The 288358-nt window shown below is 43.7% G+C and overlaps 1 protein-coding gene across 1 annotated transcript; it reads left to right on the top strand.

The window, feature by feature from the left end:
• The first annotated feature begins 155624 nt into the window (after nucleotides 1-155624).
• On the top strand, nucleotides 155625-265642 carry LOC124598367. The gene is made up of 9 exons (XM_047135999.1): nucleotides 155625-155702; nucleotides 162085-162215; nucleotides 187731-188142; nucleotides 210224-210475; nucleotides 220916-221113; nucleotides 232360-233034; nucleotides 238354-238566; nucleotides 245955-246444; nucleotides 265635-265642. Exons 1-9 carry the CDS (start codon nucleotides 155625-155627, stop codon nucleotides 265640-265642), a joined length of 2457 nt encoding a protein of 818 aa, XP_046991955.1.
• The last annotated feature ends 22716 nt before the right edge of the window (nucleotides 265643-288358 follow it).

Raw genomic sequence — 288358 nt, 5'->3', positions numbered from 1 at the left:
GTCTTTCTTCAGTATCGCAGAAGGGAATCCAGCTTCTCGTAGCCCTATTCAACGACATCATTCGAGGTCAGTGAGGTGCTGATAACAGAGTCTCTATCACCTTGAAAGCGTTCCTGACTAACATCAACTCATCACGTCCAATCTCAAAGGTAACTAACGCTTACGACCGTTACAGCGCGTACTTAAAGCAAACCTGATTTGCATCCTCATAAAGGCCCTTCTAGCGCCACTCTTATGCGACTGGCTGGAAACCTGAATTGACATCTGTTAAATCCTGCCTAGTCGATTATGGGGTGCCTAGGAAACCTGTTTTCTCGGATCACTAGACAATATTCAGACTATATTAACGAGTTTTATTACAAAATGTGCAAATACGAGTAAAATGCTTTGTGTTAAATAGATGGGTCGCAAGCAAAGGGCGACAGACAAAATAAACAAGCTTCTTCAGTATATACTATTCTCCTAAGTCGCTGCTATACACGTGAATCCTGAAGCTGCTCTTCGACAGGCCGCGACCAGTGGGGCGCGGCGCTTAAGTCCTCTTCACGTAGGGGCCGCTGCTGTCGCGTTGTCGTCCTGGAAAGGGTCGGTCAGTGTGCTATCGGCTGACATCTTCTCACAACCATCTCTTCTCTATCGTCCCCGACTGGAGTGCTGCCGCTTGACTTTACGCCGTATCAACATCATCTTTCAGATATAGACACAGGCCTACCAGCTTTCGTTTATGTTGCATAACTCCACTTTGTTTTTGCGATTTTTTTTTTCGTCAGTATATTTCTCGTGGCTTATTGGGGCCTGACTGTTTCCCGACCTCGAATTGTGTCCACGCATATTGACAAGTTTCTCCAAAATACCAGAATGAATCTACGGTATTTTGAATCGTCTTGATAGATTAAAACTATGTTCCTGACCGCGGATGGAACCCAGAACGTTTCGTTTCGCGGGCAACATTCTTACTTACTTTGTTATTGTGGTACGGCGTTTATTTTATTTTTTCATTTCACGTTTATTTCATAACGTGATGGCACTTACATTGTTGAAAGTTGAAATTTGCAATTTTTAAACCAAACTTAAGTTAATAAACGGAGTTCTCGTTGCCCCATTGAATTAAGTATGGGGTGCCTTCGTACAGCGCTAGATAATAATAAAAATGAAATAAAAATATGTGCTGGCGCGCAAAACTTAAGGAATAAAGTAACTTTTGCATAATGTATCACTGCCAAGTAACGTAACTCGACCATTCATAGAAGGAACTGCTACAGTATGATCCGGAAGAAAAGAGAGGACGAAAAGAAGAAATACTCAGTGAGACGAACAAAATAACACTTATATTCAAAGACAAGAAGTCACCGCGATAGATAATGTTCGACTGTGCGTTACAAAGGTGGGACGTGGTTGTTAATACGGTGTATTACCACCACAAATGGCAGTGCATGTTCTGCAACGGATTCCCATACTGGTCACAGTTTGGTAAGGAGTTCCAGTGATAGGGAGTTCCAATCCTCCAGTAGCGCGGTTGCCAACCACAGGATGGTCGTTGGTGCATGTGGACGTGCTGGAATACATCTCCCAAAGGCATCTCACTCGTGCTCGGTGGGATTTAAGTGGGGGAATGGACAGGCCAACCCATTCGCCGCATATCCTTCCGTTCCAAGAGCCCCTCCACCTTCGCAGTTCGATGCGGTCGCACATCGTCATGTATAAAAATGAAGTCAGGGCCGAATGCTCACTTGAAAAGATGCGCATGATGAAGAAGTACATTTTCACAATAACACTGACCGATGAATGTACCGTGTCCAAAGATTTTCAGGTCAGTACGCCCACGCTGCATTACGCTTTATTGCACCATAACCCCTGGACCACGAGAACGATCATGTTTGACTATGTTCCTGGTTGCATTACGTTTTCTCGCCGTATGACGGTAGGTAATGTAACCAAGACTGTTTATTCCGTGCCTTGTGCTTCAGTACTACCTAATGTATACAGAGGCACAGTTATACAGATAAATGACCTTGATGGGAGGTTGAACGAACGTGACTCCGTCTTTTCAAACCATTGTTAATCGGTTTAATTGTTCCAACTGGGCTCCTCCCTTTGCGGGGACCGAAATCGGGTGCTCTACGGTACAGCTATATGGGGAAGGGGTGCATAATCCAGCCATACATATAGTAAAATGGATATGTGTGTGTGTGTGTGTGTGTGTGTGTGTGTGTGTGTGTGTGTATCTTTCACATCTCCTCCTAAACCACTGGTTCGATTTCAACTAAACTTAGTGTACATACCCCTTACTGTCAGGCAACAATCGCTGTCGGAGTAAAAACCACCTATTAAGGAAATATAACGTCACAAACAATGAGATGCATGAAAAACTGCCCCATTCTGCGTAATGTTCAAATTTATTACTTCTGTGGTACTGACTCCATTCGCAATAAATTTCGCAGACAGTATCCAAATACTTACAGAATTATATCATGGTCTCACACATTTTTCAGGAGATAGGACGTCATAAACACTGAGGCGTGTGAAAAATTGCCGCATCATACAGGATGTTTCAGTTTATTACTTCTTTGCTGCTAAACGCAATCGCAACACATTTTTCAGACAATATCCACATATGCTGCTGAGTGTGCCTGCAAATTATATCATTGTATGGCACATAGATCAGGAGATGTGATGTCATAAACACTGAGATGCGTGAAAAATCGCCGCATCATACATGACATTCAAATTTATAACTTCTTTGGTAATAACTCTAATCGCAACATATTTCGCAGACACTATCCACATACGTTCCTGAATGTACCCACACATATATATCACTGCGGCACATAGTTCGAGGGATATGACGTCATAAGCACTGAGACACGCGGAAAAAATACCGTATCATGCATGAAGTTTTAATGCATTTTTTCTTTGCTATTAAGACGCTCCCACAGTCGAGTCAACTTAAGGAAATCCCTGACATCTGGCAGCGCTTTTCACAGCTTTCAACTGCGAAGCGCATACGACTGTAGGCGAAAAAATCGGTTGGCCGTTGTGGTTCAGCGGTTCTAGGCGCTTCAGTCTGGAACCGCGCGACCGCTACGGTCGCAGGTTCGAATCCTGCATCGGGCATGGATGTGTGTGATGTCCTTAGGTTAGTTAGGTTTAAGAGGTTCTACGCTCTAGGGGACTGATGACCTCAGAAGTTAAGTCCCATAGTGTTCAGAGCCATTTGAACCATTTGAAAAAAATCGCCGTCTGTAGAGATAAGAAGAGACGTCGCCAGAGACGTTTACAAAGACGTGTTGTACACACGCTAAGCAGCTGTGAACAGTGTACGGAAACCGTCCGCATATTACACGACAAACACAGTTAATTTTTTTCCGTGTCTAATGGAAAATTAGTAAAATGAATAACCGAGCAATGCCGCGTTCGTCAGCTTATAGAATTTATAAAAAGTATTTGTATATGCACACCTGTTTTAATAAGGAACAGCTATGACCTCATTAATAAACCCTCAATAAATAAAACCAGGTTGCTAGAGGAGGCCATAGAGTGTCACTCGCATTGTTCACCTTAAACAATGACGATATGATTTGGGCATGGAATGCAAGGTATCTGCTGTCATTCTGTTAAGTTAGCAGACGACATTCAATAAATTCTTATTTGCGGATGACGAAACTGTTTTAACGGCCTCAGAAGGTGACTTGCAGAAATCCATTCACGTGCTAAAACAAAATTTCTGCTAAGTATTGGTTTAAAATCTTGACCAGAGTTACTAAAATCACAGCATTTAGATGGAAAGACTTTATTCGATCAAAAACTCCTATCGGTAATGTGACATGAGAACAGGTACATTGAATGTAATGACAGGTATAAGCGTGTCCGACCACTGAACGTAACGTAGCAACGTATCTAACATGCGTGGCCGTTGAGAGGGCACTGCGGGGAGGGAATGCAAATGAAGTTCTATAAAACAATGGCTGCTCCATCTCTCTTGTATGGGAGTGATACAGTCACCAGGAGACTATTCGGATACAGGCAGAACCCTCGTTTACAACCCGCCAAGCATCAGCAGTTTTAGCGCAGTCGCAAATTCGTGTGATAAATGGTAGATATAAATTCCATAAATTCCACATCCAAGTAGCAGGGACCAGATAGTTACGTGCGGTTAACGGGTGACCCAAATGGACCCTATCACAAAAAACTAAACATCTATTACTAAGCAACAGCAAAGAATAAATATAGAAATAAATATGTTGGCAATATACGAACATTTCCAACCAAAATTAGTTCTTCTGTGTTATCCCCCATCAGGAAGGAGCATTGAAGGGTGTCTCAGAAAAAGGCAGGCTGTTAAAACCGAGCAGGCCAGATGGCCTAGATTGTGAAGAAAACGAAGAAGATTATGATAATAAAAATAAGAGAAAATTCAGCTCTTGTTTCTGTGCAAAACGGTCTCCGTTCTTTCCAGTCGGCGAAAACTAGTTTTTAAGTTCTAGGTGACTCGCAAAATGTGTTGGGTTCATCTATAATGAAATGCATACATAAAACTTCATGGGTTCCGCGTACATTTCCTGACTGGTATCGAGGAATGAAATGCTAAATTTAAGAGAAGCAACACGACACTAAAAGCCAATATACAAAAGGTAGGTAAACAGACTATTTCACTATTTCAGATCAATGCCTCTGTTTATTTGTACAACAACGTAACCGAATCTGGAAGTGCTAAATAGATCTGTTACCTTGATCGTAAGCAATTTTTTTTTTATAATTCCGCACTTTCACATGAAACTCTCTACTGATTTTAGTGGTACGTGAATAAATAGTTCTCTCTAGAGTTGCTGTTACTATCTCCATCGACTACGTGTAAATGTTTCACTTTGGCGCCATAGATATGATGAGATTTTTAGAAGCGAATTATAAAGTAGAAGCCTATAAAGTTTACTTTCTGTTGTGTCTAGACAAGACAGCCTAGACACAATGAGAGGAAGCCGAAAGGCACGCGCTAAGCTAAAGCAGGATGGCGTGAGGTCTGAAACAGGATACGTAATGAATGCTATAAAGAAAAGTACGTAGCTTCTGGAATACTTAACTTTAATCCATCCTTTTGGTACATCTGGAGATTGTGGCGATACAAGTGAGACTCTTCAGATACATGCAATGTTACTAATGGCGCCTTGCTAGGTCGTAGCCATTGACCTAGCTGAAGGCTATTCTAACTATCTGCTCGGCAAAGGAGCGAGGCTTCGTCAGTATAGTCGCTAGCTACGTCGTCCGTACAACTGGGGCGAGTGCTAGTCCGTATCTCGAGACCTGCCTTGTGGTGGCGCTCGGTCTGCGATCACACAGTGGCGACACGCGGGTCCGATATGTACTAATGGACCGCGGCCGATTTAAAACTACCACCTAGCAAGTGTGGTGTCTGGCGGTGACACCACATTCCTCCCCCGCAAATCGGCGAACGGTCGTGTTATAAGGCTTCCGCCCGCCGTGGGGAGGACCCCATGTTGACATATGCGATGAGGTGGGGAGCCTAACAACAGGCGAGGCTGTGCCATCCGCACCCGGCCATTCGGTCCGAGGGGAGCTAGGAAACGCCTGAAAACCTAGTCCAGGGTGCACGTCAACATGCGGTGTATGCGCCCGTAAAGAGACAGGAGGGGCCGAAGGGTCGACCTCCATTGCGTCGGGGTACCCGACGCGCGAAGACGCCATGTCGTCCGGAGCGGGCAAGAGTTCCATGGCGGAGGACGGCTGGTCACGGGAAGCGATCGGCGGCGCGTGACCCAGGGAGGCGCTTGGCGGCTGCAGCGAAGCGTCCACTGCGGGCGGCGCCGGCTGGAGGACAGGCGGCGGCGGCGGCGGCGGCAGCGGCGCGTCGCCATGGGGCAAAATGGAAGGCATCGTCGGTAACACCTGGGGATGAGGCGAGCCAGTAGATGGGTCCCCAGGGCGCTGACCGGACGGCACCGTCGCTGAGAGCAGACGGGGAGCGGCAGAACCCGTGCGACGACAGAGGCGCAGCTGATTGAGATGCCGACGCACCTCACCAGAGGCCCCCAAAACCAAATACATCGCGCGGCCGAGGCAGCGAAGAATGCGCCCTGCGAGCCAACGCCGTGAACCTCGATAGTTGCGATAGAATACAACGTCGCCTGGAGCAAAAGCAGAAGTCTGCCGCTGCACAGGAACCTGATGCGGCGGGTGCAGCAAAGACATCAAAGTTCGATGAGGACGACCGTGGAGCAACTCAGCCGGCGAGCGACCATCTCGGGGCTGAGAGCGATACGATGACAAAAAGAGCAACAACGCGTCCTCCCGAGAATGCGACTCTTTCAACTTCAACATCTGTGACTTGAAAGTCCGGACCAATCGTTCAGCGGCACCGTTTCACTGAGGCGAAAACGGCCCGGATGTCAGATGTTGAATACCATTGGCCTGGCAGAATGACAAATTCTGCGGACATGAATTGTGGGCCATTGTCGGAAACAATAGTCTGCGGAAGACCTGCAATGCAAAAGATAGCAGACAACGCTTGGATGGTGGCAGCTGACGTCGTGGAAGACATCCGGACAACAAAAGGAAAATTACTGAAGGCATCTACCAGAACCAACCATCGAGCATTCCAGAATGGACCAGCAAAATCGATGTGCAAGCGTTGCCAAGGGGAAGTGGCTTTCGGCCATGCAAAGAATTTCCGCGGCGGTGCGGATTGTTGTTCGGCACACGCCAGGCAAGAAGAGCACATATTCGTAATCGCAGCATCGATTCCGAACCAAGTACAGTGCTGACGAGCCAGTTGTTTCGTTCGCACGATACCCCAATGTCCTTGGTGAAAAAGCCGTAAAACAGAGGACTGTAACGAACGTGGGACCACGACTCTGGACTGATCATTATCAGAACGCAACAACAAAACACCACGTCGAACAAAAAGTCTCCTTGTGAGCAAAAAATCGGCGAACCAACGGATCCTCGATCCGAGACTGACAAAGGCCACTGCGTAGCAACAAAACGCAAAACGGTAGCAAGGACCGGGTCGGCAGCTGTGGCTGTAGCTACACGACGAAAATCAATCGGAAACGATTCGACCACTTCATCGGTTTCCGAATCGATGAACATGCAAGCAAGTTCGGAAGAATCGAATGCTCTATCCTCAGCAACAGGCAAACGGGACAACGCATCTGCGTTTCCGTGCTTAGCAGTGGACCGATACAAGATATCGTAGCGGTACTGCGAGAGGAAAATGGACCAGCGAATGAATTTCTGCGCTGTACGCGGAGGTACAGGCTTGTTCGGATGAAAGCGACGTCAAAGGTTTGTGGTCTGTGATGACGGTAAAGTGACGACCATACAAGAAATCATGGAACTTAGTAACACCAAATACGAGAGCCAAAGCTTCTTTCTCTATCTGTGAATAATTTCTTTGGACAGACGAGAGCAATTTGGACGCAAAGGCAATAGGGCGATCATGCGAGCCAACTTTGTGCGCAAGCACAGCACCGATCCCGAAATCCGATGCGTCTACCATCAACAAAAGGGGTTTCTGGGGATCGAATGGCGTAAGGCAAGTATTAGAAAGCAACGCCGATTTCAACTGGCGAAAGGCGCGTTCGCATTCCGTCGTCCAGACGAACGGAACACCTGTACGGCGTAAGCGATGAAGCGGAGCTGAAATGGAAGAGGCATTGCGCACATTCACTCACACCTTGTGATTCTAAATCGTGTAATGTTCTTGCGACCTCATCACGCAATGCGTGGGGAACATTGCGCGCTCTGAAAAATTTCGGTTGCGCGTTTACTTTCAGTTCCAAATGTGCTTCATAGTTCTTAGCGCAACCAAGGCCCGGTGCAAAAATGTCTGCAAATTCTTAACACAGACGAGAAACACTGTCTGAAGGCACAGTCTGATTCACTGATAGGACCTGATTTACTATAGACATGTTAAACAACTGAAATAAATCTAAACCAAACAAGTTCACTGCAGTAGGAGAACGAAGAACGTAAAATGACAAGTTTACCGGGCCGTGCAGCGCGCCCGGCGGGCCGGTTAATGTGACACACAGCTGGCGAAGTTGCAAATGATTCCTGAGCAAAGTCAAGTGTGTCTTGCCTATCCAATATGTCTATCACTTGTTGAAGGGAGGGATTGACTAGTTTCAAAATCTGTTCCCTTATACGAACATCAGAAACGTTCTGTGCAATTGCATCACGTACCATAGTATCTGAATAAGGGAGTCCACATTCACACTCAAAAGCACAATCCCTTGTAAGGCCTTGCAATGTTGCAACCCACTCCCTATTAGTTTGACCGGCCGTACGTTTGGTACGAAAGAATGTATACCTTTTTGCAACTACATTAACTGTTCCCTTGAAATAGGCATCTAAAGCAGACAAAATTTCTTCGTAGGACAGAGTTGCTACGTCGCGTCGGGGAAATAATTTCACTATCACACGGTACGTTTGCACCCCTACACACGACAATAAATGAGGCTGCCGCTCGTTACCTTGAATTCTGTAGGCGGCGAGATGAAATCCAAATTGGCGTGACCACTCCATCCATGTTTCCTTAGCTGGTTCGTAGGGACGAAATGGGGGTGCAACTGCATGTTGTGGCTGCGGTAGCGGTGAAGCGGCGGCGGCCGCATCGGTTTGCAGTGCACGTTGACCCTGGACGAGCTGTCCAAGGGCATCCAATAACGCCTGCGTCTGCTGATTCTGCAAGCGATAAAATTCGGACAGTACATCTGGCGAAGCCATGACACAAGTAAATTAGAGCAAAACGAACGCGAAATCCTCTTTTAAGCCTCGTCGCCAAAAAATGTTGTGTCTAGACAAGACAGCCTAGACACAATGAGAGGAAGCCGAAAGGCACGCGCTAAGCTAAAGCAGGATGGCGTGAGGTCTGAAACAGGATACGTAATGAATGCTATAAAGAAAAGTACGTAGCTTCTGGAATACTTAACTTTAATCCATCCTTTTGGTACATCTGGAGATTGTGGCGATACAAGTGAGACTCTTCAGATACATACAATGTTACTAACGGCGCCTTGCTAGGTCGTAGCCATTGACTTAGCTGAAGGCTATTCTAACTATCTGCTCGGCAAAGGAGCAAGGCTTCGTCAGTATAGTCGCTAGCTACGTCGTCCGTACAACTGGGGCGAGTGCTAGTCCGTATCTCGAGACCTGCCTTGTGGTGGCGCTCGGTCTGCGATCACACAGTGGCGACACGCGGGTCCGATATGTACTAATGGACCGCGGCCGATTTAAAACTACCACCTAGCAAGTGTGGTGTCTGGCGGTGACACCACACTTTCCTTGCAGTGTTTTCATTTTACGGTGTCTGAATAGTGCTATGCAGTGTCTTTCAGACATGCATGCCTATCTAAAGGAGCACACTGTGCTGACAATCTACGGCTATATGAAATAGAAGAGATACATTTGCGAACAGACATTAGACTTCAACTGTGCAGTTTGTTAGTGACACATGAAAATTTGTGCTTGACCGGGCCTTGAACCCTTACTTTCTGCTAATGCGAGTGGTTGCCTTCATCACGCACGCTTCCCGGTTTAATTCAAACTTCCATATGTCACCGTGTTCACGTCCCTTGGTGCTCGTTCACTGGCTTTGGTTACCGCACAGGGAGAGAAATTATTATTATGTTTGTTTTGGCCTTTCTTGGCATGTAACACAATTTTACAATGTCATCCTACAGTGTTGGTCAGCACTATGCTGTGGTAGACAGGGTGAAATATGGAAATTTGGAACTATCCGATAAGCGTATAGGGCTGGCCGAAGTGATTAAGGCGACCGCTTGCGTTAAGAGGAAAATAAAAGTTCGAGGCTTGGTTCAGCGAAAATTTTCATGTATCAGTAATAAATTGCACAGTTGATGTTTAATAGTATTCGTGGTTTGCAAATACATCTTTTTTGGAATTAAGTTTGTTGACAATCAAGGCAAGTAATCCACCTGGTGTTCCGCATAAACTTGTCACAGACCTATTAATTGAACATGGAACTGCTGAGTCCTTAAAATTTAAAAGCAAATATCTCGGTAAACGAAAGGCCACATAGTCTTTGAACTAATTCCTATGGAACAAAGTTACAGAAAATATAAAATTTTATAGCATCATCAATGTATTTTCTTATTATGATCTAAACTTCAGAACTTTGTTCACTTCGAGGGTGATTGGAAGATCAGCGGTCGAAGTATAATTGGAAGAGTTGTAATTCGCACGGCTGTATCACTGGAAAGAAACAAAATATTTGTTTTCGCTGCCACACTTTCTGCTACACTAGCCAGCCACAGTGGCCGAGCGGTTCTAGGCGCTTCAGTCCGGAACCGCGCTGCTGCTACGGTCGCAGGTTCGAATCCTGCCTCGGGTATGGATGTGTGTGATGCCCTTACGTTAGTTAGATTTAAGTAGTTCTAAGTTCTAGGGGACTGATGACCTCACATGTCCCATAGTGCTTAGATCCATTTGAACCATTTTGAACACTTTTCGTGAACAATCTCCTCCAACAATGACGTGTTTAGTTTTCTGTTCGCGATGCAGAAAAGCCCTGGAAGTTCAAAGAATATAATTATTCCTTTCTGAAGGAATGTTGTGCGTGCCAATTTTTTCCTCCTTATCGAGATAATGTCACCAGCGGTGAGAAATGCAGAACACAATGGAGAAACTTTAATGTGTTGCGGCAGGAGAAAGCATGGGAACTGCAACTTGGAAGCTGCGTGCCGACCTACAACTTTTCCTTCGGGTGCTCCAAAACCACACAGCGGTTGAAGCACGGTGCAGGATCATCTCGGGACACAGGCTAATTCTGCTGCGAGGACAGAAGAGGAAAGCCGGTAACGTTTTACTCCACTGTCTGTCTGCCAGGCTGCAGCGAAGAACAAATGCAGCATCTCTGATTTAGTAGCACGTATACAACGTGCACTGCCATACTCGCTTCCGCTCTACGCCTCACAGTCTGCGAGTACCAGTCAGAGTGCTCGCAAACTGCAGTGCTGATTGAACACTGTTAAATTTTTCACCTAGCTGACAAGCAGCAAAATATTATAGAAGATTAAGATGGCCGCCTTAGAGTGATGAGCCGAAATGTAATGACCACCTGCTTAACATTTTGTTTGTCTTTCCTTGGAACGAAATACATCACTGATTCTGCGAATCAGTTTGTTGGTACGTTTCTGGAGGTATGTGCCATTAGATGTCTACGCATAGCTCATGTACTTCCCGTGAATAGCGCGCCGCTGATCCGATAACGACCATGATGGGTTCCAGAGGATTTAGATCAGGCGAATGTGGTCGCCGAGACATCAACGTGAGTTCGCTGCAATGCTGGCCAAACCATTGTAGCACGACTCTGATCCCGAGACACGGACATTATACTGCTGAAAGATGAAACCGCCGTCGGGGAAGATATAAAGCATGAAGGGATGCAGGTGGTTCGCAGCTGTCAGCGGTCTTCGATTACTAACTACCTCACGTCCCATGCAAGCGCAGGAGAATGTCTCTCACAGCGTAATACTGCTAAGCGTCTGTGGCACGCGACACATTTCGAGCCGCCGTTCACCTCGATGACTGCGTTTGTGGAGACGACCAGCGACCTAGTGTAGCAAGAATGTGACTCAGTCGAAGAGCCGATACGTTTCCATTGATCGACGGTTGAATCCTTGTCGTAACTGATACCGTCGTTGCGTCAACATGTGAACACGTAGGGGTGGTCTGCTGCGGAGGTCCATGTTTAACGACGTACGCTTAACGGTGTGCTCCGAAACACTTGTGCATACACCAGCACTGTGCTCTTTCAGCAAAGATGACACAGATCACCATCTATCCTACTTTACAGAACAAACAAGCTTCCGAACTCCACGTTCTTTGGAGAGTGGTGGACGTCGAACCATTTAGTGCCTAGTGATGGTTTCACTGTGCTTCTGTTTCCTTCCGTAGACGCCTCTCGATAGTAGCGAGTGAGCATTCGACCAGCAACGGCGTTTTCGAGATACTAGTTCACAGGCTCTGCGTAATAATAATATGCCCTTTGTGAAAGTCGCTTATCTCAATGGATTTCACCTTTTGCAGCCTATATCTTCGCTAGGCTGATACCTGTCAACGTCTACTCCGCTTACATACTTTTATTACCGCGTCGCATACCCAAAGCGCTGCCAAACGGCATCCAATGTAGCGGTGGGCAGTGGCCATAACCATTTGGCTGATCAGTGTACATCGAGCGCCGTGCCAGGCTCAATAGAAAGAAAGTAAAATAATGCTAAGGGATATACCTCTTGTCCTTCACTTGATCGATACGTCATTATTTATGTGCCAATGTAACTAGACGTTTCTAACAATAACATCTGATAATACTGTGAGCCCAGTTTGTGTGCTTACACATTTTTTGGTTCGGCCTCAGGCCAAAGTGTCTGACAGTCGATTAGAAAAAACTGTCTTGATATTCGTCTTCGTTTTGGACCTGAAAAACGAAAAGAAAACTTTAAAAAATAGTGCGCCTTCGTTCTTTGTTAATGAAATGATTTGCTGCACTTAAATGAATCCTTTACCGCCAATCTGCAATGTGGAAAAGGCATTCATTCTTTTATTTGTTTGCTCATTTAGTTGAAAGAAGTCACTTCGTCAAGAAAAGAAAACTGTGCACTCTCGCGATTTAATGCTGTCTTTATTTGATCAGTTGTGTGTTTCTGACCAGTACCTACTGGGTGCTACTGTTCATTTTTTGAAATAATGACAAAAACTAGTTCCAGAAGCGGACTTCTACACAACTTCCGATACTGCACATTTCCGTAGCATGTTGTTGTTGTGGTCTTCAGTCCTGAGACTGGTTTGATGCAGCTCTCCATGCTAATCTATCCTGTGCAAGCTCCTTCATCTCCCAGTACCTACTGCAACCTACATCCTTCTGAATCTGCTTAGTGTATTCATCTCTTGGTCTCCCTCTACGATTTTTACCCTCCACGCTGCCCTCCAATGCTAAATTTGTGATCCCTTGATGCCTCAGGACATGTCCTACCAACCGATCCCTTCTTCTAGTCAAGTTGTGCCACAAACTTCTCTTCTCCCCAATCCTATTCAATACCTCCTCATTAGTTACGTGATCTACCCACCTAATCTTCAACATTCCTCTGTAGCACCACATTTCGAAAGCTGCTATTCTCTTCTTGTCCAAACTATTTATTGTCCATGTTTCACTTCCATTCATGGCTACACTCCGTACATAATTTCCATAGCATAAAAAGCATTATAAGGATGGAGTAAAACACCTCAATCGAATTCTTTATGTTATATTTTTCTTTGAAAGACAATTACTACAATAATTACGTACCTTCTCCGCAATATTACGCCACCGAGAGACAAATGTTTACGTTAACTGATTCTACATTAACTATCAACAATGATACTTTATTAAAATAGCTCATTTTTGTGGGCTATGCCTACTAAATACTTTATTCTCTGCATTTCAGCGTATTACTTTCAAGTTATACTATTTATTTCGCTGATTTACATTGATCAAATATGCTTCCATCTGTGGGCCGCTGATCATACTCTGTCCTCTAGAATTTATACTGTTGCCAACAAAGTTGCCACTAGAGTGTCGCTTTCTGTGTTGCTTGGCCGGCCCGAATCACGTAGTGTACAAACAAAAAATCCGCTCTTAAGAACTTAATCCTGTGTGGTGAACCATAGCTTGTTAACACCAGGAAATGTTAGTAAATATAAATGAATAGAAAGGCAGAAGCAGAGCTGGTCCCTTTCAAGCTTTTACAGACGTTTACTCATTGCCGGGATCGCGTGTTTGCGTCGGAATGCCCGCAAGCCAGCCGTTAGCGTCCTCGGGCGTAATATTTTTTAATCAGCAAATTGTTTGTCCAGGGGCCATTTTACAAGTACCCATCAGCTTAATACAAGGTTGAATGTTGTGATTAGTTGCTCTTGTAGAAAAAAAATGAAGTTCCTATAATTACTCACTATCAGATGACGAATGTTTAGTGCCACAACCGTTGCCTAACTGGCCGCTAAAATTTCTTAAAAGCTTGAAATGACACATCACTGAGCAGCAATTTTCTACGGCTATTTACCACGTAGTGGAAATGAGCACTGGAAAATCATGACATGTACCAAATATACGAAAATCTTTCGCAACATGCTAAATATTATGAACACGCCATAATCGCGAGAAGAAGAACAACTTCTGTTGGTGATGACGCTGTAAAAAAGAAAATGAAACTTTTTAATGTGCCGAATAACAAAGACTTTTTTATGTTCTACTTGATACGAATACATCTGTATTATGTTGACAATTTGTACATTTAGTATTAATAAATTAATTTTGCAAAAAGGTGAAGGTTAGGCACACTCCATATTAATGTCCACTAACATGTTCAGACACTTTTAATCAGATAGTTTATTAAAAGGCAACCAAATAATGAAGAAAAAAGGAAAAGGAAAGGAGAAGTAGCACACATGTCGGGCTTGTGGACGCAGGTCTTTGCTGTGACCCTGGAGCGTGGTCTTACATCTCGCTTGTGACTGGAAGTGCGAGAGCGCACTATGAACGTTTCGACCACGTCTCAAGGCCAGCGGCGGACGTCGGAAGGCGGCCACCAGCTCTGCTGTTGGGACACGCCGGCTGCTAAGACGACGTGTCAGGGTCGCCGAGGCGTGACACCACGGAAGGCTACCGCTGCACTAAACAGGTCACGTCACTAACGAGGAGCTACTGAATAGAGTCGGTGAGAAAAGTAATCTGTGACACAAGAAGGGATCGGCTGATAGGATGCGTTCTGATACATCAAGGGCATCATCGGTCTAGTATTGGAGGGAAGTAGGGCGGAGGGAAGATGTAAAAAAAATGTAGAGGGAGACCAACAGATGAATACGGTAAGCAGATTCAGAAGGAGGTAAGTTGCATTATTTATCTGGAGATGAAGACGCTTGCACAGGATAGAGCAGCACGCGGAGCTGCATAAAACCAGTCTTCGGACTGAAGACTAGAAGAACAACACACTATACCGAGCTAACGCCTGATGTCGCGTGGAGACTCGCGACTCATCCTTCCTTGCCGGAGGGTTTTCCCTGGGCCGCGGAGAAAGTAAGAGCGGACTCGGGAAGTTTTCCTCTGAAAGCGAGGGCCACGCTTCCCTGTATAACGGCAGCGTGCGGCAGTTTCTGGCGTGCATCCTGTAAGCTAGCCCAACCCGGGCAATATTAAGTCTCCCTCTTCCCCCCACCCACATTACACTTCGCCACTCGAACAAGTGATCATTCATTTAGCGCTTTCAAGAAAATTTGTAGGTTCAAAAAGACGTAATTTTCTTAAAGTCTATTCAGTTAGAACAAACCAGTAATATAACTTCACACTTTCGATTCTTTAGAGTCAAACTCACATGTATCAAACAGGTTAAGAGTCTGATTTCCTTACAAATGAATCACGTGTTACACATTGCTAACTGCTTTCTCCATTAATTACTGTGAGAGTATTGTAATTTACATTTTAGTTTAAGAAAAGTTCCTTTTTCGCGCATATCAGTGTTTATGACGTCATATCTCCTGAACTATGTGTATTGCAGTGATACAATTTTGCTCGTGCGTTCAGTGGTATTGCGAATACTGTACGTGAAATGTATAGCGAACAGAGTTAATAGTAAAGATCATCATCTTGAAGTTGAATCTTTACTGCTTGTTCAATGTACAGATTGAATAACATCGGGGATAGGTTACAACCCTGTCTCACTCCCTTCCAACCACTGCTTCCGTCTGATGCCACTCTACTCTTGTAGCTGCACTCTAGTCTCTGCTCAAGTAGTACATAGCCTTTCGCTCCTTGTATTTTACCCTTGCTACCTCGAGAATTTAAAAGATTTTATTCCAGTCAACATTTGAAACGCTTTCTCTAAGTCTACAAGTGATAGACACGTAGGTTTTTCCTTCCTTAGCCTATCTTCTAACAAGGGAACCTCCCCATCGCACCCCCCCTCAGATTTAGTTATAAGTTGGCACAGTGGATAGGCCTTGAAAAACTGAACACAGATCAATCGAGAAAACAGGAAGAAGTTGCGTGGAACTATGAAAAAAATAAACAAAATATACAAACTGAGTAGTCCATGCGCAAGATAGGCAACATCAAGGACAGTGTGAGCTGAGGAGCGCCGTGGTCCCGTGGTTAGGGTGAGCAGCTACCTTGCGATCAAATGTTTTCGGTTCCTATTGGAGAGGCACGTCCTTTCGTCTACAAACCGCACGGTTTTGCGGTGCGGTCGCAAAACACAGACACTAAACTTATTACAGTGAACAGAGACGTCAATGAACGAACGGACAGATCATAACTTTGCGAAAATAAAATTTTCACTCGAGGGAAGGCTTGAACCAAGGACCTCTCCTTCGGCAGCTGCACACGCTAACCACGAGACCACGGCGCTCCTCAGCTCACACTGTCCTTAATTTTGCCTATCTTGCACATGGACTACTCAGTTGGTATATTTTGCTTTTCATAGTTCCACACAGCTTCTTCCTGTTTTCTCGATTGATCTGCGTTCAGTTTTTCAACGCCTATCCACTGTGCCAACTTATAACTAAATCTGAGGGGGGTGCGATGGGAAGGTTCCCTTGTAAGGTAGGTCGTAGGGTCAGTACAGCCTCTCGTGTTCCTACATTACTCCGAAATCCAAACTTATATTCACCGATGTTGTCTTCTACCAGATTTTTCCATTCTTCTGTAAGGAATTCGTGTTAGTAGTTTTGCAACCATAGCTTATTAAATTTATAGTTCGGTACTTTTCACACATGCCAACGACGAGTGTATGCTTTAATAACACTCTTGCGTCCTACGTGAGGGAGTCCACATTACTGTCGGCCTTATACTGTTTATTAATAAAAATTAAACGAACTGACAGAGGTCACATTTCTCTTTTGTTTGGTTCTACCGTTGTACTGCAGCTAATAAAGAAAATGTAACGTAACGGAAGGAGCTGCAGAATATTTTTTATGATGCTGTTCCTTTTTGAGTTTATGGAGTAATTACTTAATGAGTAATAAATGAAAAGCACCAGTTTGCTTTTGTTCTACAATATTACTTTTATTGCTAGCCGGTTTTCGGCTTACAAGGCCATCTTCAGACATTTACTGAGTATTATCACCAAAGAAGTTAAATGTTAGCAGACAACATCTCTTCCAATGTTGTCTGCTAACATTTAACTTCTTTGGTGATAATACTCAGTAAATGTCTTAAGATGGCCTTGTAAGCCGAAAACCGGTTAGCAATAAAAGTAATATTGTAGAACAAAAGCAAACTGGTGCTTTTAATTTATTATAATGTTGTTCTACCAAGAACCGACGGAAGATCCTGTTAATACTTAATGAGTAGTTTCTAGTGGTGTCATGTTTCATTTATTCATATACTCGTTCTTTGTAAATAGCAGTTAGCAAAGTCTAACCATTAAGAATGATACTATCTAAATGTGATTGATGACGATGGCCAAAACGCAATAAATAAAAGAAAAGGAAAAAGAAAACAGAAAAAGAAGAAAAACTCAAAAAGGATAGATTTTAAAAATATAAAATCATGCAGTTACCCTGTATGTTGCATCATTGCATAAAACAGTGAAATACCTTTCGTTATAACAAAATACATATATATCCGACCAAGAAACGTTGGAATTAAATTTTATATTTTGCTGTAACTTTCTGTTTCGCTGGGATTAACTCAACACTTACGTCATCGTTCTCTGACAGAGGAAAGCAAGATGCGATCAGTTGCGACATGGAAAGCACTGTGAAAATCGAAAACGTTTTGAAACTTCCTGGCACATTAAAACTGTTTGCAGGACCGTGACTCGAACTCGGGACCTTTTCCTTTCGCAGACAAGTGTTTTACCAACATTTTTTTTTAAATCTCATTTTGTTCGCTTTTGTTCGTTGAATCTGCTCGGGGCGAACGTCGTAAGACATACGTTTAAGTTCGTTGTTGATCGATTAACTCAGTTTTTGTATTACAGAGGGCAGCTAACCCTCTGATCGAAAACGCTGAGCTACCGTGCTGGCGTCCAACTGAGCTACCCAAGCACGACTCACGACCCTTCCTCACAGCTGAACTTCCGCCAGTACCTCGTCTCCCACCTTCCAAACTTCATGGCTTTGCCACAGCGTGTGGGATGTTTCCATAATGAAATTTTCACTCTGCAGCGGAGTGGGCGCTGATATGAAACTTCCTGGCGGAAGAGCTCCACCGGCCGCTGTGGCCTAGCGGTTCTAGGCGCTTCAGTTTGGAACCGCGCTACCGCTACGATCCCAGGTTCGAATCCCCCCTCGGGCATGGATGTGTGTGCTGTTTAAGTAGGTTTAAGTAGTTCTAAGTTCTAGGGGATTGATGACATCAGATGTTAAGTCCCATAGTGCTCAGAGGCATTTGAAACCATTTGAGCCATATATATCATTGCGATCAGAAAAGAGTTATTAATGTACGTGTCTACGAACTTTTACGGTCTCACTTTATTGGACTGGTAAACTACATGTACACTTAACGGAGGACAGAATAGTTTGGAAGGTAGGAGACATGCTGTTGGCAGAAGTAAAGCTGTAGGGAAGAGGCGTAAGTTGTGCTTGGGTAGCTGAGATGGTAGAGCACACAGTTTTAATCTACCAGGAAGTTTCATATCAACGCACACTCCATTGCAGAGTGAAAATTTCAGTCCGAAAACGTTTTGTTTGTAAGAGTCAGCTACACCTTTATCGCATGGTTAAATGATGATGGCGTCCTCTTGGGTAAAATCTTCCGGAGGTAAAATAGTCCCCCATTCGGATCTCCGGGCGGGGACATGACATTGTAATTCTATCAGAGACAGCAAAGGACTTGGAAGAGCAGTTGAACGGAATGGACAGTGTCTTGAAAGCAGGATATAAAATGAACATCAACAAAAGCAAAACGAGCATAATGGAATGTAGTCGAATTAAGTCGGGTGATGTTGAGGGAATTAGATTAGGAAATGAGACACTTAAAGTAGTAAAGGTGTTTTGCTATTTGGGGAGCAAAATACACTGCTGGCCACCGTAAATGCAACACCCTGAAGGAAGCATCCGAATCAAGTGAAATTTACACCATGGGTTTGCAGCGATGAGATATGCAACTGATTAGTATTTCAGCGCAGACGCACATCACGCGCGCCTGTGGCGCCACCTCATAGCGCCATTTAAGGCTTGGCGATTTCGACGAGTGTACGTTCGGCACGTGTGTTTACCTTGTGGTTGTTTCACAAGACGATTAGTTATGCCTCGTAGACAACAGCGAACATCTTTTGATCAAGTATCCGAGTTCGACAGAGGAAGGATAGTGGCTTACCGAGATTGTGGATTATCATACAGAGAAATCGCTAGTCGTGTTGGACGACACCAAACAACTGTAATGCGGATATGTGACCGTTGGATGCAGGAGGGTACGACGGACCGACGTGGTCGATCGCATTCACCTCGGTGCACCACTGCACGTGCTGATAGGCAAATTGTGCGCATGGCAGTGACGGATCGCTCAGTGACATCCCGAACCATAGCACAGCACATTGCGTCTGTAACGCATCATCCAGTGTCTGCGCGTACCATTCGACGCCGTTTACAGCAGAGTGGTCTGTCCGCAAGACGTCCATTGCTTCGTCTACCATTGACGCAGAACCAAAGACGTCTCCGTCGCCAATGGTGTGATGACAGACGGATGTGGACGGCAGAATGGAATGACGTTGTCTTTACTGACGAGGCACGCTTCTGTCTGCAGCACCACGATGGTCGGATTCGAGTGTGGAGACACCGTGGAGAGAGGATGCTGGACCGCTGCATTATGCACCGCCACACTGGTCTTGCACCGGGTATTATGGTATGGGGCGGTATTGGATATTATTCTCGCACGCCTCTAGTACGCATTGCCGGTACTTTAAATGGCCGGCGCTACATATCCGAGGTGCTGGAGCCAGTTGTCCTTCCTTACTTTCAGGGCTCGGCCACAGCCGTATTTGAACAGGATAATGCGCGACCACACGTGGCACGCATTGTCCAAAGGTTCTTCGTCAATAACCAGATTGAATTGCTTCCCTGGCCGGCTCGCTCTCCGGATCTTTCGCCGATAGAACATGTGGTCCATGGTTGCTCAACGACTGACCCAGATTACATCCCAAGCTGCCACACCAGATGATCTTTGGCAACGTGTGGAAGCTGCTTGGGCTGCTGTACCCCAGGAACACATCCAACGTCACTTTGACTCAATGCCGAGACGTGTGGCAGCGGTGATCTCCAACAATGGCGGCTACTCTGGCTACTGATTCTAGCAGGAACCACATGTCACAGACGTCTGTAAACGTAATCATTTGATACTTGGTCAACATGTTATCTACAAAATAAATTTTGTTGTGCTACCTCTTGTCTTTCTTGGTGTTGCATTTACGGTGGCCAGCAGTGTAACTGATGATGGTCGAAGTAGAGAAGATATAAAATGTAGACTGGCAATGGCAAGGAAAGCGTTTTTGAAGAAGAGGAATTTGTTAACATCGAGTATAGATTTAAGTGTCAGGAAGTCGTTTCTGAAAGTATTTGTATGGAGTGTAGCCATGTATGGAAGTGAAATATGGACGATAAATAGTTTGGACAAGAAGAGAATAGCAGCTTTCGAAATGTGGTGCTACAGAAGAATGCTGAAGATTAGATAGGTAGATCACATAACTAATGATGAAGTATTGAATAGAATTGGGGAGAAGAGGAGTTTGTGGCACAACTTGACAAAAAGAAGGGACCGGTTAGTAGGACAAGTTCTGAGGCATCAAGGGATCACAAATTTAGCCTTGGAGGGCAGCGTGGAGGGTAAAAATCGTAGAGGGAGACCAAGAGATGAATACACTAAGCAGATTCAGAAGGATGTAGATTGTAGTAAGTACTGGGAGATGAAGAAGCTTGCACAGGATAGAGTAGCACGGAGAGCTGTATCAAACCAGTCTCAGGACTGAAGACCACAACAACAACAACAACACCTTCCAACTACTTCTCTACATAGTCACCGCTCCGACTAATACATTTGTCATAGCGTTGTCACAGAAGACAGTCGCCTGTGTTTTCCGCCAATACTCTACGCCAGTCTACATCTCGTTGTCTGTGTCAAAATGTTGTCGTCATAGCCAGTGATTCATGTGAGCAGGGATGAATCTCATGCGGAGCCAATTGTGGGTGATCAGACACTTCCCCTAGAAAACGCTGCAGGAACATTTCATTGGCCCTACGGTATGTTACCGAGAACTGGCATGAAGAAGGAGACACATGACGGTTATGTTATGCGGGCTGCATGAAATCAGGCGAAATCTCTCACGAGGCTCTCATACATGGCAGAACACGTCGTTTTCTAGGCGTCTTTACATGTTCACTAGGCGCTCAGAACTAGAAAGAGCGACGTGACGTGATCGGTAGGCATGGTAGAGAGACTGCGCGTCACATCTATACAAAGCTTCATTAGATTTTTGCTGTGATTTCCATTTCGCGACCGATCGGACCTTAGTTCCTGAATAGCCCTCGTACAAGTCGTCACCCTGTAAGACCATTGCTCAACAAGTGTGGCGCATTCTTAGAAGAGAGTTACACATTCCAAGGTTTACAGCAAACACCGTTCTGCTGTGTTACGGGCAACAGGTGCTTCACAGGGTGCAAGTTAAGTGGTGAGGCAACTGGAAATGTATTCCAGTATTGAATTACAAGGGACAGTAACGATTCTTGTGCCGAAAGCGTCTGAAATGTAAATAAATTCACCACGAAATTCTGTCATTTTATGGAACAAGCTCAGTGTCATATCCAACTATAGTGAAATGGTGCTAACAATTTGATCATAGCCCCACAGACGTGAATGATGGTGGACTGGAAGGAATGCCATCACCATCAATCACAGACGACAATGTCCAGGCAATCGTTTCGGCAAGATGAAAGAACATTTGTGTGTGTCGTGTGTCGGAGAGGGGGGCGGGGGGTGCGAGAGAGATTTTCCAATGACGAGGACGTTCACTCAGTGGTTATCGAATGGCTCCATGACCAATGAGTGGATTTATATCGTTAGTAATTCAACGATTATTAGAATGTTTCGAGCGTTCCGTTCAGAGACTTTGTTTAAAGTTGAAAAATAGTGTCACTTGTCTATGTCACTTTGAAGTGTAGTGCAGCATTCAATAGAAGTTATTTAGCTTGCCATAATAATGAGCAACTTTCTTTTGGAGCTCCCCTCGTATATATTAGCGTCGTTCAATATATAACTCCCATCCTTTCTTTATTTTTTTACGGCCTGTGATATACAGGGTGTCCCAGCTATCTTGTCCACCCAAAATATCTCTGGAACAATAACAGCTATTGGAAAACGACTTTCACCGGTATCAATGTAGGGCCAGGATATGTGTTTTTTAACACAAACTTATGTTTTTTTAAATGGACCTCCTATATTTGTTCCTCAGCAATCCATAGCATGACAAAGCACATACACAATGGCGTTGATTGCATCGCAGTATTCCCATTACATCCCGAGATATTAAGACGCGAAGTTGACGCTTGAAACACCCGACATGCGCTGCTAGCGCACGTCCTGAGGCTCAGGCGTGAACCCCATGCTGCCCGTAATCGCGATGTGATTGACATGCGTAATCACACTTCCATACTTATCAAGAGGTCCGAAACGAATAATACGGTCTGCTGCCATCCTGCATTAACGACGTACATTCCAGCAGGTATTTATCCCATAGGCTAGGGGTGATGCGGTTCTGTAACATATCTGTGTACCGCAACGTTAGTCACAAAGTTATCTTCGCTTATCGTTAATCCGTTACTAAAAAGGTAATGCCGTTCAACGTTAAAACTTTACTTTACTGTAGATCTAGCGCAAGTGACAGTTAATCATTCACTCGTAATAGTAAAATTCATGTTGATGGTTTTAGTGAAACGAGCAAACGGACTAAAAGTTTTACCGTTGTTTAGGTAAAAATGTTTTGATTTGGGAAGTTCAGATAGGACATAGAAGATGAATGTAAACATGTTTAACTAATTAGTTTTATTATCACATAATTATCAGTGTTATGTTTATCTAATGCGTTAAATGACAAATAGTTGCAAACAAATGTTTCTTAACATCACTGGGTAAAATGGCCCTTTGTAGAAACTTCCACTGTGATACCAGCACTACATACTAAATGTAGCGTTCACATCTCATGCTAAAAGTGATGCCCATTGGCTTACATACATAGGGTCACTGCGGATGAAGGATGCCCTACTTCGTGCTACTTTTTCCTCTTTGATGGCTGTACAAGCATCAATAATGCGTTGCTTCATGTCCTCTGGTGTTGTTGGTTCATGTTGGTAAACAGCAGCCTTCACTGCTCCCCAAAGAAAATAATTCAGCGGTGTAAGGTCCGGAGATCGGGCAGGCCACCTAACTGGGCCACCTCGTCCAATCCACCTACTAGGGAACTTACGGTTCAGAAGTCGTCGTGCTCGTAAGGCGTTATGTGCAGGGCATCCGTCATGCTGATACCACATGACCATTCCTCGGTTCAGAGGTACGGTGTCCAAGAGAACAGGAAGATTGTGTCGTATAAATCTGGAGTATTGTCTGCCATTTTGGATGCCATTTATAAAGAAAGGTCCGATAATGGTATCTCCAATAATCCCACACCAAACATTAACTTTCCACGGACGTTGATGCTCTACCTGACGGAGCCATTCTGGATTGTCTGCGGACCAATAATGCATATTCCTCATATTGACAATCCTTTTGTTGGAGAATGATGCCTCTTCGGTAAAGAGAACATCTGCAAAAAAATTTGGATTAGTCAGAAGTTTTTGCTGAGCCCACCGACAAAATGTTACCCTATTGCGGAAGTCATTTCCATGAAGATCCTGGTGTAAATGAACATGGTAAGGATGAAATTTATGACGTTTAAGAATACGCTGTGCACTTGACTTCGACACACCAACTTCACGTTCAATTTGACGTGTACTGATTTGAGGATTCACAGCTATGGTAGCGAGCACAGCAACTTCGGCACGTTCATCTGTGCATGTTCTAGGACGATGTCGAGGTCTTGGATTTTAGCTTCCCGTTTCACGTAGACGAGATGCGAGACGACCAAACATCCGGCGCGAAAGCGATGGCTTGTCAGGGAATCGTCTTCTGTACAGTCGTTCTGCCTGAACAGCATTTCGTCCACCTACAACAGGGTACAGTACAGGTATGTAGAGTAGGGTAGAAAACAGACATAATTTAATAATCATAATGTTCGCTAACAGTACTATCAACAAACAAGCGATCTCATAACGTATTGCCGGCCGGAGTGGCCGAGCGGTTAAAGGCTCTATAGTCTGGAACCGCACGACCGCTACGGTCGCAGGTTCGAATCCTGCCTCGGGCATGGATGTGTGGGATGTCCTTAGGTTAGTTAGGTTTAAGTAGTTCTAAGTTCTAGGGGACTGATGACCACAGCAGTTGAGTCCCATAGTGCTCAGAGCCATTTGAACCATTTGAACCATCTTAACGTATTTCTCGTCAACGTACATTCTCCATAGATCAGCAGCATTTCTACCATATCCTCATGTGTGTACATTATACTGTACAGTATAAGTTCCAAAACACAACGTTTATTCACAATGTGTACTACCTCCGTGCCGTCACTAGATTACTCTGATGCACGACTACACTGGCAAACGGTGTACTGCACGCCAAAGCAACAACAAATGGGATGCTCGGAGGGTGGTGGAGTACAGGAGTTTGCATGGGTCGCAAATCATAAACAAGGCGAAGTGGTAACTGTGGCAGTAGTGGGAACTACGTTGGACACTTGACTAGGTAGAGCCAGGCCCTGCGCGACAGGCACAATGGGTCATATAACGCATTAGATAAACCTTATTTTGGGTGTGCAGGATAAATAAGACAACCTGACGGGTGCACACCGATCGGTACTGGTTCATATTGTGTACGTAGATACGTAAAACGTGCAAGAGGGAAACCATTATGTGCTTATGAGAGTTGATGGCAGCAGACCGTATTATTCCTTTCGGACCTCTTGATAAGTATGGAGGTGTGATTACACATGTCAATCACATCGCGATTACGGGCAGCATGGGGTTCACGCCTGAGCCTCAGGACGTGCGCTAGCAGCGCATGTCGGGTGTTTCAAGCGTCCACTTTTCGTCTTAATATCTCGGGATGTAATGGGAAATTTGCGATGCAATCAACGCCATTGTGTATGTCCTTTGTCATGCTATGGATTGCTGAAGAAAACATATAGGAGCTCTATTTAAAAAAACATAAGTTTGTGTTAAAAAACACATATCCTTTCGTTTTAGAATGTTTCCAAATTTGTACATTCATGGGCCCCAGTCCTACATTGATACCGGTGAAAGTCGTTTTCCAATAGCTGTTATTGTTCCAGAGATATTTTGGGTGGACAAGATAGCTGGGACACCCTGTATATAGAAAAACTTCCCTTTAGGTGCTTCAGATTTACTGTTTCTTGTGCGTGTGTGAGAACTTTCGAACAATTCCGAGGGATGGCAGAGTCATAGTGAACCGTCAAAATGGAGCCTGCGCAAGTTACTCGTTACAAGCAATATGCTGTAACTGAATTTTTGGTTGCAGAGAGAGACCGTGGTGAACATCCACAGCGTCTGTTTGCAGTGTAAGGTAATGATGAAAGTGATAGGAGTATTGTTGGGCGATAGGTAAAGAGGATTAAAATGTCAGGAAGAGCGGAAACTGAGCTCCATGATAGGCCAAATTCGGGGCCACCGTTCACAGCCACTGTTCCCGACATGGTGAGTCGTGTGGATACCATTATTCGTGCAGACCATCACAACTCAACAAATGTCTGTACAGCTATAGGTGAGCATTGAAGTGCTTGTGTACTGTTTCAGACTCTTGGATATTCAAAGATGTGTTCAAGACGAGTGCCACGAATTCTCACAACATACCACAAGATTCGGAGAAAAGCCATTTCATTTAACATTGGAGTAGTTTCATGACAATGGCGTGTCTTTTTTGGCATATATCATTACAGTTGACGAAACCTATGTGCATCACATTCAACCGGAAGCAAAAAGGCAGTCACTGGAGTGCCACGACCCATCCGTTCGGGCCACTTAAGGACTGTGTAGCTCGACACACTTTGGCGATTATGAGAGAGTAATTCATGTAGTGATTGTGGCAATGAACACTGTACAGCGTAAGGCCATAGAAAGGGAAGGAGACTTTGTAGAAAACATGTAAAAGAAATTTTGATTGACCTTGTGATCGAAATATAACTCTTAAGAAGAGATATTTTCCTGAGAAAAAAAATGTGGTCCAATATTTATTGAACGACCGTCGTATTTTATGAATCAGAGTCCGTCGACTGTTTGTATTTCGATTTTTCAGGTTTTTATTTCTAATACGTACTTCAGAGCTAAATTTCTATCTTCGAGGTTTCCAAGATTCATTCGCGATTTTCGACATGACCTGGCTGAGCAGATGCACCTGTCAGAAATTATATTATTATGTAAACTGAAGAACATGTGAACATCATTAAAACTAGAGACCACGGCGCTACAAAATATCTGCATTTTCAGGTATTTTATAACGCTGTAGTTTGTTTTTTACTAGTACTCACGTGGTTTTCCATTTAAATGACACTATAACCTTCCTCACGTGCTTTGCCTTTGCCAAGTCCTGATGAAAATTTCGAGTGAATCGTAGAAGCCCTGAAAATGGACCTTTCGCTCTGAAATACGAACCGGAAATAAAGACCTGAAAAACCGAAATACAGAGAGTCGAAGGACTTTTATTCATAAAATACAAGTATGTATTGTTCACTGTCTCCGTGTACTACGTGATATCAGATTCGTTAAATAGGAACAGAGAGAGAGAGAGAGAGAGAGAGAGAGAGTCGGTCAGAAAGAGCGAATGGGACAGAGAGAGAGATTTGTGTTTAACTTTTAAACACGATGCTTTCTCAGTCGCATGAACTCCATTTTCGGTACTGCTGTTATATTTCTACACTCTGTTCCAACTTTTTAACGAAGAACACCCGCGCAAGCGTTATATATGTGTGTGTGTTAGTGCGCGCGCGCTTGTGTGTGTGTGTGTGTGTGTGTGTGTGTGTGTGTGTGTCTGTGTCTGTGTGTTCCGTTCTATAAAAAGTTGAAACAGAATATATAAGTATAAAAGTAGATAAAAGTAGTACCGAAAATGTAGTTGTAGGATCCGAGAAAGCATAATGTTTAAAATTTAAACATAAATCTCTTTCTTCCTCTTACAATATATATATATATATATATATATATATATATATATGTGAGTTACCGATACGACGATGTGGGGAAAGCCTTGCGGATAACATAGGATCAGGAACACTATATTTCAAATTTTTGTAGAACTACATGAACTGTCTCATTATGTGAAGACAGAGACGGAAGAAAAATTGGTAGACGTTAGGCATGAAAACAGAACCAGAACATGAGAAAGGGAAGAGAAAGAGAAGAGCAGCGATTAAGTCGTTAAATGTATGTTTCACGAAGCGCTAAGTAGCAAAATCCTGGGGAATGTGACGCAAGACTCACAGGACACAGTTGGAGCGGGCATGTGAGTATTGTGGTAGGGAAGGCAAATGTTCGACTTCGGTTTATTAGGAGAATTTTAGTAAATGGTCTTTCATCTGTAAAGGAGGCCGCATATAGGACGCTAGTGGGACTTGTTCTTGAGTACCGTTCGAGTGTTTGGGATCCGCACCAGGTCGGATTAAAGGACGCAATTCAGAGGCGGGCTGCTAGATTTGTTACCGTTAGGTTCTAACAACATGCAAGTATTACGGAGATGCTTCAGAAACTCAAATGGGAATCTATGGAGGGAAGACGAAGTTCTTCTGGAGGAACGCTCCTGAGAAAATTAGAGAACCAGCATTTGAATCTGGCTGCAGAACTACACTACTGCCGCCAACATACATTTCGCGTAAGGACCACGACTATAAGGTACGAGAAATAAGGGTTCATGCGGAGGTATATAGACAGTCGTTTTTTTCTCGCTTTGTTTGCGAGTGGGACAGGAAAGCAAATAAGTAGCACAGGGTACCCTCTGCCACGCACCGTACAGTGGATTGTGGAGTACGTATGTTTAGGTAGACGACAGGAACAAAGAAATTGCCTTCAGGCTAAAATTTATCATCAAGACACAACATTTTACAAAATCTGCCTACAAAAGCGGCGATAACTGAGCATGTGTATTTTGCCAGCATACATTCTTGCATTTCGTCAATAGCTAGTCCTAGGAACTTATATTGGCGTGTAATTCTCCTGATGTTATTTTATTACTTGTAAAATATAGTCTGTTCATCATCTACACATTTCAGTAAGTGGTAGCACTTCAGGAAGTTTTAAGCCGGAATCATGCGAGCTGTAATTTTCACATTTTATTGAAACCAATTAATTCCGTGAGACATGGACAAAAAGCAAGTCACTTATTTGTATTAACGGAAAATAGCTGCCTACGGTATCTCACTTAGCTGTTTTTATGTTATAATCCTGCAGCTAGTTTGTGTATAACTTATACAGGGTGTTACAAAAAGGTACGGCCAAACGTACAGGAAACATTCCTCACACACAAAGAAAGAAAATATGTTATGTGGACATGTGTCCGGAAACGCTTACTTTCGATATTAGAGCTCATTTTTTACTTCACTTCAAATCACATTAATCATGGAATGGAAACACACAGCAACAGAACGTACCAGCGTGACTTCAAACACTTTGTTACAGGAAATGTTCAAAATGTCCTCCGTTAGCGAGGATACATGCATCCACCCTCCGTCGTATGGAATCCCTGATGCGCTGATGCAGTCGTGGAGAATGGCTTATTGTATCACAGCCGTCCACAATACGAGCACGGAGAGTCTCTACATTTGGTACCGGGGTTGCGTAGACAAGAGCTTTCAAATGCCCCCACAAATGAACGTCAAGAGGGTTGAGGTCAGGAGAGCGTGCAGGCCATGGAATTGGTCCGCCCCTATTGCCTGACTGCAAAACCACGTTCGTGGTGAACACCAAACTGTTGATGCTACGTACTGATGTGCTTGATGCTAGTACCGTAGAGCAATGAGTCGCACGTCAACACAAGCACCGAAGTCAACATTACCTTCCTTCAATTGGGCCAACTGGCGGTGAATCGAGGAAGTATAGCACATACTGACGAAACTAATATGAGCTGTAACACGGAAATTAAGCGTTTCCGGACACATGCCCACATAACATCTTTTATTTATTTGTGTGTGAGGAATGTTTCCTGAAAGTTTGGCCGAACCTTTTTGTAACACCCTGTATGTTCCGGAACTGCGCTCTATTTGCGTTCATTGTTATGTTGTATGGGCTCCTGAAAATGGTGCAATTACAGAAGCCAGTCATTAGCGCAGAATGAAATAAAACGTATTCATTCTAATGAAAGTCCTTATGTTTTTCTTATAATTTACTGAGGATTTGGAGCTAACTGTAAGAAAAGACACTTTTAGCGATAAAGGTAAAGGGCTCTTTCCACCTCAGTCTGCACATAGAGGAAACTGTAAAAGCATCCCCGGGAGAAACTCGGAAAAGTGAGTAAAATTGAGGGCTGAGAAATGAAAACATCAAGGTTCGCCGATGACATTGTAATTCTTTCGAGGTGGCAAAGAACTTGGAGTTCAGTTGATCGAAATACAAAGTATCTTAAAAATGCTATATAAGATAATATAAATAAAGATGAAACGAGAGTAAAGGAGTCTGGAACCGCGTGGCCGCTACGGTCGCAGGCTCGAATCCTACCTCGGGCATAGATGTGTGTGATGTCCTTAGGTTAGTAAGGTTTAAGTAGTTCTAAGTTCTAGGGGACTGATGACTGCAGATGCTAAGTCCCATAGTGCTCAGAGCCATTTGAGAGTAAAGGGGTGCAATAAAATTAAGTCAAGTGATGCTGACCTTACGGCACAATTGACCGGAAGACTGCGCCTGGACTTGGTGGGCCGCTGGTGCAAGTCTTTCTATTTGACGCCACTTCGGTGACTTGTGCGTCGATGAAGATGAGCCGAATTGGATAGGACAGCATAAACGTGCACTCCCCTAGCGATCTAGTGGCAGCAACACTAACCGCCGGTTGCGGCCTGTTGGGTGATGCTGACGGCATTAGATCAGGAAACGAGACACCGAAGGCAGGAGACGAGTTTACCTGTTTGCGAGGCAAAATAGCCGACGACGCAAGACGAAATAAGGTGTACAGTGTACGTTGGCAATAAAAGGAAACGGTTTTTTCTGAAAATCTGATGTATGTTAACATAGAACTTCAATGTTAGAAACTCTGACACCCAAACCTTCAGATGGTAGACAATCAGATAGGTACAAAACGTTGTATATCGACAGAGTATCAACCAAAACTCCGATATAGTTTCTTCCGTGTGCTGTCGTCCAGGGACACGTGCGTCAACGGTAAGTAATAAGTAACACCTAACCTACGGAGCACAGGAAATGCATAACTGTGAAGTCCTGTCTCGTAGATCTTCCATGGGGAAGTCTGTAGAGTGTTATTTTGTCATACCAAGGGTCCTGGATTCGAGCCATACTCATGCCAGCTTTTGTACTTTCACTTCGTTTATTTGAAAGTAGCAAACGTATAGAGTACATCCGCAGTTTCACAGCATAAACATAAACAATCGCAACAGATGAGTAAAGAAATAATTACATGGCGCATGAGGAAGTATTACTTGTAATAACAACAACAATACCAATAATAATAAAAATAATAAGTGTAGCAATAATAATAATAAACAAAGTAATAATAATAAGTACATAACGTTTAGAAATCAATACAAACACCACCACACACGCACAGTGTCGTTCATTCAGGAAGAAAGGTTTTAGAATAGTAGCTGTGTACAAAGTAGTGTGTCAAGCAAATTACTTTCGCACACAAAGTAGATTTGATGAATCCCACATTTGCGAATCCACCCTGTAAATTGCAGAATGGAAGCTAGTGTCTGAAACAGTACTGTGTCGAAGTTTCAATGGGCCTGGGTTCATCTATGAGTTTAGCCACTATCGAGCCATGACGGTGAGAATTACAGAAACATGGGGAACACTATTGACTGCACTTGAGGGAGTGCAGATTAAGAACATTATTCCATTGCAGTATTCGATTGACTGTTCCCATCATTTATTTTTATTCTGTGAAAGTACAAATGTACACTATAGGTTTACTGCTTTTAGATGAACGAAACGAAAGCGGACTGCTAATAGAACATTGCCATAAACTCGGAACAGGCCTTTTACATGTCATAAACATGTCCCACACAACATCTCACGCGTACTGCAGTATAAAAACAGGCGTGACCAGGGCTCGATCCCAGGACGCTTCATACGACAAAATAACGCTCTTCCGATTACCCTATGAAAGCTTTACACGACAGAAGCTCACAGTAATGCTTTTCCTGTGCTCCGTTGGCCAGCTGTTACTTATTACTTTTCGTTCACGTGCATGTTTCTGGGCGACAGCATGTAGACCAAACTATATTGGAGCTTCGGTTTATACTCTGTCGATATACACCGTTTGGTACCGATGTGACTGTCTGATATCTGCAGGGTTGCCTGCGGGGCCCCCCCGGAAAGCCGGGACAGCTAGTTGCACCAGTCCCGGAACGAAAGCGCCTGGCGGACTAACGAGGATTGTCGGAGTGCCGGTCAGCCTGGATGTGTTTTTAGCCGGTTCCCACGTCGCACTAGGTGAATATCGGGCTGGTACTCGCGCCCCACTTCAGTTACATGGTTTGCAAACATTTAGAAAACTTTCGCACACTTTCACCTTACAAGCAGACATTTGCGGTACAGACGTTCCGTACCGGGAGGTAACGGGTTGGTGACAGGAAGGCAATTCGGCCACTCTTTAATAATGCCAAATTCGATGATAAGATGCGTGGATCCGGGAAAAAGGCACAAGCAAAAGAAGAAAAGCTGTCTTAGAAAGTCTGAAAGTTTTTCTCTGGAGCGTAACCTTATATAGAAGTGAAACTTTGGCGATAAGCGGTGCAGACAAGATGATAGTAGAAGTTCTTGACGTGTGGCGTTACAAAAGAATGCTGCAGATTGGATGGGCAGTTGGGGTACCTAATGAAGAGATAATGAACTGAATAAGAAAGAAAGGAGCTTCATGTTATAACTGTACAAAGAAGAGAGAGTGTCTTTAAAGGAAACATGTTGACTCGGTAAAGTATAGCTGCCCTGGCAATGGTGAAAGGTGGGGGAATCGTAACTGTAGATGACAACCAAGGCTTCAATAGAGTAAGTGCCTTCAGTTGGATACAGGGTGCAGTAGTTATGCAGGGATGAAGACGCTCCCGCAGGGTAGATTGCAAACCACAACAGCAGCAATAACAGAGTTTTAAAATAATGTGGCGTCACTGAGGTCTGACTTCACAGAAACAAAGTACGGTTCTCAGCTGCAGCTTTCGGTGACGAATCTGATGGACTTTCTCGACGCTGCTGTTGCGTATTCAGTTTGCAGCAGGCCAATACGCAAGTCACGCACGCGCAGAGTGGGTATCCTCGTGATGATAAATACTAGCATTCCATTGGTCAGACGGAGAACACTAACATTCCACTGGTTAGGCAGTAACGTGTACGCACTTCGGACACGCGTGTCAAAGAGAGAAACCTTGGCGGGAAATTACACCTCCTTACAGCTGCGACGCACGGAATTGCAGACTGACCCTGTACGTCACAGTGATAGCTCCTTTCAACTAATATTCTCGAATTGCGTCTCCACGTTTTCCTAGACACCATAACCGATTTCGAGACCGGAGAGCTTTCTATGAAGCAGATGGGTAGTAAATCTTCCGCGCAATATTTTATTAGGATCCGCAGAAAGCCGGTGCATCCGTGTCCAGGCAGAGAAAGCTGCATACCGGCCAATGTTTGTTTCTTACCGCCTGTAAGGCACAGCGGGAGAAAATCTCTCGTCCTCGTCAAACCACAGATTTTACTTCCCACAGTTTCTGTGCACCGTTGTCTTTGTTCGCTACAAACACTGACTTGTATTACCACGTACTGAAGACGTTATTTGATCCTGTGATAAAGAAAAAGGTGTAACACTACTTGGTGCATCTTGTTTAACAACATTTCATTTCCTCTGGACGACAGCCTACCGAATATGGCAGAGCGTGCTGTTATAGAATTCTCCTTTGTTTTCAGACAAATAATGGGTCAGAGGGCTTGGGAATATTTAGTTCAGGATTTCCGCTTGAGGTGCATCTCTAACGTCCCAGACAAACGTTAGAAGGAACTGGGAATTGGAGATACTTGTAATTTGTTCGATGAAGAAAAATAGCGAGGCTGTCTATGTGTTTACAGACTGCGAGTGTGCTATCGAAAACTCATGGCATTGCGAACTCCGGTACTCTCTCTCAGTCAAGAGAGACTCCTTGAGTCCGCCTGCTTAGCTGACAAGGGAACCTCCCCATCGCACCCCCCCTCAGATTTAGTTATAAGTTGGCACAGTGGATAGGCCTTGAAAAACTGAACACAGATCAATCGAGAAAACAGGAAGAAGTTCTGTGGAACCGTGAAAAAAATTAGTAAAATATACAAACTGCGTAGTCCATATGCAAGATAGGCAACATCAAGGAGAACGCGAACTCAGCACCGCCGTGGTCCCGTGGTTAGCGTGAGTAGCTGCAGAACGAGAGGTCCTTGGTTCAAGTCTTCCCTCGAGTGAAAATTTTACTTTCTTTATTTTCGCAAAGTTATGATCTGTCCGTTCGTTCATTGACGTTTCTGTTCACTGCAATAAGTTTATTGTCTGTGTTTTGCGACCGCACCGCAAAACCGTGCGATTGGTAGACGAAAGGACGTGCCTCTCCAATGGGAACCGAAAACATTTGATCGCAAGGTCATAGGTCAACCGATTCCTCCACGGGAAAACACGTCTGATATATTCTATACGACACTGGTGACGGCATGTGCGTCACATGACAGGAATATGTTGTCGACCCACCTAACTTGTACACTTAGCGAATGGGTAAAAAGATTCTTCTACCTTGCCCGATTTAGGTTTTCTTATAGATGTGATAATCACTCCCAAAATAGTGATGAAAACATAAGAGTTTGTCACATAAACTGAAAATAAAAAATTAAACTTTTCACTCGAAGGAAGACTTGAACCTAGGACCTCTCGTTCCGCAGCTGCTCTCGCTGACCGCGGGACCACGGCGCACCTTGGCTGCCAGTGTCCTTGATGTTGCCTATCTTCGCATGGACTACTAAGTTTGTATGTATATTTTACTAATTTTTTTCATAGTTCCACACAACTTCTTCATGTTTTGTCGATTGATCTGTGTTCAGTTTTTCAAGGTCTATCCACTGTGCCAACTTATAACTAAATCTGAGAGGGATGCGATGGGGAGGTTTCCTTGTGAGTGTTAACGTGTATACGTATTATGCAGCAGGCCCGGGTTAGACCCCCGGCAGTGTTGGAGATTTTTTCAGCTCGTGACATGGATGTTGTATTGTCCTTATATTCATCTCATCATCACCGACGCGCAGGTCGCCCAATGTGGTGTCACCTCAAATTAAACTTGCAACCCGGTGTCCGAACTTCCGCGGGTGGGGCCTCCCGGCCAACAATGTCACACGATTGTTTCATTTCATTTCAGAGACTCCGCACGTATCCTTCGAGAAGTCCACACTGACCTGCGCTGGACATGGTTGGTAACAATCTTCCTTACGTCATCCTATCATGGTGACCACCTCAATAGAAGGTGACACGCTAGGTGACAATTACTTACGACGTTCGCAACGGCTTAAATATTCCCATATTTCCTTCCTCGAATTGACATATTTCTTTTTCACATCATCGGGATTACACGAGGAAGCGGACGGACTCTAAAACGTTCAAACTTCAGAGTAATTGGACCACTGCTCAAAATATTTCATCTGGTGCCATGGCAACCTAAATTAAGAGTCAAGGCTTTGCGTCACACAATTACAATTCTTCTGGTTGGTATGTCGCGTCACACTGTAAAATGATATATGCAAGTTTCATTCACTACGGAAGTGGTCTTCATTTGTGTGTGAAATACTACTGGGGCAATGCAACTCGGATATGCTGTCATCACTCTTGCCGCTAACCGCTAAAGGACCTCGCCGAAGGAGCACTACGTCTGTGGTGTCACCGCCAGACACCACACTTGCTAGGTGGTAGCCTTTAAATCGGCCGCGGTCCGGTAGTATACGTCGGACCCGCGTGTCGCCACTATCATTGATTGCAGACCGAGCGCCGCCACACGGCAGGTCTAGAGAGACTTCCTAGCACTCGCACCAGTTGTACAGCCGACTTTGCTAGCGATGGTTCACTGACAAATTACGCTCTCATTTGCCGAGACGATAGTTAGCATAGCCTTCAGCTACGTCATTTGCTACGACCTAGCAAGGCGCCATTACCAGTTACTATTGATGCTGTAAAACATGTACCGTCAAGAGCGATGTTCACCATTTATGGATTAAAGTTAAGTATTCCACAGCTACGTCCTTTTTTGCTAGTCTCATTTCCTTGACCTGTTCCAGACCTCACGCCAGCCTGCGTGAGCTAAAACGCGTGCCTTTCGGCTTCCTCCTCCTAGTGGATTGGCTGTCTTGCCAGTCCACAACAACGTCACAGAAAAGTAGAACCACAAGAAATTGCGATAGCACCGTTATTGTTTACAATGTATATAAATGAACTAGTAGAAAGCGTCGGCTGCTTTTTGTTCGCAAGTGATACGATTGTCTGCAACAGAGTAGCACCGTCGGAAGACAGTATCGATTGACATAATGACGCTGCAGTGGATTGATGAATGTTGCAGGCTCTGTCAGTAGACTCTGAACGTAAATAAATGTAACTTAACGCAGCAAAGGAAAGCCACTACTTTACAACTACACTATTAATGGCAAACTGTTGGAAACAGTGTCAGCCGTAAAATATCTAGGACTAACTACACAGAGATACCTTAAGTGGAATGACCATATAAAAAAGTAGGAAACGCAGATATCACATTGAAACCCATAGGAAGAATCTTAAGGAAATGTAATTCATCTACGAAGGAAGTTGCTTGTTCGACAGATTTTTGAGTATTGTTCATCAATACGGGATTCGTGTCCTGTAGGACTGATAGAAGAGGTGGAGAAGATCCAACAGAGAGCGGTGCGATCCATCACGGGACCGTCCAGTCGGTGCGAGAGCGTTGTCGAGGTGCTCAACAAACTCCATTGGCATTCATTACAAGAGTGGCTTTGTGCGTCACGGAGAGGTTTAATATCGAAATTTCGAGAGTACACTTTCTGCCACATAAATCTCGCATAACGACCACAAATAAAAACATTCGAGAAGTTATAGCCATTCGTGAATCAGAGAGGGAGGATCAGTTAGTGGTACCAGACATACCCTGCGCCACACACCATTAGGTTTTTTACGGATTATGACGTATATAGATGAAATTTCAGAGTTACCACCATACCCAACATTCAGGGGGAAAAAATCGTCTTAAATAGGAATCAGTAAGTAATATCATCTCTCTCTTTCTCCGCTCCCGACAGCCAGCCATATGACAAATGTTATTTACGCTCCTTTTAAGGAATTAGTGAAGTATTAGTGACGAAAATATACAGGGTTATTCATAAGTACCTTCAGGATTTCAGAAAACGTCTGTGCGGAAACCGCAGTGTATATAAAGGGTGACAATTATTGAACTGTATGAAATAAAATCTTCATAACATCTGAACGGTTTGCGTTAGGACGTTCAAACTGCACGGGTGGCCACGGGGCATGATGGGAATTAGTATGCGAATGTATGGTTTGGTTTAGCGATGAATTGCACTTTCATTTGGATAGGTTCGTCAATAAGCAAGATTGACACATTTGGGGGACTGAGAATACGCGTTTCCTGGTCGAGAAATCTCTTTATCCTCAACGGGTGACTGAGTGGTCTGCAATGTCCAATCGCGGAATAATCGGTGCGATATTCGTTGATAGCACGTTGACAACCGAACGATACCTGAAGGTTTTGGAAGATGATTTTATCCCTGTTATTCAAACTGACCCTGATTTCGACAGCATGTGGTTCATGCAAGACGGTGCTCGACAAGTGTTTGATGTCCTGAAGGACCACTTTGGGGACCGCATTCTGGCTCTGGGATACCGAAAGGCCACTGGCATGGGCCTCGAGTGGCCACCATATTCTCTGGATCTCCTTTTTATAGAGCCGTGTTAAAAAAAAGGTGTACAGCAGTAAACCCAAAACCACTGCCGAGCTGAAAACGGCCATTCAGGGCATCATCGACGGCATCGATGTTTCGATAGTTCAGCGGGTCATGCAGAATTTCGCTATTCGTCTGCGTCACATGATGGCAGGCATATGGAACATGTCATAACCTAAGTCCGAATATCTTTAGTGTCGTTGACATGTTGGATAAAGTGTGTGCACGCCGTGGTATACAACTAATTTATGTTTTTATATATAGTTCAATAATTGTCACCCTGTATTTATATCAGACACATATCGATGGATAGGGCGTCTCTCCGTGCGTTAATTCACACTATAGGTACTCAGTATGAGCAACCTCTGCGACGGGACAGACGCCAATGTGCCTTTGAAGTCGCTGACACGAATGGCGCGGGAAGGCGTGAAGGCAACTCGCTTTGGACATATATTCGTTGTGCTGCACATCTGCGTGCGTGAACTGATACGATGCTACAATACTGAGGGTATCTTTTCTACATGTTCTGACACTCCTGCGTCCTAGTGCAGCTACGCCACGGTGCGTATTACACATCGAACCTTGGGGAGAGACTCTGTCCACTGATTCGTTTCTATTTTCTGCACGTCTTGTTTTGGCGCAGAACTCCAGAGATACCTGTGAGTAGTCCTATAATTCTTAAAGTTATATTGCTTCAGTACTATTACATACCCTGACACGCATGCAGTTGTGACCGAAATGTTGGTACATCATTTCACCATACAACGCCATCTACGTATGACAGCTGAGTTACACCCGCTAGCACAAGAACGATGTGCCAGGTTAGAGGGTGTCTTGACACCTAGACACCATCAAATAGAAGAACAATTTACGCAAACGCCCCAAATCCTTAATAACTGCAGCTGCGCTGAGTCTGTGTGTCCGTTGTGCAACTCTGTGTTGCACCATATTACGCCGTAACGCTGTTACATGTTAACGAGATGTTTAACAGGACCCTGCCTGGGAAAGAGCCTACAGACTGCGACCTGAAAGAACCGTCCCATTAACATCTTATACGTGGGTGAGGAAGGCGAGAAATGATACGGAAGCCACAAAGTGGCCGTCGTCGTCACTTCACGCAACCCAAGTGCAAGGATGCCAGTTGGGATCTCGCTTTGCAAGTAGACTGCACATTTTCCTGCCCGTGCAGGCGTACATTTTCCTTGCCTGTCCCGGAACTTTTAACTTGCATTATACATTACTCTCAGTGTTACACAACAGAGATTCTAGCAGAATGAACCGCTGTTTCCGCTACCAGGCCGACTTTCACGGGAGACTGGTCTGCGAAACGGTTGGTTGACGCACTGCTCTCGTGCGTCTGAAAGGATACACTTTCCACATGAGTGTTACTGAGCTTGCAGTCAGGTTCGACCAACCGTGATGAGCCGCCGGCTCTTCCTGAACTGTAAGTCTGTCACAGTCCACTTGGTAGCGAGATTAATCGTTTCAGGCCGTTTCCCACATGTCAGAGCGTTCATCATTCCATCCAGTTAATTCTCAAACGTACGTGGCCCGTTTAGTATTCAACTTTCCATGGACTTTTCAGCACTGTTGGCGTGAACTGCCTCCTCAGATGTGCCCTGTTGTAAATGATTCACTTACAGGATCTAGGAAGGAAGATTCGAGTTTAATGTCGCCTCGACGACATGATCATCTGAGACGGTTTTTCAAGAACAGAAACTGTGATCTGTCTCTTGCAAATGCGACAACTGTGTCGCCTAGACCTCGAACCATCGAAGTATTTGCCTACGTGTATAATCTGCAAGCTACTTTCCGGTACGTGGTGGAACATACTTCTCATACCACTGCGATTTACCCATTTGCCTGATGCAATCATCATTGGTGCCTCGGAAGAACGACTGTTGGTAAGTCTCCGTTAACTGGTTGTGGGCTCCAGTCCGAAGACTGATTTGATACCGCTCTCCATGCTACGGTGTACTGTGCGCTTCATCTCTGCGTGACTACTACAACCTATACCCAGTTGATCCTTCTTATTATATTCATTCCTTGGTCTCTTTCTTCAACTTTTTCTTTCCATAATCTCCTCCAGCACCAAAGTGACGACTCCTTGATGCCTCATGATCCATCCTATTAACCTATTCTTTCCTACAGTCGAGTAAAGCCATAAATTAGTTTTTCCTCCAATTCGATTCCGTACCTCTTCATTAATTATTCGATGTGCCCGCCTAACTTTCGGCATTCTTCTGTAACACAACATTTCAAAAGCTTCTATTCTATTACTGTCTGAACTTCTTTCTTCCACACTTTACTTCCGTAAAAGGCTACATTTGGCGCAGATTCCCTCTTTTATATTTGATAAGAATAAATTTCTCTTTTTCTGAAATGCATTTCTTGCTATTACCCGTCTTTGTTTGATGAACTCTAGTTATTTGGTTGCCTAAATAACGAAATTGATCTGGTAAATTCTTTGACTTTGGTCATTCCGCAATATTGATGTGGGAGGAAGTAAAACCTTTGCTTGAATCTTCTTTGAACGTACGCTCTTGTGCTTTCTTAACGACCCCGTGGCGAGACGTTTTACTCTTCTATGGATGTTTTCTATGTATTTTATTGATCCTAACTGGTAAGCATCCCAATCTGACAGAAAATATTTAACAATCGGTTGCACGATTGTTTTGTAAGTTACCTCTCTCGTGAATGACTTCCATGGAATTCTTCTGCTACGACTAATTCCATGCTATCGTTACTCTGTAGGTCGCTCCGGACGGTAACTCCTAGATATATCACAGCTATTACTGTTTTGAGTGACATGTTGCCAAATTTGCGATCGAACTGTAATCGACCTTAGGGCCTAATTTTATGGAGTACGTTGCATTTATTTACGTTGTGTCAACTGTCCTATTCCAATATTCGATATTCTCCAGATCTTCCTACATTTGGCTACAGTCATAATTATGGCGTTGCAGTCTTGCTATAGAAACGGTATCTGCAGAAAAATGCGTGCTTGAGCATAGCGTAAATGCAGATGGCAGCCAAGGTTAAACCACGAAAAGCATCTGTGCAATGTCATCAATACATTACATCAGTCTTGTTCAGAACAGTGTTCTGTACAGATGTGAGTACATAATGTCGGAGCTAAGTGAATCAGAAAGCGGGTACTCGTATAGTGAGTGCATCTGTAACTTAGGTAGGCGAAGTGCTTGGTGTTTCAAGAGGCTCCGCATCGAAGATTTATATCGCGTAGTGGCAAAGCGGAAAATATCATCCGCTAAGTCACAGCCGGGACGGAAGTATGTGTTGACTGTTCGTGACGGACAGTCATTGAAGTGGTTTGTGACGAAACGTAGGAGGACGACAGCTGCCCCTATCAGGCAAACGTGGTGCCGAAGCTTTAAAATCCAGACTATGCATCAGCGGTCGGATGAGTCTTGTTGCACACTGTTTCCATTTTCCGGCCGAGTTTACGAGAAAAGACTGAAACATGGCGGGGGTTCGGCTGTTTTCCATCAGATCCGTCGTTAGTCTGCAAGGCTGCATTGTTGCTAAGCATTATGTGACCATTTTGGTAATAAGATCCACACCATGGTCCAATGTCTGTTCTCCAATGGCGATGCTATATTCCTAGGTTCCTGTTTGCAGAGCTCGCATCCTTCAGGACTGGTTTTGTGAACACAAGAATGAATTTTCGCATCGTCACTGGCCACAACAGTCACCAGATATCAGTATTAATAAGCCTCTGTGGTCTGTTTTGGAGAGACGGTCGTGTGATCGCTATCCCCCCTCATCATCTTTACCCAAACTTGCCATTATTTTGCAGGAAGAATGGTATACGATTCCTTTGAAAACCATACAGAACCGGTATTTATCCATTCCGAGGCGACTAGAAGCTGTTTTGAATTTCGACAGCTTTCCTACACCCTATTAGAGATGGCTATGCGTTGTATTTTTGGTGTCACCATGTTTTTGTCCAACCTCTGTATATCACTAAACCGTTATCCATCGGCTCGTTCACCAGGTTTCAGTTTCTAGTTGGCGATCTAATGTCTTCCTGGGGCAACAAAATTTTGATTTTCCATATTTCATATAATTATAGTCCGCCTCCGTAGCCGAGTGATCAACGGGATAGACACTCGTGCCATGCGGGAAAGCTGGGTCTGTTCCCGGTACTGCCAGGGATTTTCTTTGCTGGGAGGACTGGCTCGTGAGGCCAAATGCGGAGCTACTTGATCGAAAAATAGCGGCTCCGAGGTCGGAACGTCGACAACGGCCCAGAGTGCGGTGTGCTGATCCCATGATCCTCCATACCACACCCGATGATGAATGACTGAGGATGACACGGCGGTGGGTCGACTATCGCAAGGTTTTCAGAGCCCGATCGCGGGATTTCGTTTCCTTTTCTCTCCATGTAATTATTGACCGTATTTAAAAATTTAAAATGGTATCATAATGTATGCATTAAGAGGTACAATCTTACGTAAAAAATTTAACAAAAAAATGTGTGCGAATTCCTACGGGACTAAACTGCTGAGGTCATCGGTCCCTAGATTCACACACTACTTAAACTAACTTATGCTAATTTTGAATCTTGTTTTCACAATGAATAAATTATACTCTCGTTGCTAGTCCCTTAATGCCGGTGCCAAACCCCTACGTTTTGTGGGCGGACAGTCCCTCATAATGTCCCTCTCACCGTTACGCACTCGGCAGAGCGACGGGACGTTGTGCGAACGGTCCATCTAGCGTGGAACAAACCGCCATTCTGACGGTGACGCAGGCTACTTTATTACACGTGGCCCGTATGTAGCAGGTTCGAATCTTGGTGCTGTAAAAAATTCCTCTCACCACTATTTGGCTAGTGAGGGAAGGAAAAGTTTACTTTGTGTGAGGCCCATCCCAATACTAATGTCTCCCATTTATTGTCATGAAAAGTAGCAACAGATACAGACAGCACACTAAAACAATGAAATAGAGCAGGATTTCTACATCTATATCTACATCATTGCTCCGCAGGCTGCATGACGGTGTGTGGAGGAGGTTGCTTTTGGTACCACTAACTGACTCTCCTTTACCTGTTCTGTTCGCGAATGACGGCGTGAAGGAATGATTATCGGTATTAGGTCTAATTTTCCGAATTTTGTCTTTTTGATCATCGGGAGACATATGTGGGAGAAAGCAATATGTTGTCAGACTCTTCCCGGAAAGTAGTCTCTCGAAACTGCAGTAGTAAACGTATCTTGTAGGTCTGCCACTAGACTTGGTTGAGCATCTCTGTGACGCTCTCGGCCTGGCTGGTCGATTCCGTGACGAAACACGCCGCTCTTTATTGGATATTCTCTCTCTCTCCTTTCTTCTATCAGTTTTACCTGCTATGGGTCCCAGACTGATGAACAGTACTCAAGAATCAGTCGAACAAGCGTCTTGTAAACCAGCTTCTGAGTGGATTATATTTCCTTAAGATTCTTCCCATGAGTCTCATCTAGCATCTGCTTTGCCTGCTATTTGTCTTACGTGGTCATTCTACTTAATATCGGTCCGGATAGCTATATACTGTTAGTTTTAAGTATTGTCACTATCATTCGTTGTACTTTCGCCAACGAAGAACTAGTGACTGCATGCCGCTTTTGTACGAATCCGGACCAGCTGAAGCTAGCCACTGTTTTATTGCTTTTACGACAGCGTCTGAGGCTTGAAGATTTTGGCTACGCAGTCCACCTTTACAGGCTCATAAAGGTGTAAGTGTGAAAGTACTGAAACAGGAATGCACGGTAATTGTTGTAGGACAGTCCAAAATTGGTAATGAGTTCTACGGTCGCAAAAGTGTTGTCGGCTGTGGCGTTATCGTTTTGCAAGCGGAAATTTGCCTTCTTAATCTTGACTCTGGAAATTAAGACATTCAGCTTCATTAGCATCTGCGTAGTGTTCTGGATTGGCAGTCGATGTAGGCTGCAAGGCATCCAAAAAAACCACATCAATCCTCTCACAGAAGATTGAGGACATCACTTTGTCTACAAACTGTTGCACCTTGCACTTCTTCTTTACTGGAGTCGCCACTCCATGGACTGTCCTCTGGAGCTCGGCTCGTAAAGGCGACATCTCGCCTCGTCTTCGGCAATGATGATATTCAGAAAATTGTCAATTTCAGCCTGGTATTGGTCCAGTAGGTACCGAAAAATTTCCAGTCAATTTTTTTTCCTGGTATAAGCATCCGGTGGACCCCTCTCGGATACAATTTGCGAAGACTCAGGTTGCGTAACATCATGTCGAAGGTATTAGAGCCCACATTCGCACAATTCCTGGGTCTTAATCCGCTAGTCATCACGGATGATTTAACCAAGGCACTGTTCACTAATGGATGGCAGCTGAACAGGGTGGAACAAATCGTGGCTTGTCTCTGACATGCTTTCCGCCACTACTGAATCAAAGTACCCGCCGCTTTGCGTTACTCACGTCTATTATGTCGTCCACATGTACCTTTAGCACGTGTCGCTGGACTGCAATTTGCACATCTTGTTCAGCAGCGAAGAACTAGGGGATACATAACTTGTTCAGCAGTGACGAATTCAATGATACATGTCGGTTTTATGTCAGTCGTCATTTGGAACGCTCCCCTTCTGCTAATATTTGTCCTAGGACAACAAGCGGGAAGATTCAGAACTTAATACGACACCCACATAATGTGACTGACGCTCATAGTCAAAAATAGAAGGTGTTAATTGCGGAATAATCATTGTACATACAAAGTACTACGTTTCTTACGATTGTCACGATAATTAACTTATCCTGTGATCAGAAGTTGTTTAAGGGCATCTTCTATTTTCTCTTTGTCATCCACTGAATAGGCCGTTTTAAGTGCATTTTCCCTGTAGGAGGTTTGCAATGATTTCGTCGCTGGGCTCCAAGGGGCGCGACCAGAAACTCTCGCATGAGTAGGGGCGACGTCACGGGGAGCCCATGACGCAACCTCCGGCCGGCGCCGCAGCAGACGACGCAACTTCCGGCCACAAAGCCTGCATCACAAAAACCCGCCTCCATCCCGTCCCTCCTCCTCATATCCCCCTGCTAATTATTGTGCCGCTGCCGCAGAGCTTGCGCTGTCGTTGCCTCGTCGCCGTTTTATTGCACAGACAACCGGATCGACATGTGATTATGTCAAGATAGTGGCAACCAGTAGTAGCATGACGACATTGTGACAACCGCTGCAAGCGCCAAGGGCGAGAACGAAATAAAAGCTTAAATAAAGTGACACTGTCTAGTCTCCCTGATCCAGTTTCGCCGTGGTCCCCATACGTCATACAAATCGACTGTCTCTACGCTCTGCTGAATACGGTGACCATCTCTTGCTCCTAGTCTTGCAAAAGGTCAGATATTGCTCCATCTTGAGCGATACATCTGAATAGAAGACCTGAAACCTTTACAAGGAATAAGGGAGGTGACAGAAACATCAAACTGATTGAATAGAAGCTGACCACTTTCCATGTAACTGCATTAATGTATGCTTCCACTACTGCTTGAGAGAACAGTTCCGTGGCTACCAAATGAAATACAAGATGTGGATCTTCTAAAGTACGTATTCATCGCAATAACCGGTTTTCGACTTGCAAGGACACCGATAGAGAATAACTGACTATAACCTTTCAAGCGGAGAACCTGTTACCACAATAAATCAATACTGTAGAACTTGTACACTTTATTTTTTCTTTTCTATTTATATACGCCTGTACTATGCGAATAACTGTCAGGTGGACGGTATCGAGTGTCTTTCGTCGTACTACATGTCAATGTCCTTCCATGTTCCATTAAGGTATAGAATGTGATAAGAATGACTGTTTTAAAGTCTGATCGAGCTCCATTTCTTGCCGTCACAGTTTCTGCAGGGCTGAAGAATATTCGCAGAATATTTCTAGAAGGCCTCTTTACGTGAAGAAATACAACAACCAGACACTTTTTTGTATAGCTTTATTTGTACCAAAATTTTTTTCGTGCTTTAATCCATTTTCGGTTGGCATAACACGCTATATCTTCGTCCTTATAACGCTTTTGTCGACTGCATTTTGAATGCTGCAGCTGCCTTTTGTTCTGGAATTTGTTGCTCTTCTTTCCAGATTTATATGCGTAGCACAAGTGCTTTTGACTTCACTGATGTAGCGCAGCATTCGATACGTGTTGGAAATGTTTTAAAATCCTTCCACTTCACACTCCCTCTCACTATTACTTCTACCACTACGGTGACTCATTAACGGTGTGTCCAAAGGTGTAACGATACAAGAAAGCTATAGAAAGAAATGGTATGTTAAGTGGAACTTAGCAATAATTCTACATGGGTATGGCTGAGTTTGTTAGTATAATAACTTTTTCTCCCGTCAGTCATGTTTTTTTTCATTAATTTTTGGCTCTGCACGTTTCAGAGCATGTGTGTGTATGTGTGTGTGTGTGTGTGTGTGTGTGTGTGTGTGTGTGTGTGTATGTGTGTGTTTCACCTTTACGGGCGCACAACGGCGAGGTTATCAGTGCCATGACACGTGCTAAAAAAAACGAATGTGCATAAAATCGCTAAAATTGTTGCACACAGTGAGAACGAATCTACAAAACAACACTCGTGCCCTTTAAGACGAACAAACACGTTTCAGGAAACGATTCCCATTTCCAAGTGTGTTTTCCGTGTGCCATGCAATTTATTCGTGATATTTTGGATGTGTGAGGTGATGCATTGGTCTGTTACCTTTACTGCGATATAAAAAACACCGAAATATGTAAATTAATTATAATAGAGCTTATGCTGACTGAAAAGATCTTCTACTTACGGCTTCCTTATGCGCGGAAACTCATACATATTATACATCGCACACAATTTTCTGTGCACAGTACACAATTAAAATAGCGAACGTACAAAAACAAAACAATTACAAAAATGTATTTATATATGTTATCAACAGAGATAACGCTATAGGTCATTCACAGACTACGATCTACTAGTTTTTCGTACAGATAGTATTTGTCTTAATAATATGGATCATTATTTGCTTATATGTATTTACAGAGCTACTTATTTCTGTGTACTCACTACACAGCAAACCCTTCCTATTACCATTTGTTTCGTTCGATGCAGCACGGTCTTTCTAAACTGTTGTGTCCTCGTTGCCGCTGTAGAGTCTTGTACCATAGGGATCAAGGGAGAGGGTGTTGTTTGGTGGTTGGTATCCTCTTGCTACAACATAGCTGCTCACATGTGTTAACAGGGTTCTTTATTTACGGGAACAGAAAGCTACTTAACTTTAAGAGTCCATGTGTGTGGTACAAGGTCTTCATTAATAGTGCACGTTAGCCTCATTGCTGATGAAGTACAAGTCCTACTACGCTATGAATTACAGATGGCAAACCAGGACGCGAGTCACTGCGCCGGTGGCTGAGATAGTGACTGAGCGACTGTGCCAATGACTGAGAATGAGACTGAGACCCTCCTGTCAGCGGCAGTAATCTAAATACTTGCGGTCGAGAGGTCGTTGGCGGCGTGATGCTTGCGAGTCTATCTTTGGCCTCTCTCGTGATTGGTGCGCTTGATCAGCGCCTGCTACTGATTTTGTTACATCTTTGCCAACCGGTAGGCTGGCGACAGCTTACACCAGCACACGAAAAACACTTCGCATCTTTTGTCGTGGAATCCATTTGGTCCGCAAAAAGTCTAAAAAGGTTGTAGTTGCCGAAGGGAACTACTTTTAGTAAAGTCTTATAACTTTCTGTCCACCAAACAGCGAGAATGAATTCAAGGAACCAATACTGTCGGACACTGACCATCGATCTTACGGAGGGTTTTTGTCAAAACTCGCATCAAATCAGCGGAAGGAATCACTTGTGAGTTCAAAAGTGCCGCCAAAATTTCAGCTAGACCAATGACTGAGCGCAGGGAGTTGATAAGAATTTGGTACAATGGCCAAGCAGTCCCTCATAAGCGACAAATTTCTGTAGTCATTGATAAGTGACGCTTGAGGTGGTGTAAAGGGCGACTCTATTGGACAGTGAATGACTGGCAACGAGTGGTTTTGAGCGATGAATCACGCTGTAGGTTGTGCCAATCCAATGGGAAGGTTTGGATGGCGGCGAATGCCTTGAGGGCGTTACCTGCCATAGGTATAGGATCAACAGTGAAGTACGGAGGAGGTGTTGTTACGGGAGAGTTTATCGTGGTTGGGGGTGTGGTGTCCTTATTGCGCTTAAGAAAACGCTAAAAGTGAAAGGGTGCTAACACACTTCATAGCATTGTGTAACTGCCCACAGCAGAGGACCAGTTTGGAGAAGATTGTTTGTATAATTATGGCAATGCATCCTCTGATAAAACTGCATCTGTGAGATAATAGTTCGCGGATAATAACATTTTTAACATGGACTAGCCTGCCAGGAGTTTCAGTGGTACATGTTTAGTATGACTTAGAACGTCGACTTCGCCCCAGACCATAATGTCCTACACCACTACCACCTCTGTTTTCGCTTCTTGAGCAAAATGTGCTGCTGTTTCTCTGCAAACGTGGACAGACCACACATTAATGTCGGGTAATAAGTCTCCGGACAATTTTGATCAGTATATGCGACGGACAGAGCCGGCCTATGAGACGGTCCCTGGTTCAGGCGCGTTCCTCGGTACAGCGCTTGCGTCGCACGTGAAGCTGTCTCTAGGACTGGGACACATGAGCAACCGAGCAACGGCGCTATTCTGTTAGTCTACATTATTTGCTAAGCTATGGCACTTGTTAATATGTACGCCAGATTTGGTGGATTTCATGCACCTAAATCCCTGTCAATGAGCGGCGATTACGTTACGCATCGATTACCTCGTTGCGACACGGAGAAAGCGGGAGTTATGCAAATGACGACCGTGCGCTGGGTCGTCGATGCCCCCGTGCTTTTGGGTTGTTAGAGACGCCAGAAAGCGTCACGCGGACTTGTGGTGCAGTGAAGAATAGCTGGCGCCGTGTCGCGGCACTCCTAATTACGTTTTGTAACCTGCTGCTGCCGCGGCGGTTTCGCATCGCACCGGTCTGTCTGAGTCACAAAACACACGGTGGGCGACCGTGGGCACAGGGAAATCCCGTTCCTTGCTATCTCTCCGCCCTGCTATCGCTCTGGTGACGCTAACGGAGAAGGTCTCAGACACGGCCAACCGAATCGGCTCACATTTGGCAGGTTGCTTGTGTGCAACCTAAAATGAAAGACTAAGATATTTTAGTCAACAGCCCCCGCCACCCCTATTTTTGAGAAAACACCCCTAAAGTTCATGACGCGCAGTCGACTCAGAATTAATGGTATCGGTATATAACTGAAAACTGAGTATTTTTGATCGTAGTACAGTACTGAAAAAATAATTAATGCACCTTTTTAGAGGTTTCCAGTTCATTTAAAATTTATTGTTGCAGCGGTGCATATGGAACACATGAAATGATTACATTTTAGGTCAGTACCACAAGCGCTTCTGAGCTGCTGGGTAGGCCTATAGATCCAAGTTGAAACGCCCATATTAGTACGTGCTGTAGCCTTCACGGGCGACAGTGCAGGCGCTGACTCTGTCATCCAGTCGATAGTACAGTTAGTGAGTACTGTCCTGGGATACTTTACGCCACACTTGCTGGACCTGTTCACGAACTTCTGTAAAGGTTGTTGGTTGACAAGTCTAACGAGTCACTTTTCGTCCCATCATATACCACATGTGATCGATTGGAGACAAGTCTGGAGGTCGCGCTGGCCAGGGAAGTTGCTGCACGTCTTGCAGAGCATGTTGGGTTTCACCCGCAGTGTGTGGGCGAGCGTTACCCTGCTGGAACAACACATCACCCTCTTGTTGCAAGAACGACAAACGAACGCGTCTAACAACATTCTGCACGTACCGAGCGCTGATTATCGTCCTCTCTAGAAACCCAAAGGTGAACGAGAATTGTAGCTTATCGCGATGAAGACCTTTCCATCTTCGAAGTGATCCTCCGACGGCACCAATCGAGCCGTGAATGTCGATGATGTTGCGTGAGTGGAAGACGGACGAGATCTGTGCGTGCCCTTAGTCCTACCGCTAATAATTAGTTCGCAATAGTTCTTGTTCACAAGTGTGAGCTCACAAGCCCTCTCTCCGTGGTGTGGTAGTTGTACAATGTGTTACTGCTGCCCTTACACCACGACGATCCTTGTGGACGTCTGTGCTGCCTGGACGTCGAGAACCTGGTCTACGGTTGTGAGAATGTTGACGTGACCGCTGATGCTGGCATCGTTGCACGACAGCCGCAGCACGTCTGACTTGGGTGGCACTTTCCCAAAAGCCCTCCATTGGGAAGGCCACAACTTCACCCCTTTCAAACACGCTCCGTTCGCTGTAGGAAGCACGAATGCGTCTTCATGGCACGGCTGCCTGCTTGCTTCATGCGTTTCCATCACACTGAGCCTTCTGGCTTTGAGTCCCCTTGTTGAAGAGTAGACACAAATGGCCCTCTGGTAGCTATGCCGCTACGCTATCTGTTGGGAACGACGTTGAAACAATTATGTCATTATGTCGTCATCGGATCAAAATCGACCTCGCCTTTTCAGCTGTGCTAATTTCTTTTTCGGCAATGTGTGAGGATCAGAAAAGGCATATTTTCCTAGAAATCGAAGAACGAAACTTTTTTGACTGTCCCTTATGTTCCCATAATGTAAACCGTGCGGACCGAAAATGCTGTGGGCGTTGCGACCAAAGCATTTGGCTGGGGAGCAGAGAACCTGTGTTCGATTCTTAAGTGCATTCATTTTTTCATTTCTATTTTTTACCATTTCGAAACTGTTATGAATTGAAGGTTTAACAAGGCAAGTAAATCAGTAAGAAAAATCAACAAAGTAGACAAATAAATTTTTCAAACGACTTGGATTTGTAAGGAATTAAAAATTTAATCCTTATTGCTTTAGAATGGCTCCTTCACTCACCCTCCTACATGTCCTGGATTTCTTTGGAACGACCAGATGGGTGGTACTTGTCATACCAACATCTGAAGCAAATACACCCGCGCCACCCAGAATATCCAATGAATGCAATCTTCGCGCTGTTAATCGTCCCTTACGAAGATTCGGCAGGAAACAGAGTTGGTTTTCATTTAAAAACATTTATTTTTCGGGACATAATTTTGATGCATGCCACACATAGGCCTACGATAACACTGCCTGAAAAATCGGTGCTGAAAGTTGATCAAGAATTATGCATCCGCGCCGTTGTACAATTCCCGCTGGGTTTCGAGAAGCAGATTGAAGCCTCGAGATAAAGTTTTTAACTTTACGATACAAATAAGAATCACATAACTGCCACACAGGTGTGTAGTTTGTCGGTATTACTTCTACCGTGCAAGTCGGTTGAACCTCGCCGTCTATAAACATGCTATGATACGCGACAGAATTTACCATCCCAGGAAACCAGCATTAGACAAAACTTGTCTCCAGCAACGTATGGATTAAGACGTCCTCAAAATTTGTTTTGTCAATTTACCGTATTTGGAGTAACTGACGTAAATATTTTTTAACTAGTCGGTTAAATGATTAGTCTCTTCCATATCCAGAGGACGAAATCAGTCATTTGACCCTTTTAAGCACAGCAGAACTTCAGGCAATATTTTTCCAGAAGCTGTGGTGGAATATTGCTCCATGTACGAATGTGTTATTTTAAAACTTTTTTCAAAGCTGGAGCAGCAACCATAGGATGAAATCTTCTTGTAGAAACAGTAAACAGCCAATCTGTTGCAAAATGGAGCGTGTATTAAAACCCATTTACCGTTGTATCAATATTTGTAGAAACATCTTCTTCAGAAGGGATTATTGACTACTGGATTACGTGTTATGATAGAAGCACGTCAAAATATAGCCGAAAGGCGTCAGTCAGATATAAAACTTCAACTCCACAATACTTAAAACATGCACCACATGGTTGTTGTCAATTGATAGTTTCTCACCAATGTACAGTTAGCGAACTAGCTGGACATCGGTGAGGAAACACCACACGACAACAGCTTTTCTTAAGTGATGTCTTCACTTTTCCTAAAGGCAAACGGAGAGTAATCTAACGGATCCTCAGTTTTATTTTCCGTTCTTCTGTTCATTTTTTGTCAGGAAATTCATTACGAACGGAGACGTCCATACGAATTATAGTCGCAGCCGCTGTCCTCCACAGCTGCAGAGGAAGCGGACGTATATTAGTGGCGTGTGCAACGCCGCTGACGCGGTGTGAGCGGAAGGGGCCTGCTCCGGTCTCGAACCCGTTTCCCTTGGACAACGGTGCCTGCTGGCTGGATGCCGCACCGCTCGCTGGCACTGCGTCGCCGCCTCCAGCGGTGGTGACGCAGCGGCGCCAATGCCAGCACGCACTTTTCTCGCCCGATCCGTGTCGACGGCAGACAGTGGATCAGTGCCTCGGCGAAAGATCGCCGATGCTTAGAGAATAACGTCACATCGCACTGCCGAACCGAGAGGTTCAGAGAGCTCGCTGCAGCCCTGAGGAAGCTGCCTCCCCTTGCTGCACATCTGTCAATTACTGAGAAGACTGTCTTTGCAGAACACAACCAAAGCACACGAAAAGTGGTGTGTTCCCTACCACCACACTTTTTTGGCACGCTCTGAATGCGAAAGAGACGCTCACTCCTCGAAAGCAGATAAAAATGAGAGAGTCGATTCTTGTACGAGACTGTGAACCAAAAAGTGAGACGAAACTCATCTACTAGTAAAGTAATAGTATGTAGTAATTGATGGAAAGTCTTTGGGTGAAACCATAGTTATATCTGGGATTCTCCAACGAAGTGTTATAGGTCCTGTTCTGTTCTTACTCTATAAAAAAAGGATTTTTGGAGGCGATCTGAGCATCCCACTTATGTTATTTGCAGATGATGATTTTTTTACCGTTATTAGAACATCAAAACGAATTACGAAATGATTTAGACTATATATGAATACTAAAAAAACTTCCGTCAAAATATCGGTTATATGAAATGTAACAAAAATTTAAAGATTGCAGATTCAGCTAAAAAGGATTACAACTACTACCAACTTAAACTGGAATCATCATCTAGAAAACGTTGTAGAGGAGGCGAAAGAAAGCGTTTTAGTTGCAAAACACTTAGAAGATGCAACAAATCTGCTAAAGAAACTGCCCACGCCACACTTATCTGCTACAGTATTGCTGTACGGTATGGGTTTCTTACCAATCAGGAATGACGGACGACACCGAGAAGGTTCGAAGAAGGGCAGCTCGTTCTGTACCATCGTCAATAACTGATGAGAATGTCACGGATATGGTAAGCGAATAGGGGTAACAGTTATTAAAACGAACATGGTTTTCACTGCAGCGAGATGTTTTCGCAAAATCACCAAGTTTCTTCACTGTATAGGAAGATATTTTGCTGGCAGTCACTCACACAGGGAGAAATGACAATCGTCCTAAAATAAGAGAAATCAGAGCTCGTACGGAAAGATTTAGGTGTTCATTTTTCGCACGTTCAATTCAAGACTGTAACAGTTGAAAATAGTCCAAAATTGGTTCTTTGAACAGCCTGAAAAACACGTAAGTGTGAACTGTTGAGTGGTCCTGCAGATCTAGATGTAGATAAAAACTGTGTCAGAAGCAAACATGGATACACAAGTTAACTAAGAACAAAATATAAATATTACAAAATGCAGTCAACTGTAGACAAGATCTTGGCAACGTCAATGGCCGTGATGGTAGCTTTGGTAAATCTTTCATGGTGTACGAGTCTGGACATATCCGATACTGTAGTGACTGAGTATCAGTGACAAAACACAGACTCCATAATGAGACTGCATCTCTGGAGATCAGTTTTGCTCCTTCTCACACCGGAACAGCGTATGTTGAGTTGTTTCCAGGTAGTTCACCGTTGTGTGCGGTCAAGGTGCAGTCGTCCGTCAGATATCGTCCATGTATCCAGATGTTGCGTTCCAGTGCACAACATTTGCAGTCGTGTTCGCTGCGAAGCCGCTATTGCTTATGTGATTGTCTTCAGAACACTCTTTCTCGACTTAAGTAGAAGACGTGCTTGCTGGAAACTATACGTAACATGAGCTTCTATTTTCTGGCCGCTACTTCTCGCCGAATGTCAGGAGGTGCGATTCCAGCGGGACAATACACCTTCTCCAGAGGAGTGGTCGATAAACAGCCTGTAATTATGGGACACGTCTCGGTGGTGGCCACATTCACAGCTTTGGCATTGTGGGATCTGTACTATCACGAAATGCGTGACTAAGTTGCGTAGGTTTTCGGTGTCCAAGTGAGTTACGTGAAAGTTTCCTTTACGTGTTGTAGTATAACTTGTCACTGAATAAACAAAACTGACGCTTCAGCCACGATTGGAGTGACTTTTGTTTAGGCCCTCCCAGACGTAAAGAAAGGTAGCCGCAATGTCAGTTTCATTCAGGACGTTCATCACGTTCTACAATTCTTCATTTTCTGGATTACTCTGCAATTTACGCTTCATTACCTGGCAAGGGGTTCATGGTACCACTTTCTGACTACTTCTCGGACGTTCCATTTCCGAATAGCTCATGGGAAAAGTGAACACATAAATTTTTTCGTGTGAGTTCTCTCTTAATTTATGACGATGGTCATTTTTCCTTATTTAGGTTGGAATCAAGAAAATATTTTCTTATTCATCGAAGAAAGTTGGTAATTGAGATTTCGTGAAAAGATCTCCCCACAACGAAAAACGTCTTTATTTTAATGATTGCCACTAGCAGTCTCTTATCACATCCTTGACACTCTCTCCATTGCTTCACGATACTACAAAACAAGCTGCCCTCCTTCGGATTGTTTGTCGGCCGGGGTGGCCGAGCGGTTCTAGGCGCTACAGTCGGGAACCACGCGACCACTACGCTCGCAGGTTCGAATCCTGCCTCGGGCATGGATGTGTGTGATGTCCTTAGGTTAGATAGTTTTATGTAGTTCTAAGTTATAGGGGACTGATGACCTCAGATGTTAAGTCCCATAGTGCTCAGAGCCATTCGAACCATTTTTTTCCAGAATTAATCTCTCGGTCTGCAGCGAAATTTTCGCTGTTCTGAAACTCCCAGTGTCAGATAGGAACAACAACAATGTTCTTACCGAATGAACTATTGAAGCAAAACTCGCGGTTGTGGTGAAACAGTATATTGCGTCCTCCAACATACATCTCGCGAAAAGATCGTAAACGTAAAATTAAGAGAGACTTGAATTAGCACGGAGGCTTACCAACGACCGTTATTCACATGGATCATTCACGAGTGGAATGGGAAAGGCGACAGTATCAAGTACCCTCCACCGCAGTGGTTTGCGGAGTACAGATGTAGTACGACCGGCACATCGTTTTAATGTGTCAGGTACTTTCGTATCAGCGTATTCTCTGCTGCACAGTGAAATATTCGTTCTAGAAATAATCGCCTAGGATGTGGCTAAGCCATTTCTCAAAAGTCATATCCACGCACGGTATCCGGAACAACTTCTGTGGAGTGTAGACCGTAGGGCACTGATAGGAGTGAAGCAATGAAGAGCAGTTAGTGCACCGTGCATGGATAGCTCAGTCAGTTAGAATACTGCAACCTAAAGGCAACGTTCCACTTCGGGTCCCGGTGTGGCACACTTTTAGTCAGTCAGGAAGTTTCATATGTAAATATCGCGTAGCCAGTGTTGTCAAGGCACCCAGCGGCGACTTCTCCGTCGTCGCACCTTCCGTTACATAGAACAGGTAACCTTATGCTGCGATGTACGTCTGGTGAGCCAGGCGGCGACTAGATCCCACAAAGGAACATGGTGAAACGTACCGCGTTATGCGGTAATTCCGCAATTTATGAAGCATTGTGACTGCGGTGGGCGTGTAAAGATGTTATCGCGAACCACTTTTCATTGTTTCCCAACGGAAACACTCTTTCGCGCTAACCTCGTCCTAAACGCGAATCGTTCACTGAGGCTGGACGATAAATTCATTATTTATAATCCTACGTTATTTTACGAGGTCGACGTTGGCTCTTCATGGCCTTTTCAATGACCCTTTTATAAACGCGACCCACCTGCTCTCGACTCTTGTTTTGTATCCGAAGTCTCCATAGGGAGGACCTAGCTGTATTCGCTGTTGCTGAAGTCAGTAGACGGAAAAATGATTCAAATAAGTCACGATAGTACCATACATACGCAGCAACTGGTAACGAAAAAACTATGTTACAGTTGTAAAGTACAGTTACTTTTCGGCAATTTTAATTTTTCCAGCGATAGTTTCTAGTTGCCTTGTAATTTCGGTAAAGGCGGCTTTGTGAAGATTGTACGATCAGAATCTGTTATTGAGTACCATTTTGACTTCCCTGTAGTTACCGTACTGTGAGGACATGGAGCACAGGTCGTCGCTTTGCCGATCACAATGATCTCGAGAAAAGCTCGATAGATGTTTTCCGCAATGAGATATTTTACGAGATGCGACATAGCCGCTGCATAGTTCCGCAATGATCCAGAAAGGTATTTATATATTTAGTTATGGACCTGTTGTGTACATAGTCCCGCGTAGTCAGCGCGTACACAACTTTCCCAATAGAGCGCGCCCGCAAAGCTCAACAGCGCAGGCGCAGCGCTCGTCCGTCTCCGTACTGCGAGAGGGCGCTGCCGAAGAGACGGACCAAATTCTGCTTCCGCCGATCCGCGTATTAATATGTAACGCAGCCAATGACATTGCTGCTAACGTAGAACCTTTTCTCCTCGCGGATCACACTCGCGCAGTGATACCTGAACGCTCGAGGTATTATAACGAGTGTACAGACCTCCGATTAGTCAGTCTGTATTTGTCTGCATTAGTCTGTAGTCAAGTTTCAGTCTGCACCTAATAAGATTATCATTTTCTTGTACATAGCCATAAGATTAACGTACCAAGACCAAAGGAACTTCAGATTGTCAATTGTAAATAGCATCCAGAACCAAGTTAAGTAAGGTTTATGATTGTTATTATTTTAATAAATGTGTGTGAAAATTAATAAAGTTCTGTTTAAAGTTGGTCACCGTCAATCTGCTACTCTAAGCTTGCAAGTGGCATTTCTATCGTCTGACCTAACGGCAGAAGATAAACACGCTACGGTAAGACCACGAGACATATTGCTGACACTCGCCTACTTCGTTAGAGCGACAAGTCAAATAATCTGATGGTGTGTGTACCGAAGGTCTTACAGTACGCACACCGCAGGACCACAACATGTAAATGTAATACCAGGTATTAAATATTGTGATCCGTAGCTTGAAGAAACATGTAAATGAGATACCTATTTGTAAGTAGGCTGGTGGCTATGTAAGTAGGCTGTTTAGGTTTTTTTATTGGTAACGCCACCTCTGTATGAAAATCACTGGCTGTGCTGTGGGCAGTCTGTGTCTGCTTTGCATTGTTGTAATACTCGCCATTGTAGTGTTAGGCAGCTGGCTGTGAACAGCGCGTAGCGTTGCGCAGTTGGAGGTGAGCCGCCAGCAGTGGTGGATGTGGGGAGAGAGATGGCGGAGTTTTGAAATTTGTCATGAACTGCTATATTTATATATGATGATATCAAGGTAAATACATTGTTTGTTCTTCATTAATATCTTTCATTTGCTAACTATCCCCATCAGTAGTTAGTGCCTTCAGTAGTTTGAATCTTTTATTTAGCTGGCAGTAGTGGCGCTCGCTGTATTGCAGTAGCTTGAGCAGCGAAGATTTTTGTGAGGTAAGTGATTTGTGAAACGTATAGGTTAATGTTAGTCAGGGCCATTCTTTCGTAGGGATTTTTTTGAAAGTCAGATTGCGTTGCGCTAAAAAATATTGTGTGTCAGGTAAAGGACAGTCTCTGTATAAATTGTTTAAAGGGGACGTTACATATTCTACTCAACCCTTTTTCTCCGTTGTTGTTTAGTCTAACCGGCATTAACAGTTTCAATAGACTTTGCAAATTAAATAATTGTGAAGTGAGAAAGTAAGGCAAGAAAATGTTATGCTAAAAGTAAAATAGACGTTTTGGTTTTTCATTAAGAATAGTAAGTCATTTAATAGAAATTAATTCCAGAAATACTAGTATATGTATGATACTGTTACGTAGATGGAAAAATTTTTAAAGCGACCCATTTTCGCAGTCCTTCTATTGTGAAACGCGAAGATTTCCAGACTCTATATGATGAAATTTAACATAAGGAAATTGAAATTGAGGAACACGTGAGCTCAGTGTAAAACTATTAATATGTCTGGATCCCTACAATTATTACAAAACAATGGGTTGCAGCGTCTGTGTATGATCGTTCTCAGCCCTATAAAACAGAGAAAACGAAAATTACCGGAAAAGTCATTGCAGTAAAACATTGCCCAGAAAGTGTAAACAACGGGCCACACAACAGTTACTGCATCATCTTGTCACAGATGTCTAATGACAACATGCCATACTCACCGTTGTACACAGCTATTGATAACTTTCCAAAATAACTTTCGTTTTGCTATTTTATCAGTAGAGTTGAAATGACCGATTATAGCGGGTGAACCCAGTCGCCTTGTGTTAACTGTAAGGACATAAATATATTAGAAAGTTTTACGCAAGGCCAGGAAACAAACGAATCTGAATTCGGCTGATAATTGGCCGACGACAGTTAATGCTGGACCCTGCAGTCGTTTGCAGTTACGAGGGAAGTACGCCAAGTCCAACTGCTACAGCCGTATAAGAATAATTTTAAAATGTTTGTAGGTTAACAAATCTAAGGAGTACGAAGGTAGACGTTCTGAGGGAACAATGGTGTGCAACAGATGATTATGAGCAACAGATTGACAAGAATTATAAACGAGACATTACGTGACAAGAAGTTTAACGTTTGCTTGAAACAGTATATCTCAACACACGCAGTACGTGCAGTGTCCTATTTCTCTAAACAGAATTTGCTTCGTAACGAAGTGCAAATGTGGAATTTCAATGACTTGATTAAAATACAGGATAGTTATAATTTACCTTTCGCTACTTGAGAGGGCCCCCATGAAAAAGGAGTGATCGTAGCACAATCAAACTTTTGTGGAAACGTTTGTAACCATATGCAGAAGAAAAATAATGAATGAACCGCTGAAAGAAACACAGTTTAATTTCCAAATGTGACAGTAACATTTGTTTACGTTCCAGGTTCCAAAAGTTGTTCAATGTAACGGCCTTCTGCAGCCACGAGAGCATGGAGTCGTTGTTTGCAGCACAGTTGTCTGCAGCACTTTTCGAACGGTGGAACATAGAAGGTTAAGCTCCTACATTGCTTGAAGATCGCACATTGCGTCAAGCATTCTCAGCCATGACAACAGTAACGGCCGGCTGCTGTGACCGAGCGGTTCTAGGCGCTTCAGTCCGGAACCGCGCTGCTGCTACGGTCGCAGGTTCGAATCCTGCCTTGGGCATGGATGTGTGTGATGCCCTGAGTTTAGTTAGGTTTAAGTACTTCTAAGTCTAGGGGGCTGATGACCTCAGATATTAAGTCCCATAGTGCTTACAGCCATTTGAACCATTTTGGCGCAACTGGTTGTCGGTCGCTTCCACGAACAATTCTCAATAGCTACTTAGTTCTAACTTGTGAATCATGTTCTTAAACCATGGTGCATAAGAGGACCTCTCCGTACTCCTTTAATGCGTCGATTCTCGCCAAGAGAAGCAGTATTATTACTGTTGTTTTGACAAAACAACTTTACGAGTAAAGCCCTCGTCACCTTCTCCAGACCCATGTTAACTGTCTGCAACTGTAATGCAGAGTGACGCCTGTGTTTTAGCCCTACGGCACTGTCCCTCTAAGGCAAGTCATGGCACTATTACTACCAACAACGCAGATTCTGCAGCGCTCAGGCTGAACATCATTCCTATAAAGCTGGGTACGCATACGGTAAGCAGTTTTCCATGTACACTGGCTCAAGTAGCAAAAGTTGACTTGCAACTACCCTCCAGAGTAGACTGGAAGAGTACGCACACTTGAAAAGGGCAACATGTGGAGATATTACATCACTTTCGGTGCATCCGATCTGAAGTAGTCCAGCATCAAGAATCACAACCGTCGCATTATCCAATCAGTTGTGCTCTAGTCATTCCACTGAAAGTCCACATTTGCACTTCGGTGGTGAATAACGGTGGAACGTAGGAGCAACTCAGAAACTTCTTTGCAATGGCTTAAGGTCTCCATCGAATGGAATTACACCTATTGAGTTCAGTGCATAAGAAAAAGCACACTCAAGCGCCTCTGTGGTTGACTGGACATATATGTGATGCACATACAGCTAATATTAGTAATCGAACAAAGTGCAACTTAGAACTGCTATTCGAGTTGTATAAATGCAAAAGTGAGATATTTTTATAAGCACTCTTTTATACTAACAAGTGATGTGATACATGTAATGTCTGTTCGAGTAATAGCTATGTATTGAAATGGTAGGCACTTCTTATTTTTGTTTTTTTCTTTGCTCCAGTGGACCCGATGTTGGTCTGATCCTAGACCGAAATCGATCGGCTTTTAAAAAATACTGATACAGCTGTTTATCTCATAATGCAGATTTTAACAGAAGCTACTATTTTGGAAAACACTAATTTGCAAGTAGTGTATGTATATATTGTATCTTCAGCAGTTTTCTTTCTTTTGTTTTCTCTCATCGCATAAGGACGGCGTTGGATTGTCAATGGAGTAATCATGCATCTCTTCAGCGAAAACATTCAAAATATACATAAAAACGAATAGTGTAATTAAGAGGTGTAGCGTTTACGTATGTTATTAAAATTAATGAAAAGATAAAATTCATTGGCGGTACTAATATAAAATCACATTTTTGAATTTCCTTGTTTTTCAGTAAAACTGGAAAAGTAACAGCGAAAATAAATATAAGTAAATATGAGCGTCTTGAAATGAAGCACAGAGTTTTCCCTATGCGAGGAAAAACGGTAGGCGTTATGTAGGGATGTAAAGCACATGTACAAGTACGAGAGTCAGTTGCGTTGTAACTGTCGAGATGAAGGTAGGTGTTGGAGTGGATGGCAGAATACGGAAAGAGAGTACGAAATTAGTGTGGGCAGGGCAGCAATGTGGAGAGGGGACAGGGAGGGTTGGAGGGGAAAGGAGGATTCTGATGAGGGGTGTGGAAGAAGAGGTGGGAATTTGATGAGATGATGAAGAATCGATGTGTGAGAACCTGGACGGATGCGTAAGGTAAGGCTGTGAGCGTGGCGTCCAAGGATCTGGAGGGAGCGCCAGAAATTTGCAGCAGACATCTAGGCAACACACCAGTATAAGAAAGGATATGCAGCAACTTGTGACTCTGTAGTCGTTAGATTCGTTGACCGCCGATTGCACAAAAAAGCAGTGATTTACAGAAAAACGAAGCCATCCGCATTCGATGCGGGTCTAGTTCACCTCCCTGTCTCGAAAGCGTGCGTTGCCCTTCACGCTACGCAAGCAGGCCGTAGAAAAAATGACGTTCTTACACTTTTTAAATCGATTTTTATCGGTTCGAGCTGGAATACTTCGCATGTCAGACCATATAAGTGTCACAATACTGGTTTGAAGAGGGTGGTCGCTTTTGACCAACTTCGGCCGTCGACGGAATGGTCCGACGTCGGAGCCATTTTGACGACACCCTCATTTTAGTGTTTCGCTTTCTGAGATTTGCAGACACATTACTCTGCGGGTAGGATCGGTGTCATTGCTCCTTGGCCTTTCTCCCCAGGCGCCAAGCGAGAAGAAGAAGACTTCTTGGACCGCATCTAGCGTGTCACACGCAATTACACGGCTGCGATGCGACGCCGACAGCCGGCGGAGATGAAAATAGCAGAGAAGCGGTGCGTAGCGGAGGACGACCCTACCCACTCGCCACGTAGATGGCGGGTGGGAGAAAGTCTCATTACTCTAGGCACGATCGCTCACCTGCCGCGAGAATTCGCTGTGCCCGCAACAACCTGTTGTAAAAGGCGACAGCCAGCCAGCGGACGAGCCGGGATATCGTAAATTGATGGCACACAGCTCGCCTAGCCGCACCACCGACAATAAAGATAATGGGGGGCTTACGATAAAACAGATACCGCGAATTGCACACAGTTCGCCAACTAGCCGCGGTTCACAAGGAGTGCACAACCCGACTCTTCCAGCGTCAGGGGACTGCGTGACTCATCAACGTGTTATAAATACATACGACCTACTGTGATTATCATCTGCGAGCGAAATAGCAAGAAAGAAGAGCTCGACATAGAAAGGTCGCAAAGCTGTCTTCATAAGAGGCGAGAGAGCGTTCGTGGACAAGGAGCTGTTCGAGAATTTCATATTCCACGGCATTCCCCAGCGTGAGCGGGCAAGGAACTGATCCAGAATTTCACGTTACAGGGCATTTTCGAGCATGAAAGATTGAATGAGTCGGATATTTGCTTCGTGGAAAGAAACGTGGTGAATGAGATGCATGATTGTGTTCTACGCCGAAGCAGAACTTGGGAGACGCCATATTGGATTTCGTCTTTGTCAGCTGGTTTTACATTGGCAGGTTCTATATTATGTTACGGCCTAATGTTAAGCGCCGGCACGCTAGTCGGGAACGATAGGGAAGAGATGGCTGTGAGAACACGTCAGCCAATCGCACACTGACCGACCCTTCTCCAGGGCGACAACGCGACCCCAATGAGAAGGGGACGACTGACGACCCCGCAGCTGCATAGCAGCTTCACGAATAGGGACTTGGATACAAGCGTCAATGCTCGCTACTTCGCTTGTACTGTCTTTGTAGCACAGGCTAGGAAATGTTTATACTGAAGAAGATAGCTTTTTTTAATGTCTCTCTTTGTCTGCGACACTTCTGTGTAACTGTCAAAGTTAAGCATTGTCGTTTACTTTTTGTAATAAAACTCATTAATACGATTTGTCTGAGTTGTTTGACTAGCGACCCGAGTAACCGAGATTCCTGGACAACCCATATTTGATGACGAGCATGGAGACATAATACTTGACGACGAGCTTGGAGACATAATGTTTAACGACGAGGCTGGACGTAATAATAACTTATATCCTATGAATATATATTGTTTCACAGCACCAACAAATTCAAGGTCTCTCGAGAATGCGTAGCTACTAGCGGGATTTGTTGTAATAAAATGAGGGTTAAACGTCATATTGGTGGACAAAGAATTTTCATGTTTACGTATTCTCCTATTATAACTTGTATGTTACGAAAGTATGCTGTTTCGAGTCAATAGCGCATTGGAGATTTATCAAAACGCGTCGTTCTCAGTAAAATATATTATTAATAAATGTCAGTTAATGACACATTGGCGGTTAAAGCCTTCACAATATCGCATTCATTAATTTAATGGAAATATGTTCCGTAATATTCGACGATATGTACATACAAGATTGCTCTCTTTCCTCTCTCTCTCTTTCTCTAAAGTGGCTCTGAGCACTATGGGACTTAACATCTATGGTCATCAGTCCCTTAGAACTTAGAACTACTTAAGGGGCTCCGGAACGCCCTATACTTGCAATGTTAAAATAACGCTTATAAATTACATCTTTCCTCACAAAGTATTTGAGGTAGGAAGTTGAACTTTTTACAGATTATTTATTGGAATATGGGCTACAACTTAACACAGGGATTTTACAAAATTTTAGTTCAGTTATTAAAGATGATTTTTTTTCAATTGTAATGAAAATTCACAACATTTTTTTGCAATTTTTTATTTATATATTCAAAAATATACAGTTTTTTGGAAAAAGGCTGTGTTAAATTATGCAGAAGGTACTGTGTAACATTTACTGAAAGTTTGAAACAAATATGTTTGGAAGATCCTTAGAAAACATGTAATTAGTATGAGAAAATAAAAGTTTTGGGAATCGAGCGACAAAGATTGGATTAACTTTTTAGTGCATTCCAGGTCCATAGGATGGATTATCTTCATCCTCTGCAAACTCCTCCTCCAGCTTCCTCTTGTTCCTCCTCCTGTTTACTCTTGCTTGTATTTCTAGACTCTTTACAGCCCTGTCTGCAGCCCGAAGGCGTTCCTTGTCTAAAGCAAGCATCGCTCGTTGTTGTGTTCGTAGATTTTGCTACCATTTTCTTCAGTTGCAGTTACTGCAACACTGTTCCAAAAGGTGGTCATGTATGAACACTTATCACATTTCAGTTGTATTTCACTAGCAAGTCCTACGTGCTTTATTATGGAGAGTTCCAGACCAACTTCACTACAATGAATACACCTTACACAGTTTGAAAAAATTCCTTTGAGAACCGACATATCAAATTATGAAACTTCCCCTTTGAACAATTATACATGACTGTGCTTAAACTGACACACAATATTTTGTTAGCGCAACGCAATCTGACTTTCAAAATTCCCTACAAAAGAATGGCCCTGACTAACATTAAACTATACCTTTCACAAATCACTTACCTCACAAAAATCTTCGCTGCTCAAGCTACTGCAATACAGCGAGCGCCACTACTGCCAGCTAAATAAAAGATTCAAACTATGGAAGGCACTAACTACTGATAGGGATAGTTAGCAAATGAAAGATATTAATAGAGAACAAACAATGTATTTACCTTGATATCATCATATATAAATATAGCAGTTCATGACAAATTACAAAACTCCGCCATCTCTCTCTCCACATCCACCACTGCTGGCGGCTCACCTCCAACTGCGCAACGCTACGCACTGTTCACATCCAGCTGCCGCTGCCCAACACTACAATGGCGAGTATTACAACAATGCAAAGCAGCCACAGACTGCCCACAGCACAGCCAGTGATTTTCATACAGAGGTGGCGTTACCAATAAAAAACCTAAACAACCTACTTACATAGAGAAAACATAAACAGCCTACTTACATAGCCCCCATGCTCCCCACAAAAAATTTTTACAAATGGTGTTGGGCACTGGCCAATACAGATTTGAAAATTTTTTTTCATAATTACAATAACAAAGAAATCAAATGCACACACTTATTGATACAATGTTGGTCAAAAGCTAAAATTTTCTCACAGTCCATAAAGATAGTCCTGATCATTCATCATAACAGTAATTACAGGTTTTTTTTCACAAAGTCTCATTAGTAAAATAAATTGCACACAGAAGTAGTGGATTTCCATGCAGTCTTGAAGAAGTAGTGTTGTCCTTCCAACGGAAAGACAGTGCTGACTCTTGACATGCTGACAGATAATGGGCCACAACAGAGCAAACCCACAGCAGAGTCAGTCGTAGTTTGGAAGAATATTGGTAGGTAGGTCATCACAGAGCAGACCCACTGTAGTCCTGGTAGAGAGTATGGTATTGGTGGGCCACCAGAGGTGCAGACCCACTGCAGACCTTGTAGAAATAATGGCGTTGGTGGGTCATCAAAGATGCAGACCCACTGTAGTCCTTGTAGAAATAATGGCGTTGGTGGGCCACCAAAGATGTAGACCCTCTGTAGTCCTTGTAGAGATGGCCAGCAGCCATCTGTTGTGACTGTGCAGGTGCACAATCACCATTGAAGAGTCTTGCGGACAATATAGCAAGTCCATAAACCACCACTTGTGCACTCACAAAGTTTCTGGAATTGTCCTTAGATCCAGCAATGCTGTTATCCAGTCCCTTGCTGAATCATTAACACACGTGCAAACACTATCAGTCCCTACTTCTCACATATTGTCCATATACTATGACCAACAGAAACGTGTGCAGTGAAATGTAACTAACAAGTTAATAATATCATGAACTGGTGACAATTACAATTTTATAACATAAGAGTACAATAACAAAGGTACAAAACACATCATTAAAAACATAATAATACAGATAACGTTTGTAGTAATAGGAGCTTTACAAAAGAATAGAAATAAACATATACATCAGTGTTACAGGAATTATGACATAAGTAAATACATAAAAGATCAGAATAACTTTTGAAACATCAACTTTACACATGAGCATTAAAACAAAACAGAATTAATAATGTCTAACATCTTTACAAAGTAAATAACATAGTATTAGAAAAATTCTGCAACATAGCTCTCATCAGCTAAACACATAAAGACAGGAAAAACACAAATATACAAGAGTACACAAACATATAGAGGGATGACACAAAAGGAGAGGACAGGGTTTGTTTTACTGCAGTCCAACCCAAAACTTCATATATCTTTCCTCTTATTTCATCCTTTGTTTCCACCAAAAAAATTCTATCTAAGCATGCTTTCTGTATTTATATGTTCACACATTTCTCACCTCATTTATTTCCAAGAAAATCCTACCTAAACCTGTTTTCTGTACTTTTTTTTGTATAACTCCTCAATGCATTTCTTCCAATTCATCGAAACTCATTCTCTTAGAGGCTACCTACTCTTAAGCTACCTTAAATCTACTGAGCTCAGATGCTAAACTAAGGGACGAGGCAATGCAGCAGCACATAATAAGTAACACAAACAGCAATGCAAAAAAAATGGAAAATTGCAAAGCAAGCTACAGTAAATATAAATTACCAAGCAATGCAACATTACAACTAATATGAGCCAATGTACAGTAGCAAGAAAAATAAGTCAGTAGTGGAGGAGGAGGAGGATATTAGTGTTTAACGTCCCGTCGACAATGAGGTCATTAGAGACGGAGCGCAAGCTCAGGTGAGGGAAGGATGGGGAAGGAAATCGGCCGTGCCCTTTCAAAGGAACCATCCCGGCATTTGCCTGAAGCGATTTAGGGAAATCACGGAAAACCTAAATCAGGATGGCCGGAGACGGGATTGAACCGTCGTCCTCCCGAATGCGAGTCCAGTGTGCTAACCACTGCGCCACCTCGCTCGGTAAGTCAGTAGTAAAATTAGCTTAACAGAGTAACACAATTTAAAATTCAGTAGCACTATGCCTGGCAAACAGCAGCAGCAAATATAAAAAATATAAAAAATATAAAACTTATATCTATACATGACAAAGCTCAAGCAGAAAAAATATTACAGTAAAAACAACAATGCAGATAAGGGAAATGTATATTCACATCTTAATATCTATGTAATTAAAGTGGTGCACCACAACAACTGATTGTAAAAAGAAATATTACCATGTACTTGAAAAGAAAATTATGTGTTACTGTTACTAGTTCCTTCTTATTGTTCTTTCCTTTCCAAGTGCTCCTTTTTTTAAAGAATGTGGATCATAAAATAATTATTTAATAGATCTGTTGACAGAAAGTGTTCACATTAGCAAATGCATTTTATTTTATAAAAGCAATGCTGCAACACAGCTGGAAACCAGATATCAAGTGAAATAAGCAACTACGAAAAGCAAAGCATAAAAATATCATTCAATAGTCATGTGGCATTTCGTAAGTCAGTAGCTCTCAACTCTCATAGAAAGACACTTGTCATAATCAGGTGTGCAGATGTACGAAAATTTCCCATCAATTCATAAGCATTGCAGTAATTAGCACAAAGTACGAGTAATCATATGTTTTCAGGTAATGAACGTGTAATATTTGCGATGCTTTCTACAAAGGAATGTCAATAGCAAGGTTAATGGAAGTAATGAGGGTGTCGCATTTGCAATATTTTCTCTAAAGGAATGCCAATGGCGAGGATAAAGGCCTGCCTTTTTTCTTTTTTTTTCTACCTGTGCTTCCGGAAAGGCACACCCTAATGGCTTGTTCTCCAGGTGTTTGACACAGCTGCGTGCCCACGACGCATTACGTGCAGGTGGTCACTTAACTTTCTTACGGAAATATTTACGACACCAGTTTCCGCTACAGTGACAGTCTCACATAAAAATATTTCACAGGTCAAGAATTAGCGTTGCAAATCTGTAGAAAGCAAATCCTATGAATATAACGTTGTCCAAAAAATTTTCGCCGGCATTGTGATACATTCACGCATTTACACACATTTCATAACTCTTAAAGTACGATTCTTGTTTTCCAACATCCTTTTTCACAAGTCAAGAGTCCCTACCCACTATTCATTACTCCTTACCTTATTACACATATACGTATCCATCGACACTCGTCAATATTTCTTCATTATAAATATGAAGCATAATCAAATAACTCATATAGCCTCAGCCTATTAATCATAAACATACCTCAGCAGCATAATACACATCGTCGTCGTAAAAATAACATCATAACACCTCAGGCAAATCTTAAAATCGTCGTAGCTTCCTCCAATAATTAAAAAAATTCTCTGCTCATGTCAAAAGTGTCATCTGCCTCAAACGTACTTTAAAAATCATGAATCCATACCAAATACATCATTCAAAGCTCTCATAGTATCACAATGGTTCCGAAAATATATGAACAGTTCACAAAGTACAAACAACATACAATTTTGTAAGTGTGAAGTTATCCAACGGTGTAATTACGTAAACGTCTGTCAGTGATGTAGTAAAATAAATGCTTATCTCTCTCAGGTAAATAATCAGACAGCTGTGTAATTTGTGTGTTAGAGAAATATGGTACCGATGTGTAAAGTTGTATAAGCAAATACCATATTAGCTAGGGTTCCTTGTGGTTGCCACACACATGGTACACAAAGTAAGCATGTACCCCCCTGAGGATTAATGTAATTATACCCTCAGGTGTTACAGATTACAGCAATGGAATGAAATGTATCACGGAAAACTTTCTTTGTAATTCAAAAATCTTTAAAAATAAATGTTTTAAGTACAACATTAATCACTGAAATGCGTGTCCTGCAGCGCTAAATGTGCATCTTGTTGTAAGATAATCTCTGTGGAAGTGTCGTAGTTATCGTCCTCCAAAAGCTAAGTTCTGCAGAAGCCAATGTACTTACCTCATGATAAACAAAAGTGAAATGCTTTGCGTATAGATATCTTAGTTATTACGCTTATTGTTGTGATGAAGAAATTACTGTGCTGTAACGTATTGTTGTGCTACGGAAAAGGCTGTCTCATTGTAGCTATATCACAAAAGTTACTATTAAAACATGTTTTACTTTCCAGAATAATACAGAAAAACTGTGCAGATATAAAACAGATACTCCGCAAAAGCAACAATGTAAATTGTCACACATTAGTAACGTCGTGATATAAATCGTGTAGCTGTCCCATAAACTAACCACTGTGTCATCTGGTATCTGACAGAAAGTACTTTAAATACAGAATGTATTTTCAGGTAACCAAAACGTTGCATTAAAATCTCATTAGCAGTACTGGTAAATGTTCTAAGTATGTAACCCTGATAGTCGTTACGTAATCGTGCAACTAACAAGCAAGAATGTACAAATACAACACTGTGTCGTCTGTTCACTATAACAATGCATTCGTAATTTCTGTTTAAAAATGTTCCCTAGGTTCTAGATTGGATATTTAACTTCAAACATTGTTGTATGTTAACAGATTATTAAGTCTAACACAGCATACTAGTAATGTAAAGTGAAAAGTTATATGGCAAAGACAAAGTTAAAAAGCAGATTATCTCTCAGTAAGCGGTTTTACATGTGAAGTGTGGTGCAATCCTTTACTCTTCCTAGTGCACAGAGTTTCAACTTCGAAGCAATTATCATGTTGTATACGTCGGTAAAGAATACTGGAATTTGTCTCAAGGTTAGCGTCTATGTTATTTTTCCCTGAGCCAGTGGGCGCACGCGGCTGCCTGCTGTGCGAGTTATTGTCTGTCTCTTTGTTGGCGCGCGCCGTTATTGGGATTTGGAGACCTAACTTCTACAAATTCACCGTGACGAGAGGGCCCTGCCCTGTTTAAGTCCCGCCAGTTCTGATGCAATTCAGGTCTGTCGTTACGATCACATCGTCTGTCGTCATGTCGGTAGTTCCTGTAGTTTCTTTCTTGTCGGTTAAGTGGTGGAGAATTTCTCCCTGAATCGTAACTGCGCGCTGGACCGTTGCGTCTAAAGTTATTCTGTCTCCCGTAATAATAATTATTTTGGTTCCCATATTGTCTGTTTCTCTGATTGTCTCTGTGATAGTCATTACCGCGGAGAGGTGATCTTTCCCTGTAATTATTACTACTCTGCCAACGGTTGTCGTACGGGCGGTGTCTGTTTTGGTCACGATTTGTGTTGTGAGAATAGCCTTGTCGCGTCCAGTTATTATCGAGGAATTGTGACGGATGTGACCTGTAATTGTTGTGTTCCTGTTTCCGCATTCCGCGATTGTCAGTGTCAATTTCCAATTCTTGTAACAGTCCCTGAAAAGCTTCAATGTCGTCTTTGCAACGTCCTGCCAAAATAATGTGTCGTAAATGTTCAGGCAATTTGATTAAGCAAATGCGGATATGTTCTGAGGGGCTGTATGGGTTTGACAGGTACTGATTCTTGTGCAACATGTCTTCAAAATATTTCATAAGACTGGAAAATTCAGATTGTTCGAAACGTTTCATCATTATGATGCTTTGTTTTACTCGGTCTTGTGTGGCCTGAGACCAATATGCTGAGAGGAAGGCATGGTAAAACTCTCCTTCACTGTGGCAATCGTGAATGACCGACCGCATTCTTACAGCTGGTTCATTCTCTAAGTAGCCACACATAAATTCTAATCTGTGTTCTAACGACCAGTTGGGAGGAAAACAATGCGAGAATTGATGGAGCCATGCTTGTGGATGAATGTCGTTGCCAGAATTTTTAAATGTTTTGAATTTACGTGTAGTCATGAACAGCTTATAGTCAAAGTCATCATGTCGGCGAGTCGCATATCGGTCATTGTTACGTCGTTTCGGCGGTTCCATTTCAAAATTCGGTGCACCTTGCCAATTTCTTTCATAACTTCCGAAATGCCGTGTGTTATTATTTTGTGGCTGTTCCGTATTTCTGTGTCCCTCTTCCCGTATTGGGGCGCGAGTATCCTCTGAAATACGTAATTCTTGTATTACCTGTGTCAGCTGATCTTGTACTTCTCGGATTTCTCTTTTGTACTGTGTATTGATCTGATTTTGATTCTGTTTGAATTTTCTAATTTGTTCATACTCTTCTGTGTCAGTGAAGGCTACAGGTCTTGTGTCATTCAGATCATCATCTACCTTTGTAGATAAGTTAGTGACCTTATCCGAAAGTTCGGCTACTTTCTCCGATAGTGAACACATTTCCTCAGCGTGTTTTTCTGAACCAAGTTTCAGAGTGTCCATTTGTGTTGAAATCGTATCTACTGTGTCCTTTAAGTTTTCTTGAGTTTTTGCAAGTTGCGTAACCGAATCGGTAGATGCAACTGAGTCAATTTTAGCTTGCAAGGTGTTGTGATTTTCATGAACAATGGTTTGCAGTTCTTTTATGGCTGCTTCGTGATTCTGTAATACATTTTCACGCCGCGAAAAAATGGGTTGAAAATGCTCACAAATTTGTGTTTTTATGTCATTACAGACTTTTTGACATTTCGATTCAATGTTATGTAACTCACTAGTTAAATCTTCACGTGTTTGTTCAAGTGTGGTGTCTAACTTTTGAAGATTTTGTCCCATTGCGTCTAACTGTTGCTGTGTTTGTCTCTGGTGTTGTTCCATTGTGTCTAACTTTTGAAGATTTTGTTCCACTGTGTCTAACTTTTGCTGTGTTTGTCTCTGATTTTGTTTCATTGTGTCTAACTTTTCAAGCTTTTGTCCCATTTGTTGCATTAATTGTAATAACAATGCACTGGTGTCTGAAACATGTTCCTCAGTGCTTTTCGGCAGTGAATTTGCACCGGCAACATTCACATTTTGACAAGCGGAAAATGTGTCTTGACTCGTTTGAGAAAACGGTGAGAACCCAAAACCTGAGTCTGTAGTATTTGCAATATTGTGTTCTGTCATTCCCGATTCCTGAGGCGAGCTGTTGCCGACCAATCGATCGATAACGCTTCCCTGTTCACTACCTGTTTCACTGTCTACACCATTGTTTGCCGCCCGCTCCATTTCCCTATGCGCAATTACCAAATTACTACTTTGAACATTAGTTAATTCATTACCCAGTGGTGCTGGCAAGCTACGCTCGTCGTCACTATCATTTCTCAATTTACTTTGGAGCCTAGTGTTACGTTTTTCACACGCCATAATTGTCACAATATTTCACACGATAACACAGAAAAGCACAATTTGAAGTGCAAAAATAGGAGAACACATTAACATAGCACTGAAAATAATATCTAGTTAATTGTAAGCGTAGCTGCGAAATACTTGGTGCAAATCTATATGCATGCCACAACTGTTTTACTGTACAACAATGAAAGGCTACAACTACAAAGGGGATTCTCTCTACAATTACGCGCTAGCAATAAACAAAAGCTACACTAAATACACAAACTACAAGAAAAAATCAGAAGATTCCAGTGAGGTATCCTAGGCTAAGGGTCGACATATGAAATGTCCCCTTTCAACAATTATACAAGACTGTGCTTAAACTGACACACAATATTTTGTTAGCGCAACGCAATCTGACTTTCAAAATTCCCTACAAAAGAATGGCCCTGACTAACATTAAACTATACCTTTCACAAATCACTTACCTCACAAAAATCTTCGCTGCTCAAGCTACTGCAATACAGCGAGCGCCACTACTGCCAGCTAAATAAAAGATTCAAACTATGGAAGGCACTAACTACTGATAGGGATAGTTAGCAAATGAAAGATATTAATAGAGAACAAACAATGTATTTACCTTGATATCATCATATATAAATAAAGCAGTTCATGACAAATTACAAAACTCCGCCATCTCTCTCTCCACATCCACCACTGCTGGCGGCTCACCTCCAACTGCGCAACGCTACGCGCTGTTCACATCCAGCTGCCGCTGCCCAACACTACAATGGCGAGTATTACAACAATGCAAAGCAGCCACAGACTGCCCACAGCACAGCCAGTGATTTTCATACAGAGGTGGCGTTACCAATAAAAAACCTAAACAGCCTACTTACATAGAGAAAACATAAACAACCTACTTACATAGAGAAAACATAAACAGCCTAATTACAAAATATTTCATTCACATCCGATTCGCCCATAAAACATTCATAGTTTTCACTCATTGAACCAAGCTTCTTCTGTGAAGTATTTTCTTTCCCACTTTGACTGCTATGGGCAGGTGTACTTGAGAGGTTAGGTTCACTCACTTGGTTATCGTCTTTATTGTTTACAGTAATAACACATTCCTTTGGCTTTCCAACATTTCTCCTTTTCTTAAAAGCCTTCAGAGGATTTCTAATAACTTTACTTTTACTCATTATTATACTTCATCAAAACAGAGACTCAAGAAACAGAATTAATTACTAATATTTTCGAGATAACGACAGCGTAAATAAACATGAAACAATCGACAATCACACCAGCGATATATATTGAACCATCACAGGTTAGCCACAACACATACTTTATCTCACATCACTAAAATGTACCTGATGAACACGGATGTTAATAATAATACCATTTGACAGCAGTTTAACAGCGCCACAGTGGGTTACGCCCATGTAGAACACATTTCAAAAAAAATTTAAAAATAGTTGTAGTCTTCGGAATTGAATAAATTATATATCTATTAAAAGGTAATAGTCTGCAGATTCAGAAAATGCAAAAAAGTAAAAATTGAACTTTTCATGATTTTGAGCCTTTCCGGAGCCCCTTAAACTTAACTAACCTAAGGACAGAGAAAATCCCTGACCCCGCCGGGAATCGAACCCGGGAACCCGGGCGCCGGAAGCGAGAACGCAACCGCACGACCACGAGCTGCGGACTCTCTTCCGCTCTCAGGAACAAATTTGTTAGATTTTTGTGAACATGCCAGAGAATATGGACGACGAACTACAAGATTGATTTCCACGTTAGTGACTGATGTGATCACATTTCAGCATTTCTTAAGTCATCCAAAAGATAAACACACATGTACATACATGCTTGCATGTATAAGTTCATGTGTACATATGTAAACCACACACACACACACACACACACACACACACACACACACACACACACACGTGTGTGTGTGTGTGTGTGTGTGTGTGTGTGTGTGTGTGTGTGTGTGTATCTGTATATATACGTTAAGTACAAAAAATTTAAGAGTAATTCTTTTTCACCTTGTATCACGTTCATTCCTACTGAAGGTTTTATTTATATACACTACAGACAGAAAAACTTTGTGGTGGAAAGTGTGCGTTTTAGTAGAATTAATGTGTCAATTTTACACGCTTCCACTTTCGTAAAAAAATCAGTTTGATTTTAGAGCCAGATACAGCCGATAATATTTCCACTGGAGAGCACTACAGTCGCAGATCATGATGAGGAGCACGTTCCTTGTGAAGCACCAGGTCATTTCTATTAGTGGACTAACCACTATGAAGACCGCGCCTGGGGTGCTCAACGCTGGGAAACACGTCCCGTGTGAGGACTGCTTAAAGCATGGGCGCAGTCGTTCTCTAATGTTCAGTCTGTTTACCGAAGAGGCAATGAAGGAATGAAAGGTACACAAGTGTGATCGAAATTCTGGTTGAAAGGATACCAACGATAGTACTCACTGATGACATTGCTAAGGCCAGTGAAAGTAAAACAGAATTACGTGACCTGGTGAATGGAATGAACAGTCTAATGGGCACGGAATATAGACAGATTGTAAACCAAAGAAAGGCGTAAGTATTGAGCAGTAGCAAAAATGAGATTAGTGATAAACTTGGCAGGAAAACTAGGGACTACAAAGGAGACCACGTTGCGGCGTATGAAAAGCACCGGCACGAAGACGAAGAACACAAGAGCAGAGAAGGCTGTGAGACGATGTCAGCCAATAGCCCGCTGACTGGGACCGCACCACGACAGGAGCAGCCTCTACGAGAAGAGAATATAAGCGCCGCTCCTGCCAGCCTCGGCGCACAGTACTCGACCGGCACTACGAGAGCAGTTTTTAGTGATCCATCTCCATTCCTTGTATGGACATAGTAGATAGAGAAAGACACTGACTGCCTGTCGCACATCTCTTGCGACATGTGCTTGTAATACAAAGTTTTGTCTATCTTGTTTATAGTAATAAAATCTATTAATGTGATTTGCTTAAATTGTTGTGTAGCATTCCAAGAACGCGGCATCCTTTAGGCACGCTATACGAGACCTGTGGGCAGAATCCCACAAACGAAATGAAAGATTTCTGCTTCCTTGGAAACAATATAACGCACGACGGACGAAACAAGGAGCACACAAGAAGCTGACTAGCACTGACAAAGAAGGCATTACTCGTCAAAAGAAATCTACTAGCATCAAATATGAGGAAAATAGTTGCGACAATGTATGCCGACAGCACAAGGGTAAACCTCCACAGTGCTAGAGGGAGCCGTAGAGGAAACTGTAGTCGAATACAGAGTCTAAAATACATACGAGCTATAATTGAGTACGTTCGGTGTAGGCGCTTTTCTGAGTGAAGTGTACGGGTCAGATGACTTATGACACGAAATCCATAGCTGAATATTCACTATTTTTTTTCTATTTGATGATGATAGAAATACGGTTTCCGTAGTTAAGAAACTGGAAAGAGCACCTACCCATCGTTAGAAGACCTTTTAGGTTACTAATAAAGAAAATAAATTTCCTAAGTGCGTGTGCGATGAATGTGGATATATTGTGAATAAAGCTTTCTAGGTCGCTTACTATATTTATTTATTCATTATGTCGTTTCGGCTAGTGCCATCATAAAATCAGAACCTAGAACTTGTGAAAAAGTCGATTGGTGTCAGCATCAATAAAACATAGATGTAAGCGGAGCCTCAGCTCCACAAAAAATGTTTCAGTTTGTCGAACCGCTGATAATGGGATAATGGGTGATATTTCCGGCAGCCAAGCAGCAGTTCGCGGTGTTCACTCGACGCACACTTTGCCTGAGAATTGGAGGGAGGGGCGCTACAACTCATATTCCATTCCTTTTATTCTTCTCTTCTGTTTCATCATTTTTTTCTCAGTTTCTCAGTATTCCAAGATGATATTTCTTCTTTCAGAACAAAACAAAATGTTGTTTGAACCACGGATGCATAGAGAAACGATACCGACTGTCAGATGGCACAGATGTATCAAATCTAGCCGCCGAGACCCAATTTATCATATGCGATACATCTACAAAATCACAATTCTGAGAAATTAAAATTAACTTTCGCTACACATTTTTGGTAGAACTGGAATCAAGGACCTATTAACAACATTTTAGAACTGTTTAAGAAGCTGTATCAACAACATTAAACTTACTAGCTTCTCGAACACCGACTGTTATTGGTTGCCCTGGCAATCAGAAGCAGCAGACGTGCTCGATCTCCAGAGTGTACCAAACAGTACGGAATCGACGTTGATAAGAAATACAGAGCAGTTTGTGAACGAACTTGGTTTGAACATAGATATCAATATGATACATAACTAAGAAGTATCTTACGAAATTTTCTACTGGTCTGTTGTAAAATTACTGGTCTTCTCGTGCCCATGACGCCTCTATGAAAGTAGTACCCCCGTCTCAGGAGGTAGCATGAGCCAGTCGCAGCGCTAGGCCGTCTCTGGAAGTACGAGTAGCATGAGCCAGTCGCATTTCTAGGTGCTGCTGCGCCTCGTCTGGAATATTGCTGCGCTGTCTGTAGCCGCGGTATTTTCGTGGCTTTGCGTTCTCGTGCCGGCGGGACACGGTACGGCACTTTGCGACAAAGGCCGCTCTTCCGTTCCCAGTTCGCAGTTCTTCCGCCCGGCTTAGCGGTCCCAGCCGTTAGGCCACACGACTGCAGTCCCAGGGCGACAGCCGAGTCAGCCACAAAATTTTCGTGTGTGTGTGTGTGTGTGTGTGTGTGTGTGTGCGTGAGTTAAGTATTAGTGTCTTCTGTTGATCAATAGTGTGACCTCCTTTGAAGATGTATTCTACTCGTGTGTGATGTCTGAGGACAAGTCTTTAGCAATGTGGTCTCACTAATAGGTCCTTAGGTTCTCTGATATGAGACATCCTCCGATCTTTCGTCATTTTCGAAGCGTTCTTTTCCGATCCGGTCTATCGGTCCTGAGGTTGCTCGTGGTCGTAACTAATCGTTGCTGGATTTCTCGTTCGTTACCGTTCGAAACACTTGCGATGTTTGTGTCACGATTGTGGGTTGACAGATGCCGTAGTAGGAAGAAATTTGATGGTTTGAAATCTTACACACGTGACTGTGTGACGAAGCAGGCCTGTCCTACTGAATACGGCTGAGACTTGATGAAGTATCTTCTCCTTCACACATTTCTCCGCGAGGCCGTCAGGGACAGCGATTCTCAAATGGTTGTAGTGACTTGATATTTATTAGTTCCACACGTGATTCTCCAAGTCTCTGGGCTGTTGGCTAGACTCTCTTATTATAAACTTTAATTTTTGCCTTTCGATTTAGATCTTAGCTGGTAAAAAAAAAATAGTGTGAGGTCTTGATATTTTAACAGTTGTATCCTTTCGTTCTGTTGCGTTAGCTGTGAACGTTAATGGCTTATCCACGTGGATAACTAAAACTTTCTCGTCGCTGACCATTGGATTTCATGACCAAGTATTTGGAGCCAATAAATGATCTCCTCTTTTTTTTTTTTTTAGCAAAGGAGCGCAGCTGATTTTGTTGGGTTCAACGTTATATTGTTGCCATCTGCCCATGTTTCCACGATGTTTATTTGGTGTTGTGCTCTGTTGATGATCGGTCTATATTATTTTCCAGTGAAAGGATCATCGTATCGTGCACATATTAACTACACGTAACGTGCCGTGTCCCTGGCAGGTCGATAACGTTGAGTTCGGAAAGGATCGGCCAGAGATGGATCCTTCATGTTTGCTTGCATGTCACATCTTGATAGTGGACCATTTACGGAGAGGCAGAAATTTCTGATACAGGGAGCTGCCTATTCGTTTCAGCTAACACTCTTGTATCAGTGTGTGTCTGTGTATATTCACAATTAAATTATCTGGCCAACTTTGTCGTTCGCCGTCTCTGTATTGAGGAACACTGTAACTGTGGATTCACGTAGGTTAAACCGCAGGTGCTTGGTGAAACTTAACAGTTGAAGTTCTGTTGACAACTTCGACTGAAAACCAAAATGCTCCTCTCTGACCATGTCATTTTCCGGTAGGCTTTGTTTTAATCTTACAAGTATGACTCTCTCTAAGCATTTGCTGCGTGTTGCCAATAAGATAAGCGGGCGGTGTTTGATTGGTTGAGAGAGGTCTTGTCATTGTTGACTGATGTGAGTAGAGCTATTTCTGTTCGTTGAAGAAGCCTTGATTCTGAATTCCCTACGTATATTGTCATTGCTCAATTATTAGTATTTTCTTGACTTCAACCAGCGCCGTCAGTGCCAGAGTGGTGGTAGATGGCGGTTGTCTAAATCTGCTCCCAAGCGTCGTATCCTCTCTTTGTAGACATCTCGCGTTCACATTTTGGCGTTGTTATCTACCACCAGTATTCGATAGCGAACAGTTCCGCATATTGGAGTACGTCAAAACTGGATCCATCCAATACTACGTCCGACCTGCTTGTCGGTCTTTGTTGTCTGATGTTCCTCACCAATTACCATTCGTCCCACGTACGCAGCATAAACTGCACCGCTGTGTTCTCCCAAGTCTGTTGTCGCCATTTGTGTACTCCTTTTTCAAGTTGGTTTGAAAATTATTTTACCTCTCTCTTGTCACTGGGTTTCTCAAAATTTGCCAGTGCTTCCTGAGGGGGACGCTCATGGCTTTTAGATCCTACGGGAGTCATACTGTGGTTCGGACAGTAATCTAATCATAGAAGTTCCTTCTGTAGGCCTTTGGATCTTGTTTTCCTGTGCTTCAGGCGCTACAGTTATTTCCCGAGGCACCGTTCCGAATAGGGGCCCTAAGGCAGCTCCTGTATGACGCGAGTTACATACAGCCAATTCAGCAACACCATTTGCGGAAGGCAATACGGCACGTTTATCTCTTTTATGTGCTTGTATTTTTTAACTTTTAGCGATGTGTCCATAATATCCTGTTAGTGAAGGGATTTCAAGTAATATTTAGTTTTCTGTAAAGATCGTACAGAAATAAGGAGAAACAGATGGTACTATTTCTCTCTTCCCCATGGGTGACCTGGAAGAAAAAGTACACACTATTTTTCCTTCCAGTTAGTATCTATCCATTCGGTAGCTCCAGAAAAATGGTCCAATATGCTAAAACTCCTCATGTTGGCTCTTGTTCCATTCGCTAACTCTCTCTTATTGCACAATGGATTAACAAATACATGAAAGTCTCGATTTCCCCAACTAAAATGGTTCACTTCATGACAGTACCAATTTAAAATTAAAATAAGACTCGTTTTTTAACTAATCTACCAGCAAACTAAACATATTAAAAGTTTCATAAATGATCATGACTTTTGGGTTATACGGCTATACGATACGTGATGTGGTATGAATTGAGATCGTTTGATGCGACCGTGGTACAATATCTGATTAAATGTAGCCGAATACTTATTACTGGACATTAATGTGGTGTGTGTCTACCCTTCACCCTTAAGACAGCTTGAGATATGCTGGGGAAATGGCAGCCTATTCTCCCTCAAGAGCCGAAACACAGAAGATGTAATGTTGGACGCTGCCATCTGGAACCGAAGTCGACGTTCTAGCTCATCCCAAAGGTGTTCTATGCTGTTCAGGTCGAGACACAGGGCAGTCCATTTCAGGAATGTTATTGTCCACACACCACTGCCTCAGAGACACAGCTCCATGACATGGTACATTATCACGCTGATACAGTCAGACATCGTCTCCGAACTGTTCCTTTACTACATGTAAAATGCGTCCATATCCCTTCGCATTTCGCGTTTTATTAAGCGCTAACCAAGAAAAACACGCTCATATGTGTAACGCAGCGTTTCTTCGTACTTCACCTTTGGCACTACACACGATTGCAGGTAACGTTCTCCAGATATTCGCCAAACACAAACATTTCCATTGGACTGAAGCAGGGTATAGAGTGATTCATCACTTCAAATCACTTGTTGCCAGCCATCCACTGTCCTGTGGCGTTACTCTTTGCGCCATCTCAAGTGTCAGTTAGCAGTGACTACAGAAATATGGGGCTTATGAGTAGCTACTCCACCATTGTACAGCATTCGGTTCAAATGGCTCTGAGCACTATGGGACTTAACATCTGAGGTCATCAGTACCCTAGACTTAGAACTACTTAAACCTAACTAACCTAAGGACATCATACACATCCATGCCCGAGCCAGGATTCGAACCTGCGACCGTAGCAGCAGCGCGGTTCCGGACTGAGGCGCCTAGAACCGCTCGGCCACAACGGCCGGCTTACACGATTCGTTTATCTCCCAAATCACAGTCATTGTCCTAGCTGGACTGCTCATAGTACTTTGGAACTCACGAATGACTTCTTCCGCTGGTATGATGGGATATTTTACAATGAAGTGTACGAAATAAAATATTTTAACACTATTTTTATTTATCCATATATCTTAATAAAATGTACACCCATCCAAGCGTAAAATAAAAAAATATTCAATAATAATAAAAAGGTAAGATATCGATGTATGAAAAACTAGCAGTTGTTAAACCGTAGAAGTTTTTGGAGCGAGGAAACTCCTTTCCGTTAATCACTCTCGTTTTTTCCGTCCTCACAAAACAGAGGTAGTAACTGGCAAGTTGTACTTTATATTGTTCTGAATAATAAGTTAGCATATTTATCAAAAGTGCCTACCGTTAATGTAGTCACCAATAGATTCCTCATATATGTCTTTACGCCGTGTATTTTCTGTTTTAGAGCCGATGTGTCCGAAAGGGCAACGTACATTGTTCGAAAGGCGGATCGCGCCTTGCTGTTTGAGAGTTGTATTCCGAAAACAACCTGCATCTTTAAATACGAAATCAGATTCAGTTTTGCTACCAGTATTTAAGGTGGAAATTACTTTTCACAGTCAGTCTGCTTATCGAACAATGGTAGGTTCATCAGCACTCAAGGCGTGATACACTCAGCAATCTTGTAAGCGATATCTGTTTCATTTTTCTTACAGGAATTCACATTCATACTCAATGAGATAATTAATATTTTCAAATGTCTGGATTTAAATCCAATACGTCATGCCATCGTTTCTGTGATGTGTCCTACCGACGGCAAACCGTTCTTTAATCACGAACTGCATACTGTTAAGCAGATTTGTTTAACCTTAACTTTATTATTTTCGTACTGGCTCATTGCTTCTCGGCGAAGAATACATTAAAACAAGCACACTACGCAATGCTCGACGGTCCGTGTCCGACAGTAGGAGACCTCCCTTCGCGGTTCCACTTCGCAATCACATCGCCGACAGTCGACATGGGCAGCCTTAGAAAGGTTGAAATGTCCCTGATGGATTTGTTAATCATGCGACGGACAATTATTATTTCACGATCGAAGCTCTGAGCTCTGCTGACAGACCCACGCTGCTGTTACTTCTTCTTTACTGAAAACACAATACTCCCGGCTTCCTTTTATACTGGCGGATGCGCCTCTCGTGACATCTAGTGGTGATTTCGGTACTACATAGGGGTACCGGGATGCTTCTGATCAGATAGTGTATATACACGATACTTACGTTGACGAACTACTCCTCCAGAAAGACACACAGAGTATTCATGCTCACTATGTGGACCACACTTGGTCAGAGCGCGGGTATGTGAATCGTGGCCTTCGCTGTCACCTATCAGTGACTGGCACAAACAAAGCCCTCCTGCGTCACGACTTGTACCTTCCGCTAGCGTAGCAACGCCTGAAGAGGAGGCGCGTTGTAGGGAGGCTATCGCACAGTGGCGCACGGGCGGCCATGACGTCAGGTCACGCCGCCTGCGCTATCGGCTGCTCCGAGGCGTCCACAGACTGGACTGCGAGGCGTCGTGTTGAGCAACCGCGCGCCCACGCCGCACTGTGGGCCAGTTCGTTTCTAATCCTGGACATAACAGAAAAATGGATACATAAAAAAACTTTGGATCGCTGATTAGGAACCCCATGTTGGAATTACAAGATTCAAAATAGTAGAGCCAATTTGGTGTATCAAAAATTATGAATTTAGCGAATTCGAGTTAAACTTTGGGCGTACAGTATTGTCAGACTGCTGATAACAAATTATAAGTCGAAGATGCTGTATCGAAATGTGTTATTCGACATTTTACATTTTTCTATCGAAATCATAGTCGCATTCAGCCCTTATATCATTGTTGGGCTGAGACCGGTCGCTGTCGGGTTGTCCACTGGGAGATGGTTGGAAAAGCAGATCTTTTACCTCAAGTGGCATCTGTTCTCCTATTGTCATTTTCTAGACTCTCGAGAGGAAGGCGTCGACAGATGCCGGAAGCCGCCCGATGGAATGCGCCATGGATCGTTTCCTCACACGAATATTTGGGTGTAAAATCTTCTCGGGAACGCCGGCTATCCTTATTCCGAGCTTCCTGGCGACCAATAGACTTCCTACCGACCAATCGGCAACTGGGAAACTTCGATTATGGCATATCTCTGCATCAAAAGTATGTGGACTGAAGTCGGCATCGGGCATTATTCCAGAATGTGAGTTAGGCGAAGCTGGCACCCGACTCTCGAGAATTATATTTTTGTTTTCAGAGTTCTTTATACATATGTTTCAGTTCTATGGTTATCTGTGTAAAACGTGAATATTTCTGAAGCGAGAAACCAATACTACTCGTGGAAATTTTAATCTTGTGAAAACATTATTTGCCAAATTGCGAGTAAAAATTACGATCGCAGTTGCAAATAGTTCCCCAAGAATACTACAGCCAACCACAATGATATTTTTTTGTGCAGACAGTTGTTTGCAACAATGGGGGACCCATTTTTACTTTGTTACAGTGCAGCACAATAGAAAAATGACGGTCTGCTGAAAACGTGCAAATATATCCACACAAATGGATTCGAACTCGTTAACTATACTGTTAAGGCAGAAGGAGAGATATTTCAAAAAATGGGGCCACGCAGAGGAAATTTTGGAGCCAATGACGTCGGATATGTCGGTAGTAATTTGGTTTTAAGTCGACAAACGTCATTGACCGGATAAAAAATGTCATGAACAAACCTTCTGGAGCGCCATCCATCTTATATTATCCTGACAGTTTGGCAGGATCGCTCTCATATACAGACCGCAAAAACAATATCTGAAAAATGTGTCGCTGTCCGATTCGCTGTTTACCGTCGCCTGTTACGGCACGTATCATATCGACGTGAGACTGGAATTACGCCACGGCAATGGGCAAGAATGCACCAGTGCAATCTACACAAGATTTCGTGGGACTAAAGTCGGTACGCGCGCCTTTTTTTCTTTTCTGTGGAGGTTTTGAAGCGAGTTGTTCCACTGTGCACCTTGACGACGCTGGCCTGTGCTCAGCGTCTACTGCCTTGAGACCTCTAAATAATTCCGCAGCACAATGTGACTACCATTCACAAACACTCTCCAAAATATACTGATGAGCCAAAACATTATGACCACTGCCCACCGCGAAACTGAATGCTCCCGGTGGTGTTGAGGGCACGTGATGCGGCACGGAAAATACGAGTATGTAATCGGAGCAAAGATGTATGGGGAATCATCCTGGCTACGATACGGGTCCCATATGGGGAAATCCACTGACATAAGCGACTTTGACAAAGGGCAGACTATTATGGCCCAGCGCCTGGGAACTAGACGCTCAGAAGCGACAAACCTGGTCGACTGTTCACGTGGTACTGTAACGGATATTCGAGTCGGTGCTAAAACGCAGTCTCACAGCAATCGTGGATTTTACCCCTATAAAATACACAGTGGGTTGCAGTAGATGAAACTTCTCACCTTAACGATGTGCCGGGATTAACAAACACGTGAATTTTAGCAAGAAATGTCTACGATCACTTTCCCTGGCACAACTGGAGGCAACGTGATTACTCGTCACAACTTAAGATGTCCCGCAGCCGTTGTCCCGCTTGGTTTCTTTTCCGTCGGTCGCGAGCCCTAACGCTTGTGCGATAAACAGTGCATAATAGTGTGACAAGTGGGTACGTGTAAATGCTAAGAGTGATAAGAATCGTACACGGTCTACAACTTTGCTTCCGCCGTTTTTCCCCAAAATTTGAGGCTTTAATGAAACAAATTGGTTACACATGTATCATTCAAAGTATTTTCCATCGCTGGCCACTACTTTCTCCCGTCTTTCGGGCTGTGTGCGGATCCCACGTCGAAAAAATTGTTCATCTTTTGAAGCGATCCACGAATCGATCCAATTTGTGACTTCTTCATGAGATCGGAAGTGTTGGTCAGTCAGGCCATGCGCCATTGATCTAAACAGTTGATAGTCAGAGGGATCAATGTCTGAAGAATAAGGCAGGTGGGGTAGGACTTCCCATTTTAACGTTTCCAAGTACGTTTTGACCTCTTTTGCAACTTGGGGTCGAACGTTGTCGTACTGCAAAATCACTTTATTGTGCCTCTCGCTGTATTACGGCTTTTAATGCTCTGTGTGACTGGGAGTCATGATTTGCCGCCTTTCCCTTTCCCTTTCTTCCCGCTTCCTGTTTTTCAAAAAATGATATTGACCCCCATCCCTAGCTGACTACATCCTTAGCATTTTTAGCATCAAACCTCTATTTTCTCTCACCTCCCTTTCTCTCTACTACTCTCCGTTGTTAATATTGTTTTAGTCTTCAGTCCGAAGAGTAGTTTGATGCATTCGTCTACGACAATGTGCAGTGCAAGTCTCTTCATCTCTTTATAACTGCTGCAACATACATTCATTCGAGTCAGTTTACTATAGTCAAGCCTTGGTCCCCCTCTACAGTTTTTATCCGCACACATATTCCTTCCTGCTGTCTTATGATGTGTCGTATCAACTTGTCCTTTCAGTTAGGTAGTTTCATAAAGTTCTCTCCTCGTGTATTAGGTATAGCATCTCTGCGCCAGATCTACCCATACGATTTTCAGCATTCCTCTGTAGCAAGACAAAAAAAATTTCCACTACTTGAACGTACACTCGATTCAGTTCTAGTGTTACACTAACGTATTTTAACGTGCTACACACTGGCACAGTTATAAATCCGCAGAAGGGCATCATCATCTTTGTCTTTTTACATTCGGATTTCAAATTTGAGATAGTTGTCCATAACTGGCATGGGTCTATGGGACTTTATTAAGGACGTCATGACATGCTGCTTCCTCCACATAGATATGTGTAGTATGACAACAGTTCTTTACTGTGATGAAAGTAACAGAGGTAGCTTGATAACGTCCAAGAGCGAGAAATTAGCTAACAGCCGAATAATGAAGTAAAGTAATTATTCAGGAAAATGCTTTCCTCCAGAAATTCACAGCCTCTGTGGACCCATAAACACAAAAGACGTACACATTTTCATCTGTGCAGCACTAAAATTATGTATTCTGCTGTTGTACATGTACGGTAGAAACTGCTGACTTGGGAACCCTTTTGCGCAATCTATGTTTTTTAATTACTATACACATAGTAATATTATGTTCATGTGGTCTTGCTTTATTGCTGGTATCTTACATGTACAATAGCAGGACTTGTAAGTTAAATGACCTACATACAAATGAAAATGTGTATCTATTTCAGGCCATTAACGATGCCTTAATAAAGTTATGCACATCCCGTCAGGCGAAACAAATTCACCTTTAATCAGTTGCATACGGACAGAAAAGGCAAACCTACGTTTCTAGCATTTGTAGACTTAGAGAAAGCTTTTGACAACGTTAACTGGAATACTCTCTTTCAAATTCTGAAGGTGGCAGGGGTAAAATACAGGGAGCGAAAGGCTATTTACAATTTGTACAGAAATCAGATGGCAGTTATAAGAGTCGAGGGGCATGAAAGGGAAGCAGTGGTTGGGAAAGGAGTGAGACAGGGTTGTAGTCTCTCCCCGATGTTATTCAATCTGTATATTGAGCAAGCAGTAAAGGAAACAAAAGAAAAATTCGGAGTAGGTATTAAAATTCATGGAGAAGAAGTAAAAACTTTGAGGTTCGCCGATGACATTGTAATTCTGTCAGAGACAGCAAAGGACTTGGAAGAGCAGTTGAACGGAATGGACAGTGTCTTGAAAGGAGGATATAAGATGAACATCAACAAAAGCAAAACGAGGATAATGGAATGTAGTCAAAGTAAATCGGGTGATGCTGAGGGGATTAGATTAGGAAATGAGACACTTAAAGTAGTAAAGGAGTTTTGCTATTTAGGGAGTAAAATAACTGATGATGGTCGAAGTAGAGAGGATATAAAATGTAGACTGGCAATGGCAAGGAAATCGTTTCTGAAGAAGAGAAATTTGTTAACATCGAGTATAGATTCAAGTGTCAGGAAGTCGTTTCTGAAAGTATTTGTATGGAGTGTAGCTATGTATGGAAGTGAAACATGGACGATAACCAGTTTGGACAAGAAGAGAACAGAAGCTTTCGAAATGTGGTGCTACAGAAGAATGCTGAAGATAAGGTGGGTAGATCACGTAACTAATGAGGAGGTATTGAATAGGATTGGGGAGAAGAGAAGTTTGTGGCACAACTTGACTAGAAGAAGGGATCGGTTGGTAGGACATGTTTTGAGGCATCAAGGGATCACAAATTTAGCATTGGAGGGCAGCGTGGATGGTAAAAATCGTAGAGGGAGACCAAGAGATGAATACACTAAGCAGATTCAGAAGGATGTAGGTTGCAGTAGGTACTGGGAGATGAAGAAGCTTGCACAGGATAGAGTAGCATGGAGAGCTGCATCAAACCAGTCTCAGGACTGAAGACCACGACAACAACAACGGACAGTCCTAACGTAAAAAGTCATTAATTTATTTACATGTATTAATAGCAACTGAAGAGCGAAAAACCCAAAAGCATTGAACATTATTTTGTTTAATGATCTTCTAAAATCTTATAAATAAACTGTAAACCCAAATCAGAGGAATGGGACAACCGCTGGCAGCTAGCCCTCTCGTGGGAAATTCGCCAATACCTGTTAGAGGAATGCAGGCACGGCAGTGCGCTTTTAAAATTCATAAACTGGTCGCCTAGGCAACAGGCTACAGAATAGTGTGGAAATTACGCGTGAAAGCAGTCGTCATACATCGTCTGCAGCGACAGCTTCAACTAGAAAAATAAAAGGCTAATAAATTGTACCTCCCGTTTATCAATACATGAATATATTATTGTGTACCTGGTTTTTGACGTCGTTTACCGTTTTAACTTGGAACGTTCTACGAGTAACATTTGATAATATTGTTAGAACCCATGTCGTGATTTAAAATTAGTCCCTGCACAACGTCAGTGAGTATCGTATAACATAGTCAAGTATGTTTTTCAGTATCGTCTTACTCGGCGTTGGCCAGCAACCTAAAAATTTTTTTATTTAGAACATGCGTATGTTAGATGTTTAGTTTTTGGATGAAATATATGTTTCAGTTTATAGTGCAATCTTTATCGCCTTCTTTACCTGTCAGTAGGCAAAATGAAAAATTCCGACAAAAGTCTAAAACACGTTTACTTTTATGACTATTGCTCGCTGGTACAACTGGTAGTATGTCGGGAATATGTCTTTTTTTTTTTTTTTTTTTTTTTTGCCTTTTCAGTTACTTAATCGTTGACATAGATGCGATCCTTGATATCAGATATGCAACTGGATTCGCCCTTCTTTTCAACAAGTTTTTGTTAGGTTGCTTCTTGTCTTTCTGTTTGTTCATACAGATTTTGAAATTAATTTTAATTTCCCAATGAGCTACAGACCTGAAATTTTAAACTTAGCTTAGAACTGGATGACAATGCAATAACGTGCGAGCATGTATTACCTGCCTGCTATAACGGAGAGCATGGGTATGAAAACGGGGTGACAAACGGGCATGAGGCAGAGCGCCGCCTGTCCAGCTAAAGTTCTGCACTATGGCTGTGCTTAGCAGATTGCGTCACTGCCCCTGCAGAAAGAGTCTGCAACAAGTTATTCGATTTATATGTGCATCTCCGTATCGCCTGAAGCAATTTTTACCAAACTGGCCATACTCACCACTTACAACTTGGAAAGAAATTGCTGTGTCGGTAAGGCTCCCGTAGCGACCCTACAAATGAGTGTGGAGGTGAAAAGGAGTGATATACATTTGGTATACACATGACTTCTTACATTACACTGTTACTAACTCGCTCTCTTGTCTGTTTATCTGTTCGGTACAAATTTTGAGGCTTATTTTAAACTAACCTTCCGGTGAGCTAGAGACTTGAAACTTTCAACGTAACTCAGAATGGGATGACAATGCAACATAACTCGCTTTCTTGTCTGATGTGTGGCGGAGGGTATTTCATGTACCGCTGCCAGTTCCCCATTTTCCTGTTCAAGTCGCAAATATTTTGAGGGAAGAATGGTCGCTGGTAAGCCTTTATGTATGTTTCAGTCTCTCTAATTTTCGCGAGATATACGTAGAGGAAACATTATACTGATTGACTCAAGTGAAGAGAAACCGAAACACGCCTGAAGTTTACTACATGTCTCTCTTGTAATCTCTTCAAGGTGTTTGAAATCGATTGAAAAATTTCACACACACAAGACTAAAAAGCAGACAAACAGTTCTTTAATAAATTTTTAATATGACACATTTTTAAATCAGACTAAAATGTAAATTACTTAAAAAATATTTTTACTGTGTTTGCCCGTTAAGAAGTAATATGATAATACAGAAAAATTACGCTTAGATAATTGCACACCATCAGGGTGTAAAACTGTATTTTTCATATTGTATTTAGTATTCTGACCGGTATTTGACAGATAATACTGACGAACCTTGTTATTATAATTTAAACAAATAAGATTCAATAAGCGCTGTGTTCTTAGTACATCAGAAAATTAACAGATCCCTTTTTTTCTTGTTACACATTTTCAATCACTCTACACAACATTTTTTCGCAACAGGTAACAACTGAACACCGTAAATCACACCATTAATTGAACTCTACTTTCTACGAACTGCGTTGTTGTTGTTGTTGTTGTTGTTGTTGTGGTCTTCAGTCCGAAGATTGGTTTGATACAACTCTTCACGCTAGGCTACCCTGTGCAGGTCGCTTCGTCTCTGCATAACTACTGCAACCTACATCCATTTGAACATGCTAACAGTATTCGAGACTTGGTCTACCTCTGCGATTGTATCCCCTACACTTCGTTACCAAAGTGACGATTCCTTATTGCGTCAGGATGTGTCCTATCAAATCAATCCCTTCTTTAATTCAAGTTGTGCTATAACTTTTTTCTCCAAAATTCGATTCAGTTCCTCCTTGTTGGCTATTCAACCCAGCTCCGTTTCAACATTCTTCTGTAACACCGCATTCAGAAGCTTATACTATCTTCTTGTCCGACTGCTTCTCATCCACGTTTCACTTCCATACAAAGCTTCACTCTATACAAGTAACTCAAGAAAGTTTTTCTTCGAGATGTTGTCTTCTTTGTTTTTTGGGCTCTTTTTTCCGCAGTTGCACATACACAAGTTGTATAGGTTACCTGCCATCTTTAGCAACTTTGATAGAAGTCTTATTCAGACCAGTCGCTTTTGGCTTCATTTTAAAGCATCTTCAGTGGTCACACGAGTATGTGTTGAGTATTTGCATTTGACCGCAGAACTTCCACTGCGCTTAACAAAATAAAATGGCTCTGAGCACTGTGGGACTCAACTTCTGAGGTCATCAGTCCCCTAGAACTTAGAACTGCTTAAACCTAACTAACCTAAGGACATCACACACATCCATGCCCGAGGCAGGATTCGAACCTGCGACAGTAGCGGTCACGCGGTTCCAGACTGTAGCGCCTAGAACCGCTCGGCCACTCCGGCCGGCCTGCACTTAACACATTTACACTTCTGCGCACTGTCATCTCGTCATTTTGCGTGTTTTATTTTGCTGTAGTAAAAGACAACAGTGCACAGAAGTGTAAATGTGTTTAAGTTTGACAGATAACAGATAACATTTTCATGTCTAACACACTCTTCGGGAGGACGACGGTTCAATCCCGTCTCCAGCCATCCTGACTTAGGTTTTCCGTGATTTCCCTCATTCGTTTCAGGCAAATGCCGGGATGGTTCCTTTGAAAGGGCACGGCTGATTTCCTTCCCAATCCTTCCCTAACTCGAGCTTGCGCTCCGTCTCTAATGACCTCGTTGTCGACGGGACGTTAAACACTAACCACCACCACCACCACCATCTAACACACTCTCTCCTACAAACCGCACAAATTACAGACTTTCAAACAATTTGCACATTTGTTTACAATGACATGATACTGGGGTCAGACCTCATCCTTTAAGATCACACGCAAGACAAACCTATACCCAGCTAACCTACTGCTCTGTATCAGCCGTTCTAACCTGAGATCCTCTCTTCTGTTGCAGGTTAGTATATCGGCGCTGCGGTCTTCGAGATGCCACCAGCCTACTATCCATGAGGCTCCTGTGAACGTAAGCAGACAGTTGTGAAATTGTTTCTAACAAGGATCAGCAGGCTTGTTTTGGCAACGGTGGGATGTTAAACAGAAACTACAATAACACTGATTATCCTCTCCGCCTTACGAGTCGCGTCAGATGTCTCTACTTTTACGCTTCGCCAACACTTCAAAATTCTGAACCCGTCGATGGCGGCAACCAAAACAGATAGAGTACTGTTGCAGCTGAAAGTTGTGATCAGCGGATGAACTTAAGGCACGCCTCAGCTTGTGCTCGAAAGCACCCAGCCGCGCTGAGTGGCTTTCATTGCTGTATTATTACCACCACACCACTGTTTAGTGAACAATGTTTCATCCCGCCCACTGACTGGCTGCGACTTCTCTTGCCCCGCCAATTAGTACCGTTTTTCCATTCCATGGCGGTGACGACATCTAGCGCCCGTCAGTTGTTCGTTTCGTGCTTCATATGGGCTGAGAAACAAAATCCAGGAGGCAGGTGACATCCTGGTGTGTGCAAAATACTTAGTTAGGAATATGAAGTAACTACAGGAAGAAGCCTAGTCATCAACGCGTATATGTTTTAAAATTTCATTAGTTAGGGTATGAAAAATACACGATTTTTATTCTGTGTTTATTTCTTCACATTTAACCCACAGTACACGTTTTTTTTGCAAGAACGATTCTAATCTTTACTTGTACAGGACATCTGTTATGTATTAACTCACTTGGGCATCAAAAAGTATCTGGGGCAAGCACTATGGGACTTCACATCTTAGGTCATCAGTCCCCTAGAACTTAGAACTACTTAAACCTAACTAACCTAAGGACATCACACAACACCCAGCCATCACGAGGCAGAGAAAAACCCTGACCCCGCCGGGAATCGAACCCGGGAACCGGGGCGTGGGAAGCGAGAACGCTACCGCACGACCACGAGATGCGGGCATTGTTAGATCGGTTACCGCTGCTACAATGGCGGGTTATCAAGATTTAAGTGAGTTTGAACGTGGTGTGTTATAGTCGGCACACAAGCGATGGGACACACTATCTCCGAGGTAGCGATGAAGTGGGAATTATCCCGTACGATCATCTCAGGAGTGTACCTTAAAAATTAGGAAACCTATAAAATGTCAAATCTCTGACATCGCTGCTGCCGGAAAAAGATCCTGCAAGAAGGGGCCAACGACGACTGAAGAGAATCTTTCAACGTGACAGAAGTGCAACCATTCTGCAAATTGCTGCAGATTTGAATGCTAGGCCATCAACAAGTGTTAACGGGCGAACCATTCAACGGAACATCATCGATATGGGCTTTCAGAGCCGAAGGATCATTCGTGTACCCTTGATGACTGTGCGGCACAAAGCTTTACGCCTCTCCTGGGCCCGTCAACACCGGCACTGGACAGTTGATGTCTAGAAACATGTTGCCTGGCCGGACGAGTCTCGTTTCAAACTTTATCGAGCGGATGGATGTGTACGTGTATTGAGGCAACCTCATGAATCCATGGACCCTGCATGTCAGCAGGGGACTGTTCAAGCTGATGGAGGCTCTGTAATGGCGTGGTGCGGTTGCAGTTGGAGAGATATGGGACTCCTCATACGTCTAGATTCGACTGTGACAGGTGACACGTACAGAAGCATCCTGTCTGATTACCAGCATCCATTCATGTCCATTGTGCATTCCGACGGACTTGGGCAATTCCATCAGGACAATCCGACACCTCACACGTCCAGAATACCTATAGAGGGGCTCCAGGATCACTATTCTGAGTTTAAACACTTCAGCTGGCCGCCAAACTCTCCAGACATGAACATTATGGATCATATCTGGGATACCTTGCAACGTGCTGTTCAGAAGACATCTCCATCCGTTCGTACTCTTCCGGATTTATGGACAGCCCTGCAGGATTCATGGTGTCAATTTCCTCCAGTTCTACTTAAGACATAAGTCGAGTCCATGCCACGTCGTGTTGCGGCATTGCTGCGTGCTTGCGGAGGTCCAACATGACATTAGCCGGCTGAGCTAGTTTCTTTGGCTCTTCACTGTATTTTGTGTGGTTTGTAAATTCATGGGTTGTGTTTTGTATTTTGACAGTGTTACTCACGTTTTCTCCTGTTCGTTCGTAAAAACTGGATGCTGTTATGGTGGTGTGGCTTGGAGACACATTTCGCTGCATAAATTTATGTCTCTGATGCGCTTCCGACTGTCGTTTGTTTACTGTTTTGTTTTGTTTTGATGTCCGCGCACTTTGAATCTATCACTCTGTGTGTGTGTGTGTGTGTGTGTGTGTGTGTGTATGTGTGTGTGTGCGCGTGCGTATTTTATTTTGTGTTGTCCGGTAATTCGTTTAGAGAGTTCACTAGTGCTTTGTTACATAGTACTTTTTGGTCATTGATAACTGTTTTGCTCTGTGTGATAGCTTTCTGGATGTAGTAATTTTCTTCTGTTGTTAGAAGTTGGTACATATGGTTACTGTGTTTTAGAATTTGGAGGCTTGTTTCTATGCCACTTTTGTGGTGGTCATTTTTTATGTGCAAAATTTGCTGGTCACTTTTCAGTGCTCTTTATGCTCTGAAATGCTCTGAAATGCTATCCTGAAATTTCTACATTGGGTTACTGTTTTAGTCGATGACTAATATCGATAAGAAGATACCGAGACGACAGTCTAGTAGAAGGGTGTTAGGAAACATGCAGGAGTGACATACGTGCTTACAGCTGAAGAACATAATGCATAGAAAAGACTGGAGCAATGGATATTGTGGTGGCGTAACGTGACGTTATGCTGTTCGTGCTACCTCGTGCCTCACTTTGGACTCCAAAACGTAAAAATGCTGTAAGTTGAAATTTTGCTGAGGTATGTTGAATTATTAAAGTTTCCTGGGTGCCAGGTTTGATCGCCATTAATCAAACCGAAATAAAACTTCTCGTCCTGGAAGTGGACAAAATATCTGAATAACTGAGAAGCAACCAGGGATATTAATTTGAAACATCAATCTACTAAAATATGGAAATGAATATAAAATACATAATGTGTCTTTGATTCTAGGACACTTTAACTGGGCTCACACAACGCAATGACTGAGTTTTTAGGAACCTGTGGTCTCTCTGCTGAGCTATCTTGTTTGTTTGATCTGAGCTACATCTTGTTAACAGCTGTAGAAGGTGAAAAAATTGGCACTCGGCGAACGACCATTCGTGGCAACGTGTGTGACGTGCTTCCTTCCCAGGTTCATCTGGGTGCGTGGAGGATGACTGACAGCTGTCGCCAGTTGAACGATTCGTTCGTTTTATGCGAATAAAGCAGTGAATTAAGACCCTTATCGGTCTTCAACTAGCAGAGTGTCCTTTAGGTGGTCGGCCGTTTAGACGTTTTTATGGCCGCGTCGCAGGTTTATTCTGACATCAAGGTGGCGTTTCAGGTAAGAGTTGAAACCGTCTTCGAATCAGAAGTAGGGTGATAATGGATGTGAAATGAGCATAGAATGGGATAGAGTGGAATTACATGCGGAGCGGAACTGCAATAGGACCATCAAAGTAATCGAGCAGAATGAAGGAGCTCATTGGAACGACTCGCTAGCATCAGAGTCAAAATCGGAATCAGACTGCAAAAGCAGGGTCAGTGTCATAGTCGGAAGACAGGCTCGAGAAACGGAAACAAAGTGGAATGGTCGTGGAAATGAGCATCAAACTCGAATGAAATCAAGCATAGATTGGAGTGGGCACAGAATAGAGTCAAATCAGTATGGAGTCAGATCAGCACAAAGACCCCAATACGAAGTGTTCCCGGACGAAGCTTAGATACGAAGAGGCCATTTATCGTGCCGTGTATCGGCGCTTTTAATTTAGATCTTCACCTTTTTGTTCTTCCCCAGTGCTGAACTGTCTTGTTCGTCTTATGATTGGTTGGCTATGAATCACGGCTAGCCAATAGACTCTTCCTTCCTGGCGGTTCTTCTCGTCTTCATTCCTAGTGCCAAGGTGCCATCTTTCTGCTGGACTATCTCAAAAATCCGTAAAATATTTTATATGCGGCCAGTTGTTGTGGATTGTCAGGGCCTTGCGACCCGCAAATGGTCTCAGGGTGGCGCATTGCCTGAGGGGCTCTGCTTAGGCGGCAGCCTCACGACTCGCAAAGTGTCTAACATTCATACACACTTGAGAGGTCTTAGGTGGCAGCAGGGGCGGTTAAACACCCATTGGCGCTGGTTTAGCGGAAGGATATATTTTAGTAGCACGGGAAGGCTGTTCCAAGGCCTAATGGCTACGAAATTTTACGACCTAAGCCTCTCTCTTGAGTCCTACTAAGCTAGTGCACCGTCCCTTATGTCAATCATAAGTCTTTCACAGACTTGCGTTTCGAGGAGGGTTCCCCCAATAAGACCAATAAAACTTTATGAAACTTCCTGGCAGATTAAAACTGTGTGCAGGAACGAGACTCGCACCTGGGGCCTTTACCTTTTGCGGGCCAGTCCTCTATCAACTAAGCTACCCAAGCACGACCCACGACGCCCCCCCCCCCCCCCCCCCCCAATACCTAGTCACAGCTTCACTTCCGCCAGTATCATCTCCTGCGTTCCACACTTCACAGAAATTGTCCTGCGAAACTTGCGGGCAAGCACTCTCAGAAGTACAGCCGTGAGGAAGGGCAGTGATTCGTTCTCGGGTAGCTCAGTTGGTAGCCCCCCAGTCCGCGAAAGGCAAAGGGCCAGGATTTGAGTTCCCGTCTGGCACACTCTGCCAAGAAGTTTCATGTCAGTGCACACTCCACTGCAGAGTAACAATTCGTTCTGGAAACAAAAGGCCAAGCCACAGTTTAGAAGTAAAGCAGGTGCGCATCAGTCACAAACTGCCTATCGTTGTTTTACATTCACTAAAATGTCAAATAGCTGATGAACATAATTACGTTGCTACAACAGTGTTATTCATTGCAATCAAATTCTCGACATTTGTGGAAAATTATTGATTGGCGACTCCATAGTGTCCTGTGCACTACGACCAGATAATGGGTATACTTGGAAGGAGAGACAGCATTGGTCGTATATTTTTGTTTATTATCGCAAAATCGATTTTCGGTCACTTAGTGACCATCTTCAGTGCTAGAAGTTAAAAATTTTTTCACATTACGATCAGTGAGTATAAAACAGAAAATCACAATTACATCTACATATGAACATAACACTTGTTAGGAACATACCTGTAATATATAGCTTAAATTAGTAAGCACTGGTGTCAATAAGCTTACGGCGATCACATAGACTGAGGTGGCTGTTTACATGCACTTGTTCAGCAGACCTCGGTGTGACGGGGCTTGACACGCCCTCTATGTGACATGTGTCACGTGAAGACATAGTATTACTGGTTTTGCGAGATATTAACACTAAATAACTCTTGCGCATTTGTGAATCGCGCAGAAATTCAAATTTAAAATGTACGTACAACACATAGCAGACGAAGGGGGAAGGAAATATCTAAAATACATTGGCGTATTGTTTTTTTTTAAAAAAACTTATAAAACATAAAACAGATCGATGATAAGTTGTCAGAGTGCAGGACGTATAAAACAGCAAAAGATAATGAAAAAGAATAATAAATTAATAACTAAGGCCTCAAATATATCAAAAATATAATAACAGTACGAAACTGCCATTACTTAATAATTAAAATGCCGTGAAACACAATGTTCATTACAAAAATGTTTGTAGGTGTGGAAAAGCCATCTGTCATTTCCACAGTTCTGAGGAGTGTCGTGTCCACAGCCGTAGGAAAGATTATTTAATTTTACAGTGATGCCACAGTCGCTGTTAGAAGTAGAGTCCCAGCGGAGAGGGTACAAATGCTGATGAAAGTTTTCGTGCTTAAACAGTAATCTTGCACGCACTTTATAAGGTGAACGTTGGTGTAGGTACATTGTCAGCAGAGATTCCAAAGTGCTGTTCGCCTACTTCATAGCAAGTGCGCACACCATATCCTCATTATAACAAGTACATAACGCCCAAATTCTGCTGAACTTGGATCGATATTTCGGTATAGCGTACTTGCGGCTATCTGACTCGACAGTCGTGTAATGGTCAATGTGAAGTACCTCAGTCTTTTGTGTGTGTGCGCGGGTGGGTGGGTGGGTAGGTCGAAACGGACCTGGTGTGTCAGCCAGCTGATAGCGGCTATCACATGGACTCCCGGTCCCTAATTATGCCGTCAGCCACCTGCTGGGCGAGATCGCCGTCTGGCGCCGTCAGATAACAGCCGACACCGACATCGACATCCCACTAATGGGCAGCACCCACTGTGTCTTTCTGCGGACTGCTCCTCCTGTAACCAGCTCATGGTCCACCCAGTATCAGCGTGGTGTGGCGACGAGACGTTTGCACGATTTAAGAACAACTCGCGCTGAAGCTGTGATATGATTATATTGAATGCTCTGTTCTTTTACAGATCAAAGATCGATTGCTATTGCTCCACGTATTCCTAATACATTGCCTCGGAAAGAAGTCCCTTTGTTCGTCGTAACGCAATTTTTTACGTAATAAAAGGTGGTTTTGATCTTAAACAGCTACTTTTGTCTGTTATATATGTCCTTGCAATAAAACAATAAAATAGCGTCCAGTAAATGTGGATTCTAAAACGCATATGTTCAAATGTGTGTGAATTCCTAAGGGACCACACACAAACACACACACACACACACACACACACACACACACATGACAATAAAACAATAAAATAGCGTCCAGTAAATGTGGATTCTAAAACGCATATGTTCAAATGTGTGTGAATTCCTAAGGGACCACACACACACACACACACACACACACACACACACACACACGCCCGAGGAAGGACTCGAACCTCCGGCGGGAGGGACCGCGCAGTCCATGACATGGCGCCCCAAACCGCGCAGCTAGACTGCATATCTCAAAGAGCTATGAGAACTTGTTCATCCTCGATACTGTGAAACACAGCTCTTCTACTGTAAGCCCTTTGCTTCCCATATTTTGGGACTTGCTATTACGGACCAAAACAATGAAAAAGTGCAGAATGAGATTTTCACTCTGCAGCGGAATGTGCGCTGATATTGAAACTTCCTGGCAGATTAAAACTGTGTGCTGGACCGAGTCTCGAACTCAGGACCTTTACCTTTCGCGGGCAAGTGCTCTACCAACTGAGCTACCCAAGCACGACTCACGACCCGCCCTCACAGCTTCAATTCTGCCAGTACCTCGCGTCCTACCTTCCAAACCACAGAAGCTCTTCTGCGAACTTTACAGAACTAGTACTCCTGGAAGAAATGATATTGTGGAGACATGGCTTAGCCACAGCCTAGGGGATGAAAAAGTGTCTGGTAGACAGGGGCTCCAGAATGCATTACGAGCACTTGTTAGGTTTCGCTATAGTGAAACGCATCTATTCTACTGAACAAGTGCTCATAGCTTTTAAGGTATGCATTTTAGAGCCCATGTTTACCGGACTTTTTTGTCCTGTTTCGGTGTAAGGAACCTGTTCCAAAATTTTTAATACGCAGTTTTGAAAAAAAATTTGACATTTTTGTAGCGATGTTCGTTTTTGCATGTTTTTAGCCTTTCTGTCCCCACCCAAGCCGGTTCTATCAGCTTACTATAAGAGTGATTTGTATGCGATCAAAACCGTCAATGTATGAGGGGCTATCAATACTGGCTCTGAGCACTATGCGACTTAACTGCTGAGGTCATCAGTCGCCTAGAACTTAGAACTAATTAAACCTAACTAACCTAAGGACATCACACACATCCATGCCAGAGGCAGGATTCGAACCTGCGACCGTAGCGGTCACGCGGTCCCAGACTGAAGCGCCTACAACCGTACGGCCACACCGGCCGGCGGCTATCAATACTATTTTGATCTACTAATTCATATGGAAAATTGGCCTTCAGCTTCACTGGAAGTTGTTGAAATACTGATAAGATTTTTAAGACATTGATAAAGACGTATTACCATAGCAATAACAGTACAATTCACAAGAATATAAGAAAGATCCTCAGCTGGCGCTGGGTAGTTACGTGGACAGTTTTGGAAGGAGTTCAGCTGGTTAGGCCTTTAAGAAATTCATTAGTCGGGAATTTGTTTATTTTATTCATTCTCTGATTTTAAGATATCGACAGTAAAAAGTGCAAGATCACCTTGGGATTCACTTACGTTATTGTGTTTATAAAAAGCGAGCCCTCCTTCAGCTGATTCTTAAGTCCACAACTCCCGTGGATACTTGCCTGTGGTGGTTACTTTGTCTAAGGTTGCAAGTCCACGGCTCTGTTTATGTTTGATGTAATTTAAAATTTATAAGCCGGCCGCGGTGGCCGTGCGGTTCTAGGCGCTCCAGTCCGGAGCCGCGCTGCTGCTACGGTCGCAGGTTCGAATCCTGCCTTGGGCATGGGTGTGTGTGATGTCCTTAGGTTAGTTAGGTTTAAGTAGTTCTAAGTTCTAGGGGACTAATGACCACAGCAGTTGAGTCCCATAGTGCTCAGAGCCATTTGAACCATTTTTAAAATTTATAAATAACAAACCCAAACAGTTATCTATGTTTGCTATTGTCCAGTAAAAAAACAAAGACATCATGTTCCATCTGGCGTAGTCAGTGTTGCCAACATGCTATTTAATAAAATCGAAAAATCATAGTCACTGGCTTTCAACACCCTACTACCATCTTTGATTTTTTTTTTCGTTTTGGTGTTTGGCCATAAACTTTTTCAGTTCATCGGCGCACTACTGAGCTACACCACTGGCGCATTTAACTGTGTCTCAGAGAACCTCAAGGCTATAGTGGAACGGATGAGAAAGGCACTCCAAAATATACTGCATGTCATGGAACTGACCACATTCGTTGGAAATGTCGTTTTTCAAGCCACTTCTGGCTATGTTGGTTTTTACTGGAGCCTACATGCAGTCGGCAGAGCATCTCCGCTCTTCAACGAATGAGTAAAGCCAGTGGGCATTTCTTCTTGAATGGGACATTAGGTAGAATGTCCTAAGTTGCGTCATGAGAATCTTTCTTGATTTTAGGTTTCGGCGTAGCTTACTTCTCCACCTATCCTACCTAGCTTTCTAGTATCTAATAGTGACCCAGTACGTATGTTACATTGTCAGTATCCACAATTTACTCGCTCCTATCTATTTTTTCTTCATATAACACGCTAATCTTATCCTATTATTTATAGTTCTTCCTCAGATCAGTCAACTTTTTCTCCACATCTGATTCCTTCTGCACTGCTGCCACGCATTTCTGTTAGATGTCATAACACACATCCGACAAAACGTACAGAGGAAATTACTAAACACACTGTTAATAAGACTGAAGTGACTGAAATGTCCGTTATTATACCTACTGTTGTTATTGTTATTATTACTACTATTGTTATGAATGTTTCATTTATTATGCTTATTGTAATGAATTCTATAATTATTATTTTCTTTATTAGTGTTATTATTCTTCGCGAATTCTCCAAATAAATGGAAAACGTTAGTCAAATAACTCAGTTAGCTTTTCTTTGGGTTCTTCTTGTTGTTACAATAGGCTCTCATTTTTTCCAAGAAGGCTTGTTTGCGTTATTCCGACCACTTTCGTCTGTACCTCTTTAATTTTAGTAGCTGTGATCTAACTTCCCACTTGTCTTGAGGTTTATCTTCCAAAAATACCAGTTGGACATATATTTGCCTTTTTGAGGTTGCTTCAAATTTCGTATAGCCAGGGCATTTAAGTGATGTTACGTACTCTATTATAGTTTTGTCCGTCATCTTTCTGGTCGTCTGTTGAGGTGACTAAAGTATTTCATTCGGCTTTGCTTAACGTCATCTTAGATGTTTGAAAACTTTTCTGTTGTTTTTATTGGTTGTAGCCTGTAACCGTCGTGGGTACGTCTTGCTGCTAAAATTTTCCTAATGATTGTTCTCTCTTCTTTTTTGGTTTCTTCTTGTTTCTTGTTAAGTGTCAGTGTTCCACTTGCGTAGCTGTAGACGACTGTTGGTTCTATGACGGATTTGTGGATCTGAATTTTTGACTGTCTTGATATGGATTTTTTGTTCCATGCCCAGGCGTATCAAGGTCGTTATTACGGCCAGAGGTGGTTGTTCTGGGTACTGATTTCTCAGTATCTATGCACCCAAATTGCATGAAAATGTAATCACATGTCAGTTATATATTTGTCCAATGAATACCCGTTTATCATCTGCATTTCTTCTCGGTTTAGCAATTTGAATGGCCAGTAGTGTAGTTGAACTAATTCTAACTAATCCCAAAGGTTTTGTATACTTTTTCGAGGCGATTTTGCTGTGAGATTTTTTCAAAGCCTGTTGGCTCGATGAATTAAGTATGGGACTTCGTTGATTTATCGTATTTTATTTTCGGTCTCGCGATTTCTGTCTTTGAACGTAATAATTCAGTTTTATGGAATGAGATTTGTAACCCTTCCTTTCCTGTACATTCTTTAAATATCCCGAACTGTTCAGCGACAGTCTCTTCGCCAGGTCGTCTGCAGACGCGAGGTATGGTACGTAGAGGTTGTTTTTGTGAAAGCTCAGTAGGTCTGGCTTCCAAAACCCAAGTTTCTTCAATCTTTCTCCCATTCTTCCATAACTTTGTCTCGGACGACGTTGAACAGAATAGGAGAAACCCTCTCCATGTCTCAGAGAGGGTTCCGAGAATTCCCCCATAAATTTTATTGTAGATTTCATACCAGTTAGTGTTCGTTTTACGAGTTCTCATGCTTTGGGACCTAGTCCCCTTTCTTCTAAAATTTGGAATAGTGAGAGCGTTCCTATCAAGTCGTACCCCTTTGTGAAGCTACAAATGTGCATAGCCGAGATCTCTGAGAATCCGCACTGAGAGTATGGTTTGAGGTCATAAACTTTTTCTGGCCATTTTTCTGGCCATGACCTGCTCTGTCTGAATGCTGCTTGATATTCTGCTAATTTCGGATCTAATTGATTTTGTACTCTGTTCAAGAGACGATCTGATAGGATTTTGTAGGTGACCGGTAAAAGAGAGACCCCTCTATAGTTGTTTGCCTCTGATTTGTTGCCTTTTTTAAGCAATGGATGGATTGGAGCAATCTTCCATCCAGAATTTTTTCGTTTTGCTTAATACTTTGGTTTATTCGTGTAAATTCTTTGAGTGAGTTTGGGGCCTAGATTTTTCAAGAGTTCAGCTACAATTCCGCCCTTCCCTGATGCTTTGTTGTTTTTACTTTAAACTTCTTCTTGAGCAGATGGTGACGTACTTTTTGTTGTATTTTCTGGATGTATTTTCGAGAATTTCTCTTTGGGTACCGGAGAATTTAAAAGGTGTGAAAAATATGTGGTTAGTTCTTGGCAAATCTCTTTAAATGTAAGTTATTATTATTATGTACTACACATTTCCCATTTTCAAGAAAGGGATTACATTTGCAATATGCAGTCCAAATACGGTCTCGTCCAACAGACACACTCAGCTACTACGCCTTTAGACCTGCATCGTTGACGTCAGTCAGTTGTATAATTGTGGAACACATTTTACGCTCGGGTATTATGGTTTTCCTGGGGACCGAATATTTCGTCTCTGGGGCTCGACTTGGATTCCTCAAACACGATCGTATGAAACCCAGCTCTCTCTGTGTGTTTACGATGCACAGAAGGTAGTAGATACCCCGGCCCAAACTGATGACGTGCTCCTTAACTTCCGAAAAGCGGTCGATACGGTTTTGCACTGTCGCGTAAAGAACAAAACACGTGTGAACGGTACATGAGACCAGCTTCTTCCGAAAAGCGGTCGATACGGTTTTGCACTGTCGCGTAAAGAACAAAACACGTGTGAACGGTACACGAGACCAGCTTCTTGAATGGACTGAAGACTTCCGTGAAAGGTGGCTAACGTCGGGAGCTGCATGATGCTGTACGCGGACGATGTCGTTGCACACAGAGAAGTAGCAACGCTAGAAAATTGTGGCGAAATGCAGGAGCACATAAAAAAGATCGACGCTTGATGCAGTGATTGACGGATGACCCTCAGTATAAGCGAATGTAACACACTGCGCGTGAATACGCGAAAAGACCCGTAATTGTATGATTGCACGATTGACAAACATTTCCTAAAAGCAGCCAATTCCGTTAACATCTGAGAGTATGCGCAGAAGCGATTTGAAGTGGAACGTCCACATAAAACTAATCGTGGAAATGGCAGAAGATTCATTGGAAAAATCCTCAGGCAGTGTTGACGGCTCACGAACGAAATAGCTTACAATATCCTCGTTCGACAGATACCTGAATATTGCTCATCTGTTTGGGAATATTACCACATAGAATTGGCATTTATTAATTCTTCACAATTGCAGCCTGCTATCTGAAAAGATAATAGGCGAGAGAAATCACATTATCTTGAATAATAATAAATTTATGTATTAACTACTTATTTCTGATAATTTTTTTAATTTAATACTACACCTACTTCTACTACTTCAAAACCACAATAAAACCCTTATCCAGTTACCCAACTACTAACACAGCTGTTAGCACTATAGGTGACTACAAGTACTACAGAATCTGTTCTATATATATATATATATATATATATATATATATATATATATATATATATAGTAGTGTAATTGCTTGTTATAATGGAACGCTGCTGACGTGCTCCCTACGCCTTCCAACATTCGGGTCGTCACCTCTGCTGCCCGTATCTGTTGGCTGATGTTCGGCGTCCCGCTGTTAGCACAGTCATTAGGGCTGACTTAATCTAATCTCACTTAACGCTGGGAGATAGCGGCTGCCGCTATGCGCTGTTAGAAAATTTTAGTAAAAGTATTCAACGCAACACAAGAAAATCGTTGCCAATCTGTACTCCTAGAGAAAACAATTACTTGCAAACGAGAATCCTGGTTTCTTAGAGAGGGAAAAAATCTGAACTGGAAACTGAGCAAAGTGGCACCGTGGTGAACGCACTGGACTCCCATTCGGAAAGCCTGGTGCTTAAGTCCCCAATCTAACATCGGGATGTAGGTTTTCCGTGGTTCTTATACATACACACACTGCCTGATTTAAAAAAGAAAAAAAAAAGAAAAAAGCCATGGAGCACCGAGAAGGGGAGGAGAAAACGAAATGAAACTTCACAGCTTGAGAGCGTATGTAATGTTATTTCAGTGATTACAAAATCGAGTCGCATTTACAAAGAACCTGGATATTTAAGCCACTTACCAGGATAACGTAGCTCCGTCTGCAGCCAGGATGCATGAACTGATTCGGCTGGAAAAGATGTCATAACGTCATTGCATCCTCTACTGAGACAAACTATCCCACAACTATTGTAAATGGTCCTTCATATTGTGTTTTTTTTAATATGTGTGTTCTTGTGTTCTGTTCTGCTCGTCAAGTGGTGTGCTTCAATTGCGTGTACATGGACAGTTCATTAAAGTGTATGATTTGTGGGCACATATACGTATAGTTACACACAAAATGATGCCACACACACTAAAGTGACAACACAACTTATCACGTGCAAACTACACAGTCATTATTTTATGGAAATATTATTTGAAGGTTTAATGTCCGCGCCGGCCGGTGTGGCCGAGCGGTTCTAGGCGCTTCAGTCCGGAACCGCGCTGCTGCTATGGTTCGAATCCTGCCTCGAGCATGGATGTGTGTGATGTCATTAGGTTAGTTAGGTTTAAGTAGTTCTAAGTTCTAGGGGACTGATGACCTCAGATGTTGTCCCATAGTGCTCAGAGCCATTTTTTTTTTTTTTTTAATGTCCGCAATGTGGAACTTGTAAAGAGCGGTGTGAAGCACCGTATTTGCTCGTAGGTTAACTAAACATCTCAGTTTCCTTTTGTATTGCAGCTTCTTTGAGATTAATACTGCTTTAATGTCATGGGTTTACGTAGAGAAATATTATTGTGTAACATATTTATAACTGATCGTTTCGGAGTCAGTTAATTTGTGTAAATTTACGTAGCTGAGACAAAAGATAGCCGTTACGCGGCAGCCACAAGAATTTGATGTAAATTGCTATCAGTCTTTGCAAATAAATTAAAATGGCTTGAAATGAAATAACATAATTAAAAAGCAAACTCTGTAAGTTATTTCCGCGGATCTGCGGTGTTTAATTTTGGCAATATTCAAATAGAACTTCGCGTTCGTGAGAATGGGCGATAACAATCGTTCATAGGCTGGCGCTGTATTGCGCGTTCTGGCATTCTCAGAAAAAAGTCATCAGTCTAACATGCATGAATGCTAAAGATACATAAATAAAGGTTTTAAGAGCAAATAAACACATATATTCAAGCAAAATGCAACGTAAGTACACTTACAATGTTTCTAGCGTCTATCCTCACCTAAGATTAACAGCAGAGTAAGTAAATTACATGAAATCATTCGGCTGTTTCACAGTTATAAATATTTTTAATATAGATCAAAGAATAATATACATAATAAATCGGTATTGTTTTTAAATACAATTATGTTGATGATTTTACGTACGTCTTTCAAGTATCATAAAAGTCTTAATTCGTTGCACTGTTCGTAATTCCATGTGAATAAATATTGTTCTCGCCAGGGCAACCAGTACAGCATGCTGGATACCGGTGTTTTCTAGCGGGGACAGATCTGGTAATCTTCCTGGGCACGAGAGTAGCTCGACATTTCGCAGTTTGTAGAGACGCGTGCCACGTCTGGATGAACATTGTCCTGTTGAAAAATGGCACCATGATACTGCCGCATGAGAGGTAATACATGAGGACGGAGAAAGCGAGTAACATTGACGTACCGTATTGCCGTCGGAGCGCCGGCCGCTGTGGCCGAGCGGTTCTAGGCGCTTCAGTCTGGAACCGCGAGACCGCTACGGTCGCAGGTTCGAATCCTGCCTCGGGCATAGATGTGTGTGATGTCATTAGGTTAGTTAGGTTTAAGTAGTTCTAAGTTCTAGGGGACTGATGACCTCAGAAGTTAAGGCCCATAGTGCTCAGAGCCATTTAAACCATTTTTTTTTTTTTTTTTTTTTTTTTTTTTTTTGACGGTAGAGTTTCGTCAGTCACTACCAGGCATGACCTCAAATCATAGCCGATGGCTCCTTACATCATGACTCCACACCGTTGTGCATCTCCAAAACATTGAAAGAATGGACCTCTCCTCAGGTCGCTGCCATACTAGCTGACGATGGTCGTCCCAGGAAGTGCAGAACCGCAATTCATCGCTCAACAAACTGCGACGCTATTCGTCAGCAGTTCATGCATCACGGTGACGGCACCACTCCAAACGCAGCCGTTTGTGTTGTGGTGTTAACAGCAGCCTAGTTCAGCTGCTGTTTAGTCACCGAACAGTGCCCAAGGACGACACAGAGTATTGCAGGGAGTCCATTACTTAGTCTCAGGCGGCAGGCGCAGATGTGTAGGGATTACGATGTCCTCGGTGCTCAGTATGGGGATCCTCGACTGTGCAGCTCACACATTGTCAACCCGAACCTTGACGATGTGTGCGCCTGCCCTCAAGTTCTCATGCGGTCCAACATGGGACGACTTTCATATCCGAATGCCCCACAAACGTGGATTTTGCACGAGTCGACCATCCGGCCAAATGGAGACCCACAGTGAGTCCCCTTTCAAACACTGACAACATTGTCTCACACCAGTACGCGGCATCTCCGTGTCCTTCGCAGGGATCGCTCAACATCTACGGTGTTGACGCCCCTTGTATAGCCGACCAGACCTAGTAACGACACTAAATATGTACAACACTAATGGACTAGCGGCCGTTATACCTGTCACAGACAGTTCTGGGGGCTTCATTGGTAACTACAAGGTTGAAGCAACGAAATTGTTAGACATAATCCCTTTTATATCACCAGCCTTAAATTCGTTTACATGTTGTTAGTTTGCTGCTGTCGTCGACTCTCGATAAGACGAAGTTCAAGAGACGTAACAAAAAGTTCGCGCAACTGAGTATCTGATTTAAAGGAAGTATTACTGATCAGGAAGGAATCAGAGAGAAAGTCGAAATAAAAGTACAGGTTAAAAAACAATGCTGTTGTTTCAATAACGCACTTATTTCTTTAGAAGGAGAAGCTGAAGGAAAGTTTTATAACTCGTATTAACAGAAAGTCGTTTTTTAACCTGTTTTATTATTGATCATTTGTTTTTAAAATTTCAAATGAGAAACGTATAGATAATTTGCGAGAACACATAAGAAAACTTAAATTTCATTCATTTTCCTTGTTGAAGAAACTGACATAACGTTCGCATTTTCTCCACTAATCTTTTAATAAACAAAACTGTCTCATTCTTAGTTGGTGAACCACCCTCACAGCGGCGAACCCTTCAAGCCCATACGAACAGCTAATGGCTTAGGCTTTGCTTTTAAACATTTAACCTCTGACGCGTATGTTTTCTCCTTTACACTATATAAGGTAGTCTAACAAGGATTCTCCTAGAGGCGGGAACTCACCTCCCTGCGTTCACTTATCACACTTTTTCAGCATCTTATCTTCCTGCTTCAGTATTTTCGACAGCGTGGATGAGAAAATCCACAAACTTTTCGTTACATCTTTTTTTTTTCGTTTTCACTCCTAAGCCTAGGCTTCGATAAACTGCTACTTTTTGCGAAAGTTAAATATTTGTGCATCCTTGAACTCATATTTGTAACTTATTCGTGTACTGTAATATGTTACGCATTGTTGATAAAACAAAGAAGTGTTTTGGAGAGTAGAACAGCGAAATTATTCGAATAATCAACGAAACAATTGGAATTAAAATGTTTAAGACAGTCGCTGTGTCGGAATTATACAGCTTTGCGGGTAGATTTTCCATGATGATCGCTTCAATCTATCGAGTGCACCAAACTCCATAGGATTCCTTAGATTTATCGAAGTTCTTTCAAGGAATTTGGCGGCAAGGTCGATTTATCGGTAAATTCTGTCTCTCGAGGTTGAACAACCATAATACAGAGTATAATGCAGACAAAAATCTGGAAGTAATGCATAGCTGCCAGGAGAGGGCAAACTGAGATAATTTTCCTCAGTCTTGTGTCTGGCACCATGGTCAGTCCTCCCATCATTTTAAGCACGGCTTCAGAATCAGTGTGTGTCGATTGGGCTAAATTCCGAAAACTCACGGCAGCTTCCGGTGTTAATTTCGTTTACAACGTATTCCTGAGACGTTGTCCTTCAGCGAACGCTTCCTACATCCAACAACTACACTGGTCTCCAAAATAAAAACAAGAAACTGCTGTATACCCGCCCTGTGTCTAATGCACCATATAATCTTACAAAATGTCAACAGATGTCCGTGGGGGGTTCTGTACGGAAGATAACTTTCCGATCAACGGACAACCACGCCAGGAATGACGTCAAGCCACCTATCAAGCGGGGCAGTGTTTGCAGGGTAGTCCCACATCCACAATCGCTGTGCACACAGTCACAGACGGTACAGCATGGCAGAGATAAGACGCCAACAGACTCTCTGCTGTGAGCGGCCATATGAAGATTGGAAGCAGGAGAGTCGCAAACTGATGTGGTACAGTGGCCTAATGCGAATCGTTCTGTTGTTTCTCGGATGTAGCGACAGTTTATAGAGGCCAAAACTGTATCCCGGAGACCAGGACAGGACCGACCACGTGTGACAACAGAAAGACTAGACAGTTATTTGGCTGTAAGGGGACGACGGTACTGCCTTACTCCTGCGCTACAGCTGGCATCTGACCGCAGCATCCTCTGAATGCGTTGTATCGAGTCAAACGGTGCACTGAAAGCTTCACTAGAGTGTTATTTATTGTTGTAGACCTGCTGCCTGTTTGCCTCTGGCGTGTCTTCAAAGAAGGGGAGGTCTAGAAGTAGCCGTCACCATGTCACTTGGACGGTCGAACGGTGGGCCAATGTTTCTTTTGCGAATGGGTGCCGATCTGGTTTCGGGAGTGATTCTCGACGAATTCGCAGCTGGACGGCACGTGGAACACGGTTTAGGGACCAAAACATTGTGGAAAGAGATCGATATCGAGCAAGATCCCTAATAGTGTGGACAGGGATTATGTTGACCAGTCGAACACCTTTTCATGAAATTGTACAGGTGAATCAGCAAGATTTAACTGCTGTCAGGTACCGTGAGGTGATGGAATCTCATGCGCGGTTGTTGCGAGGTGCTGTGGGGCTAGACTTCTTACTGACAGACGATAATGCTCGACCTAATAGAGCACGGGTGGTTGATGTTTCTTTATGGAAACAGAAGATATTCCACACTAGGCGTTTCCTGCTCGCTCTCCACATTGGAATCCTATAGAGCATGTCTGGGATGCACTGGGGATACGCATCTTGCTGTTGATTGCGTTCTGTATTCTTTACATTCCTACTTTACTATCACCTGTTTATGCTACTTTGTGGCAAAATAAACGGAACATTGTAAAATTTCCATTTGTGCTGTAATTGTTCTGACAAACATCCAGATGGATATAGGCTATTTTCTTCCGTTAATAATTACTGGGAGAAAGAGAATCTTGCGCTTTGCTGTAATGTGCGATTTCGTTTTCATGCTCGCAGTCAGTTTTAATTATGATAGCAGGGCATTTAAACCATTGGACAAATTGTTTCTCACATGCCCATTCTTTCTCCCTAAATATAATTTTAAACAAAAAATTGCATACATAACTAAGTGCTGATTTGGTGTCTTCCTCGCAGTCGGTTTTAGCAAAAAACAAGAACGTTGTATTTATGGCTTGTGGGCTTATGGTTACAATGCTACTACGGAATATGAATCGTTCGAAAGTTTGTAATTATGCCCGTTTGCAGATTAAAACTATGCTAAATGCTGTCATTGGAGCTACAACCCTTACCGAAGCAGCAGCTGGAGAGATCTCTCATACTGCGTATACCACTGATTCCAACCGATTTACCCATTTATTTTAAACAACTTCAGTTCTAAATCAAGGTTTCGTTGGCTATAATAGTAAATAGAGCTCAAGGCCAGGGAGAGAGGAAAGAGGAATTGGACAGAGAAAGGGGGGGGAGACGACATAGAGAAGGGGGAGGAGGAGATGGATAGAGAGAGGAAGGAGGAGAAATAGGAGAGAGATAGGGTGAGAAGTTGATAGACAGAGGAGGAGAAGATTAAAAAAGCGAAGGGAGAGGAAGAGATGGACAGAGGGACACCGAGAGAGGCGACGCAGTGGTTAGCACACTGGACTCGCACTCGGGAGGACAATGGTTCAAACCCGCGTCTGGCCATCCCGATTTAGGATTTTGAAATGGCACGGCCGATTTCCTTCCTCATCCTTCAGTAATCCGAGCTTGTGCTCCGTCTCTAATGACCTCATTATCGACGGGACGTTAAGCACTAATCACTATACTCCTCCTTCTCCTGAACCGAGAGGGGGGAGGGAGAGGGGGTAGAAAGGTTCAAATGGTTCAAATGGCTCTGAGCAGTATAGGACTTAACATCTGAGGTCGTCAGTCCCCTAGAACTTAGAACTACTTAAACCTAACCTAGAACCGCTCGGCCACACCGGCCGGCGGGAGAAAGATATCAAGATGTGTATCCAATTCCCATACATATTTAGCAAATGGGAAGCATTGCTGGGTTCGCCAGTTCAGCTTCGCAAATTTCGATTAAGAAAGTATTATAAATGCCACAGCTACGAGTTTCTGGTATATGTTAGAAAGCATTTTAGACAGCTTCGTTCTACCTGACCCGCCCGCCCCACACACATGCACACCAAACCTATTCCGGATACTTCGCTTTCAATTCTCGAACCACAAAAGTTTATAAGGTTTATAGTACACAATGGAATGCTACGCCATTTCATCTACATCTACTCATACATCTATACCAACATCTGTATCCATAAGCTGCGACACAGTGTGTGGTGGTTGGTATTTAGTGTACACTCTTGTTTTACAGGGTACGATTCTGCGTGAATCGGAATATCTCTAATCTTTGCGCTCTGGTCTTTACGCCTGATTTACGCTGACGAGCCAAAACATTACGACGGGTGCGAGCTCTGCTACCAACTAAACAATCCGTTCGCCGAAAATTAATTAAATTTTGGAGACTGTTACTGGTAGGGACCTAATAAAAAGCATCTTAGTCGGATGATGCACTGCCGATACCTCGTGATGTTTCAATTTGAATTTAGTACGGCTCCGTGGGTAGGCGCTCCTGAAGCACTAGTCTGTAGACATAAACAGGACAATTTTTTTTCTTGGAATTCTTTCCAAGGCCGCTCCTAGCTCACCTAGTTCGGTTAAAAACCGATCTTCCACGTGACAGTTTTAGTAACGGGCCAGAGCGGATGCGGTAACCGGAACTTGCCTCCCCCAGGCGTAACTCCGGATTCAGCGCTTACGTAATACGTGTAACACATCGTATGTCTATTCGCACAGTCCGTATGCCCGTATGCATGTATGATGTGTATCTGTAGACAGCGCGGTGGGTATCGTAGGATTTCCGGATGTCATGAAACTTAAGTCAGCCCACACTCCGCCATGCGCTACAGAGACAGGTCTCTTCGGAACGTACAGAACCAGGAGTGCGGTAATTTTTGGCCACGGGGTGGCAAAATGTTGTCGCTACATTATAATTAGATTAATTAGAGATTGACAAGTCTATGGAGCTACCAATGATAATAATACAGTAATTAATTTTAACCGAATGAGGCAGTTCGTACCTCTCAAGGAGACCGGTCAGCCTTATATCGGATTAGATTGAAAGTCAATACCTTGGTCACATATTAGTTTACTAAAATTGGGCACTCGGCATTGCATCCATCATCAGGTGCATAGTCGGTCCTGATCTACTCGTAGTAAAACTTGTGCAGTATCACGTAAGCATGTAGTTAGCACTGACTACGCAACTACGTCACTCTGGCAAATTTTTAGATCTCATGATGGCTGCGAAACAGAAACCGGTAGTCAGTTTTAATAAAATATTATCTGACCAACACACTGACTTCTATGGTCTAATTAAGTCCGCCATTTTTTTATCCGTTATGCTTAGTGACCACCGAAGCTGTTTTCTTAAATTACATTGTAGGAAATAATGCAACCAGCCACATGTCTTTTGGAAATATTCATGTAGCACTGCCACACAATCGGCTCTTGAAGCTCGCCAGATGAATGGGTTTAAGTCTTGAATCGATCTCCGAAATCTTGAAACCAAGTTCTAGTTATTTATCGTAAAAAAACTCAATTAAAGTCACTGCAGAATGCTAAGAACGCGTTGGAGTAAATCTTAAATAATCGGTAAATTATCCTTGAAGCTTCTCGAGGTCAATTACCATAAAATATCGACCCTTCTTAAATATCGTCATAACAGCACATGACTTCCCATCAATCCAAGTGCAGTGCCTGAAATAAAACTTCACAGAATTTCTGTAATAACCTTGCGACCGTTGTCGGAACTTCCACCCAGAACGTCTGTGCAATAAAATTTCAAAATTTAATCCTTTTAAGTCACAGTAAATCAATTTACAAGTTCTCTACGGAAATAAAGACATTCTTCTGACAAACATTCCTTTGTTCTCCTCAAAAATTGTTAAAAATCAAAGAGAGCACTGACTTCCTGCAAGCAAATGTCATCCTCATTTCTTGGTTTTCAAGTTATTATACACACTTTCTTTTCTTCACCCAAATTAAAAAAAAAAAAAAACGATATGCCGGATACATTTGTTTTACTTTGATTGCTGAATCGATGTACCAAAGAACATGATGTCAGTACAGCTGTGACATACTTCTGTAGACACTGCAAAGATAGTTCTTCATAGTGCAGATCATTTTGAAGCTGTAATTTAATTATTTAGGTTCTAAAGGTGCTAGAAATGACCAATGAAGAATATTCTGTTCATCAGTTAACAATTATTTCTATCATTTCAAATTATAAGTGTTGTATGAAATTTTGAAGGTATATTTGCATCCTGAATGATGAACTGGAATTAAAAAACGGAATGTATCACCATAATATCACACAATTCTTATAATCTGAAGTGGTATAAATAATAATTAATTGACAGAGAGGATATTCTTCAGTGGTCGTTATCAGAAACTTTCGAATCTAAATAATTAAATGTGTAACTTTAAAATGATCTGTACCACGAAGAAGTATCTTTGCAGTAGCTCCAGAAGCATGCCTGTTTGAACAAATATCATGTTCTTTGGCACATCAAATCAGTAGCCGATGTAAACAAATGTATCCACAATATTGTATTTGGCTTAGCTCATGGATCAGCGTGGACTGAAAAAGAGAATCAAACTGGTCTCTTATAATACGTAAATGAGAGCTTTTTATGCATAGAGCTTATATACAATGTAAAACCTTTCGTAAGCTATGTAATCACAAAAACTGTTATATTTTATGACGCAAATGTAAAACCTTTTGTAACAAAACATTGTTATATTTTAGCTCACAGTTGTAAAACTTGCCAAGAAATCAACGTTACTGCCTGACGATGGGCTCAGGCCCGATACTAGTAACGGTACAATAAAATCATTTTCAAAAAACTTGTGGCTGTTTGCACTATTGATTACAGTGTAATTAATTTTGATTGTAATTAGTTTCGTGATTTTGTGTAACTTGTGAGGGCGAACGAAAGATACCGGCTAGATAGTATAGAGGTATTTTCCACTATTTTTGGTCATCGTAGTTGTAACAGATTTCCGCTAAGGTGGCATTTAATAATCTAAGGAAGCCCTTTGTGTTTAGACAGTTCTTCCCCCGTAAAAACTCCGGAGAGGTGCCAGAGAAACATTTTTGGCGGTTAGAAGAAATCAGTGTCTGGCAATCTAACGCAACTAAGCAACCTATCCAACACTGGGCAAACGCGCGCAGTTACGTTTGATGTGAAAAATAGAGCACTCTGGCCAAAGACCATTTTTTTCGAAATCCAAGGTGTTAAATAACCCCTATAGCAAGAGCTCTGCGTCACTCGGACACGAGATCTTTTACAGTGAAGACGAATTTCAGTGGCTGATGGAGTCGATCTCCAGACCACATGGTCCTACTGTTTAAGCATCATAATGAAACAGTTAAACTGAGCGCTACAGGCACTAAAAGCTCTATAAAAGATTGTTGGTAGGGGGGGATCTACTTACAAGGTAGTTGTGCAATCGGATCATCCTGAATTACAGTGGCAGCTCGCAAATTTAATCACGTTCGGACCAACGACCCCCGCTATGCTGCCGATGACGTAATCTGCCACATTCTACCGCCATGAGCCATCATTGGACTGTCTGTCTCTCGCTCGTTCCCAATTACATGGGTTATTTTTATTGTGTATGTGTTCCGTAACGTGTGTGATTTTTCTTGATCGACCGAGCGTTATTTCCCAGCCCAATAATAACTATCTCGTATGGAGGCACCGACACTGAGGGGAAAAAGAACCACAACACCAAGAAGAAGTTGTGCGACGTAAAGTAAAGTTGGTAGGCGTGTTTCTACAACTGCAAACTTCTGTCTATTCAAATTCCGCACGAGTCGCGTAAGAGTTGCGATAGTAGCGCCACTGTGAGGATAAAAATCCGGTTTGACTGAAACACACGTTGTTACCTTCGTGGGCGTTAGTTACCTTTGAGATTGAACGTGGTGATCTGATATTTGTCAAGAACGCCTCCAAGGCGATAAGGACGGCATTGTCAATACATGGTCGTGTAGCAGGGCTGCGAGAAGCTAGATGTTCCTTCTGCGATGGTGCAGAAAGACTTGGCAGGAATGTAGCCACTGTACATGATTGCTAGGGACGGTGGTCGTGGGAATGTACGGTCAGAAGAAGGCCGGGCTCCGGACGGCCACGTGTCACTACGGAGAGTGTCATGTTCGGCGTATGACTCTGGTGCATCGCACTGAATCTGCAGCAGCTGTTTGAGCAGCCTTTGGCACCATAGTGACAACGGGAACTGTTAAAAATCGGTTACTTCAAGGACAGGTTCGAGCCAGACGCCCAGTAGCGTGTATTCCACTGACCCCAAATCATCGCCATGTGTGACTTCACTAGTGGAGGGCAGGGTGGAGGTCTGTTGGGTTTTATGATAAAAGGTGGTCGTGCCTCGGTGTCAGTGATGGTCGTGTGTTGATTCAGAGGTCAGTTGAGGGACTGCAACGAACCTGTCAGCGTGCTAGACACAAAGGACCTTCGCCTCGAGTGTGGTCAAGGGTGTGATTTCTTATGACGCCAGGAGCACTCTTGTGGTTAACCTCCGCATTCTGACTGCAAGTTTGTTTGTCAGCCTGGTGACTCGACCTGTGGTGCCGCCACTTATGAACAACATTTTAGGGAGCGTTATCCAAAAGGCAGAGCTCGCTCACATACTGCTGTTCTAAACAAACATTGTCTACAGAGTATCGATATGTTGCCTTGGCCTGCTGGATCACCAGATCGGCCTCCAGTCACGTACATCATCGGATGACAACTCCAGCGTCACCCACAAACAGTATAAGCCGTGGAACTCCATCCCACAAAGTGACATCCGGCACCTGTACAACACAACGCATGCACATTTGCATGTTTGCGTTCAGCATTCTGGCGGTTACATCTGTTATTAATTTACGGGCATTTCACATTTACAATCGCTTATCTCGTACTCTGTGTTAATTATTTTTTGGTGTTGCGATTTTTGTCCGTCAGTGTCCTTCTATACTGATCAATCTTGTGCGCTTCATTATTATTTCTGAGTATCGTTACAACAATATAAATATTTTATTGAATCTGTTGGTGATTGCTGTGCTATCTCAACCCCTCCTTAACCTGTCATGACGCCTGGTCTAGTCCACTGTGAGCTTAAAGACAAGATCGATTCATGCACTAGTAGAACTTTTTCACATGTTGAGAGCGGTATCCTCCAGCAGATGTCGACAGCAGCAGTCATCCTCCTCACACATCCTTGTCCCGCCTAGACAAGACAGAGCATCGGAGTCAAATACTACTCACCTGTGGTTTAGGAGATTTTAAAAAATTCTGATTGGCAAACGACATTCATTCGGCACTGAAGGATTACAGTAGCGGCACTAGATCAAGGGCACAAAGAAGCACACGATTCGTTACCCGAGTGTCAGACGGGCCCCCAGTGACTGCCGCTGGCTCTGTTTGCCGAGCTCTCGGGCCCAGTGACGGCTGCGGCGTAATTTAGCGCTGCTGATCCGGTTCGGCGATCCATCAGCCCTGTCACGCGCGCAGAACAGCCCGGTATCTCCAGCGACCAGCGTTTGACAGGCGCCCAGACCATGGGAAAGTGAGGTGCTGTAGCTCAAAGGTGACGGTCAGATGCCAGATGGCACGCTGTGGGACAAAAGCCGTGTGCCAACTTTACAGCCTTCGCCTTTATCACGTATTCATCATGAAGATATGAGCTAGTGTCTCAGTCAATAAGTATCTGTACTTTCATCTGTAAGTGTCTTTAGACTGGCAGCACAGCTTAGCACGCTCGCCAGCCACTAGACAAAACAGTTCTCTTAGCTTAGCGAAGATTTTGGCGGTGTTATACTACGTTCGCTTTGCACTCTTGCTAAATATAGGTGTCCTCACCACTTCGAGCTTGTAACAATGATGAACAGCGTTGAGTAGTCCGCTTTTGTAGTTTTCAGGTGTACCCGGAGGTGAAGCACACAGAAGACTTCCAGCACAATACGGGGGTAATGCGCCACCACGACAAAGTTCTTACTACTCGATTAGATCATTCAAACGCAGCGAACTAGCGGGAAGGACTAGGAAAGAGGAAGACAGCTAGTCACATGCACTACCGAAGCTAACACTGGCATGATTCTGAGTAACCAATGAGTGACTATTGATGAAGTGGCACATTATTCCGGATTCTACGTATAGATCATCCATAAAAGATTCAGATTTACTACAATTTTTGCGAGATGGGTCCCAAAACAAGTCAATGATGAGCACAAACGCAATCGTGTGAGAATCTGTCAGCAGGTACTGGGCCGTCATGCTAATGAAGGTGAAATACTTTTGAAACGAATCACCACTGGAGATAAAAGATGGGCCCACCACTTTGAACAAAAGAACAAATGCTAGAGGATGGAATAGAAACACCTCGGATCTGCAACCAAAATGAAATTCAAGGGTCAAATCTCTAGAAGAAAACTTTTGCTCATAGATTTTTGGGGCGTATATTGGACATCAGCTGGAAAAGGGCTCAGCAGTAAGTAGTCACACTCAAGATATATGCTTGGCAATGACTTGAAGCCTCTAATGCAAAAAAAAACTCCGAGGTCTATTGTCAAACGGCGTTTTTTTTCTTGCATGACAACGCGCGTTGACGTATCGCCCCCCACCACATCGTTAAATCCCTTCAAAATATCAGTTCGAGGTTTTGGAGCATCATACATAAGTTTCCCATCTTTTTTTGGCTCACCCAAAAATTGTTTAAGTGGCCATCATTCACCACCGATGAACAGGTGAAGGAAACGGTGCATACGTAGTTTGCTGCTCAACCGAAAAGCTTTTTTCATGAGGGCATTGTAAAACTTCTGCAACGGTGGAGCAAGTGCACTGAATAAAAGCGTGACTATATTAAAAATGATGTCATTGTAAATTTGATACTTCTGTAACGCATGAGAAAAATGTTGTATCGACTTTTTAAGTTACTCACCTTCGTATGCTAATCCTAAGAATTGTCGCCATTACTAGTTACTCGGGATAGGCTTTTTGGAATTCCAGTAGATGCGAGTCACAAGTAAGAATAAAGAGATAAGGTTAAATGCCCGAAGGACGAAGAGGTGATTAGAGACGGAACACATGCTTACATGGAGAAACCACAGAAAACCTAAATATGAGTGGGTGGAAGGGAATTTGAACTGTGGCTTTATCAAATACAAGACCAGTGTCCTCTCGCGTAGAGCAGATGGACAACTATGACGTACTACTTCCTCATTACAGCTGATTTTACCTCTGCTGGAATGCCACTCAGTGAGATGAATTCGACTGGAAATATAACAGTAGTGATACTTAAATTTTCATTAATGATCTAAAACATTATGACCACTCAAAATTTTTGGTACATTTTCAGGAAGCAGCGATCTTGTAATCTATATAAAATCAGTGAAAAAAGAGTCTAGATCGCGATGGTACTTTATTAAAACGACCGGTTTCGGCCCATACTTAGGCCATCTTCAGATAGCACCATCAGCTGAAGTTGACAACACGTACAACAGCCAGTTGACCTCAGTCGCTGAAACTGCTGAGCTGTTTCAGCGACTCAGGGCAACTGGCTGTTGTACGCATCGTCAACTTCAAGTGATGGTGCTGTCTGAAGATGGCCTAAGTATGGGCCGAAACCGGTCGTTTTAATAAAGTACCATCGCGAACTAGGCTGTTTTTTCACTGATCTTATCATAACCACTGTCCGCCCCTGGTAGCTGAGTGGTCAGCGCGACAGACTGTCAATCCAAAGGGCCCGGGTTCGATTCCCGGCTGGGTCGGAGATTTTCTCCGCTCAGGGACTTGGTGTTGTGTTGTCCTAATCATCATCATTTCATCCCCATCGACGCGCAAGTCACCTATGGGGCGTCAAATCGAAAGACTTGCACCCGTCGAACGGTCTAGCCGACGGAAGGCCCTAGTCACACGACATTTCCATTACGACCATTGTCCATCGCGAAACTGAATGCTGCCTGGCGGCGTTGCAGGCACCTCAGGAGGTAAGGAAAGTATATGAGCATACCACAGACAAATTGGTAATCATTCTAGTGACGATAGGGGTCGAAAATTAGGATACCCACAGACATAAGTAATTGAGATAAAAGACAGGCTCTTGTGGCATAGCGTCTAGGAACGAACATCTCGGAAATGAATAAGATGTGCAGCTGTCGTGAGCATCTGTGGGAAGTGGTCGAAAGACGGCGAAACCACCAGTAAGCGGCAAGAATGTGGGGGTCAGAGTCTTGACTGCTCTGTGAAGCAAGCTAGAAGGGAACCTGTGGAAGATGTGGCGACAGAGTTACGATGGTGGCAGAACAATTCCATATTTAAAGCTGGATAACAAGTTCACTACTTTTGTTCTAGTAATGTACTTGTTATTCACCCTTAAATATAAGTAATACATCAAGTGAAAGAAGAATTCAGATTTTCTTGCAAGTGTTGAATGTGAGCACCACTCATCACATGCCACACATCGAGTCTATAGGTGGTTTCTTCCCAAACTTTGATCAGTGCGTCCGGAGTACTCGTAATTGTTGCAAAAACTGCTTCAATCGTGTTTCTTAAGTCGGGTAGGTTAGCTAGCAATGGGCGCTTATACACATGATCTTTTATGAGCCCAACCAATTGCGTACTGAGTTATACCAGTGAGGCGGTGCACCGTCTTGCTGCCAAATTATGTTCTGTAGTTCAGCTTCCTTCAAGAGAGTAAAGAGAAATGGTTCTAGAGCATCAAGAGAAGACGCACCAGTTACAGTTACTCCACCGAAAGAGAAAGGACCATAAATTTTCTGCCAGGGTATGGCGCATAAACTTTCAATTTAGGAGAGTCTCGTTGCAACTGTACAACTTCGTGGGGATCTTTTTATCCCAGATGTGTACATTATGTGTGTTGACGTTTCCACTTAGGTGAAATGTTGATTCATAACTGAAGACGACACGATCTGGAAAATATTCATCTCTATGGAGAAACAGTTAGATGGCACATAAACCGTAGTCTATAGGCTTTGCAGCTTCTAACAACTGGAAACGATAAGGGCGTGGTGGTAAGCATCTGCTTCAAAGTCTCCAAACAGACGTTACTGAAACCGCTAATCACGACTAGCTTTCCGAACTGATATCTTGGGACTGCGCATGGAAGACTCTCTGACTCGTTCAATACGTTCTTCAGCCACTCTTGGTCGCCCCTTAACCTTCCCTTGCAAAGACAGCCGGTGTCTTCAAACTGGTTATACATGTACGGATGTCGTCACTTGAGGATTATGAAGCAACTTAATACAGAACGCACGTTGCACTGTAACAACAAATTCAGTCCTTGCAGATTGTAATATACAGGAAGCTTTCGTTCAGTACTCGCCATCTTTGCTACTAGCGCTTTGTAATGGAAGACACAGGAAACAGTGCACGCCCGTGCGCACAGGTATATAAACAAAACTGTGTGAGTTGCTCTTTTATTTGAGGTATTGTTTATAATTGTATGTTGAATGTAATAAGTACCACAAAAGCCTTAAATCCCCGACATTCATTTTGAAACCCCCGATATTATGCTAAGGAGCGCTCTCACCCGCACTTCCAATTGACCTGTGGTATTTAACAGATGCAGATGAGTTCTAGTGAACATTATAATAGTCCTTTAACCACTATCCACGCGTGCTGACGACAGCTGCATTCCTCAAAAATCGCCAAGGGCATCTTGAATGATTCCCCATTCGTCTCTGCTTCGCTGGTACATTTTCCTTACAGCATCACGTGACCGAAACGCCATCAGGCGGCCTTCAACCACGTGGTGGACAGTAGTCATAAACGTTTTGGCTCATCAGTGGAAATCTCTTACACTGGTGAGAGGGCAGATGGCTTGTGTTGTTATACTACAGAGCACGTAACAATTGTCTCGGGCGTTGCTCTGGAACCGACACCAGGGAAACCGGATCAGATCACTGGTGACGTTCCGGCCGTATCATCGACGTCTGGCAGGTAGCGTATCGTTTTAAGCCGAACTAGTCGATCTAAGTGGGGCTTTGGAATTAATTCCGAGAAAATGGTTTCGCCACTTACCAGCTGAAACTGATGTATCATTAGAAATATGCTCACAAAACTGTGCACAAACTCAAGCTAAGTTGTCCAGTTACATTAATGTGACCATATTTTGCAGCGCGAGCCGTTGCAATACATGCATGAGGAGTCTCAGTGATGTTCTGAAAGGTTCCAACAGGGATGTTGGGCCGAGCCTACTCCAGTTCAGCAGCCAGTTGCGCTAGATTTCCCGGTTGAGGATCCATGGGGCGAACAGCCCATCGAGGTCGTCCCACATATTCTCTATTGCGTTTAAATCCGGGGAGTCTGGTGGCCAGGGGCAAAGTCAACTCATCCTGGTGTTCTTGGAACCACGCAGGTACACTGCATGCTATGTGACACGTTGCATTGTTCTGCTCGTGGATACCATCGTGCTGAGGAAAAACAAACGGCATGCAGGGGTTGACATGGTCCCCAAGGATTGATGCATACTTCTGTGATCCATTGCGCCTTCCAGAATCACGATATCACCAAGGGAATGCCCTCCGGCCTGGACCCTTTCGATGATTATTGCAGGGTGTTTGCTTTCAAACATTTCACGCTGCGCAGGTGTACAGCCATTAGTCGGAGCATAAAACATGATTCATCTGAAAAAGCCATCTGTAGCCACTCAGTGGATGTCCAGTTGCGGTAGAGGCGTGCAAATTCCAGCCATCGTCGCCGGTGAACAGCAATGAGCATCAGTGCATCAACCAGGTGTCTATCCTGGAGGACCACAAGCAACAACGTTCGCTGAACAGTCTTTGAGGAGACATTGTTGGTAGCCCCTTGGGTCATCCGGGTGGTCAGTTGCTCAACAGTTGCACGTCTATTCGCCAGTACACATCTCCACAGACTTTTTTCACCCCTGTCCTACAGTTGCCTTGCCGCCGGTTTTAGATAGTGCTATTTTGCCCTGCACGGTATACTTTAACCACGAACTTAGTCGTTTCGGAAATGCTTTCATCCTTGGCGCAAGAACCAAAGACCATCACCTTTTGGACATCAGATAAATCGCTGCGTTTCCGCATTATGACAATGACTGTACTGTTTACCTCGTCCCCCGAACACTCTTTATATACTATGCACTGCCATTGCTGCCATCTGCCATCTGTGAGTAGTTGTTGCATGTTGACGTCGAACTTGGGGTGGTGACGACATTACTGTGCCTGGATCGTGTACAATCTTACAGAAAGATGGGGACGTATCGACTGTAATCTGTTGTGTTGGCAGAAGAGCCAACACCGTGTTACTAGTGGAGGCCGAAATGCACGCGTATTAGCTCACGCAGGCTGGCGTGAGGAGGGAAGGACTATACTGACGTGAGGTCTGGAACATGACAAGGAATTAGAATTCAGAAAGCGGACGTAATTACTTTCATACTTAACTTTAATCCATTAATGATGAACGTCGTTCTTGACGGTACATGATTCACAACATTATCTGTTCAGAATAGTAACTGAATATGGCGCCCTGCTAGGTCGTAGCAAATGACGTATCTGAATGCTATGCTAAACAGTCGTCTCTGCAAATGAGAGCGTATGTAGTCAGTGAACCATCGCTAGCAAAGTCGGCTGTACAACTAGGGCGACTGCTAGGGAGTCTCTCTAGACTAGACCTGCCGTGTAGCGGCGCTCGGTCTGCAATTACTGATAGTGGCGACACGCGGGTCCGACGTATACTAACGCACCGCGGCATATTTAAAGGCTACCACCTAGCAAGTGTGGTGTCTGGCGGTGACACCACATATATATACATATTTTTTTTTCTTTTTTTTTTTTTTTGGTCATCAGTCTACTGACTGGTTTGATGCGGCCCGCCACAAATTCCTTTCCTGTGCTAACCTCTTCATCTCAGAGTAGCACTTGCAACCTACGTCCTCAATTATTTGCTTGACGTATTCCAATCTCTGTCTTCCTCTACAGTTTTTGCCCTCTACAGCTCCCTCTAGTACCATTGTAAGTCATTCCCTCATGTCTTAGCAGATGTCCTATCATCCTGTCCCTTCTCCTTGTCAGTGTTTTCCACATATTCCTTTCCTCTCCGATTCTGCGTAGAACCTCCTCATTCCTTACCTTATCAGTCCACCTAATTTTCAACATTCGTCTATAGCACCACATCTCAAATGCTTCGATTCTCTTCTGTTCCGGTTTTCCCACAGTCCATGTTTCACTACCATACAATGCTGTACTCCAGACGTACATCCTCAGAAATTTCTTCCTCAAATTATGGCCGGTATTTGATATTAGTAGGCTTCTCTTGGCCAGAAATGCCTTTTTTGCCATAGCGAGTCTGCTTTTGATGTCCTCCTTGCTCCGTCCATCATTGGTTATTTTACTGCCTAGGTAGCAGAATTCCTTAACTTCATTGACTTCGTGACCATCAATCCTGATGTTAAGTTCAGCGCTGTTCTCATTTCTACTACTTCTCATTACCTTCGTCTTTCTTCGATTTACTCTCAAACCATACTGTGTACTCATTAGACTGTTCATTCCGTTCAGCAGATCATTTAATTCTTCTTCACTTTCACTCAGAATAGCAATGTCATCAGCGAATCGTATCATTGATATCCTTTCACTTTGTATTTTAATTCCACTCCTGAACCTTTCTTTTATTTCCATCATTGCTTCCTCGATGTACAGATTGAAGAGTAGGGGCGAAAGGCTACAGCCTTGTCTTACACCCTTCTTAATACGAGCACTTCGTTCTTGATCGTCCACTCTTATTATTCCCTCTTGGTTGTTGTACATATTGTATATGACCCGTCTCTCCCTATAGCTTACCCCTACTTTTTTCAGAATCTCGAACAGCTTGCACCATTTTATATTGTCGAACGCTTTATCCAGGTCGACAAATCCTATGAAAGTGTCTTGATTTTTCTTTAGCCTTGCTTCCATTATTAGCCGTAACGTCAGAATTGCCTCTCTCGTCCCTTTACTTTTCCTAAAGCCAAACTGATCGTCACCTAGCGCATTCTCAATTTTCTTTTCCATTCTTCTGTATATTATTCTTGAAAGCAGCTTGGATGCATGAGCTGTTAAGCTGATTGTGCGATAATTCTCGCACTTGTCACCAACGTGAATAGTCGTTTTGTTGCCACTTCCCCCAATGATTTTAGAAATTCTGATGGAATGTTATCTATCCCTTCTGCCTTATTTGACCGTAAGTCCTCCAAAGCTCTTTTAAATTCCGATTCTAATACTGGATCCCCTATCTCTTCTAAATCGACTCCTGTTTCTTCTTCTATCACATCAGACAAATCTTCACCCTCATAGAGGCTTTCAGTGTATTCTTTCCACCTATCTGCTCTCTCCTCTGCATTTAACAGTGGAATTCCCGTTGCACTCTTAATGTTACCACCGTTGCTTATAATGTCACCAAAGGTTGTTTTGACTTTCCTGTATGCTGAGTCTGTCCTTCCGACAATCATATCTTTTTCGATGTCTTCTCATTTTTCCTGCAGCCATTTCGTCTTAGCTTCCCTGCACTTCCTATTTATTTCATTTCTCAGCGACTTGTATTTCTGTATTCCTGATTTTCCCGGAACATGTTTGTACTTCCTCCTTTCATCAATCAACTGAAGTATTTCTTTTGTTACCCATGGTTTCTTCGCAGCTACTTTCTTTGTACCTATGTTTTCCTTCCCAACTTCTGTGATGGCCCTTTTCAGAGATGTCTATTCCTCTTCAACTGTATTGCCTACTGCGCTATTCCTTATTGCTGTATCTATAGCGTTAGAGAACTTCAAACGTATCCCGTCATTCCTTGGTACTTCCGTATCCTCATTCTTTGCGTATTGATTCTTCCTGACTAATGTCTTGAAGTTCAGCATAATCTTCATCACTACTATATTGTGATCTGAGTCCATATCTGCTCCTGGGTACGCCTTGCAATCCAGTATCTGATTTCGGAATCTATGTCTGACCATGATGTAATCTAATTGAAATCTTCCCGTATCTCCCGGCCTTTTTTAAGTATACCTCCTCCTCTTGTGATTCTTGAACAGGGTATTCGCTATTACCAGCTGAAACTTGTTACAGAACTCAATTAGTCTTTCTCCTCTTTCATTCCTCGTCCCAAGCCCATATTCTCCTGTAAACTTTTCTTCTACTCCTTCCCCTACAACTGCATTCCAGTCGCCCATGACTATTAGATTTTCGTCCCCCTATACATATTGCATTACCCTTTCAATATCCTCATACACTTTCTCTATCTGTTCATCTTCAGCTTGCGACGTCGGCATGTATACCTGAACTATCGTTGTCGGTGTTAGTCTGCTGTCGATTCTGATTAGAACAACCCGGTCACTGAACTGTTCACAGTAACACACCCTCTGCCCTACCTTCCTATTCATAACGAATCCTACACCTGTTATACCATTTTCTGCTGCTGTTGGTACTACCCGATACTCATCTGACCAGAAATCCTTGTCTTCCTTCCACTTCACTTCACTGACCCCTACTATATCTAGACTGAGCCTTTGCATTTCCCTTTTCAGATTTTCTAGTTTCCCTACCACGTTCAAGCTTCTGACATTCCACGCCCCGACTCGTAGAACGTTATCCTTTCGTAGATTATCCAATCTTTTTCTCATGGTAACCTCCCCCTTGGCAGTCCCCTCCCGGAGACACCACGTTACCTATCATATACTGGCTTTTGCATGGCGGAGTGATTGATCGTGCAATGCTCCTCCTTTTCTTAGAGGTACGTGAACCCTGTGAACGATCGTCGTCGGATGTCTAAACACATTTATCAGCAACATAAACAATCCGTGCACGATGTGAGAACAGTAGTGTGGTGCGCAATTAGTGCAACACGGATTATATAACTTATCTTTTTTCCACCAAAGCGATACTTCTTATACATGTGAGAACAATAAACAGGAAACTTTTTCAGAGAATTAATGGCACACGAAAATATTTACCGTCATTCCACGTAGGACACTGCGCTTATACCAGTATTAGGACGTGTTTTTCATGATAAGATAGATGTAGCTGCAGTACTAACGTCGAGCAACAACATGCGAATTTAGGCTGCTGTAATTTTGTAAGATTTCGGTTCGAGTTTGTGGGCAGCTATTTGTGAGACACCCGTATGAATTGCTAAATGGCGGAACGATGTTCTCGAAAGTCTATCCATTTCCTCTTCTAGCTCATCCACTTAGGTGGAAAACGATACTCCACCTGCCACGCAACTGTCCCGAAAATCGTGCACAGTGATTCGCAGCGTGCCCACAGGGGCACAGGTTCTAACGCCATGCAAGACAAAGTGAACGTGAAGCACCCTATATGTCGTTTATTATAAACCCATTAGGCGAGGAATGACAATGCAAATGACAGTAAAAAGTAAGTAAACATCGTGTTATAATCCGGGAGGCTAAACGGACGAGGAGACCATCACATGGGCTTGACTAGTGCTAGAGTATTTTAGCACGTCATATGCCGCCTCACTTTTAGAGTGGGAGTCGCAGAGCGTTGCTGTTTGTTTACGTCCCTCTGAGACTGATGGCCCCCATAAACAAACGCCACAGAGAAACAAACGAGTGGTGCCCCTCACTACTCTTGTAAACAGACAGAAAGTACGCAAGCACAGGATACTGTGCGCATCCACTGAGCAGGTGGCCCGAGAACGAAATAGGGCCCTGCGGCGCACCAGAAATAGCGACTTCAGAGTAGTAGAACAAAGAATTCTCCACCTCTGTAGAGCTCTGTTAATCGGTCGTGTTTGCAACCTTCTGTTAATGTCCAAATTTCGTATATAAGGGCGCTTTGTTATTGCCAGGTTTCTGGCCTATCTACTGATAAAGTACTACCAAAGAAAAGCCGCATAAATATCAAGTCAGATCTTGGTAAGATTTTCGAAGTGGTGCAGAGAATGGCAGCTTGTTGTAAAAGTTCGAAATGTAAAACTGAACACTTAAAAAAAAGAATGGATACGTAGTGTCCTGTGACTACAATACCAATCACCCTTAGCTGGGATCAGTCAGCTCATATAAATACCTGCGTGTAACAATTTGTAGGTATATGAAATAATATGATCACGTACTGTAGATTGACCTCAGACCGGACATTAGTCATTATTCTGAAGTGAGTTACACTGAAAGCGATATCCACACATGAGAATATGAAGTTTTCCTTAACTTGCGATCCCGATGTTGGCCTCCTTGTCCTTTGGAGGCACGCTGCGGTCTATAGGTTTTCTTCTAGTACAGAGTGAAATAACTGATGAAATACGAGGGTTATTCGGAAAGTAAAGAACGATCGGTCGCGAAATGGAAACCACAGTGAAAATCCGATGAAGTTTGCACAGGTGTGTTGGGCAGTGTATCTAGTACACCCGCCGATCGCGTTACGTCGTTCTTTTTAGTTCTGAGCACACAGGGAGCACATAAAGGTACCTAGAACAATAGTGTTTCCCGCCAAGTACGAGGGCCTGGTGAGAAATTTCGCCTGAAGCTATGCAGCCAACATTACATAACTGTCGTGCGGTTTCTTCTTCCCGACAATTCTCTGCCGCATTCTGCAGGGGCAATGAAGATGCTCCTGCATCGTTTTCAATTGGAAATGTTTGATTACACACAATACAACCCGTAATTGTCTCCCTCTTCGTTTCATCTCGGCTCACATGAACCGTTGGCTATGAAGACAACAGTTTGCCACAGACAACGAGCTGTAGGCCAGCGTAGAGAATTGGCGGATAGCACTGGCAGCTGCCTTCTATAACGAGGGTATTGGAAAGTTGGTACAACGATACGAGAAACGTCCAAGTCGGAAAGGCGATTATGGAGATAAGTAGCTGGAAGTTATATCTAACTGTTGCAAATGAAACAGTTTTGATTTTCACTGTGGTTTCCACTTTGCGACCTACCGTTCCTTACTTTCCGAATAGCCCTCGTAATTGTGAGAAACGTGTGACTCTAGAAATACTAAATTGTGTGAAGTATTTAAACTTTTAAACGTTTTTATTCTGCAACATTTCACATATTGTGACGGCACAATTTAAAGAAATAAAACAAAACATAACCTGTTTTCTCCAGGCTCTCTATGCAACCCGCTTTCCATTTATCACCACTTCCTGGTAAGTCTCCACACAAAGAAGAAGAATGGGGATACTATACAAAGCAAAGAGTTTACATCTTTGTCAGAGACAATCGCTGATACACGTGTAGTAAAATTAATAGAACTGAATTTACAAAGTTTTATGTTAAAACACCTATATTAGTTTAAATATGTGGAATATAAATATTTAGGTGTGAAATAATTCATTTTCATGAACACAATTTTTTGTACGAATTTTCCTTTATACAGGGTGATTCAGCTGTCCACACCTATGATTTTATGCTTTCAAAAACACATGCGAGATTCTCATAGACTCTCGCTTGTGGCGTGGAAACTATTAGTCATACAGAGAAAATGAAAAGGACCTTTTTGAAGGAAATTTAATGTACTTAAATTTCGTACTGAAATAAGTTTTCTCATGAGACCACGGTTTTCGAATTATTCAAGAAATATGTGATTGAAGATCACTTTTGCAAGTTTTTCTTGAATAATTCGAAAACTACGGCCTCTAGCGAAAACGTATCCCAGTACAAAATTTTAGTACATTAAATTTCCTATAAAAATGTCCTGTTAACTTTTTGTGTTGTGTGTGGCGAGGGAGAGAATATGAGTATCTTGCCTGTTGCATTTGTAGGCGTTACGAGTTGCACAAAACCAGTGGTAGGGGCACCTGAATCACTCTTTATAAATTAAGATTTCGATACTCACTGGTATCGTAGGATTGCTAATATATCGTTGGTCAGACTTAAACTCAGTGGTAGGATAATGGTAAAACACTATCACTCTACAAATGAGATTCCTTACAAATGCTCGTGCAAACCAGTCTACCGTATTGCTCAAGTGTGTGGGACCCATACAAAATAAAACCAATAAGGGATATTGAACGTAGACAAACAAGGGCAGCACGAATGGCCATGGATTTGTTTGATTCAGGGGACAGAGTCATGAAAATGCTGAAAAACTGGATTATCAGTCGTCTGAAGAAAAATATAAACTATTCTCCAAAAGCCTATTTATAAAGTTTCAAAACAGTATCAAACGAGGGCGCTAAGAATATACTACAGCCCTCTACGTAACGCTACCACAGGAATCGCTAAGGTACTGTTATATAAATTATAAAACGCACAGAAATATTTGAACAGTCAGTTTTCCTCCGCGAATGGAAAGTGAAGAAAATTATTTGCCGTGCACTTGCCAGGGGTTTGCAGAGTGCGTATGCAGATACAGACTGATGTAGCTGTAAATGATCGGTCCCTTCGAGTTGAATCAGCTTCCATTAAATTTGACTCCGCAGATTCAGAAAAAGCACCTGAGCACGTTGACTGCAATACAGGGAGAAATTCTGAAGTTGGCAAGGATAGTAAGCAGGAGACATGTCGAGGACAGGACGTATAAGTCTTTGCGAAAATCATCCTGTGTGCTTTTTGTACAGTAATTATGCCTCGCAGACAGGCACGCGAACAATATAAGCAGATGTCAGCATTTGAGTGAGTACGTGTAGGTGGGCTTTAAGAAGCCTTTTGGAGTAATCGGCGAATCGCTGTAGTTCCTTCTCTAGATTGTCGCACAGATGACAAAATGTTGGGTATGGAAATAGATGACAGAGGGATAGAAAAACAATTAAAATCGCTCAGAAGAGGAAAGGCCACTGGACCTGATGGGATACCAGTTCGATTATACACAGAGTACGCGAAGGAACTTGCCTCCTTCTTGATCTTCTCTAGAAGAGCGTAGTGTTCCAAAAGATTGGAAAAGGGCACAGGTCATCGCCGCTTTCAAGCAGGAACGTCGAACAGATGTGCAAAATTATAGACCTATACCTCTAACGTCGATAAATTGTAGAATTTTGGAACACGTATTATGTTCGAGTATAATGACTTTTCTGGAGACTAGAAATCTACTCTGTAGGAATCAGTATGGGTTTCGAAAAAGACGAACGTGTGAAACCCAGCTCGCGCTATTCGTCCACTAGACTCAGAGGGCCATAGACACGGGTTCCCAGGTAGATGCCGTGTTTCTTCCGCAAAGCGTTTGATACCGTTCCCCACAGTCGTTTAATGAACAAAGTAAGAGCATACGGACTATCAGACTAATTGTGTGATTGGACCTTGCCGTTGGTGGGGCGGCTTGCGTGCCTCAGCAATACAGATGGCTGTACCGTAGGTACAACCACAACGGAGGGGTATCTGTCGAGAGGCCAGACAAACGTGTGGTTCCTGAAGAGGGGCAGCAGCCTTTTCAGTAGTTGCAGGGGCAACAGTCTGGATGATTGACTGACCTGGCCTTGTAACACTAACCAAAACGACCTTGCTGTGCAGGTACTGCGAACGGCTGAAAGCAAGGGGAAACTACAGCCGCAATTTTTCCCGAGGGCATGCAGCTTTACTGTATGGTTAAATCATAATGGCGTCCTCTTGGGTAAAATATTCCCGAGGTAAAATAGTCCCCCATTCGGGTCTCCGGGCGGGGACTACACAGGAGGACGTCATTATCAGGAGAAAGAAAACTGGCGCTCTACGGATCGGAGCGTGGAATGTCAGATCCCTTAATCGGGCAGGTAGGTTAGAAAATTTAAAAAGGGAAATGGATAGGTTAAAGTTAGATATAGTGGGAATTAGTGAAGTTCGGTGACAGGAGGAACAAGACTTTTGGTCAGGTGAATATAGCGTTATAAATACAAAATCAAATAGGGGTTATGCAGTAGCAGGTTTCATAATGAATAGAAAGAGAGGAGTGCGGGCAAGCTACAACAAACAGCATAGTGAACGCATTATTGTGGCGAAGATAGACACGAAGCCCACGCCTACTACAGTAGTACAAGTTTATATGCCAACTAGCTCTGCAGATGATGAAGAAATTGATGAAATGTATGATGAGATAAAAGAAATTATTCACGTAGTGAAGGGAGACGAAAATTTAATAGTCATGGGTGACTGGAATTCGAGAGTAGGAAAAGGGAGAGAAGGAAACATAGTAGGTGTATACGGATTGGGGCTAAGAAATGAAAGAGGAAGCCGCCTGGTAGAATTTTACACAGAGCATAACTTAATCATAGCTAACACTTGGTTCAAGAATCATGAAAGAAGGTTGTATACGTGGAAGAATCCTGGAGATACTAGAAGGTATCAGATAGATTATATAATGGTAAGACAGAGATTTAGGAACCAGGTTTTAAATTGTAAGACATTTCCAGGGACAGATGTCTACTCTGACCACAATCTATTGGTTATGAACTGTAGATTAAAACTGCAGAAACTGCAAAAAGGTGGGAATTTAAGGAGATGGGATCTGGATAAACTGACTAAACCAGAGGTTGTAGAGAGTTTCAGGGAGAGCATAAGGGAACAATTGACAGGAATGAGGGAAAGAAGTACAGTAGAAGAAGAATGGGTAGCTCTGCAGGATGAAGTAGTGAAGGCAGCAGACGATCAATTAGGTAAAAAGACGAGGGCTAGTAGAAATCCTTGGGTAACAGAAGAAATATTGAATTTAATTGATGAAAGGAGAAAATATAAAAGTGCAGTAAATGAAGCAGGCAAAAAGGAATACAAACGTCTCAAAAATGAGATCGACAGTAAGTGCAAAATGGCTAAGCAGGAATGGCTATAGGACAAATGTAAGGATGTAGAGGCTTATCTCACTAGGGGTCAGATAGATACTACCTACAGGAAAATTAAAGAGACCTTAGGAGAAAAGAGAACCACTTGTATGAACATCAGAGAGATTAGAGCCCACACAGACGCATACCGACAATCTTTCTTCCCACGAATAATACGAGACTGGAATAGAAGGGAGAACCGATAGAGGTACCAAGTGCCCTCCGCCACGCATCGTTAGGTGACCTGCTGACTATGGATGTAGATGTAGATGTAGATGAATGCCACTATTCGATGATGTTGGCAGGACTGGGTGAACCATGGCCGAACACAGCGTCAAGAAAGAAACCGTCTACCTAGAGAGACGACAGAACGTGAAGACCTGGCAATCGTGAGAGAGGCACTCAAAGCCGCGGATTCATCATTATCATCGACACGCCCTGCAACTGGTGCTTCAGTGACCACAAGGACCATTAACAGCTCACAGAAAAGGGGCTAAGCTCACGTTGCCCCTTGTGCCGACTACCATTGATCTCTGTACACCAACAAGCCCATCTTCAGTGGTGTCGGGCACATTCGGCCTAGAATTTCATTGACTTGAATAGAGTCTTCAGTGATGAGTCCCGCTTAGAACTAAATCCCGATGACCAGCGGAGACGTGTCTGAAGACGCCACCGACAGCAGCGGAAAACCAACCTGAAGGTCGTCCGCCATACGGCCCGAAAGCCAGGAGTAATGGTCTCAGGTGGCATTTCTTTTCGTAGCAGACCCTTTGGTTGTCACCCGCAGCACTCTTACAACACAGCGGTACGTCGACGATATTCTACGCCCCGTTTTATTGTCGTTCATGGCAAACCATCCTGGAATTACATTTCAGCAAGATAATGGCCGCCCGCACACGGCAAGAATTTCTATTGCTTGTCGTCGTGCTTATCAAACACTATCTTGCCCAGCAAGGTCGCCGGATCTCTCCACAACTAAGAACGTTTGGAGCAATATGGCCAGGGCCCTCGAACCAGTTCGAGATTTTGGCGATCTAACGCACCAATTGCACAGAATTTGGCACGAAATCCCTCAGGGGAACATCCAAAAACTTAAGCAGTCTATCAATCAATGCCAAACCGAATAATTGCTTATATGAAGACAAGAGGTGGACTAACTCCTTACTGACTTGCTCCGTTTGTGAAGCTCTTTATCTTGAACCTTAAATTACAATCGTTTTTTGTCTGTTCATGTACATCACATCTACCGACTTCCGTCCCATTCGGATATTCTTTTGCATGGCGTCGGTTTTTTTCTCCCTCTTTTTTTCTTGTGTCTTTTAGCGTACGTATTTTTTGCGATCTGGGCAAATAACCTTCTCTAGCAAGAATGCACTATTCAAATTGGATTAAGTTGTGATTTCCTTAGAGGGCATGCGGATTCACTGCAATGTCGAGGCCTTCTTTCACAAATGGTCCATTAGAGAATGTTTAAAGTTCCCCAGTAATTAAGTGAGCAATTCTAAGGGTCGTCATCACTTCACCGTCGTTTTTAGTTTCAAATTCCTAGAGATAAAAGGATCTGAAATATAAAATTGTAATATAATGCTAATAATATTAATAGTTGATATCAAGTTAACTGAGATAAAAGAGCTTAGGCTACCTCATTGCCGACGGGTTCTTTCATCTTGCAAATACTTGCAAACGCTCGTCTCTCTAAGCACTGTGATACATGTCGCAATGTTTTGAATTGTAGTGTCGCTCAGCTTTACATTTTTTTGTCATAACAATATGTCCATATAGTAAACTTTTAGCACGTTCTCCAATTTGCACAAAAGCCATTGCCCTTCCCGTTGGGATTCTCGCTGCACGCTATTTGCAGTAGGACGTGGTCTGTTCTCAGTTGAATCGATATTCTGAACACCAGCTGTTACTGTAGTGAGGCAGTAGGTTTGTTTACGCGGCCAAGACTGACAGCACTCATCTGCTCTGTCCGCTCACCGCTCGCGTACTGAGAGGGTGCCTACTAGGGCAAGCACCGGTTTCAGCATGCTGGACTAGGGTGTAGAACTGCACCAAACCTATCTTCGGACTGAAGACTGAAACAACGACACGTATTTTTCTATGTAACAATTTTTCTTACCGAAAGTACAACCAAAGAAGTTTATTAAATTCGGAAATATTTATGTCCACGTCTTCAGAACGACCGTGTGCATAAACATGTAATCAGGGGAAAAGATCAAGTGGTTTATCGGTAGTACTAGAAACTGGTCTGTGTTAGAAGTGAGTACGAGATTCTCGGTTCTGAAGAGAGACACGAACGTCACGTCATTTTTAAAACATCCCAAAAAACGTAACAAGGTTAAGGTTTGTCTGCCAATAACATAGTTTGTATTTCGAAAACGAAAGGAAGTTGTTTGACGGCAATACGATTCATCTCTTGACGGAGCACAGTGCTGACGAGGCCATGTTTGCTTTTCGCAGTAGAGGATGTTTACCAAACAGGTGTGACGGTAGGAGAGGCTCTCCTCGAAGCAAGGGCAATTTTAAGAGGCTGCAAACAAACGTCAGCAAGTCACCAGCGACGGGAAATGTTCTGCGAACCCTGCATGCTTCCAACACGCCAAACGGATGTGTCGAAACTGTTGCATTTTGTCGACAGTAACGTGACAATGCATTCTTTCTCCCTTCTTTTAAACTAATGAGTTTGACGCTAATCCCACAGACAGGCAACGAAAAACAAATATCTAGTACATCAACTCTAAAATGGCTCGAAATAAATGCACAGGATGCACTTGGAGTAATCTCTGTAGCTTGAGCCTGTACGGTTTTAGGGGTACACTAAATAACGATAAGTGTGAGGTCATCCACATGAGTGCTAAAAGGAATCCGTTAAACTTCGGTTGCACGATAAATCAGTCTATCTAAAGGCCGTATATCTAGGAATTACAATTGCGAACAATTTAAATTGGTAAGAACTCATAGAAAATGTTGTGGGGAAGGCAATCCAAAGACTGCGTTTTATTGGCAGAACACTTAGAAAATGTAGCCGATTTACTAAAGAGACTGCCTACACTACGCTTGTCCGTCCTCTTTTGCAGTACTGCTACGCGATCTGGGATCTTGCCAGGTAGTATTAACGGAATAACGGAACACGTAGAAGAAGGGTTCAAAGAAGTGCAGCGCGTTTTGTATTATCGCGAAATAGGGAAGAGAGTGTCACTGACGTGATACGGGATTTGGGATGGACACCATTAAAACAAAGGTGTTTTTCGTTGCGGCGGAATCTTCTCACGAAATTTCAATCACCAACGTCCTCCCCCGAATCCGAAAGTATTTTATTGACTCCCACCTACATGGGGAGAAACGATCATCACAATAAAATAAGGAAAATCATATCTAGCACGAAAAGATATAGGTGTGCGTTTTTTCCACACGCTGTTCGAGAGTGGAATAATAGAGAATTATTGTGAAGGTGCCAGGCACTTAAGTGTGATGTAGATGTAGATTTTACATTTCGTACAGATTCCGCCCAACTTTTAATGTCCTACAGTATTAATGATTCAAGCGACTGAGTTTTTCTCTAGCCTTCCACCCAGTTGGCTAAACATGTATGACACCATTCTGTTTCAAACATACACTACTGGCCATTAAAGTTGCTACATCACGAAGATGACGTGCTACAGACGCGAAATTTTACCGACAGGAAGAAGATGCTGTGATACGCAAATGATTACCTTTCCACAGCATTCACGCAAGGTTGGCGCCGGTGGCGACACCTACAACGTGCTGACATGAGGAAAGTTTCCAACCGATTTCTCATAACCAAATAGCAGTTGGCCGGCGTTGCCTGGTGAAAGGTTGTTGTGATGTCTCGTGTAAGGGGCAGAAATGCGTACCATCACGTTTCCGACTTTGATAAAGGTCGGATTGTAGCCCATCACGATTGCAGTTTATCGTAGCGTGACATTGCTGCTCACGTTGGTCGAGATCCTATATGGAATCGGTGGGTTCAGGAGGGTAATGCGGAACGCCGTACTGGATCCCAACGGCCTCTTATCACTAGCAGTCGAGATGACAGACATCTTATCCGCATGGCTGTAAGGGATCATGCAGCCACTTCTCGATCCCTGAGTCAACAGATGGGGACGTTTGCAAGACAACAACCATCTGCACGAACAGTTACATAACGTTTGCAGCAGCATGGACTATCAGCTCGGAGACCATGGCTGCGGTTACCCTTGACGCTGCATCATAGACAGGAGCGCCTGCGATGGTGTACTCAACGACGAACCTGGGTGCACGAATGGCAAAACGTCATTTTTTCGGATGAATCCAGGTTCTGTTAACAGCATCATTATGGTCCCATCTGTCTGTGGCGACATCGCGGTGAACGCACATTGGAAGCCTGTATTCGGCATCGCCATACTGGCGTATCGCCCGGCGTAATGGTGTGGGGTGCCATTGGTTACACGTCTCGGTCACCTCTTGTTCGCACTGACGGCACTTTGAACACTGGACGTTACATTTCAGATGTGTTACGACCCGTGGCTCTACCCTTCATTCGATCCTTGCGAAACCCTACATTTCAGCAGGATAATGCACGACCGCATGTTGCAGGTCCTGTACGGGCCTTTCTGGATACAGAAAATGTTCGACTGCTGCCCTGGCCAGCACATTCTCCAGATCTCTCACCAATTGAAGACGTTTGGTCAATGGTGGCCGAGCAACTGGCTCCTCATAATACGCCAGTCACTACTCTTGATGAACTGTGGTATCGTGTTTACGCTGCATGGGCAGCTATACCTGTACACAGCATCCAAGCTCTGTTTGACTCAATGCCCAGGCGTATCAAGGCCGTTAATACGGCCAGAGGTGGTTGTTCTGGGTACTGATGTCTCAGGATTTATGCACCCAGATTGCGTGAAAATGTAATCACACGTCAGTTCTAGTATAGTATATTTGTCCAATGAATACCCGTTTGTCATCTGCATTTCTTCTTGGCGTAGCGATTTTAATGGCCAGTAGAGTACATATACAACTTATTTCAGACACGGCCGGCCGGAGTGGCCGAGCGGTTCTAGGCGCTACAGTCTAGAACCGCGCGACCGCTATGGTCGCAGGTTCGAATCCTGCCTCGGGCATGGATGTGTGTGATGTCCTTAGGTTAGTTAGGTTTAAGTAGTTCTACGTTCTAGGGGACTGATGACCACAGCAGTTAAGTCCCATAGTGCTCAGTGCCATTTGAACCATTTCAGACACGGGTCTTTGTCTGGAAGCAACGAAAAATAAGTGAAAGGAATATGGGCATTCGATTGAACACCTCGCTTACATGAACTTTCGTTCACCAACATCAGTCTGAACACAGAATGTTGCATCCTGCGAAAACCTACTAAACGTTTTTAGCTCTTTAACTAAAACGTATAGCAATTTGATTTAAATTCATTTGTACACAGTTTTTTTAAATACGTCAGCTGCGCGATAAAAAATGTTCTTTTTAAAAATTGTAATTCGTTGCCGTAACTCTCTGAAAAATAACTAAATAAATCATGTTTTAACTGCACGGAAAGAATAATGTTTCTTATTCCTCGCTTAAATTTTCTATTGTACTCTATTGTTACATTAGTTTTTATAATGATATCGGTTTTGTTCAAATTCTGTTTAGCTTTAGATCCATTATAGATGGAGAGCAACCCGTCAATTTTACGTGTCAAGCGCTGTCTCCGTTTCAGACGTATGCTGATGTTGAAACTCTGAACGAAATCGGTAATCATAATAAAGATATATGACAACAGACTGCAGTAAAATTTTGCAAGCTACAGAGATATATATGCTGTATATGCTGTCGTATATGCTGTCGAAGTGAGATCAAAGATGAATAACTGTAAGAATTAAGACAGAAGTAACTCGAAAATCGGTAATTTACATTGTAACTGAAACTGATTCGTGCAGAATATTCTTGTGGCATGTTTTGATTAAAGAAGTCTTTGATCACGAGTACTTCCCCATTTAGTTTCCACAATTCCATTTTTATCTTCTTTTGCAATCAAATCACCATTAGCTACACAACCTGACAAAAAAAAATGTGAAGCATGGTCGGATGTCAGCGTAACTTTACGCTCACGCACGCCATCGAGGAGTGCTGAACTGAAGTTGTAATTCTCTGTGACAGGTAGAACTGTCACCAGACCGCATCAGTGTTGTTCGTATTCAACGTTGTTATACGCTAGATAGGGCATATAAGGTGCATCAAAGCATCAGATGTTGCGTGATCACTGCGAGGACATTGAGATGCCGCGTGTTCGTGTGAGACAGCATTCTCAGCACCTGACAGAGATGGAAGGGACTGTATTCTGGCTCTCTATTTGGCCGGATGCTCGAATCGTGCGTTATCCAGATTTGTGGGGTATTCCGATGTGACAGGGATATTCATCGTCAAGGTTCCGATCGACTATGTCCGATTACAACAAAGGAGGATCGTCGAATTTTTCACCGAACACATCGTAACTCCTTCACATCTGCGCTTGCCGTCCGAGAAGAAGTAACGGATACCCTGCTACACCCTGCGTCATCCCATGCCAGAGGGAATAACCGACCCATGCGTACACCGCCGTTAACACCAGAACACCAACAGCTGCGTTAGGGATAATGCCGTGCCGAGGAAGCGTGGACTGCTGATGAATATCCCTAACTTTTTGCTGCGAAATCCTCGAATATATTCGCAGTTCGAATAAAGGGACAGTGGTGAGACAGGCCTATGTCCACGAATCAGCATGGTTTTAGAAAGCATCGCTCGTGCCGAACTCAGCTTGCCCTTTTCTCACACGATATACTGCGAACTGTGGATGAAGGGCAACAGGCAAAGTCCATATTTATAGATTTCCGGAAAGCATTTGATAGGGTGCCACATTGCAGACTGTTAACGAAGTTACGAGCATATGGAGTAAGTTCAGAGATGTGTCAGTGGCTCAAAGACTTCTTAAGTAATACAACGCTGAATATTTCCTCGACGGCGAATGTTCATCAGAGACAAGGGTATCGTCAGGAGTGCCCCAGGGAAGGGTGACAAAAATGGATCAAATGGCTCTGAGCACTAAGGGACTTAACATCTGAGGTCATTAGTCCCCTAGACTTAGAACTACTTAAACTTAACTAACCTAAGGACACACATTCATGCCCAGCGACCGTAGCAGCAGCGCGGTTCCGGACTGAAGCGCCTAGAACCGCTCGACCACAGCGGCCGGCAGCTGAGATGAGAATGAGTCGGGGTTGTAGCCTATCCTGAATGTTATTCGTAGAGAGAAATTTGGTAAAATGTAATATAATGTTAAGACATCTTTTCTGAAGGTATTTGTCTGGAGGATAACCTTGTACAGAAATGAAACGTAGACGATAAGCTCTCCAGACAAGGAGACAAGCTTTTGGTTGGTTATTCTGGAAGAGGGACTAGACAGCGAGATCGTCGGTCCCATCCGATTAGAGCAGAGTGAAGAAGGAAGTTGGCCTTGCCCTTTCAAAGAAACCATCCGGGCATTTGCCTCAAGTGATTTAGGGAAATCAAGGAAAACCTAAATCAGGATGGCCGGATGCAGGTTTGAACCGCTGTCCTCCCGAATGCGAGTCCAGTGTGCTAACCACTGCGCCGCTTCGATCGATGATAAGCTTTTCAAATGTGGTGCTGTAGATAAAATCGAAGATTAAATAGGTGCATCAAGTACCTATGAGGAGCCGCTGAATCGATTTGGGGAAAGAAAAAGATTCACCACTTGATTAATGATGGGATCTCTTGATATAGCACATCCTGAGTCATCAAGGAGTGGGCAGTTTGGCAAAGGAGCAACATTTGGGCAGTAGAAATTGTAGGAGGCAAAGAGGTGAATAAAATAAGCAGGTCCATATTGACCTAAATTGAAGCATTTATTCGGAGACGAGAGGTCTGCCCACAATAGATCAGCATGGAGACCTGCATCAATGATGATGATGATGATGTTCGGTTTGTGCGACGCTCAACTGCGCAGTCATCAGCGCCTGTACAAAGTCCCAAACTTTACAAACTTTTACGCAGTCCAATCTAGCCACTGTCATGAGTGATGATGATGAAATGAAGAGGACAACACAAACACACAGTCCCTGGGCAGAGGAAATCCCCAACCCAGCCGGGAATCGAACCGGGGACCCCATGATACAGAGTCAGTATCCCGCATCAAGCCCAGTCTTCGGACTGAAGACCACAACAACAATGAAAACAACACATTTACCGTTGTAAGGTCTAAAGAAACGTATAATATACGCACGTATGTGTTTCTTTCGCAACTACAAAGAAGTCTGAAACTAAAAACCGTATGACCCTGCGATGACCTATCTTCAAAACTGCGGTGGCCGCCAGAGAGTGAATGGAGTCACCCACAATCCGTCTGGCGTGGCCTAACAGGAAAATACCGATACCAGTCACAAATGGCTGAGATGGCAGCGAAAGGTTTCAGAGAGCAAGAAACCGCAGCAGCACCCATCACCGGCAGCTGTGTGTGGCGCGCAGCTCGCCGGGTTGAGGTGTTGGCAGCCAGAGGCGCCTGCCGCTGTCGGTAAGGCCCGCCCAGTTATTTCCGCCCCCCTGCGACGTGCCTCGCTGGTCAATGACTGTTACCATGCGGGCACACCCACAATCCACGCGTTATACCTACTTCCGCCCCAATCAGCTGCGATACGTTTGGGTGGCTCCTTGCTTCTGCGTGGGTGGCATCGACGTATCAAACCGGAAGTTGGCCAAGATTGTTGCCTGCAAACTTCGATCTGAATTCCTGCCAGAGCATAGCCCAATTTCAAATCTCTGAGTCGTTAGTGGCTATGGACAAGTTCCTTACACGCCTGCTAAATGGAAAGGGAAAAGAACTGCGTGGTTAGAATCAGTGTCGCGCACAGACAGGAAGTTAGCTTGGCGTCGAGTGCTGAAGGGATATCTACAGATCTTCCTTTTCCTGTAAACGCGGCAACATGTGCCGTGGTAGTGAGGAATAAAAAAAAGACGTAAACGGGCATTGTGAATAAAAGTGACTGATGATACGGGAAGCTTGACATTTTTTCGGTAATAATTTCTCTTAGAGAATCAATATTGGCTTCGAAATTGTTTGAGGATGAGATTGTGTAACAAAAAATCAGTTGATGAGAAGATTCCCACGCACGTACACAGAACACAAAGTCTGTCACAAAAAAATTTTTAGTTCATCATTTTCAGCATCACTTCACTTTCAGACTTCAATAGAATGTCTTTCTCACCAGCAGTGATAAAGTGGGGTTTTTATTTTCTTTCTGCTTTCTTCCACATCTGCGGAGATATGACCTGGTAAACTCGTCTAAGACTGCCAATATTTTGATAGGAAACACTGTCCCTAGTCATATTCTAGATGTGAACTGGCTTCTACGCTACTTTTTGTTTTTTATTTATCATTTCATTCTGTCTTGCTCCTCTTCAGCCAAATGGTATTAAGACATATAGTAGAGTTTGAAAAAAAACACTTTTCGTAACAAATATTATTAATGAGGAGGTATTGAACAGAATTGGGGAGAAGAGCCCGGCGGAGGCTCGAGTCCTCCCTCCGGCATTGGTGTGCGTGTTTGTCCTTGGGATAATTTACGTGAAGTAGTGCGTAGGCTTAGGGACTGATGACCTTAGCAGTTAAGGCCATAAGATTTCACACACGTTTGAACATTTTTGGGGAGAAGAGAAATTTGTGGCACAACTTGACTAAAAGAAGGTATCGGTTGGTAGGACATATTCTGAGGCATCAACGGATCACCAATTTAGTATTGGAGGGCAGCCTGGAGGGTAAAAATCGTAGAGGGAGACCAAGAGATGAACACACTAAACAGATTCAAAAGAATGTAGGTTGCAGTAGGTACTGGGAGATGAAGAAGCTTGCACAGGATAGAGTAGCATGGAGAGCTGCATCAAACCATTCTCTGGACTGAAGATCACAACAACAGCAACATTATTGATGCCCTCGAAAACTTAAAATTCATGACAAAACAATATATAATTATTTTAAGTAGATGGCATAATCGGTCTCGGAAACCGACATACGTCCGGGAGAGCGGTGCGCTGACCACATGCCCCTCCATATCCGCATCCAGTGACACCTATGGTCTGAGGATGACACGGCGGCCGGTCGGTACATTCGGGCCTTCATGGCCTGTGAGGGAAGGGAGAGAGAGAGAGAGAGATGGGCTAATGGACTACGAAGAATGCAACAGAAAAATAGGAACAGAAAATAGGTTATATTAAATGCAAATGGTATTTCTTATGACAAAAAAGACTAGTAACAAATAATATTTATCCTGGAAAACAAACCTGATACACTATCAAAATTCGATAAAGCCTTAAACAATGTTTGCTGCAGGAACAGTTAAATCAAAAAGATTTGAGATCTTGAAAAACTGGAAAAAGTTGAAGGAAGAAATCTAAGGAAAATACTCAGCCCTAAAGGTAATGTCAATGCAGAACGCAAATTAAGATCAAACGCAGAGCTATATTTGAAAATGGAAAAAGTTAATTGATGAAATGAGGAAAAGAAGACTACAGTTCTATGAACATAGAGCTCCAGAAAAAAAAAAAAAAAAAAAAAAAACTAGTGACCCTGGAAAGACGACGTCCATTTTGATCCGATGAGGGAATATGCCACCTGCGGGATAGCAGTTGTACTGATAATGGTTTTATCATCGTCCGCAAACAGATAACGTAGTGTCATAGCTACCACAGTACCATCTGTGTCTATCCTTTAATGGGGCGTGCTCACAGCCAGAGGACTCTGTGTGTGATTGTGGCCTTCCGAGAGGCTGGATGGTTCTTCCGGAGAACTGACACACAAGTTGGACATGCTGCGTCGGTTGTGCAACGATGCTGCTATCAGTGGCCACGTGAACATCCTACGCCCGTGGACGAGGTTCTGGACGTCTACGCACCACAGACGCCTGCCAAGATCGTCTTATTGTTAGCGTAGCAATGGCAGGTCGTATAGCTACGCAGCACAGGTAAGATAGCTTTTGAGCACAGTCAAGTCAACAACATCTGTTGCGAACCGTTTATTAGCAACAGGGCTATGGGCACGTGCACTTCTAGCCCGCCCTCCACTCACACCACTGCATCGATGTGCAGCTCCACTGGTGCCGTCAGAGGATCACTTAGAAGATGAAAGCACATTCTGTCTGCACGCAAGTGATGATCGTTTTCATATATGACGAAGACATTTTGAGCACTGTCTTCCAGAGCGCATTAGTCCAAGATATACTGGCCCCACCATAGGCCTAATGGTTTGGGGTTTCTGGACGGGAGGTTCAAAATGGTTCAAATGGCTCTGAGCACTATCGGACTTAACATCTGAGGCCATCAGTCCCCTAGAACTGAGAACTACTTAAACCTAACTAACCTAAGGACATCACATACATCCATGCCCGAGGCAGGATTCGAACCTGCGACCGTAGCGGTCGCGCGGTTCCAGAATGAAGCGCCTAGAACCGCTCGGTCACACCGGCCGGCCGACGGGAGGAGAACAAGCACTTGGTACGTGCAGAATGTTATCAGATCCGTTCTTTTGCCATTCTTGCAGCAGGATGGCGAGGTGTCGTTCCAGCAGGATAAATACTCGCTCACACACTACTCGTGAAACTCAGTGTACTCTGCAAGATGTGCAGCAACTTCTCTGACGAGCACGATATCTGGACTTACCTCCAGTCAAGCACGAGTGGGATATGATGGGACGATAAGTGACTCGTGTAACTTGCCAGCCGAAAAGTCTTACACAGCTACGTCAACAATTCGAGCAGTCATGGCATAACAATATTCGACATCTTTACGATCGACTGAATACCAGTGTCAGAATCTGCATTACCACCTGTGGAGGCAACACCATGCACTAATATAGGTGTTTCAGCATAGGTCGATTCCTGGTACCTCAGAACCACTTGTGCTGTTGATCCGTAAATGTAGCCGGCCGAAGTGGCCGTGCGGTTAAAGGCGCTGCAGTCTGGAACCGCAAGACCGCTACGGTCGCAGGTTCGAATCCTGCCTCGGGCATGGATGTTTGTGATGTCCTTAGGTTAGTTAGGTTTAACTAGTTCTAAGTTCTAGGGGACTAATGACCTCAGCAGTTGAGTCCCATAGTGCTCAGAGCCATTTGAACCATTTGAACCGTAAATGTAATCACTTCATGCACTGCATATGCACTATTGCAACAATAAATCTTGAGTGACTTTGAAACCTCTAAAAGTGTGTACCAATTATTTTTCCGACAGCATGTATATGGAATGCAGAGTAACAGCCGAACAAAGCAGATATTCAACTTACTAAAAACCTACAAATTCAGATCTACATGCTCCACTGAACTGCCTAAGATATGAAAAACATTGGAATCATAATGAACTTAATAAATAACAGAACACTTTTTAGAGGAGCTACGCAAAAGGAATGGGAATGCCGGGAAGAACGAGGTCAGAAAAAGGAAGGAAGTGGAGTCAGGAAGAAGAGGAACCACGTTCTCGAACTAAGAGGGAAAACTGAGAAAAGAAAACACAAAGAATAATAACCAAAATTGGTTTACCGTACCCTACAAAATTGTAATTCGAATAAATAAATAAAGTTGCCTACGGTTAAAGGGGTTAAAATAAAGGTATTAAACACCCTTTTGATAATTTACGATAGAACGCAGATGGGAATACTGTAGCTGGTGCTAAGACGAAGACAATGAACGTCCCTTAAGGTTAGCTCGCAGTAGGGTCGCTATTTCTGGGGAGCACGACCTCAGAAAAAACAAGACGCCCGCATCTCGTGGGCGTGCGGTAGCGTTCTCGCTTCCCACGCCTGGGTTCCCGGGTTCGATTCCCGGCGGGGTCAGGGATTTTCTCTGCCTCGTGATGGCTGGGTGTTGTGTGCTGTCCTTAGGTTAGTTAGGTTTAAGTAGTTCTAAGTTCTAGGGGACTGATGACCATAGATGTTAAGTCCCATAGTGGTCAGAGCCATTTGAACCATTTGAGCCAAAACAAGACGCGTTTAGAGGATTTGTCCACCTCGGAAAAGGATTCAACACAGTGTTGAATGGTCTGATGTTCGAAATTCTAAGAATATGAGTAAGCTAGAGGGCGAGTGATATACAATATGAACAAAAATCAAGAGCAAACAATAATGCTGGAAGATTATGAATGGAGTGCTCGGATTAAAAAGGGGATGTAAGACAGGGATGAAGTCTTTCTCTAGTACTGTTCTTTCTACACACTTATGAGCCAAAAAAACTCGTACACCTGCCTAATATCGTGTGCGCCGCCGCAAGGACGCAGAAGTGCCACAACACGACGTTGCATGGACTCGACTAATGTCTGAAGTAGTGTTGGAGGTAAATGACGCAATGAATCATGCAGGACTGTCCATAAATCCGTAAGAGTACGAGGGGGTGGAGATCTCTTCTAAACAGCACGTTGCAAGGCATCTCAAATATGCTCAATAATGTTCATGTCTGGGAAGTTTGGTAGCCAGCGGAAGTGTGTAAACTCAAAAGAGTATTCCCGGAGCCACTCTGTAGCAATTCTGGACGTTTGGGGTGTCGCATTGTCCTGCTGGAATTGCCCAAGTCCATCGGAATGCAAAATGGACATGAATGGATGCAGGTGATCAGACAGGATGCTTACGTGCGTGTCACGCATCAGAGTCGTATCTAGACGTATCAGGGTTCCCATATCACTCCAACTGCACGCGTCCCCTACCATTACAGAGCCTCTACCAGCTTGAATGGCCCCCTGCTGACATGCAGAGGCCATGAAGTTATCTCCATACCCGTACACGTCCATCCGCTCGATACCATTTGAAACGAAACTCGTCCAACCAGGACATGTTTCCAGTCATCAACAGTTCAATGTCAGTGTTGACGGGCCCAGGCGGGGCGTAAAGCTTTGTATCGTGCAGTCATCGAGGGTACTCGAGTGGGCCTTCGAAAGCCCATACCGATGATGTTTCCTTGAATGGTTAGGACGCTGACACTTGTCGGTGGCCCAGCACTGAAATCTGCAGCAATATGCCGAAGGGCTGCACTTCTGTCACGTTGAACGAATCTCTTCATACGTCGTTGGTCCCGTTCTTACATGATCTTTTCCCGGCCGCAGCGAGGTCGGAGCTGTTTTACCAGATTTCTGATATTCACGGTACACTCGTGATATGGTCGTACGGGAAAGTTCCCATTTCATTGCTACCTCGGAGACGCTGTGTCGCATCGCTCGTGCGTCGATTATAACACCACGTTCAAACTCACTTAAATCTTCATAACCTGCCATTGCAGCAACAGTAACCGATCTAACAACTGCACCAGACACTTGTTGTCTTATATAGGCCTTGCCGACCGCAGCGCCGTATTCTGCTTGTTTGCATATATCTGTATTTAAATACCCATGCCTCTACCAGTTTCTTTGGCGCTTCAGTGTACATCGAAGAAACAAGGACGGAAATAATACAAAGGATGAAGAGTGGAATTAAAATTTAGGCTGAACGGCTGTCAAGGATAAGATTCGTTGATGAGATGGCTCAAATGGCTCTGAGCACTATGGGACTCAACTGCTGAAGTCATTAGTCCCCTAGAACTTAGAACTAGTTAAACCTAACTAACCTAAGGACATCACAAACATCCATGCCCGAGGCAGGATTCGAACCTGCGACCGTAGCGGTCCTGCGGTTCCAGACTGCAGCGCCTTTAACCGCACGGCCACTTCGGCCGGCCGTTGATGAGATCCTTAGTGAAAGTGAAGCGAAGAAATACGAAGTTGAAGAGTAGCAGCATAACTGCTACTAGCGGTAAAGTTAACATCAAAACTAGTGACCACGAGGAAGACGAAGGTAATGAATTATGCTGCCTTGGAAGCAAAACAACATGACGGACAAAGCAAGGAGGACACAGAAAGCACATATCGCAAACAAAGAGGGCATTCTTGGCCAAAACAAGTCTGCTAACATCAAAATAGGTCTTAATTTGAGGACGAAATACCTGAGAATGTAAGTTTGGAGCCAGCATTGTATGGTAGTGAATCATGTTCTGCGAGAAAACCAGAAAAGAAATGAATCGACGTGTCTGAGATGCGGTACTGTAGAGGGATGTTCGAAATTAGATGGACTAATAAGATGAGAAATGAAGTTTTCCTCAGAGTCAGCGAAGAAAGGAACGTTAGAAGAAGGGAGAAGATGGAGGACACGTGTTAAGACATCGGGGAGAACTTCCACGGTACTGGAGAAAGCTGTACAGCGTACAAACTGTAGTGGAAGACAGAGACTGGAATATGGTATATACCACAAATAATTGAGGGCTTCGGGTATAACTGTTACTTTAAGATTAAGCGATTGACACAGAAGAGGAATTGATGGTGAACCACATCAAGCCAGTCAGAAGACTTAAGACATTAAAAATGAAATGGGGAGTAAGCCTGTAGCTGGCAGGAAGGGTTGATATTAGAACGGACGTCGTCCTGTCTTCCAAGACAGATCGTTCTGTCTTCCAAGACAGGCGGTAGCAACTTTACTCCGAAGCACAAACTGATTTCCCGTCAGTTTCAGTCTTAGATAATTCGTTTTAGTGTTTTGCGACAATCTCTTACATTATGAGGTGTAATCTCAAGGATGTTCGTAATGTTCATTGGACTAAATGGTAGAGCGACTCAAGGTGTACTCAGCAGCAAATTATGTATCTCAGAACCACATTAGCACGGCGAGCTCCGTATGTTATCGTCACATCAGACTGAAATGTGAAACCTGACTCAGAAAAAAAATGAGGTAAGGATGCATCAGTTTGCCAAGCAGTGACATAGTTACTTGTATCGCGGAGAAAGTTGTATACCACTTCTTGAAAATCCGTGGGAAAAAGAAACCTGTTGGATAATGATCTGTCTCAATTAACTTCTACTGTGGCAGCTGACAGAAGCAGCAAAAACACGCCTTTTAAATGAAACAGACCGCAGTTCCGCTATAAGCGTGAAGGAACTCAGTCGTAAAGATACATACGAGACTCTCTTATTGTCAGGGAGCGCGCAAATGGACGCACTTCGCTAGCCTGAGCGGAAACTACTATGTTTTGTTTTGTAACAGCTCCGGAGATTTCCTGTTTAGTCCTTTCAAGTAACGGTAATGCTGGACACTGATACCAACGCACGTTTCCTGAAGATACGTGTGGCCTTTACATAGGAAAAGTGGCAAAGAACATGAGTGCGAAGGGAATCTTGCGGTGCTGAAAAGTGGGAGTGAAAATCAGGAGACTACTCACTAACGGGGACAGCAAATAACAGCAGAAAGAAGAGGAAAAATTCAATCAGATGTAATGTTAAATCTTTGAAAATTGAAGTCTGCCAACGCGAAGTGTCACATTAAAAATAAGTTTATCGTAACTGACGACAGCTAATAGTTTGTAAATATTCAACTCTTCGAATCACCTTACCTGGTAGTGAACGAACATTAGGATGCAGCCAGCTCTAACGCAACAAGTGATCATCAGTTATTGCAGAAAATTCTTGTATTTATTTATTTTTCCTTCCGGTTTTGCCAACTAGGGATCTCGAGACAATTTCAATTCCTTCTTATCTGCTCTTCTTTTTCCTTCAGTATTCTTACATCTTTTCACTGTACCTCTTTTTTTTCCTTCCTTCGGCCTGTTCTATCACTGTTACTGCCTTGGAATCCTGCCTGTCTAAAAATAACTGTTTCTGCTGCTTCTTCTGTTTAATGCTTTGTATTTCCAATTCTTTCTGTAACTTCTCAGATCCAGCTTGTTTATTTCTTTCCCCGCGTACGCTTTTGGAATATTATGAACACCAAGCGCTTTCCAGGAGCTTTAAGCGGGACCCTGCTACAGAGTGACTTTTTCGTTGGTTTTTGTCCCAGTGTTATTCAGTCAGCAAGTGGGCTGTAGAAACTGAAATTTCTGTATTCGAATCACATTGGTTTGAGGGTATTTAAATGATTCTGTGCAGTGAAATGGTATTTAAATGATGCTGTGCAGGGAACTGTCGTAAACCCGTTCAAGAATTTTCATCGAATGGGACAGCAAACGGATTGAGTGATAGAACACTCACCAACATATCCCTCATCTTGCCATGTAGGAATCGTGTCAAATTGCAGACAAGCTGCCAGGGCCAATGATGCGACTGAAGACTACAGTAAGAATTTCAGCTTTTCTTCGTTCTCATAACTTCCGTACTTCAGATGGCTTATCGTCTGATTCAGTCACCTTGACAATCTTCATTCTGCTCGCAGCACCCAAGATCTCTTTTTGGTGATGGAGGTGGGAGGATGGGGGAGTAGGGAGGGAACAGGTCCAGTTGTTGGGTCGTTTATCACTGTGCTGGGTGCAGAAATTCATTCTGTACGTCCTTGGGTTCTTTGTCTTTGGAAGAATGAGATGACGCGCAAGATGTCGGCGTAGTGCCACTGGCTCTGACGCCAGGTAACACACATTTCAGACGAAGTGAAGCGAATGTGACGTACTTAGGACGACAGAAGATGTGTTTCGACTTCTGTGATCGTTCAAGACCATATAATGCGGGAGCCATTCTAGCAGACAAATTAAAGGAGCAGCTCATTGTATCTTCAGTTGGTACATCATTGCATTTCTGGAAGCTATTGCTGAACCTGTGAACTTTACGAAGAGGGCCGAACAATAAGCTACCTCACGGGTAAATAACTAGCGAACTCTGTTACGCTCCTATGGCTCAGTCAGTAGTCGTTTCCATTTTTATGACGCCAGTGGTTTTGTGTTCAAACTTACTGAGATACTAAACATTATTCTGATCTTTTTCTTTGTTGATCAGAAAAAGAAAAATACTTTGTACCACGCTTATAAATGCGGAAATAGGGGCCTAAACGAGGTGAACAGAAAATAAATCCTTCTAAAGTGTAATAAACTATAAAGATAGAACTTGCGAATGTAGTATTAAGTAAAAGAACTGTTATTTTGCACAGAGCAGCTGCAGCATCCAAACTGTGGTCGATATGTCGATGATGTGCTAGTAAAAATTTATCATTTGAAGACGTGAAGTCTGTAAATAAGCCCGTGATCATATTGTCCGTCTTGATCACACAAAAACTTTAACACTTCACTTTTACCGGTTTCGGCTATTGCCGTCTTCAGATCTGTTACAAACGAAAACAGGGTGTAACCAACTAAGTTTAGTTTGCTGAAGCTAAATCTGTAAAAGAGCTAGTGCTACATAAGATAAATAAAAAGTATTTTCATGATTAACGGCCATACTCACCAACCATACATACTATAAAATATTCTGATGAAGGTATCAACGTCAAATTATACCTGTAGGTACGTAGTAAGTGCTAGTGATGATCTGGATGCGTTTGATATTTATACAAATAACTGAGAGCAGCAGAGGGCACTACAGCTAGGGTGGATGAGTAACCAATATCGCAAATTTAACAGTTAAAATGCAGCATATGTATTACACCAATCGAAGGATGATGAAAGTCAAAAACGTGTATTGGATTAGATAAAAATACGTTAAAAGTGGCTGGTTGCTGTGTTTCCGAAAATAACGTAATCCACAATCACAGAACTCAACACCCATAAATTTATGCTCTGAAGTGTTTTTGCTGTCGAATTTGTGTCTATAAACTGGGCTCAATCAGTTCTTTCACACGCGTTCGCCTTCGAAAACATATGACGGTCACTATGTGCATGCTTGAAAACTTATGAAACTGTTTCAACATTTCTCGCATTTACCTACGAAATACATTCTTGAATATTACCACTACAAGGGCTACACTGGCCACTGGCCATCTTCTTCAGATCTTAGAGCTAACTTACCGAGTTTACCATGGATTCCGTACCACGATAGTTCCTTCACATAAAACACAAAAATTCTACAACGAAAATGCATTTGAACTCGGGAGCACTAGCATCATACACTTCTGGCCATTAAAATTGTTACACCAAGAAGAAATGCATATGATAAACCGGTATTCATTGGACAAATATATTATACTAGAAGTGACATGTGATTACGTTTTCACGCAATTTGGGTGCATAGATCCTGAGAAATCAGTACCCAGAACAACCACCTCTGGCCGTAATAACGGCCTTGATACGCCTGGGCATTGAGGCGTGTACAGGTACAGCTTCCCATGCAGCTTCAACACGATACCACAGTTCATCAAGAGTAGTGACTGCCGTATTGTGAGGAGCCAGTTGCTCGGCCACCATTGACCAGACGTTCTCAAACGGTGAGAGATCTGAAGAATGTGCTGGCCAGGGCAGCAGTCGAACATTTCCTGTATCAAGAAAGGCTCGTACAGGACCTGCAACATGCGGTCGTGCATTATCTTGCTGAAATGTAGGGTTTCGCAGGGATCGAATGAAGGGTAGAGCCACGGATCGTAACACATTTGAAATGCAACGTCCACTGTTCAAAGTGCCGTCAATGCGAACAAGAGGTGACAGAGGCGTGTAACCAACGGCACACCGTCCACTACGCCGGGTGATATGCCAGTATGGCGATGACGAATACACGCTTTCAATGTGCGTTCACCGCGATGTCGCCACAGACAGATGCGTCCATAATGATGCTGTAAACAGAACCTGGATTCATCTGAAAAAATGACGTTTTGCCATTCGTGCACCCAGGTTCGTCGTTGAGTACACCATCGCAGGCGCTCCTATCTGTGATGCAGCGTCAAGGGTAACCGCAGCCCTGGTCTCCGAGCTGATAGTCCATGCTGCTACAAACGTCGTCCAACTGTTCGTGCAGATGGTTGTTGTCTTGCAAACGTACCCATCTTTTGACTCAGGGATCGAGACGTGGCTGCACGATTCGTTACAGCCATGCGGATAAGATGCCTGTCATCTCGACTGCTAGTGATACGAGGCCGTTGGGATCCAGCACTGCGTTCCGTATTATCCTCCTGAACCCACCGATTCCATGTTCTGCTAACAGTCATTGGATCTCGACAAACACGAGCAGTAATGTCGCGATACGGTAAACCGCAATCGCGATAGGCTACAATCCGACCATTATCAAAGTCACAAACGTGATGGTACGCATTTCTCCTCCTTACACGAGGCATCACAACAACGTTTCACCAGGCAACGCCGGTCAACTGCTGTTTGTGTATGAGAAATCGGCTGGAAACTTTCCTTATGTCAGGACGTTGTAGGTGTCGCCACCGGCGCCAACCTTGTGTGAATGCTCTGAAAAGCTAATTATTTGCATATCACAGCACCTTCTTCCTGTCGGTCAAATTTCGCGTCTGTAGCACGCCATTTTCGTGGTGTAGCAATTTTAATGGCCTGTAGTGTACGTCCTTGAATTTTACCACTACAAGAGCTACATTACCTGACCATCTTTTTCAGATCTTATAGCTAACTTACCGAGTTTAGCATGGACTCCGTACCACGACAGCTCCCTCACACAAAAATAAAAATTCTACAACGACAATGCATTTGATCCCGGGACCACTAGCATCACAGACTCGACACTAACTCACTGTGCTACGGTGGCATAACAACAGACATTATGTATTTACCGTTGAAACAGCTCATTGTTAGGTACTTTCTGTGGAGTCGGGACGTATTCACTTTCGAAGAACGAAGAGACAGCATAATTGCGTAGGCTTCCGCGGCCAGAGTCAGTCGACATAAAAGTTTTCTGGGTTTGGTACCGCGTCATAAAGTAAAAAACTACTGCTGCTATAGAAAAGCCAACGTTTCGGCCACGATTGCAGCGGCCTTAGACCCAGGAGAAGGCCGCTGCAATCGTGGCCGAAACGTTGGTTTTTCTACAGCAGCAGTAGTTTTTACATTATGACGCGGTACCAAACCCAGAAAACTTTTATGTCGAAGAGACAGCAGTTCCTTCGAATGAATGAGCTGTTTGTTTAACTCGTCAACTAGAATGGCAACCAGGGTTTAAGTCTAAAGATCACGAAAGTTGATGCACGGCTTCTGTCGCCTTCGATACGGCGTTTACACGTCATAATGACGTCACTTTCGCTCACTTAGAGTGAAATGAGGGGTAAGCTCTGACGCCGTGCGACAGTGGTGCCGGAGAGATGCGGCAGGTGCCCGTGTCATGTTCCGCATCGCTTCCCGACGTGTGGGGAGCGCCGTATGTGTGTGAGGGTCTGGAGACAGTTGCACGCTGCGCAGGCTTTCTGTCGCAACGGCGGCCGCGTGGGACCGGCGGCGGCGCGGTCGTCCCAGCGGCGCCCGCCTGCGTGCGACCGTCTCACGCACGCCGGGAGGCGCGCTTTTACCTCGCCGGGAGTCGCGCTTTTTCGTCTTCCACCCCTGCCGGCTGCCTGCTCACTCACCAGGTCCTTCCGTGCTTTCTACGGCCTACTTCCGCGGATCCCTCTTACGCACTTCCCGTCGGGCATGCGCAGAAAGCCTTTTATCTTTACGAGGAGCTCTCTCACAGCCGCCCATAATATTACATGCACCCTATAAGGGAAACTCGTTAAAAGTTTCTTTTGTTTGTGTTTTTTTTTCCAGAAAGACACTTTCACTCTGTAGCTTACTGTGAGCTATAATGCACAGGTAGGTAGTAAGTGTCGGACCGACCTGCACTGTAAATCAAATATGCGCCTGAAAACTGGTAGTCAGGGGAAGGCGGGATTCGGTTACGATTGTGGACCGGGCCGTAATCAGTTGCCTTTTACAGTTACACACAATTTATTTTATACCAGTAGTTCCAGAGTCAACAATAAATAAAAATACCACACGTTATTAATGAAGGAATAAACAACTGTGTAAATAATAGTGCTTTCAGTTAGTTAAAATTTAGCAGATCACCATTAAATACAGATACAGCAGATAATGCTTTAAAAGCAAGCCACTGTGATCTGGGCAGAAGGCCTTACACGCCAGGAATGGCAATAAATTAATAATCGTTTAAAACTTACTGCAACTTACAAATTTCAGGTATTGAAATATTAAAGGCAAGTCGCCATAAACACAGCAGAAGGTATCAGATGCCAGGAATGGCAGTAAATAAGGTTTTAAAGACTTGCCACGTAAATACCAATACCAAATTAGAATTTTAAGGCAAATGACCGCAATCACGTCTGAAGGCCTTACACGCCAGGAACGGGAATAATATAAAAAATTAGAAACCAGCTGTAAAACAGCAAATACAATAGTAAAGGTTAATTAAAAAAAAAACAAGCAACTGATCACCAAACAGGTGAAATAAGATGATGGTAAACTTTGTAACACAACCCCTAACATCCACTGAACACTACACCGCTAGATTCATTCGACAAGGCGACCAGAACTATTAACTGGACACAAATAACCTTTAATGTAGGCATTACAAGGTATTGTAATAAATAATACAATAGTAAAACACAAGAACCAGTACATAAGTTCCTTAAAGGGTACTGAGGCAGATTATACCCGCAGAAGGCGTGGGCTGAAGGAGCGTTACACCGAACTGCTTTCCGTCAGACCTCCTTTTAGAACAATCATGTCTTACAAGAACCAAGGGGCTCCAGGAATCGACCTCTGAGAAGGTCCGGCAACAAATACTTTCGCGGGCTAAGAGATAGACAGCCAAGAGTTGCATTCACTTCACAAGATGGTAACACAGATTAGTGGCAGTCTAACGAGTGACTGATGATAATCGTGTTGAAGCAATCTGACGTCCAATAAACCAAATGCAACTACGGAACAATACGCCAAAGCCGGAACCGGCGGTTTGCACTACGTCCCAGAATATTGTGTTTAAAGCGCCCCGAACGAGAAAGGAACCACTACTACCAGAGTAGAAGAATCACCAACCGGCCTACAGTCAAGAAAGCTGTCAAAACTACACGCCTTACAGGACAGCAGCGGCAAGGCGAGGAAATGAACACTGCCGTTAAATACACTAACCCCCAGGGCAGGTAACTGGGGCGTTAGCGGCTACCAGGCCAGAAAAATTATCGCTGGTTGAACTTAACAAATTGAAACAAATTGAACGCAGTAAATACTAATAAGAAGTCGAGGAAAGCTAATCAGATCCGCCTTCCCCAAGCACTCCATTCGCTGCTCTTCGCCTCGGCGACACTACGAGGAGCAACACGAACCCAAGTCACTGGAGAATCGCGAGCTATCACAATGGTGGAGGTTTCTCTACTTGGATATAAACGCGTTCATCTTAACGCTTGCTGGATCCGGTTTACGACGAGGTCGTGCACCCTCGTGACCACAGCCCTTCCATCCAGCAGTCTATGTGTGCCACCAGCAGTCCCGGCGTGTTCTAGCACTGCGTGGACCTGGCTCCTCCTTAGTCCCCAGTCAAACTGGCCCACTCAGATGACCCTGAAAAACAACGACGTCGCCCCAAAGATAGGGCAACAGTTACTACATATCGATAACCGCCACTGCTGCCACTAGCGGACAGGCAACGCTTGCGAAACCGAGTGTCGTCAGTCAACACGAGGAGGAGGCAAACAACCGCAATCATGCCAACTAAACGATACCGTCTGGTCTCCAACAGAGAGCGGAAACCTACAAACAGCACCAACACGAGCCGCAGCACAGCTCAGCGCCTTTCATAGTCAGTTACCTCTAAGCTTTCTACATCTATACTCTGCAGGCCAAATTATGGCCTGCCGCGAAGGGTAAAGCTATAATTCTCAGTCGGCGTCCCTCCCCCCCCCCCCCTCCCCCCATCCCATCCCTTTCACATTAGCGAATGGTGTGCAACAAGGAGCCCTGCCCGTAAATCTCGGTATCACCTGTAGTTTCTACCATTTCCCCGTCGTAATTAATCATTTAGTAAGTGAATGTGGAAGATACTAGCAAGTTGTCTGACTCTCCTTGGAACGTAAGCTCTCGGAATTTTGAAAGTAAACATTTCCCTGAAGCACAACGGCTCCCGTGACGCGTATGGGACTGTAGTGTGACGGGCACTTCCCACACTATGTCGCGGTTACTAAGCGAACGCGTAACGAAACCTGCTACTATTCTCCGTATCATCTTAGTTAATCCTTCCTTTTAAGGATCCCTGCCTGACAAGCAGTAATCGACAATCAGTTGAATGAGCGTATTAAGAGCGACTTCGCTCGTACCTGAATTAGGGGCGCAATCAATTGTTGCTTCTCACACAAGGATGCTACACACACTCATGCTGATAAATTAAGGCTAATTGTAGAATTGGCGCTAATAGCATAGGCACATAGAGAACACACACGACGCAGATTTGTAAGTCCATGGTATTGGTGGTAAGTTGAGAAAACCGTCCCGAAACACATGTGGTACAAAACGCCACTGTTTCCTGCGCATGTACCCCGACATCAAGATGGGATATGATCACCATACACACGTACACACCTGGATCAGGTGGTCGAGCAGCTGCTGGGGTATAGCCTCCCATTCTTGCACCAGTGCCTGTCGGAGCTCCTGAAGTGTCCTAGGGATGTGAAGACGTGCAGCGATACGTCGACCGAGCGCATCCCAGACGTGTGTAAGACAGGAATGTTGTCTTTCGCTCCTACTGTTGACTCCCTTCACCGAAGAAGCAATAATGGAAATAAAAGAAAGGTTCAGGAGTTGCATTAAAATTCAAGGTGAAAGGATAACAATGATCTCTGATGATATTGCTGTCCTCAGTGACAGTGAAGAAAAATTACAAGATGTGTTTAATGGAATAAAAAGTCTAATCAGTTCAGAATATGGGCTGAGAGTAAATCGAAGAACAACAAAATAATGAGAAGTAGCAGAAATGAGACAGCGAGAAACTCAGCATCGGGATCTATGGACACTATGTAAATGAAGATAAGGAATTCTGCTACCTAGGCAGTGAAATAACCAATTACCATCGGAGCAAAGAGGACTTTGAATGCGGAATAGCACTGGAAGAGAGGGAATACCTGGCCAAGAGAAGTCTACTAGTATCAAACATAGGTCTTAATTTGAGGAAGAAATTTCTGAGATTGTACGTTTTGAGCACAGCATTATATGGTAATATAACAATGACTATGGGAAAATCGGAACAGAAGAGAATCGAAACATTTGAAACGTGATGCTACAGACGTACGTTGGAAATTAGGTGGACTGATCACCTAAGGAATGAGGAGGTTCTGCGCGGGTTCAAATGGCTCTGAGCACTATGGGAATTCACTTATGAGGTCATCAGTCCCCTAGAACTTAGAACTACTGAAACCTAAGTAACCTAAGGACATCACACACATCCATGCCCGAGGCAGGATTCGAACCTGCGACCGTAGCGGTAGCGCGGCTCCAGACTGTAGCGCCTAGAACCGCTCGGCCACTCCGGCCGGCTCTGCGCAGAATCGGCGAGAGAAGGAATATGTGGAAAACACTGACAAGGAGAAGGTACACGATGACAGGACATTAGACATCAGGGAATGACTTCCATGGTAGTAGAGGCAGCTGTAGAGGGCAAAAACTGTAGAGCAAGACAGAGGTTGGAATACATCCAGCAAATAATTGAGGACGTAGGTTGCAAGTGCTACTCTGAGATGAAGAGGTTGGCACAAGAGAGGAATTAGAAGACTGATGACTCAAAAACAAACAAAAAAAACTTCAATTTACTGTATAAATTTGTTTTCAAAACTCTAGAGAAGATGAGAAACAATGTAGCGAAAGAGATTCAAAAGTCACTAGTGCAACTACTGATAGGAGTTTAGCAGGCGACGGGAAGAGCCTGATGAGGACAAATAAGGTGACGTGCCGGCTCGCGTTTCGAAAGCCGGTAGATTTGTGTGCGCATCAGGTGTCAGGTGTCGAGCGATGCCTAATGCAAAGGGTGAGGCGGCGGGCGGTCAAGCCGCCAGGCCAAGGCCCCCGCGGTGTCAAGGGGTTCCGCCGGCAAGCGACTGCCTGCGTGGCGAGAATCCTGCCGCCGCTCGCCGATCACATACCTGCCTGCCAGATGCTCCGAGCATCCGGCCTGCTCCTTCGTGACGCAGCGACCACTGAACTCGCAGCTACCTGCAGAGGCGCGACGCGCTGACTCAGACGGATGTCCAATAAGGTTCGACCGAGAGAGAAAGAGAGAGAAAGAAAGAGAGGTGCTGGAGGGAAGGAGGGGGGAATTTCAATGCACTCGTAACGTTGCGGTACAAGACCGCTGACACGCGTTTCATGTGTCCACTCAGAGGTTAATTTCTACGAGCCTATTCTGTGCTCTCTACGCAGATTTTTCCCTTTGTAGCACTTGGACGCACTGTTATAGTCTTCCCATCAAGGTAAGCGTGGTAGCGTAAACTTTTAAATCCGGCTGGTGCAGTACTTTAGTCTCTTACTTTCCTCTGCTCTAAACTTTCCCGGAAAATTCTAGCATAATTATTTTCCAGTGAATTTGACACCCTGGATGTAATGAAGCTTTTATGTAAAGAAAGGCAAATACCATCTAAGTTTGAACAGTTCTCGGGTATCTGACCGGGTAGCGTCGTAATTTCTCCACTATATTTCGGTAGCTGTACACGCTGCCATCTTCAGGTGGTTCCTGACGAATGCTGTGCTTCATACCGAATTACTGTTGTTGATAATTCTTCCGGGTTATATGGCCGTGATCCATGGAATTCTTCTATTCCTAAAGTTTCGTCCAATACTACGTTGGACATCTTCAGAGGTATGGCTGGTCCTGCTGAGTCCTGCCGGACTCAGCAGGACTCAACAGGACCAGCCATACCTCTGAAGATGTCCAACGCAGTATTGGACGAAACATTAGGAATAGAAGAATTCCATGGACCACGACCATATAACCCGGAAGAACTATCAACAACAGTACCATCCGGTCGTGAAAGCCTTCATTGTATGTTACTGAATTACGCCAGGCCACTAAATCAGCCGTGGCTGACCATTGTATAAAGACTGGACATACTACGGACTATGTAAAAATAAAAATACTCTGTCAATCCTCCTACTTCTGGGACTGCGTTACTAAAGAGGCCATCGAAATCCGACTACAGGACGATCTAATTAATAAAGACAGCGGCCTTCAACTTAGTCAGGCTTGGAACTCTGCACTCAGCCTGGAGAGAAAGATGCTGTCCCAGAGATCGAGGACCGCCCCCGGCGGCGGCAGCAGGGAGACTGCAGACCCCAGTTCAGACCCAGGCGCCGCTTCCCCAACCACCTCCAGTAGCCGCCGCGCCGGCAGCACCAAAGACACCAGGAGAGGAACGATGGAGGGGGTAACGACTAGTATATATAGGGCGCCCAGAGGAACAGCACAGCATTCGTCAGGAACCACCTGAAGATGGCAGCGTGGACGTCTGCCGAAATATTGTGGAGAAATTACGACGCTACCCGGTCGGATACACGAGAACTGTTCAAATTGGAAATACGCCGGGAGAGCTTCAGATTGCATACCGTCTAAGTTACTTCTTGTATTTTATTAGATAGCTAGTTTCAAGGCTTTTTTTGAGTCGTGAACCTCAGTCGGTAAAAATGAAACTCTTACAGAATCACTTTCTTGTCCGTCTATTTGTCCGATTATCGGAAAGCCTTTTTTGTCAGGAATGGATAGACCTATCAAGTTCTTTGGCGGTGTATAAAATTGATGCTCCTAAGTCAATGCAATCAAAAGATAATGCCATTTATGTCATATATATTGATACTCGCAAAGTGGCTCATCAAAACCTATAGGGTACTTCACCTTAACCTATAATCATGAAATTTTGCAAGAACCGAGGTTTTACTGCACATCTTACGGAAAAATCAGAAAATTGTTAATTTCTAATTATATCACATGAAAAATATATTTATTTTGTCACTTGCTGCCTTCAAACTCTTGCGAGTATCAATGACGAGAGTAGGCAAAGCGAACAGTCTCGAGTCTCCGAGTGGATGAACTGTCTTAATACATAATTAAGTTTTTGAGGATCCCTCAGAGCCTACGGGCTTGTCGCAGTTCTGACACCGGTCCCCGTCAGATCACCGAAGTTAATCGCTGCCGGGGTGCGCTAGCACTTAGATGGGTGACCATCCGGTCTGCCGAGCGCTGTTGCCAAGCGAGCTGCACTCAACTTTTGTGAGGCAAACTGAGCAGGCACTTGATTAAGACGCCGCGGTTCCAGTCTCGTAAAGTGACATACGGCCAGGAGAGCGGTGTGCTGATGACATGTCCCTCCATATCCATATTCACTGATGCCTGTGTTCTGAGGATGACACGACGGCCGGTCGGTACCGTTGGGTCTCCATGGCCTGTTCGGGCGGTGTTTAGTTTTTAATTAACCCTCAGGGTGAGAGCCCTGCTCGCACCTGGACATTTTTTATTTTAGATCATCCTCAGACCATTAATTACGAATCACCGTTAAGTGCAGGCTGTCATCTGACGAATATACACTGAACACTAAAAGGGGGCTATCTTAATTTTGACCTACTGACTGCTCTGTACTTCCTGCTGAAAGCCCAACCTGACTCGGAACGACGGGTCTTCCCTTATTGTTGATTCCTCTCTCTCTCTGGATTCCCTATGCGAGTGCGCGTCCGCAGAATCATTCTACCGGAGGGTTCAGGTGAGTACAATCTTTTGACCACGACAGTGTCGGCCGTACGTGCCCTGGAATTTATAATATTCCCTGTGAGTGCAGAAGCAACTACATGTGTCAGTCCATCCCGATCAATGTGCGGAACATTAACGGTACATTATATGTCGAGAACGTGAAGAATCAGCAGTTGCTGAGCACAGCCTCACATATAAACACAAAACTCTGTTTGAAAAAACAAAATTTTTATCCCACGCTTCTACACACTGGAATTCTGTTGTTTGAAGAGGCAGCAGAAATTAGAATATGCGCGAACAGCATCAGAAGGATCAGAGGGCGTAATCTTAGTGGTGCGAGCTCTCGACGCGGAGAAGAAATAGAGAAATGCGCCGAATTGTACACGCGCCATCAGCGCAGACGTGCGACGTACGGCGACCAATCAGAAGCCATCTATCGGCTGTATAAGACCACCAGAGCAGTAGCCACAACAGTAATTTGCTACTGACAAAGTTTATGGTGATAATCGTCGAAAGATAGACGTTTTAACCTGAAGTGATGCGGCAAGATGTCCGAGAATGTTTTATCAAAAATATGTTTTATTTTAAGTTTTTTGGTGCGGGCTCATAGGCTCTAGCCTAGATAGCATGTGTGTTAATTCAATCCTGTGTAGCTGGAAGGCCGCAAGGGTTAAGTTCAACCGCCTGGAAAGATTTTCTGTCCTAACGTTGAATGGCACTCTTCTTTCGTAATGACTGAGAGTTGTATCTTAAATGTAACTTGAAGAAAAGACAATTTAACACCAGAGCTGCTGTTTATTTACTGGTTGTTTAGTTTCGGGCTTTGCCCATTTTCACAAGCCACCTGTTACAGAGAGTAAAATTTGTTATGATTGGATGTGTAGGATGTGGATAATAAAGACACCAGTGATAAAATGATTCATATACTAACTACTTATATTTAATATATGGTTGGTGTGAACAGTTCTATTTATCATCACATGAAAGTATATCTTGTATCTACACTGGACAGATGGACAGAACGTTGAAAACGAGACACAGAGAACTCACAAACACAATCGAAAACAATGTTTCAGTTTTCGACACACGTCTCAAAGAGAAAAAACACTGAACTCAAAATATCGATAGAAATCTCACTATTTTACATAATGTCTCCAAAGGCCAATTAATGAACATTTTGAAAGAAATAAAAACCTGCATTCACTCGACTAAGTACCCATAACAAATACTGAACGAACAAACAGACTTGCGCAGCAACAAGTTCATGGAAAATTTCCAAAGCTCCTTAACGAGCATATGAAAGGCACTCCATCCTGCATTATTCACCAAATACACGACCACAAAGGATTCATAGAAACCTTCAATACCACCTTAGTCAGCATATGAACTGTGCTCTATCATACCTTGATCACTTACCAATTACATAACAGCATAACCATATAATCCTTCGTGGATTCCATTGAAATACAAATGAAACAATATGTTTGTCTTAAATAGTGCTGAAAAGGAAATGAAAATTTATTGTTCAACTGTGATATGCTGGAACACTGTGTCTCACCCTTAACGTAGTGATATTCATACAATTGCTAAGTATTGAATATATCAGAGATTATATAAGACCTTATAATAAAATTATTTGCATCAGCATCTGTCAAAACTGCAATAACACCCATGATAAATATACCAGCGTGACACACGGTGTAATGTAATAAGAGCAAATTCTCCGATGTATATACAAGTTTGTCACGTGGATCACATCGAGCTGGACAGTAAAGTTGCCACAGGTACGAAAACTACATGTGTATATTATGCACATCATGAACATAATACTGTAAGGTGTAACTACATTTTGTGACATGTTTTAACGCAGAAATGAGATACATGTACGTGTGAGAATATAAATAGAACTGACCACATCAACCATATCTTAAATATAAATACGTAAATAGTTACCATATGATTCATTTTATCACTGATATCATTATTTATTCACGTTATACACACCCAGTAACAACAAATGTTGTTCTCCGTAATAGGTGGCGTGTGACAATGGGGAAAGCACGAATCATCACCATCGACAGTGCCACAAACCATCACTCCATGAAGCACTGCGAAGTTTGGAATTCAATCCAGGACACTGGCGCTATGGGTGGTGATTAGGAAATTCTTTTCCTCCTCTTGCCTGCCAGATACCGATGGTTAAAATTTATTCTGTCCGCAGAATTCAGATGGGCTATACATGAGTCGGGTGCCACTGCACAGATGTGCAGTAGCGACCTCGGTTGCGGATGTGTCAGCGACGTCAGGCATGTCGTAGGCAGAGCAGTGGTTCAGCTGAACTAACATGATATGTATACATATATTACTTGTAACTGTCTGCCAACGCTGGGGTAAATTTTCGATCCTGCGAGTAAAGAAATCACGTGGTTTTTAGGCGAAGAACTGTTCGGAGCGCATTTTAATCCGTAAATGTTGTTCGGTAGAGAGTGGTAGAGATGAAAATCTGAGGGCACAAGATCAGGTGAATAAGGTAGGTGCGGGAAGACTTCCCAACCTCACTCCTGTATAGTATTTTGTCAGTCTAGCAGAATGCGGTCCGCGTTATCGTGGAGTAGCATCGTTTCACGCACTCTTCCTGGTCGTTGTTCTTGAACTGCGTCTGCAAGACGTCTCAGTTGTTGACCATAAATGTCACCAGGGAAGATTACACCTCGGGGAAGCAATTACTACTACACCACACCGTCGCTGTTTCACCAGATGCATAACATTAGGTCTTTGGACAGGGAGTTGCTGCTGCTTTATTTTGGCTCAACAATTCCTTTCGTTTCTTTATCTTAGCTTAAATACGCCATTGCTCGTCACCAGTAATGAGTCTCCGACAGGAATGGTCTATGTTGTTCACAAGCCGATTGATGACGAGCAAGCAGAGATTCACAGAGGACCACCTGCTGATTTCTGTGATTTTGGCTTGGAGCATGTGGCACCCAACGCCCGATTTTTGAACCTTCCCCACTGCATGCAAATCGAAATACATCTCACCTGGCCACGGTTTTCCTGTCGTCTTGGGTCCAACAGATATGGTCACGAGCGCAGAAGAGGCCACATGTGGTGATGTACTGTTAGCAAACGCACTCGCGGCGGTCGTTTGCTGCCATAGCGCATTAACGCCAAAGTTCACCTCACTCTCCTAACGGATAAGTTCGTCGCACTTCCCGTATTGATTTCTGTCGTTATTTCAAGAAGTGCTGCTTGTCTGTTAGCACTGACAATTCTGCGCAAATGCCGGTGCTCTCGATCGTTAAGTGAAGGCCGTCAGCCATTGCTTTGTCCGTGGTGAAGGGTCATGCCAGAACTTTGATATTCTCTGCACACCATTGACACTGTGGATTTCGGAATATTGAATTCCCTAACGATTTTCGAAATTGAATGTCCCATGCGTGTAGCTCCAACAACCATTAAGCGTTCAAGCTCTGTTAATTTCCGTCGCGCGGCCGCAATCGCCTCGGAAACCTTTCCACATGACTCACCTGAGTACAAATGACAGCTTCGCCATCGCACTGATCTTTTATACCTTGTGTACGCGACACTACCGCCATCTGTATATGTTCATGTCGGTATGCCGTGACTTTTGTAGCCTCAGTGTAAGAGCAAGGCCTTACGTGAATTGTGTCTAGTACAGTGCCGGCCCCCTGCTCTCCCGCCAGACGAGTGATCCCAGGACTCGTGTCTGTGTTGCAGGTTCCCGGCGGCGGCGGCGGCGGCGGCATGCGGCTGCTGCTGGCCGCTCTGCTGGCCGTGGTCCTCGCGTCGCTGCCCGGCTGCGCCTCGCCGCTGACGCTCAGCCACTGGGACCTCGAGGGCGCCAACGTGTGAGTACCAGCCAGCAGCAGTTTCCAGCCCCTGCCCCTCTATGTACACTACTTTGCTTTATTCATTTAGTGGCTCCGTGATTGGTCTTGAGGCTCGTTCCGCACTATTTATTTTTATAAACTCGTAGCCAAGATCGCAGGAATTCTTTTTATTCCATGATAACCGGTTTCGGCGAAACTAAAGCCGCCATCATCGGATCTTAGGACACATACAGGTTACAACATCTGTAAGTAGGCTGTTTAGGTTTTCATGTTGGTAACGCCACGTAGCGCTCTGTATGAAAACCACTGACTGTGCTGTGTGCAGTCTGTGGCTGGTTTGCATTGTTGGAATATTTGCTATTGTAGTGTTGGGCAGTTGGATGTGAACAGCGCGTAGCGTTTTGCAGTTGGAGGTGAGCCGCCAACAGCGATGGATGTGGGAAGAGAGATGACAGAGTTTTGACAGCGGACGATCTGGAAGTGTGTCCGTCAGAAAAACGAAATTTGTAAGACTGGCTGTCATGAACTGATATATACATTATGACTTTTGAACATTATTAAGGTAAATACATTATTTGTTTTCTATCAAAATCTTTCATTTGCTAACTTCGCCTATCAGTAGTTAGTGCATTCAGTAGTTAGAATCCTTTACTTAGCTGGCAGTATTGGCGCTCGCTGTATTGCAGCAGTTCGAGTAACGAAGATTTTTGTGAGGTAAGTAATTCATGAAAGGTATAGGTTATTGTTAGTCAAGGCCATTCTTTTGTAGGGATTATTGAAAGTCAGATTGTGTTGCGCTAAAAATATTGTGTGTCAGTTTAGTGTTGATCAGAATAAGTAAAGAGCGAAATGTCTGAGTACGTTCAGTTCTGCCCAGCTGTTTGAAAATCAAATAACGTAGGGGTTTTCCAGCACAGTAAAATATAAATTTTCCTGAGGGGATGTTTCATACATATTGTAACCTGTATGAGTCCTAAGATCCAATGATGTCGGCTTTGGTTTCGCCGAAACCGGTAATCATGGAATAAAAAGAATTCCTGCGATCTTGGCTACCAGTTTATTGTTTTACAACCCTCTAGGTCGCTCCCACATGAGAACAATGTACTCCCTACAAAATTTATTTTTATCCTGTGGCTTTCTGCGCGCACTTGCACATCTGACGTATAATGTACTTTGTTCCAAGCACTCAAGTCTGTGTATAGAATTAAATCTTATCGTTTTTCAAGACGCGTCAATTCGAATAAAATTCTAGAGCTGTCGATGGCTATCTCCGACATCGTCGTCAGGAGTAAAAAAAATCATTGATTGTTGGGGGTGTTTTCTTTTTCTTTCATTATTGTTATTTCATCCTCCGGAGCTCTATATGGGCAGGGGGATGGGCTGTCAGCGGTAAAGGCAACCCGCTCGTCGGCCAATGGACAATAAAAAATTAAATCAGGGGAAAAGAAACAACAGATAGTGGGGATACTTAAATTGAATGTAAAGCTTTTTTAAGATGATGAATAAAACGGAACTTTTTAGATATACGATAGAGTATTGCTTGCACTGATAGTTGAAAATAGTAATAATAAGCGCACATTAAAACATTTGAAACAAGTTGACGAAGCACTGATGTTTAAGAGAAGCGCTTTCCTGTCGCTCGAAAATAGAAGGACCTGCTGGGGGGTAGGGAGTCAGTTGCTGAAGAGGAAAAGGTTGGCTGGAGATGGGAGTAGGTTGTGTTGCATTGCAGCGATGAAATAGGCGTGGCATTTGGGACAGAAGAGGGGGTAGAGCAGAGAGGGGAAGTGGTGACACTAATAGTTATTGGGAAAAGGGGGCGCGGAAAGAAAAGCAGATGGGGAAAAAGGGTAATGAAATGTGAGGAAAAAGGAGAGGGAGCCCTGATAGAGTGGGATGCGTGGGGTGGTAAAGCGGGTAAATTTCGGGGCAGAGTTCGTGATCTGGGAGGGGACGATGGTTGAAGTTTCTTTGGAGGGGCATTTGGGGGAGTGTGCAGGTGGACAGTTGGTGGGACGTGCTGGTAAAGGCGCGACAACTTATGAGGATTGGAAAGCAGAGGGGAAACGATAAGATTATTGCAGTCTAATTTGCTGGTGGTGTAGTTTGTTTGGAGGTGTTTGATGTGAGTGAGGAGAGGTGACAACTTGATGAGTTGGTGAAATATCCTTCTGGGAAAGGTAAATGGATGCAGACAGCCAGGCGACGTGCACACCGTTTCAGGATCTGGAGGGACTGAGAGAAACTGGGTGGGTTGGAGATCCATGAAACGTTTGCATAACGAAGGATGGAACGGATCAAGGTTTCGTAGGTGTGGAGGAGAGTGGAGGCGTGCAATCCCCAAGTTCGCCCAGTTAGCAGTTTTAGTCTATTGTGGGATCTCTGTTGTGTGGTTAGTAGGTGAAGTTTCCGTGTTAGTTACTGGTCAACTGTTAGTCCAAGATCTTTTATTGTATCAATGAGCTGGATAGGACTATCATAAATAGTAAGGTAGAAGTCATGGAGATGCAAGGTGCGGATGGAGCGATGGAGCGTCCTATAATTATCGCCTGGATTTTGGAAGGGTTGACCTTGAGGAGTCCTTGGTTGCTCCAGTAAATACGAGGTGCATTCAAGTTCTGAGGCCTCCGATTTTTTTTTCTCCGGACTGGAAAGAGATAGAAACATGCGCACTGTTTTAAAATGAGGCCGCGTTCATTGTCAATACGTCCCAGAGATGGCAGCACCGTACGGCAGATGGAATTTTATCGCCAGCGGCGAAAATGAGAACTGGCGACGTTTTCCTTACTTGAACAGCGTGCAATCATTCGTTTTCTGAATTTGCGTGGTGTGAAACCAATTGAAATTCATCGACAGTTGAAAGAGACATGTGGTGATGGAGTTATGGATGTGTCGAAAGTGCGTTCGTGGGTGCGACAGTTTAATGAAGGCAGAACATCGTGTGACAACAAATCGAAACAAACTCGGGCTCGCACAAGCCGGTCTGACGACATGATCGAGAAAGTGGAGAGAATTGTTTTGGGGGATCGTCGAATGACTGTTGAACAGATCGCCTCCAGAGTTGGCATTTCTGTGGGTTCTGTGCACACAATCCTGCATGACGACCTGAAAATGCGAAAAGTGTCATCCAGGTGGGTGCCACGAATGCTGACGGACGACCACATGGCTGCCCGTGTGGCATGTTGCCAAGCAATGTTGACGCGCAGCGACAGCATGAATGGGACATTCTTTTCGTCGGTTGTGACAATGGATGAGACGTGGATGCCATTTTTCAATCCAGAAACAAAGCGCCAGTCAGCTCAATGGAAGCACACAGATTCACCGCCACCAAAAAAATTTCGGGTAACCGCCAGTGCTGAAAAAATGGTGGTGTCCATGTTCTGGGACAGCGAGGGCGTAATCCTTACCCATTGCGTTCCATAGGGCACTACGGTAACAGGTGCATCCTGCGAAAATGTTTTGAAGAACAAATTCCTTCCTGCACTGCAACAAAAACGTCCGGGAAGGGCTGCGCGTGTACTGTTTCACCAAGACAACGCACCCGCACATCGAGCTAACGTTACGCAACAGTTTCTTCGTGATAACAACTTTGAAGTGATTCCTCATGCTCCCTACTCACCTGACCTGGCTCCTAGTGACTTTTGGCCTTTTCCAACAATGAAAGACACTCTCCGTGACCGCACATTCACCAGCCGTGCTGCTATTGCCTCAGCGATTTTCCAGTGGTCAAACCAGACTGCTAAAGAAGCCTTCGCCGCTGCCATGGAATCATGGCGTCAGCGTTGTGAAAAATGTGTACATCTGCAGGGCGATTACGTCGAGAAGTAACGCCAGTTTCATCGATTTCAGGTGAGTAGTTAATTAGAAAAAAAATCGGAGGCCTTAGAACTTGAATGCACCACGTAGATTAAGATGGCTTTGGAGGGATCGTTCTGATTTCTGGAGTGTAGGATAGAGAGCACGGAATGCGCTGTCAGCATACTGAAGGAGGTTGGCTGCTGGAGGTGGTTTGGGCATATCGGCCGTGTAGAAGAGATAGAGGAGAGGCGAGGTGACGCAGCCTTGGGGCTCGCCTGCAGTGTCATGGAAGGTGTGGGAGTTGGTGTTGTTAATGGTGACATGGGAGCTGGCACGGTTTACCGTTCATATAGGTACGACTGCAGCCTCTGGCACCTATTAGCCGAAACGACATGAGCGCGGAAGGTCACTTGGGCAGCTCAAAGCAGCTCCGGCCCGCCGTCGAACTGCGACTTCCAACTGACGCAAGGAGCCGTCGCCGAAGTTGCCGCTCCCGCCTCCCTACAAGCATCAAGCACCCGTCTTTGCTTCCTTTCGATATCCAAAGCCCTCTCTCACGTCCTGCTTGGTGGTAATTCTGGTCTCTGTTAAAATTGTTGTTGTTTATTATAATCTCAGGCACCGCCTTCATAACGGAATCCCAATATATGGCTGCATCAACCAAGACTCTCGTACTTCGTTTTACAGGCAATGCTCAACCGACATATCAAGCTCCCTTTGTTTAATACGTCGCTTGTACTCGGTACAACTGTGCTCATTGTCTGACCTATATAGAAGCTACCGTATCCGCAAGGGATACGGTAGCACAGTTTTCGGACTTACATGTGTTCTGAGCTATGCAATCTTTCTCATTCGTTTGTGAGTTAAGCGGTCGATAAATTACGTTTACTTTTACGAATCTTATAGTCTGAAATCACAGCTTGATAATGAACTGGCTTTCTTTTCCTTACTGCCCACACTTACTGTGATGTATCGAAGGAAAGTAAAGCACAGCACTAATTTTGAAAAGTTTGCCGTAAAAAATGTCGTCGCTTGCCAGTTTGCTTTTGGTGCATTGTAGAACATATAACGCTGCACACCAAATGTAGCTAATACATCTAAATTGATTTTAACGTTGTGAATGAGATCCATACCTCTTTTCATTCCCGAATAAATGAGCGATATTTATTGGGGTTTGGATGCAACGGACGACGACTTGCCACACTCTAGGCTGTGGCCGCACGTTATGTGGAGGTGCGCTTCGCGTTTCTGTTTCGTAGGTGGTTTATGAAGTCAGTTTCAGTAACACTTTAAGTTAAGATTGCAGTAAGAGTTATTTTTATTTTAAAACTAGAGACAGGCATTCGCAGTACTAGGTTCCGGATCAAACTTACGCAAAGTGGGCAGCAAGGATTTTAAAAACGATTTATCTTCATTCTCAGAGGAAGGAGAAGGAATTGAATCCCTATCCTGGAATTCGCGTCCATTAGTTTCAAGGTCACATTTCACCCTCCTGACTGATATTTTCTTTTGTAGAATTGATTAGCCTGCTGACGTCTGCGCTGATGTTAAAGAGTCATCTGACGTCACGTTGAATCTGTTGCTTCTAAACCAAGTGCCAAGAACCTCAATTAGTCAGCATACACATAACTAAATTCTTTCACCGCTTCTGAGCCTGACATCTTCGCTTTCTTTGTATTTTTCCGACAATGTTTCGCCGCTTTTGTTGAGCCTTCTGGCCTACGAGAAAAAAAAAAAAAACTAAACCGAAAATTAACGTCAACTTCAAAATCATTAACATCATTAAATAATTAAATACGACCATAAGTTTTATACATTTTACTCTTTGGTTTTAGGCCTTTGGCTACCTGTTGTTGCTTAGTGTATTTCTCAACCGACCTGCACTGCACGTACAGCCGGTGACACAGTGAGATCAGTGTGCTGTACGATTTTCGGCTACATGCTTTAACAGTGTCTGCCTCAGCTGTCAGACGACAAGTCGAAGAACATTGCAAACGTATCCTAAACCCATGTGACTGTTTCGAACTAGCCGGCCAGGGTGACCGAACGGTTCTAGGCGCTTCAGTCTGGAACCGCGCGACCGCTACGGAGGCATGGCGCGACCGCCATGCCTCGGGCATGGCTGTGTGTGATGTCCTTAAGTTAGTTAGGTTTAAGTAGTTCTAAGTTCTAGGGGACTGATGACCTCACAAGTTAAGTCCCATAGTGCTCAGAGCCATTTGAACCATTTTGTTCCGAACTGTGCAGGGGCAATCGATGGTAAACACGTATGGTTGGTGAAGGCAAAAACGAGTGGTCACTGATTTACAATTATAAGGACTTCTTTTGCAAAGTTCTTCTAGCAGTGGCCGACTGAGATCACAGATTCGTTTTTGTCAACATTGACTCGTTTGGAAAAGATTCAGACGGAATAGTGTTTAAAAAGTATTGTAGAACCGTCTGGAAATACGTCGTATACACCTGAGCCCTTTCGATTTCCAAATTTCAGTAGCCTTCTTTATTAAACTGTCCCAGAAGCTGTTAGTGCGAGGCACGACAGAGGTATCGCCAAATTTTATGTGGTGACCGTTTTCTAACGCATGCTCAGCTAACGCAGATTTCTCTGGATAGCGTAGGCGATAATACCTCTCATGTTCTTTCCTGCGTTGTTCCACAGTGCGCACTGTTTGTCCGATGTACTTCTGACCACACTGACTAGGTATATCGTAGACTCCGGGTGTTCTGAGTCCTACTGCGTCTTTAACTGGTCTCAGTAACTGACGGATTTTCGTTGGAGGCCTGAAGATTGATTTGATCTAGCTACTGAAATAAAAATTACCGCAAACACCCTGAATAGAGACGGTGGCTTGCAGCTCAGCGCTGCGTGGGATCCTGCGCTCGCGCGGTTGAAGAGGGCACATCGAACGCCGACTCAAAACACGCCCATTATGGCAATGTCACGGGCACCAGTGACGTCACAGCTGGCAGCTAGCGTATATAAGGGCGCACCAACAGCCCACTGGCAGTCATACCACTTGACAATGGCCAAGGAGTGCTTGGCCGAAAGCTCGTGTAGTTTTAAGCAATTGACGCGGTTGGAAACCCGAGAGCATTTTATTCAATGTTATCGCCGCGACAGTCTGCATTAATGCAATAAGTATATTTATCATGTTTCCTAGTATCCAACCATCAATTAACACCTCAAAAATCACATTATTGTGAATTTTCGTAAATATTTTATCTGCCTTGCCCTTAGTTCCATTTTTTAAACCTCGTTATTATATTCCGTTGTAATTGCAACTGCATTAGTATTTTTGCTAGATGGTGTCGGAAGAAGCATGGTGTAACATGCTAACAATAAAAAAATGTAGTTTCTCAAAATCTGTCTCTCTGACGAATTTCCAAATAAAAATGAGTAACCCATTTGGGGAAACTATATCACCAATTCTGATATAATTCCGACTGCTCTTGTAACCCAGAGTATATTATAGTAATGGAGAGGCCAAAAGAAACAGCAACAGATTCTCTCAACTTGGCTCTGCGAAATATAAGAAATTGTTGACAGCAAATATCATGCAATGTCCTATCGATTTTGGTTCTATCTTTGTATTCATCAGTCCATATGCCCGAAATACAAGGCTTCTTCTAGTCCTCCATCATCAAAATTTCAGTGTCGATTTTCTCACTACCTACAGGGCACATTGAGGAAGACGCTTTGTAGGCACACACACGCCCGACGGAGAACACAGCAGTGCGTGTTGCCTGTCAGCTGGCCATCCCGCTCTGCTCCCAGCACTGGCTGCCTGTTGTCTGCTGGCCCCTCTGTGCACACCTGCCGCACCACCCGTATGAACTGCCCAATTGTTCTCCTGGCCCGGTGCACTGCAGCTGTTGCCATGCGATTTCCGTCTCGGTATGGGTAATGAGGCTGGCAAGCTGCAGTATTCCACAGCCGCAGACGTTGCGGGACTGTCGCATCCATCCCGTGCGCCATAGCAGTGCGTCCATTTACCGCGCAGCTGATGTTCCGCACATATTCCGCTCGCGTGGCCCCAACCTTAGGCTGCGGGCACAGTGGTGGATTCCGCCGACAACCGACATCGGCCGGAGAAGGCCGATCTCTTCAAATTGGTACACCGCTACGTGCGCGGTCACACTACAGCCGATCTTATCTCCCAAACGTACAGATTTCGGACAACAATTGGTGAAATTCAGATCAATTTGTTTTCTTCGGTCAAATCGACCGACGTTCTTGCACACGGAATATTGAGCGTGAGAAACGAATAAGTTTAGTCCAAGAAAGAGTGTGTTTGTGGCATCCTGAGGATGAAAATATCGTAATAGGGATATAGTTCAGAATCTATGGACTCACAGGTTTATTCGAAACCTCAAAAGGCAGTATCTTTTTTGGAAATTTTAGGCATAGATTACAACCTTAAAAAAATAATTTGTTCAGGTCGAAAGGGTGGCGTATCTTATATGATTATAGCTATTGAGTTGGAACATTTTTGTGGTAGGTTGTCATTACTTGTCTACAAATTATTATTATTGCTTATTGCCATTTTGTGCCAGTAAGGTAGTGATTTCTGTTAATATGAAATGGTTTGCAAATGTGATGTACTATACGTATTTCCATTTTTCAGTGCTTTAGGTTTTCAGAGTATCTTATGGTACAATTTATGCTTGTCTTTCACTCGTGTGGTAAACGACAGTCACAGAAGGTTAATTGACATACGTCTGCACAGCTTTAAATAAATACAGCGAAGCAGAGTGTATATAATGTGCTTTTCAAGTTCACCACGAATTATCTGGAGTATGTAACAGAACTTTCCTCGCGTCATCTCATACTTGTCTGGTTATTCCGATAACTGAGGACACAGTGTACAGTACTCGCCAAGGTCTTTACCACACATGAAAGCTCAGCTCATTCACATGCACACGGCGTCTTTTTAATGGCAGAATCCGTTAGGCAGCACTCGTATCCAATCACAGAGGCTTCGTGGCGTCCACTCCACCCTACCTCATACACCGAAGAGCCAGAGAAACTAGTTTACCTGCCTATTATCGTGTAGGGCCACCGCGAACACGCAGAAGTGCCGCAACACGACGTGGCATGGATTTGACTTATGCCTGAAGTAGTGCTGGAGTGAATTAACACAATGAATTCGTAAGAGTACGAGGCGGTGGAGATCTCTTCTGAACGGCACGTTGCAATGCATCCCAGATATGCTCAGCAAAGTTCATTTCTGGGGAGTTTGGTGACCAGCGGAAGTGTTTAAGCTCAGAAGAGTGTTCCTGCAGCCACTCTGTAGCAATTCTGGACGTGTGGGGTGTCGCATTGTCCTGCTGGAATTGCCTAAGTCCGTCGGAATGCACAATGGACATGAATGGATGCAAGTGATCAGACAGGATGCTTACGTTCGTGTCACCTGTCAGAGTCGTGTCTTGACGTATCAGGGGTGCCATATCACTCCAACTGCACGCGACCCACACCATTACAGAGCCCCCACCAGCCTGAACAGTCCTTTGCTGAAATGCAGGCTCCATGGAATCATAATGTTGTTTCCATACCCGTACACGTCCATCCGTTCGATACAATTTGTAACGAGACTCGTCCGACGAGGAAATATGTTTCCAGTCATCAAATGCCCAATGTCGGTCTTGATGGGCCCAGGCGAGGCGTAAAGCTTTGTGTCGTGCGGTCATCAGAGGTACAAGAGTGGGCTTTCGGCTCCGAAAACTCATATCGATGATGTTTCGTTGAATGGTTCGCACGCTGACACTTGTTGATGGTCGAGCATTGGAATCTGCAGCAACTTGCGGAACGGTTGCACTTCTGTCACGTTGAACGATTCTCTTCAGTTGTCGTTGGTCCCGTTTCTGCAGAATCTTTTTCCGCCCGCAGCTTTGTCAGAGATTTGATGTTTTACCGGATTCCCGGTATTCACGGTACACTCGTGAAACGGTCGTACGGGAAAGTCCCCACTTCATCGCCACCTCAGAGATGCTGTGCTCTATTGTTCGTGCGCCGACTGAAACATCACGTTCAAACTCACTTAAATCTTGATAATATGCCATTGTAGCAGCAGTAACCGATCTAACAACTGCGCCAGACACTTATTTTCTTATAAAGGCATTGCTACCTCAGCGCCGTTTTTCTGCCTGTTTACATATCTCTGTATTTGAATACGTATACCTATACAGTTTCTTTGGCCCTTCAGTGTACGTACAATAGATTCTAACCTAACCTAATAACCTAGAGTAACCTCCTTGACACTGCCAAAAATTGAGGAAGGAGGCCGGACGCACTATGACCACGCTGTCTCCAATGTTATCGGGCGACCTACGGTGACAGAGTATGACGACCGTCGTCGGTGCCACTGTGAATGCAGCTTTTAGGCGACTGCTGTCGTGTCGCAACGCTTTCCGCTCGCTGAGTGACGCATGTCTGCGCTCTCTCGTGACGGATGTGCGTTGCCGCAGGTACGGGACAAGTCCCACGAGTGCAGGCCACGCACGGCTCCGGCTATGGCGGTGCCTGGACGCGGATTCAGCCGCAAAAAGCAGCCGCCGCCGGATCGGATTCCTGCGACAACTGGGTTAGCGCTGCCTGCCTGGAGCCTGCTCACGACTGCGCGGCCGTCCCGGTAGTAGACCTGAGGAACGCAGCCTCCTCGTGGGAGTGGCGCGGCCGACGGGCTGCGACCGCACGTTCCTGGAAGTCGCATTACCGTCGCCACTCGCAGTCACTGCTATCCGAGTTAACTGAGATGCCGCAAGAGCAATAGAGGCTAGTTCATCGGCGCGTCCTAAGTAAAATACACTACTGGCCAGTAAAATTGCTACACCACGAAATTTAACCGACAGGAAGAAGATGCTGTGACATGCAAATGATTAGCTTTTCAGAGCATTCAGACAAGGTTGGCGCCGGTGGCGACACCTACAACGTGCTGACATGAAGAACGTCTCCAACCGATTTCTCATACACAAACAGCATTTGACCGGCATTGCCTGAGGAAACGTTGTTGCGATGCCTCGTGTAAGGAGGAGAAATGCGTACCACCACCTTTTCGACTTTGATAAAGGTCGGATTGTAGCCTATCGCGATTGCGGTTTATCGTATCGCGCCATTGCTGCTCGCGTTGGTCGCGATCCAGTGATTGTTACCAGAATATGGAATCGGTGGGTTCAGGAGGGTAATCGCAACGCCGAGCCTGGATCTCATCTGCCTCGTATCACTAGCAGTCGAGATGACAGGCATCTTATCCGCATGGCTGTAACGGATCGTGCAGCTACGTCTCGATCCCTGAGTCAACAGATGGGGACGTTTGCGAGACAACAGCCATCTGCACGAACAGTTCGACGACGTTTGCAGCATGGACTATCAGCTCGGAGACCATGGCTGCGGTTACCCTTGACGCTGCATCACAGACAGGGCGCCTGCGATGGTGTACTCAACGACGAACCTGGGTGCACGAATGACAAAACGTCATTTTTTCGGATGAATCCAGGTTCTGTTTACAGCATCATGATGGTCGCATCCGTGTTTGGCGACATCGCGGTGAATGCATATTGGAAGCGTGTATTCGTCATCGCCATACTGACGTATCACCCGGCGTGATGGTATGGGGTGCCATTGGTTACACGTCTCGGTCACTTCTTGTTCGCATTGACGGCATTTTGAACAGTGGACGTTACATTTCAGATGTGTTACGAGCCGTGGCTCTACCCTTTATTCGATCCCTGCGAAACGCTACATTCAGCAAGATAATGCACGACCGCATGTTGCAGGTCCTGTACGGGCCTTTGTGGATACAGAAAATGTTCGACTGCTGCCCTGGCCAGCACATTCTCCAGATCTCTCACCAATTGAGAACGTCTGGCTAATGGTGGCCGAGCAACTGGCTCGTCACAATACGGCAGTCACTACTCTTGATGAACTGTGGTATCGTGTTGAAGCTGCATGGGCAACTGTACTTGTACACACCATCCAAGCTCTGTTTGACTCAATGCCGAGGCGTATCAAGGCCGTTATTACGGCCAGAAGCGGTTGTTCCGGGTACTGATTTCTCAGGATGTATGCACCCAAATTGGGTGAAAATGTAATCACATGTCAGTTGTAGTATAATATATTTGTCCAATGAATACCCGTTTATCATCTGTATTTCTTGTTGGTGTAGCAATTTTAATGGCCAGTAGTGTATGACAGTAAGGGGTACATGAAAGGGAAGCAGTAGTTGAGAGGTTATGTTCATTGAGGAAGCAGTTGAGCAAACCAAGGAGAAATTTGGAAAAGGAAATTAAAATTAAGGGGACAGAATAAAATACTTTGATGTGCTGATGACTTGGTTGGTTGGTGGATTTGGAGGAGGGGACCAAATAGCGAGGTCGTCGGTCCCACTAACGACACGGTAATTCTCTTTGAGACGGCAACGGGCTTGGACAATCAGTCGTAAGGAACGGAAAAACGGTAGAAGATAAATATCAACGATACTAAAACAAGCGTAATGAGATGTAGTCAAACTGAATCAGGCAATGCTGAAGGAATTAGATGACTAAATGAGGCGCTAAAAGTAGTTGATGAGTTTCACTATCTGGCCAGATATCTGATGATAACCGAACGTTGACAAGCAATATTTAAAAAAAAAAGCATTTATAAGAAAGAGAATTTTGTTGATATCGTATGTAAATATGGCTGTTAGGTGGCCTTTCCGAAGATTAGTCTGGACTGTAACCTGGGGGTGAACGATAAACTATGCAAAGAAGAGAACAGAAGCTTTCTAAATACGATGGTGATGCTACTGAAGAATGCTGAAGATTAAATGATCTAATAGTGAATGAGAAGGTACTGAATCGAATTGAGGAAAAAAGAAATTTATGGCGCAGCTTGACTTTAATGGCCAACACAAAATGTGTCACATTAATGTTAACAACAGTGAGGCAAACTTACTCGACTACGTGTCTTTTCTCTGACGATGGGTCCCTCATGTTGTCGGCCAATATTATTCACGGATGTCGGAGCCTCTCATCGCTATAGAAGGTAATTTGAGGACTGCGCAGTATGAGACAGGATACCTCAACCTTCTGTTCATCCCGACAGCATTTCGGCGATGGGTCGCCTTTGAAGACGAAAATGCTTGAATACACCACGCATACTTCCAGGAAACAGAAAGTAACGAGGTGCAAGGCCCTGCGATATCTGTTGACCCGACCCTGATCGTGCTTGAGACCAGTAGATGCATGCAGTGTGTCGTCGAACGAACCCTCATCGCATAGGGACGACCCCACGAAGACAGCAATTGAGGAGCGGCGACGGCTTAGCAGCGACGTCCCGACCACTCTGTCCACAGAATCCCAAGGGGAGCCCAAACGGTTTGAAGTGCATGCGATGGAGAGGCACTGTACATCGAAGGTCACTATGATCTCAGAGAGGACCACTTTCGAACAAAAACACTTCAATTTGGTGATGCATTTGTGTTTTCTTTCACAGTATTTTTTATGTTTAACTTTGTAAATCTTTTGGTGATGCATTTGTGTTTTCTTTCACAGTATTTTTTATGTTTAACTTTGTAAATCTTATCTTTCATTACCTGCTCCCCTTGAATCTCAGTATGTTCTCAAATATGTAAGAGGAACAAAATTTTTTTTGTCCAGGGTTATTTGAAATAATATACAAGGTTAGATAAAGTGTAAGTGTTACAGTTTTACTTCTTTGGGGATATGTCACACAGGTGATCAACTCAAGAGAGTAGTCCGTTACCTATTACGCCACATGTACACAGAATACAAATGATATTAATCTTCGTATTTCTAACTTTTTGCCTCACGTCTTCCTAGTTAATCTACTACACAAGCTGATCAAAAATATCAGGATATGCCTACGTAATGTGGAATTCACCACTAGAGGCGGGTCCACCAGTATAAAAGGAGATGGGTGGTGTTGTGTCGTCACTAGAGAAAGAGTAACAGCAGAATGGGCAGGTAACGAGAGCCCAGTGACTTCGAACGTTGGCTAGGCATTGGATGTAACCTGGGTTCCAGATTCATCGGAGACGTTTCAACCCTTCTAAAGCTGCTCAAGTCGACTGTTGATGCTGTGATTAACAAAGGAAAACGGGAATTAACCACTACAGCTAAACCAAGACCAGGGAGACCTCATGTAGTAGCGGACAGGGATCGTCCAGTATTGCGGAGGGTGGTTGTAAAAAATAGCGTGAAATCAGCGGTAGGAATCACTCGCGAGCTACAAACTGCGACCAGCACCCCAGCTAGCACAGTGGTTGTGCGTATCGAGCTAAAAACTAGCGTTACAATGGCCAAGCAGCTACTCATTAGTCACAAATTTCTGTAGTCACTGCTAATCGACGCTTGAGGTTGCGTAAAGAGTGACGCCATTGGACAATGGATCACTTTATTCCTTGTCCCAATCCTATGAAAAGGTTTGTATTTCAGAAATGCCTGGAGAATGTTATTTACCCACAATGAACGGCAGAGAAGGTGTGTTACGGTAATGGGGGGTGCTTTTTGTGTTTAGGGCGTGATCATCTTATTGCATTTAAGAAAATGATAAACGGAGAATGATGTGAACAATTTTACAGCATTATGTACCGCTTACAGAAGAGGAACAGTTGGGAGACGACTTTTCATTAGCGTGACAAATCACCCTGTCATAAAGCAGCATCCGTGAAGCAATGGTTTGTCGACAATAACATTCCTGAAATGGATTTGTCTGTCCACAGCTCTGATCCGAACCCAGTGAAACACCTTTGCAGTGAGTTATAACTTCGACTTCGCTCCAGCGCTGCCTTCTATGGTTTCTGCACTTGATGAAGGAAGGACTGCCATTCCTCCACAGACACTCAGTGATTCCACTGAACGTATCCCCAGCAGAGTTCAAACTATCACAAAGGCGAAGGGTGGACACAGCCCATATTAATGTCCGGTAATAGGTATCCGAATACTTTTTATACTTACATGGATATGGTGTCTGTTCTTTCGGACGTGTCCGAAAGAACAGACACCGTATCCATATAAGCATATAGCGGCCATGATCTTCTTCTTCTGTGCGAATGTACACATATTCCCCGAACTCTTACGGGACTTGGTAAGAATGTCTTCCACGAGTAATGAATGTGTTGGATTGGGACACTACGAATGTAGTGTGTGGACATACAAGGCGAGAATGTGAGTCTCACGGGAGGCATGCTCGAGATAGTCCCTGCAGTCGCACTATCTTCCGTGCCCTCAGTGGCTCAGCGGCACGGTAACTCAGCGTGTTCCGTCAGGGGGGATCGCTGCCCACTGTAATAAAAAAACTGAGTTAATGGATCAACGACGAACTGAAACGGCTGTCTCTTAAAGATATGACCACTTTTAACCAAGGACGTACTGTTTCCAGGCTTTTTATTAAATCAAATCGTATAAAAAATTACGCGCTTTTGATATATCCTTAATGTGCTGGTGGAGTGAAACAGGTCTAACACAAAAACCACCAAATATCCTACGTTACCTTTGAAACCTGTGTTCCATTCCAACACGGCGTCCGCTCAGTTCAGTCTGTGTCGTAGAAGGATATCTTGCATCATACTGGTTCACGTTTCGTAGCATATTTCCGAAACACGACAAGACTTAATGCCTTTCATGCTTCGCAACATGAATTTCCGCTTTGTGACATCACAAAGTTCGTCGGCTTCATGTCCACGTCAGCTTCCACGTTCTGTGTGCGAATGGCTGTGATTGTTGCCTTCCTCCACTGTTCGGAGTATCGAAAGATGGCGACTGCACATGTTTCCCACATATTTGGCGCAAAAATGCAGAGGCTCGTAAATACAGCTACAATCGAGAAAGAAAGCATCATATTGTGGGTTAAACGACTGTAAAATTCCTGTTGCACAGACAGCGTGAAAAGCCTTCTTAATGGTTTGTGTTCGGCGTACGTGACGCTGCAAGATTTACCGTGTCAGAACTAGATCACTGTGACGAGACTAGATACATTCACATTGTATTTCCTTATTTTTGTTGAAAAGTTAAAAATTGTTAAAAGTTACGGTACATAGACAAATTTAACAGTTAAGATGTGCCTTTATTTGACAGCAATTCATTGCCAAATAACACTATAGGTTCTAGAAACCATTTCTACCTTTACTGTCTCTGGAGACGAATGTTCAGAAATATCGTCAAACGTTAGAAAAAGTCGTTGATATCTTCGCATTTCGGGGGTTTCCAGATGTTGTCTTGATCCTCGTTCATAAGTGTGGTGTGATGCAGCTTCGCATAGTAGCCAAAAGTGTGTAAGGCTCTTTATATCTGTGTAATAGCATCTGTATCCTCCAATTTTCCCTCATTACCAAATTAGCTATTCCTCAATGCCTAAGACTGAATTCTTTTAGTCAAAACGTCCCACAAATTTCTTTTCTCTTCGAATCGATTCAGGACATTTTCATTAATTGTACGATCTATCCATCTAATCCTCAGCATTCTTCTGTAGCACCGCGTTTCTAAAGTTTCTATTTTCATCTTGTCTATGCTGTTTACTATCCACATTTTACTTCTGTATAAGGCTACACTGCAGGAAAAAACTTCCAGAAAAGTTTTCCTACAATTATATTGTACTTTAATACATTTCTCTTTTGCAGAAAAACTTTCCTTTCTATTGCAAGTCTGCACTTTATATCCACTTCTGCCACCATCAGGGACAATTCAATGACAACATGAGCTCTTTCTCAAAACCCGAGTAATATCGTGTTATTTTTAAGCCACACTACAATCCCTGTTCGAATTTGCTGCAATCTGTATCTGTTGCGATCCTCACCACTTAACAAAACATTCAAAGAACAACAACGAATAGTAATTATCATCTAAATTAGTGGTGTAAGAACAAATCTTTTCCAATCTGTGTGAATATTTGAAGGTCCTTCTTATCACGAGGTAGTTAAACAATGAAATGATGTGAAATGATCGTGTGGCGCTGTTGGTCTGGAGACACCGTCTATGGTTGTTCAGCTGCCTGGCCCTAATCCAAGCCGTTTTATTTGACGCCATTTTGTCGTAAAGATGAGATGAAATGATTAGTACAACATAACCACCAAGTCTCAGAGCGAATAATATCTACAAACCAGGCCGGGAATCGAACCTGAGATCGCGCGATCTAGAAACAGTGACGCCAAGTACTAGACAGCGACCTGCGGGCTAGTGAAATAAAAATATTCTATTGGACTTTACATTATAATTCGAAAAGCAGCTCTTGTAAAAACGGTTCGCCTCTCTACCATGCATTGAAGTCTCTACTTCTGAAAGACTGCTAGCGTCCGTAAATTGATAGTAACGATATCGTTGTCGCTCCTCAGCGACATATCCCCGCGTTAAGTCTGATGTTGATAATAAATTAAAGATTCAAAAGGATGATACGATATCATATTATTTACCAATTAATAATTTCGTTATGTTTCATGGTCTCATTGGCAGGAAATTGTGTGAACTTCGTCATCTATCAATCATATAATTGTCGACGCGAAATGTCACTCAGTCGGCAAGACTCATGGGAACGGGGAGCAACTGTATAGATGTCCAGCGCAGCTCTGGTGGACAAGTTGGCGACTGAACTCTTCTAATAGTTGCTATAAGATATAAAACGTTGTCTTCATGAATCTGTTTTCTGAGCAACTATTCGAAGTAATTTTTACTAGAGAGATCCCGTACATTCACACACAAGTTTTCATCGCCTGACTCTCCCATTTTGTAACTGGCAACTGGAATATAATAAATGATAAGGAAATTTATCCGCAATATTTTCCAAGTTTTCTCTGCAGCAGTTCGCCACTACAACTTCTGATGAAGGGGTCTGCAAAGTCACCCAGTAATCATGTCTGTTCCACCTTTGATTCTGTTCCTCAAAGAGATTATTTCACATTCCGAATATGCTATAAAATCCTACGAATTCTTTACAGCAACAAATATGCAGCCCCTACTGGCGTTTGCTCTATCCTACTGATATATATTACAAACTGAATGTAAGCTGTGGTATTCACTTTCAGTTTCAATAAGCATTCTCTTCCTATATCACGTCGGCCTTTAGTAAATTACATTAATTCAGGAGCTTACTATGGATGCTCCATGCTAACTAATACATCATTAACATGGTAGGACGAACGTCCTGTTCTTTTTTACAATGGCTAATGTATTCTTTTCGTAGATTATGATACATAATTCTCCATCGAGCCTATAGAGATGTTACTCTAACCTAAAATACTCCCGTGTATATGGCACACGTGCTCTGCTTCCTCAGTAATCACTTCGTGTAGTGGGAGCCTGACTTATTGAGGGAGGTTCTATAGCTCTCCACCTTATAACTGACGTCTGGATACTGCATCCGGGGTGTAAGTATCTGATTTTGGCACCCGAAACCAGACCAGGAGGCCATGGTCGATTCTGAGTACGGTCCTACAAACAGGGAAGTAGGAATAGAAGGCTAGTTGCCTTCATCGATTCAGCTATCTGTCTAATGGAACCGAGGTTGGCTTCGGAACTCAGGGAGCAGGAGTCATCCGTGCCAACGTGATCTACGATTCGCAATCGTTGGTACGCAATACGGTGTCCATTGACAGAGTCTCCTTCCCATATCGGAGGAAACCCCCTAAGACGTATACCGAATGCAAACTGTTCTTCTTACCCGACCTGCCAACTGCTTCCCTGAGCAGATCTTTCACCCACCTGACTTTGGAGCTCCGAATGGATACCAAACCGCCACCTGTGCTTGTCCGGACTTGGCAGGAAAATCGACCTCAAGCTCAACAGGATCCCGTGCTAACCCAAATGTGTTATCAACACCTGCTGCTATAGCGTATGGCCACAAGCCTGCGGCAAGTGCCCACATTCTTCCCCTGCCTAGAGATACGCGATCCCGCTACTGTCCGCTACTAATCCTGGAGTACAGACAAATTGAAAGAGATGTTGCACAGAGGAAGATGAAATGAAACTGGGACTTCCAGGTGGATCCAACGGCGCTAGAGGTGTCGTGACTTTCGGCACTGGGGCCCCGAAGTCATTTGCAACTTGGGACAGGAGCCTAAAGCCCGTCGACTGCAGCCAACGCAGATTCTAGCTGATTCCTCAGCGATCTATTCACCATGTGTCCGAACGCGCTGTCCGATTTCTACTACGTAAAACTATTTAAAATTGCGGAAACAAAGTGCAGCAACGAAAGCAGTCAGAGGCTATGGGGAGGGGAGGGGGGGAGTGATGAAAGAAGGTTATCTAGTCAGTCCACTGCGATTTAACACTTGTAAAGCAACCAAAACACTTAGAACAAAATTATAAACACTCTTCAACACAGAGAAACACCCAAACACTACTTACTTCTTCACAAAAGCACATAAGAAAAAGATTAAAATAAATGCTTTGTACAAACTATGTTGCTATTGGGTACAAAAGTATCGTCAGGAGTGCCGCAGGGAGGTGTAATAGGACAGCTGTTATTTTCTATATACGTAAATCATCTGGCGGACAGGGTAAGCAGCAGTCTGCGACTGTTTGCTGATGATGGTATGGTGTATGGGAAGGTGTCGTCGTTGAGTCCCTAAAAGAGGTTACAAGATGACTTAGGCAAAATTTCTAGTTGGGGAGATAAATGGCAGCTAGCTCTACGTGTAGAAAAATGTAAGTTACTGCAGATGAGTAGGAAAAATAAACCCTTAATGTTCGAGTACAGCATTAGTATTGTGTAACTTGACACTATCATGTCGATTAAATATCTAGGCGTGAAGGTGCAAATCAGTATGAAATGGAATGAGCATTTAAGGATTGTAGCAGGGAAGGCGAATGGTCGACTTCGATTTATTGGGAGAATTTTGGGAAAGAGTGGTTCATTCGCGGAGGAGACAGCGCGAAGGACACTAGTGCGAGCCATTGTTGAGTATTCTTCGAGTGTTTGAGATCCACACTAGGTCGGATTAAAGGAAGACATCGAAGCAAATTAGAGGCGGGCTGCTAGGTTTGTTACCGCTAGATAACAAATTCTCCCAATAAACCGAAGTCGACCATTCATCTTCCCTACTACAATCCTTATACGCTCATTACATTTCATGCTGCTTTCCACCGTTACGCCTAGATATTTAATCGACGTGACTGTGTCAAGTTACACACTACTAATGCTGTACTCGCAAATGTTACGGAGATGCCTCGGGAACTCAAATGGGGATCACTGAAGGAAAAGCGACGTTCTTTTCGAGGGGCGCTAGTACGAAAATTTAGAGAACCGGGAGTTGAGGCTGACTGCAGAACGATTCTACTGCCGCCAACGTACATTTCGCGTAAGTGTCCTGAAGGTAAAGTCAGAGAGATTAGGGCTTGTACGGATGCTTGTGGACAGTCGTCTCTCCCTCGCTCTGTTTGAGAGTGGAACATAGAAGGAAATGTCTAGTAGTGGTACAGATTGCCCTCCACCACGTACCGTATGGTGACTTGCGGTGCATGTATGTAGATGTACTGCGATACGACGAATGGTACTTATGAAATATCAATTATGATGTCGAAAAAATAATGTTATATAATTTTCTTATTTAATTGTAGGAACATGTCTGCAGTCCCTGGTACGCACTGAAATCCCCGCACCCACTGATAAAGCGGAGATGGGCGAGCTGCGCCGTATTGTTTTGCATCCTCTAGTGGTGTGCTACGGAACTGTGGGGAATTTCGATGGGCACCAGGACTGTAGACACGTACCTGCAAACGAACAAAAATAACAATTAAGTAACTTTACTTTCTCGAGGTGATAATTAAAACTTTATGACTGTCCGTCTTATATGCTGCCTCAGACGTGTCGACAGCGTGTTCAGCCCATTGTACCTCGAGGGTTGCTCATAAGTAGCTACAGGGTTTCAGGAGGCTAGTGTGAGACGTAGAGAATAGTGACGCACACACCAGTTGACAGAGTTTCTCTCCAAGTTTCGATCCGTAACATGCGCTGTGGTATAGTTACGGAGTACACCACTAATGGGCAGGCGTGTCAATACGTGTAAACATACCATGTGCTTCGTACTGTCACGTGCAACTAATTCGCACCTGTAGGTAGGCAACACAATGAACAGATCTCCAAAACATGCTGTTGTCGTTGCGCCTCTCCGTGAGGTAGCAGGGACTTCAGCGAATTTTACACATGTGCTCTTCCACCCATATTGACGTTTGCTATGTCATAAACCCTACGTATTGAGACACGTTATCGTTTACTGTTATTGCACTGATTAACAAATCTAAATAAATGAGCAAGAAAGTATTGTACGTTAACCGGGGACCTAGAAACGACGGAGAGGCTTCGTCCCCACCGCAGCCACAGTGGTCCACAACCCCACGACGACTACCGCAGACCACTCATTAAGATAAAACACCCCACGGGGACTGAAAGTATGCCTTGATTCGGGTGTCATACACCTATTGTATCCTCTCCTAAGTTATTTACCAAAGAAAAAAACGCCAAACTGACGTACTGTTTCAGAAATTCTTTTATTTAGATGACCAATTTCGGCATCTCATAAATGCTACCTTCGCCCGCCCGGTTAGCCGAGTGGTCTAAAGTACGGCTTTCCGGAGTGGGAAGGAGCGCCTGGCGCCTGGCACGAATCCGCCCGGCGCACTGTTGTCGTGGTCCGGTGAGTCGGCCAGTCTGTGGATGTTTTTAGGCTGTTTTCCATCTGCCTCGGCGGATGCTGGCTGGTTCCCCTTATTTCGCCTCAACTACACTATGTCGGCGATCGCTGCGCAAAGAAGCTCTCCACGAACGCATACACCACCATTACTCTACCACACAAACATAGGGGCTACACTCGTCTGGTGTGAGACGTTACCTGGGGAGGTCCACCGGGGGCCGAACCGCACAGTAACCCTGGGTTCGGTGTGGGGCGGCGGAAGGGTGAAGTGGACTGCGGTAGTCGTCGTGGGGTTGTGGACCACTGCGGCTGCGGCGGGGACGGAGCCTCTTCGTCGTTTCTAGTCCCCGGTTAACGTACAATACAATACATACAATGCTACCTTCAGGTCCCAATACAATCTGTATATAGAAAATCGGATACATCGATACAAGATTACCTAGAGTCATCAACATCTGGATACCGTGAATTATTTGTGGGGTGTGTACTTCGTAGACTTAACAGCAACTGATCACACCTGCAGTCAGAGAAAGTCTTGTGTTGAATGAACGTCGGCCTGTTGGCATCAGGATACTGTCTCATGAGACGTAACATATTAGGACACAAAGTGTCTGAGACCTATTAGTAAAGCGAGCTGTTGCAAGTGTTTTGGAAGGTGAAATCACCGAAAGGGCTGCTGTTGATCGTTTCAATGTGCCTTCAACTATACTGCAAAGGAAATTAATATCAGTTGTAGAAAGTAACAGACATCTATCACATCTCAGATGCGGTGTTTAAAACCAGTATTTTACGAAAATTACGAAGAAATTTTTGAAGCACAAACATGAGACAGCTGTGAGAACTTGTCGTAAGTAGTGCTTGGGAAGGTCAGTCTGTAGAGCACTTGCCCGCGAAAGCCACAGGTCCCGAATTCGAGATTCGGGCCGCTACACTGTTCTAATCTGTCGGGAAGTTACATATCAGTGCACACTCCACTGGAGAATGAAAATTTCATTCTGGATGAGGATTTAGATTCCAAGTAATGCTGCAAGCTAAGATTGAGTTCCAAAAGTTGTCTTACGATTTGGCATAAAATTTAAAACTACCTCAAAGATTTAAAAGAGAAAATCTTTATATCAAAATCTTTTGAAGAAGCACCCAAAACTGCTTTACACAAAACCTCAGTCTACAAATGTAGTGCGTTGAGTCAAGTTCAACTGAGTACAAGTTGAAAAGTTTTTTTCACCAGGCGTTTTTTTTTTTTTTTGTCGTCTTGTGTTTCTCATATATTTGTTTGTGAATCATAAACATTTCTTACTTATTTAATACATATATTTTGTGAACTACTCGACACTTTTCTTAACATGGTTGCGAATCAGCAACTGTATAAATCTGAAGAGGTTGAAAAATCAGCCAACCAGCTGCGAAAAAGGTTTATTAGCCCTTCACCTAGGTTTCGATATTTCTATAGATTGGGCATTTAACAGTGGGCATTTATTCTGAAGTACGCTGAATGTAATCTGGCTGCTGTCTAAAGCACTGGTATGTGATAATTCTTGTTTTACTAAAACCTACCATGTGATGTGACGAGATCCACTCCTTCTGAAGAAGATATTTTTAGAAACATGGAAACCTAGATCAAGGGCTAATAAATCTTTACTTTCCTAATGGCTGGCTGATTTTTTGCAACCTCTTCTTAAGAAAATCTTTTCTTGCTGTTTGTCGTTTCGGTCAGAAACCTTTTTCCACAATTTACACAAAAACAAAATTCTGGTTAAGCAGCCTTACCTGATTTTTAAACAACGACAAATGTTTCATACCAATTTTGTCGTAAGCTGTCCTTCGTTCCCCTCTATCGTGTACACACATCAAAAAAAGTTTTGCGTCACCTAGGGTCTCAGACTGTGGATATTGTATCACAGACACAGTCCCTTAACTGTTCATAGATGTCACTAAACCCGTCCAAAGATGTAAACAACCATGCATGAAAAGTACCTATTAGACGGAGGGGGTCCGACAGCCGATCAGTTCCAGTCATTCCATCAGGAAGGAGGTACACGGCTCGTGTTGTCTGTAGTTCAACCATGCCTAGACGGTCAATAACGCGGTTCGATCGCATACGCATTGTTACTTTGTGCCAGGAAGGGCTCTCAACAAGGGAAGTGTCCAGGCGTCTCGGAGTGAACCAAAGCGATGTTGTTCGGACATGGAGGAGATACAGAGAGACAGGAACTGTCGATGACATCCCTCGCTCAGGCCGCCCAAGGGCTATTGCTGCAGTGTTGACCACTACGTACGGATTGTAGTTCGGAGGAACCCTGACAGCAACGCCACCATGTTGAATAATGTATTTCGTGCAGCCACAGGACGTCGTGTTACGACTCAAACTGTGCGCAATAGGCTGCATGATGCGAAACTTCCATCCAGACGTCCATGGCGAGGACCATCTGTGCAACAACACCATGTAGGGTGATGCAGATGGGCCCATGCAGGACGGACCGCTCAGGATTGGCATCACGTTCTCTACACCGATAAGTGTCGCATATGCCTTCAACCAGACAATTGTCGACCTGTTTGGAGGGAACCCAGTCTTAGACACACTGTCAAGAGACTGCAGCAAGTTGGAGTCACCCTGCTATTTCGGGGTGGTATTATGTGGGGCCGACGTACGTCGCTGGTGGTTATGGAAGGCCCCGTAAGGGCTGTATGATACGTGAATGCCATCCTCCGACCGGTAGCGCAACCATATCGGCAGTATATTGCAGAGGCATTCGTCTTCATGGACGACAATTCGCGCCCCCATCGTGCACATCTTGTGAATGACTTCCTGCGGGATAACGACATCGCTCGACTAGAGTGGCCAACGTGTTCCTCAGACATGAACCCTATCGAACATGCCTGCGAACATCCCCCAGGCTGTGGCTAAGCCATGTCTCCGTAATATCCTTTCTTTCAGGAGCGCAAGGTTCGCAGGAGAGCTTCTGTTCAGTTTGGAAGGTAGGAGACGAGGTACTGGCAGAAGTAAAGCTGTGAGGACGTGGCGTGAGTCGTGCTTGGGTAGATCACTTGGTAGAGCACTTGTTGGCGAAAGGCAAAGGTCCCGAGTTCGAGTCTCGGTCTGGAACACAGTTTTAATCTGTCAGGAAGTTTCATGCCTGGGATAGATTGAAAAGGGCCGTTTATGGACGACATGACCCACCAGCCACTCCGACGGACGTAAGCCGAATCGCCGTTCAGGAGTGGGACAATCAACCAACATTGCCTTGATGAACTTGTGGCTAGTATGGCACGACGAATACAGGCATGCATCAATGCAAGAGGACGTGCTACTCGGTATTAGAGGTACCGGTGTGTACAGCAATCTGGACCACCACCTCTGAACGTCTCGCTGTATGGTGGTACAATATGCAATGTGTAATTGTCATGAGAAAAAAAAGGAGATGGAAATTGTTATGGATTGGCAAGACAGCCAATCCACTAGGAGGAAGCCGAAAGACACGCGTTTAAGCTCCCGCAGGCTGGCGTGAGGTCTGGAACAGTTAAAGTAATTGAAGCTAGCAAATAAAGTACGTAGCTGCTGGAATACTTAACTTTAATCCATAATTGGTGAACATCGCTCTTGACAGTACATGTTTTACAGCATCAATAGTAACTGATAATGGCGCCTTGCTAGGTCGTAGCAAATGACGTAGCTGAAGGCTATGCTAACTATCGTCTCGGCAAATGAGAGCGTATTTTGTCACTGAACCATCGCTAGCAAAGTCAGCTGTACAACTGGGGCGAGTGCTAGGAAGTGTCTCTAGACCTGCCGTGTGGCGGCACTCGGTCTGCAATCACTGATAGTGGCGACACGCGAGTCCGACGTATACTAACGGACCGCGGCCGATTTAAAGGCTACCACCTACCAAGTGTGGTGTCTGGCGGTGACACCACAGAAATGATGTTTGTGTTGATCTCTTCTACAATTTTCTGTTCAGGTTCCGGAACTCTCGGAACCAAGGCGATGCAAAACTTTTTTTGATGTGAGTAGTTTTCGCGCAGTCGGCTTCTGAAACGTCAGGAGGTACTTCTGAGTGAGCCTTTACTTGTAGAACTCAGTACGCTGCTGGCATAACACGCGGCTCGCCTCTCGCTGCAGGACGTGCGACGACAAGTCGACGTGCGCGTCGCAGGCGACGACTCCGGCGTCGGGCCGCTTCTCGCGCATGGAGACGGCGTCGGAGCTGGTGGACTGGCGCGAGCGCAACTGCATGTGCGACCCGGGCTGCGCGCACCACGGCGACTGCTGCGTCGACTCGGAGCACTTCGTGGCGAGCGAGCAGCGGCGCGGCGCCGCCACGTTCGAGTGCGTGTCGCTGCGGCGCTTCGGCGGCGTCTACATGCGCACCTCGTGCCCGCCCTCCTGGGAGGACGGGCAGTCGCGCGCGCTCTGCGAGGCGCGGGACCACCTCAGCGCCGTCGACCCCGTGGGCGGCATGCCCGTCACCAGCCGGCGCACCGCCATCACCTACCGCAACGCGCACTGCGCCCTCTGCCACGGCGACGTACAGGTGAGCCGGCCGCCCGACTCCTCTCGCTCTCCTCCCTCCACAGGCCCCGAAGCAGTCGCAAGTGTCAGAGCTAGCAGCATAAGACCAGTACGAAGGCTTTCCGGAAGTAAGATATGATCGGTCGCGAAATGGAAACAACAGTGAAAATCAAAAATGTGTTACTTGTAACAATTAGCTACACCTTCCAGCTACTCCTTTACACATTCAAAGTCTTATCGCGTTTGCTGCCGGAACCTAAAATCAACTCCCTTCAATACACTACTGGCCATTAAAATTGCTACAACACGAAGATGACGTGCTACAGACGCGAAATTTAACCGACACGAAGACGATGCTGTGATATACAGATAATTAGCTTTTCAGAGCATTCACACAAGGTTGGCGCCGGTGGCGACACCTACAACGCGCTGACATGAGGGAAGTTTCCAACCGATTTCTCATACACAAATTGCAGTTCACCGGCGTTGCCTCGTGAAATGTTGTTGTGATGCCTCGTGTAAGGAGGAGAAATGCGTACCATCACGTATCAAAGGTCGGATTGCAGCCTACCGTGAATGCGGTTTATCGTATCGCGACACTGATGCTCGCTTTGGTCGAGATTCAGTGACTGTTAGCAGAACATGGAATCGGTGGGTTCAGGAGTGTAATACGGAACGCCGTGCTGGATCCCAACGGCCTCGTATCACTAACAGTCGAGATGAAAGGCATCTTATCCGCATGGCTGCAACGGATCGTGCAGCCACGTCTCGATCTCTGAGTCAACGGATGGGGACGTGTGCAAGACAACAACCACAGTTCGACGGCGTTTCCAGCAGCATGGACTATCAGCTCGGAGACCATGGCTGCGGTTACCCTTGACGCTGTATTACAGACAGGAGCGCCTGCGATGGTGTACTCAATGACGAACCTGGGTGGACGAAAGATAAAACGTCATTTTTTCGGATGAGTCCAGGATCTGTTTACAGCATCAAGATGGTCGCGTCCGTGTTTGGCGACATCGCGGTGAACGCACATTGGAAGCGTGTATTCGTCATCGCCATAATAGTGTATGACCCGGCGTGATTGTATGGGGTGCCATTTGTTACACGTCTCGGTCACCTCTTATTCGTATTGACGGCACTTTGAACAGTGGACGTTACATTTCGGTTCTGATACGACCCGTGGCTCTACCCTTAATTCGATCCTTGCGAAACCCTACATTTCAGCAGGATAATGCACGACCTCATGTTGCAGGTCCTGTCGGGCCTTTCTGGATACAGAAAATGTTCGACTGCTGCACCGGCCAGCACATTCTGCAGATCTCTCACCAATTGAAAACGTCTGGTCAATGGTGGCCGAGCAACTGGTTCCTCACAATACGCCAGTCACTACTCTTGATGAACTGTGGTATCGTGTTGAAACAGCATGGGCAGCTGTATCTGTACACGCCATCCAAGCTCTGTTTGACACAATGCCCAGGCGTATCAAGGCCGTTTTTACGGCCAGAGGTGGTTGTTCTGGGTACTGATTTCTCAGGATCTATGCACCCAAATTGGGTGAAAATGTAATCACATGTCAGTTCTAGTATAATCTATTTGCCCAATGCATACCCGTTTATCATCTGCATTTCCTCTTGGTGTAGCAATTTTAATGGCCAGTAGTGTATTTCAGCGAACCAACTGTTCGCCACCTTCAGAAGAACGCTGCTTCTGCTGATGAGCCCCGCTGAGAACTAATGCCAAGGCTGCAAATCGACGCCTGTATAGGCCCCAATATCGTACACGGCGCGTGCGCTGCCCCCATTGTTGTTGCCTTCCAAGACTCGGCAAGTGGCACCGTCCTTATGGAGCACCGGCGGCAACGATATATCGCACTCAGAGTCTATTCTTTAACACTCGGACTAGCAGCACGGGAGCACGTTCTGCTTTGATGCAGGATAGTTCAGGGTTCCACTTCTTACTAAGAGGAAATCCATTGTCTCTGTTAATCAAATTATTCGCCAACTTAATTTCACTTGCCACTTTATCAACACTGTTACAAAAACCGAAAGTGTTGGCAACTATCACAGTTTCATAAAATTTCGTCCCTTCCTTAAGCAATGTTCTGCTACCGTCGACTTCTCCGTCTGGTGTAGCCTCGTACGACGTCTGTGTTCCATGCACCTGTCGTGAACTGTGCGAATCGAACGACCGACATAGGCTTTCCCATACTGGCAAGCCTGCCGGAGTGGCCGAGCGGTTCTAGGCTCTACAGTCCGGAACAGCGGCACCGCTACAATCGCAGGTTCGAATACTGCCTCGGACATGGATGTGTGTGATGTCCTCAGGTTAGTTAGGTTTAAGTAGTTCTAAGTTCTATGGGACTGATGACCTCAGAAGTTAAGTCCCATAGTGCTAAGAGCCATTTGAACCATACTGGCACGAAATTTTGTATCTACCAGGCTTCCTAAGCCCCAAATCATCTTTCACAAGGCCGAGTAGCGACCGAGTCTTGAAACGTGGATAGTACATACTCCAAAACTCCTTAAATTTTTTCTAATTTTAGACGATGTGCTCCTAGCGTAAGGAATAAAGGCCACCGGTGATGGTAATGATTCGGTAATGGTCCAAAAACTTCTCTACATTGTCACCGCTCCTACTTAGATACTCCTCGTAGCGTTGTACCGACTTCCCAATACCCGCGTCGTAGAAAGCAGCCGCCTGTGCTTTCCACCAATATTGCCACGGTCGTTGTCTGTGCCAAAATCCTTTCTGCATAGCCAGCGGTTCATGTGAGCAGAGATGAAACTCAGGGGAAGCCAATTACGGGCTGTATTGTACGTGTTCAAACATTTCCCTTCGAAAACGCTGCAGGAGCATCTTCATCGCCTCTGAAGAGTGCGGCCGAGAATTGTCATGAAGAAGGAAACGTATGGCAGTTATGTTACGTGGAATTTCATGACATGAGGCGAAATCTATCACCCAACCCTCGTATTTGGCAGGAGACACTATTTCCTAAGTATCGTTTCGTGCTCACTGAGGGCTCAGAACTGTCGACAGGCGTAGTGGAGACACTGCCCAATACATCTGAGCATAACTTCATCGAATCTCCACAGTAGTTTCCATTTCGTAACCGATCGGACCTTTCTTTCCAAATAGCCCTCGAAGAATTCTTCTTCTTCTTCTCCTTCTTCTTCTATTTCTGCTTCCATGTTTTATTTCGCATGTTTTATGGGTCGGCCCTTCTAGTCCCGTTACGCCATTCTGAAAGTATTTGCACCATTTTAGGATGCAGTCTCTATGCTTTCATCCTGTTCTTTAGGCTCCTAATCGATATATTCGGTGGGTGAAAGGGGCCTCTTCTGTGCTGGATCAAGTAATGTTGTTTTCATACTGGGCGCTTATAAAAGCACACGGATCCAAAATGACATGTGCCGAATGCAGTACCTGTTAATATGGGCCAATCGGTCCTCTCATTTCCATTCGTCTGTTACGTAGCGTAGACAACATAGATAGTGTCTCATGTGGTTGCCATGCATCCTGGTACATCCTTCAGCCCATCTTCGCACTGTTTTGTATTTAGAGGGGAGCAACACTCCACAATTAATGTACCCAAATAGCAAGGAACACTGATAAGGTGATTAAGTGTAATGAAAACATACAGTGGCACAGTTTTTTGGGACGAGGGTCGTACTACTTGACTGAGTCACTTTTGCACCGGAATCTTCTTACAGAGATGAGGTTTCTGAGGCCATGGTCGGCAGCGAGCAGTCGGGTGCTCGAGGGTGGTCCGTACGGTGGGATGGACGAAGTGAGGTGCGGTTGATGGACTGCTAGGCATAGCCGGCTAAAGCCAGGAGCGTCAACTGACGTAGAGAGCAGCCAGGCGGCGCCCTCCTGTCTGAAGGATACCAGCATGGCTTTCAGTTGCACGTGATTTCATGGAAGAGAAGTGGTGCCCGAGACTGAAGCACTGTCTGAGCCCCTACAGCGTTATATAAGTCGCTAGCGGCGAGGCTGGCTCCATGCGATATTGTGGCAGCCATTGAAAACAACCGGGCGCGTGTCCGCTGTTGCGGGACTTTTACTGTCGGGGCTCTGAGGGCAGCGTAGCTAGCGAACCTGAGCTTTGGCAACCCGCAATACACACCTGTATGGCTGGTGGTGTGTAGCAGGCAACAACCTGGGAAGCAGTACTGCGAGTCACACACACTTTCAAATTCACCTGGCTCTATTCCGACTGCGTCAAATACATTGAGGTGCCAAAAGTCTTGGGATAGCAGTACACACATATGTAGATCGAGTACACAAGCTATTAGAGGGCCGTGCGTTGGCGGAGCTTTTACTTGTAGTGATTCATGTGCGGTTCTACGCGCTTCAGTCCGGAACCGCGCGACCGCTACGGTCGCAGGTTCGAATCCTGCCTCGGGCATGGACGTGTATAATGTCCTTAGGTTAGTTAGGTTTAAGTAGTTCTAAGTTCTAGGGAACTGATGACCTCAGATGTTCAGTCTTATAGTGCTCAGAGCCATTTTTTGATTCATGTGACAGGGTTTCCGACGTGATTGTGGCTACGCGACGGGAATTGACAGACTCTGAACGCGGAATGGTAGTTGGAGCGAGACGTATGGAACATTCCATTTCGGAAACGGTTAGAAAATTCAATATTCCGAGATGCAAAGCGTCAAGAGTGTGCCCAGAATACCAAATTTTTTGAGCATTACCTCTCCCGAACGCAGTGGCCGACGGCCGTAACTTAAAGACCGATAACAGTGGCGTTTGCGTAGAGTTGACAATGCTAACACACAAGTAACACTGCGTGAAATTACCGCAGAAACCAATGAGGGACGTATGACGGACGTGTATTTGTTATGACAGTGAGGCGAAATTCGGCGTTAATGGGCTATGCCGGCAGACAACCGACGTGACTGTCTTTGCTAATAGCATGACATCGCCTGCAGCGTCTTTCCTGGGATTGTAACCATATTATTTGGACTATAGACGATTCGAAAACCGTGGCCTGGTCATATGAGTCCCAATTTCAGATGGAAAGAGCTGCTGGTAGGGTTCGACTGTGGCACAGTCCCCATGAAGCCATGGATCCAAGTTGTCAACAAGGCACTATGCAAGATGAGTGTGACTCCATAATTGTGTGGGCTCTGCTTACATGGAATGGACTGGGTACTGTGGCTCAACTGAACCGATCATTGACAAGAAGTAGATATCTACTTGGAGATCATTTGGAGCCATCTGTAGACTTCATCTTCTCAAACAACGATGGAATTTTTATGGATGACAATGCGCCATGTCACCGGGCCACCGTTATTTGCCATTGATCTGAACATTCTGTACAGTCCGATCGAATGATTTGGCCACCCGAATCGCTTGACATGAATCCCATCGAACATTTATGGGACGTAGTCGAAAGGTCAGTTCATGCTCTAAGTCCTGCACTAGAAACACTTTCGCAGTTATGGGCGGCTGTAGAGACATAATGGTTCAATATTTCTGCAGGAGACTTCCAACGACTTGTTGGGTCCATGCCGCATGGAGTTGCTGCACTACGCCAGGGGGAAGGATAGCAGGTATCCAATAATTTTTGTCACCTCCGTGTATAGGCAGGCTGCATGTTGTTACCACATCCTTCGGCCCTTCTTCTCAAGTTTAAACATTTTTGTTAGGTGACTGTAAACAGCCGTTAAATGACTGACCATTAGCTGTTTTATTGAAAACCTTAGGCATCAGCTGTTTCTGTCTTAGACAATCATCAACGGATACCTATTCAAACGTACAAACACAGACAAATAAAGTACACAGAAATTTATAAAGGAATTAGAAAGAGCAACAAAAGGAAGGTGAATACTCACAACGTTAAACAATTTCGAGTAAATACCTAGCTCATGTCGTTATCTAACAGCGGATACATCTCAGGAGTTATAATATGTAATAAATTTCAGTATAGAAAGTTCTACACACGACATTTACGGGCGAACTCAATAGTGACTTCAGTTAATAGAGCAGTATATACACTACTGGAAAGGCTACAGACGTATGTACCAACATGGTACAAACACTGAAGAGTTGGTCGAAGACCATCAGTAAATTTTTTCATGATATTATATAAAGCGTATCAATCATGAGTTAGAAACTGATTGAAGGAAGTGATTATGTTTGGCGTTTTTGGTGGTTTCTCATGTAAACAGAAAGTGGTAAACGAAGTTGCCCTTACAAAGATAAAGAAACATCCATCCTAGAGGAGCAAGGTACAAATTTCTGCAATATGCACATGGTAAACAGTAGCAAAATTGTTGCATAATAATACATGAGATCTGTAAAAACTACATCAATCGCAACATAAACATAATGTAAATGATGTTCATAGCATAAAATAGGTTAAAAAATGAAACACATAAAAATAGGTGCAAATTGTCAGATACCATTCATTTACATCTTAGTTACATACATAGTCGTTACCTTATGGTAATGGTTTATTAATATAACTAGAATTTAAATAAAAGGTAGCTCACAATTTGTACCCATTTTCAAGCACTTTATTTTTAAATCTACTTTATGTTATGAATACTATTTACATTGCGTTTATTTTGCGAACTATGTTCATTTTTATACACCTCATGCAATATTACACAATGATTATCCTGCTGTTTAGCATTTGTGTGTTGCAGAAATTTGTACCTTGTTCCTGTAGGATAGATGTTTCTCTGTCATTGTAATGGAAACTTCGTTTTTTCGACTTTCTGTTTAAATGAGAACCTACCAAAGAAGATGGCCGAAGATAATCACATCTCCTCCAATCAGTTGTTAACTCATAATCGATATATTTTATATCATATCATGAAAAGGTTTAGTGAATGTCTCCGACCTACAGGATGGTACTTACGTCTCTAGCCTTCTCAATAGTGTCTATACTGTACTATTAACTGATGTCAGTATTGAGTGCGCCCTTAAATATCCTGTATAGAACTTACTATACTGGAATTTATTGCATATTACAACTGCTGAGATGCATCCACTATTAAATAATGACTAAGAGATGTACAGGGTGATTATAATTTAAGTTAAACTTTAAAAACTGGTCTCAATGACGTCAAATTGCAACTGAATATTGTCGGAGAAGAGGGAAAACGTATGGCAGAAGAAAAAAAATAGTGTGAAAATTGATCGATAGATGGCGCTGCATGTGTCAGAATACGCAAATGAAAACACCTGTCATGCGCACGACCCACTGAAGTTGGTATAAACACGTCGCACACACGGCTTTTCCTTCTTTCGCGTTTGCGACATTCGCCATGACTGTCTCAATGCAAGATCGCGCTCTCCTTATAAAACTGTATTACAAGAATGATCACTATGCACATGTCGCTCTGCAGAAGTTCCGGACACTTTGAAAAAAAGGCGTTGGTCCGATGACTGCCGCGGGTCCGGAGAAAATGATTCGGAAATTCGAAAAGACGTGTTCTTTTGGTGTGCAACCTGGTAGAGGGAGGAAACGAACTGATTCGGCGTCAGTGGAAGCAGTGGCCACAGAAATGCGGGGGGAGACGAATTGTGGTGTGCAAATGTGAAATGCACCGAGAATTGTCCGAACACTGGACATACCCGTGAGCACGATGCGTAAAATCCTACGAAACATCCTTTGCTATCCATTCAAAATTACCCATATGCACGAGTTGTTTCTTGTTGACCTGCCAGCAAGAGAGACCTTTGCTTTAAAATTTCTTGCTCGGATGGAAGAGGGAAATGATCGGCAGTGGAAGTTTTTGTGGACAGACGAAGCCCACGTCCATCTGACAGGAAAAGGCAATACACAGAATTGTCGAATATGGGCTACGGAAAATCCACACGCAAATCAACCAGTACCACTTCATCCTAAAAAGGTCACTGTGTAGTGCGGCTTTACGGCATCATTTATCATAGGGCCATATTTTTTGGGAGAGACAGCCGCTTCCGGTCCTGTTACCTGTACCGTCACTGGTAAGCGTTATGAGTGTCTTCTGGACAATCACGTCATTCCAGCTCTCCAACAGCGTAGGTGTGTGGATGGGATCATTTCTCTGCAAATGGCGCACCTCTGCACATTGCAAATCCAGTTAAGCAGCTGCTGAAGTGCCATTTCGGAAATGCTAGAATTATCAGCCCGCGTTTCCCTACAGCCTGGCCGTCCCGATCACCTGACCTTAGTAGCTGTGGGGCTATCTGTAAGATGTTGTGTTCTGTGTTCGGACTGCGAACTTGGCTGCATTGAAGGCACACACTATGCAACACATTCTGAACCTGACCAGTTGTGGAACATGCTGTTTCTCGATTTCAACTTGTTGCAGGAAACGGTGGACAGCAAATTGAACATGTTTTGCACCAGTCACACGGAAATTAATAATCCTATTTGATTTGGATTTATGATTTTTATGTGGTTTTTGGCCTCAGGACATTTAAAAACCGATGTGATTGATGCTTTTTATGCGGGTTTTTGACCTCAGGACAATTAAAAACCGATTTTGCCCATCTGATGTGATGTGACCTTGCCGTGGTGGATGGGTGTACGTAACTAACAGTATCACACCTGTACACCCATGCACACTGAGTAGTACAGTTTGTTTAAAGTCAAACGTACACCTTAGGCATTGTTGTACGATTCATTTGTCATTTGTTGTCGACCACTACTAAATTATGATGCTCACAGCGCCATCTACTGCCACATTTTGTAACTATTTAGTTTTGTTCTACCATACGTTTTCCCCCTTCTCCGATAATATTCCGTTGCAATTTGACGTCATTCTGATCAGTGGTGTTATTTCTGCAGTGGTTTGAAAGTTTAACTTTAATTATAATCACTCTGTATTTACTTACTCTAATGACCTCGATGTGGACGGGTCGTTAAACTCAGTATTTACTCGAGCTGTTTATAACCTTGTAAGTATTCACGTTCGTTTACACTTCTTTGTAATTTTTTAACATATTTCTACTATGTTTATCTATGTTTGTAACTTTGGACAGATATCCGTTGATAGTATAAGACCGAAACCGGTTGATGCTTAAATTTTCAGTAGTACAGCTGATCGTCAAGCATTTCATCAAGCTCTTCATAATTTTTTTATTAATGATCGAGGGGAACAGGATGCTAAAATTCATGTTCACAGGCGGCAAAGAACAATTATACGATTATTAAGTCTAATATTAAAAAACAAAACACTAGCACAGTTTCTTTGAATGTGAGTCGAACTACTTGGATCAGATCGAAAACTCAGTCAGTACTACTGCGCTGGTATGTTCTTAAAGGGATGAGGTCCGTGTGGCGGTTATCGGCAGTGAGGGGTTAATTACTCGTGGATGGACGAAGTCCGTGAGACCGTGATCAACAGCGACCAGTGGGATTCCCGATGATGGACGCTGCAGTACGATGCTCCTCGTTCAGCTCTACGATGCGAACTCCAATTGATGGGCTGCTAGGTGCGACTGGCGTTAATCCCGGTGTATGAATTGGCTGTAGACACAGACAAAGATTACTCTGTGCTGTAGAGTAGCCGGATGGTGGCGTGAATACCCTCCTGTCGAAAGGATACCTGCACGGCGTTCAGCGGCACAGGATTTCATGAAAGAGAAATGGTGTCCGTGGTTGCAGCACCGTTTACTGTGATAATCGAGCCACTAGTGGCGAAGCTGGTGTCACGTGGTGTCGTAGCAGCTGCTGGAGGGCCGATCTAAACCAACTCGGCGTGTTTCTACTGTCGCCGGACTGTTCCCGTCTGTCTCCTGAGGGTAGCGTAGCTAGCGAACGTGAGTTGCGGCAACCCGCAATACACTTCTGTATGGCGTGTCACAGGCAGCAGCCTGGGGAGATAACAGTAGTTACACCTGGCTTCATTCGGATTGCGTCACATAGATTGGTCACACGCTCCTGTAACGTCTGCACATTGTCGATGACTTTGGCATGCATCAATGCCTTGAACAGTCCCTCATAGCCAGAATCCAACAGATTCAGGTCCCTTGAATGGAGATGCCATGCAACCAGGCCCCCTCGACCATTCCATCGTCCATGGAATGTTGCAGTGAGGATAGTCGCACAAGTTGTGGAAAATGGGCTGGTGCGCCGTAGTGCATAAACCACAGTTGTTGTCTTTCTCCAGCTGTAACGAAGAGGCACCGGCACGTTCTGTAGCTGATGTAAGACGGTATCTCATTCGTGAGTACGGTTCCAGATGGATAGGTTGCGCAGTCAGTACCTCGGCCTCAAATATCACCTAACCTCAATGGTCTTGTTTTTCACAACCTATGAACGTCTGAAAAGTGAAGTGTACGGCTCTCCCGCTGATATGGTTGAAGAACTGGAGCAGTGAAATGACAATCCTCTGAAGATTTACAAGGTGTTCAGGAGGTAGTTGAAAGAATTCTTAACTCACTACAGTGACGTCAGCGTATGCCATTCAAATGTTAGGACGAGTCATTGAACATCTCCTTTAAAAGGCGTGAATGAGCAGTATATTGTAACACGTAACGTGCTGAAGCAGTATTTCATTTCTTGCTATGGAGGGGCCGATCCGAGACACTTCTGCTTGAAGCCTGAATAGCTGTTGGGAACCTGTGAAGCGTTAACGACGCTAGTAAAACATTATTAGAGTTCAACCATTTACTCACAATGTTTACAAGTCGTCATTATTCTGCATTAGCCTCGGGTATTGTTCATTCAGCTGTAGCTGGTGTTGCATTCATGTTGGCGTCTGTCCAGCCGGCTCAGCGGTTGCACACTCAGGCGAGATTTATAAAAAAAATGGTTCAAATGGCTCTGAGCACTATGGGACTTAACTTTTAAGGTCATCAGTCCCCTAGAACTTAGAACTACTTAAACCTAACTAACCTAAGGACATCACACACATCCATGCCCGAGGCAGGATTCTAACCTGCGACCGTAGCGGTCACGCGGTTTCAGACTGTAGCGCCTTTAACCGCTTGGCAACCACAGCCGGACGAGATTTATCGATCTCGACGCCATGGCGAGTTGCCGGCGAATAGAGGCGGCCACTGAACAGTACGAAGTGAACTTGCGCTGGCTGCTGGAGTGCTCTCGTTCTCACTGCGAATTCTACACTAACCCTTGATGGAACATCAAGCGACGTAGGTGGTGTCGGTAGTCGTGAGGTTGGTTGATCTCCCTCCTGCCCCTGGTGGGTTTCAGCACCCGGAGGCGCCTGAGTGTTGAACAGGGACATGGACCCCAAAAATCCCTTGTGCTGGCTTCTGCACTAAGGTTCAGGCTGGCAGCACCGTGCGATGTGGCGTTGTCGAAAGACAGTCAGTTTCTCCATCAGTAAATGGTAGGCAGCGAGCAGCAGGACGTTCATCAGGTGGAGACCGTCCTCTCGGGTACATCTTCAACTAGTTCATAGACTTTGATGGAGCATCTAGGACATAGATTCACTGCAGTATCATAATCATGGAATTGAGAATTAGTATTGTGAAGGCCATAAATCCGTACGATCAAATCAAGAAGAGAGCTGGAGTGTGGGGGTACTTAAAGGGAGCTGCTGTGAGTTTATGACCGTTCGGTTCGTATTGACCACTTGTGTCCTACCTGTTCTGCTATATTCACATAACAGACCGTTAACTGCTGTGTCGGACCCTAGTTCTGTGCTCTTGTGGAAGAGAGTTTCTTGCAGCATGTCTTACGAGTTAAGGAATGTGCGTGTCTCGCTTCGTTTGGTTTTCTGTCACAATGCATATCTTCACTCGGCAGACAGTGTCGTAATGTTTCGACGACCTGACCCAGTGCACCATACTGGCTCGCTTTCTGTTTCCCCCTCTGTCTCTAGCATGATTTGAGTTTGCCTGTGGCAGTGAGAATGAATTTTAATAAAATTTTATAATTTTTACCCCTTACTGTTGTGTGCTTCAGCATTGCTAAGGTAGGCCTCGTGTGAAATATGAGTGCAATTAGATGGGAACTTAATCAAAATTTTTTGAATTTCAAATAAATTTGTACTAACAAGGACAATAGATGATACACAAGTGAGTGCTGGCTCATAATCACATTCTCGTAATCATCTCGCAAACGGCTCGATTATGGACTTATGTTTGGCAGAACGTGTTTGCGCCTGTTATTGTAACTTTCACCGGTGTGAGTTTGCTCCACTAATTACGATACATCTTATAAACAAATATTGCACTTGGGACGCCAGGCGCCCTTCTCAGCTTGGCACCTGAAGCGGCTGCTTGTTGAATTGGATCTTAACTACCCCTGGGTGCCGAGATGCTGTCTCATGAGAGGTAAAACATGAGGACGCAGCGTTGTATGAGATACTCGACTGTGACGTACTGTTGTACTTGAAGAAGTTCACGATTTACCGTCAAAATCTGCTGTTAAAATTTCTTTATTTAACAACCAGTTCCAGTCAGAGACCATCATTAGGTACATAAATCGCTTACAACGTCGTAGTAGGTGATATAAAATCAATGGCGTCACTGTTGTGAAACAAACTTGTTGCTCAAGAAAGAAATTTTAACAGCAACTCGTGGTTGTAAATTATGAAGTTCTTCAGACACTTAAGAGCTGTGCTTCCCGACTTTTCAAAATGCACCTGTAATGTCAGAGGTTTTCTAAATCAATACCGGTTATGGTTTAAAATCACACTCAGTGGCTCCCCATACCATAAAGTTATAAGTAAGGTGGGTGTGTCTCTCCAAAACAATGCCACCTTGCGTCATCTCCCTTGGTACCACCGAAAATGCTGCGTCGCCCTTCCGCTATTCATTGCTCACGGATACGGCGCGTCACCAAACACAATCCTCTGTGTTGTTGACTGTTAACTGCTTTCTCCTTCGATTGCGAAAACGTTTTGTTGGCACCCACCTACGTAGGGATAAATGATCATTACGACAAAAGAAGAGAAATCAGGGCTCTCACAGAAAAATTTAAGTGCTCGTTTTTCCCGCGTGTCGTTCGAGAGTGGAACGGTAGAGAGACAGCATGAAGGTGGTCCATTGAACCTTCTGCCAGGCACTTTATTGTGAATAGCAGAGTAATCACGTAGATGTAGATGTAGAGACGAATTGTATCAGACTCGTTATATGGCGATTCAGCAGCTCGGCCTCATTTGGCGTCCAGCCATTGGTGTAATCTGACGATTACCGATCATCACAATTTTAATCGTTTACAGAATAGCTGATAGTTATAAGTGTAATAAATTACATTCACATCAGACTTACCTTGCAGGTGCGTAACTTTTTTGTCAGTCAGTGAAGTTTTTTTAATTTTTGTTTTATTTCAGTCACAGAGCGGCGACTTTTATTACAAATGATAATTAGTTCCGGGTTATTGTACCATCATCGAATCCGAAAAATACTTAGGAACAATATTAAGATATGCTCATTACCTTAAAACACATACTAAAATATATGGCAACCAGTTATAATGCGGTGATATATCTACCCATTAAAAAAATTACGTTAAAGATTTAGCTGTCGAAAGCACAAGGATACAATGCTTCGTGATTATCATCCGACCTCTATAAAAATCGGATGAATTTGAGAAGACTAAGAGGTGACTACACCGAGCAACAGAACAAAGGTCCAGGTTCACCCTGACTATTTGTGAGTAATAGAAGCGCGTTCTCAATCGGCACCTCATTTGCTGTTCATAATTTCGAGCAACATTCAAAGGCACGTCAAATGTTTCTCTAATCTATTTCACTTCTTACGTTTAGATAAATCACTTCATAAAACATTTGACAGTTTTTATTTTTAAATTTTTTCTTTTAATTATTTTTCAGGCCCTCGGGTGATCATTTGATACGAAACCATTTTTAGCAAAATGTGCACTGTGTGATGTACAATATTACTAAACTGCTAACCGGCCACCCAGCCACCCAATACCAGTTCCTGGCTACCTGTATAACAACTTCCAGGGGCAACAAAAATTTCAATTTCAGTTTTGCGTATAATTATTGGCCGAATTTAAATATGTAAAATACTATCACAATCTACTCGTTATGAGTTGTAATCTTACATTAGTGTTTTAACACGATAAGTGAAATATTAAAGCTGGAAACGAGTATACGTTTTGAGTAAGGCAGCGTAGCGAGCTGCTCGTGAATTACCTAGGCAACCGTTATCTAGTATTTGGTAAAGAGTGCCTTTAGTGTTTTCAGACAAACTTTATACATAATTTCGAGCCATTCCGAAACCTTTCTCGCTGCCCATCCCTCCTCCCACACAGAACCTCAGAGGAAAAAATTTTATAGCTTACTGCATTTCCGCTGTTCTTGCAGTAAAACTTCAGCACAAACATAACGTTTCAATTTATTACTTTTTTACTAATGGAGAGTGTTGTACCTTAGAACAATTTTCAGTCTTTCACCTGAAGCCAGCTCCGTAATAGAAGTTTAATATATGCTCCTATTCCACTATTCCCCCATTAAAATCTGGCATTTACTTTTTATGTGTTACAACCTTTTTCCGAAATTACAAAAATTACTCTGCGTAAGTAAGGCTTTTCCAAATGTAAAAAAAATGTTCCAGGGTACATGTATCTAGGAGCAAATATTCTAATGAAGTCGCAGGCGAGAAGATCTTGTCAGAACTGTATTTTGTAGTCTATATGTTTCACCGTTGTACTACTACATACCAATAGTTAGTAAGTGGAATCAAAATAAGTAGAAGTATCATCAAAGGCCAGTCACAAGTTACATTTAGAAATAGACGGTATTACAGAGTGATTGAGATTTCCATTTTGAAGACAAATAAAATTGTTAAGACATTAAAGAAACTGAATTCATTTCTAAAAATCACATGTTCTGTAGTAGGAGACTTTCTTCTGTTTCACGGTATACGTTGGTGCACGACCAACAAACTATGGTTTCATCACCCACATGCCGAATAACTGGTTTTAAAAAAACATAGAATTTTAATCACCATGAAACTGTAACTGAGGAATTGATAAAATCATGCAAATACTTTTAATGCATTACACAGCACTTAAATGAACAGAATTGAAAATATTTAGAAATGCTGCACAACAACAAAGGCAGTAGAAAATGCTGGAAATTGCTTATGGGAGTCACTATACGCATTCGCCCATGAAATTCTGCAATTCCTCCCTAGATTTTAACACCAAACTGTAAATATCGCGTGTTCCTACGTACACTATCCTTAAGGCTCAACACTCTCCCCTGATAATTGTTTTCACAACATATTTTGCACAGAGTTTTAACATATACCACCGAACAGATTATTGTACGACATATATACATCATATATTTAGATGCGTAAAAAAATAGCTCTTCTTTCTTACTCAGACTATACTCATCCAGTGTTTTATGATAATGAGGACGCCTAGAGACTTATAACAAACTATGACAGAATATATGTGCCCAGACTGCGAAAAAAACAAAAAACTTCTTGTAGCTCATTGGAATTAGTTTGGAATCGTTTCATTTGCATTTGCCTTGATTTAGTTCCCATTTTTCATTTGTCTATGGGTGAATATTGCAGAACTAACTAAACCAACATAATTGCGGTTTTGTGTTTTCACTCATAAAATTGCTACATGCTTATCGTCAATTATTTAACGAATCAACTCGTTTGTAATCAGGTGTTTGAAGCTGTTTTATGCAGCGTGCCTGTCTCAAGAGTCGTCAGTCGCGTTTTCTCATGTGTTTCAGCAGATATTTGCTGTTTCGTTTTTACACTGTGTAGCTGTAGTCATCCCAAATAAGTAGTGCTCAACACGTCTTTGATGCGATGCCCAGTGTGTCACCGGAAGCCGTCGGTTTGTTTCCCGTTACAAACAAAATTATTTATAAAGCGGAATTACACGCGCCGATTCGATAGAGCGGTCCCAGATCAGCGTCGTGCGGTAATTGTTTTATCGGTATGTGTTAACAGGGACAGTAAAAGACGATGAATAACGAGCGCTCTAGCAACGACAGCGCTACCGTGGTCCGCACTGACTGCTTCCACCAGCGCTACTGACAAAGAGAACACGGCAAGTGCCATAACTCGAGTTAGCACAAACTTCGCTCAGTGGAAGAGGTGCCAGAATAAGCGAACACGTGTCTCGGCTTATCCGTACATACTCGTCGTTTCTGAGGAAACGGCGCTCAAAAATTTTCGAGGTATTTCGTGTGCCTTTTACCGATAAAACTCTTCAACTAATGTGGTGCCATAGTTTTGCGCCCAGTGTTCGAAATCCAATTATTGTTTTTATTTTTGTTCTTCATTTAACTATACGTGCCCATAGAAGATTACTATATGAATGTTTCCTCGTGTATAATGAAGTAGCGTTGTCCTTTCTCGTCCTCTAATTTTATGTTTGGTGAATGAATATTAAAAAATAAAAACAATAAATGAATGGAAAAATTGTTTGAAACTTTTTGCGGTGATATTCCTGTAGCGTATCTTCATTCATAACCAACTGCATGCGCCAGTTTTCAGAAAAAAAGCGATTTGTTACTCTTTGTTTGTCGCGAAATTATTGTCAATGCGTGAAATCTTCAGCAGTGTTAACGAGGTTTGTTCCTAGAGTGAGATTCTTACGAAGACATGTCAGTGCAGTAAACCTGCCTTGCCGCGATGCTCGCGCTGTTCCGAATTTCGATGTTAAAATATCTCTGTGATAGGTCTCGTGCAAGGGAGTGCACCAAATCTTCACGAAGAATAAACTTTAGAAAAAAAAAATGTAAGAACTAAGAATGAAATATAACAACATGAGAATTTAAAAATACTGTAACGCATGAAAATACCATACGCAAGTATATTACATAATAAATACACTACTGGCCATTAAAATTGCTACACCAACAAGAAATGCAGATGATAAAAGGGTATTCATTGGACAAATATATTATACTAGAACTGACATGTGATTACATTTTCACGCAATTTGGGTGCATAGATCCTGAGAATCATTACCCAGAACAACCACTTCTGGCCGTAATAACGGCTTTGATGCGCCTGGGTGTTGAGTCAAACAGAACTTGAATGGCGTGAACAGGTACAGCTGCCCAGGCAACTTCAACACGATATCATAGTTCATCAAGAGTAGTGACTGGCGTATTGTGACGAGCCATTATGGCGATGACGAATACACGATTCCAATGTGCGTTCACCACAATGTCGCCAAACACGGATGCGACCATCATGATGCTGTAAACAGAACCTGGATTCATCCGAAAAAAATGACGTTTTGCCATTCGTGCACCCAGTTCCTCGGTGAGTACACCATCGCAGGCGCTCCTGTCTGTGATGCAGCGCCAAGGGTAACCGCAGCCACGGTCTCCCAGCTGATAGTCCATGCTGCTGCAAACGTCGTCGAACTGTTCGCGCAGATGGTTGTTGTCTTGCAAACGTCCCCATCTGTTGACTCAGTGATCGAGACGTGGCTGCACGATCCGTTACAGCCATGCGGATAAGATGCCTGTCATCTCGACTGCTAGTGATACGAGGCCGTTGGGATTCAGCATGGCGTTCCGTATTATCCTCCTGAACCCACCGATTCCATATTCTGCTAACAGTCATTGGATCTCGACCAACGGTAGCAGCAATGTCGCGATACGATAAACCGCAATCGCGATAGGTTACAATCCGACCTTTATCAAAGTCGGAAACGTGATGGTACGCATTTCTTCTCCTTACACGAGGTATTACAACAACGTTTCACCAAGCAACGCCGGTCAACTGCTGTTTGTGTATGAGAAATCGGCTGGAAACTTTCCTCATGTCAGGACGTTGTAGGTGTCGCCACCGGCGCCAACCTTGTGTGAATGCTCTGAAAAGCGAATCATTTGCATATCGCAGCATCTTCTTCCTGTCTGTTAAATTTCGCTTCTGTAGCACGTCATCGTCGTGGTGTAGCAATTTTAATGGCCAGTAGTGTATATGACAGCTATTATGAAACCCAGTTGTAATTTTACAATTAATATAACGTTCTTGAATCTCCTAACTTGATAATAAACATTCATTAGTAACCATCTACGGACATGGATAGACATATGAAAAAATAAAATAGAATAAAGTAAATAACTTTATTCTATAAATAAATTCTATAAATTCTATAAATAACCTCCCCCCATGAACCACGGACCTTGCCGTTGGTGGGGAGGCTTGTGTGCCTCAGCGATACAGATAGCTGTACCGTAGGTGCAACCACAACGGAGGGGTATCTGTTGAGAGGCCGGACAAACGTGTGGTTCCTGAAGAGGGGCAGCAGCCTTTTCAGTAGTTGCAAGGGCAACAGTCTGGATGATTGACTGATCTGGCCTTATAACAATAACCAAAACGGCCTTGCTGTGCTGGTACTGCGAACGGCTGAAAGCAAGGGGAAACTACGGCCGTAATTTTTCCCGAGGGCATGCAGCTTTACTGTATGATTAAATGATGATGGCGTCCTCTTGCGTAAAATATTCCGGAGGTAAAATAGTCCCCCATTCGGATCTCCGGGCGGGGACTACTCAAGAGGATGTCGTTAGCAGGAGAAAGAAAACTGACGTTCTACGGATCGGAGCGTGGAATGTCAGATCTCTTAATCGGGCAGGTAGGTTAGAAAATTTAAAAAGGGAAATGGATAGGTTAGAGTTAGATATAGTAGGAATTAGTGAAGTTCGGTGGCAGGAGGAACAAGACTTCTGGTCAGGTGCCTACAGGGTTATAAACACAAAATCAAATAGGGGTAATGCAGGAGTAGGTTTAATAATGAATAGGAAAATAGGAATGCGGGTAAGCTACTACAAACAGCAGCGTGAACGCATTATTGTGGCCAAGGTAGATACGAAGCCCACACTTACTACAGTAGCACAAGTTTATATGCCAACTAGCTCTGCAGATGACGAAGAAATTGAAGAAATGTATGATGAAATAAAAGAAATTATTCAGATAGTGAAGGGTGACGAAAATTTAATAGTCATGGGTGACTGGAATTCGGTAGTAGGAAAAGGGAGAGAAGGAAACGTAGTAGGTGAATATGGATTGGGGCTAAGAAATGAAAGAGCAAACCGCCTGGTAGAATTTGGCACAGAGCACAACTTAATCATAGCTAACACTTGGTTTAAGAATCATGAAAGAAGGTTGTATACGTGGAAGAACCCTGGAGATACTAAAAGGTATCAGATAGATTATATAATGGTAAAACAGAGATTTAGGAACCAGGTTTTAAATTGTAAGACATTTCCAGGGGCAGATGTGGACTCTGACCACAATCTATTGGTTATGACCTGTAGATTAAAACTGAAGAAACTGCAAAAAGGTGGGAATTTAAGGAGATGGGACCTGGATAAACTGAAGGAACCAGAGGTTGTACAGAGTTTCAGGTAGAGCATAAGGGAACAATTGACAGGTATGGGGGAAAGAAATACAGTAGAAGAAGAATGGGTAGCTTTGAGGGATGAAGTAGTGAAGGCAGCAGAGGATCAAGTAAGTAAAAAGACGAGGGCTGGAAGATATCCTAGGGTAACATGAGAAATATTGAATTTAATTGATGAAAGGAGAAAATATAAAAATGCAGTAAATGAAGCAGGCAAAACGGAACACAAACGTCTCAAAAATGAGATCGACAGGAAATGCAAAATGGCTAAGCAGGGATGGCTAGAGGACAAATGTAAGGATGTAGAGGCTTATCTCACTAGGGGTAAGATAGATACAGCCTACAGGAAAATTAAAGAGACCTTTGGAGATAAGAGAACCACTTGTATGAACATCAAGAGCTCAGATGGAAACCCAGTTCTAAGCAAAAAAGGGAAAGCAGAAAGGTGGAAGGAGTATATAGAAGGTCTATACAAGGGCGATGTACTTGAGGACAATATTATGGAAATGGAAGACGATGTAGATGAAGATGAAATGGGAGATACGATACTGCGTGAAGAGTTTGACAGAGCACTGAAAGACCTGAGTCGGAACAAGGCCCCGGGAGTAGACAACATTCCATTGGAACTACTGACGGCCTTGGGAGAGCCAGTCCTGACAAAACTCTACCATCTGGTGAGCAAGATGTATGAAACAGGCGAAATACCCTCAGACTTCAAGAAGAATATAATAATTCCAATCCCAAAGAAAGCAGGTGTTGACAGATGTGAAAATTACCGAACAATCAGTTTAATAAGCCACAGCTGCAAAATACTAACACGAATTCTTTACAGACGAATGGAAAAACTAGTAGAAGCCGACCTCGGGGAAGATCAGTTTGGATTCCGTAGAAATACTGGAACACGTGAGGCAATACTGACCTTACGACTTATCTTAGAAGAAAGATTAAGGAAAGGAATACACCTACGTTTCTAGCATTTGTAGACTTAGAGAAAGCTTTTGACAATGTTGACTGGAATACTCTCTTTCAAACTCCGAAGGAGGCAGGGGTAAAATACAAGGAGCGAAAGGCTATTTACAATTTGTACAGAAACCAGATGGCAGTTATAAGAGTCGAGGGGCATGAAAGGGAAGCAGTGGTTGGGAAAGGAGTGAGACAGGGTTGTAGCCTCTCCCCGATGTTATTCAATCTGTATATTGAGCAAGCAGTAAAGGAAACAAAAGAAAAATTCGGAGTAGGTATTAAAATTCATGGAGAAGAAGTAAAAACTTTGAGGTTCGCCGATGACATTGTAATTCTGTCAGAGACAGCAAAGGACTTGGAAGAGCAGTTGAATGGAATGGATACCGTTTTGCTATTTGGGGAGCAAAATAACTGATGATGGTCGAAGTAGAGAGGATATAAAATGTAGACTGGCAATGGCAAGGAAAGCATTTCTGAAGAAGAGAAATTTGTTAACATCGAGTATAGATTTAAGTGTCAGGAAGTCGTTTGTGGCACAACTTGACCAGAAGAAGGGATCGGTTGGTAGGACATGTTCTGAGGCATCAAGGGATCACCAACTTAGTATTGGAGAGCAGCGTGGAGGGTAAAAATCGTAGAGGGAGACCAAGAGATGAATACACTAAACAGGTTCAGAAGGATGTAGGTTGCAGTAGGTACTGGGAGATGAAGAAGCTTGCACAGGATAGAGTAGCATGGAGAGCTGCATCAAACCAGTCTCAGGACTGAAGACCACAACAACAACAACAACAACAACAAAGTAAATAAAAACACTAAAAAATGGTTCAAATGGCTCTGAGCACTATGGGACTCAACTGCTGAGGTCATTAGTCCCCTAGAACTTAGAACCAGTTAAACCTAACTAACCTAAGGACATCACAAACATCCATGCCCGAGGCAGGATTCGAACCTGCGACCGTAGCGGTCTTGCGGTTCCAGACTGCAGCGCCTTTAACCGCACGGCCACTTCGGCCGGCAAAAACACTAATGAGGACAGAACACGGGACGCAAATTGACAGGTCGCGATGCTAACCCCTGTGCCACCAATTGGTCTGAGCCGAGCACGTGCTAAAAGACATTTAAATTACTTCTATAACTTTTCTCAGAAACGGTCGAGTGTCTATGCGTAAAAAGAGAGACGTATTCGCTTATATTGTCTCTTCAACTGAGCGAAGTTTCTGGAAAATCGGGTTATTGCACTTGCCGTGTTCTCCTTGCCAGTCATTGCAGAACTGGTGTTTATTTTTCGAGTTTTGCTGTCCCTGTTAATACACATCGATAAAGCGAGTATCTCTACAGACTTATCTGGCACGTAAAATTCCTCTTTAAGAAACACTTTGTTTCCTCGGCACTGAACGTCGCATGAATGACTTGATAAGGACTATTTATGTGGGTCGACTGCAGGTACACAATGCAATATCGAAATTGTAAATATCTGCTGAAACGTCAGATAAGATGCGCCTGACGACTCTTACGTGAGACACCCTCTATATGGCAACTCGATTCTTTAAAGAATCTGGGTTGGAGCGTTACTGGCGTTCTTCTTGAAGAGTCACACCAAAGACAAGGTTGACATTTTACACGCTCATTAGCCTTTCGATTCAGCTGCCACAGTGCTCCTCTCTCCTGTCCCCATGTCCCATTATTCTCTGGGAGACTGTTCATCCACGCTTACATGCATTATTCGCAAGCCACTACGTATCGCACGGAAGAGGATTGCTGTTATAAATACTAGCCACTATCTGCCCTGTCACGGCAACCAGTGGCAGCTGCCCCGGTGCGCGCCCTGACCACGCCCGCGTCCGCCTGTTCCCCGCAGGACGTCGTGGTGTGGAACGCGCACCTCGAGTGCAGCGGGCTGCTGCAGCAGCAGGCCAACCTGTCGTCGGCGGCGGCGGCGTCGTGCGTCGCCTTCGACGAGGCGTCGTCGCGCTGGGGGCTCAACCTGACGGACGCCGGCTTCCAGCCGTGCGACGTCGACCCCTACCTGCCCGACGCCGCCGCCCACCTGGTGCGCCGCTGCGACCCGGAAATCGTGCGCGCGTGCGCCGTCAACTGGACCAACGCCGAGGTACGCCCCCACGCCTGTATCGCTGTACAACTGGAACGGTGCACGGTCCCAGCTGCTGGACAACCATAATTTAATTTTCAGTATTTTGCATGATTATACAGGGTGGTCCATTGATCGTGACTTGGCCAAATATCTCACTAGATAAGCATCAAACGAAAAAACTACAAAGAAAGAAACTAGTCTAGCTTGAAGCGGGAAACCAGATGGCGCTGTGGTTTGCCCGCTAGATGGCGCTACCATAGGTCAAACGGATATCAACTGCGTCTTTTTTAAAAATAGGAACCCCCATTTTTATTACATATTCGTGTAGTACGTAAAGAAATATGAATGTTTTACTCGTACCATTTTTTCACTTTGTGATGGATGGCGCTGTAATAGTCACAAACATATGGCTCAAAATTTTAGACGAACATTAATGTAGTATGTACAGATAATCACGCTGTAACAGCATGCGTTCTCAGAAATGATAAGTTCACATAGGTACATGTATCACATTGGAACAACCGAAATAAAATGTTGAAACATACCTACGTTCTGGATTTTAATTTAAAAAAAACCTACCTATTACCAACTGTTCGTCTAAAATTGTGAGCCATATGTTTGGGACTATCACAGCGTCGCCTATCACAAAGCAAAAAAAGTGGTCCAACTAAAACATTCATATTTGTTTACGTACTGCACGAATATGTAATAAAAAATGGGGGTTCCTATTTTAAAAAACGCAGTTGATATCCGTCCGACCTATGGCAGCGCCATCTAGCGGGCCAACCATAGCGCCATCTGGTTTCCCCCTTCAAGCTAGACAGGTTTCGTTCTTTGTAGTTTTTTCGTTTGATGCTTATTTCGTGAGATATTTGGCCCGGTCACGATCAATGGACCACCTGTATATATCGTGTGCCGTCTACAGAGGTAGTAAGTTACACCAGTTATATACATTCAAATAAATTATATTTATGTACTAAGAACTATACAGTACTGACAAAATTTAAAGGATCCTGAATGGTCAATGGTGATTACATTATTTAAACATTAATTAAAATTTAGTTTTTATTTACCACTTCATTTTAGCGTTCCGTACCTCACCCAGCAAAAACGAAACCCTTATAGAATCACTTTGTTTGCCCCTCTGTTTGTCTCTCTGTCTGTCTGTCCCACTGTTAAAAACCCTGTTTTGCAGGAACAGCTAGGTGTATCGAGCTAAAATTTATACCACATATTAATGCCTACGGTCCCTTGGCAGTGTAAAAAATTTAACCTTCTAAATCACTGCAATCAAAAGATACGGCCATTTATGTCACATATTTTGATACTCGCAAATTCGCTAATCAAAGGGTACTTCCATTTGGCTTAGAATCATAATATTTGGCAAGAGACAAGGTTTCACAGTAAAGCTAAAGGAACACACATATTGTCTAGTGGGGTGATCACTCCGTTGTAGAAATAATTCAAAAGCCAAACTCGCTCAAATACTGTTTTCTAGATAACCAGTTTCAACACACTAAAAGTGTCATCATCGGATCTGAATGTAGATTAACATTTATATACCATTTGGATACATCAGCTGGTCTGCCTCAAGTATCGTTGTATCCAAATGATTTATAAATGTTAATCTACATTCAGATCCGATGATGGCACCTTAAGTGTGTTGAAACAGGTTACCCAGTAAACAGTATTCAAGCGATCTCGGCTTTTGAATTATTTCTATAAAGGAAAACATCCACGAATTGTTAATTTGTAATTATATCACATGAACCAATATTTTTGTCATTTTTTACCCATCAGTCTTTCTGTCCCTGTGTTAAGACCCCCCTTTTCTCAGAGACGGCTTGACGCATGAACCTGAAATTTATGTCACGTACGAAGGTCTACGGTCCCTTTGCGGTGTCAAACATTTGAGCTTTTACGTCAATGTAGTCAAAAGACACGGCCATTCATGTAATATATTTTGATTGCTTGCCGGTATCGATATCGATAACAGGCAATAATCGTCGAAATTCTCTATTCCTGGGATAGATGAACTAACTCTGTACGTAATCAAGATTTTTACGGAACCCTTGATGCGTGAGTCCTATTCGCACTTACCCGGATTTTTTCAACGTTTTCCTGTTACAGTACGGAGCCCAGTGACTTCAGCCGTTCAGTTGCTTTAGTTGTTGCTGGTAGCATATCGTTTCAAGACCTCCCTGAATTTCCTGGGGTAACACTCCATTACTACGTGCTGCACTGTCTTTTCTGGAGCGCCATAGTCGTGTTGAAGATTTTCAGTCATTTTCCACTTGTTCCACTTAGATAGCACAGCTTTCGATCTGGCATGCCTTGATTTGATTCTGTCCATGCGGCTCCATGATTTCAGAGTCAGATGCATTCCGGAACGTGGTCTAGTTGGATCTGTGTGGGCCGTGTAGTTGTGGTTCTGAAATGGTGCCCATTTTGATTTCCACTGTCCTTCCAAGTCACAGGTGGGTGGAATGTGGTCCCAAATACGTGTCCCAGATTAAAGCCTATGATGGTGTAAGGAGTTCAACGTATTATTTATTGGCAGATATCTACAGACTGAGATATGGCTGGGATCTTGTTCCATTCTTGAATCACCTGTAATTGTCGCCTAAAGTGAGGAGGGCCAATACTCGAGAGAACAGGTACCAATGGAAGAGGCGGGGGTTTGAGTGTTCTGGATATTAGCCTCAGTGTATTTAAGACTGGAAGACTTACCTCAAAGGTTAAACACAATAACTGAAGTGCTTAGGTTGGAAACTGTGTCTGTATCTTGAGGCAGCGTAACTCATGGTGTGTGCTCAGACAGAGGTAGTAGTTAAGTCCTCTCACAGATACTGAGTGTGCTCCGCGCGCTCCTACTAACAATCGATTCTGCCACAACATCTGTGGTTCTGTGGTGTCAAAGATACTACCTTATCTACATATGACAACCGTTTCAGGTCATTTTTCATGAATTATATTACAAAACCGGACTCCACGTACAAATGGACCCCTCACATACAGCCGGTCGCTGTGACCGAGCGGTTCTAGGCGTTTCAGTCCAGAACCGTGCTGCAGCTACGGTTGCAGGTTCGAATCCTGTCTCGGGCATGGATGTGTGTGATGTCCTTAGGTTAGTTCGGTTTAAGTAGTTCTAAGTCTAGGGGACTGATGACCGCAGATGTCCCATAGTGCTTAGAGCCATCTGAACCTCACATACAGTAAAGTTTATTAATGTGCAAAACACAATTCATAACGATTGTACTTGACGAAGATAAAATGGTAAGTTTATACAGATGTAAATAAATCAAGAAGTATTCAAAAGGCAGTATATAGCACCTATTTACTTTATTATTTATGTTCTGTTTTCTACCCAAGCATAAAATAACGTAAAATATGTCATTTTCTCCTACAAGTGAACAGAAAAAATTATTGTTAAAATGCTTTTTAATGAAAAATAATGCGTCAGTCTACTTTCTCATTGATACACAGTATAGACTTTTCCTTTATGCAGTTATAGTAGAATCTAAATGGTTCAAATGGCTCTGAGCACTATGGGACTTAACTTCTAAGGTCATCAGTCCCCTAGAACTTAGAACTACTTAAACCTAACTAACCTAAGGACGTCACACACATCCATGCCCGAGGCAGGATTCGAACCTGCGACCGTAGCGGTCGCGCGGTTCCAGGCTGTAGAGCCTAGAACCGCTCGGCCACCCCGGCCGGCAGTAGAATCTAAATAATTTTCACTGTTAGATAATTATGTGGCTCCTTTTCTGGAAGATCATTGATAGGAAAAATATCAAGGTTCTCATGCAAGCTTCTCAGAAGATAAGGAAGACAAAAAATACAAAATACACTACTGCAATGTGAGTAAGCGCAGGTGGAATAGACTAACTTGCAACGTTAGCAGAGGACGCCAGCGTCGCCGGAAGCATGCCAACGTCAGAACTTTCTTACCAAGAATCCTGCACGGAGTCGTTACATTCCGTTGATGACCAGCGTGAATGCCGCCATTTGAAATGCATTGTGTAATGTTTCGACTTTCTGTTCCGTGACGGCAGTGACAATCGATCTTTACATGCACTCCATAATTAATTAGGTAAAGTGAAATCTGGAGTGGAAAGAATGTGACTGTATACAATACACTTTCCACCAACTGCAATGGCAGTGCGTCATAGTTTGGCTGTGTTGTTTTTACACTGTGCGCACTGACGGCGAATTCTAGGATATCTGTGTTGTAGGCGTAGCGTATCTGACTAGCAATCAAAAACGTCCTAGTTTCCACGTTCGATACCAGACACTGCTAAGATGCTGAGTAAAAATCAACTTCCGGCATCAAGAATGAGACGCCGGAGCAGTGGACAAGGGTTTAGGGCATTCTTCGGATGAGAACTCTAAAAGACGGAAGAATCAGGGATGATCAATGTTATGAATATGAAGAAGGAAATGGAAACCAGTGCATTAAAGACACATAATGTGGCCTGTAACTGAAATAATGTCTTTATGGCTTCACCGCTGGTAAAAAATCCTGGATTAGTCCGCCATTCGGATCTCCAGAGGGGGAGGGGGGGGGGGCGGGGAGGAGGATTTCCAACTGGAAGGTAGCCAAGAAAAAAATATTGAATAAACAACTAAGGGTTAATACACTACAGTGTGGGCTGTCGGAAGTGTGAATCTGGTGCCAAAGCTACAAAATCTGAAAAGGGAAAAATGTATAGGCTCGGTCTAGATATAGTGCGAGCCAGTGAAGTGAATTGAAAGAAGGTATGGATTTGTGATCAGAGGAATACAGGGAAATATCAACGTTAGCAGAAAGAGGTATAGCGAGAGTAGGATACCTCATGTGTAGGGAGATAGGGTAACGAGTGAGTTATTGTGAACACTTGATAAAGCTGTTCTCATCAGAATCGACAGCATAAAAAAACAATAGTACAGATATACGTGTCGACGTCAAAATCAGACGATGAACAGATAAAGAAAGTATGTGAGGATACTGGAGTAAAGGAAGATGAAATCTAATAATGATGGGTAATTGGAACTCTGTAACAGGTAAAAAATAGAATACGAAGCTACGGAAGAGAATGGGATAGGTAGTGTAAGTGACAGAGGAGAAAGACAAATTGATTTCCGGAATAAATTTCAGGTAATCACAGCGAAAATACTGTTCAAAAATCACAAGAGCAGGAGGCATACTTGGAATAGGCGTGGAGACATGAGAAGATTTCAGCTGGATTACACCATGGTCGGATATAGATTCTGTTGTAAGGCGCACTCAAAGCAGATACAGACTCAGACATCGCGTTCCCGAAGAGAACTCGTACTCTGGCGATTCCCACGTGCGCCCGATACTTAGAAAGACAGCCCCAGGGACTTACCGCCGGCTTCCCTTCGGCAAGATTTCTCCACCGCATTGGGCTAGTCATTGTGGAGGTGGCCCAGCGAGTTACCGTAAGTTTCCCTTCGGCAAGATTTCTCCAATGCATTGGACAAGTCATTGTGTAGGTGGCTCTCACATTCTCTACTGCACACTTCATTTATACGAGAAAACGCCCATTCTGGATAGTTTCATGTGTGACCTCCGTGCTGACAGCCAAGGCACTTCATCGTGGCCCTGTAGCATGAACACCGCAAACGAAAGTGACATTCTTTACTCGCATTAACGAGCTTCACCTCACCATGTTTGCCAAAACACCGTGGAGGACGTTTTAAAGCTTTAACGCGCATTTTATGCTAGCGACAGGGGTGCTACCGTAGTCATGTGTCTAACTGAGAGTTGGGTAATCCAAGTCTGAATAATCGGCGTGCGTGCCGCCAAGGGGCAACAGAGCCTCGGACACTACGTCTAAGTGGTACACGACCCAACACCTCAGACCACAGTCTTTGCTTTACCCAGATCCCACGGTCTGGAGCCGCTTGTTCAAAATATTCAGTAGCAAACCACTATTACTGGGGGCCACTTGAGGATCCACCTGTTTACACGGTGCACGCCTGGAGCGAAGTATAACATCCTATGATGCTACAACACAAGTCAGCTTCGTCGCGTGCCGAGACACTAATACAAGCGCTCGGTTAAATAACAAAGAAAAAGGCTCCGATTAATTATATTTGGATACATATTCCAAAGTAGTGTTGATCCCCTGATGTAATACTTTTAAATTTTTTTTCCGATCTATTTACTACTTCAGATGCAGATCCCCCCCCCCAAATAAAAATCAGAGTAAAGAGACAATCAGCAATCAGAGCCAGATTCCTTCCATACTGTAGAATACCACCCCGAAATCAGCGATACGCCCTTCATGAAAGAAATTACCAATTCTTTTCAGAATAGCGATAATCGTTAGAGTCCGCTTTTTCTCGTTCAATGAGGCACCCTGATACAGAAAACGACTTCCTTCGCGTCGGCGGCCGCATAAGCAGAATGGGAAACTTTTGAGAAACAGAAGTATTACCTGCTTTCTGTGTCCCAACGGGTAGGACTTTGCCACTGCCTTTCTCAGCAGTTGGTAGGGGACCTATTTTTTGAAGTACCAGTCACTTCAAAGGCATCAAACACTGCGACACGGTTTCCTCAGCCCCATTCTCCTTGTTCGGGCATTAGCGGTTGCATGTTCGAAAGACACCATGGTTTTCACATTCGGCTCCAAGCACTTGCCACCTAGTCTCGTAATAGTACTGCGTTCGTCAAATGGTTCAAATGGCTCCGAGCACTATGGGACTCAACATCTGAGGTCATCAGTCCCCTAGAACTTCGAACTAATTAAACCGAACTAACCTAAGGACATCACACACATCCATGCCCGAGGCAGGATTCGAACCTGCGACCGTAGCAGTCGCACTGAAGCGCCTTGAACCGCTCGGCCACCGCGGCCGGCTGTTGTTCATCGCCTTGCACAGAGAAATGTAATGACACCCACAATGAAGCACCACCATTTTAAAGCGGCGCGAGTAACTGTTTCGGGTAAAAGCGCTGTAGGAGCAGACTGGGTGCTGCAAGACACCTTCGACATTGCCATGTGGTAAGAAGACGTCGCAACCCCACAAGAAGACATGGCAACCTCCATCGCTTCTCGCCACGATCGAACTCTCATGAGTGCAATGATCCACCTGGTTTATAAAGAAAGATATTCACAACAGCGTCTACAGCGAAGAAGCTAATTTTGCTTCTGGAGTAGTGGCCGGTTGTCCGTCATTCTGTAACCACTACTTGTTTAGTAACGTACCAACAATACCAGTGTCAGTGTCTCAGTTAGGGTTCTCTGCACTCAATTCATCACTGCATCTGCACTTTTCTGAAGGGTGTTCTCGACAGTGTGAAAGTTCGTTGTTTTAATGTATGAATATTTTAACGCTAACTGTTTTCCTCTTCAATTTGTTAATCAGTGAATATAGAACCCCTACAGGTGGCTCTCTGTCAAGACCAGTTACAACTGCGGCCGCCCCAAACGGAATGGTTCATTATTCAGTGGTTTGTCTTGCTCTGGGGCACGGTTTGTATAGGATCAGCAGCAAGGAGGGGAGAAGTGAGAGGAGTTCAGTTGGCACACGAACCTCTCGCCGTGTTCTGCTCGGCTCAGGCCAGGTGCGCTAGCGATGGGAACAACCGATTGAAAACTATGCATTCAGTACATTTTCGAAAAGCTGTCGACTCATTCGGTTGTTGTTTTACGTATCGGTTGAATTATTCGCCCATTTCTTTCGAGTAAACCAATCTGTGGGAGAACTGAACGAAAAGAATCGAAACAGTCCTTTGTAGTTTTGCACACTGACTGATCTATTCATTTTTCTTTTCAAGTGAAAGTAATCTCCACTTTTCTGTCAGTTGAACTACGTATCCGTTCTTTCAACTGAAACCACTGGTAGGAGATTTAATTGACTGAGCTGTACATTCATTCTTCTGGGTGAAACTAGTCTGTGGTACTTTCATTTGTTGGACTAAGGCGGTGGCGTACATTTGGGGAATGCGTACTCCTTGAGGATGCCCTACCCCCAGGGCTACGTGAAAGCATCTCAGATGCAACGCCAGAATTGAAATAAGTATAGTATATGTCCGTTTAGTAATGTACTTAATAGACTAATTCTTCTTTACATCATTTTAAACTGATGAATATGTTTCTGTGGATTAAGTGGTCCCAGATACAATTTTATGTAATTAATTAACTTGCTCCATCGCTGGAGGTACCAAATTTAGCATAAAAATTCCCTTAGTGTTACGTGAAGATGAAATTGCCAAATTTTAGCGACAGTTTGCATTCCATTTTAATGAAAAGGTGTGATGATGTCTATTAATTAAAAAATCATTTGAATCTAACCTTTACATACTTATTCAGCCATTTATATGTGTGAAAGGTAAATATTTTGTACAGCAAATTACATCACTGACTGTGTACATACAAATCACATCCATGCCCACAAAGCTGTTTACATTTCACAGCCTGTAAAAAGTAACAGCTATAGTGTTTCACACAATTGTACTCCGAATTCCAACTTAAACGTACATCTAGGCCACATTGTAAAGTACAAGCAGCGTGTAACGAACTTCACACCCGCTCTGCATCACTGAGATAGATAACTGAACTAGCCTGAAATCCCTCCCCCCCCCCCCCCCACCCCCGCCCTCCTCCGGCGCATTCACTTCTGAACAGAAACAATCAGTCGTTTTGGTGTCGGTAAATCTTTATCGTTGACTGTACTCTGTTATCGTCTGTCATCACCGTTTCCACCGTTTCAGTGTCCTTTTTTTTACCGAGTGCCAACAAAACGCTTTTAGTTCAGTTTTTCGTCCATGTTTATGAATGTTAACTGTGAACTTTCTGTTTGGATCAAGCCACCGAAACTCTCAGTGGCGTGGAAATGTGAGACATCGTATGACTGGATAAAAAGTGGTCCTCAAGACAAATTCAATGCAATGTACAGTATGCGCAAGTGTGGTTCGTATTCTGAAAATATGTTAACTAAAGAAATTCATAGAAAATTAACCAATGATGATAAACACTTTTCCCGAAAAATACTAGCTGCAAGTAGCAATATATGGCTAAAAAGCGGGTGATTAAGTCACAAAACAATTTTAAAACATTTTTATCCTGTTTGCTTTCTGCTCACGTCATCTCACCATTTATTGAGAGGGAATTGTCAGCGATCGGTACAAACTAGCAGGAATAGAGACACTTACACATATCTCTGACAGTTACGTCAGTTATACAATGTTTTTCACTCTTTCCCCAGGGAACAGAGTCTTCACTTACAGACTTGTTCAGCCTTTTCGGTTTTGCATGAACCATGACTAGGTAAATAAATTTCAGTTAAACAATAATTGTTCCTTTATGTAAATATAAGGCAAAGGCCTTGCCGCAGTGGATACACCGGTTCCCGTGAGATTACCGAAGTTAAGCGCTATTGGGCGTGGTCGTCACTTGGATGGGTGACTCTCCAGGCCGCCATGCTCTGTTGCCGTTCTTCGGGGTGCGTTCAGCCTCGTGATGCCAATTGAGGAGCTACTCGACCGAATCTAGCGGCTTCGGTCAAGAATACCATCATAACGACCGGGAGAGCAGTGACCTCACCCCCCCTCCTATCCGCTTCCTCGTCTGATGACACGGCGGTCGGATGGTCCCGGTAGGCCACTCGTGGCCTGAAGACGGAGTGCTTTTTTTACGTAAATATAAATGTACAATGTAGCACCAATTATATAACTGTTGAAACCAGCAAAAAATGATATTTAATGCAAGAAATGAAAAAAATTCTTATCTAACAAGGGCAGGCCGCCAATTGTGAAATTCAGATTCGATTCATACTGCGCATAATAAAAGCTCATGGCCAGAGGTGCAATGCATACCACGCGTATCGTATCATATCGGCAAAAATCGGAGAAGACAATTGGTGGTGGACGAACCCGAGCACTTACCGCTGCGCCACGACGCTGTCGAAAATTACTCATCGTAGAGAGTATTTCACCGCAACGGTTCCTTTTAACTGTCGATTTTCTCGACAACGGCTGAGAAGTGCATCTTGGTGCTTTGCCACATTACACCTCTGGCCATGAGCTTTTATGATGCACAGTATGAATCGAATCTGAATTTCACAATTGGCGGCCTCCCCTTGTAAGTGAATAGACATAAATTTTGAAAATACTTAATTCTTACGAATACACTTTTTATTTACCTCACCTTGAAATAAGAAACGTTATTTGCCTCTATGAAAGTTGTCAACCCTACTCATGATTCATGTATAACCAGTAAGACTGAACAAGTCTGTAAGTGGAAACACTGCTCGCTAGAGAGTGAGTGGAAAACGTTCTTATAACAGGCGTGACAATAAGAGACGTATTTAAGTCGATTGTCTCAGATGAAATGAAACTTCTTGAAACCGGAGAGTGATTGAAAAACATTTATACAGCTGACGTTGCTACAGTAGATCACATGTCCCACGAGTGCGAGGTGCAGACTGTGTGTCCTGTGCCGGCAGGTCCGGCTGCGCTGCGAGGCGTACACGGCGCACGTGTTCCGCGGCAGCGACGGCTACCGCAACCCGCACTGTGCCGTCTGCAACAATGTACCGGTGCAGTACCTGGCGTGCAGCCGGGCCGTCACGCGCTCCCTCTTCCACAAGGACTTCACTCCTGGCGCCTTCGCCGTCATCTTCGACCTCGGCGGCTCCGACCCGGTGAGTACCGACAGAGACTGGACCCTGCCGCGACTCGGCACTCCCACAGCCCCTCAGCGCACTCAGAGTGTGCTGACACGGTCGCCTAGCTTGCTGTGTGGCAGGGGTGGGAGGAGTTGGATTGGGCGGTGGTAACTGGTGAAGATGTTGTGGTGTAGTGAAATTAATTCACACAAAACTAATGTTATTGTGGTCCTCAGTCCAAACACTGCTTTGATGCAGCTCTACATGCTACTCTATCCTGCGCAAGCCTCTTCATCTCCGAGTACTATTTGCAACCTACATTCTTCTGAATCTGCTTTCTGTATTCATCTCTTGGTCTCCTTCTGCAATTATTACCCCTCCCCCTCATGCTTGACTCCAGTACTAAATTGGTTGAAACGACTGGTCAATAGGTAGGACAGAACAGGTAGTTGGAATTGTGGAAAGGGGCCAAAAATGAGCGGCTGTCAGTTACATTCGAACACATAAAACTTTATTTAGTTGCCCAAACATTACAACACAAATTTCCGAGCTTAACTATCGACTGAATATGTCACACAATCTTATCGCTTAGAGGCACAACCTCTTTAATTTTTGAAACGGCTGAAGACCCATGATTTAAAACACAACAAAAAGCATATAAATTCAAACCATCGGCTGTGAGCCATTAAAATACTCAATCAAACACCAATAAGAAAAGGCAATACAGCCAGCGGAGCCCAGAAGTTTCCGGGGGTCGGTCTGCACTTGAAATACTAACGTTCGCTTAGGGGAGACAGGTAGTCGGCCCAACTATATCTGATCCGCCGGCAACCCAACCAAGAGACAGTCAACGGACCCACCGACAAGACGACTTGCTTTCCACCCGACCAGTACACAAAGAACTCCAAAAGCCAATACGTAAAAGGCGTAGCCGCCCACAACCAAGTATGCATAACCTGTCAAAACTACACACACGTGTTGGACAGCGACAGCGCGGTGAGGAAAGAAAACTGCCTGAATTTTACGTCAGCGGCCAGGGCATTTAACCGGAACGCTAACGTACACGTCAGAAAATTCCGCTGGTGCACTTGGACTTCAAATAACCAAAACACAGTTAAACTCCTCCGAATGGTGGCCAAACTTTCACCAACTCGAACACTCGCTGTAACTTGCGGGAATACCCCAAACAGCCAACCATGAAAACCAACCGCACAATGTGAACAGTCTGGCTTCGGTAATTAAATCACCACTCAACTTTGATGTCCTGCGTCGGTGAGCCACGAACCTCGTAGCAATCGGAACAGCTGCCACACACTCCGACAAAGCGCAGAGACCGCCTTCGGGCCCGGCCTACTGCGCCGCGCGGAGATTTCCTGGCTGATACACACCAACCGACCGACTCCTCAGAGCCAGTACGCTGACCACATTTAAAATAACTCGTCAGTCAAAATCACACAAACTACACACAGTTTCACGGACACTTGCACGAAGAACTAGACAATTCTAACGGCAGTGAATGTACAATAACAGGGACGAATCACGAGTCAGCACACACAACCAACCCATAAGCGATCGCCGGCCAAATACACGTCGTCTGGCAAGGCGACCGACCAACTACCAACCAAAGTCGTCCCCACTCCAGTCATGTGTGTCGGCAACCGTCGGGCGAGTCGTGGCTGTCCGAACCTCACTGCTGCCGCGCCCCGACTGAACTTAATGCCGCGTGCCAACTCAAACACTGCCAGGTCCGAACTAACTCGCAACACCTGACAACCGGGAAGCAATAGCAGTCCAGCAAAGATAATACGGCAGGGCCTATATCGATAAGCGCTGCTGCTGCCGCTCACGGGCATGCAAGGCTGAAACTCAATGACACCAGTAATTGAAAATTAACATAACGACGTGGCAGTACGATAAAAACAAGATGTAAAATAAGAAATGGCACGAACACGAGCCACGCACGGCTCACTGGTGATCTCTTGATGCCTCAGAATACGTCCTATCAATCGATCCCTTCTTCTAGTCAAGTTGTATCACAAATTTCTCTCTCCCCAATTCTGTTCAGAACCTCCCCATTAGTTACGTGATATACCCATCTAATCCTCAGCATTCTTCTGTAGCACCACATTTAAAAAGCTTCTATTCTCTTCTTGTCTAAACTGTTTATCGTCCATGTTTCACTTCCGTACATGGCTACACTCCATACAAATACTTTCAGAGAGGAATTCCTGATTCCTGACACTTAAATCTATGCCCGATATTTAAAAATTTCTCTTCTTCAGAAACTCTGACCATCACCAGTTATTTTGCTCCCCAAATAGCAAAACTCATCAGCTACTTTAATTGTCTCATTTCCTAATCTAATTCCCTCAGCATCATCTGATTTAATTCGAGTACATTCGATTATCCTCGTTTTGCTTTTGTTGATGTTCATCTTATATCGCCTTTTCAAGACACTGTCCATTGAGTTCAGTTGCTCTACCACGTCCTTCTGCTAGAATTACAGTGTCATCGGCAAACGTCAATGTTTTTATTTCTTCTCCCTGGTCTTTCATTCCTACTCCAAATTTTTCTTTTGTTTCCTTTACTCCTCGCTCAATATACAGATTGAATAACATCGTGAGCGCCGACCGCGGTGGCCCTGCGGTTGTAGGCGCTTGAGTCCGGAACCGCGGGCCTGTTACGGTCGCAGGTTCGAATCCTGCCTTGGGCATGGATTGTGTGACGTCTTTAGGTTGGTTAGGTTTAAGTAGTTCTAAGTTCTAGGGGACTGATAACCTGAGATGTTAAGTCCCATACTGCTCAGAGCCATTTGAACCATTTGAACATCGTGAGCAGACTACAACCCTGTCTCACTCCCTTCCCTCTCCTGCCCCTCGACTCTTATAACTGCCATCTGCTTTCTGTACAAATTATAAATAGCCTTTCGCTCCTTTTATTTTACCCTTGCCACTTTTAGAATTTGAAAGAGATTACTCGAGCCAACATTGTCTCAAGATTTCTCTAAGTAGCCGGCCGATGTGGCCGAGCGGTTTTGGCGCTACAGTCTGGAACCGCGCGACCGCTACGGTCGCAGGTTCGAATCCTGCCTCGAGCATGGATGTGTGTGATGTCCTTAGTTTAGTTAGGTTTAAGTAGTTCTAAGTTCTAGGGGACTTAACTTCTAAGTCCCATAGCGTTCAGAGCCATTTTTCTCTAAGTCAACAAATGATGTAAATGTGGGTCTGCCTTTCATTAACCTAACTTCTATCAGAAATCGTAGGGCCAGGTTAGCTTCGCGTGATCCTACATTTCTCCGGAATGCAAACTGATCTTCCCCGAGGTCGGCTTCTATCAGTTTTTCCATTCTTCTGTAAAGAATTCGTGATAGTATTTGGCAACCGTGATTTATTAAACTGACAGTTCGGTAATTTTCACACCTGCCAGCACGCACTTTCTTTAGAATTGGAGTTATTGTATCCATCTTAAAGTCTGAGGGTACTTCGCCTGTCTCATACATCTTGCTCACCAGATGTCATGGCTGGCTCTCCCAAGGCTATCAGTGGCTCTAACGGAATTTTGTCTATTCCCGGGGCCTTCTTTAACTTAGATTTTTCAGTGCTCTTTCAAATTCTTCATGCATGTCTCCCTTATCTTCCTCTAAGTCCTCTTCCATTTCTATAGTGTTGCTCTCAAGGGCATCTCCCTTGTATAGACCCTCTATATACTCCTTCCACTTTTCTGCTTTCCCTTCTTTGCTTAGGACTGGTTTTCCATCTGAGCTCTTGATATTCATACAGGTGGTTTTCCTTTCTGCGAAGGTCTCTAATTTTCCTGAAGACAGCATCTACCTTACCTCTAGCGATATATGCTTCTACATCCTTACATTTGTCCTCTAGCTATTCCTCCTTAGCCATTTTGCTGTTCCTGCTGATCTCATTTTTCAGACGTTTGCACTGCCTTTCGCCTGCTTCATTTATTGCATTTTTATATTTCCTCCTTTTATCGACTAAATTCGACATCTTCCTATGTTACCCAAGGATTTCTGCTAGCCTTCGTCCTTTTTACTTACTTGATCCTCTGCTGCCTTCACTATTTCATGTCTTAAAGCTGCCCATTCTGCTACTACTGTATTCCTTTCCCACCTTCTTGTCAATCGTTCCAGAATGCTCGCTCTAAAACACTCTAACACCTCTAATTCTTTCGGTATATCCAAGTTTCACCTCCTTAAAATCCTGCCACATCTGCCTCTGAAAACTTCTTGCAATTTAAAATCTAGTTCCTAAATCTCTGTTTACTATTATGTAATTCCAACCTGCCTCCAGGTCTCTTCCACGTATACAACCTTCTTTCCTGATTCTTAAACCAAGTGATAGGTATGATTAAAATATGCTCTGTGCAAAATTCTACCAGGCGGCTTCCTCTTTCATTCCTCTCCCTGTCCATATACACCTACTACTTTTCTTTCTCTTTCTTTTCCTGCTAATTCTAGTTCCCCATCATGACTGTTAAATTTTCGTCTCCCTTAACCACCTGAATAATTTCTTTTGTTGCATCATACATTTCCTCAATTTCCTCCTCATCTGCGGAGCTAGTTGGCATAGGAACTTCTACTACTGTGGCGGGTGTGGGCTCCGTGTCTACCTTGGCTACAATAATGCGTTCACTATGCTGTTTGTAGTAGTTTATCCGCGTTCCTATTCTTTCATTCATTATTAAACATACTCCTGCATTACCCCTACTTGATTTTGTATTTATAACCCTGTATTCAAGTGACCAGAAGTCCTGTTTCTCCTGCCACCGTACTTTATTAATTCCCACTCTATCTAACTTTAACCTCTCCATTTCCGTTTTTAAATTTTCTAACTTGATTGCCCGATTAAGGGATCTGACATTACGCGCTCGGATCCGTAAAACGCCAGTTTTCTTTCTCCTGATAACGGCATCCTCTTGAGTGGTCTCCGCCTGTAGATCAGAATCGGGGATTATTTTACCTCCGGAACATTTTACCCAAAAAGGTATCACATCATTTAACCATACAGAAGGGCTGCATGCCCTCGGGAAAAATTCAGGCTGTAGCTTCCCCTTGTTTTCAGTCGTTCGCAGTACCTGCACAGCAAAGCCGTTTTTGTTGATGTTACAAGGCTAGATCACTCAATTATCCAGACTGTTACCCTGCAACTACTGAAAAATCTGCTGCCCCTGATCAGCAACCACGCGTTTGACTCTCCTCTCAACAGATATCCTTCGTTGTTGTAGCACCTACGGTACGGCTATCTTTGTCGCTGAGGCACGCAAGCCTCCCCACCGACGGCTAGGTGCGTGATTCATGGCAGTTGGGCAGGGGGGTACGAACTTTCTATCAAGAATGCGAGAAACAAAGGTGATGAGGCAATCATAAAGGTAACGACAGATTGACGAGGTATTCACTGTGCTTGCAAGTGGATTTCCTGTATTTTTTAAGTTTAGTTTAATTATAGCATATACATAGCGCCTACGACTCAAGAATGCAAGAGAAAGTGCTTTACACCTGTGGAAGACAAAATGTTAAATAGTTTATTCATATTTCATTAATTCAGTTTCTGCGTCACTTACTGGATATTCAGATTAACTTCTTCAAGAAGGTTTATCGCAACTCACTCTGTCCTCTTTGTCGCTGAAGAAGTTTTTTGAAGTTCCAAGGAAAATATTCGGTCATTTAGAATGAAATTTTCACTCTACAGCGGAGTGTGCGCTGATATGAAACTTCCTGGCAGATTAAAACTGTGTGCCGGACCGAGAATCGAACTCGGAACCTTTGCCTTTCGCGGGCAACTTCCCTACCAACTGAGCTACCCAAGCACGACTAACGCCCCCTCCTCACAGCTTTACTTCTGCCAGTACCTCGTCTCCTACCTTCCAAACTTTACAGAAGCTCTCCTGTAGACCTTGCAGAACTAGCATTCCTTTCTTTCAGGGGGATCTACCCCGAATCGCCGTCGAGGAGTGGGACAATCTGGACCAACAGTGCCTTGACGAACTTGTGGATAGTATGCCACGACGAATACAGGCCTGTATCAATGCAAGAGGACGTGCTACAGAGTATTAGATGTATCGGCGTGTACAGCAATTTGGACCACCACCTCTGAAGGTCTCGCTGTATGGTGGTACAACATGAAATGTGTTTTTTTCAGGAGCAATAAAAAAGGCGGAAATGATGTTTATGTTGATCTCTATTCCAATTTTCTGTACAGATTCCGGAACTCTCGGAACCGAGATGGTGCAAAACTCTTTTCGATGTGTGTACTTCGACGTCGCGGCTACGTAATTTGCATGGTTGAGGGAAACTACCTGGGATAAAAGAAGCATGGACAGACTAAGAGGAAGAGGATGGAATAACCTTCGAATTTCTTAACTTAGTTTTTTTTTTTCTTTTTTGTAAGAAGGAAACCAATGCTGATAATGGACCACAGAACTTGGAGGATTGTAATGCGCGATGGAGAACAGAGTAACCGTTTAAACCCCTAAATTATCTGCAAAAGAGGAACAATAAAAACGATTCTCTTCTTATCCGTGTTTCAGTATAAGGGAAAGTCAAATCAAAACGCCACAGATGGAAAAAAGTAAGTAAACTATTCATTATTTCTAAATGAATCGCCATATCTGCTGATACATTTATTCCACTGTGAGACAAGACGGTCAACGCCTTCGAAGAAGAATGTTTGCGACTGCCTAAGGAGCAATGGTAGTATTCAGGCGTGCTCCTTTTCGTCCGAAGCAAATCGATGACCACGAATGACTTTCTGCAGAGCTCGTAAAATATGGAAGTCAGATGGGGAGAGACATTGAGGACGTTTTCGGTATTCTCAGCGACACTTCTGCAGCGCAATCGAAACAACTTTGGCAGCACGCGGGCGGTCATTATACTACAACAGAATGATAACGTCCGTCAACATTCCTGGGCATTTGGACTTGATGGCGCGCTTCTACACTACTGGAAATGGAAAAAAGAACACATTGACACCGGTGTGTCAGACCCACCATACCTGCTCCGGACACTGCGAGAGGGCTGTACAAGCAATGATCACACGCACGGCACAGCGGACATACCAGGAACAGCGGTGTTGGCCGTCGAATGGCGCTAGCTGCGCAGCATTTGTGCACCGCCGCCGTCAGTGTCAGCCAGTTTGCCGTGGCATACGGAGCTCCATCGCAGTCTTTAACACTGGTAGCATGCCACGACAGCGTGGACGTGAACCGTATGTGCAGTTGACGGACTTTGAGCGAGGGCGTATAGTGGGCATGCGGGAGGCCGGGTGGACGTACCGCCGAATTGCTCAACACGTGGGGCGTGAGGTCTCCACAGTACATCGATGTTGTCGCCAGCGGTCGGCGGAAGGTGCACGTGCCCGTCGACCTGGGACCGGACCGCAGCGACGCACGGATGCACGCCAAGACCGTAGGATCCTACGCAGTGCTGTAGGGGACCGCACCGCCACTTCCCAGCAAATTAGGGACACTGTTGCTCCTGGGGTATCGGCGAGAACCATTCGCAACCGTCTCCATGAAGCTGGGCTACGGTCCCGCACACCGTTAGGCCGTCTTCCGCTCACGCCCCAACATCGTGCAGCCCGCCTCCAGTGGTGTCGCGACAGGCGTGAATGGAGGGACGAATGGAGACGTGTCGTCTTCAGCGATGAGAGTCGCTTCTGCCTTGGTGCCAATGATGGTCGTATGAGTGTTTGGCGCCGTGCAGGTGAGCGCCACAATCAGGACTGCATACGACCGAGGCACACAGGGCCAACACCCGGCATCATGGTGTGGGGAGCGATCTCCTACACTGGCCGTACACCACTGGTGATAGTCGAGGGGACACTGAATAGTGCACGGTACATCCAAACCGTCATCGAACCCATCGTTCTACCATTCCTTGACCGGCAAGGGAACTTGCTGTTCCAACAGGACAATGCACGTCCGCATGTATCCCGTGCCACCCAACATGCTCTAGAAGGTGTAAGTCAACTACCCTGGCCAGCAAGATCTCCGGATCTGTCCCCCATTGAGCATGTTTGGGACTGGATGAAGCGTCGTCTCACGCGGTCTGCACGTCGAGCACGAACGCTGGTCCAACTGAGGCGCCAGGTGGAAATGGCATGGCAAGCCGTTCCACAGGACTACATCCAGCATCTCTACGATCGTCTCCATGGGAGAATAGCAGCCTGCATTGCTGCGAAAGGTGGATATACACTGTACTAGTGCCGACATTGTGCATGCTCTGTTGCCTGTGTCTATGTGCCTGTGGTTCTGTCAGTGTGATCATGTGATGTATCTGACCCCAGGAATGCGTCAATAAAGTTTCCTCTTCCTGGGACAATGAATTCACGGTGTTCTTATTTCAATTTCCAGGAGTGTAGTTTTGTTAAGTGTCGCGTGCCGTAGTGCGTTAACTATGGCGCCGTGTTCCAGAAAGTTAATGAGGAGTGGGTTCTCGCAGTCACAGAAAAATGTCACCGTGACTTTCTCGGAGCTTGGGTGCCTGTTGTGTCGAGCACTTTGCAGAAGTTTCGCTGGAAAGCCTTTACACATCCTCCTTAAAGTTCCGATCGCTCCCCATATGATTTAAATGTTTTTGGAGCTCTGGAGGAAGTCATTCGTGACCATCGACTTGCTTCGAACGGTCGCCTGGACACAATCGTGGTTCCGTACTTTCATTGGGGCAAAAGTCTGAACAGATATGGCAGTTACTTTTGAAATAATAAATAGCCTACTTACTTTTTTCGAAGCTGTCTCCTTTTTATTTGACTGCCGCTTACATAGACGTAATACGTCAATAAGAAAGGAAACCAAAAAGAGATCTGAAAGGGAATTAAAGTTCCGGAGAAGAAAATAAAAGATTTAACATTTGTCAACGATATTTTAATTCTTCCTGTAACGGGCAGAATTTGGAAGGTCAATTGAGCGGAGTGGATACTATCTTGAAGAGAGATTATAACATAAACAACAGCAAAACTAAAATAAAAGGGATGGAATTTAAATAACTCAGGCTGTGTACAGGGAATTAGATTAGGAAGTGAGGCAATGAAAATATTAGGAGAGTTTTGCTGTTGGAGAAGAAAATAACTGACAATGTCAGAAGTTTAAAAATTGCATAGTGTAATACACAGACGTACTCTTTATTTTGTGTTAAAGACGATTCATTTCGGTCATGAATCCGACAATATTCGGGCTCCAAAAAGGTATTCAGCTATGCAGTGCACAATTGCAATGTCCAATGGAACTATTAAAATTTCCCAGTAATACTTTGAACCCAAAAGGAATAGAGTTGGTACAGGCGTGGTTTATGTTTACAAGACATGAATCTCACAAGCAGGCAGCTGTATTTATGGAACGTTTCAAGAGTTTCATTATACATTGCAATTGTACAATCCGTAGCTTGAGACCCGAAGATGGTCAGGTTAATGACCGAAATCGATCTTCTTTAATAAAAGTAAAGTAGTAAAGCTGTGTATTGTACAGTGCAATTTTTAACCTTCATTCTACATCTACATCTACATATATACTCCGCTAGCCACCAAGCGGTGTGTGACGGAGGGCACAATTCTCGCCAAAGTCAAAGCCCCCCCTTGTTCCTTACGTGGATCGCGCGAGGGAATAAACAATTGACTGAACGCCTCAGTACGAGCTCTAATTTCCCTTACCTTTGAATGGTGATCATTGCGCGATTTGAAAGTTGGTGGTAATAATATATGCTCTACATTCTCGGCGAAGGTCGGATTTCAGGATTTAGTGAGCAGCCCCTTCCGTTTAGCGCGCCGTCTATCTGCAAGTGTGTCCCACTTCAAATTTTCTATGAGATTTGTAACGCTCCCGCGATGGCTAAATGTACCAGTCACGGATCTTGCCGCTCTTCTTTGGACCTTCTCAGTCCCAACTGATAAGGGCCCCATACAGATGAACAATACTCTAAGACTGGACGAACCAACGTATTGTAAGCTATTTCCTTTGTTGAAGGACTGCATCGCTTCAGGATTCTGCCAATAAACCGCAATCTAGAGTTTGCCTTACCCGCTACTTGTGTAATCTGATCATTCCATTTGAGATCATATCGAACAGTTACACCCAGATACTTGACGGATGTTACCGCTTCCAAAGACTGGGCATTTATTTTGTACTCATACATTAATGGGGATTTTCGCCTTGTTATACGCGGTAGGTTACACTTACGAATATTGATAGATAACTGACATTCATTACACCACGCATTTATTTTCTGCAAATCCTCAATCCTCATTGATTTGTTCACAACTTTCGTGTGATACTACTTTCCTGTAGACTACAGCATCATCGGCAAACAGTCTAATGCCGTTGTCAATACCATTAACCAGATCGTTTAAGTAAATCGATCTAGTTGATGATTAAAGCAGGCGAGCACCACCAACACAAAATATTTCTGATGGCAGAAGTAAAGAGACTATAAATTTCAGAACAAAATACAAGCTTTTCAAACGCGATCTTACAGAAGAACGCTGTAGACAGATAGACCAGGTAACTAATGAAGATATACCGATTCGAATTGGGGAGAAAAGAAATTTGTGTCAAATGGCTCTGAGCACTATGGGACTTAACTACTGTGGTCATCAGTCCCCTAGAACTTAGAACTACTTAAACCTAACTAACCTAAGGACATCACACACATCCATGCCCGAGGCAGGATTCGAACCTGCGACCGTAGCAGTCGCGCGGTTCCGGACTGCGCGCCTTGAACCGCTAGACCACCGCGGCCGGCAAATTTGTGTCACAACTCCATTTAAAAAAGGTATCATTTGGTTACAATACATTCTGAGTCATCGGAGAGTAGTTAACTTGGCGATGGAGAGATTGTGTCTGGGGAGTTTGGGAGAGCATACTGCAGAGGGAGATCAAGACGTAAGTACAGTAACCTAGCTCAAGTGGATGAAGGCTAAAAATGGTTCAAATGGCTCTGAGCACTATGGGACTTAACTGCTGTGGTCATCAGTCCCCTAGAACTTAGAACTACTTAAACCTAACTAATCTAAGTACATCACACACATCCATGCCCGAGGCAGGATTCGAACCTGCGACCGTAGCAGCAGCGCGGATCCGGACTGGAGCGCCTAGAACCGCTCGGCCACCGCGGTCGGCAAGTGGATGAAGGTCCCGTGGTTACGCAGAGCTGAAGGGATGTGTACAGGATAGATCAGAGCTGAATCAGACTAGTCATCCGACTGACGACCCAAACATTGCAGTCAGTCGTATTAAGCACGAAAGGCAGCGTATCACACTGTGTTTCCGTTTGTCGACAGGTGGGTCTGACGAGTCCGTGTGAATCTGAGAACGAGCTGTACGACCCGTTCTTCCAGCAGTGCCGGTTCGTGGTGTGCACGGGCCACCGCGAGTACTACCACGGCGAGTGCATCGCCGTACAGGTCGAAGACTCCAGCGAGGAGAACGACTGGGCCGGCAGCGGCGGCGGCAACCACTCGTACACGCTCAAGGACGAGGAGGGCAGCACGCTGGGCCCCGAGGCGTTCAACCACAGCCAGTGGTACCACACCGAAGACGCCGGCGGCCACCACACCGGCGGCCCGCGCTACATCACCGACCTGCGCGCCAACTTCTCGCAGGAGTTCCTCACCTGCCCCAAGTTCGTGCTGCAGCCGGACGAGTACGTACTGGGTCCCGAGAACGGCTCGGTGACCGTCCCCCTGTACGGGCTGACGTTCTCCAGGACGGAGTACTTGCGGCACCCGGACGGCACGCTCGAGATCTGCGCCACCGTGGGCCGCCGCTACTTGCCCAAGTTCGGGCCCTACATGGGCTACGTGACGCTGGCAGGGCTCGGCGTGTCCGTCGTCTTCCTGGTGCTGCATCTGGCCGCCTTCGCGGCGCTGCCCGAGCTGCGCAACCTGTCGGGCAAGAACCTCGCCTCGCTCTGCGTCGCACTCCTCTGCGGCTACATCGCCTTCATAGCCTCGCAGGTTAGTCCGCAGCAGAAAGGTGCTAATTTCAATGACGTGCTCCGTATATGTGCAGGCAAAACTACATTGGTCCTAATAACGACCCGTGTGGAACAACAAACATTATGTATCTTGCTTACCACACTTTCTTCTTGGCATGGGAGTCAGTCGTCAGGAAAGACGTAGTCACTACAGTGACAGATCACAAAAAATGTGCAGTACAACTGCAAGGAATTTAACAGAGACCCTAGACTTGACTCTTAAATGACAAATTATATCTCTCCATTCAGCCTTATGCTGTTCGTTCCTTCTCCATGTAGCAAGTAGGTCAGAGATCAGACCCTCAGCTGCGAAAGGGTGCTCACTGCAGTGCCAAGGCACAAAATAAATACTGCATCAATGCAGGGAAAGTAACAGAGACCGTAGTATCGATCCCCGACGAACATCTCACATTCTACCTCATCACAAAGATTTTTGCTGTTTTCTTCCTTCGTGGTAGCAGGTGAGTTGTCAGAATCTCGGCCGCAATAGCGGAATAGCTGCAGTGGCAGAGCGCAGAAGAATCTTTGTACATGTGTGGAGAGAAATCAGTGGTCCTAGTACAGACTCTTGAGGAACATCTCACATCATTATACGCTATTAAGCGCTTTCCTTTCCATTATATACGTGCTATTGCTGAGGTGCAACACATGATTCATAATGATCGTGCCAGAGAAACTTAAGTTCTTCATTTTCACAAGTAAGGAACTGGTATTAAACTTCCTGTCATATTGCAACACTATACCAATCATTGCTTTTCGAAACAGCGTGCTTTCCATTACAGAGCCAAAGATTTAACGACCTAAGCTGTTACTACACCGTTCTTCTAGATGTGACAGTGTAGCAGACTATGCAGGAGAGGTTCTGTGACGTTTAGAAAGCGGAAGAGATTCCGCCCAAAATTGTGGGAGATACTGTAACACCTGCCTGGTTGGCAGTTTAGTGAGTAAGAGCACTGCTCGTGAAAGGCAATGTTCCGACTTCGAATCCTGATCCAGCACACAGTTTTATTCTGCCAAGGAATTAAAAAACAATTTACAATCTACTATAGAGTGAAACATTGATTCTGGGAGCAAGAAACGTGTGACACTTGTTACTTTCAGAAGTTGTTATTTGAATTTAAAGAATTATTTTCATTATTACACATGTTCTTTTTCTGCTTTTGTGCGTGCCTTGAAGTACAATGTTCTTCTCTGAGAAATTTGGCGTTGCTGGCTTCTCTCCAACGTTAACCGAAAGTAACAAAGAATTGTTACAGGAAGTTTGAATAATACGTTTCACGTATGTTCTCTGGAAATTCAAGAGGGCCCCGACAACAGCAGCTCAGCTTTACTAATTTGACTGCTTCCCTGACTTCCTGTTAAGCACTCATGAAGAGTGCCGTCGTTAGCCCTCCATCTATACTACAATAGTCGAATGCAGTCTATCTCAGGAAATTAAATAACTTCCTGATACCCTGTAAGTAGGCTGTTTAGGTTTTTATGTTGGTAACGCCACGTAGCGCTCTATATGAAAATCACTGACTGTGCTGTGTGAAGGCTGTGGTTGGTTTGCATTGTTGGAGTAATACTCGTCATTGTAGTGTTGGGCAGTTGTCTGTTAACAGCGCGTAGCGTTGCGCAGTTGGAGGTGAGCCGCCAGCAGTGGTGGACGTGGGGAGAGAGATGGCGGAATTTTGAGAGCGGACGATCTGGACGTGTGTCCATCAGAAAGAGTAAATTTGTAATATTGGATATCAGGGACTGATATATATATTATGACTTTTGAACACTATTAAGATAAATACATTGCTTCTTCTCTATCAAAATCTTTCATTTGATAACTATGCCTATCAGCAGTTAGTGCCTTCAGTAGTTTGAATCTTTTATTTAGCTGGCAGTAGTGGCGCTCACTGTATTGCAGTAGTTTGAGTAACGAAGATTTTTGTGAGGTAAGTGATTCATGAAAGGTATAGGTTATTGTTAGTCAGGACCATTCTTTTGTAGGGATTATTGAAAGTCAGATTGCGTTGCGCTAAAAATATTGTGTGTCACTTTAGTGAATGTCTGAGTACGTTCAGTTTTACTCAGCTATTTGAAAATCAAATAGTAAGAGGTTTATCTGCATAGTAATTCATTAAGTTTTCTAAGGGGACGTTTCATAACCCATCTAAGAAGATCACAAAGTAATACGTAAGTTGTGAGTGTTGCAATACGAACGAGTCATTCAGTAGTAAAGGCACAGCTGGCCTGTCGCAGTATTACGAAAATGCTCAGTCCTTCTGCAAAATGGATTCCGTTTCACCTCTGTTGCTTTGCACCGTTTCGGTGAAATGGGATGTATAGAATTAAAAAGATTGTATCCTAACTATGCCAGGAGGTGGCATTATGGGTGTAATGCCCTCAGAAAAATTTGGGAGACCATAAAGAAAGCAAGTTATCTTGTGGCAGTTGAACAAATGAAACGAAATTATTTTAAAGAAACTGAGTCAGACCTGAACGTGGTACATTCCCTGCTCTCCCACAGAGAGTGCAATTATCGTAACTACTAAGTGTCTGTGCATCAGTTATTTTATGACTACGAGTGAAAGATGACATTGAAGAGATGTGCTAGACTGTTCCGTAACATAAAAAAAACGCATCCAAAGACAGTAGTCCAAAAGGAAAGAACTAGAAATCGGGACTACGCATATAGTAGTCTGTAGGTAACGTACTAGATTTGTACATAGCTGTTATTACTAACTGTAGCTTTGTCATTTTCCTTGTAATTGTATAAGTCTTGGACCGACCTGTCCTATCTCCAACAATGAGCATATATATTTAACTTGCTGTGCTGACATAGCTAATCTGTCAAACAATACAATTTTATATGTAATGTAGAATACAATGTTATTCCATACGTCATCTTTTTTATACAGTTAATCAGAAAAATAGATCCACTTTAAGTAAAATATAAAATATATCTAAATAATCCACATACCATTGCAAAGAAAAGTTTCTAAGCTATCCATTAACGACTTCAGAAAGCTGGTAGTTGCCTAAACTATGGCTAGAGTTCTCGCACCAACGGACAGCAGGTACCTCACTATAGAACAAATGAGTTGTCAGTCTCGGTGTAAAGGGCATTTCGTCTCGCTTCGGTATTGAATTACCAACTAGAAAAAGCATAACATGTCAGTTTAGTCAATATCAACAAGTCTCTGCAAAGGACGAAGTATGGGCCGAGCGTGCATTAGATGAGAACAAGAATTTAGCTGAGTTTGATGCATAGTCCAAGTAACTCAACCAATAAACTTTGAATGGAAGTAGAAATACCTCAACCAACTAACTGTATGGCGAATTTTGTGGTGCCATTTGCTGCACAGTTCCTACCGCTGACAACCGGTGTAGGCCTTGTTAAAAATGACGAAGAGAAGCATACTGAATTTTCTGGCACATGGTAAGAAATATGGATGATTAAACGTTCGTTCTACACTTAATTTTTAGCAATGAATATACATTGCACCGCAACGAATAGAAGCGATGTTTGCTTGAGGGGGCTTCAAAATCCCTGCGAAAAACTGCAACCTGAAACAGTAAAGTTAAACGTGTTCTGTGGCTTATCGCAGAACAATGTTTATAGGCCACCCTGTCTTGCGAAGGAAACTGTTAATGGAATCATTTACATGCTGAGCATCAAGGAAGGAACGCTGGTAAGACGATGATTTAGTCGTAGGTATTTATGGCTGCGTTTCTAAAAGCAGGCCTCTTACAGCAAGGCAGGCACCACAACATATACTGAGGTGACAAGAGTCATGGGATAGCAATATGAACTCATACAGACGGCGGTTTCGCGAACACAAGGTATTAAAAGGGAGTGCGTTGACGGAACAGTCATTTGTATTCAGGCGATTGATATGAAAAGGTTTCAGACGTGATTGTGGCCGCACGACGGAAATTAACAGATTCTGAACGCGGAATGGTATTTGGGGCATTCCATGTCGGTAATAGTTAGGGAGCCGGCCCGGGAGGCCGAACGGTTCTAGGCGCTTTAGTCTGGAACCGCGCGACCGCTAGTGTCGCAGGTTCGAATCCTGCCTCGGGCATGGATGTGCGTGATGTCCTTAAGTTAGTTAGGTTTAAGTAGTTCTAAGTTCTAGGGGACTGATGACCTCAGATGTTAAGTCCGATAGTGCTCAGAGCAATTTGAATAGTTAGGCAATTCAACATTCCGTGATCCAAAATGTCAAGAGTGTGCCGAGAATAACAAATTCCGGGCATTACCTCTCAACACAAACAAAGCAGTGGCCGACGGGCTTTACTTAACGATAGAGAGCAGCGGCGTTTGCGTAGAGTTGTCAGTGCTAACAGACAAGCAACACTGCGTGAAGTGAAGAATAAATGTGGAAAATCTGACGAACGTATCCGGTAGGATTATACAGCGAAATATGGCGTTAATAGGCTATGGCAGCAGACGATGGAGGCAAGTGCCTTTGCTAACAGCACTAGTCGCCTGCAGCGCCTCTCCGGGCCTCGTGGCCATATCGGTTGGATCCTAGACGACAGGAGAACAGTGGCCTTGTCAGATGAGTCCCGATTTCAGTTGATGGTAGGGTGCAGACCCCAAGTTTTTAATAACGCACTGTGGAAGCTGGTGGTGGCTCTGTACTGGTGTGGGTTGTTACAAAATGTACGTATAGTTGTGGGTTGTGTTTACATGGAATGGATTGGTTCTCTGGTCCAGCTGAAACTGGTCATTGACTGGATATGGTTATGTTCAGCTACTTGGAGACCATCTGCATGGTCAAGGACTTCATGTTTCCTAACAACGATGACCTTTCTATAGAAGGGAATTTGCCATGTTTGCAATTGGTTTGAAGAACATACTGGACAGTTCGAGCGAATTATTTTGCCAGCCAAATCGCCCGAGATAAATCCTGTGGACCATTTATGTTCCATAACCGAGAGATCAGTTCGTGCGCAAACTCCTGCACTGGCAACACTTTTGCAGTTATGGACAGCTGTAGTGTCAGTATAGTTCAATATTTCTCCAGGGGACTTCCAACGACTTTTTAGGTCAATGCCACGTGAATTTGCTTCTCTACGCCTGGAAAAAGGAGGTCTGACACCATATTAGGAGGTATCCCATGACTTTTGCCACCTCAGTGTGGGGTAAGAACAGTAATGGACCCAATATCGAACCCTGAGGAACGTCGATTACAGTTTCTCCTCATGTGTACTTCGACGTTCCAGTGTTACTTCTTGTACGCTGTTTTTAAATAAGAATATTTAGTGCGGTTAGCAGCAGAGTAGCCTACAGTGTAACAATTGACGGTCTCCGCAGATGATTCCGACGGGGCCGACGGCGGGGTGTGTGTCGGCGGCGGCGGTGGTGCAGTACTCGTTCCTGGCCGCCTTCTGCTGGACGCTGGCGATGGCCTTCGACGTGTGGCGCACGCTGCGGCTCGCCACGTCCGAGCTGCGCGTCTCATCGGGCAAACAGTGGCGCAAGTTCGCCGCCTACTCCGCCTTCTGCTGGGCCGCGCCGATGCTGTCGGTGAGCATCTTGTTCTAGCCACCCGGTCTCCCATAAATCTCCTCAAGTCCACTCCTCCTCTCTGGCTAACAAGCGAACCAAATGGTCTATTCAGTCAGTTATTCTGTCGAGTGAAATGAGTCTGTGGGTGTTCTAACAACCCTACCACAGCAAAGGTCAAAAATTAATTGTGAGTGTAGTGTTGCTCACGCTGCTAAATATTGCATTTTCGGGCAACAACAAAGTTATATTATGTGGCAGGTATCATTAGAGTACAGTTAATAAAGTCATTTCTTGAAATAATGGATAAACTAGGCACTCATTTTTTCGTTTTTCCCACGCTGGTCTCGTTGTGAACTCATGGCTCAATCGTCCACAAGCTAGGTAGTGATGATTCCAAGCTCGGATGCAAAGAGGCCTAGGTGTTATTCTGCGATATTCAAAAGTATTATAGATGTGTTTCATAAACCATTCTTGAAGATTAAACTTTTGCAAGTTAGGACAATGGTGATGTAAAAAAGTAATCAGTACTTCGAATTTAAGTTACACTTCTTTTTTATCACTTTTGTTGCAGTATAACGTAACTCGTTCCAAAACATCACTTCACAATATAAAACATACTTGAAATTATCTTCCTCACTGTTAAAGTTCACATTTTATAAACTGACTACAATTTGCGTCTTTCTAACATGACGACCAAAGCTTGACTCTCTAATAACCGCTTACGCGCCCAAAAATCAGAGTTACAAGTACGTCAATGATCATAGTGACAAAAGAAAGAATACACATAAGAATAATATCATTGCAATATGTACATATCGATTTATCGAAGTACCTGTACATTAATGAAATCAAATCTGAATGTTGTCACAGAAATGTGTTAACTATTTTACAGAAACACAGTAGAATATTGCTGGTATCGAGAGGTTCAGGTGAGATGCCGTAATGGTTACGTAATTCAAGTACCATTACAGTGTAACCAAATGAAAACAGTTGACACATTTCGTTGTACCTTCGGTATTGTTGAATCATTACTGTTGACTACACTCTGTCATTGCCAGTCTTTCCAATATGTGCTTCTTGCTGAGTCGCAATAAATAGCTTTTAGTTAAATTTTATGGATAGTTTATGGATAGGCGTATACTGATTTGCGAACGTTGTGTCTGATTCAAAATACTGAGAAGTCCATTGGCGTGGGAATGGAAGAAATCATATGACCCGATAAAAAGTGATCGTAGAGATAAATTCAGTGCTATATATAGCATTTTCAAAGATGATTCACGTTCTAAAAGTAAAGAAATTCAAAGAAAATTGAAGAATGATGGCAAGATAACACTAAAAACAAATGAAACTGCATTCTTAAAAACAAGTAATTGAACTACTCATCAATTTATTTAAAAAACTTGCTTATATGCTTTCTTTTCACGTTGGCTTAGCTTTTATTAAAAGAGAATTGTTGATGATTGGTGCAAACCAGTCCGAAGACAGAGGTAGAGCTTCAGCAGATTTAAATTAAACAGTGATTCATTTGAGGCGTGATCAGACCCCAATTTAAAAAAGAATTCAGTTAGATTTGTGCATTGATATCTGCATCCTTTCAGATTTATATTCAAATCTCGGAAGCTACATAATCTAGGACGCTGTGGTTTAGCTTTGCTCTCCTTGGTTTGGGTACCACAGTCATCAAAAATTCTTTGTTCATATGCTTGTAAACCTTGGAAAACAAAACAAATATTTTCAGATTTGGTAATTAGTGGTGTTTATAGTGAAATTGTGTGTCGTAGCTGTCATCGTACGATGATTAAACCAGAACGTATCCAAGAGACGCCAGAACAAATGAAACAGGAGCTATAGAACTACATCAGTTTTGATCAGTAGTGAAACAGTGCAAAGTGATAGTTGTAGTGCTAAGAGGACTGTAGTCACTCCTCCCAGTGCATGAAAAAGAAAATCACAGCATCAGTGTGTAGGAGATATATCACCTATTCATGAAGTCAGTGGTGTAAATATCCTTATAGATTTGAATATCTTAATACCATTGTTGAAGGCGACTGTAGCACGCATGTTATAGGGTGGGTATTTAGTGCTGGTAGAAGATGTGACTGCTAGGAATGGACTAGTTAGTAAACTTTAAATTATAGCACAAACTGTGCTATTGACAGGTCACTTCTAACTTCTATCAAATTATCAAATAATGAACTATAAGAAATCAATGTGAGGATATTACACACATCAAAAAAAGTTTTGCATCACCTCGGTTCCGATAGGTCCGGAACCTGTACAGAAAATTGGAGCAGAGATCAACATAAACATCATTTCCGCCTTTTTTATTGCTCATGAAAAAAACACATTGCAAGTTGTAGCACCATACAGCGAGACCTTCAGAGGCCGTGGTCCAGATTGCTGTACACACCGGTACCTCTAATACCCAGTAGCACGTCCTCTTACATTGATGCATGTCTGTATTCGCCGTGGCATACTATCCACAACTCCATCAACGCCCACAACTCCATCAAGGCATTGTTGGTCCAGATTGTCTCACTCCTCAACGGCGATTCGGCGTAGATCCCTCAGAGTGGTTGGTGCGTCACTTTGTCCATAAACAGCCCCTTTGCATTCTATCCCAGGCATGTTCGATGGGGTTCATATCTGGAGAACATTCTCGCCACTCTAGTCGAGCAATGTCATTATCCTGAAGGAAGTCATTCACAAGATGTGCACGATAAAGACGCGACTTGTGGTCCATAAAGACGAATGCCTCGCCAATATGCTGCCGATAGGGTTACACTATACGTCACGTATCGTACAGCCGTTATGGCGCCTTCCATGACCACCAGCGGCGTACGTCGACCCCACATAATGCCACTCCAAAAACAGTAGGGGACTTCCACCTTGCTGCACTCGCTGGACAGTGTGTCTAGCCGGCTGGAGTGGCCGAGCGGTTCTAGGCGCTACAGTCTGGAACCGCGCGATCCCTACGGTCGCAGGTTCGAATCCTGCCGCGGGAATGGATGTGTGTGATGTCCTTAGGTTCGTTAGGTTTAAATAGTTCTAAGTTCTACGGGACTGATGACCTCAGAGGTTAAGTCCCATAGTGCTCGGAGTCATTTTTTTGACAGTGTGTCTAAGGCATTCAGCCTGAACGGGTTGCCTCCAAACACTTGTCCGACGATTGTCTGGTTATATGCGAACACTCATTGGTGAACAGAACGTGATGCCAATTCTGAGCGATCCATTCGGCATGTTGTTCAGCCCATCTGTACCGCGCTGCGTGGTGTCGTGGTTGCACAGATGAACCTCGCAATGGACATCGGGAGTGAAGTTGCGCATCATGCAGCCTATTGCGCACAGTTTGAGTCATAACATGACGTCCTGTGGATGCACGAAAAGCATTATTGAACATGGCGGCGTTGCTGTCAGGGTTCCTCCGAGCAATAGTCTGTAGGTACCGGTCGTCCACTGCAGCCTTGGGCGGCCTGAACGAGGCATGTCATCGACAGTTCCTGTCTCTCTGTATCTCCTCCATGTCCGAACAACATCGCTTTGGTTCACTCCGAGACGCCTGGACACTTCCCTTGTTGAGAGCCCTTCCTGGCACAAAGTAACAATGCGTACGCGATCGAACCGCGTTATTCACCGTCTAGGCATGGTTGAACTACAGACAACACGAGCCGTGTACCTCCTTCCTGATGGAATGACTGGAACTGATCGGCTGTCGGACCCCCTCCGTCTAATAGGTACTTTTCATGCATGGTTGTTTACATCTTTGGACGGGTTTAGTGACATCTCTGAACAATCAAAGGGACTGTGTCTGTGATACAATATACACAGTCAACGTCTATCTTCAGGAGTTCTGGGAACGGGGGTGATGGAAAACATTTTTGATGTGTGTATATGGACTTTGGTATATTGGGAAAGGGAGTAGTGGTAGTAGACCACTTGGTGCTGTCATGAATCTACCAAACACACCTACACAATGTGAGAAGTACGCTTAAATTATTAGTAAATGCGTGGACTCTTGCAACAAATCTATGAGAACTACAGTTGTAGATACAGTAAACGAGAATGGCGGTGTAACGGACATTAGTGTTGTATTTGATGGATCATCGCAGAAAAGAAGGCCACACATTCAAAAATCGATTTGCTACTACAACAAGGGTTGATACTGGTAGGATTCGTGTTTTGATGTTCACACTAAATGCACTGCTGGCCATTAAAATTGCTACACCACGAAGATGACATGCTACAGACGCGAAATTTAACCGACAGGTAGAAGATGCTGTGATATGCAAATGATTAGCTTTTCTGAGCATTCACACAAGGCTGGCGCTGTTGGCGACACCTACAACGTGCTGACATGAGGAAAGTTTCCAACCGATTTCTCGTACACAAACAGCAGTTGACCGGCGTTGCCTGGTGAACGTTGTTGTGATGCCGTGTAAGGAGGAGAAATGCGTACCATCACGTTTTCGACTTTGATAAAGGTCGGATTGTAGCATATCGCGATTGCGGTTTATCGTATCGCGACGTTGCTGCTCGCGTTGGTCGAGATCCAATGACTGCAGATATGGAATCCGTGAGTTCAGGAGGGTAATACGGAACGCAGTGCTGGATCCCAACGGCCTCGTATCACTAGCAGTCGAGATGACAGGCATCTTATCCGCATGGCTGTAACGGATCGTGCATCCACGTCTCGATCCTTGACTCAACAGATGGGGACGTTTGCAAGACAACAACAATCTGCACGAACAGTTCGACGACGTTTACAGCAGCATGGACTATCCGCTCGGAGACCATGGCTGTGGTTACTCTTGACGCTCCATCACAGATACGAGAGCCTGCGATTGTGTACTCAACGACAAACCTGGGTGCACGAATGGCAAAACGTCGTTTTTTCGGATGAATCCAGCTTCTGTTTACAGCATCATGATGGTCGCATCCGTGTTTGGCGACATCGCGGTGAACGCACATTGGAAGCGTGTATATGCCATCGCCATACCGGCATATCACCCGGCGTAGTGGACGGTGTGCCATTGGTTACACGCCTCGGTCACCTCTTGTTCGCATTGACGGCACTTTGGACAGTGGCCGTTACATTTCAGATGTGTTACGACCCGTGGATCTACCCTTCATTCGATCCCTGCGAAACCCTACATTTCAGCAGGATAATGGACGACCGCGTGTTGCAGGTCCTGTACGGACCCTTCTGGATACAGAAAATGTTCGACTGCTGCCCTGGCCAGCACATTCTCCAGACCTCTTACCAATTGAAAACGTCTGGCCAATGGTGGCCGAGCAACTGGCTCGTTACAATACGCCAGTCACTACTCCTGATGAACTGTAGTATCGTGTTGAAGCTGAATGGGCTGCTGTACCTGTACATGGCATCCATGCTCTGACTCAATGCCCAGGCGTATCAAGGCCGTTATTACCGCCAGAGGTGGTTGTTCTGGGTACTGATTTCTCAGGATCTATGCATCCTAATTGCGTGAAAATGTAACCACATGTCAGTTCCAGTATAATACACTCGTGAAAATGGAAAAAAGAACACATTGACACCAGTGTGTCAGACCCACCATACTTGCTCCGGACACTGCGAGAGGGTTGTACAAGCAATGATCACACGCACGGCACAGCGGACACACCAGGAACCGCGGTGTTGGCCGTCGAATGGCGCTAGCTGCGCAGCATTTGTGCACCGCCGCCGTCAGTGTCAGCCAGTTTGCCGTGGCATACGGAGCTCCATCGCAGTCTTTAACACTGGTAGCATGCCGCGACAGCGTGGACGTGAACCGTATGTGCAGTTGACGGACTTTGAGCGAGGGCGTATAGTGGGCATGCGGGAGGCCGGGTGGACGTACCGCCGAATTGCTCAACACGTGGGGCGTGAGGTCTCCACAGTACATCGATGTTGTCGCCAGTGGTCGGCGGAAGGTGCACGTGCCCGTCGACCTGGGACCGGACCGCAGCGACGCACGGATGCACGCCAAGACCGTAGGATCCTACGCAGTGCAGTAGAGGACCGCACCGCCACTTCCCAGCAAATTAGGGACACTGTTGCTCCTGGGGTATCGGCGAGGACCATTCGCAACCGTCTCCATGAAGCTGGGCTACGGTCCCGCACACCGTTAGGCCGTCTTCCGCTCACGCCCCAACATCGTGCAGCCCGCCTCCAGTGGTGTCGCGACAGGCGTGAATGGAGGGACGAATGGAGACGTGTCGTCTTCAGCGATGAGAGTCGCTTCTGCCTTGGTGCCAATGATGGTCGTATGCGTGTTTGGCGCCGTGCAGGTGAGCGCCACAATCAGGACTGCATACGACCGAGGCACACAGGGCCAACACCCGGCATCATAGTGTGGGGAGCGATCTCCTACACTGGCCGTACACCACTGGTGATCGTCGAGGGGACACTGAATAGTGCACGGTACATCCAAACCGTCATCGAACCCATCGTTCTACCATTTCTAGACCGGCAAGGGAACTTGCTGTTCCAACAGGACAATGCACGTCCGCATGTATCCCGTGCCACCCAACGTGCTCTAGAAGGTGTAAGTCAACTACCCTGGCCAGCAGGATCTCCGGATCTGTCCCCCATTGAGCATGTTTGGGACTGGATGAAGCGTCGTCTCACGCGGTCTGCACGTCCAGCACGAACGCTGGTCCAACTGAGGCGCCAGGTGGAAATGGCATGGCAAGCCGTTCCACAGGACTACATCCAGCATCTCTACGATCGTCTCCATGGGAGAATAGCAGCCTGCATTGCTGCGAAAGGTGGATATACACTGTACTAGTGCCGACATTGTGCATGCTCTGTTGCCTGTGTCTATGTGCCTGTGGTTCTGTCAGTGTGATCATGTGATGTATCTGACCCCAGGAATGTGTCAATAAAGTTTCCCCTTCCTGGGACAATGAATTCACGGTGTTCTTATTTCAATTTCCAGGAGTGTATATTTGTCCAATGAATACCCGTTTATCATCTGCTTTGCTTCTTGGTGTAGCAATTTTAGTGACCAGTAGTGTATCTACATATTTTTTTATGATTTTTCATTCCCTTTAACTTCACAGATTGAGGTACACTAAAAACATTATTCTTTGCCTCGCAGTGCTTTATTTTTAATTGTAATATTGCTGTCGCTGATTTACATTGAGGCAACATGCTGCCATCTGCCGGTTGTTGAGGATGCCATCATTGCTTACGTTAGAAGTTACTATTTTTGCCAACACGAGGCGCCACAATAGCGATCCTTCGGTATTGCTTGGCTGAAGGGAATACATATGTCCGTAAAAAAAAAATCCCGCTTGGGGAAGCACAGCTTGTTAGGACAAGGAAATATAAAAGAGCTGTATAACATAAATGTGAGCGAACCACGCTGCTCGCTGACGACGCTGAACGCCGATCTCGCCCGCAGGTGGTGGTGGCGCTGGCGGCGGACGCAGCGCCCGACGGCGGCTGGCCGGACGAACTGCGGCCCGCGTTCGGCGTCTACACGTGCTGGTTCGGCCACCGGCACGCGCTGCTCGTCTTCTTCGCGCTGCCGCTGGCCGTCGTCATGGTGTGCAACGTGGCCTTCTTCGTGTCGAGCGCGCGCATCATCTTCGCGACCACCTCGACGACGCGGTTCACCTCGTCGGGCGGCGGCGCGCGCCGCGACTTCCGGCTGTACGTGCGCCTGGCCATCGTGATGGGCCTCACGTGGAGCGTCGGCCTGCTGGCCGGCTACCTCGACCAGGAGAGCCTGTGGTACGCCTTCGTGGCCCTCAACACGCTGCAGGGGCTCTTCATCTTCCTCGCCTTCACCTGCACCGAGAAGGTGGCGCGCGCCATCGTCGACGCCGCCTGCAGCCGCCGCCGCAAGGTGTCGCCCGTGTGCGCGGGCGGCGCCAGCAGCAGCAGCCTCGGCGGCGGCGGGGGCGGCTGCGGCGGGGGCGGCGGGCGCGCCGGCCTGGCGGCCGCCTCGCTGTCGTGGAGCGGCAGCGGCGACAGCAGCGACGCCACGCGCAACACGCACGTCGCCACGCCCACGCACAGCTCCGACAACTCGGACACGCTCTACTAGTCGCCACCTGAACGCCTTCGACCGTAGGGCCGGGAGCAGGAGGAACGGCACCCGCTTTCCGCTCTACCGCCATCAAAAGGCGCGGCGGAGGCGGAATACGCACGCGTTGCTGTTCGGTCCCAGCCACAGAATTCGCAGAGGTTGATATCACGTTCGACATCAGAGGCAAAATCACAGCGGTCACTTTGTGTATTCTGTACCAGTGTTATTCACAGTCTTGATCGCTACAGCAACTTCTACCGTAACTACTGAGTGAGCTCTCACAACCCTAAAACACTGGCACTTTTCGGAAGGACAGTACTTCAAATGCCGATTTAGGTTTTCCATTATCTCCCTTGATCACTTAAGGCGTCGGCCTGTTCAGTACCTGTGATACGGCGTAGCCAAGTTCTATTCTCACTTTCCTCCAATCCGAATTTATGATCCATTTTCAGGGTGACCGAAATAAAACTGGCCGAGAAAATATTTCATACACCTTAAAATAGGCAACTGAACTTACAGTGTCTGTCCTGCGAGTGGCTGATGTAAGTAGGGTTGCCTGTCTTAAGGTGCACAAAATATTTTTACGGGTCAGTTTTATTTTGCACGACCTCTATAACAGGGGGAAGGCAACTGGCGGTTTCAGTCCAGCCCACGGAAGAAATTCGTGGGGTAGAGAGCGAGACGCGAGCCCGGGAAGAAGTTTCGGGTATTTCCGCCGACGTTCAACTCGCCTCGGATTTGCACGTGAGGAAGCAGATTTGAACAATTATTTGAAAAAATAATGCTTGCTAATAGTATTCCTAGATATTGTGACCCTAAATTTCATACCCTCGAATTACCTACCTGCGGCTAACATCCGTAGAATTACCCATAGTTGCTTGTCGACTAGGATTGCCTATCTCATTGCCGTATTTTGTTTTCCCATTATTTCTAGTGTTAAATTACTAAATAATTCTTGTCCATTGTGGACTTAATAGGACACTGCAACGTTTGAAACTGAAAGCAATTAACAGTGAATTAGCTGCAAACATTTGCTTTTGTAGGCATTTATTTTTCTATTATGACATTTCAAGCTGCCTGGCGTCCCATCTTCAGATACTTACATTTATTTACGTGGCATGAACATTGCTTCTTTACTAACGGCGCAGCAGAATTTTGCAACGGAAATTTTTAAGACAGCTGATGTAAAACGTCGTAAGTACGGAAACAATGTTCACGACGCGTAAATAAACGTAAACATCTGAAGGTCGGGTAGACATAAAATGAATGTACTTTGTTGGCGTGGCATGTCGGGAAAGGGATCCCACTCAAATCGGTATGTCACCCCATAAACATTAACGTCACGGAAGTTATAGTTGCGGCCCATGAGCCTACTTAAGTATGTTAATCAGGCCCAAAGGTTGCCCATGCCTGCTCCATAATGATTTTGTTATCCATGGGATGTTAAACCTGAAGCTACCTTCTTTCCTTCCTATTTTCATCACAGACTTCTGTTAATAATTACGCATCCACAGTTCCAAGCAGTCACTGCGAGGTTTATGAAGACAAAAATTGACAGTCGACAAATGATAAACTTTGATAAAAGTATTAACTTTTTCTTCTGCTATATTTATTGACGTAAAATATTATATCTGGAAAACGTGAATACCAAAGTAGCACGGTATTTTGACATCAGGACGAGACACTATCATCATGCCATATGTTCTACGGAGGTGCTTTTGCATTGTCGTTCCATATACAGGATGAGTCACAATTAATAGCGAAAGTATTACGAAGACTGCATGCTGCTATGCATTGCAAATCAAGATCCATCGTTATTTTTTCCTCCTGTTCTGATTGTTTACAAAATAATCAAAAATTTTTAATGGTTTACGAAGTAGTCAAATATGTAGACATGTTATTTTCCCACAGCTGTATCAAGTCACATACCAACGCTCTGATTTTTACCGGCGGGGAATACATGGGAAAAAAATTAATGTATATAGTTCAGTCGTGACACTACGTACGAAATATATTTCCTCATCTCTGAATCGCCCTGTACACGGAACAGTCAATGCACCTTTGTACATAAAGATTGGGTCTCGGTTCGACGTCGAAATGCCGAAATAACTAAACTGAAATCAGTATATCATTTGACGAAGACAATCCTACGCAGCCGCATTAGCATACCATTCGACCGGGGAGATATTATTTCTTAAGAGCATTTTAGACCAGGAACCGATTTTGGACTTGTGGGATGAGTCTGTGGGTTTCATGAAGTGAAAGTCACGTGCAACGAACGTTATGGTAGCATCTCAGTGCAATGGAACTGAAGGTGGCTTCTCGACTGCATGATAAGATATACTATATCTTTGACATATACATACGGCGTGATACTCGGGAATTTTTGCCCTGAAGACGTCTCCGGGGAAATATTTCAGTCTCGCATATTACATGCGGTCCTTCTCGAAGCTAATTCGTTTCATTATCAGGAACCTTCGTTTGATTAAAACGAGCCCCACATACTGCCATATCGAGATGTTCACTGCTCAGGCACTTTGCTTAATATGATTTTTGACGTAAACATACTTTCTGCCATTGAGAGATGTGAACTCAGTCTGTCAGCTAATGTGCCGTGAACATATCGCTCGTTAACCACGTAAGTAAGACTGTTGTGTGCGCCAATGTACTCATGGACACGCGAATGCATCAAGCACAATTTCGTGATGGTTAAGCGCATTAACTTATAAATCGCTTGCGTACAATATTTCTACGCTAACAAATGTGGACGAAGTAGAAGTTGTTATTTTCAGTAAAAACACAGAAACATTGGATGAACTGCAGTATTATATTGCAGAGCAAACACGATTTTCTTGTATGTTCATTGATATGCATATAAAAGTTTTACCGAGCAACGATCGAAAAATCAATTAATTTGTTATTACTTTCACCTGACATGAGAGGATAAATGTTCCACATCCTCCATCACCATGGAAGAATTAAGATCAAGTGTTCAACTCCCATCTGAGATGCTCACTTAATAACCGAAAGTGTTCGTGAACGAGGTTATTGTTCGAGTCAGGACTGTAAATAAATTTCATACACTGGTACAGAATTAGTGATTTACTCGAAGGACACGCACTGAGACACGACAGCAGCATCATAGATGGGTTGGTCGTCTTCGACGATGATAAACGATAGACTTGTCGAACCGTCGTCTCAGTGAGGCGTCTCTGAGAATAGTATTTATCCAAAATAAACTGGAAAGCTGAAAGGTAGCCAACTTTTTCTACCTCCTTCCAGTTCTCACCTAACTAAGGTGGTGGCAGCTGAGTAACTGTATGGTACCTTCTGCCCCGTTGCAGAAGTACTTTTACAAACCTTTCCTTACGAAGTGAGATGTAACGCTGAGAGAACACACTGTACCCATTCTCTAATGATGAGAAATCTACGCACAGTTGCAGTAACATTTTAAGAAAATGGTTTTTAAAAACAACAATTAGAAATAATGAACGTACCGTAAGGTTGTAACGAACCCAGACTCACCAGTTAAGTAACGCAAAATAAAGGAAAGAGGTCAGCTGGGTATTAAAACAATTAACGCTAACATCCGAGTAACTAGAGGAATTGCGTTTACTGACGGACGCGCAGAACAATATTCTCAAGCAAACGATTTGTGGTGTTTTACACTGTCCTGCCTGTAAGAGGAATGTCTGCAAGGAGTGTCTGTACCTTTTACCTCAAGATTCTTTATAACATAGAATCTTTGCAGTCTTAGCCCTTACGCATTCAGTTATAGTCATTAATAAAAATTAGTTATCCATGTTTCTTTGTAAGAAGTACTACATATTTTGACAAAGGAATGTTTCTAGACCTTTGCAGCATCGTAGTGCGTTACTATTTACTGTCTGAAAACAGCAGAAAGCCGCTTGTAGTAATTTTTGTACTGATAAATGTTCTTCTCTCATTGGACGCCTCAGTTAACGCTCTCAGAATGGTGCTGTTAACTAATGAAACGCCTCGACTGCTACGACACTTCCAGTTAAATACGATATTGCTGTGTGGAAATATGAAATTGGTTCCATTGTCGGTACATTTCATACTGGTGTTTATCCATCGCCCCCAACAGCTCTTTCAGAAAAAGACCTTGTAGACGTAATTGTAGATTCCATGTACCAAGATCACTTTTCCGGCTGTACTGTAATGAACACCAAATTTGCTTGGCCTCTTGGAGTATTGTTACTTTGTGCTATTGGAAGCACTTATGTGCGTCCACCTACCCTGTTATCAAAAATTTGCTCTCAGTGACTAGCAGTAAGACAGTGCATGGAATCAGGGACAAAAGATTTTCCTACGTTACAAGGACGCCAGTGAATGAAATGTGAACTGTTCCGCAAAGCATCAGTTACATAGGATGTTTATAACGTTTTAGACTTGAGTTATGACTGTCGACAAAGTTACCATGTACAGAATAATTATATGTATATTTTATTTAAAAACTCGATTATTTCATTGCTTGGACAAGTCATGTTATAGGAGAGTAAAAGATTATCAAGGTTGCTTGAAATACAAGCAGTTAGAAGTATTTATTAATTTTTGTGTAAAGAACGTGTTTTATGATCTTGATTAACGTTTCACGTGCGTCGAGGTACTTAACCAAAGAAAATGAGAGACTTACATACTACGCTATAATTGTCTACATGCTCACTTTTTTTTTAAAGGAAAAAGAGCTGCTTACCTCCCCCGATAGGAAAGTTTTTCCAAAGCTTCCCGTGTTTTCTTGCATAATATTTCTGATAAAAAAAGTCTCTCACTTTTTAAACACGATGACACGTTCTGATTCTGCAGTACAAATCCCAAAGTTTGTAAATACTTGTTTACCCCATTATATTCGCTTAGTAATTGTGCTTTCCAACTCTTTCTACGCGCTATCTTTGAGAAGCTTTTTAATGCAATTTTTGTTATGTGGATCACCATGAAATTTGCTTTCTATAACAACAGTTTCGTGTAGCAGTATTTCTCTATTCGAGGCAACTTGGTAAGCACATGACGATTCCATGCAAAATGCCTTCACATTTGTATTAAAAGAGAAAGTAATATTATCAGATATGAATAATTTTTGTAATAATGTACTTTCAGCTTCTGAAATTCTTCATAATGTGTACAAAGGATTGTAATTCATTATACAATGTCTGTATTAAATCAATTAGCATTGAGCTATAATCATTGTTAGTAAAATGTATATTTGTGAGAAAACAGTGTATTTGAAATAAATGTGATACTTTTACGTAGTTCATTGAGCCTAATTTCTCTGCATTAACAAATCAAACGCATGCCTTAATTCTTATATAAAATGTTGATATAAGGCTGTTATGAAACTGTTACGGAAGTTTTATCCTTAGTGATACGAGAAATAGCTTTTGGCTTTGACTACTTTGCTGAAACTGTCTAACGTTTAATAGGGTCTACAATACTGAGACTTAAGGTGAGCAACTTAAGACATAATGAAGAGGGTTAACTGCCGCTATTACAGCTCTATTGAAGCAAGTTAATTTCAGAGTTGCAGCGTACTCGTGCTTAAAAGCTGTTGTACACATTGCGTTTACGTAAACTTGTGGCGATTCGGTGGTTAGAATTGAACGATAAATATTGTGAGTTACATCCCATCTGTGCCACCACTAATTTCCTAATAAGTGCACTACGTTAAGAATGACGCAATTTGGACATTCAATCTCATTCTTAAGCGTTTGGGGCCTGTAGTTTTTACTTATGTTTCCTATGCATGATTTCTAACGAACTCAGTGTCATTATAAAGTGAAATAAATACTGTTCATGAATTACGTACGCCTGCATCAGTATCTCCTGATTTTCAATAAATATTGAATTTGGTACCAGAAAAACGATTAGTAACAAAAATACAATTATATGGAGTATAAAATAAAATTTGTGATTCGACTGAGGTTTCCTTGACAGGGGGATGTTAGATGACTTGAGGTGTGCCGCATGGTAGTGTGTTGGGACCACTGATATCCATATTACACAGGGTGGTCCACCGATAGTGACCGAGCCAAATATCTCACGAAATAAGCGTCAAACGAAAAAACTACAAAGAACGAAACTTGTCTAGCTTGAAGGGGGAAACCAGATGGTGCTGTCGGTGACCCGCTAGATGGCGCTGCCATAGGTCAAACGGATATCAACTGCGTTTTTTTTAGTAGGAACCGCCATTTTTTATTGCATATTCGTGTAGTACGTAAAGAAATATGAATGTTTTAGTTGGACCACTTTTTTCGCTTCGTGATATATGGCGCTGTAATAGTCACAAACGTATAAGTACGTGGTATCGCGTAACATTCCACCAGTGCGAACGGTATTTGCTTCGCGATACATTACGCGTGTTAAAATGGACCGTTTACCAATTGCGGAAAAGGTCGATATCGTGTAGATGTATGGCTATTGTAATCAACATGCCCAACGGGCGTGTGCTATGTATGCTGCTCGGTATCCTGGACCACATCATCCAAGTGTCCGGACCTTTCGCCGGATGGTTACGTTATTTAAGGAAACAGGAAGTGTTCAGCCACATGTGAAACGTCAACCACGACCTTCAACAAATGATGATGCCCAACTAGGTGTCTTAGCTGCTGTCGCGTCTAATCCGCACAACAGTAGCAGACAAATTGCGCGAGAATCGGGATTCTCAAAAACGTCGGTGTTGACAATGCTACATCAACATCGATTGCACCCGTACCATATTTCTATGCACCGGGAATTGCATGGCGACGACTTTGAACGTCGTGTACAGTTCTGCCACTGGGCGAAAGAGAAATTACGGGACGATGACAGACTTTTTGCACGCGTTCTACATAGCGACGAAGCGTCATTCACCAACAGCGGTAACGTAAACTGGGAGAGTATGCACTATTGGGCAACGGAAAATCCACGATGGCTGCGACAAGTGGAACATAAGCGACCTTGACGGGTTAATGTATGGTGCGGCATTATGGGAGGAAGGATAATTGGGCCCCATTTTATCGCTGGCAATCTAAATGGTGCAATGTATGCTGATTCTCTACGTAATGTTCTACCGATGTTACTACAAGACGTTTCACTGCATGACAGAATGGCGATGTACTTCCAACATGATGGATGTCCGGCACATAGCTCGCGTGCGGTTGAAGCGGTATTGAATAGCATATTTCATGACAGGTGGATTGGTCGAAGCGGACAAGTGCTCTACAATCTGAGCTACCCACGCTACCTCACAGCTTTACTACTGCCAGTACCTCATCTCCTACGAGAACGGGGGGGTGGAGATCTCTTCTGAGCAGCACGTTGCAAGGCATTCCATATATGCTCTGGATATTTTGCTCATCGATCGCAATCCAGCGAAAATGCATGGATTATTATTTGTATCATAAAAGAGCAAAAAATGTTGTTAGAGGTATTTTACTGAATTCACAATCTATACAGTTATACATAATTTTTGGCAGTCGTTTTTTTAAGTTATTTTTAAGCATTTTAAGACACTTTTCAGCTCATTTTTTGTTATTGCAGTACCACTTCTGCCATATTTGTATAGGCGTGAAGTGCCAGTTATACAGAGACAGTGGGTCATAAAGTTTTATTACTGAAAAAATGCTGTCGGAAAACGTAATTTGGTGGCCGCAGAACCCTATCGACGGACATCATTTTGAGCGTTTACTGCATGAATGTGGTATTTACAGGTAATCACGCTGTAACAGCATGCGTTCTCAGAAATGATAAGTTCACAAAGGCACATGTATCACATTGGAACAACCGAAATAAAATGTTCAAACATACCTACGTTCTGTATTTTAATTTAAAAAAGCTACCTGTTACCAACTGTTCGTCTAAATTTGTGAGTCATATGTTTGTGACTATTACAGCGCCATCTATCACAAAGCGAAAAACGGGGGCTTCCTACTTAAAAAAACGCAGTTGATATCCGTTTGACCTATGAACATAAAACCCTTGCCATGTGTCCCCAACGTCAGCTGAAACTACATTTATGCCTCAGACCGGATATTACGCGCATGTTTTACTAGATAAGTACTACGGATTTGAGCCTCTGGATCTTGGTAACGTATATAGATATCGAAAAAAGTATGGAAGGCTCCCGGGAATATCGCCTTGAGAGAATATGGTAAAATTTTCGGCTATTTGCCACGAACAGCAATGATAGAAGACGTGGACTACTGGCAGAACACTCTATCTCAATAGCTTTAGGATTCGTTATGAATAGGAAGATAGGACAGTGAGTAAGTTACTGTGAAAAGGTCCGTGATAGGATCGTTCTCATCAAAACTGACTGCAAATCTATACCGACCACAATTGATGAGATATACATGCCGACGTCGAAAGCAGAAGGTAAAGAGATAGAGAAAGCGTATAACAATACTGAAAGGGTAATTTAATACGTAAGGGGAGAGGAAAATCTAATAGTCATGGGGGATTGGGGTGCGGTTGTAGGGAAGGCAGTAGAAGAAAGGATTGCGGAAGAATACGAGGTTGGTCGTAGGAATGAGAGAGGAGAAAGACTAACTGAGCTCTGCAGTCAACATCAGCTAGCAACAGTGAACACTGTGTTCAAGAATCACAAGATGAGGAGGTGTACCTGGAAGAGGCCGGGAAATAGAGAAGATTGCAGTTAGATTGCATCATGGTCAGGAAGAGATTTCGAAATATGATATTGGATGTAAGGCATAACCAGGAGCAGATATAGACTCAGAACACAATTTAGCAATGATGAAGAGAGGCTAATGTTTAAGAGACTAGTCAGGAAGAATCGACGAGCAAAGAAATGTTGTTGTTGTTGTCTTCAGTCCTGAGACTGGTTTGATGCAGCTGTCCATGCTACTCTATCCTGTGCAGGCTTCTTCATCTCCCAGTACTTCCTGCAACCTACATCCTTCTGAATCTGCTTAGTGTATTCGTCTCTTGGTATCCCTCTACGATTTTTACCCTCCACGCTGCCCTCCAATGCTAAATTGGTGATCCCTTGATGCCTCAGAACATGTCCTACCAACCGGTCTCTTCTTCTTGTCAAGTTGTGCCACAAACTCCTCTTCTCCCCAATTCTATTCAATACATCCTCATTAGTTATGTGATCTGCCCATCTAATCTTCAGCATTCTTCTGTAGCACCACATTTCGAAAGCTTCTATTCTCTTCTTGTCTAAACTATTTATCGTCCATGCTTCACTTCCATACATGGCTACACTCCATACAAATACTTTCAGAAACGACTTCCTGACACTTAAATCTATACTCGATGTTAACAAATTCATCTTCTTCAGAAACGCTTCCCTTGCCATTGCCAGTCTACATTTTATATCCTCTCTACTTCGACCATCATTAGTTATTTTGCTCCCCAAATAGCAAAACTCCTTTACTACTTTAAGTGTCTCATTTCCTAATCTAATGCCCTCAGCATCACCCGACTTAATTCGACTACATTCCATTATCCTCGTTTTGCTTTTGTTGATGTTCATCTTATATCCTCCTTTCAAGACACTGTCCATTCCGTTCAACTGTTCTTCCAAGTCCTTTGCTGTCTCTGACAGAATTACAATGTCATCGGCGAACTCAGCGTTTTTATTTCTTCGCCATGGACTTTAATACCTACTCCGAATTTTTCTTTTGTTTCCTTACTGCTTGCTGCTTAATATACAGATTGAATAACATTGGGGACAGGCTACAACCCTGTCTCACTCCCTTCCCAACCACTGCTTCCCTTTCATGCTCCTCGACTCTTATAACTGCCGTCTGGTTTCTGTACAAATTGTGAATAGCCTTTCGCTCCCTGTGTTTTACCCCTGCCACCTTTAGAATTTGAAAGAGAGTATTCCAGTCAACATTGTCAAAAGCTTTCTCTCAGTCTACAAATGCTAGAAATGTGGGTTTGCCTTTCCTTAATCTATTTTCTAAGATAAGTCGTAGGATCAGTATTCCCTCACGTGTTCCAAGATTTCTGCGGAATCCAAACTGATCTTTGCCGAGGTCGGCTTCTACCAGTTTTTCCATTCGTCTGTAAAGAATTTGCGTTAGTATTTTGCAGCTGTGACTTATTAAACTGATAGTTCAGTAATTTTCACATCTGTCAACACCTGCTTTATTTGGGATTGGAATTATTATATTCTTCTTGAAGTCTGAGGGTATTTCACCTGTCTCATACATCTTGCTCACCAGATGGTAGAGTTTTGTCAGGACTGGCTCCCCCAAGGCCGTCAGTAGTTCCAATGGAATGTTGTCTACTCCCGGGGCCTTGTTTCGACTCAGGTCTTTCAGTGCTCTGTCAAACTCTTCGCGCAGTATCGTATCTCCCATTTCATCTTCATCTACATCGTCTTCCATTTCCATAATATTGTCCTCAAGTACATCGCCCTTGTATTGATCCTCTACATACTCCTTCCACCTTTCTGCTTTCCCTCCTTTGCTTAGAACTGGGTTTCCACCTGAGCTCTTGATATTCGTACAAGTGGCTCTCTTTTCTCAAAAGGTCTTTAATTTTCCTGTAGTCTGTATCTATCTTACCCCTAGTGAGATAAGCCTCTACATCCTTACATTTGTCCTCTAGCCATCCCTGATTAGCCATTTTGCACTTCCTGTCGATCTCGTTTTTGAGACGTTTGTATTCCTTTTTGCCTGCTTCATTTACTGCGTTTTTATATTTTCTCCTTTCATCAATTAAATTCAATATTTCTTCTGCTACCCAAGGATTTCTACTAGCCCTCGTCTTTTTACCTACTTGATCCTCTGCTCCCTTCACTACTTCATCCCTCAGAGCTACCCATTCTTCTTCTACTGTATTTCTTTCCCCCATTCCTGTCAATTGTTCCCTTATGCTCTCCCTGAAACTCTATACAACCTCTGGTTCTTGCAGTTTATCCAGGTGCCATCTCTTTAAATTCCCACCTTTTTGCAGTGTCTTCAGTTTTAATCTACAGTTCATAACCAATAGATTGTGGTCAGACTCGACAACTGCCGCTGGAAGTGTCTTACAATTTAAAACCTGGTTCCTAAATCTCTGTCTTACCATTATATAATCTATCTGATACCTTCTAGTATCTCCAGGATTCTTCCATATATACAACCTTCTTTTATGATTCTTGAACCAAGTGTTAGCTATGATTAAGTTATGCTCTGTGCAAAATTCTACCAGACGGTTTCCTCTTTCATTTCTCTCCACCAATCCATATTCACCCACTATGTTTACTTCTCTCCCTTTTCCTACTTTCGAATTCCAGTTGCCCATGGCTATTAAATTTTCGTCTCCATTCACTACCTGAATAATTTCTTTTATCTCATCATACATTTCATCAATTTCTTCATCATCTGCAGAGATAGTTGGCATATAAACTTGTACTACTGTAGTAGGCGTGGGCTTCGTGTCTATCTTGGCCACAATAATGCGTTCACTACGCTGTTTGTAGTAGCTTGCCCGCACTCCTATTTTCCTATTCATTATTAAACCCACTCCTGCATTACCCCTATTTGATTTTGTATTTATAACCCTGTATTCACTTGACCAAAAGTCTTGTTCCTCCTGCCACCGAACTTCACTAATTCCCACTATATCTAACTTTAAGCTATCCATTTCCCTTTTTAAATTTTCTAATCTACCTGCCCGATTAAGGGATCTGACATTCCACGCTCCGATCCGTAGAACGCCAGTTTTCTTTCTCCTGATAACGACGTCTTCTTGAGTAGTCCCCGCACAGATATCCGAATGGGGGACTATTTTACCTCCGAAATATTTTACCCAAGAAGATGCCATCATCATTTAATCATCCAGTAAAGTCGCATGCCCTCGGGAAAAATTACGGCTGTAGTTTGCCCTTGCTTTCAGCCGTTCACAGTACCACAACAGAAAGGCCGTTTTGGTTAGTGTTACAAGGTCAGATCAGCCAAACATCCAGACTGTTGCCCCTGCAACTACTGAAAAGGCTGCTGCCCCTCTTCAGGAACCACACGTTTGTCTGGCCTCTCAAGAGATACCCCTCCGTTGTGGTTGCACCTGTGGTACGTCTATCTGTATTGTTGAGGCACGCAAGCCTCCCCACCAACGGCAAGGTCCATGGTTCATGGGAGGGGGTGGGGGGGGTGGGGCGTAAAAAGAATTGTGGTTAAAATGCATTTATTCACCTGAGAAAGAAAATTATTGGACTTCGTAACTGAATGAAAAAGAAAGATTGCAGGTTCTGGATGTCGCGGTAAATATGACGTGAATACTGAAATTGACATTGGCGGCCACGAAGGGTTAGCGATGAACACACTCACGTACCTGTATCGTTGAGCAGAGCCGTCGTGTTCATCGTCGCCACCATCTCAATTCGCAATACAAAATTAAAAGAATAATAATCAAATGGCTCTGAGCACTATGGGACTCAACTGCTGAGGTCATTAGTCCCCTAGAACTTAGAACTAGTTAAACCTAACTAACCTAAGGACATCACAAACATCCATGCCCGAGGCAGGATTCGAACCTGCGACCGTAGCGGTCTTGCGGTTCCAGACTGCAGCGCCTTTAACCGCACGGCCACTTCGGCCGGCGAATAATAATCTTCCAGGGTTACAGGAGCTGGAATCCGTGGTATCGTAAATGAGAAAATCGTATTGTTTCAGAAGCTGCTTTCATTATTTAGCACAACTTCACCTGAAAACACGGAGCACTTCGTTATACGTCCAATCACCAGGGCATGAGAAGAACGAAAGGTAACTATTACTAAAACTAATAAACGAAGAGCGTAAATCTTCTTTTGTCTGTCAGTGTTAAACACTTTTCAAATGAATCTTTGGTATTAGAATCGAATAATTATCTATACATTAATCAATAAGAAAAAATTATTAAGTTTCTTCACATTGCCCCCTTCGGCGAATTGTCCGAAGAAATGTCAAATTGCGGGCAATGAGCCCAACCACTTTATACACTGGTAATTCTTTCTCTCCTTTACATATCTACTTGAATTGCACTGTTCGTGTCTTTTAAGGGATTTCTCTTCACCAATTTGCTTATATAGTTCTGGTGCCGGCCCTGGCACATAGCTAATCACTTGTAACATTCATTTCTCTCGTATACTGTACATTTATTGTTTTTTAACAGTGAAAACAGAACATATACAGTAGGATGCACAAAATATACATTAACATACATACTACACATAAAAATTACTGCATCGTCCTCTACATTAAATACACGAATGTTACATTACATTTTATGCAAGTCCATAGTTTACTTCTTTATGATACTAACATTTACATAAACATAGGTGCTGTTCTGTCTTAAGTTCAATGGACATGTGTGTCGTTTTTATTTCGTAGCGTGGAACGTAGATCATGAGCTGTATTGGTAAGACTTTATTTAGTGGATCAGGAAATCGTGTCTCTATATCTCTTCGCACTATGGTGAGTGTCCATTTGAAGGTAGATTTTGCTTTCCATTCAAATTGTCCTCATGCATTACGCCGACAATAATGTGTCGGTTACAAGCAACCACACCCACAACAATTAGCCTGGCAGCCCGCTACGTACCGTTTGGAGTGCAGAAGCCGTGCATCCAACGCCGGGTAGCGATTCCGCGTGTGCTGGTCAATACATCTTTATGAAGTGTTTTGTACAGTGTTCGCAGTATTTACGAAACCACTGCACCTACTTCAACTCGTCGTATACCTTGGCTGTGAGAAGATCCCACAGGGCGTCTCCTAAGTTTACTGCACGGAGGTAAGTGCTGCGCTGTATTATTTAACTTGGCAACGGCACAGTGTCCTAGTGCACAAACACCCGTACCGTTGCAGGCTTCCTCGATTCATCAAGTTTCATTTATTTTGAAGTAGAAGGCTCGTGGTATAAAACGTATTCTCTTTCGCCTCTATGCGTATGACACATTCACTGAATAAATCACTTTCACTGAATAATTCACTGTCATTGGGTTCTGTTCGTTTTTACCTTTCAAGAAACTGTAGCGCATGAGACCACTGGCTAGTTTTTAGTAGTTTATGCCCACGTTCGTTATTTGCTCCTGTATCCTCTTTCAAAGCATTATCTGTGTACATACTGCTCAAAATATATAATTACACAAGTTGGTAGTTGAATGTGCTGTCAGAAAATACGTGCCTCTAGTGCTACAGTTCGCGATCGCGATGCTATCTCACAGGGCATAAGAGAACACATTTTCGAGAACAACAGCACTTCCCTAACTTAGGATCATGCTACAAATGCACTTATACATCGAAACGACTGTACAAGGAAATGAATGCACCAAAAGTGCTTGTAGAAATTGTGTCCAAATGAGGCAAAAATTTGCAGTAACTACCCGCGAGTTACCGTCACCTAACATTGTAACAACGCATGGTGCACACATCAAAAACAAGTAGAATTAAATAAAAACACATAAATAAACAAATCACTATACTTAAATTCACACATAAATAGAACATTAAAACGCTAGGTAATACGAACAACAGATTGATCATGAAGCTTGGCTGCCTTACGCTATACTGCTTCCTAAGTCTGTGTCTGTGTTTGTACATGTTTTCATGTTCGTGTGTTCATCATGGTATCACTGGTATGGGCGCAATTTTTTTTAATTGAACGTGGCCTTAGTTACTCCTTACTTTACTTCTTCCACAAAATATCTTCAATTCAGATTGGATAAAATACAGGGTGATTCAAAAAGAATACCACTACTTTAAAAATGTATATTTAATGAAAGAAACATAATATAACCTTCTGTTATACATCATTACAAAGAGTATTTAAAAAGGTTTTTTTTCACTCAAAAACAAGTTCAGAGATGTTCAATATGGCCCCCTCCAGACACTCGAGCAATATCAACCCGATACTCCAACTCGTTCCACACTCTCTGTAGCATATCAAGCGTAACAGTTTGGATAGCTGCTGTTATTTCTCGTTTCAAATCATCAATGGTGGCTGGGAGAGGTGGCCGAAACACCATATCCTTCACATACCCCCATAAGAAAAAATCGCAGGGGGTAAGATCAGGGCTTCTTGGAGGCCAGTGATGAAGTGCTCTGTCACGGGCTGCCTGGCGGCCGATCCATCGCCTCGGGTAGTTGACGTTCAGGTAGTTACGGACAGAAGTGCCAATGTGGTGGCGCTCCATCCTGCTGAATGGCTCTGAGCACTATGGGACTTAACATCTGTGGTCATCAGTCCCCTAGAACTTAGAACTACTTAAACCTAACTAACCTAAGGACATCACACACATCCATGCCCGAGGCAGGATTCGAACCTGCGACCGTAGCAGTCCCGCGGTTCCGGACTGAGCGCCTGAACCGCTAGACCACCGCGGCCGGCATCCTGCTGAAATATGAATTGTTGTGCTTCTTGTTCGAGCTGAGGGAACAGCCAATTCCTGGGCTGCGAACAAATGCTTGCTGGATGCGTGCTACATTTTCATCACTCGTTCTCGGCCGTCCAGAACTTTTCCCTTTGCACAAACACCCATTCTCTGTAAACTGTTTATACCAACGTTTAATACACCACCATCAGGAGGTTTAACACCATACTTCGCCCGAAATGCACGCTGAACAACTGCCGTCGATTCACTTCTGCCGTACTCAATAACACAAAAAGCTTTCTGTTGAGCGGTCGCCATCTTAGCATCAATTGACACTGACGCCTAGTCAACAGCGCCTCAAGCGAACAAATGTACAACTAAATGAAACTTTATAGCTCCCTTAATTCGCCCACAGATAGTGCTTAGCTCTACCTTTTGTCGTTGCAGAGTTTTAAATTCCTAAAGTTGTGGTATTCTTTTTGAATCACCCTGTATTATAAACGTAAGAGAAAATCAGTGTATGTATTCTTCTAATCTCAACATTGATTCTTAGTACTTTAAAGACGAAGAAAAGCCAAAATATTAAAAATCTCTTGTGTTATTGAGCGTCAAGCAGTGTACTTCTCACCGATCTTGGTAATTTTTCATAACGACGACCGTAAATCGTAGTGACATTAGTGTAACTTAGTAGCTTTTCATCGTCAGTTGAAGTCTCGTAGCATTCCGATGAAAGCCTCCTGTAAAGAACTATGTTTGTTTCGGCATTACCTAATTTCTCTGCCGGTCAGTTTCCTGCAACTTACCTCCTACTTTGTTCCGAGGTCTGTGTTAATTGTGCTCTCCAGAATCCTTCGTACATAAAATTAAAACTGAAATACCACTGTGATCATAAACTATTCTGTCAAACCTCCCAAGTACACCCTGTGCTAACACTGCTTGTCATCAATTGATATGTATGTCCTAGCTTGCTTGTGTATTGTGTCCACAGTCACTGACAAATGTAACCAAAGATAGTGAAATGCTCTGATTCACGTAGCTGCATAAATACTTACTTTACCCTAATTGTATTCTTTCTTTTTACCATAGGTTACTTATTTCACTTGTGTGCATAGATAGATGTGAAGTGTGATATTTGAACATGGTAGAATTTCCTCAAGTCTCTGTGTGCATAGGGTCCTTTGATTTACCATTGTGACGATACGCAAGTAAATAACATCCGTCAGGCGGAATATGTACAATAATGTACGGACCAGTCTACCTTATTTGCCACTTAGCGTTTTTCTTGGCTAATGGAGAAGATTTCACATGGGTCTTAAGTAATGCTTTCTCTCTAATCAAAAATCTGGTAACACCATATAGCTGTTTGTCAAAGTGTTTCTTACGGCGTTGAGCTTGTCTTGTAATAGAGATCATCTTACCTTTTTTCATCTTGGTACTTCAGCAAATTACCACTATGGTAGCATGGATCCCCCCCACGGCTATCCATGGCCAATAGTGGGGAACATAATGAGGCCATGTTTAGTTTAACGCCCCATTATTACTGTTTGTAGATGTTTCGTTTGTCACTTCTATAATATTCACTCCGGACGTGTTGTTCCTCTGTTGCGCATTCCAATCATGATTCTGCCCTGAGTTTATAGGCGTAAGTTGCTTTGTGCTTGGGACTGATATGGTTGATTACTAATCGGGTATCGCCACTGCACATTTCGTGGGTGAGCCGTGTTGTTGTTGCTAAACTGAGGCTGAAAATTACTGTAACCGTTACCCCACTTATTTCATTATCGTTTCTATTCCAATTTCGTTTCCGGTCACTGGAGTAGACAGAGTAGTTTCTGCCGCCATGTTTTCTTTTCTTTTTACATCCTGGGTTAGAATTTTGGTTATAGTTACTACTAAAACTGCCTCCCGAACTCGGGCCTGGCATATGCACTGCTGCGCCGGGATCGACAGAAGCTGGTCGTGACTCAGCCGCGCACGCTACATTGTTGACGCGGTACTATACGGCTGGCGCTGCGGAGGCTGGTTTGCCACCACTGCTACGGAAATTATTTTGGTTGGTGTGGCTCTGTCTCGCATCTTCATTAATTAAGTGAACAGAGTCCAAGACACGTATAAAATACTCCAAATTGCTTTCGGGTACTCGTACTGGCTTTTCCCGAATATTACGCGGTAGTTTAGCTTTCAGAAGGCGTAGGACGTTAGTGTGTGTCACTGGCTCGTCCCAAAACCTCGTCTTATTTAAATACGTCTCAAAATACTTTCACAATGATCCAGATTTTTGACAATATAGTTCAGATGTGAATACGGCTTTTCTTAATCCCTCATAAACGCCATGTGACCAGTACTTTGAAAGAAACACGTTTTCAAACTGTTCTAATGTCTGACAAGTTTCTGACATTCCCATCGCCCATAAAATTCCATCGCCTTGGATGTAACCCGTAACATATAGTATCTTTTGCTGTTCTGACCACGTTATAGGCAATAAATTTTTGAGTGACTTTATAAAAATTACCAATTGCACAGACTTCTTTCCAGGGATAAACACTTGAAATTGCCGGTGTTTTATAAGACTCTCTTCCAACAAAACTGATGACGAAGTGGGTTCAGCTATCTGCTGTTTCTTTCTTTCATCACGGTGTCGTTGGTTACCGTACATCTTATAATTTGGTGAGCACACACGTACATTCATCGCGCTTACCTGTGGGTACGTTGTCAAGCTCTTCTTCTGCGTCTTTCATTGTGCTAAATTCCCTGTGAAGTTGTTCGGCTATTTGATTCTGCCAGCCTGGTAGGTCCTGTGTCAAAGTTTTCTGTATCTGTCCTATGTCAGTTTGCAGCTTAACTACAGATGTGTTTTGTGTAGTGTATACCTGTTCAATTGTGTTACTTTTTGCTTTTTGTAACTCTGTTTCTAGAGTACAGTTTATGCGTGTGCCTTTTTCTTCTAGAAAGTCCTCAAACTGCTGTTTTGTCATGTCCTCAACTTGATTTACAGCTTCCTGTATTTTTGTATTGAGCTCGATTTGCTGTGCACTCATAGCATTGAAATTTTCACTTAACTTACGTATCTGATCTGGCACGTCCTTAACTATGATTTTCAAATTATCAATATCCTGAGTCATGGAATTTAAGTCTTGTTTGTCAGCACCGACAGCGCTTCGCAAACACCGCTGCTCTCGGTCTTTGAGCGCAGGTCGTCGGCCACTGCGTTGTCCGTGGTGAGAGACAATGCCTGAAATTGGGTAGTGTCTCGGCACACTCCTGACACTGTGGATCTCGGAACATTGAATTCTCTAACGATTTCAGAGATGGACTGTCCAAGGCGTCTAGCTTCAACTGCCTATTCAGCGTTCGAAGTCTGTTAATTTCCGTCGTGAGGCAGTAATCACGTCGGAAAACTTTTCGCATTAGTCACCTGAGCATAAATTACAGCGCCGTCAGTGCACTGTTCTTTTATATGCGATACTACCGCCTTCTGTATATGTTCATTCCGCTATACTATGACTTGTCATCTCAGTGTAGAGATTCGCTGGACATGAAAATAGTAGATGTGAAGAGAGGAAGGTATGGTTGTAGCGTGTTCTCGACGTTATTCAATCTGTACACTCAACAAGTCGCAAAGGAATCCAATAAGAAATCTAAAATGGAAATCAAAGTTAGGGACGAGAAATAAACACTAAAGTTTGCTACTGACAATGTAATTCTGTCAGAGACGCTAAGAGTAATAAATGAGTTTTTCTATTTTTGCAGGAAACTAGAAAGAAAGAGAGGAAAATTAGTGTTGAACGTACATCGAGGTCATTAGGAAGGAGCACAAGCTCGGATTGTTCCAAAGATGGGGAAGGAAATCGGCCGTACACTTGCAAAGGAACCATCCCTATATATGCCTAGGTCGACTCAAGCAAATCACGAGAAACCTGTAACTGGGTTAACGTGGATTTGAACAGTCGTCCTGCTGAATTTGAGTCCATCGTAGTAATTACTACACCATCTCGATCGGCAGTAAACTAAATGATGATGGCTTAAGTAGAAATGCAGATTGGCTACAGTAAGAAAAGCGTTTCTGAAAAAGGAAAATCTGTCAAAATCAGATGTAAATTTAAATACAGGGTATAATGGTGTACTGAACAATACGACATCAATATTTACATCATTTGATGACTAATAATTGTAGCTATTAGGAGTGATGTGGTTTTAGGTTTGTTAGTACCTCCAAGCACATTTGCTTATTTTACCCTGCGCAGCAGGTCCGGTGGTGAAGTGTGGACACGCTGACGCGGATCGAGTAGTCTGTACTGACAAACGTAGTCTACTTAGTTACGGCCATGCTTGTAAAGTGTGTGACGTGTTTGTGGGAAAACTGTTCGGCACAGAGAAAGAACACCAAACACACTTATGTGTGTTCATATTAAGGTACCGCAAAAATATCTGCACCTATACCCGTCACAACATGTATTGTTGGTGTTGTTGTGGTCTTCAGTCCTGAGACTGGTTTGATGCAGCTCTCCATGCTACTCTATCCTGTGCAAGCTTCTTCATCTCCCAGTACCAACTACAACCTACATCCTTCTGAAACTGCTTAGTGTATTCATCTCTTGGTCTCCCTCTATGATTTTTACCCTCCACGCTGCCCTCCAATGCTAAATTGGTGATCGCTTGATGCCTCAGAACATGTCCTACCAACCGATCCCTTCTTCTAGTCAAGTTGTGCCACAAACTCCTCTTCTCCCCAATCCTATTCAATACCTCCTCATTAGTTATATGATCTACCCATCTATGTTCAGCATTCTTCTTTAGCACCACATTTCGAAAGCTTCTATTCTTGTCCAAACTATTTATCGTACACGTTTCACTTCCATACATGGTTACACTCCATACAAATACTTTCAGAAACTACTTCCTGACATTTAAATCTGTATTCGATGTTAACAAATTCCTCTTCTTCAAAAACGCTTTCCTTGCCATTGCCAGTCCACATTTTATATCCTCTCTACTTCGACCATCATCAGTTACTTTGGTCCCCAAATATCAAAACTCCTTTACTACTTTAAGTGTCTCATTTCCTAATCTAATGCCCTCAGCATCACCCGACTTGATTCGACTACATTCCATTATCCTCATTTTGCTTTTGTTGATGTTCATCTTATATCCTCCTTTCAAGACACTGTCCATTCCGTTCCACTGCTCTTCCACGTCCTTTGCTGTCTCTGACAGAATTACAATGTCATCGGCAAACCTCAAAGTTGTTATTACTTCTCCATGGATTTTAACACCTACTCCGAATTTTTCTTTTGTTTCCTTTACTGCTTGCTCAATATAAAGATTGAATAACATCGGGGATAGGCTACAACCCTGTCTTACTCCCTTCCCAACCACTGCTTCCCTTTCATGTCCCTCGACTCTTATAACTGCCGTCTGGTTTCTGTACAAATTGTAAATAGCCTTTAGCTCCCTGTATTTTACCGCTGCCACCTTCAGAATTTGAGAGTATTCCAATCAACATTGTCAAAAGCTTTCGCTAAGTTTACAAATGCTAGAAACGTAGGTTTGCCTTTCCTTAATCTTTCATCTAAGGTGAGTCATAAGGTCAGTATTGCCTCATGTGTTCCAATATTTCTACGGAATCCAAACTGATCTTCCCCAAGGTCCGCTTCTACCAGTTTCTCCATTCGTCTGTAAAGAATTTGCATTAGTATTTTGCAGCCGTGACTTATTAAACTGATAGTTCGGTAATTTTCACATCTGCAACACCTACTTTCTTTGGGATTGGAATTATTGTATTTCGCTGGTCTCATACATCTTGCTCACCAAATGGTAGAGTTTTGCCAGGACTGGCTGTCCCAAGGCTGTCAGTAGTTCTAATAGAATGTTGTCTACTCCCGGGGCCTTGTTTCGACTCAGGTCTTTCAGTGCTCTGTCAACATGTGTTAGGAAGTCTTTTCTGAAGGTAGCAGTCTGGAGTGTAAACTTGTACGAAAATGAAACATGGGCAGTAAACAATACTGATAAGAAGGGAATAGAAGCTTTTGAAACGTGGTACTACAGGAGAATGCTGAACAGTAGGCGGGTAGATCCAGTCACTGGAGAGAAGGAAATAGAAATTTATTTCACAACCTGACTAAAAGTAGGGATCGGTTGACAAGGCGCATCCTGAGGCATCAACATATCGTGAATTTGGTAATGAAAGGAAGTATGGAGGGCAACACGAATTTTCGAATGCAGTTATCAGGTTCAAATAGGCGCAGGTTGCAGTGGTTACGTAGAGATGAAGAGGCCTACACAGGATATAGTAGCGCGGAGAACAACAAGAAAAATTCTTTATGACTGCCCTCGTACCTTGTGTGAATAATCAAGATCAATAAATTGCAGCCTGATGAAGTCCTTGATATTTCACACAGTAAAAAACATATCTGTCTCAAACTTCGTATCTGACGTCCATTGCACCTGTTCCATGCGCCTTGCGGATTTCTGATTTGCATCGGATCGCACTTCGCCCGTCTTATCCATGGCGGAATCGCTCTCAAAACTAGGTAGCGACTTCGTCAGACTTCAAATGTTGACAACCAGGCACAGAGAAAGCTGCGGGAAGCTCGTGGAAGCTCTTATTATGAAAGCAGCCGAGGTGCGGATTCCCAGTAGGTCAAAAACAAACATAGGCAGTCCTGCTCCGCTTGTTAACAATGGCTTTGCTGAAGCAATCGGATAAGGCGCCAAACTAAGAGATGCGCGCAGTTAAGAGATTAATTAAACTCGATGGAATCTCAGACAGAGTCTTAATAGTTGTCCTAAGCCATGTGTTTTGTCATTTATGTAATGGACCACACGCAAACTGTTTTTTTTTTCAGACATTAAAAAATTACATTATTAAAACTCTTCGTAAGAAAGATAACAGAACTAAATAATTAACTTCTATTTGCACTACAGACACTATCGTCTCAAAAATTCGAGAAACTCGCACTGAAGTACATGGAAATTTGTATCGCAGAAGGATCACTCAATTGAAAATGCCATCTATACATTCATTTACCAAATATTATAAGCATTAAATATAATCTGTCCTAGGAATCTGATTGTGTAATTTATGACACTACTTTATAAAATATTTAATGGTGTTTCTTGGACTACATTACAATACTACTGCTTTAATTTTGTCGATATTTTTCTTGTAACATACTCCAAAAGCTTCACTCTTTCTTACATAATTACAGTGTCATTGGCAACCTAAAAGATTTTAGTTATTCACGCTGAACTTCAATACCCTTTCTATATTTCGTTTTGGTTTACTTTTCTGCTTCTTACAAGTACAGATTGAATAATATCGGGAATAGGCTACAATACCGTCTGACTCCTCAGTTATTTCTTCCTTTTCAAGTTCTTTGACTCTTTACACCTGCAATCTGGTCTCTATACAGGTCGTCAATAAGATCTCGTTACCTGTATTTTATTCCTACTGCCTTCATAATGTGGAAGACCAAGAACGAAGTGCTCGGATTAAAAAGTGTGTAAGACATGGATGCAGTCTTTCGCTCCTATTATTCAACCTTTACATCGAAAAAGGAATGGCGCAAATAAAAGATAGGTTCAAGCGCGGCATTAAAACTGAGGGTGATACAATATCAATTATAAGATTCACTAATGACAATTCTGTTCTAAGTGAAAGTGAAGATTTACAGAATATGTCCAATGAAAAGAACAGTATAACGAACACAAATTATGGATGAGAGTATACCGAAATACGAATCGGCAGCCAGACCAAATATTGTATTTCCTGACTACAAACATCCAGACAAATCAAAATCAAAAAGCCTTAAAAAATGAACCTTCTCAAGATCAAATGATTAATAGACTTGGCCCTTCAATCCGAGTATAGAAGGCACTGGCTGGGCTAAAAGAGAGTACCTGTCTAAACTCATTGTAGATATGATATTGACGTAGTTCTAATCCAGGAAACACACGCTCCAACTATGGAAGACCTGCGTAAAAGAGATAGATCCATAGCTACGATCGTATGGTGTTACATGGCACAGTGTGTACGGTATTACCACCTATGTAAGGAGCAATATCGAGCGTTCTCGCCTCATTTCAACAACTACAGAAAATGAGATCCATTACGTCTCGATATAAATGGAGGAGACCATTATAAGTAATATTTACACGCCACCAAATGTGCCGTGGTCACTGGATGATCCACCGATTACTGCCCACCAGACGATTTATGCTGGAGATTAATAGTCATCATGGTCATTGGAATTATGCCATGACAATGAATGTGGTATTGCGCTCAACGATTGGGTTCAAATGGCTCTGAGCACTATGGGACTCAACTGCTGAGGTCGTAAGTACCCTAGAACTTAGAACTACTTAAACCTAACTAACCTAAGGACGACACACACATCCATGCCCGAGGCAGGATTCGAACCTGCGACCGTAGCGGTCGCGCGGCTCCAGACTGTAGCTCCTAGAACCGCTCGGCCACTCAGGCCGGCTAACGACTGGGCTAAAAATGGAAATCTATACCTGGCTTGCGATGCCAAGGTTTTGGGAACTATTCAGATCAGCCACTTGGCGAACAGATTTCATCCCGGACCTCTGCTTTGTGTCCTAGGACTGCAGAGGGCACCCATTTTCTATATTCAGGAAGTCATACCTCATTTCCCAGACAGCCAACACAGGCCGGTAATCCTCGATATGGGCGATATCTGTACCGCGACACAGGTGGAATTTCCGCAGAGCTGAATAGCGCAGTTTTGCCGACCAACTAGATAAATATATCTGATTTATTCCACCAAACGTAAAAACTACCCTCTGTTTGTCGTGGTTGTTCATGTTGGTGCTAAGAAGTTTATCCCTCGTCAGTACAGAAATAAATATATACCAGGGTAGAATGGACGTTGCTAACAATTTTATGAAGAATATAGCGAAACTGGCGACAGCGATATTGCAGACGACCTCCTCCAAAATGTTGACACAGTTAGAAGAACACGATGGTGCGAGATGGTAGAAAAAGTAAACTTCAGACATTCAAGCAGAAAGGCATGGAACCTTCTACGTAAGCTTGATGGAGCCTGCAATAAACCTGGTCAGAAGCCTGGAATTTCAAGTAACCATACAGCTATCCATAAAGCTGAAACATCTAGATCAGCCTGTGACAAACACCATACGTCCAAAATAAAACGAGAAGTTCCCTCTCTAAAAGCTCTATGCCCGAAAAAATTCAGTTTCTCGTAATCGTTTACACTGACTGAATTCGACGCCTTGAAACAAACTAAACAAGGTAAAGCACCTGATCTGGATAATATACACCTGGGATTTCTGATAAACATGGGTAATGGTGGAAAAAATGGCTGGTCCGCTTCTTCTCAAACATCCTAGGTACTAGATCACAGCCCAACGAGCTAAAGAGAACAAAAACAGTGGCAACTTTGAAACCAGGAAACCAACTAGTCATCCTCAAAGTTTCAGACTAATTTCTCTTTTGAAATGTTCTTATAAACTGTCGGAGAGGCTCATTTACAATAGAATTAGTGGCTTAGTTTTGGAACATATCCCAGCTGAGCAAGCAGGTTTCAGGCCATATAAAATTTGTTGCGACCAGATACTGGGCCTACCGACTTTATAGAAGCTGGTTACCAAGAAAATGTGAAGAGATCTGTTGTGTTCGTAGACTCAGCTGCGGCATATGACAGACTGAAGAGAAGGGATGATATACAAATTACTAAAAACAATCCAATGCCAATAAACTGTAATTCTGATCAGCACCATGATAAACAATAGATATTTCAGCGTTTACTTGGAAGAAAATGTGAGCAAGGAGAGAAAATTAAGTAATGGCCTACCTCAGGGCTCCATCTTAGCCCCCCATACTGTTCAATCTACACTACTGGAAATTGAAATAAGAACACTGTGAATTCGTTGTCCCAGGAAGGGGAAACTTTATTGACACATTCCTGGGGTCAGATACATCACATGATCACACTGACAGAACCACAGGCACATAGACACAGGCAACAGAGCATGCACAATGTCGGCACTAGTACAGTGTATATCCACCTTTCGCAGCAATGTAGGCTGCTATTCTCCCATGGAGACGATCGTAGAGATGCTGGATGTAGTCCTGTGGAACGGCTTGCCATGCCATTTCCACCTGGCGCCTCAGTTGGACCAGCGTTCGTGCTGGACGTGCAGACCGCGTGAGACGACGCTTCATCCAGTCCCAAACATGCTCAATGGGGGACAGATCCGGAGATCTTGCTGGCCAGGGTAGTTGACTTACACCTTCTAGGGCACGTTGGGTGGCACGGGATACATGCGGACGTGCATTGTCCTGTTGGAACAGCAAGTTCCCTTGCCGGTCTAGGAATGGTAGAACGATGGGTTCGATGACGGTTTCGATGTACCGTGCACTATTCAGTGTCCCCTCGACGATCACCAGTGGTGTACGGCCAGTGTAGGAGATCGCTCCCCACACCATGATGCCGGGTGTTGGCCCTGTGTGCCTCGGTCGTATGCAGTCCTGATTGTGGCGCTCACCTGCACGGCGCCAAACACGCATACGACCATCATTGGCACCAAGGCAGAAGCGACTCTCATCGCTGAAGACGACACGTCTCCATTCGTCCCTCCATTCACGCCTGTCGCGACACCACTGGAGGCGGGCTGCACGATGTTGGGGCGTGAGCGGAAGACGGCCTAACGGTGTACGGGACCGTAGCCCAGCTTCATCGAGACGGTTGCGAATGGTCCTCGCCGATACCCCAGGAGCAACAGTGTCCCTAATTTGCTGGGAAGTGGCGGTGCTGTCCCCTACGGCACTGCGTAGGATCCTACGGTCTTAGCGTGCATCCGTGCGTCGCTGCGGTCCGGTCCCAGGTCGACGGGCACGTGCACCTTCCGCCGACCACTGGCGACAACATCGATGTACTGTGTAGACCTCACGCCCCACGTGTTGAGCAATTCGGCGGTACGTCCACCCGGCCTCCCGCATGCCCACTATACGCCCTCGCTCAAAGTCCGTCAACTGCACATACGGTTCACGTCCACGCTGTCGCGGCATGCTACCAGTGTTAAAGACTGCGATGGAGCTCCGTATGCCACGGCAAACTGGCTGACACTGACGGCGGCGGTGCCAAATGCTGCGCAGCTAGCGCCATTCGACGGCCAGCACCGCGGTTCCTGGTGTGTCCGCTGTGCCGTGCGTGTGATCATTGCTTGTACAGCCCTCTCGCAGTGTCCGGAGCAAGTATGGTGGGTCTGACACACCGGTGTCAATGTGTTCTTTTTTCCATTTCCAGGAGTGTATATGTCTCCGATCTCCCCAACACAAGGTCAACAAAATTCTGCTACACGGACAATATCACTCTTGCTAGAAGAACCAAAGATATCGGATAAGCAGAGACAATTCTCACAGTAGATCTAGCCTTTATGAGCTCCTATTTTAGAAAGTGGCGACTTAAAACCAGTACAAGTAAAACTGAAGTATGTGCATTCCATCTGGACGACAAACAAGCAAATGCAGAGCCCAGAGTGAAGCTTTACAGAAACACTCTTTGCCATAACAAGTACCCTAAGTACTTTGGTGTCGCCTTTGGTCATACCCTTTCATATAAGAAGCATCTTGAAAATACCGCTGTCAAGATAAAAACTCAAAATAATATTATTCAGAAATTGTGTGGAATGGCATGGTGCAAGCTGTCACTTGCTTTAATCGTAAATATATGTCTGAGTGATGCTAAATGTCATTGTTTCTACACAAAGAAAAGTATTCTCTTCTCAATAACCTTCAAATCGTGAACTACATCGTTAATTTTTTACTTATGAAATTAGTGAATTTACTCATAGCACTTTTGTTGCCCATATCTGCGGTCACTTTCAGAACTCAAATTAATAATCAAATTAACTAATTTAATAAGATTGAGCCTTGAATTGCTGTATTATCACAAAAAATAAAAACGGCGAATAATTGAGGGAGTGTGAATGAGAATAATGGCGTATTTAAATTTAGAAAGATAATGATAAGATTTTATTCACCCTTTTATAACTACGACGAGCTGATAAATCTTACAAAACAAATGAAAAACACGAGTCAGAAAAGGGATGATGCTTGATTAGCAAATCATTCATTGGGGTGGAAACTATACAAATTCTCCCCTGAATTAATACCTTTTAGAACACGATCAGACTTTTTTAACATGAATCCACTGTGAAGCCCAGTTCTGTTCAAATGGAATCAACTACAGCCAAGTACACCAGAAACTATGGTTCACTGGAGAACAGGGAGCTGTGAATATAAGTTTATCAACCATACACTGGTGCAGCAATACTTTACCCTTCCAGCAAGATTCGGGTGGCAGCAGAAAACGACACGCACGTTGGCGAGGAAGTGGAGGGGGGGGGGGGGGGGGCGCAGTGGCAGCTGTAATGTTCTGCCACATCCACGAAAATTTGCATAAAAGGGAGAGAGAGAGAGAGAGGGAGAAACGCCTCCACGCTGTACAAACCCATCGAACTGTCTACTCATTGACTCTCCCCGTTGACTGTTCTGTTGGCCTGGTAGCCAATCCAGACAGACACAGCACCGAGGTTCCCATGCTTGGGGGGGGGGGGGTAAGCCTCTACTTTGCATATCCTGTGAGCATGAGCAGCCAATCAAGGACTCAAAATCTCTCTTGTCTGAAAAAAGAAGATTTTAGGCTACGGAGGCGTAGTTCTCGCGGTAAGCATAGCCATGTTTCAGCAAAAAAAGCGTCTACCTAGACAGAACTACATTCCCTCATTTACCGAGAGATCTAATCTTTCAAGGCCAGCCATTTCCAATTTCTGAAAGAAGGCTGCTAAGCTTCCGAAACAGTCATGCCCATGAAGTATATGTTTTTGTTGCTTGCTAAAAGAACCTAGCGACTTCCTGGCGTCAGGGGAATTACAGTCTTTCCTCCACTAAACACCACCAGCCACTCTGTCCATATCATCCCAGCTTCTAACACGACAATGCGTGGAGTTTTATGACCGTCCCACCATTTGCACAAAAGCTCAGATTACAGCAGCCTCTCCTAAATGGTTTCCTCCACCCACTTTCTGGCCACCTTTGTGACTGTCTGTCGCCTGGGCCAGATAAAATGTTTTGCCAACTGTGGTCCTCCTGCTCTGACCCTAGGTGGAAAGTGGGGAGTGCCACGACCCAAAGTCCCTGTGTAGTTACAAGCCACAGAGCACTGCTTCCCAGATTCACTTGCACAACCAGGTCGCTGGACGCAGTATTTATAGTCCACACCTATATTTCTCCCTCTTCTCTGTCGCCTCCATTATGGACTCTCAGGTAAAAGTTCTCTACAGGCTGCACATGCAGCTATATGAAGTCTGCCCACAATTTCCTCGTGTAAAAAGTCGTAAACCACACATACCAAATGTAGCACTGGGGAACACCGAGATCATGATCTAAATTATGAATACTAATCTGACTGACAGTGTTGTTAAAGTGAGAGAGTGGGGTGACACTTCCCAATGGGCAGCTTCAGCAGATAACTTGCACACATCATCCACTGACCTGGCTTTCTCAGTAGCTGAGTATATTGCACCCCAGTATGGATAAACAGCTGCCACATTAACTTGATCGATGTCCAGTTGAACCGCACTATGCAGTTAATAACTAGGAAAATCTTACCAACACTCATTTATTGGCTTCCTCTGCTGAGCAATCTGTAGAAGCGAAGTCTTGCTTAGGGGATACTGCAAGCTACAGAAGAACCTGGAATTACTCCTGAAGAGTGTGAGTGGTTCTGAAAGTACAACTGTGATACTCCTGCCACAGAATTCGTCAGAAAGCTATGGGCCAACTTGAACAGAGCTCGCACTGAGGAGTTGCAGAAATTAAATTGTCGATAAATTTAACGTCAGAACTGGTGAGCGCGAAGTAAATGAAATTAAGGACACTGCTACCATGGGCGATGCGCAGATTAACTACAAATGGGGTGCCACAGAGCCTCCGGTTTGTGACTGTGGGACTCCGAACCAGGCAATCAAGCACATTAGAGAAGAATTCCCCTTGCGTTCCTATCAGGGGAGTTGGGGCGACCCCATGAAATGGATTACGAACTTAGATGTTGATATTTAGTGAGTTTAATATGTAGTTTTGTTATTCTGTATTCTTGTTATACACATGTACTAATGTAATGTACCTGTATTTTTGCAGTGCGTGTGAGTCATACGAATAAATAAAATGAATAACTGAAGAAAGACGAAAGTACTGAGGAGCTGCAGAAATGAAATTGTCGATAAAATTAACGTCAGAACTGGTGAGCGCGAAGTAAATGAAGTTAAGGAAAACTGCTACCTTGGAAGCAAAATAATATTTGACGGACGAAAAAACGAATTCACAAAAAACAGACTAGCCCAGGCAAAGGGGCATTCCTGATCAAAAGAAGTCTAATAGTATGAAACGTAGGCCTTAATTTTAGGAAGAAATTTCTTAGAAAATACGTCTGGAGCTCGGTGTTGTGTGGTAGTGCAGCATGCACTGAAAAGAAGAGAATTGACGCATCTGAAATTTTGTGCTATGGGAGGAAGTTGAAAATTCGTTAGAGTGATAAAATAAGAAATTGTGAGGTTTTCCGCAGAATCAGTGCAAAAAGTAATACAGAAAACACAAGAAGACTAAACATGATGATAGCACATATGTTTAGATATGAAGGAATGACTTCAGTGGTAAAAAGAGTGCAAAAACTGTTGTTGAAGACACAGGCTGGAACACATCCAACAAATAATTGAAGACTTCGGATGCAAGAGCTACTCTGAAATTAGGAGGTTGGCACAAGAAGGAATTCGTGCCAGGTCGCATCAAACTAGTCAGAGGACTGATGATCCAAACAGTCATAATTTCGAAGAGTGTATCCCAGTCAATCTGCAAATGCTATAAACGTATGTTTGTCTTTTTTCAGTCTGTCTTTAAGATAAGTCGTATGGTAAGTATTGACTCGCGTGTTACCACGTTTCTAAATATCCCAAAGTAATCTTCCTCGAGGTTGGGCTCTAGTCGTTTTATAAATAATTTGTGCCAGTACTTTGGAATCAATAGTTTGGTAATATTCATACATTCGGCAACTGCCTTCTTTGAAATTGTACATTCTTCATGAAGCAAGGGGATATTTCGCTTGTCTCATTGAATAGTTCTGTGAAGGCCAACTCTAGCGAGCATCGCAATAAATTTAAGGTGATGCCTTCATCTACAGCTTCTTCCCTTCCTATAATGCTGTCTTTTAAGTTTCCCTGTATAGCCCTTCTATGTATATTCCTTCCACTTTTCAACTTTCCCTTCTTTGCTTTGAACTGTCTTGCTGCCTGACGTCTTGATACTCATGTAGCTGCTTTTACATTTTCCAAAGATCTCTTTTTTAATCTTCCTACGGGCGGCATCTATTTGTCTCCCAGTCGTGTATGCTTGTACAGACTGGAATCTGCCATCCAGCCATTCATGTGTAGCCTGTTTGCACTTTATGTCAGTCTAACGTTTTAGACATGTGTAATCTTAAATGAAATTTTCATCCTGCAGTGAAGTGTGCGCTGGTATGATACTTCCAGGCAGACACAGGCACATAGTTTTAATCTGCCAGGAAGTCTCGTATGTGTTCCTTTTATACCAGCTTGGCTTCCACTATTTTTATGTTTTCTTATTTCGTCAGATAAATACAGTGTCTCGTGTGTTATTCAAGCATTTCTATTGGGCTTTGTCTTTTGGCCTACTGGATCCGGGTTTCTTTCTTTCTAAGTATCATTTAACAGTAAACAGAAATGTATTATCGCCCATCAGTAAAGCTGACTTTTTCACTGTTAAAAAAAGAGGTTATTTATGATAATTTTTTCGTCAGTTTATGATCCTATTTGTACACACTGTAGGTCTTTTCTCCGTCCTGACACTGTAAAACCTAAATCATTTTTCACTTTCGGGTATCTAGCCCCTCTTGTGGAAGGACACGCAACTGAACAAAAAAAACTGAAGTCGTCTTGGAACATTTGCATTGTGTCATGAGAACACAGCAAAATAAAAAAAATTAAGACTAAAAAAGCGCAAAAGCACGAATTTCTCTATTATAAGGCGAATGGGTGCGGTGAGAATAACTTAACTTTCGACATTAGCAGACCACGACACAGTTCCCTCCATGAACGTCAAAATCAAAACTTTCTTCCCGAGAAACTGACGTCCCGACCCGGTCCGTAGAAAGCATGTGTCAATGCCGGCGTCTGAAGAGCGTTGTGGAACGTTTTGACATTCCGTTCCGTCACGGGCCTCTTCGACAAGTGAGAATCGACCTTTGTTTGTTTCCCACTGGAAATCCAGAGATCCCGAAACGTAAGGTAACCGCATGACGGCGCTGGCAGCCAAACTCATGAGCATAGCGGTCTCTGACCAGTTTCTCCAGTAGACTGCAACCAGCAGAGTGAGACCTGTTCCGCGAACTGTGATACTCCGGAAGTGAACTCTTGAGGTAAACACTGGGCGTGGAGTGTGTGTTGATATGGGGAGAGCGACTAGCACGGGCGCCGGGACGCTGTGGGCGTGCTGCTGTGTCGTACTGGGTAAGTCCAAAGCGTCGCCGCCACTGTGTAGTGCGTGGCGGAGAGTACTTCTCGCACATATTAACAATTCTTTGCTCTTCCATACGTTTATAGAGAGCGGCATCGGTTGGAAATGACTATGTAATACGCTCTAACACTGATTCTCACGAACCCTAGGTGACATTCATTATGATGGCTGCGTAACTGCCATAGAGATTTCCTCGAATGCTGCTTCTCTACTTTAACGCAACCGAGTTTCGTAAAAACTGTGCGTCTATTCTAGAGATTCCCATTTTAAGCCTTTCACTACCAAGGGGACGTATGTGTACCTCGATAGATTACCAGAGAGCTACTAGGAATTTGCCGCATGTTAGACTGTTTTGCTCAAGAACCGTTTCACATATTACGAGGAGGCGGCTCGATGTGACTGCTACGTGAGTCATTGAAGTAGCATGTAATGACAAACAGCTTGTCATTTGGAGTAATCTACCAAAATGACAAATATTTGTAATCAAACAAATACAGTGCAGGATTAAGTACAGAATCAGGAATAGCTTCTAATCAAATTTTCAGTGACATTAATAAAAGGCTTAAAGCTAATTCACTGTCATTAAACTTTGAAAATACCCACTGTATGCAGTTCAGAACCTGTAAGATTTCCCTGCAGCATGTGTATAACATATGAAGACATGCAGATCGAAGAGGTTGCTGGTGTTAATTTCTGAGATTACAACTCGATAATAAATTCAGTTGGGAAGGACATACCACAGAACTGCTTTAGCGCCTAAACAAGTCTGTATTTGCAGTGGGAGTGTCAGGTGTAGGAGATATAAATATAAAAAAGTTGCATACTTCGCTTACTTTTATTCTATTATGTCATACGGGATGATATTCCGGGGTAATTCATCAAACAGACAAAGGTTTTTAGCGTGCAGAAGCCTGTAATAACAATTTGTGGTGTAAATTCAAGATCATGTAGATAGCTGTTCAAGGAACTTTGTATTTTAACCACTGCTTCTCGGTATATTTATCCCTTAAAGAAATTTGTTGCAAGGAATGTTTCCAATCAATAGTTCAATACATAGTATCAATACTAGGAATAAGAACAATCTACATAAAGACCTAAAGTCACCTTAGTCCAAAAATAGTCAGGAACACACAATTTTCAATAAATTGCCAGCAACCATCAGAATCTTGGTTTTAAATAAAGCACGGTTTAAACAGTTTGAAACGCTTTTTGATAGGCAACTCCTTCTAATCTCTAGATGACTATCTTAAGAGACTGTTCCGTCAAGTTAAGTAAAAATGTCTGTCAGATTTCAGTTTGACAGCACTTTGTCACAACAGTCAAGATTAGGTATTTTGTGTATATAAACTTACCAGAAGTGCATAACAATGTTTCATTCTGACAGCGTATTAATTCTGTAAATATTAGCTATTCCAATTTACTGAATTGTAGTCACCTGATTTGACAGTCTCCTGACAAATGATCGGGGTAGTAAGTATTCAGATGTATTATATTTGTTATACTTCCTAGCATGTTACACATCCACGTGCATCGTCTCATTTTTTGGGTCTATGGAACGAAAACTGAATCTAATATAATCTAAGATCCAAGTGCTTCAGGGAAAATATATAAGCGAAAATACTTAGTTACCGTCGGGTCATGTAAGGCCCACGTCGAAATGACAGCGGGTCACTTATGTTTCACCCATCCCCGAATTCTAAAAAAAATAGCAAATTGTTTTCATGTTACTTCTGCCAGTAACGTTAATTATAACTGGTGAACCCAGCAATTCTTTGCAATTGCTAAATGTGTGTGAAGGTATACATGCTAAACTCCTCCCTCTTTGTCCTTTCCTACTTCCCCTCCCCTCTCCTCCTGTCTCCTCACCCCCTCAATCCATCCGCCTTCCCTCTGTCCTCTTACCCCTCTCTAACTAAAAATGTAAATACCGTGTGGCTAGGGCCTCCCGTCGGGTAGACCGTTCGGCTGGTGCGAGTCTTGAGTTCACGCCACTTCGGCGACTAGCGTGTCGATGAGGATCAAAGAACACCGTCTCTGAGCGGAGAAAACCTCCGACCCAGCCGGGAATCTAACCCGGACCGTTAGGAATGATATTCCGTCGCGCTGACCACTCAGCTCCCTCTCTAACTTTGAGTCTTGTTTATTATTATTATGGCAAATGTAACCTTGATTGCGAACTGAAGCCGCTGATGATGACTGGGTAAACCAGTTTCCATCATTGGTTATATATATTGTTGGGCTAATACGCAATAGATCTCTAAAAGACGTGATCGACATTTCATGAACAGTACTGGGTGGCATGACGCACGCGCGCCATTGACAGGGCACCCCTCTCGACATATTGGCAAACAATGCAGTTCCACCTTTCCTCCCTGACTCTATTGTTCGGATATTACATTTCTCCGTAAGACATTTTCTGAGCGTTGGCTCGAAAAAGGGGGGGGGGGGAGGGAGGGAGGAGACAGTGGAGTCAGGTATCATTAACAGGGGCTCGAGGTCTGGGAGATTTGAGACTACGGATCTACACTGTAGTAAAGTCCATAACACCTGTCATGCTTATGAACATGTGGCGAGAAGTTAGACGGTGTCCACATTGAACAGTCCAAACGTGTAAAAATGTTTGCGTTCTTGGGACAGTGTTGGACAAATACTCAAATTTTATAGGTACTGAAATAGAAGCCCGGACACCCTGTATTTGCGAGAAGTAATTTGTGAGGTTTACAGGGCCTCCTTTCACAGTTTAAACCGACTGCGAGAAAGAAATCTAAACGGCAAATTTCACAACACAGCATTTTTCTCGAAGAGGTATCTAACAAAACCCTTTGCAGTGTCCTTTACAGAAATATATAGCTTACGTCCATCTGAAAATTCATTAGAAAATAGTGTAAAAATTAAGTTAATCTGTAGAGTGCTTTCAGAGATTATTGGTGACAAATTTAAACTAATACTTTCCGTCTTATAGTAGTATAGATACATTGTCCTCAACTCTGAAAAATAGTTGGAGTAAAGATTAAGTTCTCTGGGCATCTGTAACGCTTTCATGTTGGCCATACCGACTTGAAATCATCTGACCAGCTGAATTCGATGTGTCACGCCTGCAGAACGACTCCAGTCTGCATCTCGCGGCCGTTTGGTTAGTGTTGCTGGCTCTAGATCTCGCGGCCCTGGGTTAGATTCCCAGACGGGTCGGACATTTTCTTAGCACGGGGACTGATTTTTTGTGCTTTTCTAATCATTTCAACTCATTTTTTCACAAAGACGTCCAGGTCGCCGAATCATATGGGCCATGCAATCGAACAACCCCAGACGGGGTCTCCTAGCTAATAATGCCATACGATCGTTCCATTTCAACTACTCCAAACGCTGGAGCAACTGTTTAGAATCAGTCACCCTAGAGTCTTGTATGCGATTTGATACAGATCAGACTGCCCCAGAACTCTTGCAACAAACGTCTTCAGTCACCTTCGCTAATCCTGATTGTACGCATCGCTTCTTATTACCCCACATACTGCCCTGGCATAACGTGGCCAAGATGTTCATTAATCTTGTAGTTAGACTATCGGTATGCTTCTTTTACCAGAATTTTGAGTTACCCACTTTTAAAATAGCATCTTCAGCCATCTGGTAGTACTACTGCTGTTCCTGTTTCATAAAAAGGATTATGTATACTAATTAATTGGACTAGCAGACTAGCGTGGTACTGGACGGCCCCCGCTCTCCGGAATCTTGGTAACACTGATCTGTAGCGAAGCCCGTCGTTTAGATTAGGTTGAGGGGTGATAATCTGGCTGAAAGTTGTCGAAGCCAACAATGCATATGAATACCAAAGGATGTAGGAAGACTGACCTGTAGCGCGGTCCAATGTTTACGTTAGAGCTGTGACTAACGCACTTTTCCGCATTTAACGTAGCTTTCTTCATAAAAGCTAGAACTGAAAGGGAAATTCAGAATCTATATTAGATTACGGAAACATTTCCGGCGACTATTTCGATGCATATTGTACATAAACTACAAAAAAATGGAAAGTGAAGGTCCAGTACATAGTTTTTATCATTGAGTGGTCCAACTAAGCATCCTTGAGTATATACAGTTTTTTCAGTTGAACACGCACAGCTCAGTGTAATGTCACGATGTGCTAGTGTACAGTGTCTTTCGAAAAATCTCTAAAGACCGAATCCACCTTGCAAGATATCGAGTATGAATAGCGTGTGCATTATTTGCCACGAGTAGTCTTTCTTCAAATCGGGGTGATTCTTTGATGTAAGCAAATTTTCCTCCGTGGACGTCATAACGTAAGTTTAAATCTGCTCTACAATCCTTTACCACAGGGACGCCAGCGACAATGGCCAGTAATTCTGTGCGCCCGTATTTCTATCCTTTCTGTAAACTTGCCCTCTGCTAGAGTCACGCGGGTCTGTTGGTCGCCCAAGGGATTCTCGATAGATGAGAGTATCACACAGCGTATCTAATAAAAAGTGCATATCCGTTGGGGCCTGGTGGCCTCTTCGCTTTGAATAATTTTTTCGTTGAAGCTCTGAGTTTCCATTGTGTGCTGCAGAACACCGACAACGTGTACATCCAAAGCGAGCACGCCACTTCGGGTTGTGTCGTCAGTTTAAGCCCGCTTTAGATTTCTTCATTCGAATTTGATTTTTTGACGTGAAAATAACTACTTGCTAATCGTAAGAACTTCCGTGTATGACAAAATATAGTTGATTTGAATCGCTAATAAATAAGACTGATACATAATCAGTGGTTGAACGCCCAGCGAACAGATAGGTCTGTTTGTCGCTCACCATTTGTTCTGCCTGTGACGTCATCCTACCAGTGTAGGCGCATCCGCGTGATTGTTAAAGAGTTAAATTATTGGTATTGGAAACGTGTTCAGCCAGGAAATTGATTCGGGTGTCACTGTGAACAGCGTGCGGCGCACTACTAGCACCCAGAGATAGTTTTCCACCAGATGCCTTTCGCTTGCCGTTGTCGGAATGTGTACAAATCCGTTAAGATGGAAAATACGAACACTTTAGTCTACACTTACGTATGTTAGTTGTTTACATTCCGTGTTCTTTACATGGTTTCTACTTTACTGTAACCCGTTTACACTGTTCTGTGGCAAAATAGACGCAACCTTGCAAAATTTCAGTTTGTTGCTTTAATTTCGGACGCCATTGTTTCAGATTGCAGTCATGTTGTGTCCTTCGTACCGGCTCGAACATGCGGGCTTTTCACACCTCTTATACTCATAAGTAGACATGAGCACAAAGTTCAAAGTTCTGCTTACATATGTTGTTTCGTGTTTATACTTATACAGAATAACTTTTCTCCGACCAGCTACGCATACTGCCGTTTTGCTTTGTCATCAAACTCTTTTTCGAGGCGATGTAAGTAAAGGTTAGCTTAGTCTTGACAAATCTGCAGGTAGCGACCACACGTTGTATAGAATGTACTTCTATCAACTTCAGATACATTTAATACATAACTTTAAGTACTGCCGGCTAGAAATACATCTAAGTCAGTTATACGTAACTGATACCGTTGGTCTTCAGTGAGTTCAGTCGGAAACTTATCTTTTAGTTCTTCCGCAATTAATTCTAAATAATTTACAGCTTGAACTGAGTTTATAGACTGTGGTTCCAACAACCTTCTGTCCGTGAACAATTGCTGTAATCAATAAATTTTATTCTCGCTTCAGTTCATTATACAACGCTGTCAGTTGTACTAACTGTTCCGCTATAATTAACAATATCATCACATGCTGTATTATTTGTGCTATTCTCAAAAACTATGTGCGCGCATAAGTACCATATCCCGCTCGCTTCGGTTTGTTCATTCTTTATCACTGTATTTATTGTCTGATTAAAACCCAGTAATGATGCCCTCACCGTTGTTACCTGATCCTTCGGCAGTCTCAAAAGTTCCCTTTGCTTTTCCTCTAGAACATCCATCTTGGCTATAAAGGAGGAAGTGTCTTTCTCCTCTAGCCTACCGAGCCATACCTTACTTGCTTCTCCGATAAAATTCAAAATACCTCTTTGTAAAAGGCCTCTCTCGTGCCACGCTAACTGTCCTATAAACTCCTTTGCTTCATTTATCTTCTCTAGACGTCATTTCACGGTCTTTTGCGCTTTCTCGCACTCAGCTGTGCTCAATTTTACTCACTGTAACCTTGCCGTACAATTTATTGCCCTTGTCGCAACCTGTTACGTGTTTCCGAATTAGTCATGCAATTCTCTTAAATTGAAATAACTTACTATACGTAACGTGGTACTGTCAAACTGATTGTTCCTTGGTTATCGTTACTGGATCCCTGGCGCAGACAGGAAACGCTGCATTCGCTGCATTTGTACTTCAGGAGGTCTCTCTCTCTCTCTCTCTCTCTCTCTCTCTCTCTCTCTCTCTCTCTCTCTCTCTCTCTCTCTCTCTCTGCTAAATAGGTCACCACAGTACTTTCGATCACTATTAGTCTCAACAGTGTTTGCACTCCAGCCATCTGTAATTAAAAGAATTCCTTTAGTCTGTTTGCGTGGACCTTCACACATTTTTTACCATTTCATTCTTAATTACATTGGGTCCCTTTACGTCCACGACAGTGAATGGCCTCCATTGGCTGGAACGGCCGCTCCTCACACTTTAATTGAATTACAGCACCCGATCATGTTTTCGGAAACTCTTTGGTTTCTTGTTTTATCCTAGTATACCTTCGTTCCTTATGTTCTTGCGTGTTGGCCCTTGCGGCATGATGCAGTACCTTCATCGTTTGACGTCTGTCACGTAATCGTCTTAGTTACAGATCATGTAGTCATGTTTTCTCTGCAATAATCATGGAAGGTTATGTTTCCGACCAAAAAATAACTTGAATGGTGCGTACCCTGTTGTACTATGCGACGTGGTACTGAATATAAAAATGGCATAAAGCACAAAACTATCCCAATCCCGGTTAATGTAGTGCCACAGCATCTGTCAACGTCCGATGCGCGTGCTGAAGTGCCTCATTTGTCTGTGGATGGTAGCTAGCTATTTGTATCTGAATGATTTTTAAAATTTTACACACAAGCTTCATTGTATCACTGACTAAATTACTACACATGTTCCTTAACAATGCTGTCGGAATTCCGAATTTTAGGATAACGTTTTCTGCTAGCTTCCTCGCTACCATATCCGTATCTCGTCGCGTTGTCAGTTCACCCAGAACAAACTTAGTGAGTCCTGAAAAGTCAAAATAAACAGGTTTCCTGAAGTTGACTACGGTTATGTGCTTAAGATATGAATATTAACATCGATGAAATGTAAATTCAGTTATATGCGTTTATTGCAGGTGTTGCTTCGTTCTGGTCTGCGTGATCTTATTCTTTTGACAGTTCACGTGTGCGTATAAACGTCTCAAGAGCGGACTTCATTCCGGGCCAGCTACAATATTGTTTCACGCTTTCATACGTTCTTCCCATCCCTGATGCATGCCTATCGACACGTGCATTCGTGCTAAGAGCGATAACTTTTCTTCTTGGTTTAACACGGCGTCCGGACCCTGTGGCATTCTCTCTACTTTCGCTGCTTGTTTGCTGCTCCGCAGCGTCTGTATAGCCCGAAACTCATGTCCGCTGTCTCAGCTCGCGCCTCCAATGGCGCAGCCTCCGCATCGTTTATCTACACGTTCTTCCTTACCGTGTGATGGCTCCTTTGCTACTTCGAGCAAGTTTTTAATGTAGGACAATCATCTGCCACTTGGTTCTGTTTCCCTTCGTTCTATATTTGGTAGTCAGATTCCTCCAAATTTAAATGGAATTTCGTCAAGCATGAGGATGGATCTGATATACTTCCTAGCCGCACAAGTGGCTTGCGATCGGTCATAGTTTTGAACTTCCAAATAAATGTGGCGTGAAATATTCCACTGTCCATACGATCGCAAGCAACAGTCGCCCTAGTGTACTACTCGTATAATTCTGTTCGGCCTTCTTAAATGTTTCCGATATATAGGATACGTTTAAGTCTCTTCCCATTGTCCCCTGACTGAGATACTCAGACCGAAGTTGCCGGAATCAGCCATTAGTATAGACTACTTTTCGAAATACAGGTACCATAATTTTGGTGGGCAGATCAACTTTTCCCTTAGTTGTTGGAATGCCTCGTTAGTGCACTCGCTGATCATAAATGTTTTTTCAACAAGTCATGCAAACGTTTTTCCATCTTACTGAAACAACTTAAGAAGCGTTAGCAACATCCAACGACGCTGAGGAAAGAAGTTGTGATAGTTTTAGGTTGAAGATACCTTTCGACAGCTTCCACTTTGCTGGGGTGGGGCTGCAGCCTCGAAACTGTTAAACATTGTCCTAAAAAGGTAACATCTTTCTGCAATAATTCACATTTGTCTACTTGTAATTTTAAATTGTCTGTCACTCAGGTACCTCTTCCAGCAAAGTGTTGTGCTCCTCTAACAATGCAACTACCACAACCACGCCATCCAGGTATATAGACTCGGTTCTCTTGTACCCCACTAACTACTATTCATCAACTTTTTCAAAAGTTGATGGTGCGGTTTTGTCCCATGGCCAACTTGATATGTGGTAATGTCCTGTGTGTCTACTAAAAGCGGTCCTCTCTCGGTCTTCTTCTGTCAATACTTAATCAAGCTTTGAGAAAGGTTTTGCTTTACCCAGACTGTCCAGGATCTCATCTATCCTCGGGGAGGGAATATACCAAAACGGGGACATGAGGGAATATACCAAAATGGGGAAATGTCATAGAGCTTTGACTAGTTGGCTAAGATTCGCCACTTCTGTTGATTACTGGTGTCTAATTTTTTCGGTAGAGTCAGGGGGAAATTCCACGCACTCATGCTGTGTGAAATTATCCCATTGGCTAACATTCCCTCGACTTCAGCATGCAGAGCCTCTTGCTGTGCTTGACATATTCAGTGCAGTCTTTGATTTATAGTAGTACCCTCTGCCTCCAGCATCAGGGGCATACTGTTTTATCAATATGTGGTATGTGTGACTGTCACTGGGTAAATGAAATAATTATGTGCGGCGCATATTCCTTAGTGTCTGTTTTTCTTCGTTATTTCAATGTAGTATTCGCGTTATTTAAATGTTTTATTTGCATACTCTTTTAGCAGACTGATTCTTGACTTAGTCAGGACCTCATGTTCGTCTGTTACTTGCCGGATTTTGTAAGTAGCGGGGGGTGGGATTGGTTCTGCGAATACTGTGGAAATATTTAATCGAATATCCTCATTCTGAGTGTTAAGTGCACTAGTGATAAAAGTTTCTCTTCAAACGGTCACTAGTGCTTCTGGGATGTACACACCAAGCCTAATTTCTTGCTTTCGCATTAGAGCTTCTGCCCCTCGTATCTGTGCTACACGCACTTTCGCAAAACGTTCCTTCCTGGAACCGATTCTAGTTTCCTCTCTACGCTCAAGTGCCAATATCTGCTGCTGGCTAGGATACATTCCATTAGTATTCGTCAGTTTGTCGTTCTTGACAGGCAGCGCTGTTCTTGTTGAACTTATCCTCTGTTGTCCGGCAATGATAGCCGCTGACGACATGTGTGAGGGCTGATCTCGTGACGAAGTAGTATTTATTGATTTACACGTAAAGATCCGTAGGACCAAATTGAGGAGCAAATCTCAAAGGTCATGGAACGTGTCAGTACATGAAGTTAAAACATAAAAGTAATAGATAAAAACGTTTATGAACCCGAAAAAAGTAAAGCCATAAGTTTAAGTAAACGCAATCAACAATACAACGAGAATCAGTTCAATTTCTCAAGGAACTCCTAGACAGGAGTGACCCATGAGGAAACTCTTCAGTTTACATTTGGGAGGATTACTGTTAAGATTTTTGAATTAGAGTGGTAGCTTATTGAAAATGGATGCAGCAGTATGTTGCACTCGCTTCTG

Source organism: Schistocerca americana, chromosome 1, assembly GCF_021461395.2.
Source record: "Schistocerca americana isolate TAMUIC-IGC-003095 chromosome 1, iqSchAmer2.1, whole genome shotgun sequence".
NCBI lineage: Eukaryota > Metazoa > Arthropoda > Insecta > Orthoptera > Acrididae > Schistocerca > Schistocerca americana.
The sequence above is the reverse complement of the archived record's forward strand: the minus strand, read 5'-3'. Positions and strand labels throughout refer to the sequence as shown.

What these genes read in the sequence shown, in the direction of transcription:
- LOC124598367 (XM_047135999.1), top strand. Translation starts at nt 155,625, where the DNA reads ATGCCTAATGCAAAGGGTGAGGCGGCGGGCGGTCAAGCCGCCAGGCCA. An exon ending in GGTGTCAAGGGGTTCCGCCG is followed by an intron (nt 155,703 to 162,084) that starts GCAAGCGACTGC and finishes TCTGTGTTGCAG; the next exon opens with GTTCCCGGCGGCGGCGGCGG. An exon ending in TCGCCTTCATAGCCTCGCAG is followed by an intron (nt 233,035 to 238,353) that starts GTTAGTCCGCAG and finishes CGGTCTCCGCAG; the next exon opens with ATGATTCCGACGGGGCCGAC.